Source organism: Triturus cristatus, chromosome 11 (genome assembly GCF_964204655.1).
Source record: "Triturus cristatus chromosome 11, aTriCri1.1, whole genome shotgun sequence".
Lineage (NCBI taxonomy): Eukaryota > Metazoa > Chordata > Amphibia > Caudata > Salamandridae > Triturus > Triturus cristatus.
Genome location: NC_140594.1, coordinates 320,991,110 through 321,279,467, shown reverse-complemented (window position 1 = coordinate 321,279,467; position 288,358 = coordinate 320,991,110). Strand labels below are relative to the sequence as shown.

The 288,358-nt window shown below is 45.0% G+C and overlaps 1 protein-coding gene across 3 annotated transcripts; it reads left to right on the top strand.

Annotated features, from left to right (window-relative positions):
• The first annotated feature begins 46,614 nt into the window (after window positions 1–46,614).
• On the top strand, window positions 46,615–286,451 carry VSIG10 (V-set and immunoglobulin domain containing 10). 3 transcript variants are annotated; one of them, XM_085634496.1, is made up of 8 exons: window positions 46,615–47,083; window positions 155,025–155,312; window positions 205,942–206,247; window positions 246,788–247,069; window positions 249,531–249,824; window positions 255,980–256,090; window positions 263,931–264,091; window positions 281,776–286,451. In XM_085634496.1, the coding sequence occupies exons 1-7, from the start codon at window positions 47,014–47,016 to the stop codon at window positions 263,960–263,962; spliced, it is 1,383 nt and encodes a 460-aa protein (XP_085490622.1). In that variant the 5' UTR covers window positions 46,615–47,013; the 3' UTR covers window positions 263,963–264,091; window positions 281,776–286,451. The 3 variants fall into 3 exon arrangements, with proteins under 3 accessions (XP_085490622.1, XP_085490623.1, XP_085490624.1); XM_085634497.1 differs by having other exon boundaries at window positions 261,040–264,091; XM_085634498.1 differs by lacking the exon at window positions 205,942–206,247 and having other exon boundaries at window positions 46,646–47,083.
• Window positions 286,452–288,358: the final 1,907 nt, after the last annotated feature.

Genomic DNA, 288,358 nt, shown 5'->3' with positions numbered 1-288,358 from the left:
TAGGTCAAAGGACAGCAGATCATTTTTTGCATAACGAGGTTCTCTTGGAGATGACGGACATCATCCTATCAAAAAATGTCTTCTTGCACGATTCAGAGTGGTTTCATCAGATTCAGGGGACGGCAATGGACTCCAGGTTTGCTCCCGCTTATGCTGGGCTCTTTATGGGCTGGTTTGAGCGGGGGCATGCCTGGGGGCGCCATGCTGCGAAGTGGATGGAGCATGTCATTTTCTGGGGCAGGTACATCGATGATGTTATCATGTTATGGGATGGGCCTGCCCCGGAACTTCTGAAATACTTTGCCTACCTAAATGACAACCCATTTAATGTTAGGTTCACGATCGATTACAGCAAGGAAGAAATTGACTTCCTTGATGTCACCTTTTTTGTCCAGGACAATCAAATCCAGAGCCGTACTCACAGGGAAAATACTGCATGTAACAGCACATAACAATTCCTAAGCGCTCATCCAAATCATGTTGTAAATAACATCCCCTACGGGGAGATGATTTGGATGAGGCGCAACTGCAGTATGGAAAGTACCTTCCTCCAAAATATTAGGGAAACGGAACAGCGTTTCCTGAACAGAGGTTATCCAAAGGAAATACTTAACAAAGCACATAAAAGAGTTATGAAAGTCCCTAGGGCCAATACGCTTACATCAAATCCAACAAAAAGGGTTAAACAAACACCAATCTCCTTCAATACATAATTTAACAACAATAGTAGCAGAATTTACAATGTTCTGCGAAAACAGTGGCATCTGTTGACGGACATTCCAAGTCTACAAGGGACACTCTCTGGTAAACCAAAAGTGACATACAGAAGAGGACAAAACTTACGTAACAAACTGTGCCCTAGTTATGTCACTACTCCTAAACCTCAGACTTGGCTAACCTCAATGACAAAGGGTTTCTTTACATGCAATGAATGTAATGTATGTAGGTTGGGCAAAAACAAGACCAAAACGTTTTGTTATAACACCAATCGAACATATAATATCAATTATATGATTAATTGTAAATCGACATTCGTGATTTATATTCTGGGCTGCCCATGTAATAAGATCTACGTGGGCAGCACCAAGAGACCCCTAAAAATAAGAATACAGGAGCATCTACGTGCCCTCCGTAAAGGAAATCTTAAATACCCTCTTACATATCACATGCAGGAAAACCATGGTAGTATGGAGGACTTTTGGTTTATGGGAATAGACCATATCCCGATTCACCCAAGAGGAGGTGATAGGGAACTGGCCCTGAGAAAAAATGAGGCTGCATGGATATGTAGACTCAAGTGTGTAGAACTGGGACATAACAGCGATGACGAGATCCACTACTTTCTGTAGCCAATGTGCGGTGTTTAGCTACCATTATGTGAATACTCGACTTGTTATATATATTTTTATTTTTATTTTTTTTTACTGAGGAATTCCTTGCCACTGGACAATGTGGGCTGAATGTAGTTTTCTACCATTGATGTTTCTGTAATGACTCCCATCACTAATGTGGTTCGTTTTGTTGTTTACTCATGTCAACTCTTTTCTTTGTACCTAATGGACCCAGGATCCCCCTTTATATCCTTATCCTTTGGCTATCTTTCTTTTGATTTATTAAGCTTGTTTTGGAAAGCCTGGTTTTTTGTTTGTGTCTGGATCTAAATGCACTATCTTACTATGGATCCTGCTTTGTTATTGGTTTATAAACTTGCGCGGCATATTTATACTCTGAAATAGCTTTTTGGTGCTCGGGGTACCCCCTGTTACCATTGTTCTTCACATTGTCACAAGCATGATATATGCGCTAATAGCCTTATTAGGTTATGATTTCTATATAAATTAATATAAATCATTTTATGGTGTTTTGCACATTTTAAAGTTGAATCTAAGACTGTCAGCATTTTATAATAAATTGCCTGACACGATCTGAATCACACTGTAAGTCAAAATCGACATGACCTAGTAAGGCGGCCGTTTTTTGTGTTGTCAATTTAGTTTGACTGCATTCATTAACATTTGCCTAACACAAGATGGCCGCCATTTACGTTATCTTGTCCCGTTGGAGGCGGCCGGTCTTTGTGCCTTTTCTAACTTAAAAAAGAAAGATTGTTATGGATATTAAGAACAAAATATAATGGTTTTGTCCGTTAACAAATTAAACACCATAGTCCTTTCAGGCCACTTAATAAATAATAATATTCCGGCCATCTAAATGTACCATTTCAAGATGGCCGCGTCGTTGGGGAATTTTTTCTCGTGATCTACGGAGAAGTCCGCGCATCACGTTGTGAAGGTCTACAGGTGTGCCTTGTGAATGGTAATTACCACGTATATTTAAACGTTCAATCTCCTTTGGATTTTGCTTGTTCATTATTTTTCCTCTGCCCGCCAGCCGTTATCTACGGAAGACTCGGGCGCTCGATACAGCCTCATATCGGTAAGTTTATCACGGAACACATGTTAAAACAAGAATACAACTTGACTCTGTTAGCTTGGTAAAGGATGATATCAGTTCTGCTCCCTGCTTATTGTTTTCTGTTACACATTACGGGACACTTGTTAAAACGAGAATATAACTTGACTCTGTTAGCTTGGTAAGGGATGACATCAGTTTGGCTCCCTGCTCATTGTTTTCTGTTACACATTAGGGGTGTATTTCCAAAGGCTGCCCGGATAGTACAACGTTCTCAGTCCCATGCTAACTAAAGTGCTTCGCATGCGACTCGTCCCCTTTTTCCCAAACTTTGGGTCATATATACTTGTGGGACAATAGCCTGGTAGTCGGCGGCATCCTTATTACATTTGCAATAATACGAGTAGGAGGCTGGCTTACCAGGCAGTAGTAGTAACGAGGTGTTTTGTGCAACGCGCTTGTAGATGGTGATGTTTGGAATAATTAGCTGTTTATGCTAAATTTTAAAAGGATTACATTAAGGGATGTCTCAGGATCGTTTTCAGATTTTTCCCTTAAGGACATATTATTATATAAATCTGTTCCCTTTTGGCTTAGGCTGTGAAGACTGATACTTTTCGCATTATACAACAAGGAAATATTTGGAATGACGTGACCTGGTCAGACTTTTGAAAGTATGGTAACCCTAGAGAATACGACGGTCTGATGTAAGTATCCAACCTGAGGGCTGGTACTCACTGGTAAAATATTACAGTGCATTGATTTCACACACGGGCGATAGAGTGATTCTAAATGTTGACTACCCTTATTGTTTTCGACTCATAGATAATTTCATTCTACATAAGAAAAAGGGGATTCCTCTACAGACTTTATGGATCTGACCTTGTATCGATTCATGCCGAATAGGATAGATTAGTTCTTACATCTTATACATGGTGGGTATCATTGAATGTTTATGTACTTATGCACCCATACAGTATGGGATGTGGAGAGATTGATATTCTATGCACCCATACAGTATGGAATATTGAGAGATTGATATTCCAAACGCCATTTTGCAATTTTGAATTTACTGGTGCTGCATTGCCTTGATGAGGTAATGGTTACAGGCAGTATTGAGAAGAAGTCTTTGGGCCAGATATATTTGGTTGTTTGATTGAGACCACAAAGCCTGATTGAGCTCCTTCTCTTCACTTTTCAAGCTTGACTTATATCCTTGTTATTCTCCTTTTCGTTTTCCCTGTCTTCTTGCATTTACTGGTTCTGCGGGATCCAATTAGGTAGCTTTTGGGGTTATGTTGACCATTTTTTTTCCCTCCCGTCCTCTTCATATGTAGGATTTTTATCCTTGGGATACAAAATGTCAATAATTGTCAAGAACAACAATATGGCGCTGTATATGGTGGGTGTAAATAAGAAGAGCTATACTGAATCAATATGCTCATTTCTTATAAAGAGGCTATGTAGCCTTTTAAAAAGATGATGTTGATGTCATATAATTATAAATAATTGTGTCTACGGAATTTGTAAAGTGTAATGTCTTGGGTTTGTATATGTATTTATATGTATATTTATGTGTTTGTGTTTAAACAGCCCTGAAGAAGTCCGCCTCAAGGACGAAACGCGTCGGCTGTGCTGTCAAGATCAAATTGTATTCATGATTTGTATTTTAAAAAAAAGAAAAAATGAATCATTATAATCTTGGAATAAAAAGGAACTATTTTTAAATAACCTTGATGTGGGGAATGAATTATATTATTGTTCTTCCCGATTCTTTGATGTGTGGTGCACCTGCGCTTGTTCTTTAAAATTGTTAGCTCCTGTTGGGGACTTGCATTGTAACAGTGGGTGCGACTCAGTGTGCACACAAACCCTTAGTGACTGTATAGGGATACAAATATGGAAGGGATAGCAGTTTAGGTGCTGGCCTACAGAGGGCTCCACTGTTGGGTGTGTTTCATGCCACTTGTTTGCATATGGTTTAACCCCTCATTTAGCACTAATTAGCCCTTCGTACTATATATTTAATTTCGAAAGAAATTTCTTTACAAAGTCTTTATTTGTTCCTGGGATCTTGATTTCTAATGATGCCAGGTTTCAAGGATAGAAGACAAGAACTAGCCCAAGACCTATTTGCCCCAAGTTCCAAATCGGGAGGTGGGGGTAGCGCTGCCCCCAAACCAGAGGGCCTGAAGGTCAAATTTCAAAGGTTGGAAAAACTGAAAAAACATGAGATGTCCAGGTGGTGGGACGGGACCACTCTGGAAAAATATATTGAAAATGAAAAGATACCAAGGGGCCTCAGAGTTTTGATTTTTCCGACCTTTGAAGACCTTGATAAAGACTCACTTGAGGATTGGGAGGGAAACCTACGTAATGCATCATTTAACATGATGCGTATTCTAATAAAAAATGCTGAAAAAAAGGGAATTAAGCTACAGCAAGAAATAGAGGAAATAGAGAAAGAGATTTCAACATCTGAATTAAAGGATGTGGTCAAAAAAATTACGCCATCCTGGATGAAATCTTAGAGGGCCATCAACTGTACTTGAGGGACAAAAAGATCAAAAAGATTAAAAGAGACGATAAAGACTACAGAGATGGAAGAGTATACACGTTTTCTCACAAATATGATAATGTTAGATCCCAGGAGAAGGAAAAAGACTACGTGAGGACACTTTGGAATTGACTCCAGCTAGTAGTATTACTTCTGTGTCCTCTGTGACCAGTTCAGTAATCTCGGAGGAATCCACAGGAACAAATGGGACTGAAAATAGATCTAATTTTTTATTAGAAATGGAGAGATTAAGGTTGGGGGCAAAAGCAGCACCCAAAGATCAAAAACCAGAAGGGGGGGAGGAGATGGCAGGAGCGTAAACAGAAACAACAAAAAGACAAAGCAGGAACCAGTGGGCAGGTTGACCAGATCCAGGAAAACAGGGAACACAAGGGACTAAATGAGAACAGTGGTTCTGGGACCCAGGAATTGATGATAATTAACCTTTCTGAAAGAACACTATCAGTTGATGATATTTCTGTGTTAAGCAAGGGACTTGGGTTCTGTCATAATCTGATAGGCAATGATGTTGATGTATTTGTGGACCTGTCGAAATTTGTCAGATTGTTAAAATTGAGGGACCATTTCTCACTCAATCCATCCACATGTATTAAACCATCTGAGGAGTATGTTCCACCTTCACATACTGTAAATGAAATAAATGTTTTGCAAACAATGATGTCTGTTGAGTATGAAACACCAATTGAACTATTATTGATCAGGAATGAATTGGATATTTCGGAAGATGTGTCATTAGACAGCGGTTTAAGAGTAAAATCCAAGTATATCCCAAATGGTACACACCCCAATATAGACTTGTTCAGAGATAAAGTCACACAGGGCTTTCACAAACTTTGGGAACATCCCACCCCCCCCCCCCGAATCAAAGAAAGTATAATTTAACGGCAGGTGAAAATGAAGCACTGAGGGGATTAAAATATGATACCTCCATAGTCATTCGTGAAGCAGATAAGGGGGGGAATGTCGTGATTATGGAAAGAACAAGCTATATGGGGGAGATTGTACGGCAGCTGTCAGACACCTCATGTTATATCAAATTACCAGGTAATCCCATTAAAACTTTGAGTATACATATCAACATGAGACTAATGGAATGGAGAGAAAATGGTTTACTAAGCGAGGAAGAGTGCAGATACCTAATGGTACAAAAACCCACTTCCCCCTGCATATATATATATAGCCTAAAGTACATAAGGGAGGCCTCTTCCCACCTGGCCGCCCTATCATTTTGGGGGTTAATTCACCCACAGAAAGACTCTCTGAGTATGTGGATCATTTTATCCAACCATTGATCCAAAATCTTCCTGCATATATCAAGGACACAAAGGATATACTGGGCAAATTTGAGGGTCTAACTTGGTCAGAGAACCTCATGTTTGTTACACTTGACGTGACTAGTCTGTATACGTGTATTAAAAAAGAGTTTGGGATCCAGGCACTACAATGTTTTTTAGGTCAAAGGACAGCAGATCATTTTTTGCATAACGAGGTTCTCTTGGAGATGACGGACATCATCCTATCAAAAAATGTCTTCTTGCACGATTCAGAGTGGTTTCATCAGATTCAGGGGACGGCAATGGACTCCAGGTTTGCTCCCGCTTATGCTGGGCTCTTTATGGGCTGGTTTGAGCGGGGGCATGCCTGGGGGCGCCATGCTGCGAAGTGGATGGAGCATGTCATTTTCTGGGGCAGGTACATCGATGATGTTATCATGTTATGGGATGGGCCTGCCCCGGAACTTCTGAAATACTTTGCCTACCTAAATGACAACCCATTTAATGTTAGGTTTACGATCGATTACAGCAAGGAAGAAATTGACTTCCTTGATGTCACCTATTTTGTCCAGGACAATCAAATCCAGAGCCGTACTCACAGGGAAAATACTGCATGTAACAGCACATAACAATTCCTAAGCGCTCATCCAAATCATGTTGTAAATAACATCCCCTACGGGGAGATGATTCGGATGAGGCGCAACTGCAGTATGGAAAGTACCTTCGTCCAAAATATTAGGGAAACGGAACAGCGTTTCCTGAACAGAGGTTATCCAAAGGAAATACTTAACAAAGCACATAAAAGAGTTATGAAACTCCCTAGGGCCAATACGCTTACATCAAATCCAACAAAAAGGGTTAAACAAACACCAATCTCCTTCAATACATAATTTAACAACAATAGTAGCAGAATTTACAATGTTCTGCGAAAACAGTGGCATCTGTTGACGGACATTCCAAGTCTACAAGGGACACTCTCTGGTAAACCAAAAGTGACATACAGAAGAGGACAAAACTTACGTAACAAACTGTGCCCTAGTTATGTCACTACTCCTAAACCTCAGACTTGGCAAACCTCAATGACAAAGGGTTTCTTTACATGCAATGAATGTAATGTATGTAGGTTGGGCAAAAACAAGACCAAAACGTTTTGTTATAACACCAATCGAACATATAATATCAATTATATGATTAATTGTAAATCGACATTCGTGATTTATATTCTGGGCTGCCCATGTAATAAGATCTACGTGGGCAGCACCAAGAGACCCCTAAAAATAAGAATACAGGAGCATCTACGTGCCCTCCGTAAAGGAAATCTTAGATACCCTCTTACATATCACATGCAGGAAAACCATGGTAGTATGGAGGACTTTTGGTTTATGGGAATAGACCATATCCCGATTCACCCAAGAGGAGGTGATAGGGAACTGGCCCTGAGAAAAAATGAGGCTGCATGGATATGTAGACTCAAGTGTGTAGAACTGGGACATAACAGCGATGACGAGATGCACTACTTTCTGTAGCCAATGTGCGGTGTTTAGCTACCATTATGTGAATACTGGACTTGTTATATATATTTTTATTTTTATTTTTTTTTACTGAGGAATTCCTTGCCACTGGACAATGTGGGCTGAATGTAGTTTTCTACCATTGATGTTTCTGTAATGACTCCCATCACTAATGTGGTTCGTTTTGTTGTTTACTCATGTCAACTCTTTTCTTTGTACCTAATGGACCCAGGATCCCCCTTTATATCCTTATCCTTTGGCTATCTTTCTTTTGATTTATTAAGCTTGTTTTGGAAAGCCTGGTTTTTTGTTTGTGTCTGGATCTAAATGCACTATCTTACTATGGATCCTGCTTTGTTATTGGTTTATAAACTTGCGCGGCATATTTATACTCTGAAATAGCTTTTTGGTGCTCGGGGTACCCCCTGTTACCATTGTTCTTCACATTGTCACAAGCATGATATATGCGCTAATAGCCTTATTAGGTTATGATTTCTATATAAATTAATATAAATCATTTTATGGTGTTTTGCACATTTTAAAGTTGAATCTAAGACTGTCAGCATTTTATAATAAATTGCCTGACACGATCTGAATCACACTGTAAGTCAAAATCGACATGACCTAGTAAGGCGACCGTTTTTTTGTGTTGTCAATTTAGTTTGACTGCATTCATTAACATTTGCCTAACACAAGATGGCCGCCATTTACGTTATCTTGTCCTGTTGGAGGCGGCCGGTCTTTGTGCCTTTTCTAACTTAAAACAGAAAGATTGTTATGGATATTAAGAACAAAATATAATGGTTTTGTCCGTTAACAAATTAAACACCATAGTCCTTTCAGGCCACTTAATAAATAATAATATTCCGGCCATCTAAATGTACCATTTCAAGATGGCCGCGTCGTTGGGGAATTTTTTCTCGTGATCTACGGAGAAGTCCGCGCATCACGTTGTGAAGGTCTACAGGTGTGCCTTGTGAATGGTAATTACCACGTATATTTAAACGTTCAATCTCCTTTGGATTTTGCTTGTTCATTATTTTTCCTCTGCCCGCCAGCCGTTATCTACGGAAGACTCGGGCGCTCGATACAGCCTCATATCGGTAAGTTTATCACGGAACACATGTTAAAACAAGAATACAACTTGACTCTGTTAGCTTGGTAAAGGATGATATCAGTTCTGCTCCCTGCTTATTGTTTTCTGTTACACATTACGGGACACTTGTTAAAACGAGAATATAACTTGACTCTGTTAGCTTGGTAAGGGATGACATCAGTTTGGCTCCCTGCTCATTGTTTTCTGTTACACATTAGGGGTGTATTTCCAAAGGCTGCCCGGATAGTACAACGTTCTCAGTCCCATGCTAACTAAAGTGCTTCGCATGCGACTCGTCCACTTTTTCCCAAACTTTGGGTCATATATACTTGTGGGACAATAGCCTGGTAGTCGGCGGCATCCTTATTACATTTGCAATAATACGAGTAGGAGGCTGGCTTACCAGGCAGTAGTAGTAACGAGGTGTTTTGTGCAACGCGCTTGTAGATGGTGATGTTTGGAATAATTAGCTGTTTATGCTAAATTTCAAAAGGATTACATTAAGGGATGTCTCAGGATCGTTTTCAGATTTGTCCCTTAAGGACATATTATTATATAAATCTGTTCCCTTTTGGCTTAGGCTGTGAAGACTGATACTTTTCGCATTATACAACAAGGAAATATTTGGAATGACGTGACCTGGTCAGACTTTTGAAAGTATGGTAACCCTAGAGAATACGACGGTCTGATGTAAGTATCCAACCTGAGGGCTGGTACTCACTGGTAAAATATTACAGTGCATTGATTTCACACACGGGCGATAGAGTGATTCTAAATGTTGACTACCCTTATTGTTTTCGACTCATAGATAATTTCATTCTACATAAGAAAAAGGGGATTCCTCTACAGACTTTATGGATCTGACCTTGTATCGATTCATGCCGAATAGGATAGATTAGTTCTTACATCTTATACATGGTGGGTATCATTGAATGTTTATGTACTTATGCACCCATACAGTATGGGATGTGGAGAGATTGATATTCTATGCACCCATACAGTATGGAATGTTGAGAGATTGATATTCCAAACGCCATTTTGCAATTTTGAATTTACTGGTGCTGCATTGCCTTGATGAGGTAATGGTTACAGGCAGTATTGAGAAGAAGTCTTTGGGCCAGATATATTTGGTTGTTTGATTGAGACCACAAAGCCTGATTGAGCTCCTTCTCTTCACTTTTCAAGCTTGACTTATATCCTTGTTATTCTCCTTTTCGTTTTCCCTGTCTTCTTGCCTTTACTGGTTCTGCGGGATCCAATTAGGTAGCTTTTGGGGTTATGTTGAACATTTTTTTTTCCCTCCCGTCCTCTTCATATGTAGGATTTTTATCCTTGGGATACAAAATGTCAAAAATTGTCAAGAACAACAATATGGCGCTGTATATGGTGGGTGTAAATAAGAAGAGCTATACTGAATCAATATGCTCATTTCTTATAAAGAGGCTATGTAGCCTTTTAAAAAGATGATGTTGATATAATATAATTATAAATAATTGTGTCTACGGAATTTGTAAAGTGTAATGTCTTGGGTTTGTATATGTATTTATATGTATATTTATGTGTTTGTGTTTAAACAGCCCTGAAGAAGTCCGCCTCAAGGACGAAACGCGTCGGCTGTGCTGTCAAGATCAAATTGTATTCATGATTTGTATTTTAAAAAAAAGAAAAAATGAATCATTATAATCTTGGAATAAAAAGGAACTATTTTTAAATAACCTTGATGTGGGGAATGAATTATATTATTGTTCTTCCCGATTCTTTGATGTGTGGTGCACCTGCGCTTGTTCTTTAAAATTGTTAGGTCCTGTTGGGGACTTGCATTGTAACAGTGGGTGCGACTCAGTGTGCACACAAACCCTTAGTGACTGTATAGGGATACAAATATGGAAGGGATAGCAGTTTAGGTGCTGGCCTATAGAGGGCTCCACTGTTGGGTGTGTTTCATGCCACTTGTTTGCATATGGTTTAACCCCTCATTTAGCACTAATTAGCCCTTCGTACTATATATTTAATTTCGAAAGAAATTTCTTTACAAAGTCTTTATTTGTTCCTGGGATCTTGATTTCTAATGATGCCAGGTTTCAAGGATAGAAGACAAGAACTAGCCCAAGACCTATTTGCCCCAAGTTCCAAATCGGGAGGTGGGGGTAGCGCTGCCCCCAAACCAGAGGGCCTGAAGGTCAAATTTCAAAGGTTGGAAAAACTGAAAAAACATGAGATGTCCAGGTGGTGGGACGGGACCACTCTGGAAAAATATATTGAAAATGAAAAGATACCAAGGGGCCTCAGAGTTTTGATTTTTCCGACCTTTGAAGACCTTGATAAAGACTCACTTGAGGATTGGGAGGGAAACCTACGTAATGCATCATTTAACATGATGCGTATTATAATAAAAAAATGCTGAAAAAAAGGGAATTAAGCTACAGCAAGAAATAGAGGAAATAGAGAAAGAGATTTCAACATCTGAATTAAAGGATGTGGTCAAAAAAATTACGCCATCCTGGATGAAATCTTAGAGGGCCATCAACTGTACTTGAGGGACAAAAAGATCAAAAAGATTAAAAGAGACGATAAAGACTACAGAGATGGAAGAGTATACACGTTTTCTCACAAATATGATAATGTTAGATCCCAGGAGAAGGAAAAAGACTACGTGAGGACACTTTGGAATTGACTCCAGCTAGTAGTATTACTTCTGTGTCCTCTGTGACCAGTTCAGTAATCTCGGAGGAATCCACAGGAACAAATGGGACTGAAAATAGATCTAATTTTTTATTAGAAATGGAGAGATTAAGGTTGGGGGCAAAAGCAGCACCCAAAGATCAAAAACCAGAAGGGGGGGAGGAGATGGCAGGAGCGTAAACAGAAACAACAAAAAGACAAAGCAGGAACCAGTGGGCAGGTTGACCAGATCCAGGAAAACAGGGAACACAAGGGACTAAATGAGAACAGTGGTTCTGGGACCCAGGAATTGATGATAATTAACCTTTCTGAAAGAACACTATCAGTTGATGATATTTCTGTGTTAAGCAAGGGACTTGGGTTCTGTCATAATCAGATAGGCAATGATGTTGATGTATTTGTGGACCTGTCGAAATTTGTCAGATTGTTAAAATTGAGGGACCATTTCTCACTCAATCCATCTACATGTATTAAACCATCTGAGGAGTATGTTCCACCTTCACATACTGTAAATGAAATAAATGTTTTGCAAACAATGATGTCTGTTGAGTATGAAACACCAATTGAACTAGAATTGATCAGGAATGAATTGGATATTTCGGAAGATGTGTCATTAGACAGCGGTTTAAGAGTAAAATCCAAGTATATCCCAAATGGTACACACCCCAATATAGACTTGTTCAGAGATAAAGTCACACAGGGCTTTTACAAACTTTGGGAACATCCCACCCCCCCCCCCCCGAATCAAAGAAAGTATAATTTAACGGCAGGTGAAAATGAAGCACTGAGGGGATTAAAATCTGATACCTCCATAGTCATTCTTGAAGCAGATAAGGGGGGGAATGTCGTGATTATGGAAAGAACAAGCTATATGGGGGAGATTGTACGGCAGCTGTCAGACACCTCATGTTATATCAAATTACCAGGTAATCCCATTAAAACTTTGAGTATACATATCAACATGAGACTAATGGAATGGAGAGATAATGGTTTACTAAGCGAGGAAGAGTGCAGATACCTAATGGTACAAAAACCCACTTCCCCCTGCATATATATATAGCCTAAAGTACATAAGGGAGGCCTCTTCCCACCTGGCCGCTGTGGAAATGTGGATTTCTCTGATCAGTTATGTCCCCTATCTTAGACCCCAACGGTTCCATGTATATGTTACAAGTACATGTATGTTCTCTCCAGTTCCATTTATGAAGACGCAAACACATGTGCGTCCACCGTCAACATGTCCTCTTTCAGATCCGCCATGAATGGGCTGGATATTCGATTCCTAAGTACGAAAGGCCACCGACTTTATATGGCTCAGTTACTCCATTTTGCAGTTCAGGCGAGTAGGTCCTGAATGCTACCATCAAGCCTTTCCCTGCTTTCTACCTCTGACAGCTCCAGTCTGAGCTCGCATCTGTATCCATGAACTTTGTCCCACTCCCTGCGCAGCTAACGGTGCCTGACTCAGCCTGTCTGCTTGCCTGCCAAAAACTGTATTTCACCTTCAAGATTATCTGCTTCGTTCCTCATCCGATGCATTCCTGTCTAGTAGTTTGAGTAAACATTTCTTCCAGCTACCGAGCTAAGGGCCCGGCTTCTCTGTCTTCATGCAAGTAATTCATAGCCCTGTTACTATGGAAGATTTCTGCCCCTCGCATCTCATGTAGACACTTAGACGCTTGTACACGCACTCACAGTCAGTATAGAATAGATTTTGTTTGAGAGACCTTTCCTTGTGGATAACATGGTTCTTTAAACATAGGATGTTAGATATGATTTGGGATTAGGTTGACTTGACCCCCCAGACTTTTTGTCTCCACATGTAGAGCTAAATGTCAAGTCCCCTTCACCCCCTAGTTACACGTCATGCTCGAGTTGAGCACAAGTAAGGCAAAGTTCCAGTACAATTCCAGCAGATCACGCAACCCCCTCCAGGTATCCACCCACCTATGACAAATTACCTATTATCATCAAGTGGACGCCCACATGGACGCCCACCTTCACGCCTACTTACACGCCCACATGCTCTTATCTCATTCTCTCTTGCTCTTTTGCTTACGTACAATTGAGAAATGTATATATACTGTACTCTGTGAATAATGTTTTGAGAATATTTGAGAATACTTTTCAGTCCCTTCCAGATCCTTTTTTGGTGATGGTAATATTCTCCCTTTGACTCGAGTTATTGGAATAAAGCCCTTTATGCACCTGATACCACAGACTCAGCCTCTTGCTTTATGCATGATCTTATTTATGTACTAAAAATTCTGAGAGCGTAATATTTTATTTACCACATAATGGCGCCCGAACAGTTTAATCTCTTTCCCCACACGCCGGAGATGAAGGTCCAGTTTTGCCCCCTTCCACAGCCGTGACGGACTTCGAGCGCGCACGTCGCGGGTCTTCCCGCCAACTCCCTCAGGCCAACGAAGGGGACAGACTGGTACCAGGCATCCATACGAGGCGGTGAGGAACGCAGATTGTCCTACCCAGAGCCCACCTGCGAGAGAGCTGTGTCCGAGGTATACAGAGGCCCACCAGGTTCCGAAGTCCCGAAGTTCCGCGTCGAGTCCAGTCCGGTCCAGTCCAGTCCAGTTCAGTTCCGAGGCCTTCCGTTCCGAGCTACCCGGTGAGTACCATTGCCGGGGAGGCGTTCTGACGTGCACATAGGTTGTGCCGGTCAAGACGGGTTTGGGTACACAAATCCGGTCTGCACTGTTTCAGCAGTGTATCTGTACTGTTTAGCAGTATATCTAGTATGTCTAGTATATAATTCAGAATCACCTAGTTAGTGTCGAGTATTATGCTAAGTGATTAGTTCCCAATGGCCATCATTGTTGTTCGTTAAATGTTAAATGTTTTAATATGTTTTAAAAATTGTGGTATGAATGAGTGTTCATTATTATGTTTATCGTATTTAATTGTGTTCAAGTCCAGGTATTAAGAGTAAGAATAAAGTAGCAAGGTTTAAAGATGCCGCTCTTTTCAAAATTAAGACAGATCAAAACTAGAAAGGGGGTACTCGAAGAAGCTGTTCCCATTCCACCTAGGGACACTCCAGGGTACTTTATGTACCACAAACATGGCCTAGATGCCGTATTATATCTCGATTTGTGGGTGGACTACACCAAGGATTTAGCAGAGAATGAGAGATGGCCCGCTGTTGGGACATGGGATGCAGTTGCATCATGAGAGTAGAAGAAGCATTATGGAAAAAGAAAGCCAGACAGTAACAGAAAGATGCCATTGAATTATGGCGTAAAGAATAGCATAGACGCACAGTGAAAGCGCTCAGAAAAGAAGAGAAAAGTAGGGAGGATTCAGACAAAGCCCGAGAAAACGTATTAGTTGAGGAAGGTATCCGAGTAAAAGCAGAACAAGTAGACAGACAACGAAACACTCTTATGAAAGAGAAAATGTAGACCAGCTTGGAAGGATGCCATTGAGTTTTGGCGCAAGGAGTCACATAGGAGGACAGAGTAAGTGTTTCACGAAGCAGAGAGAAGTAGACTGGAGTCTGGAAAAGCCAAGGAAAAGATGTTACAGGAGGAAGTGGAGCTGGTAAAATGAGCGCAGGCTGACAGAAAAAGAAATACTGACGTTGCTGGTATTTATCCCGTCCTTTCAGAGGACCTAGCAAGAGTGGCCCCAGTAGAAAGGCGAGTTAGAGTGCCGCCGCAAGTACCACGATACATATAATAATGATATAGTAGCCCAAAGGTTCTTGAGCCACCCACCAAATGAACAGCGCATAGCTGGTGTTTACATGGTCCAACATTTGACTACGTTGTCAATAGGAAATTGAGAGGGGTGTAGCTAGAGAAGGAGCAACATCTGTGATTTGATGACACCCCTAATGTACAAAGTGTTAACGAAAAAATAATTAGTGAAAAGTTTAGCTTGAAAAAAGAATTGTGGGTATTTCGAATTTGCAAATCGTTCAAGAATACAGGTTTGTGTTCTTGGTGGTCCAGTGAGCCAATGTGCTGGGTCAAGTCGGTAAGATTATGACCCCCTGAGTGCAAATTGTATGTAAAAATAATTTTTCAATTGGGCGAATTATTGCAGTTTTTATGGAATTGAGTAGTCTTTTTGTCTTTGACAGCTTCAGAGTGAGGAGAAGGTGGGGGCTGTGTAGAGCAGAATGTGATACAGAAATCGGAGACAGATTCTGACCTTGTAGCCAGTGTAGGTGGGGGCCGGTGAGAGGAGCAGAACAGAGGCACTGCTTAGGAAGCTTCTCTGACATCGCATCTGTGTAATGCCTGCAGCCGGAGAGCCTTGGGGGCCAGGAGTAGGAAAGACAAAAAAAAGATGGCTGGCAGCCCAGGCTCAGGCCGCGCTGAGGGGCTATTTTTAGCTTCTCTGATAAGACTGGGCAGCTGAGAAAAGTAAGTCGAGAAAGATTCCCTTGTTCTATTCTGTGCAAAACAAGTGTCTCGAGGAAATGTCTATGGAGAAGATTTGTTTTATTTTTTAGCAATTGTTATATTGCTTCTGGCCAGAAAGTAAAATGTTGCTCTTGCTTGGAATTTTAAGGGCTATGTGCCTATATAAAAACGATTTTCAAATTCAGACATTTTTGAATTGTGGCCACAAGCTGCCACCAGTTGCATTGGATAAATGATCCAGTGGGGACGGGTCTGTGAGGAAAGATGGGAGATGCATCTTCGTCTAGGACATGAGGGTACATTGTGTACAAAGATGCATAGCTCATTTTTATAAAAAAAAAGACAGGTTCGTGTGTTCTTCATTTTTGATTATTGTTGCTGATCCTGTGTGTCAGACTTGACACGGTCATCATTGGGATGACCCACTGCCAGATGGGGTTGTATAGGGCAGGTAAATTAGTTATTGATTATAAGCCTGACAAATTAAGCAGGCCAGAATGTTCGCCTCTGAGCTGTAGGTACTGTAATTGCGCATCGCTGCTCATTTATATATGTTAGTGCAATTGTCTATGCTTTCTGTGCTTGGTATACTGATGGCTTGGCATATGTATTTTATATATGTTTTGTTTTTGTGTTGTATTGAACAGTCTGTTAAGCTTTTAATACAAAGTTCTCCTGTGCAAGTACAGAGATAGTCGTGACGACGGCGATCTTTGCACAGCGCTTGGCTGGAACTTGTTCACAATTACTAAATTTCACAGACATGATATTACCATTATCATGCTGTCAAAATAGGAGACAACACGTTATCGGTGTATGTCTAATTGGTATTGGGGATGAATAAAACAATAGAAAAAGGCTATGCAAGACTAAAATATTTTTCACATAACTGCCTTTTGCTTATAGACAGGCAGCCTCGGTCATATGTTTCCAGATTGGACATTAAGGAACAATTATGATCTGTGCACTCGCATCTTAACTCTTGAAAGGCCTGTTTTAGATAAGGACTGCCACCCCAGAGTGACAAATGAGGCTCGGTATTTAGGGTAATGAGAAAATATCTGACAGGATTTCCTTTTTAAAGTTTGCTTTAGTAAGCTCATTCTTGTAAGTGGTGGCCCCAAAAGTTGACTTGTTTTTAAATTAGGCTGTTTATTGTATAGGTGGAAATTATTGCAAAATGACTGATTTCTTTAGCAGATAAATTATTAATTATCAACATTAACAACTATTCTTAAACTTGGTTTTCCGAATATTTAGGTAATTTAGCATTCCTATTAGGGCCTCCTAGCATTAATATTGACTTCAGGTTGGTGTAGGTTCACATAATAGGGACATTTGCATATGAGATGTCATTTGGCCAGCTTATGAGCTAACACAATGAGGTTTGTACATTAATTTGAAGGATTTCTCGCCGTTTCAATTACGCTGTGTATCTCCTATAATTTTGCTTACGCCCAGTAGCTACACACAGGGATTAATAGTGTTGACAAGACACAGGGTTTGGTAGTGTTTGACAGCAGTGAAATCTGTTTCAGATTTCCTCCTGTCAAAAAGGGGGGGAAGGAGGAGAATATTGGCTTTCTGCTGGCCCCTGAGGAGGTTCGCTTCCCGCTAGCCCCTTAAGAAATTAAGCCCCTTAGAAATTAGCCCCCTTAGAAATTAAGTCGAGGAAATAGGTATGGTGCTTTCCCCTTTTTCTCATGTTTTATTGTGATTTTTCAGGGGAATTAGTTGTGGGCACCGGAACGTATTCAATTGATTTCTGGTTTTTCACAGCCCAAGACACAAAAAGACTAAAGTCCTCAAGAACACACTGTGGCATTTGAAGAATTAAAGAGAGCTTTATGTCAAGCACCAGTTTTAGCAAACCCTGATTACAACAAATCGTTTATGCTTTTTGTGACAGAGCGGGATGGAACAGCACTATCTGTCCTAACACAAGATCATGCAGGAAAACACGAGCCCTGTGCTTATTTTTCTAGTACATTAGACCCAGTAGCACAGGCTTTGCCTGCGTGCCTAAAATCAGTTGCAGCAACGGCCTTAGCCATAAGACAAAGTGACTCGATAGTGCTGGGCCACCCTCTGACAGTACAAGTACCACACGCAGTAGAGGTTCTCTTGAACCGGACACAAACACAACACCTGACTGTAGCTAGACTGACAGATTATGAGCTGACGTTATTTCAACCACACATAGAGATCAGACGATGCAACATACTGAATCCCGCTACCCTTTTGCCCTCCAGTACAGAAAGCGTTTCACCACACGACTGTGTTGAAGTAATACATACCGTGACTAAACCCAGACAAGACTTGACAGACGTTGTACTCCCAGACCCCGACCTAACACTATAAGTTGACGGCTCATGCATGAGGACAGGGGCGGGAGAATTAGTGGCAGCATATGCAGTGACTACTGATACTGTAATAGTAGAGACTAAAAGAATAGACATATTGTCAGCACAAGCAGCAGAGCTCATCGCCCTGACACAAGCGTGCATAAGAGCTAAGCACCTGAGAGTAAACATTTACACCGATTCTGTGGAGAGAAAGAGGTTTCTTGACCTCTCATGGGGCCAAGATACAGCATGGCTCCCATATTCAAGCCCTTCTGGAAGTGATACATTTACTAACAGCCATAGCTATCCTAAAATGTAAAGCACATACTAGAGCCACAGATACCATTTCCCAAGGCAATGATCTGGCAGACCGAACAGCTAAATAGACAGCTCAGACCCCACTAGACATGACAAAATCACAGATACTATCACTGTCCAAAGCCATGACAGTTAGGGATCCTTCCAGGGATGTACAAGACATTCAGACACATGCTACTATGGACGAATTAAAGAAATGGTCGGAACAAGGAGGGGTGCTGACTGATCAGGGTTGGATGACAAGGGCAAATCCACATGGCTTCTTCCTGATTCAATGGTACAAGTGATTATAAATACCGCACATAGTCCTGCACACTTAGGAGAGAAAGCAATGATAGATAGCTTACAGAATATATGGTTCAACAAGCACCTGCGTGCAGCAGCGAAACAAAAGGTCAGAACATGTATGATCTGTTGCCAATTCAATCCAGGTAAAGGCATTCCGATGGAACAAGGTGGATTCCATCCACCTGACCACCCTTTTGAAGTGCTCCAAATGGATTATATCCAAATAAACAGATGTAGAGGTTACAAATATGTCCTGGTACTAATGAAGCAGGTGTCCCTTGTGTTAGGGTATACCTGGAAATTCCATTATGTGCGACATCCTGAAGCAGCAGGCCTTGTAGAAAGACATAATCGGACATTAAAAATTTGCGCAGACAAAGGTGTAGATTGGATGGTAGCCCTGCCGGTTGCCCTCTTTTACATGCGAATGGTAGCTCATTCTAGAACAGGCTTATCTCCCTATGAAGTTGTCTTTGGTAGACCACCAAATATGTGGGGCACTCCAATGCCTAAAAGATTACTGATGTTAATAGTAACATGCTGACAGATTACCTGGCTTCCTTGATGTCTGCACTACTCTCTTGTTGTTCGCAGGTTGCTGCCGCCTTCCCTGACAACACCCAGGTCAAGGGACACTCCATCGCTGATCCGGAACTTTGATAGATCAAGCCCTCTTAAAGCCGAGGTGGAAGACGCAGAAATTGGTGTTGCTAACAACAAGGACCGCCGTTAAAGTCAAGGGACGGAAAGGATGGATACATCATTGCAAACGTTACTTTGGGAATAACTGTACTTTCCAAAAGAACACTGACTGCTTGGACTTTGAGCCCCCTTTTCTAGAGGAGACTCCCCAGCAGGAGTTAAACTCAGATCTAAAAAGTCAGAACCCGTTTGATCAATTAAGTCCACTAGGTGGTGAAGCGGTTGAACATGTATTCTGGCTTGCATAAGATCTTGGACAATAACATTGATAAAAAGAGCAAGATAAAAAGCAAATACTGTAAAATATTACGTGGTAGATGTATAGTGACTTTGATCTTTCTATCTCTTCTGTGCATCACGATAATATGTATCAGCTTAATACTACATGCTATTTTTCCTCCTATTGCCTCACTCTTATACTCCTCCACTAATGATACCATAAAGCACACATTTAGTGATCTGCCATCCCATGAGCTATCATATCGACTTGCCTTACGCAACAATACCTTTATTCAGATGCTGCACCATTCACATCAGGTTAGCAATGCTACAGACTGCTGGGTCTGTGGCCGACTTCCCCCGTATCAGAAGGTAAAGGGAGTCTTGCCTCTTTTTTCCTTTTCCGTTCTCCCATAATGGTTCTTGCGGAGCATGGTTTGCCTTAATGACATCCATCAACGGTGATGCCAAAGAATGTCAAGACAAGGAGTGTAGGGGCGAGTGGGTATGGGGTAACTTGAATAAAGTCATGAACAAAGCATGTTTCCCAGATGAAGAGGGACTTCCCCAAATGAAAGGTACAGATCTAGAAAATGAAGAGTATCTGCAAGGAAATGCGACCCTCGATTTCATAGTGTTGAACGTAAAGCCCCAACACATGTCAGGTCCGCCTTCAATTACAGTCCTGCCAGTAAAAGGGAACTTGTGTGTCAGAAAAGAAGGCTCAGTACATTTGGGGCACAGTGAGTGTGATACTATAATAGTATTCAAAGACAAAGGAAAGTCCTATTTCAGAGCATCACGACACACCTACTTTATTTGTGGCCAGACAGCCTATGTGCAACTGCCCTTAGACTGGGGTGGGACGTGCTACATATCATTTCTTTCATTCCTAATAACGCACCGTCTGTATACAAAGCAATAACAAGGCTCCACAAGATTACCCGAAGCATACATCAAGACCCAGGCACGTGGACATGGTCCGGTTGGCTCTGGGGATTAATATCGGCTTGGGGATGGAAAGTGTTGACCGTCTGTGGGTTGATACTAATAATAATATTCAGTTGCTGCCTGTGTCTACAATGTGGGCCAGCGATTTGTGGTCTGTGTGCCACATCGTGTATTCCACATTCAAGTTTTCATTCAAAATCCCGGAAGAAGAAAGAAGAGCAAATGATGTTACATGAACAGATCAATGGATTAATGAAGATTGATATCTCCTAAGGGCCAAGTAGGGGACAAGGAGGGAATGTGGAAATGTGGATTTCTCTGATCAGTTATGTCCCCTATCTTAGACCCCAACGGTTCCATGTATATGTTACAAGTACATGTATGTTCCCTCCAGTTCCATTTATGAAGACGCAAACACATGTGCGTCCACCGTCAACATGTCCTCTTTCAGATCCGCCATGAATGGGCTGGATATTCGATTCCTAAGTACGAAAGGCCACCGACTTTATATGGCTCAGTTACTCCATTTTGCAGTTCAGGCGAGTAGGCCCTGAATGCTACCATCAAGCCTTTCCCTGCTTTCTACCTCTGACAGCTCCAGTCTGAGCTCGCATCTGTATCCATGAACTTTGTCCCACTCCCTGCGCAGCTAACGGTGCCTGACTCAGCCTGTCTGCTTGCCTGCCAAAAACTGTATTTCACCTTCAAGATTATCTGCTTCGTTCCTCATCCGATGCATTCCTGTCTAGTAGTTTAAGTAAACATTTCTTCCAGCTACCGAGCTAAGGGCCCGGCTTCTCTGTCTTCATGCAAGTAATTCATAGCCCTGTTACTATGGAAGATTTCTGCCCCTCGCATCTCATGTAGACACTTAGACGCTTGTACACGCACTCACAGTCAGTATAGAATAGATTTTGTTTGAGAGACCTTTCCTTGTGGATAACATGGTTCTTTAAACATAGGATGTTAGATATGATTTGGGATTAGGTTGACTTGACCCCCCAGACTTTTTGTCTCCACATGTAGAGCTAAATGTCAAGTCCCCTTCACCCCCTAGTTACACGTCATGCTCGAGTTGAGCACAAGTAAGGCAAAGTTCCAGTACAATTCCAGCAGATCACGCAACCCCCTCCAGGTATCCACCCACCTATGACAAATTACCTATTATCATCAAGTGGACGCCCACATGGACGCCCACCTTCACGCCTACTTACACGCCCACATGCTCTTATCTCATTCTCTCTTGCTCTTTTGCTTACGTACAATTGAGAAATGTATATATACTGTACTCTGTGAATAATGTTTTGAGAATATTTGAGAATACTTTTCAGTCCCTTCCAGATCCTTTTTTGGTGATGGTAATATTCTCCCTTTGACTCGAGTTATTGGAATAAAGCCCTTTATGCACCTGATACCACAGACTCAGCCTCTTGCTTTATGCATGATCTTATTTATGTACTAAAAATTCTGAGAGCGTAATATTTTATTTACCACACCGCCCTATCATTTTGGGGGTTAATTCACCCACAGAAAGACTCTCTGAGTATGTGGATCATTTTATCCAACCATTGGTCCAAAATCTTCCTGCATATATCAAGGACACAAAGGATATACTGGGCAAATTTGAGGGTCTAACTTGGTCAGAGAACCTCATGTTTGTTACACTTGACGTGACTAGTCTGTATACGTGTATTAAAAAAGAGTTTGGGATCCAGGCACTACAATGTTTTTTAGGTCAAAGGACAGCAGATCATTTTTTGCATAACGAGGTTCTCTTGGAGATGACGGACATCATCCTATCAAAAAATGTCTTCTTGCACGATTCAGAGTGGTTTCATCAGATTCAGGGGACGGCAATGGACTCCAGGTTTGCTCCCGCTTATGCTGGGCTCTTTATGGGCTGGTTTGAGCGGGGGCATGCCTGGGGGCGCCATGCTGCGAAGTGGATGGAGCATGTCATTTTCTGGGGCAGGTACATCGATGATGTTATCATGTTATGGGATGGGCCTGCCCCGGAACTTCTGAAATTCTTTGCCTACCTAAATGACAACCCATTTAATGTTAGGTTCACGATCGATTACAGCAAGGAAGAAATTGACTTCCTTGATGTCACCTTTTTTGTCCAGGACAATCAAATCCAGAGCCGTACTCACAGGGAAAATACTGCATGTAACAGCACATAACAATTCCTAAGCGCTCATCCAAATCATGTTGTAAATAACATCCCCTACGGGGAGATGATTTGGATGAGGCGCAACTGCAGTATGGAAAGTACCTTCCTCCAAAATATTAGGGAAACGGAACAGCGTTTCCTGAACAGAGGTTATCCAAAGGAAATACTTAACAAAGCACATAAAAGAGTTATGAAAGTCCCTAGGGCCAATACGCTTACATCAAATCCAACAAAAAGGGTTAAACAAACACCAATCTCCTTCAATACATAATTTAACAACAATAGTAGCAGAATTTACAATGTTCTGCGAAAACAGTGGCATCTGTTGACGGACATTCCAAGTCTACAAGGGACACTCTCTGGTAAACCAAAAGTGACATACAGAAGAGGACAAAACTTACGTAACAAACTGTGCCCTAGTTATGTCACTACTCCTAAACCTCAGACTTGGCTAACCTCAATGACAAAGGGTTTCTTTACATGCAATGAATGTAATGTATGTAGGTTGGGCAAAAACAAGACCAAAACGTTTTGTTATAACACCAATCGAACATATAATATCAATTATATGATTAATTGTAAATCGACATTCGTGATTTATATTCTGGGCTGCCCATGTAATAAGATCTACGTGGGCAGCACCAAGAGACCCCTAAAAATAAGAATACAGGAGCATCTACGTGCCCTCCGTAAAGGAAATCTTAGATACCCTCTTACATATCACATGCAGGAAAACCATGGTAGTATGGAGGACTTTTGGTTTATGGGAATAGACCATATCCCGATTCACCCAAGAGGAGGTGATAGGGAACTGGCCCTGAGAAAAAATGAGGCTGCATGGATATGTAGACTCAAGTGTGTAGAACTGGGACATAACAGCGATGACGAGATGCACTACTTTCTGTAGCCAATGTGCGGTGTTTAGCTACCATTATGTGAATACTGGACTTGTTATATATATTTTTATTTTTATTTTTTTTTACTGAGGAATTCCTTGCCACTGGACAATGTGGGCTGAATGTAGTTTTCTACCATTGATGTTTCTGTAATGACTCCCATCACTAATGTGGTTCGTTTTGTTGTTTACTCATGTCAACTCTTTTCTTTGTACCTAATGGACCCAGGATCCCCCTTTATATCCTTATCCTTTGGCTATCTTTCTTTTGATTTATTAAGCTTGTTTTGGAAAGCCTGGTTTTTTGTTTGTGTCTGGATCTAAATGCACTATCTTACTATGGGTCCTGCTTTGTTATTGGTTTATAAACTTGCGCAGCATATTTATACTCTGAAATAGCTTTTTGGTGCTCGGGGTACCCCCTGTTACCATTGTTCTTCACATTGTCACAAGCATGATATATGCGCTAATAGCCTTATTAGGTTATGATTTCTATATAAATTAATATAAATCATTTTATGGTGTTTTGCACATTTTAAAGTTGAATCTAAGACTGTCAGCATTTTATAATAAATTGCCTGACACGATCTGAATCACACTGTAAGTCAAAATCGACATGACCTAGTAAGGCGGCCGTTTTTTGTGTTGTCAATTTAGTTTGACTGCATTCATTAACATTTGCCTAACACAAGATGGCCGCCATTTACGTTATCTTGTCCCGTTGGAGGCGGCCGGTCTTTGTGCCTTTTCTAACTTAAAAAAGAAAGATTGTTATGGATATTAAGAACAAAATATAATGTTTTTGTCCGTTAACAAATTAAACACCATAGTCCTTTCAGGCCACTTAATAAATAATAATATTCCGGCCACCTAAATGTACCATTTCAAGATGGCCGCGTTGTTGGGGAATTTTTTCTCGTGATCTACGGAGACGTCCGCGCATCACGTTGTGAAGGTCTACAGGTGTGCCTTGTGAATGGTAATTACCACGTATATTTAAACGTTGAATCTCCTTTGGGTTTTGCTTGTTCGTTATTTTTCCTCTGCCCGCCAGCCGTTATCTCCGGAAGACTCGGGCGCTCGATACAGCCTCATATCGGTAAGTTTATTACGGAACACTTGTTAAAACAAGAATACAACTTGACTCTGTTAGCTTGGTAAAGGATGATATCAGTTCTGCTCCCTGCTTATTGTTTTCTGTTACACATTACGGGAGTTTTGTTAAAACGAGAATATAACTTGACTCTGTTAGCTTGGTAAGGGATGACATCAGTTCGGCTCCCTGATCATTGTTTTCTGTTACACATTAGGGGTGTATTTCCAAAGGCTGCCCGGATAGTACAACGTTCTCAGTCCCATGCTAACTAAAGTGCTTCGCATGCGACTCGTCCCCTTTTTCCCAAACTTTGGGTCATATATACTTGTGGGACAATAGCCTGGTAGTCGGCGGCATCCTTATTACATTTGCAATAATACGAGTAGGAGGCTGGTTTACCAGGCAGTTGTAGTAACGAGGTGTTTTGTGCAACGCGCTTGTAGATGGTGATGTTTGGAATAATTAGCTGTTTATGCTAAATTTTAAAAGGATTACGTTAAGGGATGTCTCAGGATCGTTTTCAGATTTGTCCCTTAAGGACATATTATTATATAAATCTGTTCCCTTTTGCCTTAGGCTGTGAAGACTGATACTTTTCGCATTATACAACAAGGAAATATTTGGAATGACGTGACCTGGTCAGACTTTTGAAAGTATGGTAAACCTAGAGAATACGACGGTCTGATGTAAGTATCCAACCTGAGGGCTGGTACTCACTGGTAAAATATTACAGTGTATTGATTTCACACACGGGCGATAGAGTGATTCTAAATGTTGACTACCCTTATTGTTTTCGACTCATAGATAATTTCATTCTACATAAGAAAAAGGGGATTCCTCTACAGATTTTATGGATCTGACCTTGTATCGATTCATGCCGAATAGGATTGATTAGTTCTTACATCTTATACAAGTTGGGTATCATTGAATGTTTATGTACTTATGCACCCATACAGTATGGGATGTGGAGAGATTGATATTCTATGCACCCATACAGTATGGAATGTTGAGAGATTGATATTCCAAACGCCATTTTGCAATTTTGAATTTACTGGTGCTGCATTGCCTTGATGAGGTAATGGTTACAGGCAGTATTGGGAAGAAGTTTTTGGGCCAGATATATTTGGTTGTTTGATTGAGACCACAAAGCCTGATTGAGCTCCTTCTCTTCACTTTTCAAGCTTGACTTATATCCTTGTTATTCTCCTTTTCGTTTTCCCTGTCTTCTTGCCTTTACTGGTTCTGCGGGATCCAATTAGGTAGCTTTTGGGGTTATGTTGAACATGTTTTTCTTTCCCTCCCGTCCTCTTCATATGTAGGATTTTTATCCTTGGGATACAAAATGTCAATAATTGTCAAGAACAACAATATGGCGCTGTAAATGGTGGGTGTAAATAAGAAGAGCTATACTGAATCAATATGCTCATTTCTTATAAAGAGGCTATGTAGCCTTTTAAAAAGATGATGTTGATATAATATAATTATAAATAATTGTGTCTACGGAATTTGTAAAATGTAATGTCTTGGGTTTGTATATGTATTTATATGTATATTTATGTGTTTGTGTTTAAACAGCCCTGAAGAAGTCCGCCTCAAGGACGAAACGCGTCGGCTGTGCTGTGAAGATCAAATTGTATTCATGATTTGTATTTAAAAAAAAAAGAAAAAATGAATCATTATAATCTTGGAATAAAAAGGAACTATTTTTGAATAACCTTGATGTGGGGAATGAATTATATTATTGTTCTTCCCGATTCTTTGATGTGTGGTGCACCTGCGCTTGTTCTTTAATATCTTATAACAATACATTTACTGCAAACTCCCATGTTGATGGCCTTCGTCAGCATACAGGGTGGGATCAGCTGAAGGGTCTGGCTGTGCAACCAACCCATGATGGGGGGCCAACCCCATTCCTCAACGAGCACGCCACTGGTTACAGACCACAGAAACTCACTTCACATTTTTTATTTTGTTTTTAATATGTTTACATCCTGCTGGAGTTGGCAGGACGACACGGGGGCTCCTACCGGATCGTGTTACCCCCCCAAAAACATGTTTTTTATTTGACTGCAGAGAGGATCCCTCCTGGACCACTCCTCAAGGTTCAGAGGGTTGGGGTACCTCTACCATGTCCCCTTATATGTGACCTTTTTACAATTTTCAGGACATGGGAACCAGTTCCGATGTCCCGTAATGGTGGGCACAACATTTTCTTTCATGTTGCAGCCAATCAGATCACTCTCTCCCATGGGACTCAGAGTCCCGCAGGTGCGAACCAGCCGGCGGGAAAAAAAAGCAGCTGCTACCAATCAGAGCATTCTCATTTTTTTTATTTGCATTCTGCAGGAATCCCATGTGTCCAACTGTCAATATATCAAATGGGAAGCCCGTCTCACTGTCACAGTTGCTGCTCACATTAGGGCCAGGACCCCAGGAACCAGCCTGCATTGCAGTCAGCTGCCGCACATGTCACAAACAGCGCAAGGAAGTGCTTGAAAAATCGTTGCAGGCTCCCACAGTGCCGGAAGCCCGTCTCACTGCCACAGTTGCTGCTCGCATTGGGGCCAGGACTGCAAGAACCAGCCTGCTTTGTGGTCAGCTGCCGCACACGTCATCAACAGCGCCAGGAGACGCTTGACAAATCGTTGCAGGCTCCAGCAGCACGGGACTCGCGAGGGACGCGCCCGGGCAAGCACGCATAAGGTACTGTGTTGCTTCATTATGTCCACCTAGTGGCCTTTTTAAAAGAAAAGATTTGTGACATTGTTACAAACAACTATCCCGCTCTGCCAATTTCCACTACTCCTGCTGACTCACTGTAGAGACTTTTGAAAGGAGCTTTTTTGTTGGTTAGTCGGGGGGATGTTTAGGGTCACTGGGCATTGGATACTGCCTTACTGTACTAGGTTGAGCAGGATTCTCACTATAATTATTCCTTCTCATTTGGGGTGACGTGTCTACAGGCCTCCGGATACTGGGATATGGGGAAGAGAAAACCTATGGAGGGTACGGGTGGTGCTCAGTCTGGGAAAGAGAAAAAGTTCAGAAAATCCCTAAAACACCCAGCTAGTAACTGTGTAATAGATCGCATTGACAATCTGATAAGCAAGTCTGTAGACCTACTTGATGCAGGATCTCTCACTCCTATTCCACCCACCTCACCCCAAACTTCAACCAACAAAACCCAGCCCATGCCGACTACTATTAGCCACAACTGCGCCCCGGTAATCCCGGCTATGTTTAAAAAGACATGCTCGGGGGCGTGGCCAAGATGGCGGGGTGAGCGGACGCTTCCTCCCGTAGCTCCTCCGGCCTGGCCAAGCTAGAGCCCTTTTCTTATGCTTTTCTCCCCCCGCTGAGGCTCAGCGCGGGAGAGGAGCGTGGCGGAACATCAGGGGCACACATCGGTGCTGTTTTGGTCCGGATCGCCCCGGGGGAACCCCCCCAAAAGTTCGACCGAGATCAAGGGACGACGGCGGCGAGCCCGAGGGGCGGGGCGTATTGGAGAGCTGTCCGGGCGCCTCGGTTGGGCCTGGTGCTGAAAGTTGTGATCTGGAGGGGATCTGGCCCGCCGTTCGACGGTGACTGAAGGAGCCTTGCGGGAAGGGGCCCGACGGTGTGGAAGGCTTGGGACGGGTGCCCCGGCACTCGGACTGGTGACGGCGACACCTGGCACTGCGGAGGCCCTGACCCCTAGCCGAGGTACGGCGGACTCTCTGATGGGGTTGGACCATCTGGGCCACTGTGCGTGACAAACGGGGGCCGGCGGTGGAACTTATTTTACTGCGGGGTGCCTCGGAGGCCCCGGTGGTGTCGCCGGGCCTAGCCGTTTTGGCCTGCTCCGCCCGGCCGCCATTTTGTCCCCGAAGGAGCAGTGGTGGCAGCCTCCGCTGGAGTCCTGGCTGCTGGACGCAGGCGACCCCCCGCTATTGCTGGGCTGACTACCGGAGGGATGAGCTGTTGGAACCCCTCCGCTGCGGCCCCCTTGGTTGTCTCCCACTAGCTCTTGCGGCTGACGGTGACCGGACCGGGCCGCCATTTTGTCACCTGTGACGCAGCGACCTCACTCGTGGGGATACCCGGGCCGAGTGCTTGCCGGCGGCTGAGCATCCCTGGGGCGCCTGGATCGGAGCCCGACTGCGGAGCTAGCGATGTCTGGAAGAGGAGGCTCGAAGAAAGGGGACCGTACCCTGCCGGACATGCTTGGCAGGGCCCAGCACTTGCGGGACAGGACGCAGCCCTCGCCGGGGCCCTCCCGGGCTCCGGCGGAGGTGACTGGAGGGGAGCCACCCGTCACGAGGGCCTTTATGGAGGAACTGTTTAGCTCCCTCAGGGAGGACTTCCAGACACTGAAGCGGGAGGTGGCCAGCGAGGTCCGAGAAGTGCGCAGAGAGGTGGAGGGCCTTGGTGAGCGTGTGGAAGCGGTGGAGACGGAGGGCCAACAGCGAGCGGAGGAGATAGTCCACCTCCAGCAGGACGTTCTTCGCCTCCGGGAACAGTGTGTGGAGCTCCAGGCCCACTCTGAGGACCTTGAGAACAGATCTCGGAGGAACAACATCCGAGTGCGTGGCGTGCCGACTGCGGATGAGGGGTCCGATCTGGGGGGCTACCTGCGGGCCCTGTTCCGAGAGATCCTGGGGGAGGCTGCGGACTTTCCCATCAGCATCGACAGGGCGCATAGGGTTGGCCGTCAGCGCCAGCCATCGGCACCTCCGCCGGACATTCTGGCCTTCCTGCCCGACTTTCCACTAAAGGAGCGCATCATGGCTGCAGCCCGCAGGAAACAGCCCCTGACCTTTCGGGATCGGCCGGTGGCGCTTTACCAGGACCTCTCCGCCATCACTCTGCAGAAACGCAGGTCCTTTAGGATTGCCACTGACTTTTTGCGCGAGCATGAGACGCCGTACTCTTGGGGTCACCCCTTCCGCCTGATTTTTCGGTGGAACGGAGTATTACACCAGCTACGCTCCTTGCAAGACATTTGTGGTGTCCTGGGGCTCACGGCGGCGGAGGAGGAGGGAGCTACGCCGTCGTGGAGGTCCTCGGAGAGACGGAATCGGCGGAGGTCATTGAGGCGGCGCTCAGCGACCAGTGCAGGGCGCCCGGACTCCCCTACCATTAGGGCGGACATGGCAGACGCCCTGAGGGCGGCGGCCGGGGACTCGACCGGCTCCTCTAGCGTGGCCTTGACGGCCTAACACACACTCCGGGGGGAGATGTCTTTAGCTTCTTAACATGCTTGGCACGGGGCAGGGGGGTTGGGGGGGAGCGGGTGGAGGTGAGTGGCTGGACGTCCACTTCGCTCTTTTCTACGGACTTGCCCGTTTTGGGGCTTGACTGAGACTATGGGGTGTTTGAGTTTGGGGGTGGCTAGTTGCCGGGGTTGTGTTTTGGGTGGGGGAGGGGGTTGTTTTGGGGTTGGGAAGGTCCCGTCCGATGTTGTCTATGCCCGCTTTGTTTTGGCTTGTCCTGCGCTGCGGCCCCGCGCGCCCCACCCGCTGATTCCCTACCCATTGCATGGCGCTCCCGATCCCTGCGAGGAATGCCGGGCCTAAAGGTAGTGACCCTTAATGTTCAGGGTCTGAATAACCCGGTGAAGCGCAGAGCGATCCTGTCGTTGCTGGAGGGGACGCAGGCGGACATTTGCCTTTTGCAGGAGACACACTTATTGCCCCGAGACTGCCATAGGATGCGCTCTGCTAAGTTCCCCACCCAGTTCTTTTCCTCGGCAGCGAACAAGACGGCGGGGGTAGCCATTCTCCTAGCGAGCTCCTTTCGGGGGGAGGTGTTGCATAAGTGTGCTGAACAGAAGGGGAGGCTCCTTGCGTATCGCATGCGCCTGGGAGGCATAGCATTTACGGTCGGCTCCGTGTATAGCCCAAACGATCACCAAGAGCGCTTCCTAGATTCCGCGCTGGTGGATGTCACTGCTTCCCCAGACCGACACATTATCTTGGGGGGAGACCTCAACATCGTCTTTGACTCTGGGATGGACAGATCGGCGCAGCGCTTCCCGCAGACGGGGGAACTGTCCCAGGCTGGGAGGGCCCGGATTGCGGAAATGGACTTGCACGACCTCTGGCGCTCCCTGCACCCCACGGATAGGGACTACTCTTTCTTCTCGCACGCACACCGCACCTACTCACGGCTGGACTACCTCCTGGTGAGTGGACCGATGCGTGCCGCTGCCACGGCGGCGGACATCGAGGTCCTGACCCTGTCTGACCACTCTCCAGTCACCGGCGTTTTCCAGTGGCCGGCGGCCTCCCCCTCTCGGGGGGTGTGGCGCCTCCGAGATACACTTCTACACAAAAAGTCGGTGGTGCAACGCGTCGGGGAGGTCATACAGGACTATCTCACTCACAACAGCAACACTGACACCTCGCAGGCGACACAGTGGGCGGCATTGAAGGCCGTCCTCCGGGGGGAATTCATCTCTATCTCTGCAGCCGAGAATAAGGAGCGGCAACTGAAGAGGGATGAGTTGACAGCTCAAGTCCGGGAGCTCGAACAGGTCCACCGCCGTACGGGGGCGCCGAGGGTGTGGAGGCAGTTGAAGGCAGCGAGGAAGCTCCTCTCGGCTCTGGATCTGGACAGGGCGGAGTATGCCGCCTTACGCTTGAAACATGCCTATTACACTGGGGGGGACAGATGTGGCAAGCTCCTAGCACACCGGCTCCGGGTCGCGCAACAGCGCAGCGTTGTGAAAGAATTGGTGGGTGCGGACGGGGGGGTTGTCTCCGGGGACGCGGAGGTGGCGGAGTCTTTCCGCGGCTTCTACGAGGCGCTGTATGCTGAGCCCTTCTCGCCACGGGATGCCGACAGCTATTTGGAGTCGGTGACCCTCCCGGTACTGGACCCGGCTCAGGCTGACCACCTGGAGCGGGACATCCATGTTGAGGAAGTGATTTCAGCTATCGCGCGGCTGAAACATGGCAAGGCCCCGGGCCCGGACGGGTACACGTCGCTATTTTACAAGACTTTTTGCACGGCCGTGGCCCCTGTCTTACTCGGCTGTTTAACTCTTTCTCCGAACCGGGAGCCATCCCTCCGGATCTCCTGAGGGCGACGGTCGCGGTAATCCCGAAGCCTGTTAAGGACCGGGCCCTCTGCGGCTCGTACCGGCCCATCTCGCTCCTAAATGTCGACCTCAAGTTGTACACGGGGATTCTCGCATCCAGGCTGGGTCCACACCTCCCCGACCTGGTGGAGGCGGACCAGGCTGGTTTTGTGCCCGGTAGACAGACGGTTGACAACACCAAGAGGGTGACGCATGTTCTGGAGAAGGCCTCAAGGATCTCGGGGGAGCGGATGTTGTTGTCCGTTGATGCGGAGAAGGCCTTCGACAGAGTTCACTGGCCGTATCTTGAGCGGGTCCTCAAGAAACTGGGAATCGGCGATAAGTTCCGCACCATGGTATTTAATTGCTATAAGCATCCTTCAGCGTCGGTGCGGGTAAACGGGTGTAGCTCCGGTGGCTTTGCCATCGAGCGCGGCACGCGGCAGGGCTGTCCTCTCTCGCCGCTCTTGTTTGCCCTCTACATGGAGCCGTTTGCTCAGAGGATTCGTAATAATCCGGATGCTGTCGGGGTCCGGATGGGCCAGTACGTCCACACCGTCAGTCTCTACGCGGATGATGTCCTGCTGACTTTGGACGACCCTAGGAGGTCGCTGCCTGCTTGCCTCCGAGAGCTGGACGCCTTTGCGGGGGTAGCCGGCTTCAAAATGAATATGAGCAAGTCGATGGCATTAGACGTGTCCCTGGCTGCGGAAACCAGGAGGGATCTTCAACGGCTCTTCCCCATGCAGTGGTCCTCGTCCACGGTGCCGTATCTGGGGATTCTGCTGGCGCCTACATTACCGGAGATGGTTACGGCCAACTATGCCTCCCTCAGCAGGAAGATCAAGGACGAGCTTGGCCGCTGGAACAAAGGCCTGCTGTCCTGGCTGGGGCGAATCGCGGCGGTCAAAATGACGGTGTTGCCCCAGATACTATATCTTTTCCGGGCCCTTCCGCTTCAACCCCCGGTGGGCTGGATACGACAAATGCAGGCTGACATCTCCCGCTTTGTCTGGCAGGGCCGCAGGCCACGCATGAAGAGGGTCCTCTCCACGCTTGCTCCGGAAGCGGGGGGTCTCGGCATTCCGGACCTCCGTAAGTACTTTCAGGCGGCACAGCTTCGCTATCTGGTGGAGTGGAGCAGGTGGGAGTCCGACAAACATTGGCTCTTCCAAGACCAGGCAGTGGCGGGCCGCACCTTACAAGAGGTTCCATTCTTGCGCCGCACGCATCGCCCCCCTAATCTTTACGCTTCCTTTGTTACGCGGGTCCCCCTGCGTGTGTGGGACGCGGTCTGCGAGACCCGGGGCCTCACCACCTTCCCTTCGCCGCTCACGCCCATTGCGGGCAACCCGGACTTCTCCCCAGGGATGGAGCCGGGGGTTTTCTCCCACTGGGTGCAGGCGGGCTGCAGGGCTCTCTTCCAGATCTATGGCCCGGAAGGCGTGGTTCCTTTTCAGCAACTCCGCCAGGAGTTCGGCCTGACGGAGCTGGACAGATTGCGCTACATGCAAGTTCGGCATTGGGCCCTCCAGCCTCAGGTGCGTGCCACCGCTGCCCGTCCAATTACACCGTATGAGAGGTGGTTGGCTACTCGGACCTCCGACGCTAAACTGATCACTGATCTGTACAAACACCTACAACCCCCGCCGTTTCACTACTACAATCCGGGGAGGGAGCGTTGGCACAGGGAATTGGGTAGGACACTCAGCCACAAGGAATGGGACAAAATTGCGTATCGGGCGCAGCACTCTGCATATCACACGGGCCTTACGGAGACCTTTACTAAGGTGTCCACCTACTGGTACTACACCCCGGAGAGACTGTATGAAATGCATAAACACACTGACAAGGGGTGCTGGCGGAGCTGCGGACAGGAAGGTACCCTTACACACATTCTATGGGATTGCCCAGTGCTGACCGCCTACTGGAAGGAAGTCTTGGACGAGGTGGATAATCACTTTGGGATAGAGCTGCCGCGACTCCCGGCGTATGTCCTGCTGGGCCTCCCCAATGACCTAATGTACCCACTGAAGTCCCGTAGGGGTAGGCAGATCGCAATAGCGCTGGGGTCTGCGGTTCAGAACATTCTAATCCACTGGTGCACATCCACCGTCCCCTCCATCACCGGTTGGTTGCATAGGCTCTGGCATGTGCTGGGGATGGAGAAGCTGTCGCTTACGGTTGCGGGGGAGATAGACCAATTTGAAGAGCTATGGCAACCCTTTCTAGCGCTGCTGTCCACTGAATTCCGGGAGCTCACCTGCCCGAGGTATCTTAGGCTCCTCAGGCTGAGGCCGCCGGTGACCCCGGCGGACTAGCTTACATGTGAGATGGGGACCCCCGGGGAGGGGGGGGGTGCGGGGCTTCCTGGTTAGGATTACTCTGATGCGGGACCATAGGACGGGGGGGAGGGGGGAGTGTTGCTGTTTTGTTACTGGGAGGATGGGGGATGGGAGGGGGGGGATTGTGTTCTGTTGAGGTGTTGATGGGGGGGGGGTTTAATGCTCAGATCTGGGGTGTCGGATACGCGCGTGGGGATTCCACAGCTTGTAATTCTAGCCTTCATTTATTGTGTTCTTCCCTCTGATCCACCGCGCTACCTATTGTCAACCCTCTGGAGGTGCACCCCTTCTTCTTTGACTGTATTCCATGTATCCTGCCTCCTATTCCCTTCCCCCATGGTTTGTTTTGTCTCAATAAAAACGTTTTAAACATAAAAAGACATGCTCCAGGAAAGTTTGTTGCACAAACCAAGGAGGACGAAGTGCACACAGCTGGGATTCAATGCCCCTCTGCTACATGCAATCCTAACACCAACCAGAGTTCTTCCAAAATGTACAACAGCATATCACCACAGCTATAATCTAGTATTCTTTGCACTAATAGGTTTATCCTCCTAATGGCCTTATCTGAATAAAACATGGAAGACCGATCCCAAAACTGGTCCGAATCCCTAGAGGTGACCACAGGTGCTCCTAGTTCAGAATCCATGAACCCAAACACCCACCAGCTTATTACTGATCTGAGGGCTGAAGTAGGGTCCCTGAGAGCGATGATCAATGGACTTACTGCACTAGTTAAATTGATATTACATACTGGTCCTCCACCTGTATTTCTAGCAACACAGGAGTCGGGTGCTTTAGAACAACAAGTACAGCCAGCCACACAAGACTTAAGCAGCCACTTTCAGTCCTATGAGCCAAACAACAGCCAAGGGATAATCCGCACCCACGGGCACCCATAGCTACCGCTAACAGCTGCTGTTCCCCATACTCAAATACTCCCCTAACTTAATCCCAATCCCACTAACCTCCCATTAAATCGAGCAGGTGTGCATGGTACCCGCAACCACCAGAGGATTTGCAATCTGTTGCAAAGCCAGTCATCATCAAATTATAGGAGGAGCCATTTGTTACACACAGTCCCACCTCTTTTGCCACTTGCAAACAAAATCTTTATGGTCAATGTTCCCAAACTTGGCGCGAGGCAGGGATTCGAGGGGGGAGGACACGCTGATCAATAAAGCGATCCATTGGATCCGCTATGCTAGGGGCAGTCGCTTGGTAATTCGAGACAACATTATTAGGGTGCGTAGATGCATATCACCAGGTCAACCATCAGACTGCATAGAGCTGATATTAAAAGGACCTGACTTAGCCGAAAACCTACTCACCCTAGAATTTCGCACTTGCTCCCCTGACTCTTCTTCTATTCAACTCAGGGATTCTACTCTCAACATGCCAGCCCCGTTCCTATTGCTAGACAGAAGACTTAGCAGTTCCAGTCTAGAACACTGACTTCTGGAGGACGTCTACCGGCCCCCAGATTGTATCCCTCCCCTTCATGCTAGGGTGACACTAGCCTGGGAGCAAGAGCTCCAACAGAAGGCACTTAACTCAAGTGTGAATGGTTTCCTATCTGTCGTAGGCGCTCGTAGCGCTGCTAGTAGTCTTAATGAGTCGGACGGTGCATCACTTTGCGTGGGTGCGCCTCCTACTATAGATCATAACACTTTAACACACAAAATACCTGTGAAAGCACAAACATATATAGCTATAGTATCCTGGAACGTTGCTGGTCTAAAACAAAAAACTTGATGACCCGGACTGGCATAGCTATATAGATAAATTTGATATCTGTCTTTTTCAAGAGACATGGTTACTTACCCCCCCCCCCCATTTAAGTTAGGTTACAAAACATACTATAAGAATTCTATTCCAACGCAGAGAGGAAGACCATCAGGGGGCCTTGTAATATGGATCAAAATTACACTAGGGATGCGATACAACAGTTACATCACAGACTCCCCAGATCTATTGGCAGTGTACTTGGATGATAATAACAAAAAAATATATATTTGTTTATCACCTATACCAGACCAATTAGGCAAATTTTAAATTCTGTGAACATCAACACACTAGGGTAGCTCTCTGAACCATGTAGATCCTAGTGACACCGTGTTTGTATGTGAGGATTTCAACTGTGCTTATGAGCCACTAAACCTATTAGAAAATGTAACAGAGGAAGAGGATATGGCCATAGGGTTGCCTCAATTAGTGGCGGGGCCACCAAAACCTTGTACTAATGCTGCATTACAGATAAAGCAGCTCACTATAGAACACCATCTAAAGTCATGCAACGGGAGGGTATTCAACAATGGGGATGAAAAAGCCTCTCTTAACTCTTTTAAACGTGGGAGCTCACAGTCGAGAATAGATTATATAATGCACAGCATTCACAGCTGGAGCAGGATAGTGAGCTTCAGAATAGAGATGAGGGAGGACAGTGACCACCGACCACTATGTTTGGAAGTAATAGGTCAGTCAGCAAGTGATGACCAACCCAATATTTTCAAGCAAACGTTCACCCCCTAATACGAAATAATCGAAGATCCATAAAGTGGCCTAAGGTTACAGGTAATACAGAGCTAATGACAAGCATCTATAAAACCTTTGCTGAGGTAGTGGGTGCCCACCTAGAGACAAGCAATTTGACTGTAACATCAATGCACACTCTCTTAGTTGCAAAGCTAGAGCCCCTTCTCACTAGAAACATTGGGAAGAAATTGAAACCCAACTTTAAGCTGGGACCAAAATTAAATCCATGGTATACAACAGAGTGCAGAAAAACCAAGAAAATCTTACTTGAAATTCTAAAGCAGGGAAATGCAGACTCAGTAAGGAGGGCCAGGGACGCTCATAGGAGAGCATTGGCTACTGTCAAGAGGAATTGGGAGGAAAATAGCTGGCTCGACCTTTTGCAGGCAGCAAAAACTAATAATTCAGCTAAGTTTTCAAAAATAATAGCATGTGGGGCAAGGACCAAGTAACGAGGACAGAGCATTATTTAGATTCGGCAGTTTGAACCGAGCATTTTACTAATTAGTACTCCAGTTTCCGCCCCATTTCCACTCCGATTGGAGACAGTGAGCCTGCTAATAATGAGGGAGACAGCGAAGTGAATGTTTTATCATCGCAAGAATCCGAACACGCTATAGATACCATCAAGCAGGGGAAAGCACCGGGACTAGATAGACTCCCTGGAGATCTATTTAAACATGATCAAAAGGTTTGGGTCCCATATGTTAACTCCCTTAGAAGTGCAATAGCAGCAGGTGCCCCAATACCGGGATTGTGAAAAGGGGCTGAAATTGTCCCTATCCACAAAAAAGACAGTAAACAGAAAGCTGAGAATTACAGGCCAATTAGCCTGATAGATGTACTTCAAAAAATCCACGCCAAACTAAACTAAACTAAATAGGCTCAATGATTGGATAGAGACCAATAATATATTGTCCCCATATCTGGCATGATTCAGATCATGCACTAGCACAGTACACCAAGTCTTAAGACTTTTGTGCATCATCTGGAAATAAGTCAAGATAAGGGAGGGTAACATCTATGTAACATTTGTTGATTTAAGGGCAGCTTTAGACCTTGTACCCAGATGTTTACTATGGGATTCACTAAAAAACCAAAAAGCTCCCTCGAGCCTATTAACACAGATTAACAGACTGCACAATGATAACTATGCTAGACTCCGCTGGGGTTTGAATGGGGAACTCACAAAGCCAATAGAGAGAGGAGTGAGACAGGGTTGAGTACTGGCTCCCACCCTGTTCTCACTCTATATCAATGACGTGGTAAACTACCTACAAAAAATAGCAAACGGCCCTCCCAAATTGAATGGGAACTTGGTATTGGCGCTGCTATTCGCAGACCAGACCATTCTGATTTCACAGACCCCAAAAGGGACTACAAAACCTGATGGATGATTTTAATGGATATTGCAACATACAAGGCCTAGAAATAAACACCAGCAAAACCAAGTATATGGCCATAAACCCACACAAGGGTTTAAAAAATAATTTTACGTTGAGTAATCAAAGAACAGAACATGCCACTAATTTTACCTATTTGGGCATATTACAAGACTCCAAATTAGCATGAAAACACCAAGTTAATCATTCAGCACTACGGTTAGCCCAAGGGTCAGGGGCAGTCCTTAAGAAGTACAGTCTGTCCTTAAGCAAATCTGTGACACCAGCACTCGAGCTATACAAATGCAAAGTCCAGGCAGCAGCACTGTATGGATCCGAGCTCTGGGGCATCAGTGACACTAAGCAACTAACAATTGGGGAAAATAAATTTGCGCGGAAACTGTTGGGGCTACCCCCATCAACACCACTTATCCCAATGCTGCACGATTTAGACATGAAGCGCATAGGGCATCTCACAACCTTGCGACCATTGCTTTCTTGGTTACGGTTGTGGACAACACCAGAACTAGGAGCATATAGAGAAGGTGTACGAGAATTATTGACCATTGACACATGCCTTACCTTCCTCTGGCTAAGATTCGTAAGGAAATGGCTTATAGAGTTAGGTCTTGGATCATATTGGACCGAGCCGTACAGCTTAACATCAAGATGCACAGACATATTAAAGGGAACTTATTGGCAATATATGCTGAACAGGCTCAACTGCGAGCTGAGACTAGGAAGGTTAACATCCCAATTCCTTACCATTAAACCAAGCCCGAGTCAGGAAGAACTTCTTGATAATGTACAGCCGTACTTAGCAAGAACTCTGTACCTAAAGTTAAGGTACAATATTCTACAGACTAAGAGTCACACAGCAAACTGGGGGGGCAAGGGAGATCGCTTTTGCACTTTATGCACTAAACGCACTTTAGGGTCCATAGAAAATACAGCACATATTCTATTCTGCGCAGCATATGAGAGGGCAAGGAGGAAACGGATCCGACCATTATGTAATTCAATTGGATTTAGAAACCATCAAAAGGGACTGAGGGTATTGACAACTAGAACTGTACCACATGTTATATCTGCCTTATCCCGATACTTGTTTATAGTGGAACTGATAAGGAAAAAAGCGGGGTTAAAGCTGTGATGTGCCAAGGACCAACGCATTAACGACTATGAAACCATTTTGAATTGTATAAAATAACCAGTCACTTCTCTCTTTTATTGTATTTTAAGAAGCTTTTTATCTACTTTTTAACAAAAGAAAACTTACTGGGGTGGAAACAACAGAATGTTATGGTGATGGATCTAAATTGTTTTAAATTGTTCTTATTTGTAAATTAGGACTATTTTTATCGAGAATACTTTTATAGATGGCTTGATGTATTTTAGATTGTATTATGAATGATCGTATTACTGTGAAACTTTTATGGCCTTTGGCCGAAATAAAGTATTTAATAGGGAAATTTGAACCTTACGTTCCCAAAAATGAATGAACAGCTTTACACCAAATCCCAAAAGGACAATTTTTGGGCAAAGACGTAATTTCTGCCAAATGTGGTGTAATTCTGTTCAATTGTTTCTCTGTGTCATTGTATAATTTTTCTTATGGAAATGCATGGACAAAAAAGTGTTTTGGGATCATGCATTTTTCGAGGCATTCACGAGCACACTGAAGCTTACCAGAAGGAGCTGAACTGGTGGAACTTTTTATTTAAAGCGTTTTGTGACAATTTGTCACATAACGCCAGAGTTATTACCAAACAAAAAGATTTATTCCTATGGAATCCAATCATATATATTTGCAGATAAACAGGGTGCATGCTATTTATTAACATTCTTGAATATGGGGAGGAGCCATGACTCTTAAGAGGTGAAGTCTCAAGTGAGCCACGATACCCCTGACCTCTCTCACCAATGGCAATAGATAGCATCTTACATTCTGCCCATCTGCATATATGATTTATGTAATAAAATGTTTCAAAGAGGGATTTAACCAAAAAGCAGGAAGCAAGGGGTAAAATGTGTGCAGCAGGGCAAAATCACATTGAAGAGGTCTGTAGCTATTAGGAGAGTTAGTGCCATTTGTAAAGTAATTTCAACATGCAATCTGCAAGGCAGAAAAGAGAGTCTTTCTCGTGTCAATTTTGCACTACGAACTGGGATTTTATTTTGGCACAATAGTAATACATGTATGAACCTGTATTTATGAGCATTTATTTATTTGAAACGTTTTATAAAGAGCGAAAAAGACCCACAGGGGTATCAGAGCGCTGTACAAAGTTTGCGGAAGCAAGGGTACATGCATAATGGGGTAAGTGAAGTTACAGCCTGTGGGAAACCATTCAAGTAAAAGAGTAGTGGGGTATCAACAGTGCCATAAAACACGCGGTGTAAAACATCATACAATAGAAAGAACCAAGAAGTGAACTATGACTCAGGAATTAATTTAACAACAAAAAAGAAAAAGACAAGATCAAGATCATCAGTTAATGCAGCTAAGGAGCCATCTAGGACTAGATCAAAGAGAGGTGAAAATATACAATAAGGCATCAGTGTAATACTACAATATTTAGGTTATTACAAAACACAGGAGCATGATCACAGGAATAGGGAGTTAACATTTGTTCATTAGTAGTCGTTTGACCAGTTTTTTAAAGGAAGTAGTGGAAGGATTGGATCTGATCTCAGATGGCAAGGAGTTTCAAATTCTCGGAGCAAGACCGGTGAAAGCACGGTTGTAAGATCTTTTCTTCTTGAATCTTGGGGGTTTCAAGAGAAGGGTGGACGTACTTCTGAGGTCCTGGCTAGAGCCTGATAGCTCAAGCTTATTTTCTAGGTAGTCCAGGGTATTGTAGTGTATGGCTTTATGAGTCAGACAAGCTATCTTAAGTCGGATTCTAGCTTCAATAGATAGCCAATTTAGTTGCAGCAGGTCGGAGGAAATGTGATCATATTTTCTTGAGCCCGTTATAAGTCTCGCCGATGCGTTCAAGGTAGCTCTGAGTGGGGCCAAACTAGCTTTGAGCAGTCCAGCGAGGGTCACCAGCCCATATTCCAATCTAGGGATAATCAGGGATTGAACAGCCAGCCTTAGATCTTCGGGGGGAGTAAAGGTTTGATTTTCTTCAGTGTATTGAGTTGAAAATTGGCTCCCCTAGTAGTAGCACTGATGTGTGCTTGCATGTTTAAGTGTTTATCCAAGGTGATACCTAATGATTTGACAAAGTCCACAACATGAGGTGTGCAGTTTAGAGAAGTTAGGTGTTTAATCCAGTCAAGGGAAGGGAAGGAGCCGAGTGAAAAAGGGGGGGATTAGGTGGGGCGATCAAAAGAAATTCCGTTTTGAGAGTATTTAGTAGGAGATGGTTCTGAGCTAACCATTGTTGATTTTGGGCAACTGCAGCATTTAATGGTTTTATGTCCTCTTGCGAGGAGATCTTCAGGTATAGTTGTGTGTCATCTGCATACATGTGGTATTGAATGTTCGCTAGGGTTAAGAATGGCCTCAAGAGGTTCCATAAAGAGGTTTAAGAGAGTGGGCGAGAGCGCAGAACCTTTGGGGACTCCAATCATGACAGGGATACTGGGAGCGAGGGCATGATTAACTTTGATCCTTTGCATGCGGTTGTGCCTGAAGGAGGCAAACCAGTTTAGGACCAGGCCCGAGAGTCCCATCCTGTATTGAAGGAGATCAATCAGGTTTTCATTTTTGAAGGTATCGAATGCTGAGGACAGGTCTAGTAGGATAAGGAGACAAGGGACATTTTGGTCAAGGGCTCTCATGGCGTCATCAACAATGTGTGTTAGTGCCGTTTCAGTACTGTGCCCTGATCTGAATCCTGACTGATGAGGGTCAAGGAGTTGATATTTCTCAATGTGTTTGTAGAACTGCGAATGTACGCAATTTTCAAGCAATTTATCTAGGGTCATACTGCTGGTAATAGGTCGAAAGTTGTTTGGGGCTGAAAAGTCCACGCTAGGCTTCTTAGGAATGGGAGTAATTTGTCCAACTTCTAGGCAGTCCGGAATCTTTCCCTGTAAGAGGGATTCGCGAATGATCCTGGACCAGAGAGGGAGAATGGCTGAGATTAAATCTTTATAGTGCTTGGCGGGTAAAGGATCACCAAAATGGTTGGATGGATGCCATGTTGCGCAGTAACTGAGTGCCGTCTGGTAGGGGAAAACAGCTCCAAGAGGTGTTGTTTTTGAGAGAGCCTCCCCAGGGTGAGTATATTGTCGTGGGTTCTACCACCTCCCCTGATCCAGCGGGAGGTTTCCCTGATGACAATGATAGGGTGGCAGGTAATAGCTCCAGTTCAATTTTCCTTGTTTTTCAGAGAAATGAGCTGTAAAATCATCACCACTGGGGAGCAGGGATACCGGAGTAGAGATCTGGTTAGAAGACTGGTTAGATTGTTCCTTAATGATTTCAAGGAGTTTTTTAGGTCTATTTTTGGCTCCATCCAGCTGAATTCTGAAGTGGTCAGTTTTTGCCAAGCAGATGTGTTTGTTGTAGGCGCTTCTCACATTCCTCAGTTGAGAGAGATTTGCGGTGGAAGGGGTATTTCTCCAGAGTCTCTCAGATAGTCTGAGATTGCGCCGTTCATCATTTAGGGAACCATTGAACCATGGTTTAGAACGTTTGACTGGAATCCTTTTGAGCTGTTTCAGAGCAATAGAGTCAAGAATGTTAGACAAAGTGTTGATGTAATACTCGGAAAGATCTTCAAGGTTGGTCAAATTAGGGGGGGGGCTGTAGTTTATTTTTGGTGGTTGATGTCGAGGTCTCTCATATTGCGAGTCAGTTCTTTCGCTTTAAGAGGGAACCCTGTCTACCCAAGCCCTTGTCTAAGATGAGGAAGGGAATTTGAAAATGATCAGACCAGTCACAGGGTAGGATGTCCCCAATTTGTATGATGTTGTCTTTAGCAATGATGAGGTCAAGAGTGGCGCCTTTATTGTAAGTAGGACCTTTACAGAGCTGTGAGAGGTTGAGGTCAGAGAGGAAAGTCTTGAAGGAACAGACAATGGGATCATTTGTGTCATTCCAATAAAGGTTGAAGTCTCCGAGGAATATGTGGCAGGGTTGATCAGAGCTCGTGCTAATGACCTCTATGACTTGCTCTATGAAGACCAGATTGTCACCCAGAGGGTGATAGATCGAGTGCAACACACAAATCTTCTTGCCATTGTTCCAGATTTCAGTGATTAGCTGTTCACAGGAGGATAAAACAGCACATGAGGATTGTTTCATTGCGAGGTTGGAGCGATGAATGCAGGCAATGCCCCCTTCTGCTTTACCAAGTCGATCACTTCTGAGAATGGAGTAGTCAGGGGGGATTAAAATGTCAAGAATTGGGAAGTATCATTGAGCCAGGTTTCAGTAATAATCAGAAGGTCCAGGTTATGCACCATGAGGAGATCTGAAATATCAGCTGCATGTTTCACAGCTGATCTACAGTTGAGTAGCATCAACTTGATGTGCAGGTTGGAAGTGACCACTTCTTGAAGAGAGGTGGTTATGTGAAGTAGGTTCTCTTTTTTCACCTTTCTGAGCTTAAGGCTCAGTTCCCTGTCTGGGTCGCAATGATTGAGGAAATGTTGAGAGTAGAGTTGGGGTGGGAGACCGTACTTGAGTTAGTGAAGTACATAAGAAGGGCGAGAATGTCTTCTTCATATAGCTGAGGGGCCTAGAGTTGTGAATAGGGAGAGGCCTTGAGCTCCAGCTGGAACTAAGATAGGAGCAAAAGGCTTGGTTGTTAGTTACGGAGGACAGTTTCTGAGAATTGTAGATATCATTCCTTTGAGTAGAGTGGGAGACCCAGCGCTTCTCCATCTTCAAAGAGAACTGAAGAATGCTTTGCAACATCTCTTTGACAACCGAGATATCATGCTTAAGGCCAGCAATAGTACCTCAAGGCCGGGATTGTTCATGCAATTATTCGCAGGAATAGCCCTCCCTGGTAGGACTGGTTCATCTATGAGAGGGGTAATAGAGGGTTGCGCAGGACCGTTGGCACAGTTACAGGGGGAGATGGAATCATACTCAATTCCGGAATTAGAGCCTGGAGTGGGAATATGGAGAGGCAGAGTAAGACAGGAATCAGAGCTTGGAGTGGGAATAGGTAGAGTACAATTAGGAGGGGTAAAGGGTGGTGAAGCACGTAGTGAGTGTGTGGGTGATTATCTGTTATTGGTCCACAGATAGGAGACAGCAACTGGGTTCTGGGCCCTGTTATTGGAGGATCCAGGGCCTAAGGGAAAAGTATCCGATCCTACCCGACTATTAGAGTTTCTAGGGTGATCATCACTCCTGATATTGGAGCGAGGGGTGTGTGACACAGGGGACTGAAGATAGGAAGGAAGGCAAGGTAAAGGAGGAACAGTGGTGCAGACAGCAACGAGGTGGGTGGTACACAGGTCAGTTGAATTCTCACCTGCATGAGGCAGACATGGGTTGTTCGGGATTGTGGTGTGGGGAGTAGAAATAACATCTGTTAAGTTAGGTAGCGCTGTGTGGTGCGTGTTAACAGACAGGAGGGTGGGAAATGGGGAGGTGGGACCGTCAATCACCTCTGGATCAGAGCAAGTGAGTGGCACATTCTGACTGTGAGTGGTAGTGTTGGAGTTAGTTAGTGTGTTCTTGATCCTCATGAAGGCATTGTTAAATCACTTGAGGTTCAGGTCCGAGGCTTGAATAAGGACATTGCCATTATTGTAGAGGGAGAAAGTCCGCTCAGTCATAAGGGCCGGGGATGGAAGCGTGGTTAAACGAAAGCCATGTGGAGTTTAGGTCTGTTTGGAACGCAGCATAGAGGTAAGGGCCTTTCTCCACTGCTCTCTTCTGTTGGTGTAGAAGATGAGGTCAGTCACTATAGTGCCCTTACTGGAGATATATGTGTCAGATATAAGTGTTTCTGGCCACCTTTTGAGATATTGTGTTTAAAGGTCTTCTTGGCCTTTATCGATAGGTTGGGGGGGTAGATAATCCTAAAGGAGTTCACGCCAGTTTGGACAAAGGGGTTAGCGGCATGATAAGTGTTTTGAGCTATGTTGACTGTGGTGCGTGGTGGGAAGCGATTAAGGGGAAAAAAATAATAGGGGGAGGAGAGTTAGACCCAATTAATAGGAGGTCCTGGTAAGAGGTAGGGGAGACAATAAGTGGTGGCGCGGAAGACTAGGAATGGGGATCACATTAAGCAAAATGGGAGTAAAATTGAGGAAGTAAAGACTCCAAAGGGGTGGGGCTTAGGGGGTAGTGCAGGAAGAATAGTCATGTACCTAGTTTTCAGTGAGGCATCCTAAGTGAATTGAAGGGCTTCCAGGTGATTGATAATATTATTGTCCCAAAAGGTGAGTATGTTGTCCTGATAGGGGACTTCCAGGTGATTAATACATTTTGTATTATCCCATAAGGTGAGTATATTGTCCTGATGGGGGACTTCATGGTGATTAATAAATAGTATGCTTTCTTTGAATATCATGTGTTATTAGGCTACATTTATTTTCTCTGTCATAGTGAATATATTTATAATAATGTGATGATATACCAACCCTTACATCACAGGGATCCCACATTTCACAACCCCGAACCATTCTGCAGAGCTTCCAGGATTGCATATCGATAGAAGACCAAATAGAGCGTCATGGTTATATAAATTATGTAGCATTAAAAGACAAATTAGGTAGCAGTGCGCAGCGCATTCTATGGTAGTATGGTTTTTATCCATTTGAGCATGAAACAACATTTTTGTTACATCTGCAAATGGTATGGCAAAGATTGTAAACCTATAACGATGCTATATAATCCAATACAAAATTAGTCCTTAATTCCGCTGGCCCTAACCATTGTTTATTCATCGTCATGAAAGGTAAACAAGCCGGCAATATTGCAATTAAGCCACACTACTAATTGTTAGCGCACCTTGTAGAGACCAGCTTCAAGAATTCCTCCCTTGTGCAGACCGAAGATGTTATTAAAAACAGTCTTTTTTACACAACTGTACATTCTTAACTGCACAAAAGTTCTCTTCTTTTTGCTGCTGAAAAACAAATAATGCAGTCCAGAATTTCACTATTTCCAATAGACGTTTTCCCTTTCAGATAAAAATACCCTTTTCTAGGTTAACTATCCTAAAATAAATATGTAATATAAAAAATAAAAAAAACAGGCAGCAGATAACTATAATATGGGCCTATATTTACATTTCGGTGTTCTGGTGGCATTCACAAATCTAATGATGTGTCACCAGAACCCTTTGGTGGCAGTACTGAACCACACTGCACGGTTTCTAGCCCCTGCTCTAGTCGTGTTTACAGGCTGTCTGCTCTGGCTGTACCTGTGCAGGGAGTGGCTTCCCTCCTCCCATCTAATGAGGTAGAAACCCGGAAGAAGCCTTTGGACGCCCAGGAAGGTGGAGAAATGTCACGCTGCAAACCCCTCGAGGATCCGAGCCCCCTTCTGCCCCCAACCTTCCAGTGCAACCCCACGTGGCTTTAACCTGCTGTGCGCCCCTTTAATTTCTTGTAGTTCAAGGGGGGCCTTGCTTACTACATGGAAGAAACGGCAGGCGTGCGCCGCCCCCATCCAGCAACTGTTTGTTTGCACCCTGCTGCACTGCGGAGGAAAAAGAACTCCATCTAAATTGTTAGCTTTCTCCGTAAGTTCCCCGTAACTAACCACCCGTTCCTTTCCCACTTCGTGACTCCCCCTCGACTTTTCCGGAGTTTGGCAAATACCGTGTGGCGGAGATGCTGGCACTCGCGCCCACCCGTGGAGTCCTCGCGGCGCTAGCTCTGCTGCTCTGTGACCTGGCTGCAGGTAAAGTGCTATTCAGGCTACCTGTTGCTTTGTGGCTTAGCTTCGTGGTGAAACCGCCTAATTACAGGCCCTGTGAAAAGGGCGGATCTTTAATGCCTCATTCACAGGTCTCGGTGTAGCCATCGTATGGTGTGAGTTTTTATGAGGTTTGCATGTAATGTGTTTTGTAGGTAAAGCGCTGTGATGCGGCCGTTGCTCGTACTTGGCGCAATACTTAGAGATCTGAACAGTCAAGAGGAACGGCAGACTTGTAGGTCATTCATTCAAGCTGTGGAAAAGTTTTTCCAAGCGTGTTCACTTAGCACCCATTATATTTGTATTCATTAATTAATCGAATTATTTATTAATGCACTGATTTGTACTCGTATAACCGAAATCTCGCTCTGATTGGCTCAGAGGTTATTCTTATAGGGCTAACTTCTCCACATTGCTACAGTCTTGCAAGAGGCAATCTTTCCTTATTTCACGAGGTCTGGCTTTGCACAAGTCCATGCCTTGTGTCTGCTGGGCACGCACTTGCCCTGAATCGGCAAACCAGGTTTATTGCACACCTATTCAATCAATCAGTCATAGCATTTGTAGAGCGCGCTACTCACCCGGAGGGTCTCAAGGCGCTGGGGGAGAGGGGTCCGTTACTGCTCGAACAGCCAGGTCTTGAGTTGATTCCTGAAGGAGAGATGGTCCTTGGTCAGCCGAAGGTGGATGGGGAGGGAGTTCCAGGTCTTGGCTGCCAGGTAGGAGAAGGATCTTCCTCCGGTGGTGGCTCTGCGGATGCGTGGTACGGCGGCGAGGGCGAGGCTGGTCGATCGTAGCTGGCGGGTGGGCGTGTAGGAGGTCAGGCGGTTGTTGAGGTACTTGGGGCCCTATTGCGATGCATACTCCAAAATACGCTTTTGTACCCAAATTTGTATTTGGGGCGCAATATGCAGATACTCGCACTCGGATAGAGAGGAGTGGGTTGTGAGGCCCTTTCGCCAAGAAATAAGCAACGTTCATCGGCACACTGGGAGGTCATAGACGTCTGTGGGGCCGTGAGAAACATATTTGGTGGAGTCCCACATTTGATCCTTTGTCCTTAACTTGTACTTTCCCCAACCATACTCTCTCTCCCTGTCCACACTGAAACATCCCAGTATTCATTGTCAGCACATGGAATTCCAATCGACATGTTTGCTTTACCGTTTTAGTCCCTTTTTCCTAGCAAAAAGACCGCTTTAGACCATTTTTTTGTTGCATATTTATATAGCGCGAACTCGACCCAAAGGTATTGGAGCGCTTTACATGAGCACCGTATTTGCATTACACATTCAGGCACGGGGAGATTAAGTGAATTGCCCAGAATCACAGGATGTGGACGCGCCCCCGAGGCTCGAACCCCGGTTTCCAGCTCCAAAGTCGGACCACATCGTCTCCATTAATTGCAATGTGGTGCCCTCCCGTGTCCACCAGTGAACTTAATGCCGCATCAGCCCTGGGCCAGTAGGCCCCAGTGACACACGGCTACCAAAGGGGCCCAGAAAGTTCATGCGCCCTAATGTAACCTGTATCATCCTAGTAATGCTAGAGCCGTGAACCATGGGTAACATCGACACACCTTATTTCTGACTTGTGCCACTCCTGGCCATTATATTTCCATACGTTGCCCTACATACAGCACCGAAAATGTAGCATGACTGCCAACGTACCACTTTCACCCACACACTGTCAGCACAGCCCCATCTGCGCGTGCAGCAACGTTTAGGATTAAGGCCCACAACTCACTCTCACGATGTGCCTCGGTCCTGATCCATAACACGCTCCCAATTCCAGCCAAGAGGCCTCACACTACTCTTCCAGTGCAGCTCAGCTGTTCTGCTACTTTTCTGACCTTCCCCTCCGCCGCCCCAAGCTCTGGCAATGCATGGCAATTCAGAGCTGATTTACAATGTCTACATTTTTCGGAATCCAAGAAATTAACAACAACAGTTGTCAGTGTCGAGTGATAAAATAGGCTTGGCGTTTTCAAACAAAAAATGTACTTTCGTTTGGCTTTTCATTCAGGTGCTCCACCTTTCTCACCTCTTTCCAAGGCTTATCTTTGCTCTGATTATATTTCGTGAACATTGTTCTCCACATCTCTACCATCCTGTGAAAAGCAGGATTTACACATAATATCTATATGTGGAGCTACGCACATGTTATTATGTTTTTAACCAGAGGAGGTGGAAACACACTTCAGAGTTACTTACAAACTGACGCTTCCTGTAGCGCAGGGGACTCCAGGCTCCCCTGGCTCCCTTAAAAAGCATCTCTTTCTCATGGCTGGAATGACATGGTCATCTCTACGCCTTGGCATCTTAGCTTTAATGTGAGCCATTCGTTTCTGCTCATCCCTTAGCTGAAGTACAGTCAGTAGCTAGCAAGGATGCTAAGGGCCCTGGTGCATGCAATGGAAATCGCCCCTTTGATTGGTGTTGTGGTAAAATATCAATTATCAGGGTTCGATGGGCACTAGGGCACGGCATCTGCTGCACCGATAGTAGCTTCGCCCCTGAGTGCAGTGCCATGTCTAGAAGAGCCCAGGTCAATTAGCCCGAGCATCACCCTACCGCCACCCCTCCCCCCTCCCTTTTGAGATGGCCCTCCAAGCTCGACGGTGACCACTTCACTCCAAGTTATCATGGACATTGTTTCCAGTCCTGGATTTTAAAACCACGATCACTGATGCCTGGTGTGTTAGTCTAATTAACTTAATGGAAGCACACTTAGACCACAACATCCAGGGTGCACTTCGAACCACATTAAAGCCCGGACTGGCCATAGCGTCTGTGGTGACATGGAGTGGGATCGCCACGCTATTAAACACAGCTCCCATAAATGTAAGTTCAAAAGAGGGCATTTCAACTCAGAAAGAGGAAGCTGTTTAGAGCAATTCCTCCTTGTCTTGGGACAGTCACTGATTCCTGGGCAGTATTCGTTTAATACACTTTTGTGCATCACGGGTACCCCAAAGCCTCGGCACCGTTGCCCTACCCTTATAGTGCCTACATTGTGACGGTCTACTATATAATTACAATAGGGGTGATGCCTATGCGATGGAGAAAGGTTCGACGGTCCTCGAATAAGTTTTGGAAGTTTTGTGTTTAAATGCACTGCTGACAAATCGTAGTCCATATTCAATAAAAGTGAAAATACATTGTATCAAGTGTGCATCATACGGATGTCTTTAACCCGCTTTATCAGTGGCCCATGGTTCAAGTTGAGACACCTCGTTGGCGAATCTGCAGAAATTGTCCAAGGTCCCAAACCACCGAAAATAAACCGAGGCCACACCTGACGTCAAGGATGATGCTTCAGGGCGGCAAACGACTAGTTCTAAAAACCAGAGAAAAATGTGGTATCCACTTAATGGAGCTAACATGAATCTGCTAGTCCAGGGGTCTCCAACCTTTTCAGTAATAAGAGCTACTCATGGTCAATGAAAACCTTCTTGAGCTACTAACACTATTAGTGTTGTAAAAATGACCACATCAGGGAAGATTACATTTGTGGCCACCATGTGCCGGCTTACCAGTAGTGGTCACCTCACAGCTTCAGAAAGGGTTGCCAGCAGCAATGTAGAAAAGGTGTTTTTTCAATGTTGAAGGCCTCTATGTGGGTGATACATAGCAGCCTAAACTGCAATGTCGCTAGAACCAAGGAAGTGAGTTAGAAGGCTCCCCAGTGCTGCACGATTTATTACTCAACTATCAACTTTAAATATATTGTGGAAATTCAGTATTTTTCGTTTCTTCACATATCGATTTAGGAGCTTGAAAATATATTAGTCTTGAACATGCTTTTCAATTGTAATGTGGTGCATACATTAATTCAACCAAGCAAAAGTTTTTTAATTTAATAGACTGGCTGCACCCATTTACAGCTGCTTACAGGCAGCTGGAGGGCTACCAGGAGTTCACAAGCTACTTGGAGAAGCCTGTGCTAATCAGTGTTAGAGTACTCAATAACTCATGGTGCAGCCCAGTTACAAGCCCCATCAGTATTCAGCATGGGGACTTCTGTTGCTGGAAATGGGCTAGCACCCAAAGTAAATCTATTGCAGTGATCAGATTGCTCCAAAGCCACATGAATGTAATGCAGGCACCCATTCTGCCAGTCACACTGTGTAAGTCAGGACCCAGATGCAGGAAAGAAGGTGCCTCACTTCTTGAACTGGGGTGGAAGTGTGTGATGTGGGTGCATAGGAAGCCCAGGAGAAGAGGAGAGCTGGGGCTAGAGTGACATATCTTGAGCATCTCTGGCCTAATTCTGTCCAGCCACACCATAGCTGTGATTCTCTTTGGCATAATACTGTTCACAGCTGCCACAACAATGTCCACGATTGACATATTGTGAGCATTCTTGGAATTAGGCTGTCCAGCCCTGGACAAAACACTGGCCCAGGCTTATTGGTGTATATTTTTGTCATGTTTATGGCAGAGAATCCTTGTCCTAATTTTGCCACCCTTGGCACAATTGTGGGTAACCGTGGTATAATGAGGGCTATTCTTGACATATTGTCAGCATCCTTGTCATTATGGTGTCCAATACTGGCACATATGGTGACCCTGGCATTATGAAGACCACCATTAGCATATTGTGGGCATCCTTGAAGCCACAGTGTGCACCAGTGGCATAATGGAAGCCATCTGGGCATGTTGGCCATCCTTGGCCGGCGATGGTATTCCAAGAGCATGTGAGGCAGTCTTACAATAGAGTACTTGATGGAAATAAAGTTTAGGGACCAAACAAGTGTTTACTAAAAATTAAAACTGCTGTTCCAAGGCAAATAGTGTATTTTTACTAACTTTGTCAAGCTTTCATTTGGAGAAATTAAGTATTTTAATAAAAAATGGAAAGCGTGACTAGCAAAATGTGACTACTTTCAGAAACTGATAAACAGATGTTTCAAAACCAGAATTATTACATTTCTAAAACACATTTAAAGCTGATTGCTGAATGATCCTTCATGCTAGTTTTGGAAGACATATGCTGATGCTATGTCTTTGGCGCCAAAATATATTTTCTGCCATGGCTTTTATTTCATTACTCATGCAGAGGCATTTCATATTGGTAAAACGTTATATGTTACTCCCGTATCTCTGCCTGATGTGTATCGGAGGTCTTTGCTGGTAATCCTGATTAGTTGGGCTCTAATGTAATCTTCTTTAATGTGTTTATTGTTGTAGCATGGTTAACATTTCTAGCAGATGATGCATGCCAATATTTTGTAGATTCAATATGGATCACACAATTTTGAGTCTGTCTAGACTTTACAGAGTTCATCTACGTGTAAAATTACGGTTCTGGTGTCTTGACATAGTGTTCAGGTAAAGAACAATGGAACTGCGGCGCACTAAAATGAAGGGTTTGACAAAAAACACATTTTGGTCACGTGAATAAGGTAAGAGGTGCAAAGAGTCTCCTTGATTACAAAAGTACTCTGAATTTTCCTCTTAATATTTAAGTTAAATCAATTGAATGGGTGCCAGTGGTGGCCTGTAGGCCTCTGTGAGACTTGACTTGGCTTCTGAAGCAGCTTTGCCCCCAAAGAGCTATCCAGACCAGGACAGTTTTGGAGATAAGGGATAAGCTAGCCACTGGACGGGGCCTGGCCATGTTCTCCTCCCCAAATGTTCTGATAGCACACAATCCCGACTTCACACCTGTACTTTACTCGGGTTCCTGCCTAGAGTGGATTAGGGGCGAATGCAGAATCCTGCTGGACCTTTTTCAGGAAGCGACTGAATTTTGTCTCCCCGACGTATCACAACATCAATTTTTTAAGTTGCATCGTTGAGCACTGCACCCTCCCAATACTTTGGCGGCCACTCACTCCCTCACACCCTTTGAAATCCTGGTCCGTAATTGTGAGGGCACCTGAGGCCTTGTCTCTAAGAGGTATACTGTACTGCAAAAACCTTGCCTCCTACCCAGCCATCGGTATCAGATGAAATGGGAACTGGATAGCGCCAAGGACATCTCAAGAAAACAGTGGGAACTACTGTGACGTGAAATCCCCAAAACTCACAGAAGCATCCCGCAACAAGAAGTGTCTCATAGGATTATGCTGCAGTGGTATTATACCCTTGCCTGTTTGCACTCTTATCACCCTGCAACCTCAACCTCATGTTGGAGGTGCAGAGTGCAGGTGGGAGACTTCCATCACATCTGGTGGACATGCCAACCTATCGCCATACTCTAGAAAGAGATTCTGAGCTGCCTAAAAGGCGCCCTGGGCTGCCCAATTCCAGAAGACTACCACATAGTTATCCTGGGTGTTTGCCGAATGACTTTGAAAGCAATGACCCATGCAAACTGGTATCTAATCTGGCATATGACAGGTGCGGGGAAACAGCTCAAAGCCTTAACCTGGTAGTTCCTCAATGCCCCTCCTGGAGCAATTGACCCATAAGCTGCGTTTTCTCAGACAAAAAAATGAAGGCGCCTCTGGCAGCCACTCAATGATTATATGTTCCTGCTCGGATATTTATGCTTTCTGCTGCTGGACCTCACGCCCTACACTTGTTTGACTAGATCGGGAAGGTTTGGATGCACTCTCGCTTCCACTGACGGGCTACTCCGGAGAGGAAAATGTAGCTCCAGGGGATGCCTCCCCTCATTCCTCTCCCCTCTTCACCTCATGACAACACTGCTGCCTTTGTGTCATGGCTGGAGACTTCTCTGTTAAGTTTTGTTCTCCTACTCCCACCCCCCCCCCCCCTTTTTGTGTTTTCCTGTTGGGCTGGTTGGGCTTTTAATTCCTGCACCAAGGTATAGCAGCCAGAGGTCCCACAGCCCTTTCCTTGGGGTCTCTCACCAACGACCTAAGGTAGAACTCATGGGCCTCTAACCCCTTACCTACTTGGAAGGAGTCATAACTGACAGGCATCTCTCTACTCCTCATGGCACACTTAATGATATTTATGGCCACGCTTTGATTTTGGCAACACCTGCCCACGCCCCTTCGCTTGCTATGTAGCTCCTTTTGCCATGACTCTACTATTTTTGTCTGTATTGTTCATGACATATGTGCCCCTGCCTCAACCTTTGTATCTTGAAGAAGTTTGATGTGTTGTTGTAATGTCTTGTGAAAACTCAATTAAGCAGATTTTTATTTTTATTATCAGACCACTTGCATTGCCATATGTTAGTTCTCTGGACGACGCAAACTGGGGAAACATGATTTGTTTTACAGTATAAGTAGGTTTCTGTAGCATCTCATCTCTTGAATAGATTTTCAGAAATGTTCACACCCCTGATTATGTTGAAGATGAAAAATCCATCGGAAGTTGGAAGTTACTCTATTGCCAGCAATCTTGCCCATCCTTCAGTCTCTAAATCTTCCATCATGCACTCTCGGCAACTTTGCAACAATCGCTCCAATTTATTTTATATCTTGACAATATTAATACCATTGTCTAATCTTTGTCTTGAACTACCTTCTCCTTTTTGGCTATCGACAATCAGCCTCCGCCCTTTTCTATGGCATCCTATCTTACGAGTTTAGCCCTGCATTTTCCTTTATGATCTTTTTTAAAATAAGCTACATCTTGTCAGGAACCACTATGGAATCTGGTCCTGCTTGTATCCTGGCCTTTCCATCACCATTGCTCTAACATTCAGTTGCAATGAATCTTTAGATTCAGGAGAAGTTTCTTTACTTGTTAATTATTATCAATTACATTTATAAAGGACGAATTTCACCTAAAATGTATCTTGGCTCTATGGTGAAATTCTCAGAGTTCTTTTTAGAGAAAACCACAATTACCAACAGTACAACTTTAATTAGGCTCAGAAGAAGGTCATGGTGTCTTGTACCATGAAGAATCTTACTATTTGGAGAAGAGACACATATTCAAGTGCCCCATAAAGTGTAGGAGACTATCACTGGCTCTTAGAGGGGCCGTCAACTTATTCCAGATCTGGGCTGCCTTTATTGAAAAAGACTGGCCACCCTGTCCCCTTTTTGTAAATTTTGGAATGCATAGTAGATTAGTTGTAGGCAAATGCAAGTTCTTCATTGGAACGTAGTGCTTACATTTTCTTTGCACTAGCCTGGTTCCTGTTACTTTTATAGCCTTGTAGGCAATGCATGTCGATTTAAAAGTGGTTCTGTCCTTCTCCGGGAGCCAATGAAGTTTCCATGAGCGTAGCAGATGAAGAGGCATGCCTAGGTTTATCCAGAGCAATTTTTGCTGCTGCTGCTTGTACTCTGCACAGCCTTTTTAGTAGATATTCTGGTGCTCCAAGCATCAGGGCATTGAATTAGCCAATTCTGAGCTGCACTTTAGACCACCAACTTTCTAGTGGATTGTGACCGCAATAGAACAATTTTCCGCAAGGTCTGAAGTAATCCAAAGCATGTGAAAGTTGTTCTGCTGACATGTGTCTCCACTGAGAGATTATCATCAAATTAAACTCCCAAATTCCGAACTGATTTGGACGTTTCTAGGTCACCTGTACTTGTCCAAGGCCAAAAACTGATTGGGATTAGATCCAGATTTTCTGACGGTTTATAGTATAGAAACTCAGTTTTCTCACCATTACATTTTAGTGAGTTGGTGTTCAGACAGTCTGCTACATCTTTTAGACAGTTATGAAAGGCATCTATATGAGTATGTCTGTCTCTATCTAGTGAGAGGATCAGTTGTGTTTCATCAGCATATTTCACAAAACGAATGCGGTATGAGTGAATGATTTTCAACGGGGATTAGGTAAACATTAAAAAGAATAGGGCTAAGTGCCGAACCCTGAAGCACTGCATGATTAACCTTTTTAAATTCTGATAGATAAGGTCTTTCCGAGAGGTAGGATTCTATCCATTTTAGCAGCATCCCTGCCACTTCTACCTCTTTTAAACTGGCCAGAAGTATTTGATAGTTGACAGTGTCAAACGCGGCTGATAAGTCCAACAATATCAGAACTGCCGTCAGACCCCTGTTAAAAGAAACACTGAGTGGATGAAAACTCTGCTCAATTACCAATCCATATCTCTGCTATGCTTTGCATCCAAAATGACCAAATCCGTATTCCAATCAGCAACTATCTGCACAAGCCAATAACATTTATCACTGAGACCACTCTTGTCTGAGCCGCCAACGATATGAATGGATGATAAATATCAGCAAACATTAAGACTCTGGTGGCAAAGCAACACTCTTTTTTTTTTTAGATTTTTCTGAGGTGTATGACATGGTGTCCCACTCCATCCTCTTAAATCATCCCACTCACTTTGGCATAAAAGATCTCTACCTTCAGTGGTTTAGAGTGCATAGGCAGTTATTTTGCCTCCTTTCCAATTTGCATTCAAATCAAAGGTATTTGGTTTTCCTTGGGGCTCTTCCCTGAACTGTAAACTTTTTAACATTTATGTTCATCCCTTACCTGCTCCCATCCACTCCTTCCATCTGCGGTTCTATGCATATAAAGACAAACCATAATTGATTTTGCATCTCCATGATGCACAGCGCATTCTTCAATCTCAGTTCAAAGAATCTATGCAAGCCATGGACTATGATGCATTGCACCTGAACACAGGCACATCCTTATTTGGGGCAGCTGCTCTGCATGGTCCCACGCTTCGTGGCATGAAGGTCTTGGCCCTGCTTCGACCTCTCCTGATTCACTGTCTCAACAGCTTCCATTCTCAGGTTCAAGAAGCATTACCGATAAGCCTGACCGAGGCTTGCTATGGCCTCCAACCAGGAAACTGGGTTCAGGCTAAGGTATGGCAGTACAAGTCATCTCTTCACCTCGCTTCACCTGAAGTAGAGTGGTCCCTTCCAAATTCTGCTCATCATTAACACAGCAGCAAAGTGCAGAGGACTGCCATTCGTGTCTAAGCTGCAAAAGAACAACAGGCGCTGCAGAGAAGGAGACCACTGAGCGGGGCACTTCTGTCCCTGCCACAGAGTTGCAAAACCTTGGCAGTCCTAGCTTTTCCATTCTGATTCCTAAAGCCTTCCTTCTAAATGCACTCTATTCCTCGCCTGACGACCGTCAGAAAGACTCTAAATATTCCCATTTTGCTGTCTAACTGCATTATTGTTTCATGTCTTCGTCAATGCCAGGACACACCTTTTCCAGGTAAAGCATCGGTTTTGGGGAGATATCTTTGATTTGACCGGCAGAAGAAATAAGCCTTTAAGACTACAAAGCCTATATGCCTGGCACTGCACAATTAACCAGTTGCCAGCAAGCAACTATGATAAGGGCCAAAACTGGTACATTTCAGTTCTTCTTTAAAGAGCCATTTTTAAATTAAATTACTAGTATAATTAAATACCATAAAATGTCCTTTCTTTTATCAGAGATGGTAATTTAGCTAAAAAGGCAGTCATTTCTCATTTCCCTGGTATTTGCACAGTGTACAGAAAACAAATCGTCATGGGTAAGAGATTATGTAATGCACTTTATGTCAGCAAACATTGCGCCTTGAGTGCGCTGGTATTCAAGTACTGCTTCCACAGCATCAGTTAGGAAAGGTTTATTGTTTTGTTGAGCCATTTTCTTATGAAAAGAGGTTTGATTTTGTTCAGTTTTGGACTTATGCATCCGCGCGTTCATCAAACATGGCCACGGTAATGAGCGCTGGTCCTCATTTTGAAAGTTCGATTTTTTGTGTAGTTTTCCAGATTTTCATTCTTACACATGCACGACCATTCGCCTCACTCAGTGACAAGCCCTCTATCGATTGTTTTTGTTCTGTCAAATGTTACTGAAGGTGAAAGAAGGGAAAACAACCCCAACTGCCTAACATGAGGTTTCCTCAATAATAGGAAAGATGATTAGGTCTTATTGGCAGATGCTGAGAATGAGAGACTCGACTAATTTTTAGTAACAAATTGTAAGACTTGTCAAATCTCCAAGTTCTTGGCAAATGTGTATTTTAGAGAGAGGTAGGATATCCTTAAAGCCATCGTCTGAAACTTTTGTTTCTGGCAGAAAATGTAACAAAAGGGGTATTACACAATTTACATAATTTATAACTCACAGGATGCATTTCTCATTATCAATATTTTTATTCGTTGAAGGAGATGTTTCTCTGGTTTTGGGCCGTAAAAGGAGATTCTGACTGTTTTCAAGCGTGTTTACAGTGTCCTCAATTTGTAAAACGTGTTGGTGTAAAAAATAATAATAGATTGATCTCCTAAGTGTGTTCACGGTGCACTTACATTTGCCTGCTGAAAGATGTGTTGTGTTGTCAGACTAGAAACATGTTGACAATCTTTAAAAAGGGAGTGTAGAGATGTATACTATTTAAACAACATTGTTTAGAACATTTTTTTTTATTATGAAGTTGACAGATTTTTGTATAACCCAAACATATGTTTTCTTCTTTCAGTTTCTTGAATTTAAGAATAAATTGTGTAAAATGTCAGTAATACTACCCATAGAAGTCCCCAAGTAAGGCAAAAATCCAGAGCCATGCTAAACAGTGCATCTAATCATCCTATTTAGTAAGTGCTTCGTACCAGCAATTAGCCACTTTGACAGAAAAAGGAATGGAAGCATGCATTAAGGGGGATTTAGGGTTTGGTGTAGTGGGAGAATCGTGGTGTTCCTGCCTCGTCAAACCAGCATTTTATCAGCCCCAAAAAGAAGTGTGGGAAGCATCAAGTTTGCACCTGCAGAGCCTCATCTGACTCCACCAGTGCAAACCTTTGACCTGGCGGCCCATGCGCCACACCACCACCACATCATGTAATCCAGGCGCCCGCTTGGCAAAGTCACAGCCTTCACTGAAGCTGCTCCACAGGTAGTTGCAGTAATGCTTCAGGGATCCCCACCTGGCAGATGGGGATCTCTGGCTATGGCAGGTGGTCCTCCACCAGGGAAACATAGGTCAATGCCTGCTTTGACCTGGTGTGGGGGGGGGAGGCTAAGTGACCGTCAAAATAATTTGCCTAGTATCACACAAAACATTGAAAGCATGGGTTATAACTCAGGTTGCTTGTTTCTACATCTGGCACTTCAACCACTAGATGCCATTATCAACAATGAAGTGTAAATCACAAGAAAGCATTGAGACAATAAGTCTGTCCCTGAACTACCAAGGCACCAAGCTCTGGTACATATATTGCATTAAAGCTTTAGTTTAGGATAACATGTCTCTGGGCCTGTCATTCATATACACATTGGCATTAATCCCTACTAAGCACTTCTATTTTGAGAGCACAATGAGATGACATTTTGGCCAGCATCAAACAATGGTGGTGAAGCGAGCAAGTTGGAATTGTAGCTAAGTGTCCTGCATCTACATTTAAAAACTGGACCACTAATGTAATCTCCTCCATAAATGTGAATGGTGTTTTAAAGCGACCATCACATGAAATACCTGCCAAAACGTGATCTAATCAAAAACACACGCTAACTTCTATTATATTGCAGCTTTTGAATTAAAGTAGCATTGTTTTCAGTCAAGGTGTCTCACTAGCTTTTCATACCAGTAAAATGGCCTAGCTCACAATAAACTTTAATTGGCGTTGTCTTCTTTTTGGACACTGTGACGATGCATTTTTATTATATATTGTCTTTCTTCATACTGATAAGCCAACAATAAACTTTATGATGAATAAACCACGAAATAATATTGCTTGCAATACTGAGCTCTACTCCTTACATTTTATCGTAGAACCTACACTTGGACTTTCCTTGTGTAATATTTTCTAACTTCATCCATTGCAAAGCTAATCTTATGAGCTACAACAGCTGTGTATGTATATATATATATATATATATATATATATATATATATATATATATATATATATATATATATATATATATATATCAGAATTCCTTCCACCACTTCCTCAGTCTCCCGAAAATCCTCGGCAAAGGATCACAGCACCACGATCGGCAATTAAAAAAGAATGCTTTATTCCTCACAAGGTGTCACAAGGTAACATAGACGGTAAGGACGGTCTACGCGTTTCGGCTCCCAGCCTTCTACTATATATATATATATATATCAGATGGGATTAGGGTGGCCGGACCTGTTTCGGACAGAATTGTGTTAGATTGTCTGCTTTCACAAGCAGACACGAATGTAAACACTCTGATCAGCCTCCCTGTAAAAATCGGGTGGTGGTACTTACAGGTTGAGTTCAGGGCCAGTTCTAGGGTTTGAGGGGACCCTGGCAGAATAGGAGCATGTGAGACATCTCTAAGATGTGACATCACAGGAAGTAACATCAAATGAAAATTAATTTTCTGCCACTGTGGAAGCAGCTTGCAGAAAACTACATTCCTATTGAGGCTATCACTAAAACGGTTAAAAATATTAATCCAAATAAAGTACATATATTTTAAAGCCATATTACATGGAAATACATTACAATAGCCAAACTGGCTGGAAAAGCTATGCCTAGGTCTCTTCAAAATTTAAATGTTTATTACGATGTTCATTAATTGTTTCTAGATTAGGGCATGATTAAAATTCCAAGTCAGATTGTCCCAGAACGATAGAGCGTGACTCCCAAGGCCCTCCTTTATGTTAGCGAAGTTGAAGATAAGGCATTTGGTTTTCAGCAGACATGGGAAATCAACACAATGGATACACACTAGATTGAGGGAGTGAGCTGCAGCAATTAACATAAAGCGTAGATTCCAGAAGATAAAAAGAGAAGACCCCTCCAATGTTAAACACAGGTGGGGTGGCTAACATATTGACACCAAATGCTGTCCCACATCTGCACACAGCGCCTAAATACAGCAATTGCTCTCAAACTCCATTGTTAAGAGATGCAAAGAACTGAACTAACTTTAAAAAAAATACAGACGAAATGGGTAAAAAGAGAAAACCATGTGTAACCAGGGAAAAAAGACTGCCAACGCTATACCGGGAGGCAGTCCCACATCACACTGTACTTGCCCAGGCCGGCCCATTGTCATTCTGCACATGACAATGAGTGGGCTGGCTCTGCAAGCACAATCAGACTGACTCTGTCCACACCAACCTTAAGGCTGCAGCGACCTTTGGGGTTCTGCACTAACATCCAAGCCAGCCCAGTTTATCTACAGTAATAAAAAAAACTGATGTCAGCAACTCGCTCGGCCTTTGGCCCGTCGGTCAATTGTGGATTCTCCGCCTTTCCTATCCAAGCCTTTCATGCGCTTCACAGCACGTAGGTCTTGCAGGGTGCGCTACTGTCTGTTATAACTTTGCAGGATACTTTGCGCACGCAGAGACGCTTTTTGGGTATTGGGGGGCTATTTGTTACAGAATACATTTTTGGGTGTTTTATTCCACAACCCCCTGCTCTAAATCGGTCCCTTTTAAAAGCATAGCTACGCTGGCTGGGGAAGCTGCTAATCGAGTATGATTAACGTGACATGCTATATTTGAGTCACAATACCTTTTATCACCTCCTGGAGTAAGCTTTGACTGCTCGCTATTGCCACCCTTGGAGAGACGAGTTTCTAAAAGGAATAGCTCTTAACTAAATGAAATAGTAAGTTCTGAAACAGCAATCGCAACAGCTGTTTACTCCACAGATGCTGCCAATCAATCACCTATTTCCCCCCGACCCAAAGAAAATGTCTCACAACATACTTCAGCATTTTTTCTTTTACAGGAAAATATTGTGAGACATGCGAGAACAGGGTAGCAAAGAGATTTTAGAAGATGTGGAGAAGTTTTGAGCCTGCTGAAAGTTTTGAGGAGAGAAACAACCACAGCTCCTTTTTAGTTTCTACATTGGTGGCAAGCAAGATATTGCAATGGGAGTTCAGGACAGCAGCTATGATTTTAGATCTCCGGTCAGAACATGTGCAGGAAATGGTCCCACTATGAGTGATATTTAATAGAGAGGTCATGGGGAATAATGGAGAGCACAGAGAGCAGACTGAAATTTAGCAGACACATTGAGGACAGTTCAACATCACAACCCTTTGTGAAGAATGTTACATGCATCTCAAAACAAAGACAATTTTTTTACATTTTTTGCATGGAAAATAAAGAGATCAGGAATTGCAAACTTTGGCAGATGGTTAAATGGACTTAGTAGCGCACACTGGTTCAAGAACATTTTTACCTGTTCCCCAGCCTCTTACTTTCTTTCCGTGATTCTGCCCACTTACATACACCTCTACTCGCCATGCTCTATCTTTAACCTCAATTCTTTCCAACCTATTACCTACTTTTGCTGGTTCAGTCCCCTCTTATACACACTTTACACCTGCATTATCTCCTCTTCATCTCTCACCAAGCGTTTTACCTTCTCTCTTGATTCTGCCACTCTTACATCCATTTTTCCGTTCAATACTCTACTCTTTTCCTGTCATCTTTCCAACTAGCATCTCACCTTCTATTGCCTCAACTTTGTTTCACTGGTTCTTTCCCCTTTACATCAACCTCTCCCTTTTTACACCAGCCTATTGGTAGTTATGCCCCTCTTACATCTACATCTTACTTCCATACGCCGTTTTTTATCACTCTTCTCCCCATAGCCTCTTACTTAGTTTCAGCAGTTCTCCTTCTCCACATCCATCTCTCCCCTTCGACCCTCCCACTCTCTGAACATTTTTAAAATTTTTGCATGGATTCTGCCTCTTCTAACATTACTTTCGTTTGCATGCCATTAAATGTGGGCAAGCCACTGAAAACTTGAGCCAGAGGACTGCCTTTCCTCAGCTCAAGGTCCTCTCCGAGACTTGAGCAAAGAGTTCACAGAGGGGAAAAGTGGCCTAGTGGCTACAGCTGCAAACCATGCGTCAAGGGATAGCCAGGCTTGAATCCTGACCTTGCTTCAGCATCATGTGAATCGAAGCAATCTCTATGCGAGAACAAAAGTTTATGTAGTCTGTGTCTGTTGCAAAGTACTCTTATGTTCATGGCCAAGGTTTGTGCTATGTAAAACTGCCAAAAATACAATATGGATCCTGATCGTCACCCAGGCTCTATTCTCATCCTCGAAGATTTAAAGACAAAGCATGAGGCTTTAATGTCCTAAAGAGTTACCCATTTAGTGGGTGAATTGCACAGTGATAAACTGGAAAATCTAGGCTCAGTCCTGGCTTCCCTGCTTGACCAACTTGTTTAATGCTAGGCAAATGCTTTATTTCACCAACTTCCATTTGGTTCATTATCCCACATCAAAGCACTTTCAAATACTTGTAGTCAAGGTGTGTGCTGTACAGCACCTCTTGTGTTTGATGGAACAGACTATACTTTTACTACATGTTTAATAAGAATTTATCCCACATATAGGGTACACATGAACCCTAACATGCCTCCTAATCAGGTCCCCTTGAGTTATGTGATTTTTCGGTCACTGAATTTTCTGCATAATTGTGGATTTGCCGTTTAAGCAATATGCTGTATAATCTGCAGCTTTTAACAAAAAAATATTTTGTTTCTAATTCAAACAGATAAAAAAAAACGATAAACAGTTACTAAAAGCACAGCAACACTTGTTGCTGCACAGTGAAAGCCCATTGCAAAGGTTGGCTGGTCATCTTTCTGAGGCTCATTGCTGTATTTGAGTGTCAGACTCGTAGTAATGAGATTAAACCTTTGTCCCTATAATAGTATGGTAAAAATGACAAAATAGTGAAGTAATAATATCACAAAATGTGCAGCATAATCTCATGTACTAAGGTAAAAATGCCTGCTTGTTAAAAATTGTGATGGCAATGTCTCCCTTTCTCTATCCTAAGTGAGTAACACCCATTGGTGATGGACATGATTCTTTATTTTATTGTGAGCCCTTTAGATCATCCTGTTATTCAGTCATACAGAGGCAGGGCTCACTTCACACCTAAGGGCTCTTTAAGTACCCATCTAATTGCTGTTTTCATGTAGATGCAGCAATTAGATTTTCCGAAGCCCTTTCAGCCCAGGGCTGCCAGACCCAGGCCAGGGGGGCCCCTTACATATCTCCACAGAGCTTTGCAGCACTGCACCCCTGCTGCTCCCTGGGGCCCTGTAACATTAGAGTGTTTTTAAACAGGGGCAGCTCCTCCATTTGAGTGGAGGAGCGTCACCCCAAAAAGAAAAGCCCCAGTCCAGAGCTGAAAAGTCAAATAGTAATAAAGTTTATTTATTACCATTTTATTTTGCAGCAACCAACCCGTCCCTAACTGAGTGTCAGAATGGAGCAGCGCCTTTGATGCTGAGTGGCAGCAGGGAACTGTGCACTTAAGTTTAAAATGTGCATGTCCCTTTGGCCAGCTGTCTTTTGACGACCAGCCAGATATGCACATTTTAAACTACTCTGCCCCGGTTGTCTAAGAACGCTTGGTTAGAGAACGTGCAGGCCTCCAGTGCTCATAAGAGCTCTGAATGAGGCCGCTACCACTAATCCTGGTGCTGCTCTCATGCTGGTGAGAGCAGCACCAGGATTGGGTAGAGGAGTTGGCTGGGTCTGGTGCTGGAGGCCTGCCTGGAAGAGAGAAGACCGGTGGCGGAGGACGTTGCGTCGCATATCATGGTAAGTGTGTTTTGTTTATTTTTGCCACCTGCCTCACAACCCTCGGTACATACCAGCCACCACTGTTTTTAAATGCAGTGATCTGGTGTGAGACCCCTTAGTTGTAAGCGGGAGCGAGGCCCTGAGCAGCTGCCCACACTGCCCATGCACAGCGTGTGCCCTGCCTGAGTTTCACAAGTCCCTTGCTGGGAATTACCCTCTACGTACTGCAGTTGCCATTAAGATGCACCATGGAGAGATGCAGAGAAGATGACATCAGGGACTGTCTGGATGCCATGTCACCATGTTGCTGCTCATGCAAGGTGTGAATAATACAATCGGGCAGCACAATGCGAATCCTTCCACCTGCCCTAGTACAGGGCAGAGCAGTACTTGGAGACACACAGAGCAGAAGATGTTTATATGAATGCATATGTATCCAGGACATACAGTGGGCTGGGTCCTGCTGATGCTCAGCACTGGCAGATCTAAACATCAGGTGCTGAGACAGGTCCCTATTGGGCTCTCTATTTTTGCCCGTACCCTCACGATGAAAAAAAAGAAATCTTAATTCAGCAGCAGTACCACCCTTCGCTACCTTTGATGTAACTTCAAAGAGACTCAGTATAGTTCATTTACAGTCTTATCATTTCAGAACTGAAGCATTTTCAATATTATATACAACACAAGCCATAGTTGTTGCTTATCTTATTCAACTAACAACCATTAACAAAGCCAATAGTCCTAGCTTATTGTAGGTGTATTGTTACTTGTATTATATATTTGGATGCAATGACAGAAGCAGCAGAATACCAGTCGGGCGGAACACTATGCTCACTGGCATAACAAAACTTGAGGGGGTCCCCCTGCAAGGTAATTGGAGGGTGCCTCTCCGGACTCAATCAGGAGTTCGTCGGCCAGAGTACTATGCTGAGGGGCCCCCTGGAGATTGCCCCCCCCACGCACAGTGGGGGTTGCAGGGGCCTGTGTTACTCCACTGACTTTGCTAAGTACAGATTTTTAGCTTGGGTGTCTTTAAGCCACGCCCTTAATAACATCGACCACGCCCCTTTGAGAGACCCCCCTAGTTTTTTCACCCCACTTAAAGTCCTGTATGTATCTATGTTGTTGCGGACGCAGGTAGAAATGAAAGCTCAGGATAAGGCAGGGGGAGAGCTAAGAAGGGAAAGAGATTTACTGTGAAAGAACTGATTGAGGAACAAGCCGGAGGTTGCCTGGGCCTAGTGCTGAAGGCAGAAAAAATGAGTTGTAGATTCAGTGATAAAATATTTGGAAATGGTGGTTATTAGATAAAACGTAAAGGTGGCTTCTTAAGAGGAAGGGGACTAAAGAGCCATAAGGGGAGCGTAATGTTTAGGGGTGGCATGTGAGGCTAAGCCAAAGGATTGTGAATAGTTGTGAGCTCTGCTTGCTTAAAGCAGCCTTTTCCACAAACAAGTGGGTGTCATGAGTGGTTCCTTTCCCAAATCAATCACTAGGTTCCCCTCTTGTTGGGGGTGGTGGACACAGGTGTACTTGCACAAACCACAGTAGTGATGCTGAGGATCGCGTTGTGTTGGGTCCCACAGGCCTCGGGGGTCCCCTCTGCCAGTACTGGATTTCAAAGGCAGTGGAGGACGTTTGCTAGGTACTGGTTGCTCTGCAGCCCAGGCTTCACCCTCTGCCATGGATCCAACGCGCGGCAGTGGCGGCTGGTTAATTAGAAGAGTACTACATTCAGTGTTTTGGTTGGCATATGATAAACATGTATCCCGATAAGAGAATACAGGCCTTTGCCCAATTTAGGATGAGAGATAAAACATAGTTGCTGTGTCTATGCAAAGCAACCTCATTACCGGGGTTCATTTTCTGATTGGTTGCTTTCTAATCTGGAGACATTGAAAAAAAAATTATTGACTGTAAACAATACATTCAGGTAATCAAGTTTATTTCATGAAATAAAGGTCTGGTACATATAAGTAATCTGCCCCGCTTTTTAATGGGAGTATGGGGAATCAGGCAGTGTATTGTTGACTCCTGAGTACGGTATTGCAATATTTATTGTTGCTGTTAACATTATCCGTATAAAATCCTAGCCCCACCCTCTAATCTATTGACCCTCCTAAATGGGGTGTTACTGGAACCCAGAAGTACAAGCCATTGGCTCCAGCTACACTGTGATATTCCATGGCTAGCATTGTCTTTGATTAAACTGTTTTGCAAGATATGGGTATCAATGACTTTTATCATGGTTTTAAGGATTTTATGGATTTTATTGTTTTAAAGTGTTCATGTGAACTGTATTCATGTGTACTTTTTTGGAAGAATTTGTCGAATATAGAATAAAGAAAGCAATCTGCTCTTTTGCGCTCCCTTATTTCTCTGTACTTTATCAACTTGGACTGGATATATGAATCCCTCTGAGATAACCTGAGAACGATTGCACCTCACCTTGAATCCGCAAAGGCATGCTCTTAGATATGAATAGCTCTGATCACAGTATTGCCCAAAGATGACTTAGGAATGTTGTTAGCAGACATGTGGCATCTTCAATCCTTAGAGGATGTAAAAGCTACACAATTCCAAAAATAAAAGCAGATGCTGGTGATAAAACGGCGGAGTGTAATGATTGAAAAGTGATCTATAAATTCAAAATGAAGGTTTCATGCAGTTAGGTACCCACTGATAGTCATTCATTGACATTGACAGGACGAGGTAGGGAGAAGCTGACCGCGCCTGTTGCAGCCCATCACGGGAAGGATCAACACAGACACTTTTGAAAGTTTGTAAAGTGGAGTGATAGCATTAGATGCATATTATGTTCGATCAGTCCACAACCATGTGAAGTGCATGTGATTCCTATATGTTTGTTTGACTGAAAATGATTATAAAAAGGGTCGTACAGCAAATAAACCCTCATGTTAAAACATTCCTCCCTAAACACGAATGAATGTAAAAAAGTCCAACACCTGAAAGTAACAATAGGGCATTACCATACATACATCATTATCCCAAGGTCAAGCAGAGGGACAGTGGTGGATGCTGAAAGATAGGGATTGAAATGGGACATCATCTCTGGAGTTCATGGTTTAACCTGGCTGGTTATTCAGGTATGAACACTGGTTGCGCACATGTCTAGAATGTAGACAATGGGTCCAGATGTTCGATAGCGTGCGTGGCTGGACAGTGCCAATTTGGGATCAGTCCACCATATGTGTCAGTTTGTGATCACTGTTCAACAGTTCAGATTGTGAAATGGAAAAGGAGCGATAACGGAGTCAGATTAGTAGATGACGCAAAACGCAATTGGCATGGTAGACGTGAGCAGTAAATCATCTATCAGCAGATGCTTCTGGAGGCCTCAGGTTGACAGTGTTGGGGGCACTGTTGTCAGATTTCAAGCCTTTGATTCCTGAAGGCCAATGAGGCTTAGGTGGATCCAGTTACTGGGCTGTTTCATAGCGCTGTAAGACTGGTAGGATGGGGCAGGAGGCTCTCAGTATCCTGTTACCCCTGTGTTAGGCCTTCAGATCTGATAGTATGTAAAGGCTGTAGACATAATGCTGGTGCCCTTGGAGGGCTGGTGGGACTATGGTGAAGCCAGTCACTTGAGTCCAGTGTGCCTGAAAGGAGGTGGTACTAGAAACGATTCAAATATATGTTGTAAATGTGTTTCAGAGGGAGTAGTGGGTGGTTTCAGGCAAGAATGTTGCAGCCTGTGACTTTGATGGTAGATGAGAAAGGGTGTAAACTCATGAAGCCAAAAAGACCATTTCAGTGTAATCAGCAGTTGCAAGTGCTTTATACTCATGAGGCATCCTCGCCCTATTTTATCTTTTAATTGCCTTTGAGATACGCAATCTTTAGATCTTGGAAGCTGTGGTTGCATCCTGACAAATATTACACTCAGTTGGACTGCCCTTGGCTTTCTTAAAGCTGTGGCAGTGGTTGTTTATTCGCTCATGTATTTCTTGGCCAGTTTCCTCTGCACAATAACCACTGTGGAGAAATTTCACACACATTATTAAGCAAACAACATTGTCTAGGCAAATGTGAGCCTCCCCTGTATTTTGCAGTGCTTACCACTGTATCTGAAATATGGATGTTCTGGCCGAGTATAGTATACACTTGTCTGTTTGTGTGCCTTCATACTGTTTTCCCTGTTATGGACAGATAATTTGATTCTTATATCACTTAATCAGAGAAAGTGTGTCTGTCAGAAGGCAAGGAAGCCTTTTTGGAAGATCTCTTGCAGGTACTCATTTTAGGATGTAAATTACTAGCAATCAAGTGTAGGATTTCGAACTCTGGGCCGTATGTGACAATGAGTGAGACCTGATCTTGGGTCTCTTGTGCTCTGTATTTTTATAGAGACTTTTCATGCAGATCCTGATTGCCCTGTGGATCTGATTGTCCATAATTCTTTGATTGATTGTATCTGTGGCTTCTAAAGTCCAATCCTGTGGCCTTAAAGTTTTCACTCCACTCTATTAATTCTGAACGTAATCAATTGTATCATATAGCCTGGCTGAACATTGTGGCATTCTGTGTGTTCACTGTTGAAGTCTGGAGGGGGTGGAATGAGTCAGAGATGGCAAGAAAGAAGATTTGGATGGAGAAACAGTAGTGAATGCAAAGGATAGGTGTCAGTTAAAGATGAGCGGTTTTGAGAGTGCAGAAGAAAGGTTTCTTTTTATGACACCTATATATAAATGTTCACACATATAAACACACACACATATATTTTAATTAGACAGTGGGAGTTGCCACTGTGTATTACACAGTTAGGACCTAGTTACCATAAGAAATGGATTTTTGTTTTGCTAATATCTTTAATGCAGTTTGACAGATCTTCACAAAAAGTTCCATAGCAAAAGCTTGTCCAATCTAGCTCCTTCCCTGGAAGATTTGTGGTGACCCATCAAGCAGAGGCTGAGTAAAAGGGGTGGGGGACCAAAAACTCAATTTCAATAGAGGTTTTTGAACAGAGCTACAATCAAAAAGACTGACAGAATTACACTAGACTTGGCAAAAAACTAGATCTTTACCCAGAAAGCATGGTTTTTTGATTTGGTATAATTCCGTCCAGTAGTTTGATGGATCACTCAAAACTTTCCAGGGAGGAGCTGAGATGGATGAACATTTTTTGGGAAATTTCTTCTAGTTTCATCAATGGCCCCTAAATTATTAGCAAACCAAATAAATCTATTTCCTATGGTAACTAATTCCTAACTATAACTCCACAGTGATGACTGACACAGTGTGTTTATATGTGTATATATGTGTCGCCAGTAGATAGTTATAGTTAGGACCGTGTTTCCATAGGAAATCTGAAAATTCTATTTTGAATAACTTTGGCGCCGGTTGACGAATCCTCGCGAAATTTTCAAAAGTAATGGGACGCTCCTACCCTGAAAGCCTCGGGGAGAGTCGTCAAGCGGGGGCTGAGAAAAAAGGGGGGTCCCAAAATGCGTTTTCCCCATGCATTTTCCCATAGGACCTTTAGTCGAAGGTACAGCCCGAACGGCTGAACAGAATTACTTGAAATTTGGCAAAGAGGTAGTCCTCAGGTCAGGCATGTGCCTTTTGCATATATGGTGTCAATCTGTTCAGTAGTTCCTGAGAAAATTGCAGATAAATGTACATAAATATCTATAGGCACACACCGTGCGCGCACCATGCGCGAGCGTAATTCTGATTGGTGGTTACATGTCAGTCAACATTCGAATCGGTAGAAATCGGGAAGTGTCGGCCGCCGTTTTGTGTGTTTACAGTGCAACAGAGAAAAACAAAGGTGGAGAACGTGAAAAGGGGGCAGGGTAGAGAGTTCCTGACCCCCTAGCCTTTGTTAGGGGGTCCCTGAAGGACCCCGAAGGGTGAAAAAAACATTTTTTTTTTCAAAAAACCGCGGGGTGCGCGCACGGTGAAAAACCTAAAAAAAAAAATAATAATTTTTAAACAAGCCATTCCATATTACAGGATACACTCAATCTATAACTATAGACATAGGTAGTTTATTGTAAAATAAATATATAAAATATATACTAATACATACATAACTTAGCATTTAAAAAACCTTGCAAATTCACTTAAAAAACCATAGGTTTCACACATGTTATAGTTAGCTGGACATTTCACTCGTAAAAAACCATTGAAATTCCCCCGTTATAGTTAGTTCAGATAACTATAACTCGCGCGACCGCCACTCTATCACAAGGATAATGTCATCAGTGATGTCATGAGTGATGCCACTGACCATGTCATGAGTGATGTAATATGTGACGTCATGAGCAGTGGATTGCGGGCACGCGAGTTATAGTTATCTGAACTAACTATAACGGGGGAATTGCAATGGTTTTTTACGAGTGAAATGTCCAGCTAACTATAACGTGTGAAACCTATGGTTTTTTAAGTGAATATATATATATCATAAGACACGCATCCAAACGTTGAAAATACAAAACGCCCACAGATGCAACGGACTCCAGTATCTTGCTGGTGCTTAGATATACAGTTTATTTAATGCTTGTGCTGCCCATAATATATATAGTTTTAATGTTCAACCACGGAACGGGAGACAGGCACTCGTGGGGTACAGCAAATATTTTATTTATTGCCGTGCAGACACGCAAAACAGATGCATTTTGGCTCCTGCCTTTTTCAATGTCAGTGAGCCATGCGCCATGTTACATCATTTATACAATGCATAATAGCAGTGGCATAGACAGTGACAACGGCATTTCTGTGTAGGGTAAGACAAAAGACAAAAAAAGAGCCTCCTAGAAAAGATCACAAAGTTGGAGGAACAGATTCCACAGGATAAAGAAGAGCAAACCAATGAAGAACTGCACCAACAAATGAAGATGAGGCTAATAGCCTATGAGGAGACCATCAAACAACGAAAGCAAAATAAATTTGTGAGAGACAAGGGGGATTACGAGACTGGCAGAATACTCACATTTACTAAGAAATTTGACATTCCATGGAGACAATTTAATGAAGCCATGAATGCAAATTTACAGGTTGACAAGGAGACCTCAGAATCTGAGCTGGACACTGACCTATCTGAAGATGAATTGTCAGGTTCGAGTGCTGGAGCAACAAGTGGTGGAAGCACTTTTTTCAAGAGTATCCACTGATGTGACAGACCCAGTAAAGGACCTCCCAACGATACTAGCTCTCAAGAATGACATCTTACTCACAAAGGAGTATTATCAAAGTAAGCTTTGAGACAGCTACAAGACAAAGAATATTTTCAACCTACTACAAAGGAAGAATATGTACAGAGCATACTTTTGTTCCATGAGTTGTTGGACACTTGGAAGAGCAAAGGAATAATTGGACTATGATAAATATCAATTTCTCAAATGCGACAACCCAAAGATTCCAACTTTTTGCCATATTCCCAAACCCACAAACATACTACTTTACCACTGGGTGGCCAAATGTGTTATCCAAAGGAAGTCTTTTTGAAAATGCTTGGATTTATGCTGACTTTTATTTGTTCCCTTTCGTTAAGAACCTCAGTTCATACATAAGAGACACAATTGATTTTCTGAGACCAGTGGGAACAGAATGTCTTGTTAATCACCTTAGACGTAACCCATCTCCACACATGCATAGCCCATGCAGCAGGTCTTCCAGCAGGGAATTTGTTTCTTAAAAACAGTGCACTCAAATATTACGTGCACAATACCTTGATACTACTGCAGCTTATTCTCCGCGATTAACCACTGCTTATCACTAAACAAACCTTGTATTCATGAAACCTGAGCACTCTAATTGCAATCACGGCCTTAACCTCTACCTTGCTGTCTCCTAGGAGCTTCAACGTTCTCTGAGTTCTGTAGTCATAATGTTAATTTTTTTAGAAAGCAAAACGTTTAATATGAATCCCTGTATCCTAACTATATAATGACATACTTTTCTGCTCTTATTTTTGCTACAGGCAATCAAATTGTCCAGTATTTCATGTACTCTCTTCAATAAATCTTTCCCTGATTTCATGCTAACTACACCAAAACAAACATGCAATAATTATTTTTTTTAAAGTGTAACTTTTATTAAACATTGCACTGTGCTCTTTTATTGCATCTCGAGCATCTGGTGACATTTAAAAACTGCTCTGCTTTAAGGCTTGTGGTTTGGATTCCACCAGAACCTTTGAATGTTAATATAGGATCATAATACAGGATTACCTGATATGTATGTACTCTTTTTGTCGACCCTGTATATATAGTAATACATATTACAGGGTGGTTGTGCAACATTTCAAATATCCGCAGAGATTCGAAAGAATGCCATTTCTTTTCTTTTTAATTGTTTTTATATCTGATTGTGTGTATATATTTTCAACAGAGTCAACGACCATCGATTCTGTAGTTATGGACAAGTCATAGTTTCATACGAATCTGGTTGTAATTTAAAAAATAAGAAATAGATGAACGGAATTACACCAAACTTGACATGAAAGTAGAAAATTGCTCAAGGAAGTACCTTTTATTGGTTTATTGTAAATACATTCAGTAGTTTTTCAGAAATTAGCATTTAAGGCTTGTTTCCGGTGGGTTTGAAAGGATTAAAGTGTTAGACATATCTAAAATATTAATCTAAGAATGGTCCACGAGCCAGGGTTTGCAGAGCATCCACAGGCTAATTAAAAAAAAAAAAAAAGAAACAAATTAAATCCTATGGATGGGGAGCTTTTTTCCCATCATCCATTTTGGGTCCACAAACTTGAAACTGGATCTTCATACTCGAACCTTTTGATCAGCTGATCACAACTGAGAAAAATATGTTGTGGGTGCCATTTAGAGGTCATTTCCACCAAAGTGCAGCCGGGAGTTACTGTTTATTTAGAAAAGTTGTATTAAATGAGGTTGAACAAGCTTCTCAGCAATTGTGCTGTTGCACAATAGAAATGTTAACATTTTACTATCCAAACTTTGCTCATAGCCACACCAGCATACTGTGAAATAATATTAAGAGTGATTTTACCTGTTCCGTAACCTGATTTTTTAAAAATATGTTGCTGTATAGTAACTATCAAATAAAGAACTTCTGAAAAGTAAAACTGGTGATAGATATGTCCCTGGCGGCTACAGGTGTGATACACTTGTTCACAGCTCATTTTACTTTTATGACGAAATGTTCCTGGGGAATGATGTTGGGTAATCGTAGCAGGATTGTTAGAAATGGGAGTCTCTATTTGGCAATGGTTTGCACCTTTTTCCACGTAGGGACCCCTCTTCCTAGGCAGGGTAAGGGGGAACATTTCTAAAATAACCCCTGCCCACCCGCTTGGTAGCTTGGTGTAAGCAGACAGGCTTATCTCAGAGGCAGTGTGTAAAGCATTTGTGTACACATACAGTAATCCAGTGAAAACACTACAAATGGACACCACACCAGTTTAGAAAGCTAAGTAATCTGTATCTAAACCAAACAAGACCAAAACAGCACAAATCCACAATACATTAATGAAAATATGATTTTTAAAAGTTAGAAACAGTTCTGTCCATAGCAAAGTATAGATGCGACACTTTCAACACAAAGTACCTTGGATGTGTCACAATCTTAAACAAAAACCACCACAGGGAAGATGATGCATCGGTTCCTTACACCCAGGGAAGGTGATGCATCGGTTCCTTACTCCAGGAGAGGTGATGCGTTGGTACCTTACTGCCATGCAGGGGCGGTGATGCGTCGGTTCCTTACTGAAGGGGAGGTGCTGTGTCAGTTTCTTACTGTGCGGGGAGGTGATGCGTCAGTTTCTTACTTTGGCCCTGGCATTCTTGTAGACCTGGTGCCCAGGTATGATGCGTGAGGATTGTGGATGCGTCGGTTCTCGATGTGGCGGCGGCAACAGCGCTGCGTTGGTCTATCTAGTCGTGGTCCTATGATACATTGGTTCTTGCAGGCGCACAGCAGGGCTTGCATCAGAATTGGTGCAGTGATCTCGGACTTTGAGAGCGGTGTATGGGATTCGGCATGCAAAGATGTCTCCAAGCACGGGCAGGTGCTGTGTCGATTTCTTCGGTGATGCGTGGGAAACAGGTGTGGTTGCATTGCGCTTCTTGAAGTTGCATTGCGTTTCCGGGTCCCAACTACAGTTACAACCTCCAGAGGCCCAACTCAGCAACAAGAACCTCTTGTCAGGTCGGAACCCCCAGCAATGAAGTTCAGGGGAGCTGGTGGTGAAGTCTTTGTATCCCTGAGACTTTAAAACAGGAGGCAAGCTCTACTTCAAGCCCTTGGAGATCTTCTTCAAGCAGGAGACACAGCACACAGCAACGTCTTTATCCTCTCCTTGGCAGAAACAGCCACTAAGGCCAACCCCAGACAGCCAACAGCAAAGGGGTAGTACTTCTCCTTGAGCTTTCTCAGCTCTTGTCCTAGGCAGAGGTTCCTCTTGAGGCCAAAAGTAATCTAAAGTTCAGGGGTCTGGGCCCCAACATTTACAGTTCATTTCTCTTTGTTCTCTGGTGTCAGAGAGGCTCTGTGCTCAGTCAAAACCAGTTCTGTCCTCTCTGGTGCAGCTTCCCGGCAGGAGGTGGAGACAGCATTGTGTAAGGCAGACCAGGCCAATCCATGTAAAAGGAAACCTCCTTCCCCTACACAAAATGCAGCCCAGGTCTATTCAGCCCAGCCCTGACTCACCCTGGAAAGGCAGGACCCCCCCCCCCCCCACAAGTGGCTGTGTGAACAGAATGCACATCCCCAGCCTCTGTCACTCCAAAGCCATGCAGTCAGTACACAAACCTAGCAGAGACACACTGTATGGCTAAATCAAGAAAATACCCACTTTCTAAAAGTGGTATTTTCAAACCTATAATATAAAACTCCTCCTTACCAAAAGATGCATCTTTATATCCTGAGTTCAGGCTTGCCAACATCCACTTTCCTATAGTGTTCCCATGGGCAGTTATACTTATAAGATGTTATAAGTAAACTAACCATTCTATCATATTGGACAGATAGCCTTTCAATAGTGAAAAAACGAAATTGGCAGTATTTCACTATCAGGACATGCCACACACATCAGGACACGTCCTACCTTCCACATACACTGCACCCTGCCCACAGGGGTACCTTGGGCCTACCTTAGGGGTGACTCACATGTAAGAAAAGGAAGTTTAGGGCCTGGCAAGTAGGTGCACTTGCCAGGTCGACATGGCAGTACTAAACTGCACACACACTGCAATGGCAGGTCTGAGAACCCTTTGCAAGGCTGCTTGTGTGGGTGGCACATTCAGTGCTGCAGGCCCCCCAGTAGCATTTGATTTACAGGTCCTGGGCACACACAGTGCACTGGACTAGGGATTTAGTAGTAAATCAAATAAGCCAATTACGGAACCACTAATCCATGACCATTTACAGAGGGAGCACTTGCACTTTGGCCCTGAACAGCAGTGGCAAAGTGCCCAAAGCATCTACACCAGCAAAAACGAAGTCCAACACACAGTAAAAATACATGCGGCAGAGGCCAAAATACAGGGGAAACCCACGCCAAGGATGCCAGGTCTAACAAGGATCTATTCCCATACTCACTGATGTTGAAAAAGAACTCAGTAATGAGCATTTAGAATATTGATCAGATCTTGATCTCTTTATCTCTAAATATTAAAGCCAAAAGCACCAGATTTTAAAATTGTAGGTATATCAAATGGACATTCGAGTCAAGCAATGAATCTGTTTGACATGTTCAGAGATTTTAAAGGTCAGTGAGGGATTATCACCATCAGATTGTTCTCGAACAAAATCACATGTCTCCACAGTGTTCCTTAAAGGCCCCTTATTACTTACAGGTGAGACACCTCCAAAGGTAGGGCATCAATTTGCCCCTTGTAGAATTAAATAGAGTACTGCGATTGTGCCATACCTGCATTTTCCTCTGGCCCTAGATGTTCCACTGGATTTATTTTTGGGCAAACGTTTGTAGGGTTCCTAATGTTTACTGCAGATCTGGCACGACAACCAGGGCGCCGTTGTTTGGTTCCAGCCACATGTAGTCTCAAAAAAGGTAATATCCCAAACCCTGCTGTCCTCAAGAACTGGCTTATGTATTCCTGGAGTGGATGCATTAGTCTGCTAAGCTACCAAATCCATCATGCAGTCCTCGCTCTGCCTCTGTCACTTTATCGATAGGTTCCTTATCTTTGCTTATAGAATTTTTTTTTTTTTTTAAAGTACTTGACTAAATGGATTGCAAAAAAGTGCATTCATTGTATACAGAATTTCACATTCACTCATTATAACTAATTTTCTGTAACCATATTGTACCCCCAATTTCAGAGTCTAAGTATAAAAAAAGGTCTCCCTTCCAGTGATGCTACAGACAATGATGCTGAACTGCATAACATGGAAAGAGTAAGCAGTAGGTTTTTAATCTGTGCAGTGAGATGAAATCCCAGCACACCAGGGTGCTACTAGGTATTTGAAAACAGGAATTGTGTTATCAATTGGACCGTTTTACCATTGAAATGGATCTCATGTGCTGCACTTTTCTTCCCAGACAGAAATGCTGATTTCAGAGCACATACCTTCCCCTCCCTAGCTGTATGCTAACCTTCCGTTTATGGTAACCAAAAACAATACATACAAAATAATAATATATATACAGCCTTTGCAACAGCATCCTTCAGCGATTGCTCTACTGGAGTGCCATTTGAATGCTGATCTAGATCACAGCACAGGATGCATACCTTGGAGGCGGTGCTTAATTTGAACTGGTGGTTTCGGGTTCTCGGCACCAGCACGTAATTGTCACTTACGAAATTCTGCCACATGGAGGTGCTGTTTGTGTAATTCAAGTTGAGCGCACAATAGTTGTTTATTGATAAATATATATGAAAAACGGCTATCACCTGCTACCCTGGCGGTTCTTATAGCTGTAGGGACCCGGAATAGCCTGATTTGTCACACCTGTGGGTTATGTGATGGTTAGTAGTTGTATTTGCACTGCCACTGACAGCGTTGACAGGAGCAATGGGTGGTGCAAGTTTCAGTGGCCTCCTGACGAGGGTCTTGGCACTTATATTTTTACAAATTAGGCGCTGAGTGGAAGGTGCGGGATTGGGGAGGTCAGCCCCCTTTAGCCATTGGCTATGTTGGCAGTGTCAGTCCCATTATTGATCAATTCAGTAATTGTGCCCCCTGAACATCGAAGAGAGAATACTGTGGAATGGAAATATCGAGAGCAAAATATCAAAACTGAAATATCGAAAGGCAAGTATAGATCTTCTATAACTAACTCCTCATCTATGTACCTACACAGTACGTATATCTTCAAGATGCGTAGATGTGGAGTTAAGGATAGCAAATCTACACTTCTGCTACATGTACTGACCTCTCGATATGCTGGTCTTTGATATTTTGTCCACTATATTCTTATATGACAGTATTTCTGTCTTCGATATTCATGAATACAATCTAATGCAAGTCATGTTGAGTGACAGCATCTGCCTTTAGGTGTACCGATCTGCTTTATGTGCATGCGCATATTGTGTCTGCGTAGGTATGCACTAAACAAAGACCAGACCAATTGGCTTAGCCTAGGACTGTCTGAATTTATGAATACTGCGTAGAGGTATATGAATGCCAGCGCCTAATGGGGGTAATATGAGCTGTGAAGCAAGACACTCCATTACTGTCCTCCCTATTGCTTGTACTGCCAGCGACCTTCTTCAGGAATGGACTTCTGTCTGCTCGCTGTTGTACGTCTGAGGCATTTGCTGTATTAATTAGTTTGGCACTGGTAGAGAGGAATCGCCAAGTGTATTGCCTAATTTCAACCAGCTTCATCAAGCCTCCTATCCTACGCACACACTATTACAAAAATGCATTGCCTGGGACTCAGGTCCGGTTCTAGAGGGTGGGCCAGGTGGGCCAGGCCCGCCCACCCAACCATGAGCCTTGGCCCTCGTAGTGACTGCATGAAGGCCAATAGAAAATGGCCACTTTAATTTAAAATAATCTTCCGAACGTTGTTTTTGTTCCTGTTTTAGGAGTTGCGTGATTGGGCCTGAGCGCTTTCTCACAGGCACCCCCAATCACGCATCTCCTTTTAGGAAGGTGGGGGTTGTCCCTGTCCACTCGTGCAGGTACAATAGGGGCATGGCGAAGGGGACAAATCCTTTCTTTGGCACCAGGTAACCTTTGCCTTCTGTCCTGCTGCATGGATATTTACTTTTCTATTCGGTGCAGGAGAAAAAAAGTTTGTTTATCCTGATCCACCTTCCCTGACCCCTGCAGCTGCCTATCAGATTGGGCTGTGAGGAGAAACAGAGCAGGTAAGAGAATGTGAGGCTATTTGTTTCATGGTGGACTCTGCCATGGTTGCAAGACAACGATACAAAATGTCCAGATAACTCAGGTGATTTGTGATCTTATTTGAGAGCAATCATTTGTCTTTTGCTAGTTTTGAAATGCAGATAAACTGTATTTTATGTGGATAGCTCAGTGGATTACTGCCTTTGTCACAGAGACCCTTGTGTTATTAGTAGTTCAGGAGTTACAATACTAACAGAGGACAGTGGCCTTTGAACTGTCATCAAAGAGCTTAATACAAACCTAAATGGTATAGGTAGATATTTAGTTGTGATATAGTTAGAACTTAAACCAGTCTCATTATTCTAATGTTGATAAAAAGAGTTTGTTTGGGCAGATATACATTTTTATCAGTAACGACAACACCCAACCAATGGAGTACTCTTTAAATCCTGGGTTTGTGTTTCCCCAGACCAAACCCTCTTAAAATATACTGCCCACCAGGCTGAATGACATGTGATTCCTACACCTTGTAATCCTTGTAATCCTCATTGGCTTGTGGGACATTCCCTGTAGACTGATTTACTGATTCATAGTCACCGTATAAAGTGTGCGTGATGTGAAATACTGTGACACCCTACACTGATGTGAGTAGTGCTATACAACAATGAAATGCATATGAGAGGGCGCTACGGAGAGCTGAGTACCCCTGGTGGAGGGTGGCAGTGAGGGAATCCAAGGGGGAGGTCATGTGAGCAGGGACTTTGGAGAGATGAGTGGCCCTGGTGGAGGGTGGCAGTGAGGGAATTAGAGGAGGAGGTCATGGGTAGAGGGGCTTTGGAGAGATGAGGGGTACTGGTGGAGAGTGGCAGAGGGTGTCAGTGAGGCAATCCGAGGAGGAGGTCATGGGGAGAGGAGCTTTGGAGAGATATGGGGCACTGTTGGACGGTGGCAGTGAGGGATCCGAAGAGGAGGTCATGGGGGGAGGAGCTTTGGAGAAATGAGGGGCACTGTTGGAAGGTGGCAGTGAGGGAATCTGAGGAGGAGGTCATGGGGAGAGCTACAGAGGGATGAGGGGCGCTTGTGGAGGGTGGTAGTGAGGGATCCGAGGAGGAGGTCATGGTGGAGGGGCTTTGGAGAGATGAGGGGTACTGGTGGAGAGTGGCAGAGGGTGGCAGTGAGGCAATCCGAGGAGGAGGTCATGGGGAGAGGGGCTTTGGAGAGATATGGGGCACTGTTGAAGGGTGGCAGTGAGGGATCCGAAGAGGAGGTCATGAGGGGAGGAGCTTTGGAGAGATGAGGGGCACTGTTGGAAGGTGGCAGTGAGGGAATCTGAGGAGGAAGTCATGGGGAGAGCTACAGAGGGATGAGGGGTGCTTGTGGAGGGTGGTAGTGAGGGATCCGAGGAGGAGGTCATGGTGGAGGGGCTTTGGAGAGATGAGGGGCACTTGGGGAGGGTGGTAGTGAGGGATCGTTGGAGGAGATCATGGGGAAACTATGGAGAGATGAGGGGCATTGTTGGTGGGTGGTAGTAAAGGTCTCTACGGAAATAGAGGTAATTTGTGAGGCACTTAAAAAGACTTTCACACCAGTGCTAAAGCCGGCCTTGTCATGGCTTTTCTATTTTATTTAATTAACATTAGGGTCTTTAGGGCAACTGTGGAATATATTTTAAAGTGCGTGCTAATTAGATTTACTGCTATATTCAATGTTTTAAGTTTGAAGGGGATGTTCAAGCCTACAAGGGAGTGTGCTGCAGAGTCCGGGTTAAGGCTTTAGGTAGTAATAAGGGATTCTCCTGAAGGCTCGCACAGAGGGAGCCCGACTAGTGTAACTTGCCTGATACTCCGATCTCAAAAACCTCCTCTTCCCACAATTACATGAAAAAAAACACTTTATTGAGAGTGATAAAATATAGAAAGACATTTGGAAAAGAGTGCGTTTTACTGGGCCTTGTAAGACTAAGGAGAGATACAAGAGGGCCCTGAAGCAGACCTGGCTAGATATATAAGCAACAAATCGAGCCCGCAGTGGCCCACCCAAATAAAAATTCCTGGGCCTGGGGCTGGGGACCATAATCCAGGGAGAATATCTAACAAACATTTCAGTGGAACACAGCAAATAAAAATATGTTAAACTCTGTTTTAATCACACGTTTTTGTACAGAAGGCAAGACAAAAAAAAACCAGTATAAGAGCAGAAAAAAACCTGTCAAATTATCATAAATGTATATTTTGTATATAATATTTTCCATTTCTTTATCAATGGCGTTTTAACCAATAGTACTTTGCATTCTGGGACTGTAATCTTGGTTTTAACATTACTAGCACAGGCTTATTATTCCCAGCAGGGTATTTGCTGGTGATCAAAACCCAGGGTTGGCTGAATATTTTACAAACGTTCCCGGTATTGTACAACATCATTTACCTTCATAGAACATCACCCTGTGCTCTGTACCCCCATGATGTACGCATCCTTGTGCCCCTCGCTTTACAGTCAATCACCCAATAGGCTTCTGATGTGCAACACCCGTCGTGCACTGTTCCCCTGATGCATAGTACGATATGTTCTCCTGACTCATAGCACCCAGTTCTCCTGTGAGACTGTCATCCATTGCTTCAGTGAGGTGCAAAACACGGTCTTCATGTGAGACCACTTGACCAATACTCACATAAGACCACTCCAACTAGTTCGGGCTGAAACGCATCACTCAATGTACCCTAACTTGCTCAATTTCACTAGTGCGTCCCTAGTTCATTATGGTGTACTGCCCTAGTACACCTCTTTTTGCTTCTCTAATGCACATCAGTTTTTTGTGCCCTGCTGCCCTTTACCTTTAGCCCCTTGCTGCGCATATTTCTTTATTCCACCTATTCTCATCAGCCTGTGCTACCTCCTGAGCATTCTTATGTATTACTGTTGGTATGTGTGAATTGATACCTGTATATTTGTTGGTCTGCGTGTACAGGTGCTTCTAGGCATATTGCTATGTGTGCATATTCTTTGTGCACATGTGTACCAACACTGCAAGGCAAGTGTACTAGTTTTCAGTGATGGTTTAGGTTTCAATCATGCCTCTATTCCCTTTTTAAACCTGTTGAGAACATTGGTCGCTGCTAACGTGAAGGGCAGAGTTCCCTCTGATCTTAGGAAGTGGACAGTTGACCTCTTATCAGTGAAGCTTACCTTGTATCCTTTTGTTATGGGAGAGGAAGTGGCCTAATGGCTACAGCAGTCGACGTCGACTTCGGAGCTAGGGGACCGGGTTCGAGTCTCTACAGGGACGCCCAATATCCTGCGATTCTGGGCAAATCACTTAACCTCCCCGGCCTAACAAAAATGAATGTGTCCGTTTGTAATGCAACTCGTGCTCATGTAAAGCGCTCTTATACCTACAAGTCTAGTTTGCCCTATATAAAAATAAAAAAATAAAAAAAGCATTTGCAATGCAATTGGTCTCGCCTTTGGGGTCTATAAGTATTTAGCTATGCAGCACATTAATGCAGGTACAGCAACATTTACTGTTGTACTGTGCACCAAGCAGTGAAAGGGTGCAGTACCACAGGCTGTCACTAGGTGTCCCTTGGGACCTCTTTTGGCAACATAAGGGACTGTACCCTACAACATGGATAGTGAAAGGAAATGGTGCAGTGTCGGGAACTGCCGACTGTGGAGCTGGGGAGGCGTGCTTGAGTCTGGTGTCAGCTCAACGTAAATGAAAGCTACTAATTTAAAATGTGGAGAAGAAATCAATGCAGAGATCTCAGAGGTGGGGGAGGGCAAGCAGTTTTGTACGAGGGGGTGGGGCAGGAGCTTAAATGAGGGCAGTGCACTGCAAATCATGTGAAAATTTACCAAACGGGGTGGTGGTAGGAAATTGGCAAAATCAACAGTGGCCTCGGAGGGATGGTGGGGGCATGTGAGCAGTGTTGTGGCTAGGATGAGGGGAAGGCACGGGGAGATTAAGGGGAGGGCAAGCAAATAAATCTATGGCTTCGAAAGGATGGAAGACAGACTTGGCCTAGCCCAAGCCCAGAATCAAACTTGAGACTTGCAGACCACTGCTTTGCTCAGCAGTGAGCGTTTAACTCACTGAGTCATGTTGGAGTATTTGTGGTATTATGCCAGGTCAAACATAATGCCAGTTAATCCCCTCACAGTTAATGAATGGAAGTGAATGTTCTGACTTCAGAAGTATGAGTTGGTCTTGCTGGGACTCAAACACGAAACATGCAGGTCACAGCAGATGTTGGTTAACATCTTGTAGCTCCAAAAGCCCGTTTTGTCATAATATTCTTTTTATAGTTTATGGAATTGTGTACATCATCCAGGAATAGTGCAACCTATTGTGGCCCTCCAGGCAAAACGTATTTTGCCTTTGGAGCATTCCCCATCACCTAGTAATAAGTCAATTTTTGGTTAATTTCTTGTGATTTAAAGCCTTCTAATGGTGCTGTAAGGCAACAGATTTACATGTGCATGTGGAAAGACTGGCCTTGATATTACGGAGCTCTCAAAACAGTGCTTACTCCAAAAAGAAAAGGCACCCAACGTTTACAAAATTCTCAAACATTTTGCATCTCTTTTAATGCCTGTGCTTTAAATCTGGAAGCATATCCTACTGGGACACTTATAATATAATTACTGTGTTTACAGAACTGTCTGGAGGGCTCTTTTTTGGTGCAAAGTGTGCTTTCTGAAACTACGGAGTGTCAACAGAGAATAGACACTCCTCAGTCCTCCAGAAGAGTTTTTTTTTTAATTTCAACATGAATGTCGATATAGTTGTGTGTCCTGGTGAGTGCAATATTGTCTCTGCATTCAACAACCTATTTTACTCGAGGGTAAAGAACACAATATAAACAAATGGTTCCCTTGAGCTTACATGAAAGGCAAATTTATCAATTGTTGGTTAATAATATTTTGAATCTCCTTTTTTGAACATGTAGTTTCTTTCTCAAGAAACGTGAACATGTTCTAAACTGCTCAGGTTCAAGTTTTTTCTAAATATGTGTTTTAAAATGGCCTAGCAGATACAGAATGTGCTGTATAGTTTGGCTGTTTTGTAGAACATGCCATTCTTCAGTTGATGTGTTGCATAATTTGCTCAGCATTTCTGCATACGTCTTGAAACCATTGTCTGTTGCAGAGAGTTGCTCTTACTGGTACGGAGAACACCCACTATTAGAAATGGGGATAACAGTTTCACAAACAGCTGTGCCCATTTTGGAACATCCACCCCCCATGTGTTAAGGTGATGTCTTTGAGTTCTGTGCGCGCAGTATTCGGGGTTGTGCGCTAAGAAGGCTCAGTGACTTTGAAGCTCTCAGCAGTAAAGAACATTTTAGTTCTAATTATCAGCAATGCTACCTGCCTTCAGGCGGCACCAATATACACTCTATCCCTTGAGAAGTATTCGATTTGAACTACGATGTGATACCTGCACTTTTAGCATTCAATCCATGCCGAAATGTTTACACATATTGCGTAAATAATAAATGTTTGAAGGACTTTGTGCTGTAATCCACGGTTCATAAAGAAAGGGAGAGCAGCACGCCTTTCCCTCAACGGAACCCGTTCTTCCAGGCAGTTCTCTGCCACCAGCAGGGGGGGGGGGGGGCAGTGAGTCACGCTGTCTGAGGAGTCTGATCTTGTGGTTCCGCTTGTAGAATATTCGGTTTCTGTATGTGTTTTCGAGTGACACGTATTCACAGTATTTTGAAGTCCTGCCCAAAATAGCCCCAGATCTCACTCCTGTAGGTTTATAACGTGTTATTAAATACCATTTATTGTTACTTTTAAAAAAATTCTCAACAGATTAATATATATTTTATAATTAAATAATTATTTATTTTTAACAATAATTCATATTTATCCATATTTTTATCTACTTCACATAATTTCATTTAATTTAACATTATTTCCTACAGGGTATTATTTTAAGTCTCTACCTCCATTATTATCTTTGGGAGAGTGTTGTTGTACCAGTGGTTGGCCATGTGTAGTGCTGGACTTACTACAAAAATGTACATTACTACAAAATTGCTGTTTCCCAATACCAGAAAGTACTAAACTTACTCAAAAGTGCAGTGTGTGAATCGGACACCACCTGAGGCTTTAGGCATGGCCACTAAGAGGAACGGGCAAGAGGCCCCCACATAACTCATTATAGTGTTGAGCCTCCCTGTTTAAATTCTCTTCAGACAGCAGGCTGTCATTAGAAAATGAAGTTAATCTACTATATCGAAGGTCCCTTGGTGACTACTGGAATGAGGAAAAATCTACTTTCTGGCCATTTTATCTACATTGCTTCAAGGAGCCCTCATTTTGGTAATGACTGCAACATTCCGATTTCTCATATGGGAAATTCACAATCCTGCAATAATACCTTGTTAATCTTTTGAGTCTTGCGGTTTCCATAGGGGTTTGTAGTGTTGCGCAACGGACCAAACCATTGTCCGAGGGTCCTTGTGTGTGTCAGGGTCACCCCCCCTTTAGCGTGGCTGTAGTTGGGTACGCCCGACGTCCCCACGGACGGCACGCACAAGAAGCAATAAAGAGCCCAGGGCGCTGGGCGTGGGCAGGCATTCCACTGACCACCATTGCAGTTCACGTGTGGAGCAGTATTTATTTCTAGGCCCTAGGCCCGACATCACAGGGTTCTGAGGAGGGTCCATAAATCCTATGGGATAGGACATCTACCCACCTGATGCAAGACATTTCAATCCTTTAAGGGATCTCCAACAGTTTGGTGGGATTCATTTTGCCCAAAGTGCACCCAAGTACTCTTGCCACAACTTTGATGGCAGCCGGTTGGCATAGTAGTTTTTTTTTTCTTGCTAGAAGCAAACCTCCGGAGCAAATGTTTGTCTCTGAAAAACAAATATATAATTTCCCCTGATGTGCAAGTATACTTCAGCCTGCACGTGAGGGGTCAAAGATGATTCTTCCTTCCTGCGATCCCATGCTGGGCATGGTGGTCACTGGCCAGAAAATCAGAAGCGGGGTGTTGTGCTATATTGACAATAGCAGCCCTGTGGAGGGTGGGAGGTTGGGAAGAGGTTTCCTCTGGTGCAGTCAACTAAAGCTGTGCCACGGAAAACCTGGGGATCCTCCTAGTTCTCACTGAGGTGTGATAACCACGAGTTTGCAAGGACATTGATAACACCAATTTACAACTTTAATGTGTGTTCACCCCTTTCACCAAGCTGTAAATAATCCCTAAGGTTTTGCTACAGAGCTGTGAATTGGACGTTGTTTACTGTATAGCCTATCCAACTATATTTTCCCATGTTTATCTAATTCATAATATCTATTATGGGCCTTCTGGAAGTTGGGTTTTACTACTTTATCCATTAATGTGGCTTAGAGAGAGTTACCTCTTACAACTGTTATGGTATAGGATTATTAAGCATGCAAATACCCACACAGGTGTCCTGGCACTAAGAGACTGAGACTGAGACAAACCGTAACCAGAACAGCTATTACACTTGAGATCAATAAGCAAGGCCATACCATAATTACAGTCTATTTTCCACAATTTGGCAGCCATCTCTGAAAAAGCTCCCTCACCAGTCCGAGCCCAGTTAAATCTATGTATAGAATGGAGGACAGCATCCTGAGAGCAAAGTGGGCAACCAGTGACATATATGTTGAATTTTTTTCCCCAGTTATGACAGACCAGAATGATTAATGGGTCTATCCACGAGACAGAGGAGTTTAGAAAATAATACTTTTTGCCAATGCAGCATGTCTAGAGCAGTAGAAGCAGAAGCAAACCTGTGCAAGTCAAGAAGTAATTTAACGCCAGTGTTTTGAATTCGCTGAAGGTAATTCAACACACCCACGGGTGCACCCCAAAAAAGAGTTCTAATAGTAAAGGCAGCTAAAGGCAATCTCCTGGACTGCACTCCAGCAGGTCTTTCTGGGAAAAAGTGGGAAAATGTTCCTCAGCACCATCAGCAGAGGAAAGCCAGTGGAGGTGACATGATCAGCGGGTTTCTCAAGGGACATAATGTCCTCAAAATAAAAACCTACATTCTTTACAATCTTCTCTGGTTTGGGGCTCAGACCAAAAAGGATGCCATAAATTAGATGGAAAGTGTCTGACAGGAGGAGTATGGAAAATCCACAGTACTTCAGTCTTGTCCATGTTAAACCTCGGAGCACTCAGTCAGAGAAAAGAAGCAGCAGCATTCATGTAGTCATTGAATGGATCAAGAGTGGCCAATTCTGTCCTGTTCAAGGCAATGAACAGTTGGGTGTTGTTCTACATGGGGGTCTCTAGTTGGCAGAGGTAGGTACCTTTGTCCAAATAGGGTCCTAGCTTCTAGTCAGGGTAAGGGAATACACTCCTAAAATAACCCCTGCTCACCCCCTTGGTATTTTGGCATGAGCAGACAGACTTATCTCAGAGACAGTGTGTAAAGCATTTGTGAACACATTCAGTAACACAGTGAAAACACTAAAAATGGACACCACACCAGCTTAGAAAAATAAGTAATCTTTATCTAAACCAAAACAAGACCAAACGACAAAAATCCACAACACCGTATTAAAAATAAGGCTTTCAAGTGGTAGAGATAGTTCAGTTCAATGCAAGTTGTAAATGCAACACTTTTCTCACAAAGTACCTGTCATGCCCCGCGGTCCGCGAATCCCGACGCTGTAGCATTTAAGGAACCTCGAGGCAAGGAAACGCGCTTAGCGTTCTTGCCTCGAGATTCACTTCCGTCCCGATGCTCAGCTGCCTGACTTCTGTCAACGCATTTCCTGGTTCCGGCATCACTCTAGTGAACGTGCCGGCTTGCTGTATATCGCTGCGTTCTTCAATCTTCGTGGCGTTTCGTTCCTGCCCGCTTCCTCACCACCGCTAGCGGATCGGACTTTGGCCCTCTTCCCTTCGACCACAAGTGAGAGGTACCCCGGTAATCCTGGCTAGTAAAAGCATTATTAGGATTGTTATCCTCTTCGTTACTTCCTGGCGCTATAGTGATGCTGAGAATACAACCGCTTGTTGTCCCTTCCCGCCGGGCGGATCCCAGAGCATTCCACGCTTTCTGGGGACTGTCTTGCTCCGCACATACTGGCTTCTATTGCCCTAGTTCATCCCCTTCTTATTTTACCCTCATTGTTCCCTCTTTATGATACGCACTCCATTGGCTGTCACTGCTCCTTCTACCAGCCAGGCGTGGTTCAGGATAATAGTACCCTGATGGCGTTCCTTCGAGTGCCCACTCTAGTGGGGTGTTTTCCAGTTCCTCTCCCCCTGCAGTAGTATCCTGTCGCTCTCTGGGGTTATTGCGTGAACCACTGTGCTGACTATCTTCACGACAGAAACACGGTAACGGCGCACTGCGCTACCTTCTTCATCAAATAACTGTATGCTATGCCTAAAAAGGAGAACTCAGTGGGTATTTTGACTGTATTTTGACAGGTTGTGTCATCCGTTTCAGTAGAACACCTACCTTCCACAGTGGTCACCAGGCAAAATAGAATCCAGTGAGCTGGTAGTTCCTCAGCAACATTACAGGGGGTAAGCAGACAGCAGGTGTAGAGTAGACTCTGGGGTTGATTCTTACGCCCTCCTAACTTTGTGCTCTCCTTTACTTAGGACCTTACAGTGAACCCTTGACGCCTTCTCAGTACAAGAATAGACTTCCTAACACAGGGGTAGGTGAGGTCAAGGGTTTAGTTTTACAAAAGGGTTGTTCGTATGTGGCAGTGTTTACACAGTCTTTGTTTTACAGGGTGTGTGCCAGGCGTAGATCGTCTTACCTGCAGAACCAGACACCAGTTACACCATTGAAGTGCGAACCCTCCTTCCCTTCTTTTGTTTCCCTGTTTTCCCCTGGCGAGTCTTCCGAGTCTCTAGAGTCTGATAGAGTCGGAAGACCACTGGGGAAGGCTGAGGTTTTCTCTTCAGGTTCCTGACGCTCCTGCGGAACTTCTGGCAGCCCTTACAGAACGCTAAGCCCTAGTGGTGTGTTCCGCCCGAGCGTCATGGACCTGGGAGCAGTCTCCCTAGCCGATGTAGCCGGCATGATAGGTAACTTGCAGTTGGAAACACAGGCCTTGGCAGCGAGAGTAGATGCCCTTCAACGTCATCACGCTGGCTCGGCACAGGGTGGGAGTTCTGAAGTCACACCACCGATCATCCAAGTCACCACTCCTCCTTCTATTCCTTTAGCACCACCAGAGAGGTTCTCGGGGGATGCTGCTCGATGTGCCGCATTCCTTAGCCAGTGTCAATTGCACTTTTCCTGTAAAAGTAATTGCTTTCCCTCTGATCAGTCCCGGGTCGCCTTTATGATTTCGTATCTGAGTGGCCCCGCAGCAGATTGGGCCATTCCCTTAGTTGACAGAAATGACCCGTTGCTGCATAATCATTCAGCCTTTAAAAGGGAGTTCCGCAAATTGTTTGACCGGCACACATACACTCACTCTGCAGATACCGAGTTGTTAGCACTCAAACAGGGTAATCATGACTTGGTGCAATACATTACTTCCTTTCGTAGACTAGTGGTGGAATCTAACTGGCCAGAAGAAAAGCGTAGCACTCTCTTCTATAGGGGACTACGCGATGATATGAAGGATGCCCTTTCACAAATAGTAGATCTACCCGAGTCATGTGTGGAACTCATTGACTTAGTAGTCAAAATAGAACACCGACTACAAGAGAGAAAGCAGGAAAAGGGACGATTAGAACCCCGTTATGCACCTTCTAGGGAAAAGAAGAGCGAACCTCCCAAAGCTGGAGATGAGAGTGAGCCCATGCAAATAGGGGTTTTGAGGGGTCCCTTGACACCTGAAGAAAGACAGAGAAGGCGAACTAATAGACTCTGCTTGTATTGTGGGAAAGCCGGTCATTTATTGAGGTCTTGTCCGAATAAACCAACTCAGTCGGACAAGGCGGGAAACTAGGGAGCCCGGGGCCCTGTGAGGCAAGGATCCCGGGTGGTTCAGATGGTTTTGTCTCTTCTGTTCACCCTACTACTAATCCCGTTACACATCTCTACGTATCCGCCCAGCTATCCTTCGCACACATTGGGTTACAGGTGGCCAGAATGATAGATTCCGGTGCTTCAGGGAATTACATGGACTCAGAGTGGGCTAGAGAAAACCTGATACCCTGTAGAAGGAAAGGAAAAGTAAACAGGGTCACCACTATTGACGGGCGTCCCCTTGTCTCAGGTCCAGTAACCCATCAAACGATCATGCTACACATGGTTATAGATCCCGGCCATCAAGAGGATATAGTGTTTGATTTAATATGTTCTCCACAGATTCCGGTGTTATTGGGCATACCATGGTTAAAGATCCACAACCATGTGATAGACTGGGAGAAATCCACCCCTGTGTTTCGTCCTCTTAAGGAACAAGACGTAGTGATTGCAAGTACACATGTCACCGTTGAGGCGAACGAAACAGAATCCATTCCTGAGGTGCCCTCTTTGTTACATTTAAGAAAGTGCTCTGGCAAGTGATATAATCCAGGAGTCATAGGTGTAGTTAAGTAGGTTTATTTGTCATAAGTTAGATGGTAAGAATGCCCCACCGGGAGCAGCATCCAGCTGCTCAGCCCATCTCACTCAACTGACCACACTTCAAACCATGCATCCATGAACATTCCAAATGACATCACACACACACAGGCTGAGCAGCAGGGAGAAGGAGAAGACAAGAATACCACATCTCCTTTCTTTAAATAATAAAACAAAAGATACAAAGGAAAATCACAGTAAGTCCTGACGATGACAAGCCAGGATTACAAATAAGCACTGACAAAAATGTATGAATAAATTCACATAAAATTTTAAAATAGCATTACATCACAAAGTAAGAACTCCAATCATGGAGAATAATTTAAAATGGTATGATTGATTGTATCACACCACATGACAAAACACCACTCCACTAAATTCAAAAGGTCGTCACATTTTGCACTAACATGAAAAGAAACACAATTCCACCTGCACAACCCAACTAAAACAATACACAACCTACAAACCAACCATCACTGCTAAACTTCACATGACAACACATGCGACAAAAACCAAATGTAAAAACATCACATGACACTACCATTTACCCATTCACACTGACACACAAGACATTACCTAACCACCATCCCTCTTACAAAACAAAAATACCCAAAATATCACAAGTCATGCCAGTTGGCCAGACCAGCACAAAAAGCGATAAACAGGTAACTGATGGCGCCTCTCAAATTAACCAGGACTGTAATGTATCATTCCAAACTAAACACACACACATGAAGAATAAGATACCTCACAACACTAACTAACTATACATATGCTATAGCATAAAACAACTTTATGGTTAAAACTTTAAAAAGGGTACATGACCACCTGCGCTCAGGGTTCGCGACTCCCTGAAACGCACACTAAGACAACACACACTTTAAGGGGTACATGACTCCCGTACATTCACAGGACACTGATTCCTGGAACGCACACCCAGATAACACATTACACACTTTAACCGATGCCTAGGCCACACCACTTTAAAAGGGTACATGACACCCTAGCGCTCAACGGATACATGACTTCCTGAACGCACACCTAGACAACACTTAATACACATTAAAGGGATTTAGACCCTTGAACAACCATCTAGGCAAACCACTTTAAAAGGGTACATGACTCCCCAGCATACCAGGATATATGACACCCTGAACGCACACCTAGACAAAACTAAATACACTTTTAAAGGGTAATTGTTAGACCTGTCCGCCCTAGGGTGATCTTCCCTGTTTTTTTCGCCCTTGCCTCATTTTTCCACCCTCTTTTTGGTTGGCTCTAGGTCTTCGGGCACCTTACCATTGCTGGTCAATGCTAAGGTGCAGGTGCTCTCTACCACTAAGATGGCGGCCACAGACCCCTGCTACTGCGGAGCGGTCTTTCAAGTAGCGCCCTAGTTGCCAGGAGCTGCCTAGAACCCTTGGAGATTGTGACATCACTAGCCTGACTCCCCTGCCCATACCTAGAATGTAGAAGCCCCTGGAACCTTCTAGAATAGAGTGAGGTCACATGACTTGGGAATATAAATAGAAAGGGCGGGAAACTTTCTAGCCAGTTGTGAGGGCGTCACTGACCTGGGGAGACCCTGTGCTGGAGTTGTAGGCAGAAGGGGGAGGGGGCACCTATACCACTAGGGGTGACTAGGTCTAGGCCTTGCCCTTTAAGTTGTGAGGAAACCTGACCAAACCCACTGACCTGGCCCAGTGTGAGGGAATCCCCAGGGGACCATCCAGAGAGGCCTGACTGACAGCAGCCTCCAACTCAAACCCCCCCCTCCCCCCTATCTGTATAACCAATTCATCACCAAGGGCAAAGGGCAAAGAACCATCAGTGCCACAAGAAACCGCCACCTGAATCTGTGGAGTGCCGTCATCCCCCTGAGGCGCTGTGGCTGTGAAGCGCTAGTCAAACCCCACTCACCGCCGCTGCCCGAGTTACCGAGGCACTGAACCCTGAAGTACTATCTCTTTGGAGCGCCGACCCCCCCCTGAGGCGCTGAGCCCTGACGCACCGAGCCCTGCAGCGCTGAGCTAGAAGCGCTAGGCTAGAAGCGCTAGCCGTTATCCCCAATCGCCACCACACTGAGTTCCTGTCAGCAAAGTAGCGGAAAAGTAATGATGGGCCCCTCACTCACCGCCGCTGTCCAAAGACGCTGTAGCTGACTGGGAAACCGGCTGTCTCTGACGCGACTCCCGCATCAGCTGAGGAAAAGCCCTCTACGCGGAGGCCCCGGCGGTCACAGCCGATTACAGGAAACACCCCCCTCATCACGTGACGGGGCGCCGGCCGTGTCATAGGCCTCGCCCCCGCCTTCGTCCATCCTCCTGAGCCCGTCGTCACATCGCCGCTCCTCGCGAGCTGTGCTGCAGGAGAAAGACGGCTTCGGAACTTCCTAGATCTCGCCGAGACCTGCGCAAGGGCCCCGGAGGGCCGAAGAGAACAGGTAACATCCCCGGGGAGGGGGGCGGAGATTCCATCAGCGCGGGAGGGCTGCCAAGAATTCTCCAGTCACTCCGGAGGCAGCCCCGCATCTGAATCCGCCCCTCACCGGGAAAAGACTGGGACTGGGCCGCATGTGCCTGTAGAGACGCCGGAAGGAGGGGGACAGTCCGAGCCTTAATTCATCGAGCGTATGAGGTGGGGGAAGAACCCTAAGGCTAGTGCCAGAGCCCTGTAAAGATTCCCCTCTGATCGTAGGGGCTGGAAACCATACAAACTTGCTCTTACTACCAGGGGTAAAGATCCTTAGATCCCGTGACACCATTAAAGCGGGTGGGAGTACTGGTAGATGGAGGAATTCATGCTAAATTACTGCCTAAGTTATTCACAGTCTTTAATGAATTCATGCTAAATTACTGCCTAAGTTATTCACAGTCTTTAATGAATTCATGCTAAATTACTGCCTAAGTTATTCACAGTCTTTAATGAATTCATGCTAAATTACTGCCTAAGTTATTCATAGTCTTTAATGAATTCATGCTAATTTACTGCCTATGTTATTCACAGTCTTTAATGAATTCATGCTAATTTACTGCATATGTTATTCACAGTTATTAATGAATCCATGCTAATTTACTGCGTATGTCATTCAGATATTAATGAATCCATGCAAATGTACTACATATGTTATTCACAGTTATTAATGAATTTATGCTGATTTACTTCCTGCTACGAAACACTACATAAAACGTTTTGTTTTTAAACACAAGTGGTGTGGTGTCATGTCATTGCGTGCGTTACTCTGCTTGGGTGGATGCGTGTGCTGCACAGCTACTTCACACAGAATGCCTTTGGGTGCCTTCCTGCCACGAGCCAGGCTACCTTTGTGAATTGGCAACCCCAGTTCCAACATAATTTGGTGCTCAGCGGTGGGATCCGGTCCTGTAGTTGTGCAGCACCCTTCAGTGAAGCAGAGTACGCCGCAATTGGACACTTATTGTTTTAGCAAGCATAGCCAGGTGGCCCCTACTGTCTAACGGTGTGCCCAGAGGATTGCCCTAGTTGTTACCTACGTCCTGATATTCTCTCATATTGTCTGGGTCCCCACCTGTCAGAATGGAGTTCCAGCTAGCCAACATAGAGGAATACTCGGTGGTTCAGCTGAGGAGTTTCTGTCAGGGGATGGGGGTGGCAGTTGGGAAGAGAGCCAAAGGAGAAGAGCTCCGTAAAGCCTTACAAGCATGGGTATTAGCCCACCCAGAGAGGAAAGGGGACGAGGAGCCAGAGGAGCAAGGGGCATTAGGGGAGGCGGGCACGTCAGGAGAACTAGACCTGCTGCACGTTGATGTCGGTGAAACCTTGTCGCCAGGGAGACGTTCTGGGGCAGGTAGTAGTGTGTCTAGAAGGAGTGCCTCGCCGGAGGAGTATGAGGACAGGAGGGAGGAGAGGTTACTGAGATGGGAGCTTGCAAAATTGGAAAAAGAAAAGGAAGATAAGAGGCTAGCAATGGAAGAAAGGAAGCTTGCGCATGAGCTCCAGCTCAAAGAACTGGAGTTGAGAGCATTACAGATCAGTGCGCAAGGGAATGTAAATGGTGGCAGCGTACCAGGCGTACCAGAGGTTCCACGGGAGCCTAAATTCTACCTCCCAAAAGAGGTGATTGCTAGTTACGGGGTGGGGGATGACATCAACCGGTGGTTGGAGGCGTACGAAGTATCCCTGAAGGTCCATGGGGTGCCCACAAGCTACTGGGGAGGTGGCCTGTACCGATATATACCTCCCGTAGTGAGGGACACCCTCTTGTATCTAGAGAAGGTAGACCAAACCAACTATCCGGTGATGAAGGAGGCCCTGCTTAAAAAGTTTGGCCTCACCCCTGAGAGATACCGTCAGAGATTCCGTAGCAGTCACAAGTTGACCACGCAGAACTGGGTGGATTTCTATGATTATGCCCGGAAGGCTTTAGATGGATGGGTGCGTGGCAGCGAGGTGCAGGATTTTGAGGGTCTGTACAACTTATTTCTGAGAGAGCACCTCTTGGATAAGTGTTTTCCGGAGCTGCGCCAACACTTGGTGGACCGCAAGTTGACCGACCCCCGGACGCTTGCGGAAGAGGCGGACACTTGGGTTAGTACCCGAGTGACCTTTAAGGGTTCCGGGGCAGATGGCCCGAAGGGTGGACAGAGCACCCCCCAGAGGAAAGAGGGGGGAGATAAAAAGAAGGAGCTCTCCCGAGGCCCACCAAACAGGCAGTTTGGGAAAGGTGTAGGGACCCCCTCTCAGTCCAGTTTCCCAAAGTCCAATCACCCTGACAAGGGTCAACCACCCAGAATAGTCAAGTGCTATGAATGTGGGGAGGTGGGACATTATAAGGGGGATGTCCAGTGTCGCAAAAGAACTCCCGCCCCCACAGGAGGTAAGCCCCCTGGGGTGGCTAGTATAGCGCTTGGGGTGGAGTTGCCCCTAGATAGGGAGGGGGAGTGGACAGGCCTGACCCTTGTCTCACTGGGGGATAGGGAAGAGGTTCCAGTGATTTCCTTACCATCGAATACTGCCAAATACCGGCAGAAGGTACAGGTGAACGGACAGGAGGTGGAGGCTTTGAGGGACACAGGTGCCAGCATGACCACCGTAGTAAGGCGGCTGGTGTCCCCGGAGCAGTTGATCCCTGACATGTTCCATCCAGCCGTATTGGCCGATGGCAGCCTGAGTCATTACCCGGTGGCTCAGGTTTCATTTGAGTGGGAAGGAGTCAAAGGCCCCTTGAAAGTTGCCGTGAGCCCTGCCCTGCCAGTGGACTGTCTGCTCGGGAACGACTTGGAGACCAATATCTGGAAGGAAGTGGAGCTACGAGCCCACACAGAAATGCTGGGGTTACCAGGATGGGCCTGTGTGGTTACAAGGTCCATGGCTGCCCGGCCAAGAACTCACACCGAGTTGGAGCCCGAAAGTACAACCCAATCCGAAGTTGGACCAGTAGAGGAGGTGGATACCCCCCGTGGGGTGGAAGAGGAGCCGGCGGTTGTGGCTCCAGAATCCGCGGAGGTGGATGTTATTCCTGTGGGGGACCTGCCTATCCCGGCCGGTTGGTGCGTGGAAGGAGGGCCTACCCGGGAGGAATTTCGCCGGGGCCAGAGAGAGTGCCCCACGCTTGAAGGCATGCGGCGACAGGCCACAGCCCAAGCGACCAATAAGGAATCTGGTAATTACCACGTTTACTGGGAGGATGGCCTCCTGTATAGCGAGCCGAAGGTTCCGGTGCATGGATCTTCAAGGGCCTTAGTCGTGCCTCAATGCTACCGGACCTTTTTGCTAGAGTTAGCCCATGAGATACCTCTAGCTGGACACCTGGGCCAGGACAAGACTTTCGCGCGGTTAGTCCCGCATTTCTATTGGCCCAGGATGAGAGTTGCCTCTGACACCTATTGCAAGACCTGCAAGACATGCCAGGCAAGTGGCAAAACAGGAACCAAGGTGAAGGTCCCCTTGGAACCGCTTCCGGTGGTCGGGACCCCTTTTGAGCGGGTCGGGATTGACATTGTGGGACCATTGGACCCTCCGACCTCTTCGGGACACCGGTTCATCCTGGTGTTAGTGGACCACGCCACCCGGTACCCGGAGGCCATTCCTCTGAGGACCATCACTGCACCCGTGGTGGCGCGGGCCCTAATGGGGATTTTTACCCGAGTGGGATTCCCCAAGGTCGTGGTGTCGGATAGGGGCACAAATTTCATGTCAGCCTATATGAAGGCCATGTGGAAGGAGTGCGGGGTGACCTATCGGTTCTCCACTCCTTATCACCCCCAGACTAACGGACTCGTAGAGCGTTTTAACAAGACCTTAAAGGGGATGATCCGGAGCCTGCCAGAGGACTTGAGGCGGAAGTGGGACATCCTCCTCCCTTGCTTGCTATTTTCGTACCGCGAGGTGCCGCAGAAGGGAGTCGGGTTCAGCCCCTTCGAACTGCTCTACGGCCATCCCGTTAGGGGGCCCCTCAGCCTTGTCAAAGAGGGATGGGAGAAGACTTCGATGAAGCTTCCCCGGGATGTTGTCAGCTATATGCTGGCATTCCGCAGCCAGATGGCCAAGCTGTGGAAGGAGGCCTCAACCAATCTAGAGGCCAGTCAAGCCGTCATGAAGGAGTGGTATGACCGCAACGCTCGGACGGTGGAGTTGGATGCTGGACAGAAGGTGTGGGTCATGGAGCCTGGGGAGCTTAGCGCCCTCCAGGACCGATGGACTGGTCCGTTCGAGATTGTGGAGCGGCGAGGCCAGACCACCTATGTAGTAGACTTGAAGACCCCCCGGCAACCCCATCGGGTGTTCCACGCCAACCGCCTGAAGCCGCACCATGAGAGATCGGAGATGACCCTCCTCATGGTGACGGATGGAAGCGAGGAGGAAGAGAGCGAACCTCTTCCTGACCTTCTGGCGGCCCACGAAAAGGATGGTACGGTAGAGGGAGTGGTCCTCTCCCCATCCTTGACCCCGGAGCAACGGAGGGACTGCCGCCAGGTCCTGGAGCAGTACGCCTCGTTGTTCTCCCTCACGCCTGGAATCACACATCTGTGTACCCATGATGTGGACACAGGGGACAGCCCACCGGTTAAAGCCAAGTCTTATCGGCTGTCCGACAAAGTGAAGAATAGTATCCAGGGTGAGGTGACCAAGATGCTGGAGCTAGGAGTTATTGAGCCCTCCAGCAGCCCTTGGGCAAGTCCGGTAGTGTTGGTGCCGAAAGCGGCCCCACCGGGCACCACACCAGAACTTCGGTTCTGTGTGGATTATCGGGGTTTGAATTCCGTCACCAAGACGGACGCTCATCCGATCCCTCGGGCGGATGAGCTGATTGACCGGCTGGGAGCAGCCCGGTACCTTAGTACCATTGACTTGACGTCAGGGTACTGGCAGATTGCCATGGCGGACGGAGCACGGGAGAAAACGGCGTTCTCCACCCCCGAGGGCCACTTTCAATTTAAAGTGATGCCCTTTGGGCTCAAGAATGCTCCGGCCACGTTCCAGCGGTTGGTGAACCAGGTGCTATCTGGCATGGAGTCCTTCTCAGCGGCCTACCTGGACGACATAGCTGTCTTCAGTAGCGGCTGGGAGGACCATCTGCAGCATCTCCAGGAGGTGCTGCGGGCTCTGCAACGAGCTGGTCTAACCATCAAGGCCAGCAAGTGCCAGATCGGACAGGGATCTGTTGTTTACCTGGGACACCTGGTGGGCGGGGGTAAGGTGCAGCCCCTCCAGGCCAAGATTGAGGCCATATTGGCCTGGGAGCCCCCCAAGACCCAGACTGAGGTCCGAGCCTTTCTCGGACTCACTGGATATTACCGCCGGTTTGTCAGGGGGTATGGAACCATCGTTGCCCCCCTGACTGAATTGACGTCTAAAAAGCAACCCCGGAAAGTCAACTGGACAGCTGCTTGCCAGGAGGCATTTGACACCTTGAAGCATGCGATGTGCACCGCCCCGGTGCTTAGGACTCCTGACTATACCAAGGAATTCATCGTGCAGACAGACGCCTCTGAGCATGGAATAGGCGCTGTGCTCTCGCAACTGAACCAGGATGGCCAAGATCAACCGGTGGCTTTTATATCTAGAAGGCTCCTTCCCAGGGAACAACGGTGGAGCACCATTGAACGTGAAGCCTTTGCGGTGGTCTGGGCTCTGAAAAAGTTGAGACCATATCTCTTTGGTTCTCATTTCCTCATACAGACCGACCACCGCCCCCTTCGCTGGCTCATGCAAATGAGAGGCGAGAACCCAAAGTTACTAAGGTGGTCCATTTCCCTACAGGGGATGGACTTTCGGGTGGAACATCGGCCCGGGGTTGACCACGCCAACGCGGACGGTCTCTCCCGGTTTTTCCGCCTTAGTGAGGAGAGCTCCCTAGAGGTTGGGTAGGTCTCCCCACTTTCGGCTGGGGGGGACGCCTGTTAGACCTGTCCGCCCTAGGGTGATCTTCCCTGTTTTTTTCGCCCTTGCCTCATTTTTCCACCCTCTTTTTGGTTGGCTCTAGGTCTTCGGGCACCTTACCATTGCTGGTCAATGCTAAGGTGCAGGTGCTCTCTACCACTAAGATGGCGGCCACAGACCCCTGCTACTGCGGAGCGGTCTTTCAAGTAGCGCCCTAGTTGCCAGGAGCTGCCTAGAACCCTTGGAGATTGTGACATCACTAGCCTGACTCCCCTGCCCATACCTAGAATGTAGAAGCCCCTGGAACCTTCTAGAATAGAGTGAGGTCACATGACTTGGGAATATAAATAGAAAGGGCGGGAAACTTTCTAGCCAGTTGTGAGGGCGTCACTGACCTGGGGAGACCCTGTGCTGGAGTTGTAGGCAGAAGGGGGAGGGGGCACCTATACCACTAGGGGTGACTAGGTCTAGGCCTTGCCCTTTAAGTTGTGAGGAAACCTGACCAAACCCACTGACCTGGCCCAGTGTGAGGGAATCCCCAGGGGACCATCCAGAGAGGCCTGACTGACAGCAGCCTCCAACTCAAACCCCCCCCCTCCCCCCTATCTGTATAACCAATTCATCACCAAGGGCAAAGGGCAAAGAACCATCAGTGCCACAAGAAACCGCCACCTGAATCTGTGGAGTGCCGTCATCCCCCTGAGGCGCTGTGGCTGTGAAGCGCTAGTCAAACCCCACTCACCGCCGCTGCCCGAGTTACCGAGGCACTGAACCCTGAAGTACTATCTCTTTGGAGCGCCGACCCCCCCCTGAGGCGCTGAGCCCTGACGCACCGAGCCCTGCAGCGCTGAGCTAGAAGCGCTAGGCTAGAAGCGCTAGCCGTTATCCCCAATCGCCACCACACTGAGTTCCTGTCAGCAAAGTAGCGGAAAAGTAATGATGGGCCCCTCACTCACCGCCGCTGTCCAAAGACGCTGTAGCTGACTGGGAAACCGGCTGTCTCTGACGCGACTCCCGCATCAGCTGAGGAAAAGCCCTCTACGCGGAGGCCCCGGCGGTCACAGCCGATTACAGGAAACACCCCCCTCATCACGTGACGGGGCGCCGGCCGTGTCATAGGCCTCGCCCCCGCCTTCGTCCATCCTCCTGAGCCCGTCGTCACATCGCCGCTCCTCGCGAGCTGTGCTGCAGGAGAAAGACGGCTTCGGAACTTCCTAGATCTCGCCGAGACCTGCGCAAGGGCCCCGGAGGGCCGAAGAGAACAGGTAACATCCCCGGGGAGGGGGGCGGAGATTCCATCAGCGCGGGAGGGCTGCCAAGAATTCTCCAGTCACTCCGGAGGCAGCCCCGCATCTGAATCCGCCCCTCACCGGGAAAAGACTGGGACTGGGCCGCATGTGCCTGTAGAGACGCCGGAAGGAGGGGGACAGTCCGAGCCTTAATTCATCGAGCGTATGAGGTGGGGGAAGAACCCTAAGGCTAGTGCCAGAGCCCTGTAAAGATTCCCCTCTGATCGTAGGGGCTGGAAACCATACAAACTTGCTCTTACTACCAGGGGTAAAGATCCTTAGATCCCGTGACACCATTAAAGCGGGTGGGAGTACTGGTAGATGGAGGAATTCATGCTAAATTACTGCCTAAGTTATTCACAGTCTTTAATGAATTCATGCTAAATTACTGCCTAAGTTATTCACAGTCTTTAATGAATTCATGCTAAATTACTGCCTAAGTTATTCACAGTCTTTAATGAATTCATGCTAAATTACTGCCTAAGTTATTCACAGTCTTTAATGAATTCATGCTAATTTACTGCATATGTTATTCACAGTTATTAATGAATCCATGCTAATTTACTGCGTATGTCATTCAGATATTAATGAATCCATGCAAATGTACTACATATGTTATTCACAGTTATTAATGAATTTATGCTGATTTACTTCCTGCTACGAAACACTACATAAAACGTTTTGTTTTTAAACACAAGTGGTGTGGTGTCATGTCATTGCGTGCGTTACTCTGCTTGGGTGGATGCGTGTGCTGCACAGCTACTTCACACAGAATGCCTTTGGGTGCCTTCCTGCCACGAGCCAGGCTACCTTTGTGAATTGGCAACCCCAGTTCCAACAGTAATAGACCCCTGAAAACACAACCCTAGGCAAACCACTTTAAAGGGGTACAAGACTCTCCCCAGCGTACCAGGATACATGACATCCTGAACGCACACCTAGACAAACACTTTAAAGGGTTTTAGGCCCCTGAACACAACCCTAGGCAAACCACTTTAAAGGAGTACATGACTCCCCAGCGTACCAGGATACATAACACCCTGGAACGCACGCCTAGACTTAACCACCACTAACTTTAAAGATTAAAAATGCATGCAAACCAATTAAATGAACCCTTGAATTCAAAGGCACAAAATAAATGTAACAAGATCATAACGTTTAAATGCTCATAACAATAAGTAATTTACGATGTAAAATGCATGTAAAAACAAGCATACTGACTTACTTACAGGTCAAAAATTATTACTAATTATTATTAATTATTAATAATTAACGGGTCAATAATCAATTTCGCAAATTAATAACACAGGATTAAAATATATAGAATGGAGACAAATGAGGATAAAGCTGTAGGACTCAGACATGGCAATATAATAAATTAAAATAATAAATGTAGTCACCGTTGTCGTCTCTGAAAGATGCACGAAAGAAAATCCCAACAGTACCCAAGACGAAATCCAACTCATTAAGATCGAACAAAGTCCACCAGATGGCAGTGTTGCTAACAGTTTGATATAAAGAAATGCCCAAAAATGCATCGATTTCCATTGTAAGGTGAGGAATGAAGGAATGAGATCGGTGTAGCGCTTATTACAGTACCTCCATCGCAGCAGACACGATTTAGTTCAAATGTGTCAAATACAATAACATATCTCGGATGAAGTGCAAAAAAAACTTTATGCGATGAAGTTTTCCCTTTCTTTTAAAAATAAAGATGAATTACCTCAGGCAACGCTCCATTAAGTTCAATTAAATCAATTACGGACCTCACTGTAACAAATTCGCAGCGATTAGGCAAACAACTAGGCTTCACTTCACTTACGCTTGACTAATAGCAAACCAAAATGACAGCACGCAGAATTGACGCACGCCGGGTGGCTCCAGGCGCGTCTATGAGCGACGACGTGAACAAGCAGTGTAATCGCCGGTGCAGTCACAGATGGAATGGCTACGTCGTCGAAGAAGATGCCAGTGTCATGATGGTGCCAGCTCGAGCGTACATCGTTAAAGATCAGGTAAGGGCGCGCGGACTGTGCACTGCACGCGCCTCCAACTTCAAAAATAGCTTCGTTTTTTAAAAAAAAAATCACCATTGAGCACTTCAGTTTTTTTTTTTTCAGATCCTCACCGGACAGCCTTAAAACACAGTCACAATGTGTTGAACCGGCACTCATTCCGATAAATATTTGCAAGGTGTCTCATTTTCCACAGTGCACGGAGTTAAAAATCAAATAAAGCTAAAAGTGCCTCCCATGTGTATATAGGTCATTAAAAAAAATAAATTCAGGCTTATAGATGCTCCGCTGTAAAAACAAGAACAATCACGAGAAAAATGCAGGGCCTTTAACAACAAGACATGCAAACGAAGTTCTCTTGTTTAACCTTTGACCGTTATAAAGATAACATCTTCACAGAGAATTTTGGCACCCTGAAACACTGCAGTAGCACACAGCCAAAAGGTTGAAAAAGTCCCATGTTTGCGAGTTTCAGGCTTCAAAGCACACTCTGTCAAACATCCACAAAATCCCTTTTTTTTTTAAATTGAAGATGACCATAGTCAAATCCTTGCTCACGAATATGGTGTTGGTCAAGAACTATCAAAGGTTTCCACAGACAGTTGAAGAAATTTCACAGCTGCGCTCTTCTCACAGTATTTCCAAAAAAAAAAGGTTACCTTTAAATTGAGCCACACACTACCAACGCCAGAAACATACCTTGGTGAGCTGTCTGTTACAAAAGACACCGGTGGAGCATCCAAGGCGTGGATTAGTCTTCAGGCTCAACTTGCTTCAGTTACATCAGTTTCATCAGTTCCTTCAGTTTCTTCAATTCCTTAGGCCTTTTTGCGTGGTTCTTTGCTTCCAAATCGTCGCCACTGTTACATTTAAGAAAGTGCTCTGGCAAGTGATATAATCCAGGAGTCATAGGTGTAGTTAAGTAGGTTTATTTGTCATAAGTTAGATGGTAAGAATGCCCCACCGGGAGCAGCATCCAGCTGCTCAGCCCATCTCACTCAACTGACCACACTTCAAACCATGCATCCATGAACATTCCAAATGACATCACACACACACAGGCTGAGCAGCAGGGAGAAGGAGAAGACAAGAATACCACACTCTTACTACCAGGATTTAACGACCGTGTTTGACCCCAAGGAGGCGGAAGTCCTTCCCCCACATCGGGCATACGACTGTCGTATTGATCTTGAGATAGGAGCCAGAATACCATGCAGCAGGGTGTATTCACTTACTGAAAAAGAGAACACGTATCTGAGGGAATACCTAGACACCATGTTAGAAAAGGGCTTTATTCGCCCCTCACGCTCTCCTGCCTCTTCTTCGTTATTTTTTATACCCAAACGGGAGGGGGGTCTTCGCTGCTGTATAGATTATAGGAAACTGAATCTTGTCACCATCAAGAACCGGTACCCCCTGCCTCTGATCGCCTCCCTCCTTGACAGAGTACGTGGTGCCCAGTTCTTCACGAAACTGGATCTGCGTGGCGCCTATCACCTGGTGCGTGTCAGGGAGGGAGACGAGTGGAAGACAGCTTTTTGTACCAAGTACGGTTTATTTGAATATCTTGTGATGCCCTTTGGGCTTTGTAATGCTCCTGCAGCATTCCAGTTTTTCATAAATGAGGTACTCCGAGATATGCTTGACGAGTACATGATTGCCTACATTGACGATCTTTTGATCTTTTCATCCTCTATGTCGGACCACGTTCTCCACGTGCGAAAGGTGTTGGAACGCCTCCGCGACAATCAGTTGTACTGTAAGTTGGAGAAATGCACCTTCCACACACAAGAGGTGCCGTTTTTGGGTTTTGTTGTCTCCCCCTGGGGCCTAGCTATGGACCCCGGTAAGGTTATGGCAGTTCTCTCTTGGCCTGCACCCTGTTCAGTCAAAGAACTACAAAGCTTTCTGGGCTTTGCCAATTTCTATAGACGTTTTATACAAGACTTTTCTGAATTGGCAAGTCCCCTCACCACACTGTTGAGAAAGGGTGTTTTGTTTGCCTGGTCTAGGGAGGCAGAGGATGCTTTTCAACTGCTGCGACTGGCCTTCACGAGAGCCCCCATCCTACGTCATCCAGATCCTGCCTTGCCCCATGTGGTGGAAGTGGATGCCTCACAGGTGGCAGTGGGAGGTGTCCTCAGTCAAAAGGACCCTGTCTTAGGACACTGTCACCCGGTGGCCTATTTCTCGCACAAGTACACCCCTGCAGAATACAATTACGCGGTGGGGGATAAGGAGCTCCTTGTGATAAAGACGGCCTTTGAGGAATGGAGACAGTATCTCTTAGGCGCACGTTTTCTGGCTACCGTGTACACAGACCACCGTAATCTACAGTACCTGAAATCCGCCAAGGCATTATCAATGAGACAACTACGTTGGTCTCAATTTTTTGGTGAATATGACTTCACCATTCAATATAGGACTGGGAGGAGGAATGGCAAGGCTGACGCCTTATCCCGCTTAGGTTTCACGCAACCAGACGAGCCTGTGGAAATTCCAAACATCATACCCAGAGAAGCTATCATAGGTGCGGTGCTCACGGAAGATGAGTTCCGTAGAAGAATTCGGCTGACCCAAGCCTCAGAAAATATGTGGGAGGTGGTAGGCACCCAAGAGACGGAGGTAAACGATGGGTATGTCTGCATTCAAGGCGGGGTGGTGTTACCTACACAAGAGTTACAAGACCAAGTCATGAAATGGTACCATACACATCCTTTAGCAGGTCATCCAGGCATAAAGAAAACCACTAAGACAATACGTGAACGTTTTTGGTGGCTTAACATGTCAAAGGACATAGAAACGTATGTCAAAGTTTGTTCTATATGTGCCCAAACCAAGGTGTCCCACCAAAATCCTGTAGGTCTACTCCTGCCATTGGCTTCCCCGCCAGGGCCCTGGCATACGGTATCACTTGATTTCATAGTGGAGTTACCTGTTACCAAGAGAAAGAACAATACTGTCTTAGTGGTAGTAGATCTATTCACGAAGACCGCTCTCTTTGTCCCTTTAGATGGATTGCCCACCGCTATGGAATTGGCTTCGGTATTTTTGCATCAGGTGGTACGTCTCCATGTATTCCCTTCTGTCTTGGTTTCCGATAGGGGGCCCAGTTCGTGTCCAGGTTTTGGAGGGGCTTATGCTCCCTGCTTCAAATAGATGTCAGATTATCTTCTAGTCATCATCCTCAGTCAGACGGGCAAACTGAGAGAGTTAACCAGTGTTTCGAGCAGTACATCAGAAACCAGGTCGTACATTCTCCGTCGGATTGGGATGAGTGGGTATGGGTGGCAGAGATCGCTTACAACAATAGCCCACATTCTTCCATCAAGCACTCACCTTTCTTTTGTTCTGCGGGGTTTCATCCTAAGTTATTACCATCTGGGTGTTCCCCAGACAGCCCTATTCCAGCAGCAGACCATCTGGTACACAAACTTTTAAACCTGCACAAAGTAACCTTGGAGACTCTTGACATGGCGAAAGTGCGTTACAAGGAGGGGGCAGACTTACATAGGAGAATAGAACCCATCTATACACCGGGGGATAAGGTGTGGCTTTCCACCAAATTTTTGACGCTCAGTGGTTCACTCAAGTTCAATCCCAAATTCATAGGCCCTTACCGAGTATTAAAGGTGATAAACCCGGTAGCCCTGAAGTTAGAATTGCCTGCCTCCTTCAGGATTCACCCTGTTTTTCACGTCTCATTGATTAAACCTGTTGAGCCGGGCACTTCAGTTCCAAGACGGCCCGCGCCTGTTATAGTCCAGGGCAGCGAGGAATATGAAGTGGAAACCATAGTGGATTCTCGTATAGTGGGAAAAGCTCTCCAATACCTGTTGCACTGGAAGGGATATGGGGTGGAAGAGCGTACGTGGGAACCGGCTCGCACAGTGCACGCTCCTCGCTTGATTCGTCAGTTCCACCAGCGATATCCTGATAAACCCAAACAGTTGGGGGGACATTGTGGGGGGAGTGTGCTGTCATGCCCCGCGGTCCGCGAATCCCGACGCTGTAGTATTTAAGGAACCTCGAGGCAAGGAAACGCGCTTAGCGTTCTTGCCTCGAGATTCACTTCCGTCCCGACGCTCAGCTGCCTGACTTCCGTCAACGCATTTCCTGGTTCCGGCTTCGCTCTAGTGAACGAAGCCGGCCTGCTGTATATCGCCGCGTTCTTCAATCTTCGTGGCGTTTCGTTCCTGCCCGCTTCCTCACCACCGCTAGCGGGGCGGACTTTGCCCCTCTTCCCTTCGACCACAAGTGAGAGGTACCCCGGTAATCCTGGCTAGTAAAAGCATTATTAGGATTGTTATCCTCTTCGTTACTTCCTGGCGCTATAGTGGTGCTGAGAATACAAGCGCTTGTTGTCCCTTCCCGCCGGGCGGATCCCAGAGCATTCCACGCTTTCTGGGGAGTGTCTTGCTCCGCACATACCGGCTTCTATTGCCCTAGTTCGTCCCCTTCTTATTTTACCCTCATTGTTCCCTCTTTATGATACGCACTCCATTGGCTGTCACTGCTCCTTCTACCAGCCAGGCGTGGTTCAGGATAATAGTACCCTGATGGTGTTCCTTCGAGTGCCCACTCTAGTGGGGTGTTTTCCAGTTCCTCTCCCCCTGCAGTAGTATCCTGTCGCTCTCTGGGGTTATTGCCTGAACCACTGTGCTGACTATCTTCACGACAGAAACACGGTAACAGCGCACTGCGCTACCTTCTTCATCAAATAACTGTATGCTATGCCTAAAAAGGAGAACTCAGTGGGTATTTTGACTGTATTTTGACAGGTTGTGTCATCCGTTTCAGTAGAACACCTACCTTCCACAGTGGTCACCAGGCAAAATAGAATCCAGTAAGCTGGTAGTTCCTCAGCAACATTACAGGGGGTAAGCAGACAGCAGGTGTAGAGTAGACTCTGGGGTTGATTCTTACGCTCTCCTAACTTTGTGCTCTCCTTTACTTAGGACCTTACAGTGAACCCTTGACGCCTTCTCAGTACAAGAATAGACTTCCTGACACAGGGGTAGGTGAGGTCAAGGGTTGAGTTTTACAAAAGGGTTGTTCGTATGTGGCAGTGTTTACACAGTCTTTGTTTTACAGGGTGTGTGCCAGGCGTAGATCGTCTTACCTGCAGAACCAGACACCAGTTACACCATTGAAGTGCGAACCCTCCTTCCCTTGTTTTATTTCCCTGTTTTCCCCTGGCGAGTCTTCCGAGTCTCTAGAGTCTGATAGAGTCGGAAGACTGCTGGGGAAGGCTGAGGTATTCTCTTCAGGTTCCTGACGCTCCTGCGGAACTTCTGGCAGCCCTTACAGTACCTTGGATGCGTCATGCAAAACAAACAAAAAATGGCTGCAGGGAAGGTAATGCGTCGGTTCCTTACACACAAGAACGGTGATGTGTCGGTTCCTTGCTTCGGGGAAGTTGATGCGTTGGTTCCATACTGCAGCGCAGGGGAGGTGATGTATTGTTTTATTACCAGAGAGGAGGTGATGCGTCTGATTCCATACTGCGTGGGGAGGTGATGTGTTGGTTTCTTACTGCGTCCCCCAACAATGCGACACTCTTGGCGCCACAATGCGTCGATCCGGTACGATGCGTAGTTTCGTGCAGCCGCACAGTGTTGGGATCAATGCGGTCATCTTGGACTTCGGAGATCGTTGCACCCTATGCGTCGTGCAGAGATTTCTCGGGCCGCGGCAGGCGCTGCGACGGTTTCTTCAGCGAAATGTCAGAAACAGGTGCAGATGCGACACGCTACTTGGGTGTTGCGTCGATTTTCCAGGTCCCAGCAACAAACAGTCTCTAGAGGTCCTAAACAGCAGCAGGCACCTCTTTGCAGATTTGAATTCGCAGCAAGGAAATTCAAGGGAGCTGGTGGTGAAGTCTTTGTGCCCCTGAGACTTCAGAACAAGAGGCAAGCTCAGTTTCAAGCCCTTGGAGATCTTCCTCAAGATGACAAAGCAAACCGCAAAGTCCTTTTCTCCTTTCCTTGGTAGCAACCAGCCACTGCAGGCCAACCCCAGACAGCAAACAGCACAGGGGCAGTATTCCTCCTCAGCTTATCCGGCTCTTCTCCTTGGCAAAGGTTTCCTCTTGATTTCCCGGAAGTGATCTAAAAGTCTGGGGTCTGGGCCCCTCTTTTTATACCCCCAAATCCTTTGTTCCCTGAAGGCAGAGAGTGTCTGTACCCAGCCAAAACCAGTTCTGTGGGGCACTTTGCAAGTGCACAACAACCTCCATTGTCAGTGTGATCCCTGTCTTCCGACACACCACGGGGGGGGCGGACCCGTCATTGTGGGACGCAGGTACAGCCCTATTCAGGTGAAGATGCTACTTCTCCCACCACTCCAATGCAGACCAAGCCTATTCAAACCAGACCAGACTCATCAGACTTCTGGAGCCACAGTCATCCTCCAGCCACTGTCATCCAAAAGCCAGACATGCAATACACAAACCTAGCAGAGGCACACTGGATGGTTAGGCAAGAAAGTACCTAGTTTCTAAAAGTGGTATTTTCAAACACAGAATGTAAAAATCACCCTCACTAAAAGATGCATCTTAACATTCTGAGTTCAGGCATTATAAACTTTATTTTCCTATCTTGTTCCTGGGGTCAGTTGTGTTTATAAGATGATATAAACTAAGTCCCCATTCTGGCCTATCGGAAACAGATAACCTTGCAATAATGAAAAAAACAAAATTGGCAGTATTTCACTATCTGGATATGCCACACACATCAGGGCATGTCCTACCTTTCACATATAATGCACCCTGCCCACAGTGGTACCTCGGCCTACCTTAGGGGTGACTAACATGCTAAAAAGGGAAGGTTTGGGGACTGGCAAGTGTGTGCACTTGCCAAGTCGACATGGCAGTCCCAGACTGCACACAGGCTCTGCAATGGCAGGCCTTAGTCAGATTTTACAAGCTGCTTCTGTGGGTGGCACAATCAGTGCTGCAAACCCACCAGCAGCATTTGATTTACAGGCCCTGTGCACACATAGTGCACTGGACTAGGGTCTGACCAGTAAATCAACCAGCCAATCATGGAATCACTAATCCATAACAACAATTTACAAAGGGAGCACTTGCACCTTGGCACTGAACAGCAGTGGCAAAGTGCCCAAAGAATCTGGACCAGCGAAAAACAGATGAGGCAACATCACAAAAATGGAAGGGAGACCCAGGCCAGCGGTGCCAAGTCTAATAGGTGTCCTCTGCATAATTAATGTAAGCAATGCCAAAGGACCCGACTTATGTAGCCAAAGGAAGGATGTAAATATTAAACTGATAGCACTTAGAGCAGACCCCTGGGTCATGCCTTGACCCGATGCCTTGTAAGTTGAGAAGTAAGGAGTGGGATGTATGACGTTACAACGCATGCTATTACAACGCCTACCATTACAACGCATTTTTTACAACGCAAACACTACTACAACGCACTACTTTACAACGAATACTTTTACAACGCTATACCTATTAAAATACTTAAAAGTGCAGTTACAACGAAAACCATTACAACGCATACCATTACAACGCATACATTTTTTTTTTAAATAAAAAGTACAATAAAATCTGGCACGGGATGCAGGGAAATTAGGGGTTTTAGGGTGGGGAAGTGTATTAAAATGTGGAGAACAACTGTACGTAAATTAACTGAAATGCATGACAAAATCAATGCGCGAGTATTAAAATTAATACTCGAGTATTAAATTAATACTCGGGTATTAAAATTAATACTCCCATTACCCCCAAAAATCCGTTTCCACACATTTCACAGTTTAAAACACATAACGAAAAATTAAACAACAGTTCATACACATTTTTATCATGAATATATCGGAAAATAAGTAAACAGAGTAAAACAGAAAACACATAAACATAGGCGCCATTTTATCCATCTCACTGGTAAATCTTGTCCTACAACACTTTCTATGAAAACAATAGTAAAAGACATGTTCCAAAATGGATGCCAAAACGGAGCAAATGAATGAAAACTATACATTTTTAAATGCTTTTTAAATTATCATTTTCCACAGAATATTAAAGTATACTAAAAACCACAAAGAACGCAGTTTTTAAAAAAATTATTAGTGACACTGACTAAAACTTACAAATACCAGGAAGACACCATTTTGCAATCAGTTGATTATCAACTACCAGAGAGACCAGACGTCAAAACCTGACCCTCTGAGACCTCCACTGCGACCTCCAACGTCAGAGCACTGAAATCGTTTGGAAAAGCATTGATAGTTTGCAACTACTAGTAAGTCACTAATATATTTTAACACCTTGCTTTAGCGTAAATCATGTTTTCTTTCCATACAAACCATGTTTTTATAAATTTTATATTAACTTATAAAATCAACTATTTCTAATTTTTTAATCACTAAAAATATATCACAACTTAAATCATCTACTTTCTTTTCCAAAAACAGAAACTTGTTATTTTTCCAAATTCAAGAACTCTTCTACCTAATTGTCCATCACCTCAACCTAATCGACTCACCTTTTATATTGAGAAGGTAAATGTTTTTAAATTGCAATTGTTTTTTTTTTTAAATATATTTTTTCCATTAGCAAAAATGTTGTATGGTAAAGGAGATTATATTAATTATTCACACATTCACACTGCATCGTAAACGAAATTATGATGTAGGGGTATCCCTTATTACTCTTTTTTAATAATGCCTTGAAAGTGTATTATGTTTAGCATTACCATTTGTTACTCATACCCATTTGTTATGCAGCACCATCAAAAGTATGTTATGTGATATAGAGTAAAATAAACTATCAGAATTACAACCAATTTTTATTTTTTATTTTTTTTAAGCAACGTAGCCAAAGTAACTTTTTTTTTTTAATTTATTTATATTTCCACAGTAATACCGTTGCATCTTTTTGCATTAAATCCATAAAAAAATAACTTAATCCAGCAGCCAGCAGTACCAAGAACCAAGAAAACAATCCGCCACAGAAAAAAGGTATTTTAAATTTTCATTGTTATAAATTCCACAATGGAATAGTCATTCCTTTTGTTATTGTTACTCCAGGAAGGTGCAGCAGTAGGGAAAGTGTTGGATGGTGTAGGGGTCCAATTTAGTAGTCCAACTCCATGCAGGTGCAGCAGTAGGGAAAGTGTTATGTACTACTAATTATATTCAATGTCTTAATTTTCAAAAGTTAATCAAACTTTGCATTTATCAACAACGTTCAGTTATTTCATTTTCTGTCTTTTTATTTTTCCAGACAATTATTTATTACTTTGTTCAACGATTCTGTCCATCACATAAGTGACAACTCCAGCCAGCAGGCAATTCCACTTCAGAAGCCTCCACAAGGAAACCAATTTAAAAAAAACAAGGTATTTTTAAACAGCATTATATTTAAACCATCAATATGTTAGACAAACCATTTTCTTCAATTTGTAAATATAATCCCAAAAAAAATAAAATTAGAGTTGCAGTTAGACGAAGTTTTTTTTCTTACTACAGGAAGCTGCAGCTATATGGAAAGTGTTGGATGGTATAGGGGTGCAATTTACTATTCTAACTCCAGGAAGGTGCTACAGTAGGGAAAGTGTTGGATGGTGTAGGGGTGCAATTTACTATTCCAACTCCAGGAAGGGGCTGTAGTAGGGAAAGTGTTGGATGGTGTAGGGGTGCAATTTACTATTCCAACTCCAGGAAGGTGCTGCAGTAGGTAAAGTGTTGGATGGTGTTGGGATGCAATTTACTATTCCAACTCCAGGAAGGTGCTGCAGTAGGGAAAGTGTTGGATGGTGTAGGGGTGCAATTTACTATTCCAACTCCAGGAAGGTGCAGCAGTAGGGAAAGTGTTGGATGGTGTAGGGGTGCAATTTACTATTCCAACTCCATGCAGATGCAGCAGTAAGGAAAGTGTTATGTACTACTAGTTATATTCAATGTCATAATTTTCAAAAGTTAATCAAAATTTGCATCTGTCAACAACGTTCAGTTATTTCATTTTCTGTCTTTTTATTGTTCCAGACAATTATTTGTTACTCTGTTCAACGATTCTGTCCATCACATAAGTGACAACTCCAGCCACCAGGCCAAATCCACATTAGAAGCCTCCACAAGGAAACCAATTTCCAAAAAACAAGGTATTTTTAAACTGCATTGTATTTAAACCATCAATATGTTAGACAAACCATTTTCTTCTTTTTGTTAATATAACCCCAAAAGATATAAAATAAGAGTTGCAGCTGGAAGAAGTTTTTTTTCTTACTCCAGGAAGCTGCAGCAATATGGAAAGTGTTGGATGGTGTTGGGTTGCAATTCACTATTCTCACTCCAGGAAGGTGCAGCAGTAGGGAAAGTATTGGATGGTGTAGGGGTGCAATTTACTATTCTAACTCCAGGAAGGTGCTGCAGTAGGGAAAGTGTTGGATAGTGTAGGGGTGCAATTTACTATTCTAACTCCAGGAAGGTGCTGCAGTAGGGAAAGTGTTGGATAGTGTAGGGGTGCAATTTACTATTCTAACTCCAGGAAGGTGCTGCAGTAGGGAAAGTGTTGGATAGTGTAGGGGTGCAATTTACTATTCTAACTCCAGGAAGGTGCTGCAGTAGGGAAAGTGTTGGATAGTGTAGGGGTGCAATTTACTATTCTAACTCCAGGAAGGTGCTGCAGTAGGGAAAGTATTGGATGGTGTAGGGGTGCAATTTACTATTCTAACTCCAGGAAGGTGCTGCAGTAGGGAAAGTGTTGGATAGTGTAGGGGTGCAATTTACTATTCTAACTCCAGGAAGGTGCTGCAGTAGGGAAAGTATTGGATGGTGTAGGGGTGCAATTTACTATTCCAACTCCAGGAAGGTGCTGCAGAAGGGAAAGTGTTGGATGGTGTAGGGGTGCAATTTACTATTCCAACTCCAGGAAGGTGCTGCAGTAGGGAAAGTGTTGGATGGTCTAGGGGTGCAATTTACTATTCTAACTCCAGGAAGGTGGTGCAGTAGGGAAAGTGTTGGATGGTGTAGGGGTGCAATTTACTATTCTAACTCCAGGAAGGTGCAGCAGTAGGGAAAGTGTTGGATGGTGTAGGGGTGCAATTTACTATTCCAACTCCAGGAAGGTGCTGCAGTAGGGAAAGTAATGGATGGTGTAGGGGTGCAATTTACTATTCCAACTCCAGGAAGGTGCTGCAGTAGGGAAAGTGTTGGATGGCGTTGGGTTGCAATTTACTATTCTAACTCCAGGAAGGTGCAGCAGTAGGGAAAGTGTTGGATGGTGTAGGGGTGTAATTTACTATTCTAACTCCAGGAAGGTGCTGCAGTAGGGAAAGTGTTGGATGGTGTAGGGGTGCAATTTACAATTCTAACTCCAGGAAGGTGCTGCAGTAGGGAAAGTGTTGGAAGGTGTAGGGGTGCAATTTACTATTCTAACTCCAGGAAGGTGCAGCAGTAGGGAAAGTGTTGCAAGGTGTAAGTGAACATTAGAGGTATAGCATTTACTTTTTCATCCTAATTTGTTTTTCTTCTCTTTTCTTTTCAGATAATGTCTAGTCTTGAAACTGCGAAGTACATTAAGTCCAGAAAGGGAAAAAATGTATTAAACCATGGAGGATACATATATAGTAAGGAAAGAGTAAGTTTTCCAAGAAATCATTGGAGGTGTGTGCAATACTACACTACCCATTGCAGTGGCAGAGCGGTTACTCTTGATAATTTAGTTGTTAAAACAACTGAGCATAACCACTCTGCCTCTGCAATGGAGGTAGAAATTAGAGAAACTGTAAACGAAATGAAAGCTATTGCAAGCACCTCCAATGATTCCACAGGATCTATTTTAAGAGAGGTTGCACAGCATGTCCCCAGTCATGTTGCTAGTAACATGCCTATAATTCCTAATTTGAGAAGAATTATTCAAAGACAAAAGCAGGCAAGTAACATTCAATTATCTACACCACATTCTTTCTCAGACATCAGAATTCCACATGATCTTGCTATTTCTTTTTCTGATGAACCTTTCCTTCTGCATGACAACGAAAACCCTCAGAAACTAATTCTAATTTTTAGTACCCCACGTAACCTTGCAAAGTTAGAAAATAGTGAAATTTGAATGATGGATGGGACGTTTAAAAGTACACCCCATCCTTTCACTCAAATTTACACTATACATTCCAAAATTAACAATAGTGTAATCCCCTTAGTTTATAGTTTGCTACCGGATAAGACTTCTGCAACATACACTGAACTTTTATCAGTTATTAAAAGTAAAACATCTCAAAGTCCTAGGAAAATAATTATTGATTTTGAATTGAGCATGATCAATGTGATCAATAAAACGTACACGGATACCCAAATTCAGGGTTGTTTTTTCCATTTCTCCCAGGCATTTTGGCGTAAATTACAGAAAACATCCCTAGTTGCAGAATATTCTCGTGATAGCAAACTACAATTTGAACTAAAAAAATTAACAGCACTTTGTTTTGTTGCTCCCGATAGTGTGGACGAGTACTACACTGCAATTATAGAATCTGCTTATTATACTAGTAACGAAGAGAAATTGGCACCCATTCTAAATTATTTTGAAGACACATGGATTGGGCACCTAAGCAGATCGGGTCGCAGGAGGAAGCCACGATTCCATGTGGAGTGGTGGAACTGCTACACGAGTTGTTTAGAGGGAGAAGCAAAAACAAACAATGCCATTGAGGGATGGCATAACTCCTTCAACCACACAATTGGCAAACCTCATCCAAACTTCTACTCTTTCTTGGAAACTTTGAAGAAGGAGCAAAGTTTTCAAGAAATGAGAATAGCCCAAACACTTGCAGGTAGTCTAAACCCACGAGTAACTGTCAAAACTAAGGAGATGTCTGAGAGACTATTGGCTATTGTACAACAATTTTCGTTGTGTGTGGCTATAGACTACCTGGAAAATCTTTCTAACATTCTTTCTTTCTAAAATTTGTTTTGTACTTACTTTCTTGCTTTGCTTCAAATTTAAATATTTTTCAATTACAATTGGCATACAACATTTTTCCAAAAATTTTTCCAAAATTACAAGTCGGGTCTGTATTTTTTTTTTTTTTCAAATCTTAATTTATAGCAAAAATACCAATGTGAAAAAATCTACTATTCCATAGTATTGGACTAAACTTTCAAAAACCAAACGCCAGTTGATTAATTTTAGAAAACTTCTTTATTAATTACCGACCTAAAAATTCACCAAAATTCAAAATACTCCACTTTGTAAAAGTTAAGCCACTATCCAAAATGCACATTGCTGCATAAACACCAATTTGTAAACATTCAAACGCAAACGCCATTAATTTTCACATTGAAATGAAGATCTAAATCAGTATTTTTGGTTCCGAAGTTAAGAAATAAACTTTGTGAGCAGTAACTAAAAATATTTTTACAGTTACATACATTTTTTTAATGAACCAATTCCTTTGCGCGACCCGACATAGGCATACATTAATAACATAAATGTGGACATGACTTAAAACAGTTACAACATCAATTAGTTTTTCCGCAACCTCTCCTTACTCCTTTCTTACTATATATGTATCACTATTAAAGGTTTAATCTATAGTTTAAAGTGAAAACTGGTTCCTACCTGGGCGCAGATCAGCTTCCTGCTGCTTCCTCCACCGATGGTCTTCAAAATGGCGAATTACGTCGACGCTCACGTCATGACGTCATCGTGCGCATTGATGTTTATCGCGGACTACTTTATGTATATAATGTATTAATAAATGTTTATAAATATAAATACATTATTTCTAAGTTTTCTAAATAATTTACATTATTTTCAAAAATCAATAAAAATGTATTTATATTTTTTAAGTTTGTTGCAATAAAGAATAAATCTTTAAAAATTATTTGTTCACTGTTATTATTTTTAAAAATGTAATTTTATCATGTAATAAGTTTATTTTTAAATGTAAATTTACTAAATATGTTCCTTACCTCGACTCTATATTCTTTTTCCATCCATACTTGCGCTTTCTTCTCTTTCTGCTCCTTCTTTTCATGCTCCGCGGGTTGTATATTCTGAAGCTGCCAACATAAATGAAGGACAAATAAGCTCATAGACTTCAATGCAAAAGCGTGGGATTTTTTTTTAAAGTAAGTTCTATTTTCTTTGGACTATTTTTTTTTGGTGTCCTTTTTTTTTAAAATACATTTTTAATTACTCTAATAATGTAATAAATATATTTTAGTTTTTATCTTAAGTTATTTGTTTAAATTTCTCTTTTTTTAAATTCTATATTATTATTATATATTTTATAATACTCCAAAAGTTCTCTAACTTTTTTAATAAATTTTTTATCAATCATTACACATTATATAATAAGGTTAAAAATATTCTAGTATTAATCATTTTTATTACTATTTCTTAAATACATTTTTTAATTACATTACACTTTACATATGAAGTTTAAAAATACTCAAGTATTAATCGTTCATAATACTAATTTATAAATACATTTTTGTTTAAAGATTGTACTATTTTTTGCTCTATTATTAAATTATAATAATTAAAATTTTTAGTTTTTTAACATATAGAAATAAAATTATAAATACTCAAGTATTAATCTCTCATAATACAAATCATTTTTTATGAAATTAATATTTATTTAATTTAAAGAAAAAAATACTCTTTCATATCTTAAAAATACTCAAGTATTAATTTCTCGCAATACACTTCATTTTTTATTAATTTAATTTATTTTTAATTTAAATCAAAAAATACTCTTTGATATCTTAAAAATACTCAAGTGTTAATTTCTCATAATACAAATCATTTATTATTAAATTAATATTTATTTAATATAAAATAAAAAAATACTCTTTGATATCTTAAAAATACTCAAGTATTAATATTTTGTTAAACTGCTCACATTTTTTAAATTTTCTTAATTAATAAATAATTTATACTCATTAATTACTCTTTCATATTATCAAATATAGTATATTTTTTAATTAATACAATATTAATTAATTTTTAAAAGAAACACAATTTTCTTTTTTTTTAAAAATGCGTTGTAATAGTATATGCGTTGTAAAAGTACTTACCATATAACAGCATGCGTTGTAAATGCATGCGTTGTAAAAGCTTTTGCATAGTATACGTTGTAATGGTATATGCGTTGTAAAAGTACTTACCATATAACAGCATGCGTTGTAAATGCATGCGTTGTAAAAGCTTTTGCGTTGTAAAAAATGCGTTGTAATAGCATAGCGTTGTAAAAGTTGCGTTGTAAAGGTTGTTTCCCAAGGAGTGAGGTAGTATGCTTGGTACCTTGTCTCTACATAGAATTTACACCACTGATGTTCTGTCTCACCAATCCTGGCCTCAGCCGGTCTGGCTAATACAATGGAATGAGAAATTGTGTCGAAGGCAGCGGACATATTCTGGAGTACTAAGGCAGCTGGATGTGTCTTGTCCTCTGACTTTCTTTGGTCATCAAGGTCCAACAACTGAGCAGTTTCTGTACTATGTGCCAGTTGAAAAGCAGATTGTATGGGCTATAGAATGTAATGTTTATCCAGGAAGCCAGAAAGCAAAAGGTTTATCTGCTACTTCAAAATTCTAATGGCAAAGTGCAGGAGAAATATAGATAGATAGTTTGAAACAGCAGCTTGATCTGCATTAGGTGTTTTAGCAGAGGGACAATACCTTTTCTGCCAGTATCAAAGCATTAGGTATAAAGCCACTGCACACCTCCAGCTGATGGTGTAAGAGTACAGACTTGGCCATATTCCAAAATGTTGGAGTGAAAGGATCCATTGGAGAACCCGGTGTAATTGAACATGCAATGGCTATAAGTTGTTGCAATGTCAAACACTCAGTGACTCTACCAAGGTACAGTGTGTGGCTCAGTTGCGTCTTCTTTCTAACACAAATTGCCAATATCAGGGATTGAAGGAGCAGGGAACAAGCTGAAAAATTCTGGCCAGCATCCCATATAAGGCCCTGTATTCTGTCTTAAAAATGCCAGGGAGTCACAGATGTTGTTAATTTTGTCTTCAAAGTAGGTAGAGAGCTCTTCTGCGAGGTCTTGGGAAAGTACAGTGGCTGGAGCACCACGTTTAGGAGAGGCTAAATTCCCAACTATTTCCTTTTGAAGAATTACCTGAGGCTAAAATATTATTAGAGTAGTATTCTGCTTTTTTGCTGAAAATATCAGCTTTTAATATTTCATCAAAGCCACCTTGAGCTCTGTTCTGGCCTAAAAGGGAGGAATAGTCGTGGTGCCAAGCCCATTCCAGTTTCTTGCATTCTCTTTTCGCTTCTAAAAAAGTGGCTGTATACCAAGGCGCAGATAGTCTGGCCCACTTCATACTAACTTTCCATAAAGGTAGCACAGCATGTAGCGCAGCCTCAACCCACTGACAGTAGCTATTATAGCCATCTACGATTTAATCAAAATTGTGTTGCCTGTCCGCATAAGACCGCTTATTAATCAAACCTGGAATTGATCATTTTCTCCCAGGCCGTTTAACCGGAGACATCTTGGGTCTTTCTTGTCCCTGGTAACTGTTGACTGTTCAAAAAAATAATTTAACTTGATAGTGGTTTGTCCAGGCCTCGGGTACAATTCCATTGCATTCTTCAGAGTTCAAAGGTTCAAAACCAAGGTCCAACATATGACCTTTTCTTTTTTCTGGACTTTATAAAAAAGCTCCATGGAAGCACTGCCATCAGAAAATTGGAGATTCTGTAAATAGAATAGGTTTGACTGTATCTTCTTCTGGTTTGTCAGTCTCCTGCCTTGATACCCGTAATTTTTCTTTATTTGAACATGTTTTGAGAGGCCTTGCATGTTTTGAAAGGGTACACTATCCGAAGATAGTTGATTATGCTACACTAATTTACTCTCTCTCAATATCAATAATGTAATTTCCTTCAGTGCAATTTTATCTGTGGTTGGGAGTAAAGAAGCCTGTTGGAATAATTGCGACTTAGCAAGAGTTAAGACTGCTTACTTCAGCAAAGCAGGCAGAGTGAAAGTGGAGCAAAACATGATAGAGCTTGTCAAAAGAGAAGGTTAAAAGCTCCTTTAAGAAATGTAAAAAAACATTCTAAGCAGGGTCAGTAACTTGTAATACAGTAATAGGGTGAATCGGACTTGGAACAACTAGAAGAAAGTCCTTGAAAATGTGAATGAGCTTTTATTTCCTAAGCTACAGTATGATAGTCTATCCCATCAGCACTTTATGTAAACACCATTGTCATCATCTGACAGTAATTTGGTTACAATCCAGGAAGAAATTGAGGCTGCTGCCATTGACTGAATATTGTAGTTTGTTGAAACTATTTTCTTTCCTTATATACCTGGCTTTACAGCTGTAATAAGTAGGAATCCTATTGGAACCTTGCTCAATAATCATCTTGAAACATTTATTATCTGTATTAAGTATTAGCACTTATAAGGACCTTGTTGGCATCCAGCGGCATACTAGCTGTGAGTGAAGTGCAGCTCTTTTAGAAGCACCTAATTGCTTATCTTAGACCTGTAAACTTACTTCTGATGAGTTTAACATTGTGGTTATGGGAGATTTTAATCTTCGCCTAGATATTCCTGCTAGTTCAATACAAGCAAAATTCAGAGGCTTAACTCACTCTTTAATCTTATTATGAGTGATTACGTGCCTGTCCATGTTAACAGCCATACTTAGGGGGAGCGTGGTCACGATAGCAGCCACGATGCTTGTGGAGTAGAAGAGCACGGCGTTGCAAGTCCACCCGACAATATCCTGTCTATCTTCCGACCCTCTCCTGATTTGAGCAAGGCCAGCTCAGGTCCTCCTGGAACCATTCTGCCCACGACCGAAGACCGATGGGGCATATCCTTGGCCAGGACAGTGAGAGACCATAGCCTACTGCAAACTGGAGTTGCAGTCTCGCATAATTCCCCAGTTTGCTGGTGCTGCAAATTGCGCCGACTTTAGCCGCTGCATCTCTGTGGAGTGAGAGTGGTGAGACTCAAGAGTACATCACACAACACTGCCCCTCCGGATCGATACAACACATATTGGGGGGATCAGAGGCATAAGCAGTACCCGTATGCCAAGGAAGAGGGGCTGAATGGCCCCTCCTGCACTATTCAGCCAAATTGTTTAACTCTGGGATTTGCCTTTCGGTGATACAGAGATGGGAGACCCTTGCTACCTCATTTAAGTAGGCCTTTGGGGTGCGTCATTTGAGTCTGCCTCACAACTCCTCCTCCTACCTTCATCAAAAACAAGAGAGACAAAGACTGATGCAGGGACTGGCCAGTGGAGGTTGGCCACTGGGTGTCCCACCTCTCCCATCATCCGCTCTCAGGCAGCCTACCAGGAACTACACGGCCTGCAGCACCATCCAGGTGGAAGTGAAGCCTCTTTGCTTAGGCAGATGGGGGAGGCCATGGGGGGGAGGCTCCACAGAAGATTGGGGAGACGCTCCTTTCTCCGCTTGCTGTCTGGGACCACAAGGTATGTTTGAGTCCGAACATAAGGACAACGCTGGGCTTGCACGCTCTCCCACCTTCATAAATTGAGATGATGAAACAACATCATCCAAAAGGTGGCCCAGAAGGAAGAAGTGAATCTTGTTTGTCCCTCGTCCTCTCTCCATTGAAGGGAACAAATAGCACCTCAAGCCCTGCCATGCAGTCTCAGGAGGAAAGACTTGATAAGTTGCTACAGGCCATCAAGTATGTGAAAACCCCTCTGGAGCCCAAGTAGGTCACTCTGGTGATAATTAAGGGGCTTCTACGAGCTGAACAGGCCAATCTACAGGACAGAGTGGAGGCAAATGAATCCACATTGTCTGGTATGTGGTATGCAATATCGGAAATGTAATTTCACATCAAGACCCCCCAAAAAGAAGTGTCCCTGCTGTGTGCTAAGGCAGAGGATGCGGAGGGCCGGTCATGCTGGAATAATATTCACATAGTAGGGCTTCCAGGAGGGGTTGAGGGCCCAAAAACTGAACTTTCTCTAGAGGATTGGAGCAAACGTTTTTGGTATTTATTTCAGTTTGCATTTGGTGGTGGGCTTCTTCTTGTCCTGGCCTGGGGATGGGAGTTCGGGGTACCACTTTTGATTCTTTTTTTAGTGAAATGACTGTATCACACTATTGATACCAGTTCGTGGCCAGATCTAAACATGGGCCTCAGGGATCCAATTCAGAGGGGGATTGGAATTGGGTTATATAATGACAGCGCGTCTAGTAGATCTTTCACCTGTGTGCGATATCATGTCTAAGAATGTCTGAGGAATGGCAACCGATTGGCATCGTCATCAAATGTATTCCCATTTGAGACGTAAACAGATGCACATTGCATATTTTCAAGAAACACATATGACCACCACAGAAGTCCATACACTACAGAAAAAGTGGAGGGACAAAATAGTTGGCACCTCCTACTTGGAATATACAAAGGGGGGTACTCTAATGGCTCCAGTGGTACTGCTGGTGATAAACTGCAAGGTAGTGGACCCGAGGGCCGATACGTGGTGATAGAGGGGGTACGTGACTGGGTACTGATTACTCTAGTGGTACTGTTGGCACCTAACAGTAACCAACAACAATTTTCAGCAAACCTGTTTCCCACACTTGTACATGACTTAATGACAGAGCATATGTGATGGGGACTTCAATTGTGTGTATGAATCTAATTGGGCAGGTCACTTCCCCCCACTGCGGGGCACAATAGCAGCTAGAACTGCACGCACCTTCAAAGAATGGCTCTGAAACAGGCACATGCAGGACATCTGGTGCTCCATGCATCCTATCACGAGAGAATATTTGTTTTACTCACCAGTCCACTAACTGCATGTCAGTCAGAATTGATCTCATCCTTAGCAACTCCATCATGGAACCTTATGTCTCGGCTACCGAGTAAATGGGCCACACATTTCCTGACCACAACCCCATAAAAATGGCAATACACTGGGGCAGGTAATGATCACCGGTGCCCACTTGGAAATTACAGATGCTATCACTACTAGATAAGGTCTTTCATGAAACTATTGTCTCTCACATCTCTTGCTATTATGAGGACTATGAGCGGACTGCTTTGGACAGAGGGGTAGAATGGATTGCCTTTTAGACAGTCATGCAGGGTTTGTGCATCAAGACCACATATGGCCTAAAACTTGAACTATGCACAAATTGTGGACCTGGAGCGCGACATACAGGAGACTGGGGTGCAGGTGAGGGAGGGCATGGGGAACAACAGCAGTATTGCTCCCCTTAGGAGAAACCATAAAGCCTTGGTGACCAGACTTCGGAATCTGGACTACACAGAATTTGATTGACTGTATGTGGAAGGGGACAGAGTGGGATGAATACTAGTATGGATTTTGAGGTCAGAGGCCCCCAAATCCCATATGAATGTCATTGGGTCCCAAGATGGGGAGACGTGTAATGCGCAACGTGCATGCTGACATCAACAAAGTCTTCCTAGACTATTATAGCTCACTAAATGGGGGATAGAGGCTCATGCACCCCCCTTGTGGGAATACCTGGATTGATACCAATCCCAAGACTTAACCCTTTACAGTGCCAGTATCTAGATGAACCACTATCAATTGAAGAAATCGACCAGATGGCACACAACAAAATTCCTGAGATGGATGGACTCCCACTGGAGTTCTATTCCACCTAAACAATGATACTGGCCCGGAAACTCCCCCAGTTGTATCAACTGGCTAGAGACAAGGGCACTTTGCCAACATCCAAGCAAGAGGTGCTAATCATGGTGCTTCCCAAACCAGGAACAAATTCACCAGAGTTACGCTTATCCAAACTGTTGTGCCTTATTAATAGTGACTTTCAGATCCTATGGAATGTCAATGTGAATAAATTGATGCCGTGTTTTAACATGCTGATCCACCACAACCAGAACGGCTTGATCCCAGAGAGGAATACATTCCTCAGCCTGAGACGTCTCTTCTGACTCATTAAAGATAATACGCAAGCAAACCTACCACACACAGCCCTATCACCAGATATTGAGCAGGCCTTTGACACCTTGTGTTGGCCCTACCTATTGGTTGGTGAGAATGGGATTGGGGCCCAAGATACTGCATTGTATGGGCATACTTTACACAAATCCAGTGGTCTGATTCCGCACAGGCAGGGAGATCGCTGCTGTCTTCAGGATGTGCAGGGGTATTAGACAGCGGTGACCACTATCACCAATTATATTTGCCCTGGCAGAGGAGCCCCTGGTGGGACTCTTTCACCTACACGCCCCACAATGGTGGAGTCACAAAAGGAAAACTTGAGAAGCTATCTTGCTGTATGCAGACGATGCGCTGGTGTACTGGCGAGATATGTGCAGGGACCTCCCACGGTGGAGTTGTATCTGGATTGAAACTGAACTTGGCTAAATTTTGCCCTTCAGCTCCTTGACCTTCTGAGGCTCCCTGCTGCTATCGCCTATAGGCAGGGTGGCAATAGCGAAAATGCTCGTGCTTCCTAGATTGTTATACCATTTCTCAGTGCTTACCCAGATCTTTTTTTAGGGACCTTAATCCTATCCTTTCCGACTTGATCTGGTCTGAGGGTTGAGAAGGAAGACTGTGGCGCTTCACAAACTGTATGCCCTGCTTGAGCACAGGAGGCTGGGAGTACCTAGCTACGAGCGCTATAACATGGCAGCTCAACTACAGGGGTCAATGCCTTGGCTTTCCAATGCCCTAACCCTGAACAAACAATCCTAAGGGGGGATTTGGAGGCCACATGATAGTGGACTGGTTGCTGACCTCCAGATGGGATGTTCCACTCATGGAAGCCTAGCCAGGGCAGTAAACCCTGCCAGCACACCTCCATCTAGCCTAAATGTGACTCATTGCCATGCTCGCGGAACCTTTCACTTTGGGTGCGCCTGGCCTTTCGTAGGGTGGCCAAATAACACAACATTAGACTATGGACAGAGGCAGGCTCTCTGTATGTTGTGCAATCTCTACACACACAAACCCCTGTAGACTTTTCAGGAGCTTAGGGAGTGGTACGACATGGAAGAGGTGCAGTTCCAGACTGATAATGCATTGTCAACCACTTTGGGGACATTGTGGGGGGCGGAACAAACCAAACCCATCTCACCTTTGCAGATACTGCTTCACCATGGTAAGGAGACAAAGGCAATTGCAGTGACATACATGGCTTTGCTAGATAGCCACACCACAAGACTAATCGCCCTCAAGTATAAATGGCCCATTTATGCGGGTCAGGAATTCATAGATAGACCGTGATCCATTGCTGTAGGATATGTCCTCAAAGTGTCCAGGAATCCCTGCCTGAAGTATATCTAAATTAACTAACTACTTCAGACTTATCTCAACCCATGCAAATTTACCTCAAGTTTCCAGCGTCCCACCCCAAATGCCCACGATATCCTGACCCTGTGGCAGACTTCTATCATACAGTGTGGGACTGATGAGTGTTTGGGCAATTCTGGGCAGAGGAGCTATCACTACTGACAGATATCACTGGCTGGGCTTTACCTGTTGCCCCCCTGCAGTGGATTCTGGGGATCTTACCACACACACCCAAGAACATTTATGTCACATTTAATTGGCTTAGCTTATGTCCTAGCAAAGCGTTGCATAGCAATGTCTTGGAAATCCCCCGATGCCCCCACGATACAGCTCCGGCTGTGGGCCTTGGCTATGTGGGCGACTGCAGAAGTCCTGATCTGGTAGACATTGCCAGTACAAGAAGGGGAGGCACAACAGTGGGACACATACACAGGAGATTTGACAGCAAAGACAGATGACAGGCCACTGCGAGGGACCATGATTCCCCCCACTTTCTCAGAGATCTGACTTTGGGATTATCTCTCCATTTGTACTGCAATTGAATAGAGGGTGCGCTGCACTGTACCGGGAACACACACTTTCCCCTCACCCACGGCTTAAGATCATGGCAATGATACCACTATTCTTACTTAAATTGCTATTGAAAACCCCATACCATGATAGCGCTCAGGAGACTCAAGGGCATTGCTCCTCTCATTATGGGGATGCTAGATCGGTTTCACAGCATTCAACATAACATGTTTCTTGCCCCAGTTGGGCAATACTCTTGGTTTATAATAGTAGACTCTCTGCAAATGTCATGTGCATGACTCTTACTAAAGGTATTTAATGCTGTACTGTTGGTAATAGTTGGTTATAGCTGCAGAAGTTGGAAAGTGCATACTGATTTGTATTGAGGATATGCTCACTTTCAATGTTTTTGGAACAAGTCGTACCCAGCGTTCAATTTTGTTTCTGTACTATGTACACTTGTCCCTTTGCTGTATGTATGCTTTATATTTCAATTAAGAACCACTAGGGAAAAAACACTTTAGAAATTGTCTGTTCCGATACTTATTACTGTCAAATCGCCCCTTCTTTCACTGTTTCTTGGTCAGACCATTTTGCTTTTCCATTATGTGGTTTTATGAACCATTGCGGCTACAAGTTTACACAAGTTCTTTCCTAGGGACTTCCATGTATCGAACAATGTATTGATTGATTCATTAGCTTCTCTGATGCAGCCATGTTCTTTGCCAGTGTCTGATAGTCCTCAGCTATTATTAGAGAATTATCTTGGTCAACTGAAATTGGCTCTTGGTGTAATTGGTCATTACACACTGGCGTAAAAAGATCTTAAAACAAACTAATGGCTGATATAATTTTTTTTTTTTTTAGTGTTCAAACCCTTTGTCAAAAGGAATGTCATAGTGGTGGTGATCTCCTCCTACATATGAAAATTTACAAGTGGTATCTTTATGTTATGTTATGTTATAGAGGATTTTATAGCGCACTCAATTACTCAAGAATGTCCTGGCACGAGCAGTTATCGGAGAACCTGAGAGAGAGGGATGTTTGGATCCGCTAATTAAAAAGAAAGGTTTTAAGTCGTTTCTTGAAGGGTCCGAGCTCTTGAATAGTCCGAATTTCTAAAGGGAGAGAATTCCAGGCCAGCGCAGTTTTGACAGAAATAGACTGACTTCCCAGCTGGGACCTAGGAAAGCGGGGGATGGTCATCAAGTTTTGGGTGGCTGATCGTAATGCTCTATTAGGGACATAAAAGCTGAACCGCTTCCTTATGTATACAGGGCCCAAACCATGCAGCACTCTGTGAGCCACCGTAAGAGCTTTAAATTGCACTCTTTGGGCCACTGGAAGCCAGTGCAGGTCACGCAGATGCTTTCTCACGTTAGATCTTCTAGAGATGTTAAATAGAAGTCTAACAGTGTAACAGTGGCATTTTGAATCGTTTGTAATTTACTCAGCAGATAGCCGGGAATGCCACAGTAGAGGGCGTTGGCGTAGTCCAAGCGGGAGACAATGAGTGCCCGAGCGACCATTTCCTTTGCATGGCTGGGAAGAAGAGGAAAAAATCTTCTAAGAGATTTAAGTATGCCAAAGCAAACACCAGTGAGTTTCTTAACTTGCACCGCAAAGCGGAGATCATCGCCGAACCATATACCTAGGTTCTTAGCAGGCACACCCACTGACTTTGGACGAGGGAAGCCATTCGGCCACATATTTTCAAGGCAGGTGGAAAAGAGCCATATAGCAGCACCTCTGACTTATCCTCATTGCACTTCAGTTGGGCACGTGCCAGCCACTGAAACATAGAGGAAAGGCAATTCTGCGCTCGAGAAGTCGACAGTTCACCATCTTTCCTAGTAAATAGGAGCTGGGTGTCATCGGCGTAGGCAATTATTTTTGCCCTCAGCTCCTCTGCCAAGTAAATAAGAGGTGTCAGATAGATGTTGAAGAGTAATGGGCTCAAGGGGGAACCTTGAGGAACTCCCGTAGCCACTTTCCTAGCAGTTGAGGAGAAAGGAGGTGACCAGACCTGCTGGGAGCGATCTTCCAAAAAAGATTTCAGCCAATCCAAGGCAGAGCCTGCGATGCCGATGTTAGCCAGGCGAGTGAGTAGAAGATGGTGGGGTACCGTATCAAAGGCAGCAGAGAGATCCAGTAAAACCAGAGCCGCCCTGCCGCCTGCGTCCTGGCACTCCCTGATTGATTCAGCCATTTCCACTAGAGCCGTCTCTATGCTATAACATTTCCTGAATCCGGATTGAGCCGGATGGAGGGCACCGGAGTTTTCAACAAAAGTGTCTAGCTGACGGAAGACTACTTTTTCGCAGACCTTGTACAGGGCTGGAAGAAGAGAGATGGGACGATAGCTAGCCGCTAGTAGCGGATCCGGTGAGGGCTTCTTTAGGAGTGGCAATAATTTGGCCTGCTTCCAATGCAAAGGAACCTGTGCCGTGCACAGAGACAGATTAATGATTGATGTCACTTCCGGATAAATAACCTCAGCTACACCCGCCAGTACTCTGGCAGGACATGGGTCAAAAGGGGAGCCTGACTTAAGAGTATTAAGAATAGCCAGTATATCTGAGCCAGTAGCAGGAGAAAAGCCGAAACATGTAGACGACCCTGACAGCGGGGGGAAATGAGGCAGATGGTGGGAAACCTCAAATCCCTGAAGGCTCTTCATCACGCTATCTTGGATGGCTTGTATTTTCCCAATGAAAAAAGAGGAGAGCTCCTCACACCATTGAAATGAAGTGGGGGGAGGCTGATTGTTCGGCGCAAGGTGTCAGAAAGCTTCTTACAATGGAGAAGATCTCTCTACCATTGTTTTTTGCTTTGGCGATACGTTCAGCATAAAATCTACTCTTAGCCAATTTGATGGCTGTGTAATAGATGTTTTGAGCTTTCCGCAGAGCAGATTTCGCTGATGTAGAATACTCCAAGAGCCAGAGGCGGTTCAGTTTCTTGCAGCCTAATTACACTTTACACTTCTAAATGAGGCCGTACCCCCTGTTTTCAGAGCGTGGAGACGTGTAAGGCTACACTTAGTTGTACATTTTCACTGTTAAATGTTTGGCACAATAAAATGTGATTTATATGACTACAAACTAGTCACAATAAGTGTATAAATCATATGTAAAAAAGACAAAAAAAATCCACGACTCAAGCAGGATAGGCAGTGCTAGATGTCCAGCCAAGTAACTATAAAATCAGAATTTTGCAATCCAGACAGCTGCCAAACCTCCACATCACTTTCGCAAGGCAACTGCAATAATAACGCATTATCTAAACAAAGCAGACAATGCGGATTCTTCTTTAACTACCAAGAGAAACAACTGCTTCCCTGTATACAGCCAAAAAACAATGCACAACAGATATTCATTCTCCAGCTATAGCAGCCATTCCCAAAAAATACGACCTTAAAATTTGAAGGCCTTTTAAAAATCTAGCATCCCAAACAGCTGCCTTTTTGAGCCCTGTCTGCAGCAGATTTTCAAAACATTCCTGTAGTCAACATTGGCATTTATTCAAGTCAGGATTATTATCAATAACTCCTTCGAAACAAGAGCTTCCCAGAGATAATAAAGAAGGCATACATGCACCCAGTACTCAAGCGCAACGTGGACCGTCAAGAGTTCAGCAGCTGCAGACCAATCTGCAATGTATTTTTCCTTAGAATACTTATGTAAAGCACAGCCTTTTTCCATATCTCAGAATTCATAGTAGAAAAAAACGAACTACTTTCGGAATGGCAAGCAGGATTCCACCCAGGGAGATGGGCAAATCTGGCAGAATCTCAATTTGGAAAAACCTAGTCGACAAAAATGTTGTAGCTGCATTACTACTCTTGAACTGTTCTGCAGCTTGTGACACAGTGGACCATGACACATTACTTCTTAGACCAAAAGAAGTAGGTGTAGATTGCATTACTTTCAACTGGATATCCACTTACCTAAACAATAGACCATAGCAGATCAACACACTACATTTCTCTTCAAATCCACTACATAACAGCAATAGTTTCCCACAGCTCTATTATCTCACCTCTACTTCATAACATGCACACGATGTTACTACTAAATCTTATCAACAATTTCAAACGTGCCTGCTAAAACTATGCAGACAAAACACAGATACATGTTATACTGGAAAACCCTAAGGACATAGGAACCTCAGAATGTACATACCTGCCTCATAGCTTAGATCAGTAGATGATGTGAAATCACCTCAGGCAAAGTGTTTCAGAAACTGAAATTCTGAGCTATGATGAATAAAAAAATGATGACCCTATATCTTCTTTCGACATGTTAACCAGGACCCCAGCCAAAAGAAGCTACAAATCTGAAAACTGTCTGAATCTTCCTTTACTCTACATTTTCCATAAACATTTAAGTGGACAGGCTGTCCCACTCCACTTTTTACACAATGAATAAATACGCTTAGACGCATCTTTACACACTGGGATGCAAACAATATCACTCATCCTCTCCAAACCTATCTATGCTAATGAACTATGCAACAGTACTCTACTCTGAACCACCAGAAGGCTGCAAGGAATCTAAAATGTAGGAGCATGACTACTTCTACATGTAAATAAACTGACCCTTCGTCCCTCTGGTCCAGAAGGCCCTATATTGGCTCCCAGTAGGAGGACTATTCTTTTTCAAATTACTGGTCATTACACAGAGAGCTATTCATGGTAAAAGCCTAAATGTAATTCAAACAAAAATCATAAAACACTTCCAACGCAGGAACTGATATTCCAGACTGCCACTGCACGTACTCCTTAGCTGCAAAAATCAAAGCCGCTGAAAATCCCTTAGAATTTAAATTTATGTTTAAGACCTGGTTATTCCCAATGTTATCAAACAAAGAATCAACACGTTCTCATTTTTGCCTTCTGACAGATTCACTTCAGGACTGTCTCAGATTAAGGGAGTGCTAAATCAAGAAAATGCATTTACAGCCAACCCTAAATATTCGGAAGAACAAATATCCCTCTAGTAAATTACTACCTATGCATCTGTCTCGATAAAACATATAATAGAATGATCAGAAACCCATAGGGTTGTCTATTCCTCAAAATCACACTAGGCAAGCCTAAATGAAATGGAAATGCCACATAACTCAGCACCCTGCATTTATTTAAAAAAACAAGTGCAAAGTCATACAGTTTAAGTAATCTTCAATAGCTAAAAGAAGATTGTCAGACTGTATCAACACCATCAACCGCCAAATAGAGCAACCTAAGATGTGACAACTTATATCACCTGCTCATAGGTAATCACAGTGGCGTAGCTGGGGGGGGGGGGAGGGGGGGGGGGGCGATCCGCCCCAGGCAGCACTATTTTGGGGGCGGACATAGGCATTCAGATAAGGCTCGGCTTGCTTTCGGGGACGTTCGGGGACGGGCAGAGAAGGAATAGGACTCGGGCAATGTCCTTTTCTTTTTATGTGCTGGCAGCTGTCCCCCCTCTCTTCCTATTATTCCCTCTCTTCCTGTCTTGCTCCTCACTTACTGAAAACCGTAACTTGAAGAAACGGTTCACAACCTTTCTTTCCTTCTTTCATTTAGTTGCTTCCCTGTGAAATGGATCCAAAAAAGAAAAACACTCTTGCGGGAAATGCCCTTTTTAGGTCTCGCCTGAGACAGCACTTTAGCGCTGCTCTGGCGAGACTTATAGTAAGCGACTTTTGGAAGTGGAAACGAGTGCATTTCAGGCCGCCAACTACAGTGCATGTGCGCCGGGCGCGCGCACCATTTGGCAGCCTGAAAGCACTCGTTTTCTTTCACTTTCGCGGCCGCTTTGATGTTTGATCGCGATCGCGATAACTTTCACATTCGCCGCCTCCCTTCCTCCCTCCATGAATGCCAGAAAATCGATAGTCATGTTCCCACGGTGAGCCAATCACACTCAGAGACATCCTAACCAGGCAACTTCAGAAGCAAAATGCTTTATTGCAGGAACGCACTCTCTCGCTTGTACGCTGAACACAAACCTCCTCTTCCAGTTCTAGATTTAGAAGAATCTTTTCTTTTCCTTTCCTCACTCTCACTCTAAGCCACTAATGCAAACTTTATGCTGGAGGCTGCAAGTGAGCTGTTCATTCTTTAAACATTACACGGCAGATACGCACGCACGAGTCTCTCCCTCGGCAGAGGTCTCAGTGAGCGTTAAGGAAACCTAAAACACACACTCAGAGGATCTGAAGAGGTCTCTTCGTGAAACTGTTCAGCGGAATGCCAGCCCACTGCAGGCACGCGAACATCCGATTCCTAACGGAGGCTGGCTCGGGACATTTCAAGCCCGAGCCGCCTCTCATCAGACAGGAGCGCACACGCCGGTGCTCGAGGCACGGTCTGCAGGGAGTCGCAGCTTCACGTGTTTTGATTCACTCCCGGAGCAGTGCCTGGTGTCACTGCGGAACTAACATCACGGGGTTCGTTATCCCTTCTAGACATCTCAAAATGTTTCAGAAAACACAAGAAGTGAAACTACTTACTTCGCTCGGTGAAGCCAGGCAGGAACTAGGGGAGGCGGAAGTGTTGCTGCTTGCCTTAATGGCTTTCAGATGTGGGAGAGATGGCACTGAGAGTTGCTGTGCACAACGCACTACATCATGGGTGGAACTGCTGAGGCGTTCAGACATCTTACATGCCTTCCTGTTAGATGATTTTGGGATCCGCGCCAAACATTACTTCTTTAACAAGCATTTGCAATGCAATAGGTCTCGCAGTTATACGAGTTTGAGCTATTGGCATTATAAATTACAGTGCCTTTTATTTATGTTTTAAAAAAACCAAACTTAAATAAAAGGCATTGTCATTTACAATGCCAATAGCTCAAACTCCTATAAATGCGAGACCTATTGCATTGCAAATGCTTGTTCTGACATTCTTCTATTCCAAAGTGCAGCTGGATGGAGAGAAATAGAAGGTTTTAAATACGAAAAATAAATACATAACTAAATAAAGCAAGACACAGTGGTTGCAAAGTGGCCAGATTGGTTTTATTCACATCCAAATACATCAGCCTCACTTTACAGAGTTTGCCAGTGAAGCGCTACTTTTGTTTTCTCGTCTTTCTTTGAACAGCATTGTTGTCCCCAGGTGGGAAAGTGCACCATTCCTGGAGGGACTGCAATACCTGGTTGATGGCTGGATTGAAAACAACATGTGTACCATGGCTCTGTTTATGGATGTGGTCTTTTTAAACCATACTGCTTACAATTTGTAAGGATATAAGCAATGGACATTGAAACGGTTCCCTTCAGGGCCCTGTAGTCATGTCCTTAACTTTTCAGGTAAAACCACTCGCTGATTTCGTAATAGTGAGTGAGAGATCTTTAAGGTAACCATGTTGTTTCTGCTTACATTTCACAGACTTTACTTAATCTTGCATTCCCTATGAGTGTTTGCTTTTACTTTTTTTTTTTTTAGGCAGCATATTACTCTTATCAAGTGCATAATTTGAATTGAGCCACATCCAAGTGTTTATAGCGGGCACAATTAGGTTGTAGCTGAAGGCAGTGCGAGTTTCTCTCAGTGGGGCAGTATGGTGTTCAGTGGGAGAGAGGATGTGGCACTATGACCAGAGCTGTCGAATTTGGAACTGGGGAACTGGGTTCAGCCTTCATGACCAGTCCACCAGACCACTCTACTGAGGGAGCATATTCCAATGCTAGACCTTAGAAGGCCCCACTAGACCTTAGAAGGCTTGATGTCTTAGCACAAGCAGGTGTACCCTAGTGGTGTCAATTGTGGGTTAACCTTGAAGGCCTGTCCTTCACAATCCATACTGAAGTTCATCTCCAGTCTTGCGGGCAGGCCTACGAAGCAGCACACCCTAGAGCAACAGTGATCCAGTCACTGTGACTCTGTCACTGAGGTCACATGAACCTTGAGCAGGTTAGGGCGGTGCGAACGGTGTGACCGCACTGGGTGCCTATTTCGGGTGGGTGCGCAGTGTTTGCAAATATATTATGGTTTAAAAAAAACTTGCTGCCTCCTTCCCCCAGCAAACCCGCCCCCCCCCAAGGGGCAGCAATCTGTGGGATAGCCCCGGGCGCCACAAGCTCTAGCTACGCCTCTGGGTAATCAGCTGTTAATCTTTCTTTTCTACTCTTCCCCCATCCTATCTCAATATTCCAAAAACCCTGCATTAAAATTGACCTGATTTATAGTGAGGGATTATTCGGTTTCCTACTTTTCCATTTGAATGATTCACTCCTTACACTCCATCATCTGCCTGCCTTAATTTCTCTGAATGGACCATACTTTATCACCCGTCTGCTGCCTTACTCTCTACTACACTTGAGTAAACTAATATGTTTCTCCTCCTTACTAATCATATACTCTCGTTCTGGGTAACCACTCCTGCACTACCATACTAACATTTTTCTAACTTATCTACTCATCCCACTCCCATAAATCACAATTTCACCTTCTGTGTAACCATCATTTGCAATCTCCCATTATGCAACATCCTCCATCCTATTAACTTATCACAGGTTGCCCATGCTCATGAACTCACTCTACTAATAACACCTAACTTATGTTAACTTAATCCACATATTAGATAGACACTGATGGAAATGCTTAAGTTCCCTAAGAGCACAGTACTAACACAATAACTGGAAAATTTACAGCAATAATTATTATCTACTGGATTTCCCACTTCCTTAGGGTAACGTATTAGCATGCTACCCTCATGAAGCACTTCAGTGCTTTGTCAGGGGTAGTAAGTGTTATGTAAATGTAATTACTGTACAATGCAATGCAATACAATACAATCCATTAGCCAAAGTAAGCACACAATATCCTATTTTATTAGTAGCAATAAATAAATATTTACCATCTCAGTTACCCTGTGCTTGTGACAACTGTAAAGCATGTTTACAGCCCAAGAAGGATTGCGATACATCCTGTAGTAGGGGGCTTTGTGTTCCTTAACCTTTGAACACCTCAATTATTTGAGGCTTCAAACAGCAGCTTTGTAGTGTTACATTAGCTGGGGCAGATTCATTGAGGTGGTATAAATAACAAAATTATAGATAAAAAGTGAAATATGCACACATTCTGCAATAAGTATAGCCTCGAGTCCAGGTTCTGTACAGTACTTATTCAGAATTTCTTCCTTAAAACAGCCTTTCTGCATTTATAGTTCTATCCCTGTTTACATCAATAATGAAGAATGTATCCTTTCTAATTGAAAGGCTTCATATAGAATGTTACTTTCAAAGGCAATAATCTAAAATGTGTCTACTTAAAGAAATACGTTTTAAAATAATTCTTTACCACTTTAGCACAACCCAAAACAAAAAATGAAACACTGCCACTAAAAGGAGTTTCAAACAAATTAGTTTCATTGTACAAGGGAGGGGTCACGATAGCCATCTTCTGGACAAGCTCAGATGTTTTGAAGGGGAGTAAGGAATTCTGGGTGGTCTCTTTCGGGCACATCTTTCTGTTATGAACATGGTGACCCCAATATATGGCATATTTGTGCTGCTATAATGTATTTGCAGAATTCTGTCTACTGTGTTTTGCCGGACATTACGTGTGTTATTTCTTAGTGTTCAGTGCTGTTTGTAGCATGGCAGCCCATTGGGTTTTGCTATGCAGAATTGGTGATTGTCAAATTGTCTCAGTTAGGCATCTTGGGTCTCCTGAAGGACAACAGTACCTTTGATGGTACTGTTGGGGATACAGTGAGGCTTTTAGAACTTCCCTGAGCTCAATGATGCAAATCTGTGTCTGGATGCATGGTTGTCTGACAAAAGATCCTGGCTGCTTGCTTCAAGAGGGCTCTTCCTCCAACTCCTTCCATCCAGTAAGTATGGACAACCAGGCACATAGAAGATATGTAATGTAGGAAGAGGCTTAAATGGTAGACTCTGAGTTTAGCTGTCAGGAACGATGGCCAATGCTGCTAAATGGGGGGCTTGATTTTACAAACAGTGCTTTATGCGTCAGTACCTCTTGCACTCAATGTCAGTGTAACTGCCACAAAGAAGACCGAATGTAATAGCTTTCAAGTACTCCAGCTACTGAATATTGCATCAGCTTAAATCTCTGAATTTACTTTTGAGGTAGACTGTATATCTGGCATCTCTACTCTGCTTTTTAACATTGTCCCAGGGAAATTTTCAATTAGAGCATCCTTTTTTTTTTCCTGTAGTCAATTTTATTTCACTTAGGTTTAAACTGCACTATAGCGTCTCACCTAACCTAGGCTACCTTCATCGATCTTTAGGAGATCCTTCTTTCACTAGCGTAGATTAAAACATCCGCGAGCTCCTCCCTTAGATTCAGCTTGGGAGTAGTAGCTCCTTAGCCAAACTAGGTTTGGTTAAGAGGAGGTCCCATACGATGAAGCATGCCACTACGGTGGGTGATGGGATTATGTCCTCTTAGTGAGGACTTTTTAGGCTAGGCTTTAGTCTAATTATCATTCAGGCTCTGTATGCCTCATTAAAATATTTTTTTGTTTTTGTTTTCTCTTACCCCTGGACTTCTGCGTATATATATCTGGCATCGCAACCATATACACTTGTGAAGGCAAATGCATTCTTACAGTAACTTAGTAAAAGAAAGAGAAAACAATTGAGAAACTTCCTTAACATACACAGAAGAAACAAACATGAGTAGTGATTGCTTTTATCAATGAATCGAAGGCTAAACACTCATCAACAGCCGTCATTAGAGTTGGCCTTTAATCCTGAGTATTAATACCAGACCTGGGATTGCCAGGACTGGTTTTTTTGGTAATACTGGTGTTCTTATTAAAAAAGGATTCTGAGCTCATTAAATGCACATGTCTAATGGGGATAGCAAAAATCAATATCCCCAATCCAATGTCGGTGTTTTTTCTCATTTCCTGGCCCTTTTCTGGCCACATAACCGCCTGCTTATTGCGAGATGATATGTGTCATTAAATACCGCAAAACGTTTACTTTCCATTTTGTCCTGAATGGGGATTTCTGCCAACTCCTAACAAGGAGATATGTGGCATATGCAGTGTTCTCTTTAAAATTTTCTGTTCATGCTTGGTAGGTAAGTGGTCGCTTTGTGGCCACTCTACCCCGCAGTTCTACTCCATGGAGACCGATGAGCATTGTTTCAGTACAACGTGTTCATGATCAGTTTGTGACATTCTCTACTTCTTTGGAAGTCACTTACACCATTAATGACCCCACACTCATTGGGTACTAAAGTGGCTTTTCAACGTGAGTGTTCTATTCTTCAAGTCCTCCATGCAGGCCAGATTGACCTTTTGCATCAACATCTCTCTTGCAGGAATACTTTCCTTCCTTCTGGTTGCTTTTGCCATTTAGAACTTGAAAAAGATCATCTTAACTACATCTCCTCTGTAGTCATTGCCCTTTTCTACACGCAGGCTTCATCTTTATCCCTAGAGCATTTTAAAGGGATTTTTGGAGACCACTTGTGTGGTAGCTGTTCTATGGCATCACAAATTCTGGAGTGCCGGTTTAGGGTCCGTACTGCAGCACCATTCATACGATTCCTTTGTTGGTAGGTAGTTGTTATTAAGAGGCAATAGCAGCCGGAATTACTCGAAATAAGTTTGATTTTATTTGGAAGTATAATAATGGATCAAGCCCACTAGCAATGGTACTGGCAAAACATCCAGTGTCTCCCACGAAGTCATTCTCCAACACTCATCCTCTACATTCTATGACCTCAATATAATACCTCCTCGACCTTCTATATCCTTTATGCTTACGTAACAGCTAATATGTTTCCTATTAATGCATACGTATATGTGTATAAATGAATAAGTGAATGTATGAGTGACATGTAAATAGGAATGTATGAGTGCTATGTGTATGTGTGTGAAGTATGCAAGTGTGTTTGTGTTCATTGTACATATATACATCTCCCTTTTTATAAACACAACTAAGCAACAAAGCTGTATTAATACATAATGAAACCAGTAATTGTCTTTGGTACTATTACTCTTCTTCCAGTACTTGAATTATTTTCATTGTTAAGACTTTGAAAATTGGCATCTTGTGACAAACATCCAATGTTAACACTTTGGAAATTAGTATCTTGTAAAAGATTATCATTGCTTTTATTTCTTTTCTCACATATACTTTCACTAAAATGTTCATAATTTAATTGTTCTTTCTCCCCTTCCTTCCCAAAAATGTACATTTGGAAAATCGAAATAGCCATGCTTCTCAGCATTGGTTGTTAGCTCTTTATCGTCCCACAACTTTTCCTGTCCCGGTTTAAGTACAATCACTACACTTTTACTCCACCATCCTCTATCTCTTAACAGTAAAACACTATTAGAAACTTTCAATACTTGTACAGGTGAGCAATACTGACTCTCCTTTTAGCACTTTCACAGATTTTCTTACAATTACCCAATCTACTACCTGGAACACTTTTAGTTTTACTCTATTAATGGAATCAAGATACATTTAAGTTCTCCTTCGTTTCACGGCAATATTTTAATTGACTTGCAATTCCTGATCAATCATTTAATTACCCACACTTCCAGTATTTTTACATTTTCCAAATTTGTGTGTGATTATTGTGTGTTCTCTTCTGCCTCTGAATAAATTAAAAGGAGAAAATCCCGTAATAGTGCTACAGCGCGAAGGGGCAAATTTACATATCCTCCCTGCGTCACAGACCCGTCGTCATACTAATTCATTCACACATGCACTCATTGGTGGGGCCCATAACACCAACACTCATACGTCTCACTTCGAATCTGTACACAGGAGGGAAAGGAGCGCTGGACATGTGGGGTATCTTGTTACCTATTGGAGGAAAACTTTACATTATATACATTATATACATTAGTACCTATAGAATCCTAACTTTGACATCAAGGCACTCCACCCCTTGGTCGATGGACCAATTAGTTGGACTGGTTGATGGTGATTTAGAACCAGCTAAAACACATTTAAAGCTTCGGAACCTTTTGATCAATCGATATCTTGTTAAAAGAATCACAAACTCATTCTTGTTAATCAACGCTTAGTTTATCTAATTAATTTACTCTTATTAGCATATTCAGAATTTTAATTTTCAATTAATATTTTTGGCACAAATTTACATACAATTATATTTACCTAAATCTCTGGCACTGGTGACCATTTCCAGAAAACCCGTCAGCCCTGCATAAATCAAAATCCCTTCTGGTAAAATCGTCCAATCAAATGCAGGTTAAGACCCAAATAAGTCCAGGAAAGTTCTTTAGCTCAGCACGACATAGTCCCACATGTAGTCAAGGGACCAGGCAAACGCTCTATCAAATCGAACTCCACACCAACAGTCACCAATGAAAATACGGTACTGACCTTCTTCTCTGCTAAATACCCCCTCTTTTATACTTTATTCCCCTACTTCTAGACCAAATTTGCTACAAATTTTGAAAGCAGAACTGTCCTGATTGACTAAATCCCCCTGAATTTGCAAGAAGTGGTGACTTTCCCAAGAGTTGTTGTTTTCTCATGGAACAGAATACGACACCTCCCAAATTTGTAAGTTTTCCTCGGGTTCTCAAGCGAAAGTTCCGAAGTAACAACATGGAGACCTCCGGGTACAGGTCACTATTGTATTTTCAGTCATTAACACTGGATGGGTCTTGGCAATCCTCCACATTCCTATCCTTGACAAGGAACACCTAGTTTACGGTGAGAGGTCGCCTGGAGATTTTCAGAGCCATCCGAGTCTGCGCAGTCGACATCGTGCTCAAATGACGGTGGCCACTTCTGAACTCCATTTTGAATACTGCGGCCTAGTAGGCCCGAATGCCAACTTAAGCAAATCAAACATAAAAGTAATTAATATACGGAAATGAAGATGCTAATGTTTAAACCCACATTAATCCCAATATATATTAGTATTTGCCTAGCTTATAGCAACATTTACTGCAATAATACTCACTGTTCCGCAATACCAGGAACACAAACCATCACAAAAGCAACATAGATCATGCAATTCTCTATTTTAACACATCCTATAGTTAGTTTGCGTACCACAGTTAATCATTTAATTATTAGCCATGCAATTTGCATTTTAGACCCACGTGTATCTTGTGTTTATCAAGGTGCAGTTTGTTGATTAATATCACAACACTCCAAACAATTAATACAGGTTAATCCTTAGACTGATTACGTAATTAGTATTTTCATGCAAATTAGAGAAGGTATACAACATTTTGTTTTACCTGCTCCACCATTAGCATTGTATGTGTTGTAACTACATACCTTTTCACATATGTGATCATATACTGACAAATGTAAAGCTAAGGGAATTTGTACACCTTATTTTAAAAAATCTGTCAACAAGCTCCACCTGACCATTAGATGATGAACAGCAAAGTGGTGTTTTTTCCTGTTTAATAACATTTTTATTTAAAAACACAGAATTTATTTTGTGATAGAAGTTGTGTACTATTTCCAGGCACTAAGGTATTCTTTAATCCTACTTTGTATGGAGGGTATTATAGATCCCACGGACTCATCAGAATGGATTTATAATAAAAAATGAAATCTGGTGAGTTCAGATTGTGTGCTGACCTGAGATCACTGAAAAAATATAATAGTTGACTGACCCCCCACTTCTGAAAATCCAGCAGATGCTGGCGGCAACCAGTGGTTCTAAATGCTTTTCATTGATTGATCTTAAGTCAGCATACCATCAGGTGAAACTGTCCAAAGATTCTAAATATTACACCACCTTTGTGTCACCATTGGGTGCTTATAGATGTGTGGCTACCATTTAGGTTGGCTTCAGCATCAAGTGTTTTCCGTAAAATAAATTAATATCTTATTTAGTGAATTGAAGAGTGTCCAGACATTTCAGGATGGCATTTTAATCCATGTGGAAAATGTTCATGATCATAATAAAATTCTGAACAAAGTATTGGCAACCTTACTCGACGAGAGCATGACAGAAAATGTCAAAATCCTAATTTTTACAAACAAAAGTTGAGCATTTATGACACTCTTTAGATGCTGATGGCGTAAGACCCAAAAATGATCTAGTCAAACCTATTGGGGAGGCACCAATTCACAAGACAAAGACACATTTAAGTCATTCCTAGGACTTAGTGAATATTATTAAAAGTTTATGTTAGGTTATGCTGTAATGGTTGAGCCACTTCGGAAATGGTTGAGGAACAAAATTGAATTTGAATGGGGAATGAAACGAGAAATTAAGGATGCTATACTAAAGGCACCTGCACTTCAACCCTTTGATGGCAAAGGTAAAAATATAGCAACAGTTGATGCAAGTGCAATAGGGATAGGAGCTATTTTTTGTTGGATTGTTTCTGAAAAGGAACACACTGTGACATTTATTTTAAGAACACTAAAAAATGCAGAATGTTTTTACAGCACAGTTGAAAGGGAAACCCTAGCCTATGTAAGGGCTGTTGAGAAACTAAAACCGTATTTGTGGGTCAGAGAATTTGAACTGGTGATGGATCACAAACCACTACTGTAAATGATGGATGGAAGTGGTAGAGGTAATGCCAAAGCATTATCATGACTAGTGCAACTAACCTCGAAATTGCAAGAATACAATTTCAAAATTAAACATATTGCAGGATGCTTGAACAAACACACCAACAGCTTATCTAGATAATACTTGAAGGAGGAAGAAGAAATTAAATCAGGTGAATTTGAATGTCTTGTGGCAGCTGTGGATGCATATAGACATTGTAATGGGGTAATTTTAGATCCTCTACATTCTGTGACCTCATTATAAATACCTCTGCAACGTTCTGCATTCTTTATGCTTACATCAAAGCTTATATGTTTCATATTAGTGCATTAGTATATGTTTATGAATTAATATGTGAATGTATGAGTGTCATGTATATATGATTGTATAAGTGCAGTATATATATATGTGTGAAGTATGAAAGTGTGTTTGTGTTAATTGTAAATGTATACAACAGTAGGCTGTCCTTCCTTCTCTCACATTTGCCCCTATTTTGTCCTCTTAACTGTTAGGTCTGAAAACACCAGACATAAATGCATTACTGAAAGGAAAAATATAGTTTTTGGTCTCACAAACCACACATTGCCACAGCAATGCCTGGCACTGAAGGTAATTACTTTGTGTGTAGGTGTGCTCTTTGTAAAAGGCCAGAATGCTGTTATTCACAGTGAAGTTAACCAATGACTGAAGTGTGCTGACCCAGTGCCACATGCTCTATGCTGTAGTGAGAAGAATTACAATGTGAATGACACACAACAAAAGACCAATGAATGAGGAGGGATGGCTGTAAGCCCCTTTAGTGAAGTATATCAAGCATATACTTTCTGGAAAATCAAAAGGTTTTTGCTAATGTCAAACCAAAAAAAGGAAAGTTCAGGTTTGGAACATGATGTCACTGACGACCTGACTTATCTAGTTACTGTATGTTTGAACAATTGTGAGAATAGTTGTTTCAACCGTAATATCCTGGACAATGAGATGTTTAATTTGGTCTTTGACTTTTTGTTATAGCTATCTTGATAGTCACACAAGGATATTGTATTTGCCTTTGTGTTTACTTCCGCCAAAAATAAAATATTTTAAAAAGCTATTCTGGTGTATTTGATTCTTTGATCCATTTTCTCTCAAGTTATTTGTTTCAAAAGGCATACATATTGTTTAGCACAGTTTTCCCAGTCCACTAGTTTTTTTAATGGACTTTCACTTTTCTCACCTCCCCTTTTTAGGTCTCGGCTCGAAAGCTGCGCTTGCGCAGTCTCGATCCGAGATTTAATGACTTGGAGAAGAGGGGCTTGAACCCGCCCCTCTTCTCCCCTGTTCTCCATTGGCTGGCCTCTTGAATGCTGGCCAGCCATTGGAGAAGAGGTCCTTCACTCCGAACAGGCCCCGTCCTTTTCGGATTCGGGGGCGTGTTTTTTCCAACTTTTCTCATTATCTCCTCCAGCCAATGGCAAGAGGAGAACACGCCCCCGAATCCGAAAACGCCGCTGCCCACACATTTCTTCTAGGGCTATGTAAGCAGCCTTTGTGTCGCTGCTGGCCAGCATTTCCCCGTTCTGCTCATTGTCTAGAAAAGGTGTTGACAATTGTACCTAGAAGTTGATAACCTGACATGAAATCTTATGGCTTTTGCGGGGCCTGCTTTCTCCGAGTGCCGCTATAATCCAGCTTTCCACTGCATCCTGAGCGAGAGAAAGAAGCCACCTCTTCAGGGGGCGAGTCCGCATCTCTGTCGCGGGAGGGGGGTGCCGTGGTGCATTGTACTCCCCCATTTTCACAGCTCCGAGCGGCGGCATCTTTAAGAATACAATTTTGCCTCGCCTGGCAGCTGCGGTGTGCGGTGTGAGGAGCCCCTCGTCTGCTGCTTTCGACCGTAGGGGGTGCGCCAGGCCTCTGAAGGCCTTTGATAGAAACGGCAGGGGGAATCCTAAGCATGCAATTCGAGCACAAGAAAGCCAGGGGGAGAGTGTTATTAGAAACAGCACCCGCCCTGCATAGCAAAGGGCACAAATATCCGAACTGAGGAGAGTTTAGGACAGAGACGGATGGAAAGCCAGGGATATCTCTCCGAGCTGCGGCAAGATATGAGAGGCAGAAAGGGATTCTAATGGGAGGCTCGAAGGTGACTGCTGCCGCGTGCCGCTCACGCTAACTTCACACAGAGGGCCTCGCGCTGCCCGAGTGAGTTCCGTCCGGTCTTCTACAGTAAATAACAAGTCCCTCTTGAGCTGTTTTTCCAGGAGTATACTGTATGAGCTCACGGCCGTGCGCTCTTGATGTCAGTGCTTAATTTGAGCCAGTGGTTGCAAGTGGGGCCCACTTGTACGCAGGGCTTTAAGTGGGATGAAAAAACTGGGGATCTCTAAAAGGTGTTTGGTCGATGTAATTAAGGGTGTGGCTTAAAAACAACTCAGCTAAAAATCTGTGCTTAGCATAGTGTACCGCCCGTCTGGTATTTTGCTGTTTCTATCATTGCATCAAGATATATAATACAAGTAACACATACAACAAGCCAGGACTATTGGCTTTGCCAATGGTTGTTAGTTGCATAAAATAAATAGGCAACAACTATGGCTTCATTGTATATAACATTGAGAATGTCTCCATTCTGAAATGATGAGATTGTGAAAGAACTACAACAAGTCTCTTTGAAGTTACTTCAAAGGCAGTGAAGGGTGTTACTGCTGCAGAGTTAAGATTCTTTTTTCAACCCTGAGGTTGAGGGCAAAAATGGCGAGCCCAATAGAGACCCTTCTCATCACCTGCTTTTTGGAATTGCAGGTGCTGAGCACCGCAGGACCTGGCACACTTAAAGCCCTGCTTGTACGCATTTTTGGGGACCGGTACATACTTTTCCTTGGCAGACTTTGACCCATAGCAAGGAGCGAGAGAGAAACACACAAGGGGGGGGGGGGTAGGGATAAGGGGGTAGAAGGAGGAAGAGTAAAACGTAAATGTATGACCAAGGGAAAAAGTAGGGATTAAAAAGCAAGAGTGAGGTAAAGGAACTGGGGTGGTGCATTATAGAGCCTTGTGGGGGGAATCGAGTATATCCAGCCTTGGTATGAGGCATGATGACATTCAATAGTGCCAGGTATGGCTTCTGAGCAAAACTTTGGGTCTCAACACCTATTTATTTACATATTTAGCACTGGTGTGATTTACTAGTATAGTCTGGCACAGTCAGTAGCGGCTGGTGTGCTCGAAGAGCGGAGGGGTGGGCGGGGTGGTTGGGGGTGGGGGGTATAAGAGTCGCAGGTGAAAAAAATAACAATAAAGAAAAAAAGTACCTGCAGCCGTCCATGTCATGCTCTTCTGCTCTTCAGCTGTCGCGCACTTCTGCTCCTCTTCGCTACAGAAAGGCACAGGCTCCCAGAATGCCCTGCGGCCAACCCTGAAGCTGCTCTCATGCATGAGAGCAGCTTCAGGATGGCCTGAGAACCCTCAATTTGAGCTACAGGACAGACTGTGAGTATGTGCCTGCTCTCTGCAACCCATCTGCGTTGCTGGGTTGGAGACAGCTTTCACTGCCCATGAAGGTTTAGCCGGCCAAGCCGTCATCCACAGAGGTAGGAATGCACTACCACTCTCCTCAATGCCTGTCACTCCTAAGGCTCGGCAGCAAAGGAAAAATAAAACGAGTGTTAATTATTGTTTTATTTTTCCTTTCCTGCCGTTTTTGGGGGGGCGACGTCCTCCGGTGCAGGAGCCGCCGCTGCTGGCACTTCAGCATCCTCCACTCAAATTGTCCACTATGAAGAAGGAAATTAAAGGAGCTAATGTGTTTGAGTGTGAATAAAACCAATCTGGCAACTTTGCCTTGTTTTATTCATTTTGACGGAATTTGGAAAAATAAAAGTGTTCCTTTTTAGGTCTCGGCTCGAAAGCTGCGCTTGCGCAGTCTCGGTCCGAGATTTAATGACTTGGAGAAGAGGGGCTTGAACCCGCCCCTCTTCTCCCCTCTTCTCCATTGGCTGGCCTCTTGAATGCTGGCCAGCCATTGGAGAAGAGGTTTGTCTCTCCGAACAGGCCCCGTCCTTTTCGGATTCGGGGGTGTGTTTTTTGCTACTTTTCTCATTATCTCCTCCAGCCAATGGGAAGAGGAGAACACGCCCCCGAATCCGAAAACGCCGCTGCCTTTCCCCGAGGCATTTCTGCTTCGCCTCGGAGAAAGGCAGTGGTGTGCTTGTTTTATCTTCCCGGGTGTTTATGAATCTCGGTAATAGCTTGCCGGAAACCAGCAGCTCTCCTGTCAGCAGATAAACAAAGCCACTGCCAAAAAAAAAAAATTTAGAGCGAAATCCGAACAGAAATCGGTGCTCTCTCCCATTTCCTGTCCACGTCAGAGGTGTGAGTAACCTTTCACAAAGGGGCATGTGTGTCACGCCTGAGTCATGCTCGCCTCGAGTCGCTGCTTTTGAGTCACCTGCATCGATGGCGCTTTCTGGCTGCAGCAGTTTTCCGCCTCGAGTCCCCTTCTCCTGGTCTTTCAACTTTTATTAGTATGCCGCCCTCCCAGTTTCCTCCCGTGGGTCTTAATAGATGTGCATTATGGGAGCTCGGACGTCGGCAGCATGCATGGTACATGCCAAACGCGAGGCTACTGGAATTATGCCCCATGGGCGGACCAAACTATGAGGCGGGGTTGACTAAATTCTACAGTAAGAGAAGGGAAGTTATACAGCTTAACCGCTGCACTTTTTTCTGATAGGATGACTTCATTATTTTGGCATTTTTCCACACGTTAAAAATGTCTGTGCACAGGTTTTATCCCATTAGCACCAGTTAAAGGTTAAGATGCGTCAATCAGCGACTGAACGGTGACCAGTCCATCCTAGTGAAGGCCAATCCACAGTGCAGCAAAATGTGTTGCCATGTCTTAGTAACTTTTGATCCGTTTGTGTAAACATTTTTTTGTTAAAATCTGCAGATTATGCATATGATGCATTGTGTCACAAATGTGTTGAATCCAGAGGTATGCTTTAAACGCCACGGTTGCAAAATCACAGAATTCCAATGACTCTGGCCAAAGAGTATAGGGAGCCGGTTGAGATAATTTCAATTATAAAATGATAAATGTTTGAATAGTAGGCAAATTATAATGCCTTTATTCTCAGTTTTACAATTCAAAATCTACATCAAAATGTTTGTGCCAGTAACAGATGAATACAGCAGATGCATAAGAGACACCTGAGCATAGTCCAGCGTTTACTTAATTTTGTAGCTTGCGGTTCAAAACTTCGCTTCTAACAAGAATAGTGTTCATTTGGTGGCCCACCACTTACACTCCAAAATCTCCCTTTCTCATCGGTTCCTCTGCTCTTGTTAATCGGGTGCACCTGTTGCCTGTTGGGAAATCTGATTTCTTCCTCCTTCATGCCCACAATATTACTGACTAAGATGATGTGACCTAGTTACTCTTTCCAAACTCCTGTGGCTAAGGCACCATTTTCTCTTGGAGAAAGAGCAATTTCATGTTCGGTCTTCTCCAAGCGGAGCATGATTACGTTTTTAAACAGATGATTGCGACAGTCTGTTAAGATTTTCTGAATCTTCAAATCCTTGGCAGGTGGGGAGAGGGGGGGCATGAGTTGGTAGTACTTCACGGAATAGAATCTGAAGTAGCAGGCCAGTAGTTTACTCTTTGACTACTTCTAGGAAGGCACGGCAGCAACAGATATGTTTGTGTATTAGTATCGTTTGACAGCTCCACTCTGCAACATCCATGCATTGACTGTCCAGTCCCTACAGGTATTGGTTTGCTTCAGCCTCAGTGTTGCGGCTTTCATCATATGTTTCTATTCTTAAACATAGTGCTGGGTCTGGTGGCCTAGTGGACAACCGTAGGGGCCTATGTTCGACCTCATGGCCACAGATTCAAATCCAGGCAGATCCACTCAGCCTTTCATCCTTCTGAGGTCGCTCAAATTAGTACCATCGAGTTGGGTAACAATAAACATCTGTTATTTAGTGCCAAGAGGCCTACGGATGAGCGTGCGCTTTATAAATACATGTTATGTTATGCTTCAATCTTGAGGGTTGGCAATGCTTATTGTTGCCTTGCTTTGTTGATTTGGCGTCTACATTTGGTTTTCACTTGTTTTTTGCACTAGTTTAATTCTATATGTGGCTGTTTGTTTTTTGGGTCTTCACGATGTTGGCCTTTCTGACATGGATTGGCTGTCGGAAACAGACTTTGTGAGGCCCCTAGTAGGGCCCCCTTGCAACCTGGCCCTCCGCATTTGGGCCTGCGGGGGGCACCTATGGTGCCTCCTCAACATCCCTTCATCATGTGACCGGCACCTTGAGGTGCCTGCCACATGGTACAGGGTTATGTACCAACTTCCATTTTTCAGTGGGAGCTTGTGCTGTTGGCGGTTTCAGCCTACTGCACAAGTATGGCAAGTACTGGACTTATACTGGAAGGGGCGTGAATTGTTCCAAACCTATAATGGTTTGCATGTTCTTTGCAAGATCTTGTGTGCTTTTTGGACCGAGCTCACCGTATTCGTCTCTCGCCGATATGCTTCTCTGCCACCTACTCAGTGTGGTTTTTTTCTCTTGCCTGTGTGTTTCTCTTCCCACTCCTGTGCTAGTGTTGCTCTCTTGTCTGTGTGCTTCTCTTGACCATGTGCTTTTCAAACACCACCTGCACTCGTGATTCTCTGCCACTGCTCTCCATGTTTCTCTTTCTTGCCCATGTACATTTCTGCCCCACTCTCGATATTCCTTTCTTGTCTGTGTGCATCTCTCACCAATGTGCTTCTCCCTTTGCCTTGTGTTCTATTCTGTTGCATCCCCCATCCTCTAAATGACCGGCTCCTCTTTTGAAAGATTTTGAAGTAAAAAAGGTGTGATCTTACGCTCCTGTTATTTTTTCATCAATCCATCTCAGATTGGTAAATACAAAAGGCACCTGTATCATTTGGTACGCATGCACAAGCATGATGATAAATGTATATGACTGTCACTGCATTTTTTCCCTTTTGCCATGCTGCACAGCATCGGCTATGCTGCATACTATTGGTAAAAAAACATAGGCGCGGCATAATCCAATCCCATGTGGAATATCTGTGCTGTCTTGGGTGGCAGTTCAGAGTGCTGGTTAAGTGTTGTGTTGAAGATTTGTGGTGGGGGTTATGAGCAATGCCAATAGCTCTAACTTTAACAATGCCGAGACCATTGCATTGTAAATGCTTGTTTCCTCATGCCTTGGTTTAAGCTCTTTCCATTTCCTTTCAGGGTGATAGAGCAAACGCTCTCAATCTTACATGTTGCAGATGTTGATTCTGCCATTTGTGCCTTAGTGGTCACTAATTTTTCACATTTCTTTGCAATTTCAGGTGATAAACCATTGTCCATTTTCCACAAATACCCAGATAAAAAGTAGATACAAAATGAAAACTTGAGATGATATCACTGCGTATCCTATTCATTTTGTATCGATGTAGTTTCTTTTTTAATTTATTACTGCTCCAAATGTCACAGTACTTCTAGATACACTAAAAACGCACTGAAAGATCTCTTTTGTCCCTCACTTCGAAAGATTCAAGTTTTTAATATGTCGGTTCAATGACATGACAACTGTGGCTATACCAGATCAGATCAAAGAAGCTGGTCATTGTGCTCCATCTTGTCTTGTGCAGGGACCACCCTCACCCTTTGCGGTGTCAGAGGTTCTCTAATCCTTGTAGCGCAAAGGGATTTGCAGCAATAAGTCACAAACCACCTAATATTAATCTGGTGGCAATCTACTTGCAACTCATTGCAGAAAGTAGCTAATTTTAAAAGTGACTAGGGTCACAATGATTCCAACAGAGGCACATTGTGAATTTGACATCAGAGGGTGCATGCAATGGTCAAGGTGACCACAATTTGTTCCTCTTGTTGTCCCCTACTTCCAAATATTGACAGCTTATGGTTTGTGACTGGTTACCACCTCTTCCTGGCAGTTGGTAAGCATTCCATGATTGCATCCACAAAAGGGGTCACAAAGCATTTGTGCAAGTCGTTGAAGACTGCGGGCCCAAATTACAAAGGTAAACTGAGAGGAAAGTCTTTTTGATCTCAGTTAATCTTAAGACCAAAACTTAAGTTTAACTGAGACAGAAGTCTACCTTTACTACTCGTAAATGCCCTTTGTAAATACCGAAAGTTATAAAGTTAGACTTTCGTCTCAGCTTACCTTTGTGAATAGGGCCCTGCGTGCAGAACGCCCCTTTGTTGTCTCTTCTCCTTTGCCACTTGCCAGGATTTGCTGTGTGTTGATTGCTGTCTGTAATTGCATTTACGAATCTCAACCCATCATTATGCGCTGCAAATTGAGACTTCACATGCACTGGCTTGGCGAATGCAAAGTCTTTTGACCATCCACCTCCATTGGTATGGCGTTTGCAAGCGCAAGAACATGGGATCGCCCCATAGTTTGGAAGAAGTCTTATGAGGGAAAGGTTGGGAGATATCGATTCTAACTGCTCTAGGTTCCCGTAAAAGTTTTGAAGCTAAGCAGAGCTCTCACCGAATTAATAGATTACAGGGCTGAGTGTTCACAGGGAAATGTATTGTAAAATAATGTGTGGTCAAATGACTCGCATTAAACTTGCCCCAACTGCATTTCGGTTGGTGAATGCGCCTGCTGCAGCGGCAGTCTTTTAACGATTCGTACAAGGTTTGAATGCCCTGGAGTTTTCATTCATTTCACTGGTCCGAAGTAGGTAAAATTAGTACCATGGAACTGGCAATGTTAATATTGATTTACCAAGTTTGACTCAATGTATTAAGGCAGTTTACCAGCATCCGAAGGAGAGTTCGTTTTCCCCCAGGTTCCCACTTTTCTTTACAACTTATTTTTACTGTATTCGTAACTTTCAAATTACGTCTTCTCATGTTTTCCAACAGGCAGTCCAGCCCTCCTCACCAACAGTCACAACATTCTGGTACTTTCAAGTTTGCTTTTAATATTGTGATTATGGAGTTAAAAAAAAAAACACAGAATGCAAAAAAGCTCAAATCCAAGACTGCATGCAAGAGTCCCACATAACACTGGGATACTTAGCAAAAGTTTATTTCCAATATAAGAACGTCTCTGCAGTTGTGAATGAGCTAGAAGAGGCTTTAAGATAGCTACATGTACATGAATGAATATGCAGAAGACATAGAAGAAACAATGTAGTACTTGGTGCTAAGTCAGAGGCAAGGGTATTAATGCAACAAGTGCAGTGGCACCAGGGATCTGGGGTGTGAGAGCCCCACTGTACCCCACTTATGCTGTCTTTTACTATGGAGGCAGCCAAAGAGGAGGACCATATTTTATTTCTTGCTGTAGAGCCCAGTAGGGTATACCTGATAACCAGAAGGCAACTCTTGAATCGCGATTAACCACTCCCTTATCACGGATAACCCTACTTTGCCTCTTGTGAGTTTTGGTTTATCCGACCTAAGTAACGCCCCCCCCAGCTGCTGACTCAAGCACGGCCCCTCCTTCTCCACTCCCTCCCTCTTATCTTGCGCCCCCTTCACCACCCATTGCACACTCCTACAACCGGGTTGGTGGGCACCACTCCAACATTAAGAGCCTAAATAGCCATGGTCCTCTACCCTTAGACTCAGAATCTTCCATTTCTAGGGCTCGTGATCCAGTTGTTGTCTACAGTCCGCTGACCTGTAACCTGAACTCATCCTCTCATGCCTTACCTGCTAGACCTACTGCCCCACCTATATCCATTCTGCCTACCTCCATTCCCACTCCGGGCTCCATTTCCAGTCTCAAGCATGACTTTATCTCCCCCCTGTAATTGTGGTGAGGGTCCTACTCAACCCTCTTTTACCCCTCTTGCTGCTAGATCAGTCCAAACATCTCATTCTGGGTGTTCGGAAAAAGGCATTTTAACAGGCCCTGCCTGGAGGAGAAGATTGCTGATATCAAGCAGGATCTCTTGGCTGTTAAAGAGATGGTGCAGAGCTTACTACAGTTCTCCCTGAAGATGGAGAAGCTCTGGAGTACTCCCACCGCCCAGAGGAGAGATAATTACAACACTCAGTGTATGATTTATGCTCCTAACGACCTTTCCTCTGTCCACTCCGCTCTTAGGTGGAGCTCTAGGCCTTTTCCTAACCATCACTCTAGGCCCCATAGACTCCAGCCCCAGCTATCTGAGGAGGACATTTTCGCCCTCCTTTTCTCTTACACTGACGCAAGGTCTGTCTCCTCCTCCTACCCTACTCTCAACATCCCCTCCATCATCTCGGACAGGGAACCTAGTCTTAAGCACAGATCGGTGAAAAAAGAAAATCTACTCCACATAACCACTTCTCATCAGGAAGTGATCACCTCCAACCTGCACGTCAATTCAATGCTACTCAACGGTAGATCAGCTGTGAAACATGCAGCTGATATTTCAGAACTCATCATTGCACAAAACCTGGACCTACTGGTTCTCACTGACACTTGGCTCAATGACACCTCCTCCTCAGTTCTCGACATCTTAATCCCGCCTGACTACGCCATTATCAGAAGCGATCGACCTGGTAAAACCGGGGGGGGATTGCATGCATTCATCGCTCCAACCTCACCGTAAAACAATCTCTATGTTCTGTGTTATCCTTCTGTGAACAACTGGGCACCTAAATCTGGAATAAAGGCAAGAAGATTTGTTTACTGCACTCCATATATCATCCACATGGTAACAATCAGGTCTTCATAGAGCAAATCATGGAGGTCATTAGCTCGAGCTCGGATCAGCTATGCCACATCTTCCTCAGAGACTTTAACCTTCACTGGAATGACACAAATGATCCTATAGTCTGCTCCCTCAAGTCTTTCCTCTCTGACCTTAACCTCTCACAGATCTGTAAAGGCCCTACACACAATAAGGGCACTACTCTCGACCTGATCATTGCTAAAGACAATTGCTTACAATTAGGGAACATCTTAACCTGTGACTGGTTGGATCACCATCAAATTCACTTCCTCATCTTGGGAAAGGGCTTGGTTAGACAGGGACAACCCCTCAAAGTTAAACAACTGACGCGCAATATGGGAGACCTCAACATCCTATATGCTAACCTCAATCAACAAAAATAGATTACAGCCCCCCCCCCAACATGACAAACCTTGACAATCTCTCCGATGACTACATTAACACCGTATCTAACATTCTTGATGCTATTGCACCAAAGCAACTCAAAAGGATTCCCGTCAAAAAATCCAAACCCTGGTTTAATGGTGCCCTAAATGATGAGCGGCGCAATCTTAGACTCTCAGAGAGGCTCTGGAGAAACAAGCCCTCCACCACTAGTCTCACTCAACTTCGGAAAGTGAGAAATACTTACAACAAACACATCCGCGTAGCTAAAACAAACCACTTCAGGACTCAGCTGGATGGAGCTAAAAATAGTCCCAAGAAACTCTTTGATATCATCAAGGAACAAGCTAACCATTCTTCCAACCCTAGCACTTCTCCGGTTTCCTTGCTTCCTAGCGGTGATGATTTCACTGTTCACTTCTATGGAAAAAACAAGAAAAATCAAGCTGGAGCTAGGTCCTGTCATTCCAACTCTGAGGCCTCCAAAACTATCTGCATTTCCAGTTGAGCTGGTAGTATCCTCGGCAATACACTCGCCTTTAGGATGTTCTCTCAAGAATAACACCTCTTGGAATTCCTTTCTCCTCTCTGATGTCAAGGAGCTTCTACAAATCATGGCGTCCCTCAAACCCTCCAATCATTTTAGCGATCCTTTACCTGCCAAGCTTTTTAAAGAGCTTAATTCAGCCATTCTCCCTCTTTGGTCCAGGATCATTTATGAATCCCTCTTACAAGGAAAGATACCGGACTGCCTCAAAGATGGACAAGTTACTCCCATCCCTAAGAAACCCAATGTGGACATGTGGGATCCTAACAACTTCAGACCAATCACCAGCATTATGATACTAGCTAAGTTGCTCGAAAAATGCGTCCACTCCGAGCTTAGCAACCACATTAAGAAATATCAACTCCTTGACCCCCATCAGTCAGGTTTCAGAGGAGGCCACAGTACTGAAATGGCTCTAACCCACATTGTAGATGACTCATTGAGATCCCTTGACCAAAATGTCCCTTGTCTCCTGATCCTTCCGGACCTGTCCTCAGCCTTTGATACTGTCAAACATGAGAACCTGATTGATCTTCATCATAGAATGGGTCTCTCAGGCCCTGTCCTAAATTTGTTCGCCTCTTTCCTGCATAACTGCACACAAAGGATCAAAATCAACCAGTCCCTTGCTTCCAGTACCCCTGTCACGATAGGAGGGCCTCAAGGATCCGCGCTTTCGCCCACTCTCTTCAACCTTTTTATGGAACCACTTTCCGTCATTCTGAACCTTGCTAACATTCAGTATCACATGAATGCAGATGACACGCAACTGTACCTGAAGCTCTCCTCTCAAGAGGACAAAAAAACGCTAATTGATGCACTTGCACAAACCCAACAATGGTTAGCTCAGAACCACCTGCTGTTAAATACCCTCAAAACTGAATTTCCTTTGATTTCTCTCCCCAATCACTCGGCTTCTACCCTAGATTGGCTTAAACAACTCACTGCTCTGAACTGCACCCCTCATGTCGTAGACTCTGCCAAATCTCTAGGCATCACATTGGATAAACAATTAAACATGCAAGCGCACATCCGTGCAGCTATTAGGGGAGCCAGCTTTCAACTTAACACCCTTAAGAAGATCAAACCTTTCCTCTCACCCCCCCCCCCCCCCCCCCCCGAAGACATAAGGCAGGCGGTTCAATCCTTGGTTATCTCTAGGTTGGAATATTGTCTGGTGACCCTTGCTGGACTTCCCAAAGCTAGCCTGGCCTCACTCAGAGCTACCCTGAACGCATTGGCTAGACTCATCACGGGCTCCAGAAGGCATGACCACATCTCCCCTCACCTTTTGCAACTGAATTGACTATCTATTGAAGCCAGAATACGATTCAAGATAGCTTGCCTGACTCATAAAGCCATAGATTACAACACTTCGATCTACCTGGCAAGTAAGCTTGAACTTTCGGGCTCTTGCGGGAACTTTAGAAGTACGTCTACCTTAGTTTTGAAACCACCAAGATTCAAAAAGAAATTATCTTAAATTTGTACTTTCTCCGGTCTTGCTCCAAGAATCTGGAACTCCCTACCTCCAGAGATCAGGTCCAATCCTTGCACAATATCTTTACCAAGAAACTTGTCAAACAGCTACTCTTGAACGAACTTTAACAGCATCAACTTGCTCTTATGCTCTTGTTTTGTTAATTTTCTGATTCTAATTGTAATACATGGATGCGCTTTATTGTCTGCTGGTATGTTAAACTGTTACCGTGCTCTAGGGCACCTCTGATACACCCAACTCTTAACTGGCTATGTTTCCCACTCTGTTGTAACCTCACTTACTGTCCCATTGAGTTTGTTACCCCTGTTTTTGCCATTTCTGTACAGTGCTCTAATACCTGTATGGGTCTTGTTCGAGCTTTATAAAACTTTTCAAATAAATAAATAATAACTGTGTGGCATTTAGCAAAAACTGCAATTTGCTGGCCTCACTAAATCACCAGCAAGTGGCTAATACCCCAGTATTGCCGGCTGTGTACCTTATTCCCATGTAGCTATGTTTGGATGTTTATACTATCACTGACCAGCATTGAAACTATGTTATTTTCTTTGTTTCTATGCAACTCTGACACCTACCCTGTAAAGCGCTCTGATACCCGCAATTGAGAAGCGTGGCTCAATGATTAGAGCGGCAGACCCTGATGCAGAGGTCTAGCCCGGGACCAGGGTTCAATTCCCCGCCTCGGCGGGTCTTGGGCTCAAATTCCACGGACCTGATAATTCTCGCCTCGATGCCATTCCAATCATGGAGTCCCACTCTGCAACTCTGGGCAATAGCTTGCTTAATCTCCACAACGGCCCCCACAACGCTAAGGATGCCTGGCCTCCACCTTGGGGGTGCCCAGGAGTGGACGCCTCACAGGGAAAGCCAGGATGGGTTCCACAGCGGTATTCGTACAAGCGCCTTGAGACCCTTGCGGGTGAGTAGTGCGCTATACAAGTATCAATTTCCAAGGGTCTGGTTCGCGCTATATAAAACTTTCGAATAAATAAATAAAGGTGATGTGTAATGCGGGTCCACTCCGTGCTTGTGCACTGTTCCCACGCTGAAGGTCGCCTCTCAAGGAGAATGTGGCTCTTCAGGTTTGGCTTCTTTTCAGGTATGGCTCCAAGCAGATGGGAGAATTGATGAAAGAATCCATGTTTTTAAAGATTTACTGGTTAGGAAGATTTACTCCTGCGAGCATTCGTACCTGGGCAAGGAATAACGCCACAACTGTAAGAGTATTTTTTAAATATGTGATCAAAACTCTCATCACTCAGTCTTCTGACCTTAAAAGAAAGGACGTGAGTTAGGAAAGAGATGTTAAATTAAAATGCTACTTTATGATTATTTAGTTATTGTTCAAAGGACCTGTGAATAGGTAAGGTGGAATGTTTTTCATTATGCCTTGTTGTTATCCAACTGTGTGTGGGTGATATTTTATATGTGATAGCGGATATCTGTTTAGTTAGAAGGAAAAATATCCGCAATTTGGTCATTTCTTGGTTTTATCTACTTTTGAAGGATTTGGAGTGAGTCTGTGTGGTTAGCCTTAGTGCAACTAAACAGCGGACAAATCTATCAACAAAGTGATCTGTTCAGCCATTAATTGACATTTGTCTCTTCCTCTAGGATCAAAAGTAGAGATAATCGTGGGAGAAGTTGGTGGAAATGTGACTCTGCCCTGTGGAAACGTGTCCCTTGGAACCGACAAGGTGGACTGGTTTAAAATCGGCAATGCTCATCCTGTCTTGTCTGTGTCCTGGCCTAAGTGGAATGTGCGCTTTGAGTGGGGAAATCAGAGCTCTCTGCAAATTAAGGAGCTTCGCCTAGAGGATGAAGGGAACTACACATGCGTGCTGGCTGATAGGACGGAGGACTCTGGAACCCCCCAGCCACAGATCCAGCTTCTTCTTACCTGTGAGTACGGTCAGCTTGGAGGTGATGAAGTCTGTGTGCTAATGTAGCTTTTCATAGAAATTCGAGGTGGGTATTGGGAGTGTTGGTATGGGCATGTTATTTCTGTGTGTGTGCGTTTGCAGTTTTTTTTCTCTTAATGCTGCCTCAATAGAACACTTGTAGTTGTAATCCTTTTGTTGCGACGCTTCCAGGAAGTGCTAGTCGCCTTAATACATTATTGACATGTTCATCATTTGTCTTTCGAGAGGAGTTTTTTAGGGCTCCCCAACTTGGAGTGGGAGAGAGCTGGAGAGTTAACGCACTATGTACAGGGGATCTTTGAGGCTTCATATTCCATGCAGGGTCTTGGAAAGGGACCCTTCTGAGCTGTCCACCATCCGCAAGAACTCTTCAAAGTGGGATGGCGGCACTTAGTCCAGCTGTAATACTGATTCCATTGCTTTGTCCCGGGGAGTTTGTGTGGGAATCCCTCGCACATACTGAAGCAATTTTGTTGAGTGATAACCAAAGTCAGAGCTTTGCGATGACTTGAAGGCAACGAACAAGGTACCTGCGGGGAGACAAAGCCTCACTTGTCCTCTGGTACCCCACCACATGTACCTAGCTAATAGGTATTACCTACTGAAGATGTATTACGCAACAAACTGTGCATTTATAGCTATGTAAATGGAAAAAGAGGATTTGTTAATAAATTAAAAAAATAAAAACACAATGATGCTCTTCCCTGCCCCTTGGCAGTGCCACCTTCCCCATGCAGTCCCACGACTTATCCCTAGCTCAAGCCAACTCGGGAGATCAGGTGCGCCTGCACAGGGGACTGAAGACGGTTCCTTTAGGGGATGTTGTCTCAAACTCTTAAACAGTGGTGGACAGATGAGGCCGGTGATTAGAGTCACAGAAAAACAACACCTGAGAAGGCACCTTCTTTCTATAGAGAATAAAAACGTTTTGCCATGGTGAACTGTAAAGAGTGGTTGTATGATAGAGGCACGCATGGTTAAACCACGCCTGCCTCTACCACGCAGCCGGAACCACAAATGAGTCTTAACCACGCATTCCTTTACCACGCATTTTCATGGGTAAGGTATGAATGTTCATGCTAAAAGGGCATGCGTGGCTAAGGTCGCCCCTACTCCGACCCTCCCTCAACGCACCCTAGGCTACAAACCCACTACCAGGCCCGAGGCCCAAAATCTTCCCACCCGACTCCCTCCCACCACCATGATGTCTCTAAAACTAACCCAACCCCTTCCATTGCCCTTAGGCCTAAAACCCTAACCCCTAATTTATAAACTACCCCGACCACCAAAAACTACCCCACCTTCTCCTAAGGCCTAAAAACTACCCCAACTACCTCTTACCCTCTGCGTGCCCTGAGGCCTAAAACCCTGACCCTGTACATACACTATTCCGACCCCATCCACCCCTGTGCTGTACCTAAAACTACCCCAACCCCTTCCACTGCCCTTGGGCCTAACACCCTAACCACTAATTTAAAAAAACTACCCTGCCCCCCGACCAGCCCTAAAAACTACCCCGACCCCTCCACCAGCCCTGAAAACTACCCTGACCCCCTAGCCCTGAAATCTACCCGACCCTTCTGGCATGAAAACTGCATGACCCCCCCCACCCTGAAAACTACCCCCAGCCCATACAAACCCAGCCCTAGCCCAACTTACCTCACCGTGTCCTCTGGCTCTCCTCCTGGCATCTTCCTGCTTCCGTCGAACAGCAGCTAGACCGCGCACTGCCTTAACCACGTATATTCATGGTTAAGGCAAGCGTGGTATCGCTTGCGTAGGTTTGAACACGCGGTTAGTGTCCGGTACAGCGCAGCACAAAGCAGCGGTGATTAACTTCCCACCAACAGATCTTGGCTTCCGGTCATGTTACACCTTTGTGACAATGAGCAGCCCTATTCACCAATTACTCGGGGGTACCTGCAATGTGCAAATTCTCCCAGGCTCACCGCGGAAACACCGACACTGCTCATACACCGGACAGCGAGGGACCGGTGTATAGCCAAGCCGCATATACTGGAGCACTCTACATGGGCAACGGTTGCTGGTAGGCAGCAATGCACTACTACTCTGAAATACGCTGGGAGCAGAAAAAGTGTCTAAAGACCCCCCTGCACAGTGCTGGGGTACGATAACTAAACGTCAAAAGCCCCTCGGATGGCAGTAACCGCAAAGCCTACACTCCTCTGTACGAGGGATGGGGGGGGTGGCTAACCTGTGCCAGCAAAGTTCTTTGCATAGCATGGTGAGTCGCCCGACTGGTATGTTGCTGTTTCTGCACCCGCCTTCCAGGTATATGATACAGTCAGAGCATCATACCAGCCACATGTCAGGGTTCTTGGCTTTGTACAGGTTGTTGGCCTAAGGTAAATAGACAGCACTATGCTTTGTATATAATGTTGGAATGCTTTCACTTACAGCCGCTGACACCATGACAATGTTGCTGCTCCTGAGTTTCAAACAGAGAGGGGAATCCACAGACCGGCCTTACATTGGCTATTGAAGATTCCTCTGCGGGGGGGAATAGATCCCTCCCTGCTCTGGGACACCAGAATAATGCTCTCTCTCGATGTCGATGGATATATTATGTGCAGCCCCGGGTTAAGTGGGATGAAAACACGGGGGGTGTTCATAAGGGGGCGTGGCCAATGTACTTGAAGGCGTGGCATGGCCATTACCGTGCCTTGTTCATATTCTCTGATAACACTGTATCGCACAGTGTTCTTTCAGGCCTGGTAATGGTAAAATGGTGCTGCAGCACCACCCGGAGGCCTACCTAGCTCGAGGCGCCAATGTTGTGCTCGACCCTTATGGAGGAGAACGAACTTGTGAGTTGTTCCTCCTGCTAAGCTGATAGTACTGGAGCACGAATATGGTGGAAAGCGGTGAATTCTTGCAACAATAAATGCCCTCGGACAGAGTCCAACCTATCGATGTGTCGAGGGACGGTAACTCGCTGGGATAGATTTGCCCGCCCCATACTCAGCTGCCCCTCCTTTCATTAAAAAGTGATTCTACCTGCCCCCGCCCTGATGGCCCAGGCTTTATTCATTATCCTTATGAGGACGCTGGACCTGCACAGTGCCAATGACCGTACCCCCGGACTGTAATTGAGACAAACTAAATTTAATCGGTATGGCAGGGGCGCCTATTCTCCAAGGAGCATGGATGATGAAATATGGCGAGGTAAAGACATGCAAGCCTGTGCTGCCCGCACAGTCGCTCGCTTTCCTCTCAAAAGTAATCCAGGTGCCTCTTGTGAAACCAACTGGAAAGTGTGCTGTTCTGCCTGGAATATGTGAATTCTCTATAGCGTGATCCAGCCCGAAGGAGCTCCGGGTGCCTCAATGAGCCATCCTGCTGTCCGCACATATCTGTGCCCAGGGACTGGCTGCAGGCTGGTCGCCTTAGTAGTATCGTCCCTAAACAAATCACTGGGCCTATTTAACTTGGGCATGCCCCGCAGTACCCCATGCCAGGTTCATGCGCCGTGCCTACGCCCATCCCGGGAGGGGGGTAGCTCCTCCACTCTACTAACTCACTGGGCCTAGCTGCCGCGGGCCTACGCAGCAGTGCCGCCCGTATCATGCGCCATGCCAGCGGCCTGACGGGAGGGGTGGGGGACCCGCATCGCAGACCCCTCCCCTCTGCCCAATGCCAGCAGGCCACGATAGTGATGGGATGCCCGGGCCTGAAGCCCACACCCCTCCTCCAATGTTGGATGCCTGGCTCCACCTGTAGGAAGGCCCATCATCCTCGCGTCCGGCCTGCCCACCCTGGATCCCACCGCACAACGTAACCAGGACCCTGCCCAGGTAATAACCATGATTGCCCGCGGTGCCCCACATATGGCCAACAAACCCTCTGACCGACTTTGTCTCCCCACTCTGCCCGTAGCCCAAGGGGGGCGGTCATGGAAAGGGGGACCAGGCCGTGCCGGTGAAGGCAGACCCCGGTGACACGGCCGCAAACTCGACCTCGTCGGGCAAAACCGCCAGACCCCCCTCTCGCTCACATTCCAGGATATTGGCTAAGTCTCAGCAAATCTGGTCCGCGGATACGGGGGGCAGCAGGACACCATAGATGTAAAGCAGCACTGGGGAGATCCCAGCCAGTGCCGAGCAACCTCAATCCTGCTAGGCTCGGCCCGGACTCCCCGCCTCAGTGTGGGCCGGCTCGGTCGCCATACCACGGCAGCACTTACAAGCAGCAGCTGCGCGGCCGTGAGGGGTGGGGGGCGGCACACGGACTGCATGGCCGAGCCCTTCGAGGTCTCCCGCATGCCCACTACCAACACGCCCAAACACGACCCCCGGGGCAGACCGGGGCGCCGCGCACCAAGGCGGGGCAAGTCTGCGGATGGCAATGCATCCCCGCATGCAGGCTGGCCCGAAGCAAAACCGGCTGCGTGCCCTGGCCGGAGCTGCATCCTGCTGCCCCCCTGTACCCGGCAGCCTCCAGCCGAGGCTAGACCGCCCGCCAAAATCACCCGAAAGGGGTGATACGGCTTGGGGTGGGGGGGGGCGCAAGGCCTGCACTTACCTCCGAACGGGTCTGCTCCAGATCGAGGGGGTAGAGGCGGCGTGTCTAGGGCTCGACGCTGACGGCTTCTCATTGAGGGTGAAACGCTTGTTCGCCACTGGGACCAACAGTGCCACCGATTTACCGCAATACGACCTTAGCACTTCCGGGTGAGTACCACGCGCACCACAGAGACTTGTCCGTAGTGAAACGAAGACCTGCGGCGTGTCCAGGGCGTAAAAAGAGGAAGGTCAGAGGGTGGGGGGAGGCCTATATACCCCCCCCCTCGTTCCTCGTGCCCCGGAAGTGACGCGCCCTGCGTGCCGAAGCCACTGGCTGCTAGGAGTGGGGGGGACCCCTCCCCGAGGTGCCCCCTAGCAGAAGGGGGGTGGGCTGGTGCCTAGCTGGCACTAGAGGCCAGCCCTTCTAGGGCGCCCTGCGGGCACCAGGACAACCGCATTTCCAGTGCATAATGAAAGCCAAAAATCAGTTCTTGGTGAAAGAAGCCCAAAAAAGTAAATTTCTCTTGATGGACTACAAACAAAACTTCTGATCTTCATGTGTAGGAGACCCTGGCAGGGTGGACTCTGAGGAATACACTGCATGTTTTCAGGTGCTGCCGTCACGGATAAGCACCTGGTAAGGGTGGTGGGGCGCGGTCCGGGGGAGTCGACTGACGACAGGATAGGTAAGATAAAATAAATAAAAGCCACTTACATTTCGCTTGCCGCATCGGTGTGTCGGCAATGCGGCGAGCGCAAGGTAATTGGTTTTATTTATTTTTTATTACATTTTACCTATCCTGTCGTCTTTCGACTCCCCGCCCCCCCCCCCTCCCCCCCCCCCCGCCCCACTGCTCTTACCTGTGCCGGCCGTGCATGCTTTCTTTCTGTTGACATTGGACGATTTTGATAAGTCATCGTTTTACGCAGTTTAAAGAAACTTCCCGCTCTGTGAGCAGAAATCATGATTGATGGAATCTCAGCACAGGGACAGCCTCCAGGTCGGCATAGAGTTCTGTCTGAGTGTCTATTTAGGGCTCTGTCCCCTGAATAGTGCCTGGCCTGTCCCACCACAGCTAATTATAGGAGGCCAGAACTGTAATCTTTTATTATTTATGTCTGCTATGTTGAGCACAGTGGAATCGTGTGTCAATCTGGGCTTGCAGTAAGTCACCTATCGCTTTTCATGGCATCTAGCATACAGAGAGCACAGAGAGAGATACATCCCAATGTCAAATTAAAAGGCACAATTTAGGCCTGAATTTGCAGGGGCAACATGCATCAGTATCAACAGAGACCACTAGCAGTCAAGCACTCATGTCATTTGACTCCCCCGTAACGCTATTAAACATGCAGAAGCCACTCGGGGTTATCACTCTCTTCTTTTTAATATTTATGTTATTGATGATGGCCTTATCTAGCATCTGGATAGTCTAGATGAACCCTCCTGGTGCGTGCAGTTAGGCTATAAGTTCTACATGAGCATGTATACATGAGCTGGTGAATTCAGGTTGCATGCAAGGCCCAGCTCACAGCAATGACAGGGAAACAGTCTCTCTCTTTTTATTCTGCTACAACAGAGAAAAGAAGTAGGTGGGCTACGAATGAATTATATTGTGGGCCTGGGAGCTCATCCAGCACAGAGTAGATGCAGACACAGAATCTCATCAATAATAATAGCCTCTGACATCACAGCTGTTCTGCGAAGGAAAGGGCTTGGGCACTCCTTTCCTCCATTTGCGGAACATCCAACTTGCACATTAAATTAAATGGATCCAGATGAACAATGTTTTCTGTCTACATAGCACCTTAATCACTCTCCTCAAGAAGAGGAGCATCATTCCCTGTTTGCTCTATGTCAGCGATAACGACATTGGGGACTTTCCTCAGCACCTGGAAAGGGTACACACTCAATGTTCATAGGTCCGTTCAATATAACAGACGTGAAGGCTGATGATCCGCATGAGAATACTATATGCGAGCCTGATGTATAGTACTATGATGTTCTTCATGCACTATTGGAGTTACTTGAAATTTGGTGAAATTTGGTAAAAAGAATTGCCAACGTTTGAAACAATTTCCATAAGGAAGATCGCCAGTGTCTTATGGTTACCATGGCCAACTTGAAAAAAGTGAAGCCAAACCATGTAATGAAATTTTACACAAAGTAAGCAATTCATGTACAAACCGAGAGATATGAAAAGTGATAATAGCAAAGGGTAAATATAAGCTAAAAAAATGCATGACTTTTTTTATGCTCTATAAAGAACAAAATCATGTTATGTCCCTAGGAAAACACACAGGCAGGCTGGCGGGGAACAATAATTTTGTGTAGCCCTTCAGACCTTTGTTTCCACAGTAGGGACACCAGTTTCACTGCAAGTGGGCTCCTGGTGAAACACTCCATTTACAATGCACATAGTCTCCATGTTGCACACAAATCTACTGTGCCATGGTCTCACTGCGCCCCAACACATCATGGAGGTAGAACCCAGTTATAGTAGGCAATATCTGTGCCTAAACTATGATCAGCTGCTACCAACCATCAGTCACCTCCTAGCCGGGTATCAAAGGGTAGTATCTTCCCCTAAAACTACAGCATCCTTAAAGTCAGAGCCTGAACAGAAAGCCCTTCAAACATGGACCTCCACAGTTTATCTAAAGCTTCGCCCCAACACAGACCAAGTGTGTTCTCTTTATTGGAGAAATCCTCAAGCGCATCATTAAGGATTTGTTCAACAATATAAACTTATAAAGCTTCATCCAAGCCTTTCATCCTCTGCTAAATCTAAGGGCTTCCTCATTGACCCTTCTCTATCCCCCAAGGATCATATCAAGAACAAATCTCAAACAAGATGATTCCATCTTACATTATTATGCAAAACTAAGCCAATTCTTCCTCATGGGAACTTCCTGGCAAAGACCTCCAAATATTACACATTGACAGAGTCACACTTTGCTTACTGGTCTCCAAAGTCCTCAGTGAAATCTCTGCAGTTCGCCCATGAGTGAATGATGTGCCATCCACAGAAGTCACAGCTCCCCCAAACCACCTTGTTATTACCAGTCTGTAGGATTTGGCCATGAGTGTAGGGGGTGCAAACCAAGAAAAGCTCACCTTCCAAGAGCTATCTATTAGATATATCAATGTTGGAATACACATCAATCAATCAATCGGGGGATTATGAAGCGCGCTACTCAACTGTGAGGGTCTCAAGGCGCTAGGGGGGCGAGGTGGAGGGTGCAGCTCCGGATCAGTCGAAGAGCCAGGTCTTGAGGTACTCTGCCACAGCGAGGTCGGCGGAGCGGAGGTTCCTTTTGGGTACGTGGAAGGAGACTCTTTTGTTGAGGTATTTGGGTCTGATATTGTGGAGGGATTTGTAGGCATGGGTGAGTAGCTTGAAGGTTACTCTCTTCTCAATGGGGAGCCAGTGGAGGTCTCATAGGTGGTGGGCCATGTGCTCGTTGGGTTCTGGGGATGAGTCTGGCTGCGGTGTTCTGAATGGTTTGGAGCTTGTGTAGCAGGGTTTTGTTGATTCCGGTGTAGATTGGTAAATGGGTGCACTAGAGTAGTATCTTGGCGTCCCTCAGTGGGTCAGATCAGGAAATGGAAAAATTACTAAAGGAAACTGGAGGAGGTCAGGGTGAAATTTCAGGAAGGCTATACCTAAGCTCTTCCTAGCCCTAGCAGGCCCCTTAACCAGATGCCCCAGTTTGGACAGTCTAAAAAGAGTGACACAATAAGCTAGAAACTGGGAGGGATAATGGTGGGCAAGGTTGCAGGCACATGACCCAGAAGGATGTCATTCAGAGGCAAATGCTGAAGAGTAAGAACTCTGCGTAGTTCGGTGCAGGCAGAGGTGAAGGACAGTAGAGAAGGCATAAAAGGTATTGTTGAGTGCCAAGGGGGAGCAAGAGAGGAAATTACGCAGGTAGTAGCTAAGGCAGAAAGGTAAATGCCCCATCCAACAAGAATACAAAAAACTAAATGCAAATAAACAAAGGCAACATTTACACACGTGTTGATAGTCAGCGCTGAAATATTTTGAACCAGACAATATGGGCTACATTTTTTATGTTCACGTCTTGTTTTGCCAATCTGCAGTTTCATAGAACCAAACAGTGGCGCCTTCTTTAATTATATACATTCTTTCCACTAGGAACACTTCATGTTTTTCCAGTTCTGTGTTTTTCCGGTTCGCTTTTTCGTTGAGAAATCCTTTCTGTGTGAACTCAACAAAAAACAAACTTGTTAAAACCGGTTCTGGCAACCTGTTTTCATCAAACTGGTTTCAATGAATGTTTCAACTTGAATGGCATTCTCCAGGTTGTCAGAACTGTTCTGCGCCTTTAGAGCCTCCTGTTTGTTCTTGTGTTCTTGAATGAATGTTCTTCCTCTTCCTATTTACCCACCCACCCTCTACTCCTGATGTGACTTTTCATTCTGTCTCTATATAGGAGGATCTTCCCCTTTATCTCCCATTTTTGGGCGAAGGGACCCGAGCTTTCACTCCACAGACCATGACCCCACATTGTACACACATGAAGGAAGCTCTTGCAACTACTTTTCCCAGGTTCTTAAAACCCGTCTGTCTCCTATCAAATTTTATTTTCACCTCTCTTTTCCTTCATTTTCAAGTCTTCTGATTACTTTGCTTGTTTTTCTTTTACATCTTGTATGAGTTCTCATCTGTTTCTGCTTTCTCTTTTTAGGTCCTCTTCTGCTTTTTCCATCCGGGTCACGGAAGACAGTTGAAAAAACTTCTATAACTCTTTCAATTTAAGTAATTATTATTACAGTTCCTAATATTTTAGGAATTTTAAGATATTTGTAATATATTTTATAATATACCGGATCCAGGATTATAACCCAAGCCTGATATATTTTTTCACATCATTTTTAAGAATTTCCTGGAAATGGCTTTTTCTCGTAAAGGTGGTTTCCGAAAATCATGTTTCATCACCCTGGTTACGTTAGGCTGGTGTTCTCCATTTTTGCAATTTTCCCTATGTTTGTCTGGTGTTTGACATGGCACAAGAGGTGTCACCACGAGTACATTTTCTACCAACTATAATAGGAATTCTAGTGCCCGTGTGTGCAAGAATAAATGGTTTGAGGTATGCATAGTGACATTAAAGGGGGCATTCCGATGATAAGATGCAAACATGCTATTGCATTCTATGGGTACAGAAGTGGTCGCATTTTCAGAAGTCTTCATGATGCAATAAGTGGGCCTGGAAATGCCGAATAGACCTAGGCCTTAAACCCACTTTATTTTTTTGTGTGAAAAAATATAGAAAAATCTATTTCTGCGGAAAACGGAGATCACACGCAGCCAATAGTTTGTTTTGTAGTGGGTTTGTGAGAGATATTATTAAAATACGAATTTTCAGTTGTTCATGAAACCCACACTGCCTAAAACGCTGGACATGGTAGAAGGGTAGGAAATGTAGACTAAGTGTCTTAATATGACATTGGCGGTCTCCGAGCGGTGCTGCCACCCCGCTGTTCCGCTCCGCGACTGACAAAGCTATGAAAAACACCCTTCAGTGTACCATTTTAAAGTCTCTGGCAGTTCTTTGGCGGTCTCACGGAAGGCACCTCAATGGGAGCACCAAAGGCAGTTCTTGGAGGGCATGGACTGTTTAGTCCATGCCCAGCAGGAACTTGGGGTGCCTGCAGACAAGTGGACACAACATGTGCCTCCCCCTGCATGCACCCCATGGCGCAGAGGCACAAGGGGCCCTGTAGGGCACCCTTTGTTTCCTCACCGCCACACTTTCATGGCAGTCGCACTGCCATTAAAAGTATGGTGGGGAGGAAACTTGTAATATGCTAGGCAGGGCCACAGCAGCTCCACCAAGCATATTGTGGCCTCCAGACCGCCACAACACTGCCAGGGATCTCTGAACCTAGTGGTTGCGGCAGTGCTAATGCGGCCCGACCACCCAAGTTGTAATGGGGTGGTCAGACTGACGTTGTGGCTGTGCCCACACCGCCACCATGGCTAAGTCGGTCCAATCATAAAAAGGCCCTAAATGTGAACACCTTGAAGACCAGGCACCGTGTGAGCATGCATTCTGTGTCTCAAATGGTGTAACACTGCAGTTAAAGCAGATTACATGTTTAACCCTGTGAAGAAAGCTTTAGTCAATGAGTTCTAAGGCATTACAGAGAACAGACTGGTTTCTGGATGCCAAGGGGTGACTTCTATGATCAAGAGATAATATTTGTGCTTACTGTTAGCCAGAATCGACCAGAGGGCAGGGGGTTCACTGACATTACATCTAAGCCATAAATATTGTGCTACCGCATTATCATGTCAAAAATACTGATCACAAAAATATTGTTTTTCTATACATATAAAGGTAATTACAAAATATTGAAAAAATATCGTTTTACACTTGTATCATAAAAATATATACATAAATATTGATTATTTATATATAATATATATATATATATATATTCACTGAAAAAACCATAGGTTTCACACATGTTATAGTTAGCGGAAATTTTACTGATAAAAAACCAATGAAATTCCCCCGTTATAGTTACTGTAGGCAACTATAACTCAAGTGACCGCAATCCTCTGCTGATGCTAATACTGTATTTAGACACTTATTTGCCCATGTCTTCTTCCATACATTTTTAGCTATACATATATTACAAATATTTTTTTTTCATAAAGACACATATGTCATCAGCAGAAGATTGCGGTCGCGTGAGTTATAGTTGCCTACAGTAACTATAACGGGGGAATTTCATTGGTTTTTTTATCAGTAAAATTTCCGCTAACTATAACATGTGTGAAACCTATGGTTTTTTCAGTGAATTTGCAAGGTTTTTTAAATGCTAATTCCTAACTATAACGTATGTGAAACCTATGGTTTTTTCAGTGAATTTGTACGTTTTTTTAAATGCTAAGTTACTTTACGCCATTCGTGGCGTGCGCGCCCACTTAACGCAGTTCGTTCCGTGCGCGCACGGTGCGCGCACAGAAAGCACGCGGTGCGCTTCGCGCACCGCGCGTCCACTTTACGCAGTTAGTGCCGTGCACGCACGGTGGGCACGCGGTGCGCTACGCGCACCGCGTGCCCACGTTACGCTAGATGGGCCATGTACGCACGATGCGCTTCGCGCACCGTGCGCACATGGAGGACATATGATGCACTTCGTTTTGAAAGGTAATATTTTAATTTTTCGTAATTTTTATAAGCCTTCGGGCACCATTTGCACACGGGGTGGAGAGAGTGTGGATAATTTTTTTTTTTATTATTTTTTTTTTAAATAATATATTTTTTTTAAATATTATAGTTTATCTCATGAAAAATAAGCCATGCACAATTGGGGGCCTTCGGCCACCAATTGCACACGGGGTGGGGAGAGTGTCGATAATTTTTTTTTTTTTAGAATTTTTTACCGTACGCGTACGGTAAGCTTAATCGGCGAAATTAGCGAAAAAATAACAATTCCGTTTTTGCCCTTGAGGGATCTTTGGGGAGTCCCTCAACATGGCTATGTGTGTGGGAGCTGTCTAAACAGCCCCTTTACATGTTTTTGTCCTTTATATTTTAAACATCACTCTCAGTGCGAGAGAGAAAATGGCGGCCGCCGCTTCCTGGTTTCGGCCGATTCGAATGTTTACTAAGATCTAAGAGCCAATCAGAATCGCGCTCGCGCACGCCACCGTACGCGTACGGTAAGCGTACCATAAGCGCACCGTAAGCTGGCTCAGATATATATATTGATTTAAAGGCTATTTTCTCAGAATCTACTGAACAGATTTACACCAAACCTACAAAAGGCACTTCCTTGACCTGAGGACTACCTCTCTGCCAAATTTCTAGTAATTCTGTTCAGCCGTTCGGGCTGTAGCCCTGTCTAAAGGTCCTATGGAAAAATGCATGGGAAAAACGCGTTTTGGGACCCCCCTTTTATCTCAGCCCCCGCTTGACGAATCCCCCCGAGACTTTCAGGGTAGGAGCGGAGCGTAGCGCCCCACCTATTTTGAAAAATTCGCGAGGATTCGTCGACCGGCGCCAAAGTTATTCAAAATAGAATGTTGCGGATTTCCTATGGAAACGTGGTCCTAACTATAACTACCTACTGGCGACCGCCAGTAGGTAATATAGTAAATATTTTAACTTGTAACATTAATATAATGGTATTAAATATGTTTTAGTAATTAAGGCTAAAAATGGACATATTCCTATTAAAATACACACATATATGCATGTGTGTATGTTTATGTACACATATAATGTAAAACTATAATTATAAATATTAATTTTAATTTATATTATGATTTCTATGTACTTTTTAAATGTAATATAACAAGTGTATATGTATCTTTATTTATATATTAAAAAAATATATATACTATAACAAACTGGAAACAACTTTTAAAACATTGCCACTTTAATTATCCATAAAAATTAACAATAGAAGAAATGATTTACTAAAAATATCTTTAAAATAACATACATTTTTTAATATAAACATTTTAAATTAAATACACAAACAAATAATTATAAAATTTTAGAAATTATAAATATACCATTCCCACTCCAGTCGGTGCAACAGGAGGGAAAGTATGGGACTCAGGAGGGGTAATATTTACTATTCCCACTCCAGTCAGTGCAACAGTAGGGTAGTGTTGGACTAGAGCGGGTTAAAGGTTACCATTTCCACTCCAATCTGTGCAACAGTAGGGAAAGTACTTCACTTCCTCACACATACCATATTTTAACACATGTATTAATTGAACAAAAATATAAACTATTCATATAAAAATCACATATAACAAAAATAATTACACAATTTACATAATTATCAATTAAAAATGAGTAATAATTATTTCATAATTATGGATCCATTATTACTTAATTGGCTTCCCACCCTATGCTCCTACAAACCCAACAACCTGCACATAAAATATAACTTCAAAAAATATGCATACAAATTACATAAATATCAATTAAGTAATTAACATTAATTACAAATTATTTATTGATTAATTATGCCTAATATACTTCCCACTCTTTACCCCTATAAACCTCACGACTCACTACGATAATATAAATTGCAATTACATTAAAATGATAATTAACTTAAAATTACAAACTATATTTAAAAACATTAACAATTATACAAGCAATATATAACATATACAATTACAATATTATTTAAAACACATAAAATAATTAAACAATATTTTTTACAACTATAATATTGTTAATATTAACAAAGATATTCTTGAAAAAGATATTACCTACCTTAAAAAACTGTATTTTTTCAACGATATTCCTGCATCACAATATTTCTGCGACGTGATATTAAAAACTCAATATTAGGGGGAGGAGCCTAGCGCGCAACCAAGATGGCCGCGTAGGCTTGTGGCTACCGAGGGCCTCCGCAACCTCCCACGTCTATCCTGTCATAATCCTGATTTTTTCGATGGGCTTCTGTTTATGATCTTGCGCTAAGGTGCCACTCGTTTTCCGAATCGAAATTGGACTCCGGGAACATGTTTTTTGGCGATCTGAAGTTTGCGACCTTCTCCGGCCTTGGTGCCCAACTCGGGTTGGTGAGGTGCCCGGCTGCGAATTGAACAACAGCGGCATGCCAGGCTGGGCCTGCCCCGGACCCCGTGCTTTCACTTTCGGTTTCGAGTTGAGCTACTGAAACTGATGCGTGGGACATTGGGAGAGCTGCGCAGGGTACGGAGTGCAAGGCCTAGTCTTGAGCTGTAAACGGGCCTCGTTCAGTTGGCGGCCCGGATCTCCTGGCCTGCCTCCGGGTGCTGGAGGGTGCTGACGTTGCTGATCGCTGACGATGATGGCGAGAGTGGACGGCGACAAACTGAAACCCAAATCTACCCGGAGGGGAGCCTATTCCCAGGCCAACAATATGGACCGCTATGCACAGCCAAAGGTATCCCCTAGTGGATCGCGTAAATCGCCTGAGCCGCCCAAGGAGGCCTCGGGCGCATCATCCGAATTGACCCTGTTGGATGTCATGGGGGCCATTGAGGAGATGAAGGTGACTGTGAACCAGCAATTGGATACTCTGGCTAACAAATTGGACTCGGTGCTTATCGATGTCACCTTGGTCAGAGCGGACCTGTCGAAAACCAATGACCGGGTCGACTCATTGACCCAAGCAGCATCGAACCTAACGGTAGATGTGGCCGCCTTGCAGACGACGGTGCGGCGGTTGCAGCTCGCCAGTGACCTGACCGATCGTCGCCTTGAGGACTCCGAAGGCAGGGCCAGACGGAACAACGTCCGCATTATCGGCGTGCCCGAACGGTCGGAGGAGTCTGCTGTGGATCTTTTTGTGGAGGATCTGGTGGTGACTCATCTAGCACCCAAAGGGCTGTGCAAGTTCTTTGCTGTGGAACGGGCCCTCAGGATTCCGGGGGGTGCGCCCAAGGTGGGTGCCCCCCCACGGCCTATCATTGCCCGACTTTTTAATTTTCGGGATAGAGACGCTATCCTGCAGGCGTCGAGGGTGGCTGGGCCACTACGATTTGAGAACTCTAATGTTAGCTTTTACCCAGACTTTACACAAGCGGTTCAAAAGCAACGGATGGGGTTCTCGGCCATCAAACGGCGCTTGAGAGACATGGAGTTCAAGTATGCGATGCTGTTCCCGGCTAGGCTGCGGGTCGAGTTGGATGGTTGCTCCCACTTCTTCGACCGGCCGGAGGCGGTGGTAGAGTGGCTGGATGCCCTGCCCAAGAGTCGGGATCGGGAGGGTCGGATGACGGAGAGCGGAGAGGGTTTGACGGAGTAGGACTGGAACTGTGATCCTGGTGATGGACGGTATTGGGAACGCTGTGCACCTGTGGCTGCACTGGCCTCCAGTTTGTAACGTTTTGCCCTGTGGTATTTGGAGGTTGTGGGGGGCTTGCTGGGGCCCTTTCCTCCTTCTGGGGTTTTTTCTTGTCTTTTCTCATATTGGGGCGACAGGCACACTGCATGTTGGGTGGGCTGTTCGGGCTCACGCAGGGGTGCAGGGAGGGGGGAGTTTTGTTGGGGTTGATGGGGGGGGTTGGCATTTGTTTGTTTGTTTCACAAGGCGGGGTAATACTTTTTGCTGTGCTATTATGATTGTGCTCCCCGGGAGGGGGATATTTTGTACTGGGAGGGATGGGGGGTAGGGGACTGAGACTTCTTTCCTGGAATGTGAACGGGCTGGGGGACAGGATTAAGCGGGGGGTAGTCCTGCAGTTCCTGAAACGTATCTCGCCCGACATTGTGTTCCTGCAGGAAACGCACCTCATAGGGAACTCTTTTCATGCCATGAACAGACGCGGATATCGCCTCCTGGCCCATTCTGGTTTCACCTCTGGCTCGAGGGGAGTGGGCATCTTAGTTCGGACCTCTCTCCCGCTGGTGGTGGATGAGGTGCTCCACGACGACAGAGGGCGCTACACTGCGCTGGTGGGGAGGTGGGAGAGTAGATTGATTTCACTGGTCGCGGTCTACGTGCCGCCGGGCCTGCAGACGGCCACCTACGCTGATTTGGGGCGCCTGCTGCTTGGGCTCCCAGGGGGGGTGTTGGTACTGGGGGGGGATTTTAATGCGGTGGTTTCCGGTGTTGAGGATCGCTACCCCCCTAGGGACCTCCCTCGGGCCCAGAACTGGCTGGGGGGCTTTCTGGATACCCTAGGACTGATAGATTGCTGGCGGTTGAAACACCCTGGACAAGCGCAATACACCTTCCACTCCGGGGCCCACGGTAGTCTTTCGAGGCTTGACTATATGCTAGTGCCTGCGGCCCAGGCGGGGATGATCGGAGAGGTGCGACACTTGGCGCGCGGTATATCTGATCACTCCCCCCTTTTGCTACACCTAGATATCGCCCTGGGGGCGGAGGGGAGGGTGGCCCCGATCAACCCCTGGTACCTCCGGAACCCCACGATTCGTGCAGACCTGGTTAAGTCTTTGGAACACTATTTTGATGATAACGTGGGGTCGGTGTCTTCCGCCATCTCCCTTTGGGAGGCCTTTAAGACGGTGCTCCGGGGCCAGGCCCTATCTCTCATTTCCCACAACAAAAAATGCGAGGCGCAGGAGGTTGTTCGGCTAGAAAATGAGATCACTGAGTTGGAGAGTGATTTGGAGGGAGGTGTTACGGATGACAGATTGCATGTGCTGGAGCTTAAGCAGGCCGACTATAAGGCGCTGGTTACTGAATCTGCTAGGAGTATGAGCAGGGAGCAACAGGGGCGGTTGTACGACATGGGTGATAAGGCCGGGAAGTTGATTGCTTGGTTGGATAAGAAGGAGAGAGCGAGTCGAGTGGTGCCGGAGATTGAGAGGGTGGATGGTGTGCGTGTGACGGACCCCGGTGACATTGTTGATTGCTTTGTGGAGTATTTTCACGGGGTCTACTCTCCGGTCTCAGAGCGATCGGAGGAAGACTCTCGACTGCTGCTTCGAGATATTACTCTGCCTTCCCTATCTGATGAGGATAAAGTATTGATGGATGCGGCCCTATCGCCAGATGAGATTGCTTTGGCCATTCGCTCCATTGCCTCGGGTAAGGCCATGGGTCCTAATGGACTTCCCATCGAATTGTATAAGCTGCGTCCAGATGCGATCGCCCCGTATCTCCGGGACATGTTCCTTGAGGCTCAGGCTGCGGGCTCCCTCCCTTCTGACCAACGTCTTGCTACTATTGTTGTTATCTATAAGGAGGGGAAGCCGCGGGATCGGTGTACTTCTTACAGGCCTATCTCTTTGTTAAACGCGGAGCCCAAAATCCTCGCCAAGGTACTGGCCAATCGTCTGATCCGGGTTGTGGGCGACCTGATTCATCAGGATCAATCCGGTTTTATACCCCATCGCAATACCGCTTTGAACCTGCGGCGACTGCATGGCGTCCTTGCTCGCGCCCCATTCATTCGAGAACCGGCCATCTTGGCGTCCTTGGACGCTACCATGGCGTTCGACACCTTGGAATGGCCATACATCTGGGCGGCGTTGGCGAAGTTTGGGTTTGGCCCGGGGTTTATCGGCTGGGTGAAATTGCTTTATGATAACCCACTGGCACAGGTAGTGGTCAACGGGCGGGTGTCGGCTCCCTTTGTTTTGGGTAGGGGCACCCGACCGGGATGTCCACTGTTGCCCCTTCTCTTTGCGCTTTGTTTGGAGCCCCTTGCGGAATGGTTGCGGTGGCACCCCTCGATACGTGGCCTTAGATGGACGCCGGAATACGAGGATCGTGTTTCCCTATATGCGGACGATATCCTCTTGTATCTTGCATCTCCGCGCAAATCGCTCATTGTATTGGTGGATGTGTTGAGCTCCTTTGGTCGCAATTCCGGATTGGTAATTAACTGGGCTAAGTCTTGTGTCTACGTTCTCTCCGGGGAGGCCCCCCCCCTTCCGCGGGGGTGCCCTATCCGGATTGCGGAGTCGGGGTTCACGTATTTGGTTATCTTTATAACCCTGGATCCGGTGGCCCGGTATGAACGGAATCTTCTCCCTCCCCTTCAGCGCCTACGGGCGGATGTGGCGGGTTGGCGGCGGCTGCCGCTCTCGCCACTCGGCCGGGCAGCATTGTTCAAAATGATGTCGCTACCACGCTTTTTGTACGCCCTGCAGAACACTATGGACGTAGTGCCGGCCCGTTATTTTCGGGAGGTGGAGTGTCTCCAGCGTCGATTGTTTTGGGATGGGCGGCCGCGGATTGCTCTTGCCAAACTGACCCTACCGTGGTATGACGGGGGGGTCGCCCTCCCTGACATTAAGCGATATTACTGGGCCTGCCAGTTGGCTGCCGTCAATCACGGGATGTATGGCCCTGCTTTGAACCCGGCTTTCGAGATGGACAAATTGCTGCTGCCAGGCGGAGACTATAATCGAGCGCTATACTCTGGGTCCCTTGATGCGCGGTTGACGGGCCCGACGCGGTTCGCGGTGCAGGTGTGGCATGCAGCAAATGCGGCAATGGGGTGGAGGGATCGCTTGACTCGGGCTACGCCATTGTATGCATCCCAGCGTTTGGGTTGTCTGTATACTACGAAAGGCTTCGAGAAGTGGGATACGATTGGTATCAGCACGGTAGGGGATCTCTGGACGAAAGGGAAATTTAAGACGTTCGACATGCTGAAAACGGAATACCAGTTGAATGATAGGGAATACTATCGGTATGTTCAAGTTCATCATGCCTTGTGTTCCGTGTTTTCAGACGTGGCGTCTATTCCGGAGCATTCCCCGTTGGAAGACAGAGTATTGGACGGCTACGTGCCGGATAGCACCATTTCGTTGATTTATAAAAAGCTTATCAATGATCGAATGGGTTTGCTGGCCTCATTGCGGGAGACATGGATTGCCGACGGTATAGAGCTGGACGACGAGGATTGGGTGTCAGCGGTGGCCTCACCGAAAGAGGTGGCTATCCCGGCCCGATTGCGGTTCGTCCAACTTAAGATACTGCATAGAGTGTACGTCACGGGGCCTGGTTTGATGCGTATGGGGTATTCGGTGGATGGTTTGTGTAAGCGAGGCTGTGGGCTATTGGGGACTTTTCTCCATATCTTGTGGGAGTGTCCGGAGGTGACTCGGTTTTGGTGCAGAGTGCATGCGGTGTTGGAGGAAGTCACACATGTTGCCTTGTTGCCGGAGGCACGTAGATGCTTGTTGAATGTCTGGGAACCGACTGATTATAATGTGACGCAGATGCAATGGGTGACTCTAGGCTATATGATAGCGAAGCGTGACATCGCACAATTGTGGGGCTCACAGAGGCCGCCAACGGTCTCCGAGTGGAAGGAACACATGGACTGGTGTATGTTTAGAGAGAAAACGGTGTATGTGGCGAGAGGCCAGCCTGGGAAGTGGATTAAGGTGTGGGGTCCCTGGAACTCCTATCGTGGAGGTATTTGCGCCCCGCCCCAGACGCGCGAGATGGATGCCGCTCTGTCTCCCTAGCCCCCGCATTCCTGTATGCTCCTGCGACATGCGAATTTGTCGCTTCTGCCTTGCCCCCCTCCCCCCCCCCTCGGTCTACCCGGGTTGGTTTACTCCCTCGATACGAGGAGCACATGTTCCTGCCATTAACCTCCTCTGCCTTGTGTGTTTGATGTTTTATGTTTTTCAAAAATATGAAACCTTTCCTGTTTGTTTATGGACTGCGGCTTTGGTGGACTGCGATGATTAGCACTTTAGTAACTCTTTTGTTGCCTCATTGATGTGCATATTAAGTCATGCCTAGGTTTACACTGCGTTTAGCGGCCGGCCTGTTGGTTGTAGGCCCATACTTGTATCTTTTCGAAATTGTAATAAGGGTTTTTAAAAAAAAAAAAAAAAAAAAAAACTCAATATTGGTGTCACTCAATTTTTATGACTCAATATTTTGCCCAAATACTAGGACAGGGATCCCCTATCAGAAGGATCACACCAGTGCATACAGGTGACTATCCAGGAAGATGGACGCACGGAAGAGCCTTCTTCTTTGAACCACTGCACTGTCTTTCATTAAACTAGAAGACACACATTTTGGCAAGAGGTTGTACGTGCCATTCACTAAAAATAAGTGGACTTCAAAAAGTGTCAAGTGTGCATTGGTGGAATCTTTAATGTGATTGTCATAGGGTTCATTGTGTATATTTGTCTGCAATAACCTTCTGACCGAAGAGTGGACAATCTGCAATTGAAAATGAGATGGTCGATGGGCAATTTGAACATTATTTTTTTCTTCATCATATGAAAATCTTGTTCTTTGTGAAGAAATCTATACCCCACACCCCCTTAAAAACTGAAGTCATGAGCACCACTAATGCCCGCTGGAAGGAGACAAAAAGTGTGTGGAGTGGTAGTGGCAACCTTAAGGAATACAATTTCGACCAGGTTTCATGTGTTAATCTGAGGGCCCATTAATTATTTTGGGAGTAATCTTGTGACATTAATCTGGAGGTAATTAATTACGTGTCCTTATATTTAATACTGTTTTGTATATGATTCATTCTTGTCTCATTTACAAATAATGACTAATAATAATATGCATGGCAGTACTGAAAATCATTTTATTTAAAAACAGCACTAGTAAAAAGGCCACAACAGTGAGTGTTTTTTCTTCATTTTAACATGTATACTGCAAGCATATCGTAGCCACATTTACGTGTGTTCTATTTTTTTTCCATTTATTTTTGTGGCAAAGCATATTAGCAGTATGTTAGTTCGTTGCTTGTGTTCTTTTTTAAATTATTTTGTAACTATTGCACTAGTTTGCCTAGGCAAGACCTAGTAGCTTTGCCAATGCTTGAGTTATGTTTTTTTATGGAGTGGAGAGCCCACACTTAACCTCTCCCTATTTTCTAGGAGTTCCTACTCCCATTGTCCGGTACCCCCATCTCTTTTTAATATTTTGAATCTGATCCTGAGTGCAGCAGTCTTGAGATTGCCGTACTGTCGGTGGCGGTCTGATCACTGTCTCCTTGGTGGTCGGACCTTCACAAGATTGCTGCAGCCGCCGGGTTCTTCGATCCAGCGGCAGTCGGGAAAGTGTTGGGCTATGGAGGCGGTCCCGATGCTGGCACTGCTAAGGCGAGCCCCCACCATGAAAAGGTCGGCAGAAAGGCAGGGAAGGGGCCCCAAACAGGTTTTGCACAGATTTTGCACAGTGGGGACTGTGCATGGGGGCACATGTTGTGCCCCCCTCTGCTCACACTAATGTGCGTGCGCTGAGTTGCGTGCACTATATTATGCATGATACACAGTGCACCTGACGTACAAGTGGACTGCATTGAGGCGGCATGTGCTTCAGGCTCTCCTTATGAGCCAAAGCAGGCATCGCCATTCCACCACCAATGACACTCCGCCATCCCGGCGGTAATGTGAGACTACGGTGGTCAGGATGCCGCCAACACGGCGGCGTTCTCCCAACTGCCGCAGCGGCGGTCAGACTGCCAGTCTTGGAATCAGCCCCCTAGTCTTTTCCCTCACCCAGCAGTTCTTAACCTTTTGACTTCTGTGGACCCCTAAAGATTCCCTACTGGAAGCCAGCTCCCCCGTCAAATACTTTTTATGATTTGAATGTCAAAACACTAAACAAAAACACAGAAACATCAAGCAGAAACACAAATAATGGAAATTACTTAATTCACAAGCACTAAAATCGAAATGTTAATGTGAAAGTTGGAGACTTTCAAAGTCTAGTTTTCTTTCAAACTACAACGCAATATGATAGACTCTAGCCTATCATTTTGTTGTTTTTGTGCCTCAGGTGCATACCATTGGTAAGTTAGTTGTGGCCGCTAGTCCAGACTAGATTCTATTTGCTGCACATCAAAATAATTATACCAGCTTTACAGGTTCCAATTTCAGATTTCCTCATACATACAGAATTTTTTTTTCACTTTTTCTTTCTTATACATTTATATTTTATTAATCCGCTAATTATGAACAGCTGTGGGCCCCCCGATTAGATGTTACCGATCGCAGTTTAAGAATCAAATCAAGTCAAAGTATGCTTTATTCGAAATTTCAATCATAAAAGCAAGATACATATCACACAAAAAAAGATTAGAATACATACAACATTTTAAAATAGAATTAAATTTTCAACCAGATGATGTCAGAATACAAGATACACTTTTTAGAATTTCTAACTTGATTGTCAGTTCTAATTTAAAAAAGAACGTACTATACCTATTAAACAGTTAAAAGTAATAAAAAGTTTAAAAATTATCTTGGTTAAAAATACTAATTTAAAAGAAAAACATACAGGTTAAGAATATAAACAAGGTATCATAACAGAGAATAGTCAAGTGACTAGCAGTCTCTGTCTAATCGACCACGCCCATCCAAGATACTTCGCAGTAGCTATTGAAATCCATGTCAAAGTGCTAGTGCATATAATACGCTGGGCGACAATACTACTAGTAGTCCCCAAATTTTTACACATCGGAGACAACCAAATACAAAATACAAAATAAAAAGTGACCAATTGTTTCTTTGGTGGTGCCACATGCAGGGCAGCTATCACAGGCTCCACCTTCCCATTTAGCTGCCAAGTGTCTGAGAGGAAGTGCACCTGCTCTTAGTTGAAAAAGGAGCTTTCTATCGCCTGGTCTAGTTATAGTATCCCAGTAGGGTTCTAAGCAGGGATACATCTTGGCCTCTAAGAATTCTCCGGCCATAGATCCAGCACTAGAACTACTCCAATGCCGAAAGGCTACCATCTCCCAATAAGTTTCTTTGAGATTACTTTTGGATGGAAAAGTTGCTCTCACAGGATCTTCCCAAAGCGAGCACATACCAAGCTCAGTCAGAGTTGTCTTAAGTGATTTAAGCCACCCAATTTTGTGGAATACATCTGTTCTGATAATATCTAGGAACCCCTCAGCATAATGGGAGAGCACAGGTGTCGTCCATAGCCTACGCCAATACAAGATCGGACGAAGCCTAACCAAATCTGTGACAGCTCTTCTACCCAGGTCATATTTGAGGGGCAGCAAAGGGGTAATTTTTGGAACACCAGTTATTGCCCGGAGAAATTTATTCTCCGAGATTTGAAGTGCAGCCACCTTCTCGAAGCCCCATAGCTCTGCGCCGTAAAGTGCAGAGCCAAGAGCCTTCGCTTCGTAAACCTGAAGTGCAGGTTTTACTGGTTTGGTCAAAGATTTTCTATGCTCTGTGCTGATGGCACCGGACAATTGCCTATGTTTAAGTGTAGCAATATCTATGTGCTGACGCCATCTCTTCTTACTAGATATGTGTAGACCTAGGTACGTAAAAGAATTCACTACCTCTAGCGGGCGGCCATTCATAGTAATTTTGGATTGAAAGCTACGATGGGGATTAAAAGCCATAAGTTTTGTTTTGGCCGTATTGACCTCTAAGCCATACTCCCCGCAAAATTGATCAAAAATAGACAAGGCACACTGTAGGCCACTTGGGGTTTTAGATAAGATGAGCGTGTCGTCTGCAAACATTAAGATAGGGATTTTGATGCCAGCTAGAGAGGGAGCATCCACCTTAGCAGATAGCATACGGGCAACAACATCATTAATGTACAATGTAAAAAGGACAGGAGCCATTGAACATCCTTGTCGAACACCCCGTTCTACTGGAAAGTCCGCAGTCACCGAACCCAGTCCCCCCCACTGAATCTTGGCAAAATTTGTTTCATGGAGCCTCATTATCAGTGATAATAACTCTCCAGGTAAACCCTGGTTCTTAAGAACCAGCCACAGCTTGGTCCGGGGAACCAGGTCGAAGGCAGCCCGCAAATCGACAAAAGCCGCGTACAAGCTGCCCTCGCCGAGCACCACGGTCCTCCATTGCAACAGGGTAAAACGAAAAACCTGGTCCACGTGTACTTGTGGACCGACGAAATCCTGCTTGGAAGGGTGACAGTGCATTGGTCTCCTCTGCCCAATCCAGGAGCCTATTGATAATCACACGCCCTACAACCTTTTGTATGGTGTCAATAAGGCTTATCGGTCTGTAATTGCCCGGTTGGGACCGGTCACCTTTCTTAAACACAGGTATAATTACTGCACCCTGCCAAGATGTCGGTACCGCTGCACCCAGCGCAATAGCATTCATAAGAAGATGCATGTATTTACACCAGCGATCTTTGTCATTAATGAATACATCAGCTGGGACACCGTCATGTCCTGGGGCATGTCCACCAGACACTGAGCTAAGGGCCATCATAATCTCATTAATACTAAAGAGATTATCTTTGAATTGATTTGAACTTATATCTGGCCCTATCACAACATTATTTGACTCAGCATACTGATTTTTAAAAAATTTTACCCATTCATCTTCAGGTACGTTGTTATTTGGGGGTTCGGGTGAACCCTAGCTTCCCCACTTAATGCTCCAGAATAACCGGGGATCGTTCCTGTCACTAGCTGCCTTTAGCTCAGACCAGTGATGCTCGTCCTAGGCTTTCTTTGCTTTTGATATACTAGCTTTGTAATCCTTTCTAGCAGATCGAATTGCAATAGACTGCCTCCCCTTTATAGCGTTACCTAAGGCTAGTCGTGCATCTCTGCATTGGTCATTGTACCACTTTGCAGGCTTTAGGGCTCTAGCTCCTTTATTTTTCACAGGCTTGAGGAAGTGGTTTTTTATTGCACAGAAAAGGGTGTCGTGAATTTCAACTACTTTGTCCAACCCAATATTAGATGAGTTGATATGCTCAATGGCTAGTATTGCTTTATCAACTTCATCACTGATGTTATCAATAGCCCGTTGGTTGGTCACTATATTCTCCCACCTTAATCTGCGCATGTCATTAGTAGGGACAATCAAAGGAGGGACAAGCTCAGTGATGCCTATGGCCCGGTTGGAGTAGGACCACCATTTGAGATCTGCACACAGGGGGTTGTGATCACTCTCGATCCTCCAAACAACCTCCATATCGCAGATCAGGGGCCAACATTTGAGACTACATAAAACGTAGTCAATCCTACTTTTGTAACGCCCGTTATCAAATGTACTAGTCCCGTTTTTGTCACTACGAGTCCTTCCGTTTAGAGCTCTTAAGCCCTTTTCATAACAGAGGGTATTCAAACTAATCACATCATCAGTCCAGCACACAACCGGATTGAGCTCCAACTTGGGAATTCCCCATTGCCGATCTTCTTTGTCCCCCAGGAGATCATCATCATTAACTAGGGGTTCAAATTTTCTATTAAAATCACCCGCAATAACAATATTATTGTTTAAAGAGTGAGTATCAAGGAGACATCCCAAGGCCGCTAAAACCTCAGACCTCTCGCCCTCCTAACATACACATTATAAATATCCAGCGTTCCCAATTTATCTAGATTCATTCTAATTAATTGGATATCTCTATGGCTGGTGTCAACAACTTTGACAACTAGCTTTAAACTCTGGCGAACCCAAATAGTTAATCCTCCCATTGGTCTACCCTTTAGGCCTTTTAATGCAGGCACAGAGTAATTCAGATACCCCTGGGCAAAGGATGGTTCACATAACCAGGTCTCTTGGAATATACATAGATCAAAGTTGTTGACAAAGCATAGCCAGTCCACAGATACCAATTTAGAGGACAACCCAGCAATGTTCCATGAAAGTAGCTTCCCCGTGATATCCCCAGTGCCAACCAAGAGGTTGGTAAATAACGGAGAATCAGGGGAGGTAAGAGGATTAATACAAATGTCAACACTTGCTTCTAGTGCTAGATTTCTTGGCTCATTAAGAGGGGGAAATGAATCAGAAAGTGGGTCATGGGTGATTATTATTGGGCCCTTATAATGATTATGTCAATCCACTTCTTCAAGATTTGCTAGGGTCTCATAACGGTTTCTAAGGGGAATGACAGAATTGAGTTGATTACAAAATGGAACCCCTGGGTTAACAGTGGGAACTATTTAAGGTCTTGGGTAAAAATAAGTCAATTCCCAAGTGGAAATAAAAGACCTCGCGTTGTTCGTATGCCAGTTAAGGATATGGCTGACGGCTCTTGGGTCTCGAAAGTTAATTATTACAATGTCCCCGTTTATATTCTTAGGTGTATTTCCCAACCAAGAAAGACGCCGTACATGTAGAATTTCTCCGTTTATATACAAAGGAAGGGGACGATTCTGACCAAGCCAGTGAATAACTTTATTTTTTAACTGCGAATGGCCTTCAGTAGTCCCCTCCTTTAATGTTGGAACTTCCGCGAGAACAACTACAGAACAACTACAAGTGGGACAGCTTCTGGTGGCAGTTCTATTTGATAGCCCCTATGTTTCTTTGCAATAGGAGATGAAATGTTACCTTTTTTGTTGCGTAATGTACCTGTTTGAGTTAGGTTATCTTCTCGCTGAGAGTCTCTATCTTTATTTGAAGTAAAATGTTGCATTGGTTTGGGGGAAATAGTTCTACCTATACTATTATTGTTTATGTTGTTATTACTTGAATGGTTTTGAGAAGTGGACTTTAATGATGGTACAGTCGAGGATAATACAACAGGTACTGAGAGAGTAGGGGACGCCACCACTGGCTTTGTAAGATTCTTGATTAGTTCCCTGTTATTACCTATCAGCAGTTCTACTTTCTCAAGTCTTTGATCAATTGATTTTAGTCTCTCAACAATAGGTAAAGTGAGAGACCTAAATAACTGTTCAACATTACCCAATATCTCCGTGATAGATGTATCATTTGCAGAGCAAGAGGCCGAAGTAACTGGGAGAGATGGTTTAGCAGTACAGATTACAGGGCCCTTAGTAGTTGAAACCAAATCAGAGTGGCGGCTTGGTTTTTTTTCCCTCCTTAACGGCTCAGTATCTAGCTTTCTCCTTTTTCTAGGTAGTGGACCTAAGAATTTGGATTGCCTAGGTGTATTGGCCTTTTGGGGTAAAAGCTTAACAGCATGTGGTAATGACGCAGTTAGGAGTGCTGGCTCGGGGGTTGGATTGAAGGGTGAAAGTGGAGCAGTTAAGGACTGGTCATTCTTTAACTCGGGTACAGAGATTAAGTTTCGTGATGGAGTTGGAGAATCAACATTACAGGAATTATCTAGCTCCTCATTATGAGAAAGGCAAGTCCTAGTTGGGGAAGTGGCTAAATGCGATGAAACCACGGAAAGTGGCGTGTTTTTAATAAGCTCAATAGAGCTACGACGCCTCGCCCTTAGTTCTGCAAGAGTGACGTCCCGTTGTAATCCCGAATTAACCCTAAATAGATAACTGTCTAGGGTCCCCTTGTTAACGCTACCAGCCATGTTGGTAATAATACCTCTGTGGTTTAGCTATGGATTAAGATACACAGCTTAAATACAATGGCTCACTACGGATAATACATGCAGTATGAACAAAGGCACGGGACAAGAAAATAAATACCAGCGCACAGAATGGTATGTCCAGACAAGAAAACAAGCGTTTTTTAAAGGGAGTGAGCCCGGCCCGGTCTCCCTCTGCTCCTGAGGGCTACAGAGGGCCCGCCCTTTGCCCGGGCTTAGCCCGGCGCCGCCCGCGCGCAGTTTCGCGACGCGGGGGTTGCGGCGATTTTTTTTGAACGCCTCCTGGCACAAAAACGGCATCGGCGGCTCCCCTGCCGCAAGGGATGCTGGGATGTGTGGTCCGTCCCCACTCCGCGGCCGCAGTTGGAGGTAGCGGCGGCGGGAGACAGGAGCACAATGGGTGGAAGAGCGCTACTGGTGCAGGTGGGCAGACTCGCAGGCAAGGTCCGTAGGATCAAAGCATAAGCCTGCTCAGCCGAGGTTGCGGCGATCTTTTGAACGCCTCCAGGCGCGAAAACGGCGTCGGCGGCTCCCCTGCCACAAAGGGATGCTGGAATGTGTGGTCCGTCCCCACTCCGCGGCCGCAGTTGGAGGTAGCGGCGGCGGGAGACAGGAGCACAATGGGTGGAAGAGCGCTACTGGTGCAGGTGGGCAGACTCGCAGGCAAGGTCCGTAGGATCAAAGCATAAGCCTGCTCAGCCGAGGTTGCGGCGATCTTTTGAACGCCTCCAGGCGCGAAAACGGCGTCGGCGGCTCCCCTGCCGCAAAGGGATGCTGGGATGTGTGGTCCGTCCCCACTCCGCGGCCGCAGTTGGAGGTAGCGGCGGCGGGAGACAGGAGCACAATGGGTGGAAGAGCGCTACTGGTGCAGGTGGGCAGACTCGCAGGCAAGGTCTGTAGGATCAAAGCATAAGAATCACTACCATAACCGATTTCACTTACAGGGTCCATTTCTTTTCAACAGTCGGTCACCATTGGCAGTGCCACATCCAATTTGGCCTGCCCATCATACTTGTAACTGCAGTAAATATGGAAAATGTGCACATTTGTCAAAGGCGTAAATGCCATCTGCATTTGCAGAACCATTCAGATCCTGATTATGTAAACCATGATCTGTCATTTGTAGGAGCACATACACGTTTTAAGAATCAACTTTTACGTTTTTCTCTTGACCATTGGAAGATATCTCATAGATTTTGATGGCTCCTTTCAACCTATTCTCTTTATGCTGAGTAAGTGGGTTGGGCAAAATTACCAGGAGAGAGACACATTGCTGCAGCATAACATTGTTTGGCTTCCTGCTAGTGGGACTGGTCCTAAGAATTTGAACTGTGGTACAGTTACTGATTCACACTCTGCGACACTCTGTCCCACGGTGAAATCCCGGCCTACCTTTTTTTCCTTAAATGTTTCAGCGGTTACCCTGGTTCCACAGCCCCCTTTTGTGTTTTTAAAAGCAACACTCTTTCTAGATACTCCTTAATATATTCTTACATGAGTAGAGCGAGTCTTAGCATCCTGGCCCCATGGAAAGGGAGCAGGGTGCATCCAAGAAGTGGAGATGTTTTCAGGATCTGCGGCCCACCTCTTTTTGTGGCGTTCAGAGTATTTCTGTTTAACAGCCACCTCTTCTCACCTCCTTTCTTTATTATTCCACACCTGTGCGTTCTGCTGTATCAAATCTGCAGTGAGAAAAAGATGCATAACCCCTGGGTATTATACAACTGGTCGATCTCCGGATATAACTTTTTAAAGACACATCAAACAATTAAGGATATGAGTCTTGCTTATACCTTCTTTTCTGGTCTGGTATGCAGTCATCGCCTCTCACAGTCAAACTGATGTAGCGCTTAAAAGTTTGAAAATTGTAGGGGTGCGTTATATTCACTGTTAGTCGGCACCCGCATATAACCAAATGTGTACTCAGGTATTTTGTGTGCAGTGTATTACGAATTGTATAACCTATATCGATTTTAATAGAAGTGCCAGCTATGTACAAGCACATTGTAAATGTATTAGAGAAATGTATAGAGTTTAGCTTACATGAGAAGTAATGTGGTGTTAGAAATGTGTAGCCTAGACTTCGTGTCTGTAGACTGTTTAGTTTGACCACGCATGAAAGAAAGACGTAAATGTCAATACTGTGATTTAAACATGCTTGTGTAACCGAAGTAGTGGCCAGAATTCGCATATATCGTTGAGGCGAAAGGCCTGGTATTTTCTTATGTTGGCCAAGGGCAATAGGCCAAAAGGGATTTATCTCAGTAGAGGTTTTTAGGCTGTAGTAAATTGCAACTTAAAAGATGTGAAGAATGTCTGCCTTGCATGATCTCACCCCAGGTGCAAGGACAGTTGCTCGTTAGTAGAGAAGCTCTTTGTTCACAATTTGACTTATGTAGTAAAAGCCAGACATGGGAGTGTATTGGAATGTGCCAATCGTAACTCCTAGTGCGGATGGTGTCTGGGACTCAAGGCCAAGCGATGGACGATGGAACTGGACAGCGCTCTGTGGAAAATTTCTGAAAGTCGACCCCGCAGAAGAGGAGGCGCAAAGGGCGTGTTCTGGGACTTGGGGTTCTGTATTAGGGACAGCGCCCCGAGGGTGGAGGCAGATCAGAGCAGCCCAGAGCAGAGGACGGCTAGGCGAAGGGATAGAGGGGGCAACTTAGACCAAGCTCTCTAAGTGAAGACTTCTTAGGAAGTTTCACTCTGACACCTTTACCTGATGAGGGTCTCAAGGGATTGCTAAGTAGGGATGTCACCTAGTGCAGAGTAGGGACAGAGATGGTATGGTTCAGTGTCCCTAGTATCGACATTTGCTTGGTGGTGTTCTACCTCATGCTTTTAGAGATTGTACTTTTAGTTATTTTTAGCCGTATGCGGATTCTTCGTAGAGTAGCATTTGTGTTAGTGCCTATGTACTTGTTGTGCCTCGTATTGAGGACTTTGTATCTTCAAATCTTTATGCTGATAATAAAAATCAGAGAGCCAAGAGATTAAGTCTCGAGTCCTTGATTATGGCAAATTGCGGACAGTAATTTTGATAATTGTGTTTTTCCCTCCACGCTATTGGGCAAGTAAAAAGTTCCATCTGACCAGAGTGGGTTCCAGTAGATAATTGCGAGATACTAAAATGGGCCGGAGCAGTTGGTAGCAAACGAGGATGGTTTCTTTCTGATAGCGAGGGAAGATTAGATAAGGATAAGTGACCCTTGAGGCCCAGAGACGATAAGTGATGCTGAATCATCAGATCGCGAGCAGCAGACGGCAGCAGATGAGCATCGACGGCGAGTAGCAGCGCGGCAGAAAGCAGCAGTTCCAGGAGTGAGTATGAACATAATGAGATGTTGTAGATTGCGGTGTTGATTTGTTGTGTGATGTCTTGCGGAGTTGTTGTGTATGTCGTGTGATTGTGAGATCAGGCTGTGAGCGCGCGCAGCCCGGGAATTGTGGTGTAGAAGACACCTGAGATAGATTTTGTTGACCACCCAAAGGAGATCGTGAGGTACCATCTATCACCTGGACCGAGATAGGGTGAGCGAATGCGTGTGTGTATGGCAACTTAACGCTGGTCGTGGGTTGTGGTGTGCAGATCGGAGTGTTTGTAACCTATCAGAGGCGATTTGTCTGGCCGGATGGGGGCAGACGGGCGCCAATCGAGGTCAACTAGGTCGAGAGACTGTGGACGAACAGTCGGAGGCTGTGGACGGACAGCCAGAGAAATAACTTAATTGGTTATTTCAGTGTATGAATGGGACGTGAGTAAGCGTGAACGAGTTTGGAGAAGGGAACTGCTGCGAACGAAGGACGGTGACGTCAGAGGGTGTCGCGCTGTGATAGGCCGGTTGGTGTGAGTCGCGCTGTTATTGGAGGATTTGAGAACAAGAAGTAAATAGAGCGCGAGATCGAATTTGCTCATCATGAAGTGTCTTAGGGCTTTGCGAGAGTTGTGTAGAGGTGATAAGCATGTGGTTGTTCGTGGGGAAGAAGAAGCCCCTCCCGAGGATACCCCGGCACATTACATGGCACAGAATGTTGGGTTACATACTATAGTTTGGATCGAGAATTGGCACAAGGTTACACAAGGTGAAGGGGAATTAGCTTTCCCGAGGTATGGCTCATTTAGATTAGCGGTGCTGTACCAACTGAAGACGGTGATGGGGTCCTTAAGACCCTTGCCAAGACCAGCACAGTTCGAAGCATTACATGCGTGGATTAGAGCAGCGCATGATAAGGAAAAGGGAAGAAGTCAGGAGAGGATGAGGAAGTCGATTAGGGCATTTCAGGATGCCAAGTGGGACGCAGCGGAGAAAAGATGGAGAGTGCAGACAATTGAGGAAGCGAAACTGTATCCCGTAATAATAGATTCGACGGGGATACGCCATGTGAAAGCACAGGAGAAGGCACAAGAGGAAGATAGTGATTCCGATGATGGGGTATTGCAAAGATTGCTAGACGAGAGACCACCCCCTTATAATCCAGATGAAGTGGATGATAGGTGGGGTGGGAGGGGGGAAACTAGAAGGGTAACAATCCAGCCTGAGACCCGAGTGGAAGGGTTGGTTTCGTTTGACGCAGCGAGTTCGCAGGGTCAGTCGGAGACCAGCGGGAGGATCGAAAGAGAGATGAGGTTACCGGATGCTTTGAGGGTACCGGTCACCATTGGACCGATTGTGTCAATATACAGTCCGGAATCAGAGGCGAGAGAGAGGTCCGAAAGAGAGACAGAAAGAACTAGGAGAGAAAGTGGGGAAAGTGAGTTGGAAGGGGCAACGGCCCGACCTCCAAGCCCTGTACAATGGAGTACACCCTTAGCAGCAGTGTCAGACACATCTAGGGGCAAAGAGGATGAGAGATCGGCGAGGCCGAGGACTCTGATGGAGTCGAGATCAGATTTAAGGTCATGGGTACCGCCAAAGAAGCAAATGAGCTGGAATATGGGTCAAGCGGGGACAACTCCAGTTGGCTTTCAGAGCTATTCTGCTCCCATAGAAACGCCAGAAGAGAGGAGAGAGAAGGAACCAGAATGCAAATATGATGAGGGACGTGGAGCAAGTTGTCAGGTGTTGAAAGGAGCCTTGAAGGCAGGGATGACAGACGTAGTAAGGCTTAAGGCAGAGGCAGATGAAATTATATATGGAAGTCTACCTCTTGAGAGGATAGTATCCTATAATCCAGACGACCTGTTTTTCGTGGCGAAGGATGTGACGCGGAAAGCACGAATGGCACACGAGAAGTTGCGGGGATTGGCGAAAGATTATGGTGTGGATTTGTCCAAGACTAGAGCGTTGCAAGGAAGTCATAGGATGCATTATACTGAGCGGGAGTTAGAGGAGAAGAGGGTTGTTGGACTGAGGTCACATACTAGAGAACTGGTCCTAGCCATGCGGCCATGGTTGACGCTTGATAAATGGGAAGAGAAATGGTCAAAGAAAAAGACCTCAAAGGGAGCGGAAGGAGGAACTCCGGCAGAGGGGTTGCTATTAGCGAAGACCTTTCCCCTTAGGGAAGTGGCGAATGGAGGATATGTGCATGTACCATGGAGCAGGGGGGATTTGGCATCATTTACGAATGATTTTCCCAGGCTCAGGGAGAAGCCTGCAGAGTGGTACAAGCAAGTCGAGCGATTTGTTAAGATTTCGAAGGTGTTGTGGATAGACCTGAACACCTTATTCGATATTGTAGTTCCAGGAGATCTGTGGAACGCATGCAAAATTGCTGTTGATTGGCCGGACTATGAGCCTGATAGGAACCTGATCACAAATGGTCCGTCACCCGTGGTAATGAGGCTGTACGATAAAGTAATTACCTGGTTGAAATCGAAGGTTTCACCCCAAGACATTGATTGGGTGAAGATAGACAGGACAGTGCAGTAGCCAAAGGAGACAGTACATGAATTTTATGAGAGACTTTTGAAGGCTTTTAAGCAGTACAGTGGCCTAGATGAGCTGGAAACGAAGGACATGGGACAGTTTGTGTCTAAGTTCGTGCTGGGTTTGAAGCCCGAGGTCAGTCTTATGATACAGCAGCATTTGATCTGTTGGCAGAATAAGCCTGTAGATGAGATCTTGCGGTACGCCAGGTACTGCACCGATGAGATTGAGTCAAAGCACAAGAAGATGAAGGATAACCTATTGCTCATTCAGATGCAAGCGGCTCAGGGACCGCCGAATGGGGGTCCAGTGGTGCGGAGACAGGGAAATTATCAGACAGGGAATCAGAATGTGCAGGGTCAGGGAAGGCCGAGGCCCGTGGACCCTAGAACAGGCATAGATGTAGCAATCTTGAAAAAGACGACGGCTTGTCACCAGTGTCACCAGGTGGGACACTGGAGGCGCGAGTGTCCCTTGAACCCCTATAATCAGCCACAGATGGAGGGAGGAATGGGTCAGGTCCCTGGGGCGGAACAGGTACAGACGGTGACTGTACCGAGAATGATGCAAGGGGGGACCGGCGTCTCGCAGGTGCAGGTTCCCCAGCCACCCAGGATGCAGAACATACAGCAGGGAGCTCGGACTTATTTGCAGATGCCCATGTTCGAAGTGGGAGAGGAGAGGGATGCAGATTTGCTGGCGCAGTTAAGTCTAGGTCAGGATGATGATTGCATACTTAGGGCCATACTAGAGGTAGATCAGAGAGGACCCTTTGTAGAAGCAGAACTCGATGGACGCCCTACCACCTTTTTGGTAGATACGGGGGCTACCAGGTCAACCATAAGATCAGCAGTAGTTCCGGGGGTAGCCCTTTCTGGAGAAAGTATACAAGTGGTTGGAGTGGCGAATAAGAGACTAGTTAGCCCCTTGACAGAACCGATTCCAGTCAGGATAGGGAACTTTAGGGATCGACATCAGTTCGTGGTGTGCGATTCTAGTCCTGTTTGTCTGTTGGGAAGAGATTTATTGTGTAAGCTCAATTGCACAATCTACTGTACCCCGAGGGGAGTAGAGGTACAGACAAGAGATGATGACGCGACCTTTAAGGTTGCAAATCAGCGGGTGTGCGTGGAAATGTACCCGGCTTTGACGGTGGAGGAGCTTCCACCGGATTTGAGGGAGTCTGTATCGACCGATGTGTGGGATCTAAGCGGAGAGGAGATCGGCTTAGTCAGGGGAGTGGAACCAGTGAAGATACAGGTTAAGCCAAACGCGGAATTCCCGAGAACACCTCAGTATAAACTGTCGCCTGAAACGATTGCTGGGATCAAACCTGTGATCGAGTATATGATTAGGCAGGGAATACTGGTGGAGATCATGGGTAGTCCATGTAACTCGCCCATTATGGGATTGCAGAAACCAAGTGGGAAGTTCAGGATAGTGCAAGACCTGCGGAAAATAAACGACATAGTTGTTCCATGTTGTCCAGTGGTACCGAATCCATCTGTGATACTGTTCCAGATCCCATGCGAAGCTGGATGGTTCACAGTGATTGACTTGTGTCAGGCATTCTTTTCGATTCCCCTGCATGAAGAGAGTAGATTTCTTTTTGCATTTAGGCTAGAGAATCGTATATTAACGTGGTGCCGTATCCCACAGGGGTATACGGAGAGCCCATCGATTTTCAATCAGCTCTTAAAGAAGAATCTTGAAGGTCTTGTGTTGCCGAAAAACTCTGTTTTGATGCAATACATTGACGACCTGCTTGTCGCGTCAGAGACAGAAGACGCTTGCAGGGTCGATACCATTGCGTTGTTGAATTTCCTGGGAGAGAATGGTCACAAGGTGTCTCCAAACAAGCTGCAATACTGTTTACCTGAGGTACAGTGTTTGGGGCACAGAATCGAGAAGGGTAAAAGGAAGGTGTCTCCAGATCGCATTGATGCGATTCTGAGAATGCCAGTTCCCTCGACGCAGAGGGAAGTCAGAATGTTTTTGGGAATGGTGGGCTATTGCCGCCAGTGGATCCCAAACTTTTCCTTTGAAGCTAAGCCTTTACAGCGGCTGACGCGAAAGGATGTAAGTGATCCGGTACCATGGGACGACGACTGTTTGAAATCATTTCTGAGGCTGAGAGAAGCCTTATGTAGCGCTCCTGCGTTGGGAATGCCGGATTATAACAAGGCATTTGCATTGTTCTGCTGCGAAAGAGAAGGTTGCGCATTAGCAGTGTTAACCCAGAATCATGGAGGTGTCCGTAGACCAGTTGCTTATTTCTCGGCTACTTTAGATCCAGTAGCCTCTGCGTTGCCCGGATGTATCAGATCCGTTGCGGCAACAGGTGTCAGCATCGAGAGATGTGAGAGCATTGTGATGGGGCATCCTCTTACTGTACATGTGCCACATTCTGTTGAACTGTTGATGACTAGGACTAAAACACAGCACCTCACGAATAATAGGCTGACTCGTTATGAGCAAGTTATCCTTGCAGCCGATAATGTGACATTGAAGAGGTGTGCTGTTTTAAATCCTGCTACATTGTTACCTGTTCCAATTATAGATGATAATGAAGATTGTGAGGACCATGATTGTCTCGACGTTACGGAACTATGCACCAAACCGAGACCTGACATTGTCGATGAACCGCTCCCAGTGTCAGATGAGATTTTCTTTGTGGACGGTTCATGTTTAAGAGACAGTGTCGGTCGATTGAGAGCAGCGTTTGCTGTATGCACCATCACGGGTGTGGTTGAAGCCGCTTGTTTAGAAGGAGTACACCCCGCGCAGGTGGCTGAGCTCATTGCTCTGACTCGTGCCTGTTTGGCAGCGGAAAAGATCCGTGTAACTATTTACACGGACAGCCAGTATGGGTTTGGTGTGGTTCATGACTTCGGACAGCTATGGTCCCAGAGAGGGTTTATGACGTCTTCAGGTTCTCCCATAAGAAATGGTGATCATGTACGGAAACTGTTAAAAGCATTGCAAGGTCCTGATGAAATTGCTGTTGTTAAATGTGCTGCACACACGAAGGGAAGTGATTTTGTCTCGTTGGGAAACAACTACGCTGATGAAGTAGCCCGATTTTGTGCAGAACAGGGATGCAACTTCACTGAGACCCACATTGAGGAAACTGGGGAGGAGGTGGTGTACGGTCAGATGTTAGCAATGGCAGACTCATGGGAGGAACTGAAACAGCTTCAGGAAGGGGTCTCGGATCAGGAACGCGACAGCTGGATACGAGCTGGATGTGAGAAGGGAGATGTGGATATATGGGTTTCGAATGATGGACGAGCAGTGTTGCCGGAAAGTTTGTTGAATCCCATGGCGAGGTTGATACATGGTGCTGTACATCTGGGTAGGGATGCCATGATGAGAGTGTTTCGTCAGACTTGGTACAACCCAAAGTTTCGTGCAGTGGCTGAAACTGTGTGCCAGAGGTGTGTCACTTGTCAACAGATGAATGTAGGGAGAAGAACTGCTGTGACGTTAAGCCACATAGGGAGGTCAGGGGGACCTTTCAATAGGATGCAGTTGGATTTTGTCGAAATGCCGAAGTGTAATGGGTTGAGGTACATATTAGTGATAGTATGTGTCTTTTCCAGGTGGGTGGAGGCATACCCTACACGCAGATGTGACACACTCACAGTAGCGAAACTATTATTGCGAGAACTCATTCCAAGGTACGGGTTCCCGACGTCCTTTGAATCGGACAGAGGAACTCATTTCCACAGCGAAGTTATGAAGTTGCTTTGTGCCGCTTTGAATATAGATCAGAAGTTACACTGTAGCTATAGACCAGAAGCTTCAGGGATAGTGGAGCAGGTGAATGGAACTCTGAAGGCTCGGATGGCGAAAGTGTGTTCGTCTACGTCTCTGAAATGGCCTGATGCATTACCTTTGGTCCTTATGAGCCTTCGAAGTGTGCCTGATAGAAGAACTGGGTTGTCACCCCATGAAATCCTCATGGGAAGAGCGATGCGTTTGCCTGCAATACCTGCTACTGCTCTGATAAATATCACTGATGATATGATCCTGGACTATTGTAAAGGCCTTGCTGACGTGGTCCGTTCTGTGTCTCAGCAGGTGCAGACAGCAACGGTTCCAGCTGCGAGTGACAGGTGCCACGACTTGGACCCAGGCGATTGGGTCCTAGTCCGAAAGCACGTGAGGAAGAGTTGTTTGGATGCTAGGTGGCGTGGCCCTTTCCAAGTGATTCTTGTCACGAACACAGCCGTCAAGTGTGGAGGTTTACCGAACTGGGTGCATGCTTCTCATACCCGTAGAGTTCCAGCACCCTTGGAAGATACAGCCCCTCTCGAGAACCAAGATCCCAGTGAGCCGACAGAGCCTCCTGAGAGGGCCAGTCAAGCTGTAAGGGTTGCTGAAGCGGCTGATGGTGCACTGAATCGAGTTGGGGAAGAACGTGAAAGAAGTACTGACCCAGAAACCGGCGAAGGAGCGAGAGGTGCAGTGGGTAGTACAGAATCAAGTTCTGCCGAAGAAGAGGAAGTCAGTGCACAGGGTATCGGAGAGAAGACCGGAGGTGCCACCGAAGCAGAAAAGGTTTGGCCCGCAAGGCAGAACCGGGTAAACCTGAGGTTGGCTCCAGACACAGACCTTGCACCAGTTTCGGAAGAACCAGAAGAAGAATCAGGAGACGAGGAGAATCCTCAAGGTAGTGTGAGGAGGTCCAAGAGAACTCGAGTGCCAAGTCGGAAGTACGCTTCACCAGAGTGGGCATACCAAGTGACTGATGCCAGGGTTACCGAGCACGGGAAGATTGAGGTCGATGACATTGGTCAACAGTTGTCAGGTCTGCCAGTTTGTCAGTAGCGCCCAAGCCAATAACCCGCCACTAACCTGCAATGTAGAATCCAGCAGAGACGATAGATGAGAAGGTCCCTGACTCCCAAAAACCTACTCCCCAGCAGCGGAAGGTAACCTAACTGCGTGAGATCAGGTCTGTGGGAAAAAAGGGAAGTGGATAACATAAATAGATGAGGCCAGGGAAAGGGACTCTCCAGGATGAAGGTCGGGGTTGTAATCTCCTCTGGGAAGATAAGTACCTGCAGACATGGGACGAGAGAGAGAGAACCGGTTAACAGGAGACTTCTCTCTATATAATGTGGTGAAGGCACAGGACTACGCCTACCCGCCTGAAAGGAGATGTCTGAAATTACCTTTCTTCTTGCGGAACTCTCCCTTAACTGCCTTTAGCCGCACACACCCTTTCCTGGGTTACTCCACAGTCCCCTACTTCAATGTCACTAGAAAAGCACTAGGTCTTCGGGAGTGATACTCTCTCACCCCCACAAGCCAATGACGGAATGGGTCCAACCGGGAGCCCTCCGTAAGTGCACTGTCACAACGAAAAGTAAAGTTCGAAATAACCAATGTTAATCCCTTCCTCGGGACTTCGTGGATACTTTCCAATTGCGAGGCAGGACGGCAATGAGGCACTAGTGTCCGTGTCTACATTACACCGACCCCACCATGTCCAGGCAAAGAGGGAACAAGTAATCCGGGATATACAATGTCTCTCACGGTGTCAACAAAGTTATGTTGACGAAGCAACACTCGTGGCTTACCAGAATAGCTGAAGAATATACCGTCCCAATTACCTCGGCGTCTCGCTCGCCGCTGAATCGGGCTGGCTTCCTCGGAAACGCGGGACACGGCCCGTCACAGGGAAGGCTGCTGAAATGCTTCTCGGCTTCCTCGGGAACGCGGGACACGGCCCGTCACAGGGATGGCTGCTGAAATGCTTCTCGGCTTCCTCGGGAACGCGGGACACGGCCCGTCACAGGGATGGCTGCTGAAATGCTTCTCGCTGGAATCCGGCGGGGAACACCTTCCGCCACAAACATCCACAAGCTCTCTGATTGACAAGCACCGTCCGCTTCCCGCGGAAGTGCTTATATAGACAGGGTCGTCGGATGCGCCCCAGTGCATGCAGGGATTTGTAGTTCGTGAATTCCTGACATCGGGAAAACGCGGAAACACTCCCGGTTTCCTGACAAGGGGCATAATCGGTGAGACTGCTGGCGATTGTTACAGTACCCCTTCTCAAGGACCGACGACTCGGCGGTCGACCCGGTTTACCTGGGTTTTCTTCATGAAACCGTTCTACCAGCTCTGGGCAATGCAAATGCTCCTCCGGTTCCCAGGTTCTCTCTTCCACCCCAAAACCTTCCCAGTCCACGAGATATTGCACCCTCCCCCGGACCAACTTGGAATCCAGGATTTCTCGCACCTCATACTCCTCCTGACCCTCTATCTCTAGGGGCAGCGGTTTTGCTGGTAATCTAGTGCTGGGGAGACAGGGTTGAAGAAGAGAGACATGGAAGACAGGGTGGAGTTTCCAGGCCCTAGGTAAGGACAGTCGCAGGGCTACTGGGTTGATGATTTCTTCTACACTATAGGGTCCCACGAATCTGGGCTTAAATGTATTCACTCCCCTTAAGTGTCGATTTTTTGTCGACAGCCACACCTTGTCCCCCACCTGATACTCGGGTTCTCTTGTTCTCTTTCTGTCTGCATAGGTCTTTTGAGTGGCCTGGGCATCTGCTAGATTTTGTTTAGCTTCTGTTAATACGGCCCTGAGGTGTGCATGATGTTCTTGGATACTGGGTACGGGGGTTTTGACTGGCCATTCAAACGGGAGCATGTTGGGGTGATGACCATAATTACAATAAAACGGGGAACAACCCAAGGTGGCATGTGTGGCGTTGTTGTATGCGAACTCCGCCATCCATAACAAGGTAGGCCAGTGTATGGCATTTTGCAAAGAAAAGCAACGGAGATATTGTTCCATGGTTTGATTTAGGCGTTCTGTTTTGCCATCTGTTTGGGGGTGGTAACTGGATGAAAGACGCGCATCGATGTCCAATGTTTTGCAGAGAGCCTTCCAAAAACGGGAGGTGAATTGTGTCCCCCTATCAGTAATTAAGACATTCGGTATTCCATGAGCTCGGATCACATGCTGTAGAAAAACCCCAGCTAGTTCCTGGGATGTGGGTAACCGTCCCAAGGCAATGAAGTGACCCATCTTGGTCAAATGATCAATCAGCACCAATATCACTGTCTTCCCATCGCTGGGGGGCATTTCAACTACAAAATCCATTGATATTGTGTGCCATGGTCGTGGGGGAATAGGCAAGGACCGTAGTAGCCCTACTGGTTTCACATGTCTGGCCTTGCCTTGCACACAAATAGCACAATTCTTCACGTAGTCATGAATGTCTTTTCGCAGGTCTGGCCACCAAAAAGATCGTTCCACACAAGCGATAGTCTTATAGGTTCCGAGATGTCCGCCCAAAACAGAGTCGTGAGCCCATTGCAAAACCTGCTGCTGTTGACTGGGATGAGGAATGTACAGCGCCTGGTAGCGATAGGCCAACTCCTCAACTTCCGACCTGATTTCGGGTTCTTCTTGAATCCAGGCTTGCACGTCGACCTCTGCTAACGACACCTTCACATCTTCGAGGAAGTCGGAAGAGGTGAGAAGAGCTATTGTAGGTCGGGGTTGCTTGTTCTCGGTGATTATACACGGTGGTGGATCTACGTTCGGGGAGATGTTGTTGTCTGCTTCTCCCAAGCGAGAAAGGGCATCCGCTTTCCCGTTTTGGGGTCCAGGCCGGTATTTGATAACGAAATCGTAGTCCGAGAAGAACAAGGTCCAGCGTAATTGACGAGGGGTCAGAGCTCTGGCTGTCTTCAGAAACAACAAGTTCCTATGATCCGTGTAAATCTCTACCGTGTGCTGCGCCCCCAGGAGGTAGTGTCTCCATTCCTCACACGCTCTCTTTATAGCCAGGAGTTCCTTGTCTGAGATGGTGTAATTGACTTCACACGGAGTAAGTTTTCGGGAATAGAACGCAACAGGATGTATTTGTCCTGTTTCAGGATGACGCTGAGATAGTACCCTTCCCACGGCGTGTTGTGAAGCGTCCGTTTCCAGTATAAACGGGAGCCGTGTATCAGGATGTCGTAGGATGGGGGCTTGAGTGAATTTGTCCTTTAGCTCCTGGAAGGATCGCGCAGCTTCCTCTCCCCACCTGAAAGGAACGTTTTTTCGTAGCAAACCAGAGATGGGGCGGATCACCTTTGAAAAATCCTGGATAAAGCGCCGATAAAAGTTGGCAAACCCAAGGAAGCTTTGCACAGCCTTGATATTCTGGGGAGTAGGCCATTGAGTGATGGCTTCTACCTTAGAGGTTTCCATTTGAAATCCTTGGGCGTTGATGATGTATCCCAAAAATGCGACCTCCTGAACATGAAAGAGGCACTTCTCTAGTTTAGCATACAGAGAATGTTGTTGTAATCTTGCTAACACCGCTTTAACATGGGTTAGGTGTTCCTGGTATGTTGCTGAATGTATTAGGATATCATCTATGTATACTACACAGAAGGTATCCAAATAACCCCGCAGTACTTCATCCATGAAAAACTGAAAAGCCGCCGGGGCGTTGCAGAGCCCGAAGGGCATCACCCGGTACTCAAAAAGACCGAACTTAGTTCTGAAAGCGGTCTTCCACTCATCTCCTTTACGAACTCGGACAAGGTGGTAGGCTCCTCGGAGATCAAGCTTGGTAAAGTATCTTGCCCCTTTTAACTGGTCCAACAGTACCGGTATGAGAGGGAGTGGGTACCGGTTCTTGATGGTTATCCTATTCAATGCACTGTAGTCAATACACGTCCTCAATTCTTCGCAGTCCTTCTTCGGAATGAAGAAAAGAGGCGAAGAAGCGGGAGAGGAGGAATGTCTGATGAATCCGGAGGCCAGATTATCCTCGCGGTATTTCTTGAGATAAAGGGTTTCCGGCTCAGTCAAGGAGTACACTCTACTGCAGGGAATGGGTGCCCCTGGTATCAACTCAATGCGGCAATCGTACTCTCGATGAGGCGGAAGGGTAGTTGCCTTTTGTTTATCGAAGAGATCGCGATACATGCCGTAGTCTTCCGGCAGGGTGCTGGAGCGACTGGACTGTTCTGACTCGCAGGCAAGCGCTAAATAAGCAGCCGGTGTTTCCCCTGCTTCAGGATCCTCACTGTCTAGACTTTTGCAATGTTCTTGGCAATACACGGAGGCCAACTTCACCGTGCGCTCTGCCCAACTGATGTCAGGGTCGTGTAAGGTCAACCACGGTACTCCTAGGATTAGACGAAATTGAGGGGCGTCTATGAGGTCGAACTGGATATACTCGTGATGGTCTGGCTTGATAGTCATTCTCAGAGGCAGTGTCCGATATGTCACCGGTCCGGAAGAAAGGGCTGTTCCGTCTACTGTCTTGACATGCTCCGGAATCTCTTTCATTTCGTGGGAGATCCCCAATTGCCGGGCAAACTCCTGGTCTATGTAGTTTCCTGTGGCTCCAGAATCCAACAGCGCATCTACTTCCAACATGTTCTGGGGCGTGAGCCACAAAGACACCCCGATATTCAGATGGGCAACAGCTGCTTGCAGGGTATTGGCTATTACCGATGAGATCATGACACTAGGAACGTCCAAACCAGAGACCTCAACCTGATTTGGACATTTTAGTTTTCCGTCGGTTCGTCCAGTTTCATAGCAGCATGTACTCGAGACACTGGGGTTTTGCTACCGATTGGCGTCCGAGCACGGCACTCTCGTATGAAGTGGCCGCTCTTGCCGCAGTAGAGGCACAGTTTCATTTTTCGTCTTTTTTCTCTCTCTTCTGGGGTGAGAGGGCCTCGAAGACCTCCTAGTTGCATGGGTTCCACCCCCTCTGGGGATTTAGGTGGTTCTTCCGGGACGTTCCGTGGCCGAGTATAGGAAAATCGGTTTTCCCCTCGGTTCTTATCCCCTTTTCTCTCTAGGAGACGATGATCCAATTGGACGGTTAAGTCGATCAGTTCTTCACACGTTTGTGGCAGTTGCACAACTTGGGCTAGTACATCTTTGAGCTCCCCTCTGAGTCCTTGATAAAACAGGGTTAGTCTTTTGTCAGGGGGCCACTCGGTCTCCACCACCAACCGATTGAACGTTGTTATGTAGGACAGCAGGTCTTGTGATCCCTGTCGTAAGGTGAGTAATTCACGATCCAGTGACAGCATGTGGGATTTCCTGTCAAACAGTTTCCGTAAGGCCAAGCAGAATTCCGTGAAATTATGGAGGACTGGATCGTTTCTTTCCATCAGAGGGATGGTCCAACTGGCTGCGTTGCCCCCCATATAAGACATCATAAATGCCGTTTTAGCTGCGTCTCCCTGAAATACTGTAGGTTTGCAGAGAAAATGAAGCCTACACTGATTTAAATAGGTCTCGAACTTTTTTGGATCCCCATAAAAGCGTTCAGGTGGGGCTAACGGAATGCTGGTATTCTGTACCACGTGAACCGTAGGAACCGTGTCTGCAGATGCGTGGGAATGAGGGGTGGTGAAAAAGCCCCCTACAGGAGACGGGTTAGTGGAGGTAGAGACAGGAGGGGGCAAGGTTGCTGGTCTAATGTACGAACTCTCCCCCTGACCCCTGCGAGAAAGACCTGCCACTTCTCTCCTCAAGGAGCTTACTTCTCTCTGGATGTTCTGATTTTCTTGTCGGGATGTCTGAACCTCTTGCTGTAGAGCCGTCAGGCTGTCCAGCAGAGAGGTGAGCACTACACTGGTATCCATCGTCTGGGCTGGGCGGAAACGTGGGCTTGTCAATCTGTCAGGTCTGCCAGTTTGTCAGTAGCGCCCAAGCCAATAACCCGCCACTAACCTGCAATGTAGAATCCAGCAGAGACGATAGATGAGAAGGTCCCTGACTCCCAAAAACCTACTCCCCAGCAGCGGAAGGTAACCTAACTGCGTGAGATCAGGTCTGTGGGAAAAAAGGGAAGTGGATAACATAAATAGATGAGGCCAGGGAAAGGGACTCTCCAGGATGAAGGTCGGGGTTGTAATCTCCTCTGGGAAGATAAGTACCTGCAGACATGGGACGAGAGAGAGAGAACCGGTTAACAGGAGACTTCTCTCTATATAATGTGGTGAAGGCACAGGACTATGCCTACCCGCCTGAAAGGAGATGTCTGAAATTACCTTTCTTCTTGCGGAACTCTCCCTTAACTGCCTTTAGCCGCACACACCCTTTCCTGGGTTACTCCACAGTCCCCTACTTCAATGTCACTAGAAAAGCACTAGGTCTTCGGGAGTGATACTCTCTCACCCCCACAAGCCAATGACGGAATGGGTCCAACCGGGAGCCCTCCGTAAGTGCACTGTCACAACGAAAGTAAAGTTCGAAATAACCAATGTTAATCCCTTCCTCGGGACTTCGTGGATACTTTCCAATTGCGAGGCAGGACGGCAATGAGGCACTAGTGTCCGTGTCTACATTACACCGACCCCACCATGTCCAGGCAAAGAGGGAACAAGTAATCCGGGATATACAATGTCTCTCACGGTGTCAACAAAGTTATGTTGACAAAGCAACACTCGTGGCTTACCAGAATAGCTGAAGAATATACCGTCCCAATTACCTCGGCGTCTCGCTCGCCGCTGAATCGGGCTGGCTTCCTCGGAAACGCGGGACACGGCCCGTCACAGGGAAGGCTGCTGAAATGCTTCTCGGCTTCCTCGGGAACGCGGGACACGGCCCGTCACAGGGATGGCTGCTGAAATGCTTCTCGGCTTCCTCGGGAACGCGGGACACGGCCCGTCACAGGGATGGCTGCTGAAATGCTTCTCGCTGGAATCCGGCGGGGAACACCTTCCGCCACAAACATCCACAAGCTCTCTGATTGGCAAGCACCGTCCGCTTCCCGCGGAAGTGCTTATATAGACAGGGTCGTCGGATGCGCCCCAGTGCATGCAGGGATTTGTAGTTCGTGAATTCCTGACATCGGGAAAACGCGGAAACACTCCCGGTTTCCTGACAAGGGGCATAATCGGTGAGACTGCTGGCGATTGTTACAACAGTGTCCCGCTCCAGAGGGTGGAAGTGTTGCTGAAAGTTCCGGGATTGGAGATCGAAGGAATTTTGACGATTCATATTCCAAGTCCGCCATTCCTGAGTGTCATTCGGGGTATGATCTTGGACAATTTAGAGTTCCCGACGTTCACAGCAGTGCCAGATCCACAAGAACTGATCATCCTTAAGCTCGAAATATTGCAGGGAGTCCTGGAACTGTTGGGGCCAGCGCTTATGTTAGATTGATTTGAGAAGGTTGCAAGCAGAGAAGAAGATAACCTAGATCCGAGCAGTAGAAGAACAAAATTAGGGATTTTTCCGTTATAGAACGAAGAAAAGTTAGGGAGGTTTGCCTAAGTTCACGAAAGAGACATTAATGAGAAGGAGACATACCCTTTCAGAGACTGTATTGGACACTGAGTACATTCCGAAGATGGCAGATCCTGCAAACCCACATCGTAGGGCTAAACTGATAATAGGCACATTGATAGGAGTTGTGGTAGTCACCATATTTGCGGTAGTGATAAGTTCATACATGGTGGCTCACAGGCAAGAGGGGAAGGTTCAGGGAGCACCCACACCTATTACCCCAGGGCAGAGTGGTGTCAGTATTAGAGAGCAGGAAATATCGAAGTTGAGGGATGATCGCAGACTCCACATGGATTTGTCGAAGGGTGATTTCAAGCTTAACGCGTGGTTGCTGTATGAGTATGTTGATGCGATGGATGTGAAGGATTGCTATGTGTGTATGCAGTTGCCTGCTTCAGTGGATGAAGGTATCAAGTATCATCATCTCCCATTGACATATGGGATTTCTTGTAGTTTATTGCTCAGTTTATTTTATGACAGGAGACAGTTCGAGTATTTCTTTTCAAATTTTGATACGGTACTTCCTGAGGTACCAGCAATCAAGCATTTGAACAAATATGATTCTAATAAGAAAGAGGACAGACTCCTGAAGTATTTTAGACCGACTATGAAGTTGGATACGGCGCATGCTCACAGGAATAACCTGACATGTGCGGTATCTGAAATAGAGAAGAAATTCATAGATCAAGTAGAGGACAGATACAGACAGTTGACCCAGACACGACACACCGGAGATAGTCCAGTAGATTGGACAGACGAAGAGAGGGCTCACAGATCCAAAGGGAGTTCTGGACCAATAGCGTTAGATGAGGTACAGAGAGGGAATTTGTGTATTGGACGGCCTCAATCCGATACGGATAAGGTCTACGTAGGACATAGCACTTGTTCTCAGACCTTCACCGTGGAGGCTTCTGCTAAGAATTTTATGGTAGGTCCAGTAGAGGTAATTCCGACAGTATATTATGTATGTGGGAAGAATGCTTATGTCAGGCTACCCGCAAATTGGTATGGCATATGCTATTTGGCTATCATATTCCCGAAGATTTATCACACAGAGGATTTGGAGTTGTTAGAGACGAAGCGACAGTCTAGGAAACGTAGGGCTACAAACGCCGGTGCAGTGATTGGGGACATATACGGAGCAATGATACCTAGTATGGGTGTGGTGTTGAATGACGTGAAGATCAGGAGGTTGGCGACTGTAGTTGATGAGTTGTCTATGAACACGGCGAGGTCTTTGTTGTTGGTGGCTGGAGAGATGTTGTCGATACGGAATATGGTTATGCAGAATCGCCTTGCTTTAGACGTGTTATTAGCCAAAGAAGGCGGAGTCTGCAAATTATTGAAGGTTCAGGAATGCTGTACATATATTCCAGACAACACGAAGGAGATAGGGAAGTACATAGACAACATCACGACTATTCACAAGGAGATTATGGATTTGACGGAGGAGAATGTGTGGGAGAAGATTGGATTAGGATTTGGAAGAGTGGGAACTTGGTTTGCGAATCTGGGAAGAGGATTTCTGGGATCAGTGTTGAAGCCGATCATCATTGCTGTGGTTTGTGTGATTTGTTTGTGGGGATGCGTGAAGGCATGGAAGTGGTATCAAGGAGGCAAAGTTGAAAGAGCTCTTAAGGCAAACGAGAAAAGGATGGCGAAGCTCCAGGAGCAGCAATATGAGAGTCTTAAGCGACTAGAGGGAGTTCGACATGGCAATGTCATGACTAGCGCGGTTTAAATCAGTCCTAAAGAAGGGAAATGTAATGGTGTGATGACGGATGTCATCAAAGGGGGGAACTGATGTAGCGCTTAAAAGTTTGAAAATTGTAGGGGTGCGTTATATTCACTGTTAGTCGGCACCCGCATATAACCAAATGTGTACTCAGGTATTTTGTGTGCAGTGTATTACGAATTGTATAACCTATATCGATTTTAATAGAAGTGCCAGCTATGTACAAGCACATTGTAAATGTATTAGAGAAATGTATAGAGTTTAGCTTACATGAGAAGTAATGTGGTGTTAGAAATGTGTAGCCTAGACTTCGTGTCTGTAGACTGTTTAGTTTGACCACACATGAAAGAAAGACGTAAATGTCAAGACTGTGATTTAAACATGCTTGTGTAACCGAAGTAGTGGCCAGAATTCGCATATATCGTTGAGGCGAAAGGCCTGGTATTTTCTTATGTTGGCCAAGGGCAATAGGCCAAAAGGGATTTATCTCAGTAGAGGTTTTTAGGCTGTAGTAAATTGCAACTTAAAAGATGTGAAGAATGTCTGCCTTGCATGATCTCACCCCAGGTGCAAGGACAGTTGCTCGTTAGTAGAGAAGCTCTTTTCACAATTTGACTTATGTAGTAAAAGCCAGACATGGGAGTGTATTGGAATGTGCCAATCGTAACTCCTAGTGCGGATGGCGTCTGGGACTCAAGGCCAACCGATGGACGATGGAACTGGACAGCGCTCTGTGGAAAATTTCTGAAAGTCGACCCCGCAGAAGAGGAGGCGCAAAGGGCGTGTTCTGGGACTTGGGGTTCTGTATTAGGGACAGCGCCCCGAGGGTGGAGGCAGATCAGAGCAGCCCAGAGCAGAGGACGGCTAGGCGAAGGGATAGAGGGGGCAACTTAGACCAAGCTCTCTAAGTGAAGACTTCTTAGGAAGTTTCACTCTGACACCTTTACCTGATGAGGGTCTCAAGGGATTGCTAAGTAGGGATGTCACCTAGTGCAGAGTAGGGACAGAGATGGTATGGTTCAGTGTCCCTAGTATCGACATTTGCTTGGTGGTGTTCTACCTCATGCTTTTAGAGATTGTACTTTTAGTTATTTTTAGCCGTATGGGGATTCTTCGTAGAGTAGCATTTGTGTTAGTGCCTATGTACTTGTTGTGCCTCGTATTGAGGACTTTGTATCTTCAAATCTTTATGCTGATAATAAAAATCAGAGAGCCAAGAGATTAAGTCTCGAGTCCTTGATTATGGCAAATTGCGGACAGTAATTTTGATAATTGTGTTTTTCCCTCCACGCTATTGGGCAAGTAAAAAGTTCCATCTGACCAGAGTGGGTTCCAGTAGATAATTGCGAGATACTAAAATGGGCCGGAGCAAACTTTAGTGTGGAACGTTGGCATACCAACCTCCCAAAGATCCCAATTAGTCTTTTCAGCACAGGTGGGGCCTCGACTGTACAAAGCTTTAGTGGAAATATAATTTCATGCTACAAAACCTTGCCTGCTGGATACACAGGGGGCAACTAGGTCTACACATGGGTGGGTCCTCCATTTAAGCACTACAGTGCCATACTGAGCAGAAGATAAACACATTGAGGAACAGTTTTCTGCATATCCTCGACCTTTGAGTACCATCTCTACCTGCAAGAGAGATCTCTGAACTCAAATATTTCCTAAGCGTGATGGTAATTTGACAAGTAGGTCCTGATTTAAAGTTAAAGGACCAAACTCCAAATCGGATCTTTAATATGTAGATGTAATTTTTATTGGCTTTTATTTTTGTCCAAGCCTAGACACACTCATCGGTCTAGTTGTTTTTTTAAAGAAATTTTTGTCATCCCATCTATTTGAGAAAAAATAGGTTTTTGAAGTATCTTTTTTAGCATGTTTGCAGTCCAGAGTTTTTTGCTAGGTCTGAACTATGTTTGAAGATTTACTGTTTTGATGTGTCCTAACAAAATTGTGAATTTTCTTGAACCACGTTTAAACACCCCAATTTTTAGCATATTCTCCTTTAAATTCTATTGAATCCTCACTCTGTATGCATATCAGTTGCTGATTGTAATCAGTCATAGTCATATTTGTGTGAATAAGGTTTACCCGAAAGGGGGTTTCTTTGTTTTGAAGATGTTAATGTTGTATTTTCATGTATCTGGTACACCCCACCACCTCTTACAGAGATTGCCTTCGGCTGGACCAACCTACAGGGGTAAGGGGCAATTAAGGATGCCTTGTTGAAGCCTTGTTGTTAACCTCGCAGTAGCTTGGCATACATAGCATGTCACATACTCATCTCCTCTTTTGTTTTCAGCGAGACTGCATGCCTTTAGCACTGTCTCTTTAGATAGACATTTTCCTGTGAAAAAGTGCAGTTAGCTGTAAGCTGCACATTCTTTCGTTCTACTATTATCTTTCTGCTGTAAGTGATTCTAAAATATGAAAAAGGTATCCTGTCACATGATTTGTTCTAACTTGTATTTTCCATTACAGATTGGTCACATCTGCAAAACGGACCAGTGATATCATGAAAGTTAGGGTACCATACGTTTTATGAACTGATTGTGCCAGTTCACTAAAAGTTATCAGAACCAACAGTGTAATAGTTTGGATTCCTACAGTGTGTTTTCTTAGCTTTCTCCACGAGAACTATCTAGTCTTTCTTCCGTGCTCTGGGCCGGACTGGGAACACATAGCAGCCCTAGCAACTCAGCTGGACCGGCCCGGGAAGGGGAGCTAGCTATAAGCACTGCTGCCGAATTAGCACTGCAGCAGGGTGCTTTAACACTCCTGCCGCTTTTGTTACAGGGGCTGATATTGCAGCACTGCTGCAAAACCGGCCGCCAGTAACTAAACTGGCCGCCACCGCTCGGAAACTGTCCGCCAACGTTCCGTCCCACTGGGAAAATGCCCGGTGTCTGCTACTGCCAGTCCGGCCCTGTCTGTGCTTCCAAACTGTTCTCCATCTTTGTTACTGCTGTAAAATCGTCTTAGCCAAAGATTGATGCCAGCAGTATTGGAGCACAGGCTCTATTGCCTTTTTCCTCAATAATCTCCGTCTTGGTTTCAGAGTGATAAACTAGAAACCTCCCATCTTTGAATTATTCTCCTGCCCAGTTCCTTGGAGGGTCTCTCATGCCTTGTCACCCTGGACTATTGACCATTCACAAGCTGGTTTAGCAATTTTATGCTCGAATGCAGGGTCAAATTTTCCATGCATGCTAACGAAACTGGTGTTCTTACCCGATTAAGAGGAAGACCAGAAAACTAAATCTTTATATTTCAAAGAATGTTTGTCAGAAGTAAAATGTTGGCCAACCAGCTCTTGCTCGGACTCGCCCAATATTTAGATTTCCTACAAATGAACTAACTTTTGGAAGGATACATTCTGGCTAGACACATCAGCGATTGTGATGAAAGTGTATAACAGTGCCCACAGTTTTTTCTTATGGCTTTGTTTTTTCTACTTCAATCGTAGTTGGTCCCAGAAATACCACTGTGAGCCTCTCGCCTTCCAGGATCCTACCCAATGGCACATTTTATGCTCCCATGAACTCTATTATTCAGTTTGCCTGTGCAACCAACTCATATCCAGATCCCAGCATGGCTTGGGTGTTCTCCCAACTCGGGTCCCCACCAGAGACCTTCGCCAGTGCAAACAACACCTTTCTGAACTTCACCCTGCTGCAAATACCTCCCTCCTACCAGGGAAACTACTCGTGTTTTGTGAGAAACTGGCTCAGCCTGAAGACGCAGAAACAGACTGTTGAATTGCTGGTGTATGGTGAGTAAGATAGCAGGTTGCAATGCTAAGGTAATGACACCAATTAATCAATCAGTCAATTAATCAATTAATCAAATACGTTTGATGTATGTAGCTTTACAAAGCTAGAGACTTTATAATGTGTAAAAATAAAGATTCTGAAATATACAAAACGTGTTGTTAGTGACTCTTAGGGAGGTCACTTAACTCCTTCATTTATTTACCACACAGAGCACATTCCTACAAACTATGTACCAAATCATCATTGACAGCCACCTCACAACTATCTTTATTTGGAAACTAAGATGTCAAAAGGATTAAAACAGATCATGATCAAAATTTCTTTTGTGGAACGGCCTATTTATCTACCGACATTATATTAAATAGTCTGGTAAAGAAGGGTTTGACACTAATTTGTTATAAATGATGTAGCTGCTCCAGAATCCAAAATCAATTTAGAGACCCAATAACTTTCTTCATTTTCTTAGCGCTGCTGTTGTCATCTGACAAAAGATGTTATTATTTGTGGGATTCTATATTAACTCCTCAGCTTTACAAATCTCCACTGGACATTTTGTTAATTTGAAAGCAACTTTTCAGGCCTTTTTGCAAATTTTACTTCATGTATAACATTAATGGATGGTCCCAATTTTCCTAATTGTTCTGCCGAAGGCGGCACAATCGGTATTTGTTTAAGCCTTTTTGCCTTGTGTTTTGTTTCCTGTTTTTTTCAAGCCCTACATTCTCATTAATGCTCTCCAAAGTAGAGCTTTTTGCAGATTTTTTTATTTTGACTGGTGTTTATTTTTTCAGGAATATTTTCACAGATTGCCTCTGATACTTACATTTAAAACGTTTCAGTGCATTTGCTGTTACCAGTGACTTCTCAGTTTGCAAATTGTATAGGTTTTTTCCCGATCCAAGTTTAAAAAACAAGTACTAGCTGCATAATAAGGAGATACCCTTTGCAGCTGTTTGCCATTTAATAACTGCATTCCAATTAATAACAATAATAGTTTTTTTTCTTTCAGTTGTTTGACTTTAAAGCGTTAAATTCAATTGGCCCCGATTTTCCACTGGGATAGATTTGTTTTCCCTCTAAACATTCCATCTATTTAATAAGTGCTGTAATCTGAAAGTAAAATAAAGACTCTCCCGCACATGGTGACACAATTGTTGGCTGTCTTCACACTTGCATGTAAGTGCACTTGTACAATCCTCTGGCAAGTCGGACACAAAAAAGGCTGAAGAAAACGGAGCCAAAATACAGCCCTTCTTCAGTCCAAGTTTCATTTTATTTTTTATAGACTGAAATCAGTTTTCTTCTTGGTCAAGTGGTGTATGTAACTGTACAATATTCGTCAGTTATGCTTTATCCATCCCCTGTCTAGGTTTAGTAACAGAAATGATCACCTCTCTTCATGAACAGTCCATTCAACACTTAATACACACGTGTATCTAACTTTATAAAATTCTTACCAAATATAAAAATAGAAAATGTTAAGTTTGGTCTCTACCCTTTTATATTAAGCCATCCAATGCCTCTGCTATACCAAAATGCTCCTCGCGAAATGTCAACATCACTTGTGGTATGAAACACTATGCCCCAACCTGCATACCTCCAGCCTTCTATCCACCAGCTCCAGTGGCGTAGTTGACAATTGCCCCCCGTGGCTGTCCATGCGGCTATATGTAAGAGGGGATTGGGCTGGCGATACCTGCGGTGGCAGCCCCACAGCTGTGTGTAAGAGCAGGTGGTGTTGGGGGGGGGGGGGGTGCTGGTGATTCCTCATGTAAGAGTGGTGGGGGAGGGAGGCCGCCGCCCCCAACACTCGTGCTGCCCGGGGCAGACCGCCCCCCCCCTTGCTACGCCACTGACCAGCTCACAGAACTGTCTAATATACTGTTTTACTTTTACTTTTCCGTTGCAACCTAAGCATCACTTAGTGTTCTCAGTTGTTTCCTGTAAGAATGCATAGTAGCACGCATAGACCAACTTTCTTTACTCCCTCTTATGTACCTGTCTCTTCGGTGAGCGCATACCCCTGACCATGTTGTTTGGCACCTTTATTCTCAAAAAACAATCTCTTCCAAGCCAACATGACTAATTGGTTTAGGTATTTACTAAAGGATTAATACTTTCCAGATCCCTCACTGAGGGAATACCATTCACTGTATTGCAATTTTTTTTCTAGAAACGGTTTCAGAAACCCAAATGTAATGAGAATTATGAAGCACTGCATGCTATTAGCAGAGCTTTGACTCTAGTCTGCAAGTGCTTTTATGGAGCCTGCAGATTCCACACCGGCCTTTAATCTGTGGGGCGTTGTGATCACTGTCATGCATTTTTGGTGTCATTAAATATTCCACCCAGGGAAACTAATTGCCAGGGGCTCTTCCAGCGAGAGATGTCTAGCGCTAAATTCATCTACTCCTGCAGGGCACGTTGTACAGGCGGGTGCGGCTGCATTTCAAACACTTGAAAGGTCATGTATGCATATTTAGGTGTGGTAAATATCCGGTCTCGTGTCAGAATTCTTACATGAATTTTAGGAATGAATGTTAATGTACATTATTTGAAACTAAGGGTTATGACAACTTTTCCAAAAACATACATCTTAGCCAGGCAGATTTGAGAAATGTTTCTGAAAAGCAGCATATATTTTACGAAGTGTGCGTTCCTCCAGTCGTGCTTTTCATCCAGACATACGTGCACTAGGGATTCTGCAGGGTGGGGGGAAGAGGAGAACAGGTCGGGGGCCAGGTAGGAAAGGACACAGAGAAGCAAAGACTACCACTAGACCTTATTGGAAAACAAGGAGCAGCAGGGGCTACGTTTTCTATTTAGGGTATGAGTTCTGGTACTTGTAATTTGTTAATTTAGAGCCAAGACGCCCCTTTGTGCGTGATATGCTCAGGGTGGGGGCCAATCAGTACGCATGCAAGCCACATACAATAGGAGACAGTCATGGCATACACAAAAGGGGAGCCAGTACACAGGCTCCCAACTTGGATACAATTAGAACAAATTGTACCCCAGGACGATTATCCAGCTGCCACCAACCAGTATCGCGTCATGGCCTGTTTATGGGCGTGGGAGACACTGGCCTTAACTTAGTACTGCTTTGAGAGGACCATATCACCCAAGGGAGTCTAGTAGTATGTAAGTGAGCAACAAACAGTCATGCGGAGCACCGTCGGGGGAGGGCTCTGCATGCATTAATGTGGAGTACCTGTGAGGGGTTGCTCTGCATGCATTCATGTGGAGCACCTGTGAGGGGCTGCTCTGCATGCAGTCATGTGGAGCACCTGTGAGGGGCTGCTCTGCATGCATTCATGTGGGGCACTTGTGAGGGGATGCTCTGCATGCATTAATGTAGAGCACCTGAGAGGGGATGCTCTGCAGGCATTCATGTGGGGCACCTGTGAGGGGATGCTCTGCATGCATTCATGTGGGGCACTTGTGAGGGGATGCTCTGCATGCAGTCATGTGGAGCATCTGTGAGGCAGTGCTCTGCATGTATTCTTGTGGAGCACCGTCTGGGGGGCTCTGCATGCATTAATGTGGAGCACCTGTGAGGGGGTGCTCTGCACGCATTCTTGTGGAGCATCTATCAGGAGGTGCTCTGCATACATTCATGTGGAGCACCTGTGAGGGGGTGCTCTGCATGCAGTCATGTGGAGCACCTGTCTGGGGGTGCTCTGCTTGCATTCATGTGGAGCATCTGCCAGGGGGTTCTCTGCATGCATTAATGTGGAGCATCTGCCAGGGGATCTCTGCATGCATTAATGTGGAGCACCTGTCTGGGGGTGCTCTGCTTGCATTCAAGTGGAGCACCTGTGAGGGGGTGCTCTGCATGCATTCATGTGGAGCACCTGTGAGGGGGTGCTCTGCATGCATTCGTGTGGAGCATCTATCAGAGGGTGCTATACATGCATTCCTGTGGAGCATCTATGAGGGGGTGCTCTGCATGCAGTCATGTGGAGCATCTGCCAGGGGGTGCTCTGCATGCAGTCATGTGGAGCACCTGTGAGGGGGTGCTCTGCATGCAGTCATGTGGAGCATCTGCGAGTGGGTGCTCTGCATGCAGTCATGTGGTGCACCTGTGAGGGGGTGCTCTGCATGCAGTCATGTGGAGCACCTGTGAGGGGGTGGTCTGCATGCAGTCATGTGGAGAACCTGTGAGGGGGTGCTCTGCATGCAGTCATGTGGAGCACCTGTGAGGAGGTACTCTGCATGCATTCATGTGGAGCACCAGTGAGGGGGTGCTCTGCATGCAGTCATGTGGTGCATCTGCCAGGGTGTTCTCTGCATGCATTCATGTGGAGCACCTGTGAGGGGGGCTCTGCATGCAGTCATGTGGAGCACGTGTGAGGGGGTGGTCTGCAGGCATTCATGTGGGGCACCTGTGAGGGGATGCTCTGCATGCATTATTCGTGTGGAGCACCTGTGAGGGGATGCTCTGCATGCAGTCATGTGGAGCATCTGTGAGGCGGTGCTCTGCATGTATTTGTAAGGAGCCGGAGGACACGGAAAGGCGGAAGTGTGGCAGCCCGACAAACGATGGATTAGACAGACCGGAAACGGCCCGCGGTCTAGTGGTGCGCGGGAGGCGTGGGGACGGCAGTCCGGAACTTGAAAGAGGGGAGAGCGGAATCAGGAAGACGGGCAGCAGCAGCGTGGAGGAGGAGCCCGGCGGAGGAGAGAAGACGGCGAAAGTACAAGTGACCTGGAGGGAGGAGGACAGCGAGCGCGGAAGGAGAGACGGAGGCGGCGAGGACGGAACCAGGAGGAGAACGAGATCGGAGACGGCAGGCAGCACCGGAGAGAGAGCCACGGAGGACGCGGCCCCAACAGAGAGAGAGTACACTACTTCCAAGCCCGGCGGCCTAGAAAGAGGAGAGGACGCCCCGGGTCCGACTGCCGCGGCCCGCTTCACGGGTCGTGGCCTCAGGCAAGTGCCATTGCGGGTGTCTTTTTGGTGGGGCTGCTGGGGACCCGGAGTGTAAACAAAACACGGAGGCGGTGGCACGAAGTCCCAACCCCTCACCATCACTTCCTTCCTACCCTAGCCTTTTTCCCCCGTTTCCCTCACAAACAACCGGTGAAGGTGGCACAAAATCCCTGTAATAGACCTCAGAGCCTAACCCAGACGTATCTTTCTTTTTCTTTCTTTTGGCTTCCCCGGTTCTTGGTCTCCTGGAGAGAGAGAGAGCACACCCCGCAGAAAGAGAGAGGAAGACCAAAACCCCTGCAAGGAAAGGACGAAGTTCTAGGAACGCCTATTCCCCTTCAAGTCCCAGGCGGTGAACTATTGGTTTCCGTGGAGACAAAATCCGTTTTTCTTTAACTACAACCCTTGTCAGATCCTGCCTCCCCGCCTGTGTGACACGCAATAAAACGGTCTATAAAGAGCAACCTCCGGATACTGCCTGGTTTCTGTTCCAAGCCATAGGCCACTAGAAAGAAGTCCCTACAAAGTGGTGTCAGAAGTGGGATACTAGTGTGCAGAATCATGTCACAGCCCGTGCCTATAGAGGATGTGCTTACCCAGTTGGCCGAAGGCCAAAGACACTTGCAGTTGGTGTTCGAACAACAGTTACAGTATTCTTGTGGAGCACGGTCTGGGGGGGCTCTGCATGCATTAATGTGGAGCACCTGTGACGGGGTGCTCTGCATGCATTCTTGTGGAGCATCTATCAGGAGGTGCTCTGCATACATTCATGTGGAGCACATGTGAGGGGGTGCTCTGCATGCAGTCATGTGGAGCACCTGTGAGGGGGTGGTCTGCTTGCAGTCTTGTGGAGCACCTGTGAGGGGGTGCTCTGCATGCAGTCATGTGGAGCACCTGTGGGGGGTGCTCTGCATGCATTCATGTGGAGCACCTGTCTGGGGGTGCTCTGCATGCATTCTTGTAGAGCATCTATCAGGAGGTGCTCTGCATGCATTCATGTGGAGCACCTGTGAGGGGGTGCTGTGCATGAATTTGTGTGGAGCACCTGTGAGGGGGTGATTTGCATGCAGTCATGTGGAGCACCTGTGAGGGGATGCTCTGCATGCAGTCATGTGGAGCACCTGTGAAGGGGTGTGAGGGGGTGCGCTGCATGCAGTAATGCGGAGCACCTGTGAGGGGTGCTCTGCAAGCAGTCATGTGGAGCATCTGCCAGGGTGTTCTCTGCATGAATTCATGTGGAGCACCTGTGAGGGGGTGCTCGGCATGCATTAATGTGGGGCACCTCTGAGGGTGTGCTCAGCATGCATTCATGTGGGGCACCCCTGAGGGGGTGCTTGGCATGCATTCATGTGGGGGACCTCTGAGGATGTGCTTGGCATGCATTCTTGTGGGGCACCTCTGAGGGTGTGCTTGGCATGCATTCATGTGGGAGACTTCTGAGGGTGAGCTCGGCATGCATTAATGTGGGGGCACCTCTGAGGGTGTGCTCAGCATGCATTCATGTGGGGCACCTCTGGGGGTGAGCTCGGCATGCATTACTGTGGGGCACCTCTGAGGGTGTGCTTGGCATGCATTCATGTGGGGCACCTCTGTGGGTGAGCTCTGCATGCATTAATGTGGGACACCTCTGAGGGTGTGCTCGACATGCATTCATGTGGGGCACCTCTGAGGGTAAGCTCGGCATGCATTAATGTGGGGCACCTCTGAGGGTGTTCTCGGTTCATGTGGGGCACCTCTGAGGGTAAGCTCGGCATGCATTAATGTGGGGCACCTCTGAGGGTAAGCTCGGCATGCATTAATGTGGGGCACCTCTGAGGGTAAGCTCGGCATGCATTAATGTGGGGCACCTCTGAGAGTGTCCTCGGTTCATGTGGAGCACCTGTGAGGGGGTGCTCGGCATGCATTCATGTGGGGCACCTCTGAGGGTGTGCTCGGCATGCATTCATGTGGGGCACCTGTCAGGCGGTGCTCAACAGTGCAAAAAAAATATCATAAGAAAGACGTCTAATGTCCCTCTCAAATGTGTGATCAGTTATCCAGAAACCCTGATTTCCTTAGAGGTCTTTGAAGCTATTTTTGTGCTGCCCACGGTCTCATTCAGAATGTAAAGCTGACGCTGGTTCGGGTTTCCTTTGGTTGTGGTTATTGTGGAGTGTGCATCCTTCCAAAGGGGTCACCTAAATGGTGAGTATCATACTGATGCTGCGTGTATTGTACCTCGTACGTGAGTGTGAGAGCGCATACGCTGCTGCAACCTATCCTGTAGTAGTTCTTTGTTTGACTAAAGGAGGCACTGTTGCTGCCCAAACAGTATCTGTGTTGTAAGATAGTGAAGCTTAGTGAAACACAAACGCTGTACAGAATATAAAGTAGTTAGTTCATTCATGCCATTGACAGTAGTAAATATCCAATTGTATTGTTGAAGTTGGCCCATGAAAGCATTTGTGAAGACCCAGAAAGCACATACCTTGGTGGGAGTGCACAACCATTCCATGGCATTCCGACCTGAAATACCCTTTCCCTGCAGGATAATTTACAGACGAGAAAAAGTCATACATTTATGAGTAAACTTTCTTGTTGTGAAAATAACAGACATGGATTTAAACAAATAAATGCAAGCATTTGCACACAAGTTGAAATTGGGTATTGAAATTGTTTTTGTGAATACAGCATTAAGAGCTTTCTGACTATCTGTGCTATTTTCTGAAACAATTGGTAGAAAGTTCCACTTGCTTCCCATTAACACGTTGGATATTTTTCTTCATTAGGACCCCATAGAAAGCAAATCAAGTGTTTTCCTTGGGTGCTGTAGGTGGGTCCAGTAGCCACTAGGCTAGTGGGTAGAGCTGTAGGTGATTGGGTTTGGCAGCAAAATTGATGTACAGCTCTGGGAAGGGGGAAGCAGCAGTGGTAGAAAGAGTGCAGGCAGGGCAGGTGCAACTTTAGAGTCAAGGAGCTAGCTGTTTCCGTAGCAAAAGCGCTGCATGTCCAGTTTTGTGTGAGGTCTCTCTACCCCTGGTGCAAGCTAAGTTGGTGCAGCTGTCTGCTCCATCCGCCAAGGTAAACAGGACACATTTGCACTACTCGGTAACCACAGCAGTGGGTTCAAATAGTTACTTCCGGTGTTTGGAATTTGAGCTTTACTGATGGCAGTAGTCAAAGAGGTGCACTTCTTGGCAGGAGCCACGAGATGTGATACATCAGACTGCTTCTTGCCTAGGAATGCACGTCCTTACTACCGCAATCTGTTGATTTTGTTACACTGTGCAAAACATAACAATGGTAGTCGGGCACCAGAGTTGGGATATGCAATGTACGTGCATGGTCTGCCCTTAGAAACAATTGCCAATCACATTCAGCCTTGTGCCAGGAAGACATAAGTAATCAAGGGAACGTGCAACGCATGATTACAAGGTTCCCTGATTGCACTTTTACCCCAACCTCTCCATACTCCATTCCAACCACCAGTAAATACAGCAGCTAAAACACTGCTACCGTCCTCAAAAGCCCAGACACCCTCACCCACCTCTCAAATCTCAAAATTATCTTACCCTGCAACTTTCCATCCACCTTCACCCCAAGCTACAACCGGACTAACCCCAACCAACCCAAACTAATATACTCTATGCTCCTGGTACTTTTTGCATACTAGACAATACCTTCCCATCAAAACCCCCTTTGACATCAGAGACACAACAATTAAAATGCTAACTCTTCAATGTGAAATCCATGAACAAAACCTGCTTCAACATATTTGATTTACTCTCAGAATGCACACAAGACCTCTATTTCATTACGGAAACTTGTCCAAGCAAAGCCTCTGTACCCACACGCCACAATGGCATCCCACCTAAATTTGGCATCATCAATAAAAATTGTATTGATACAATTGTAGGAGGGCTCAGCTTCATCCATAAAAAAATAACTAACAATAACACCCATCAAAGACCTCACCAATGACAACTGTGAATAATTGCTGATAAACAGCACCCCACTCATTTATTCCTCCCTCATGCTGTATAGACAACCACCCAGCAATGCAAACTTTACAGAAGTCTTACTAGATGGGGTAGCCAAGACTCACCTGACCACTCAAGCCTATACATTCGAGGAGCCCTCAAAATATAGTTGATAAGAATAATCGAACTACAACTACTCTATCACAACCAACTCTTTAGCCTTCAGCCTTCAACAAACTGTTCCTGGTCAACTCACTCCACTGGACACACTGGATATCATGGTAGGTCCTCTGGGACAAGCCACAGTGACAGACAAGTTGTCAGTAGGCTGGGTCAATTACATTCAGGATCAACACACCTATCAACAACACTTCTAAAACACAAACACCCAACATCAACAAAGTATCATAGAGTCAATAAAGAAAAGGTACTGCTCTAAAACTCAACTACCATCTTGAAAGAACACCAATAAATATGCAGCATCAAGACATACACACTTTGTACAGCTGGATTTCCACTCCATTGCACAAATGGATACTGATAAAGACCACTTCCGTGGTTAACCACAAAAAGAGCACAACATGGATCAACAGCAGCATCAAAGGAATAAAAACACAACTCAACATACTGCAAAGCAAGTGTAGAAAATCAAGATCTAGAACAATACACAATCACACTACGACACTGTAACCAAGACTACAGAATAGCTATCAAAATGACAGAAGGACAACACTGCTCCACACACATAACTGAAGCAAACTGCTTTCTATGGAACTCCCCAACATTCTAGTATACATTCGCTCTCCAGAGTGTCAAAACATAGAAACAGCGCAATCAAAACCCTTCTATGACAAAATTAATCTTAAAGTAGAAATATAGAAAATTACCTTAAGGAGGACACAGACAACAGATAACCCAACCACAATGGAAAGAAACAAAAATATCATCACAAAATACTTTCAATAGCATCTCCGAAGAAGGTTTCCTCAACATGATCATGACAGCAAATCATCAGGATTAACTTCAGACCCAGCAGCTCCAAAACTCTTTAAAGATATCTTTCGCACAGTCTGGACAGGCAAGGTTTCTAAAGGCTTACTCAACAAGTCCCTAGCACTAGGTATATTCATACCCAAGCTAAAAACCACCTACATTAGACCACTCCACAAGCAGAAACAATTTGACCCATCAGACCCTGCAACGTACAGACGTGTGGTATACCTGCCACCTTTTACATCCGCTCCTCACACCCAACACAGAGGTATCCCTCAGAGGTCCATAACATCTCCTCTATGATTCAACATCTACCTAACCCTCTTACCAGACCTGATTAAACCATTCAACCTCACCTGTTAGAACTGTGCAGATGACAGGCAAATCATTCTGAAAATTGATGACCTGGAAGATCTCTGCAGTTTAAAAGTTGACATCTGTCTTTGTGCCATAAATACAAGGATGATGAGTAACCACCTAAAGCTCATCACAGCAAAGACGGAGATCAGAGCCTGCAGACAATAAGAAGAATACCAGCCTACTGCCATACAGTTTTAGGAACTCCTGGCCCCTCCAACAATATCAATAGAAGTCAGAAAACCATGGATTCGATCCTTTCCTTGATGGCACAGATCAACAGGGTTACAAAGAGCACAAAATGAAAAGACTGTGTTGCATCTTCACGTAGGTTGGATACCAACAAAAGCTACTTGCTATCCTCACATTCATAATCTCAAAGCTTGATTATGCCAAAATCCTATACCTTGTTACATGCAGTTTCAATACGAACAATACAACACATGTAAAATGCTGCTGCAAGACTCCTCCTTTGACTAAGAGAACATGTGACTCCAGTCCAGCATTCACTCCACTGGCTTCCTACATCTAAAAAAGCAATGTTCAATGCATTGTCGACAGAGCCTCTCAAGAAAAAGGAACACTAGACCAACAAGTTAAATTTAAGCAATACTAGCAAAACATGACACTGCACACCAGGCTTGCATCACAGATCCTCATACCACCTTACCATAAGAAATCCATAGCAAGCATTGCTTTCTCAGTACAAGTTCCCAAGCTCTGGAACTCGCTTCTTGCCAAGATTTGAAGTATTCAGCATCTTATACTCTTCAGAAGACATATGAAAACATTGCTGTATCCAAGATAACTACATCTTCCCACAATCCAGCAATAAAACTCGGAAAGATAATCGCACCTTCAACTATAGTCTGCATCCCACAGATATGTAACAGACTGGTGCAAAGTCATCCTGTGCCCTGGACACCCCCCACTGTTTTGCTAACTGATGCTGGTGGTAACTGACTCTGACTGACTAGGGCTCTGCCTAATCAGGCCCAGGGCCTGTGATATGCTGAAAGAAACACATTAGAATACAGTTAAAACACCTACATACACTAGGGTACACAATGGTATGGTGGGGTACCCCTGTGATTGGCATGACCTACCCTATACGCCCCTAGTATATAATAGGACAGGGGGATTGAAACTACCTAGAAGTCCCTAGTACCCTAGGGCATGGCAGTTTAAAGGCCAGCAGCTCTTTTTGCACTTGCATGTGTGCACTGCTGAAACCTGAGGTCAGTTTAAAAGCAGCACTGTGCCAGGACTGCTTTTAAAAAATAAATTGTGCCACTTGGTGTTTGAGGCACTTAAAAATGGATAACCTACAATATTTTGGCATATTAGGGAGCCCCAGGGTCTCACCTAAGTATCCCAGGGGTGGGGGGTCGGGTATTTATAAAGTACACCCTTATAGAATTAGCTTGTATATGCCTGGGTAAAGTGAAATTTTACATTTCACTCCCCACATTGTGGTACAGTGCTACTCAAATTTGACTTTGATGCTAGGATCACTGTAAAGGGAAAATCTGCAATCTTTCTACAGATTCGGAACCCCTAAAGTCTCCCCTAGTTGCACATGGGGTGGGGTTCCTGTAGATATAAGGCAAGTGCTTATAAAATATGTTTTTGTAAGTCCTGGTGCTGGAAAAATGGCCCAAGTAATTTTTCCCATTGCAAATCCCTTGTTACATAGGTTAACATGGTAGAAAGTTATTGATTAATAACTACTGATAGGAGAGGACTAGACATGCCATTCAAAGTCTTCCCAGAATGGTATTAATAAATCCAACAATATCATATTGTTGAATTTCCCCTAAAGTGTACATACAAGAAGTTATAAGACTTTCTTGTTTGTAAGTTCAAATTCAGCCTTCCAGTGGTCTGCCCTGATTGGTTAGAGTTAAGTGGATTAGCCAGGCTGCCTTGAAGAGGTGATAAAGAGACCCTGGGGTTAACCAGCTCTGCTGGGAGGGCATTGTGCTGTTCCATAGGAATGCCAGGTCAGGGAGAGGAGTGGTAAACCATGGGCTTCAAAGCCAAAGGGATGGCCACAGTGTCAGTTTCCACTTTACACTTATGACCCCCACCAGACCAAGGATTAGGGAAGGTATGTGCAGATGGTAGGGGGAGAGTCTACGCAAATAAGCCATCCTAGGGGGTGTGTTTAGCCAGCTCTTACCTCCTTGCTGGAAAATCAGCCATTATGGATTTGGAAGATTTCATGCACTCTGGGACAAAATAATGCCACACTCTACAGGATGTGGTCATAACTTTGAGGAGTGACCCTGCTCCCATTGGTCAGAAGTGACCTCCTGCATGACAGAGAAGTTGGAATAAGTATCTGAGAGGGTCAGAGCCCTCCAGATCTGCTGCTCAAAACTTACTGAACTAAGAAGTGCCCTGCTGAGAAGTTTTGCTGTGCTGAGATTTCTAAGGCCAGACCATTGAAAACTGCATCATCTGAAACTACAGCCCTGTGGATTATTTAGCTGAAAAATAACTAAAGAGTGGACTCCCTGAAAGCTACAGGTTAAAAGAGCTCAACTGGAACATCACCAACTAAATCTACACCGTGGAGACCCATCAGTGGATTTGTAAGGATTTTGTACCACTGGATTGTGGGAACTGACATCCTCAGCTTTCATGGACCATCTTGGAGCTTCCAGACCCTTGGAGTAAGTTTGAGGCCCCCTTGAGGAACTTCAGGAAGAAGTTCAAGAAGTTTGGAGAACTTTAGAGCAACTGTGAAAAAAAGCTCCATAGAGGGACCGACTCAACCTGGTCAGCCAGGCCGCCTGCCTTCAACCGCGAGCCGGCCAAGCCATCCAGGTTCGTCCCGCTAAAAGCTCCATCGCATCAACTTCCAGAGATTGACCAGGACTAGAGAAAACCTGAAGCCGGCGACCCCTGACCGGATCCGGCTACATGAGGAGCATCGAGAGACCCGGCGAGAAAAAGCTCCAGAAAAGTTTCTAAGTCCGATCGTAGAAAAGGTGACCGGGAGCAACAGCGAGAGCCAAGCCACGTGCCTTCCATCACGTGTCGGCCTGGATTCCTGGGTTGTCCCGCTGAAGCAAACTTGAATTATTTTCTAAGTCCGCTCCAGGGAAGTTGACCGGGACCTCATCACAAGTCAAGCCGGCAAACCCTCACCGGATCTGGACTGGCTGGGAGCTTTGAGGACCCTCGGGAAGAAAAGCTCCAGAAAAGTTTCTAAGTGTGAAGGTGGAAACTGAGACCAGGACCCTCCGGGAGCTGTAGTCGCTCAGGGCTCTATCGCGCCCGGTCTGAAACTTTGACTTGCTATAATCTTCTAAGTGCTATATTTTATTAAAACTCTGAAAATTCATATCTCCGGTTCCCTACATTGTATTTTTGTCGTTTTGGTGTCATTTTAAAGATAAAAAATACTTATCCTTAAAGTATTTTTCCCCTGAAGAAGGGTTCTTTTGAAACCCAAAATGCATTGGGATTGTTTTAAACACTGTGAAAACAAGCCACAAGTTTGTAGTTCTGCATATAGTTTTTGATGCAGAGTATTTTCATAATTAATGTGATTTACAGCAATGTGATTAAAGACATTGTTATGTACCCAAAGAAACTTGTTCAGAGCAAATGATTCATGTTTTGGTAAACAAGTCAAAAATTGGTTCACATTATCGTATACGCTTTATCTTTTAGTTGAAACCTTAGGGTCTTTTTTCTGTGTGCTGCGAGACAGGAACGGAGGTCCCGTTCCTTCACTTTTGCACTTCTAGCTACAGGACAGTTAGGCATGCCCATAAGCTCTCAGCTGCATGCACTTCAGGAATAATATTGTTTGACCACATCTAAAATATTGGTAGACACACGCACCAGGAGTGCAGGTGGGAAACAGGGCTGGGGGAACCAGTCCCAACTGGTTCTGGGGGGAATTGGAGCACTATTTACTGTGCTTCTCTTTCCCTTTGTCAGGTGGGGGCTCAGTCATCAGACACACCACAGGGGGCTGAGCCCAGCATTCACCCAGGCAGGCACAGACCTATTCAGGGTCAGGGGTCTACTCCTCCCACTACTCCAAATGCAGATCTCCTATTCAGCCGAGCGCTGACTCACCCTGCCCTCCCTGGAGCCACACATCGAACCAGCCCCTGTCACTCCAGAGCCAGACATGCAATACACATCGGACAGGCAGACACATAGCACACAGAAATGCCAACTTCTAAAAATGGCATTTTAAAAATAGTGATAATAAATCTGCACACACCATTGCATAACATTTATTATTACTATTCCAAACATACCAAACTTGACCACGCTGCTCCCCTCATATCAGGAATTACCACTGAAAAACTTATCACGGAATCCCCAATGCATTCCTATGGGATGGAAGCCTCACAGCAGTCACTACCAGGGCATGTCACACACTTAAGGTACATGTCCTACCTTTTACCTTTAATGCGCCCTGCCCATAGGGCTGGCTAGGGCCTACCTGACATGCAGTAAAAGGGGGGTCACAGACGTGGCACACACTTTAGGTGTTACATCACAGCAGCAGTAACACTGCACGCACAGGCCCTGCAATGGCAGAGGCCTGAGACAGGTTTGAAAGGCTACTTTGGTGGGTGGCGCAATCAGCGCTGGAAGCCCACCAGTAGCATTTAATTTACTGGCCTCAGGTATATGAGATACGACATTACTGGGGACTGACAGGTAAGTTAAATATTTCAAACAGGTGTAGACCAATCTTCCCATGTCTACCAACGAGAGCACACGCACTTTACATTGGACAGCAGTGCTAAAGTGCCCAGAGTCCTAAAACCACCAACACCATGTCAGAAAAAAGGCGAGGAAGAAGGCAAAAAGTTCAGGGATGACCCTGCAAAAAGGGCCAAGTCCAACACACTCCATAAGTGAATGTATTTTCCAGCTGTCTCCCTTATGTGCTTCTCTCCCCCCTCCTGCTCTATGTTGCTACATCTCGTCCGAGTGCTTCTTCCCCCATGCTGCTCTTGCTCACTGTGTGTTTCCCTCCCTCCACCACGCACTCGGTGTTGCTCTCTTGTGTCCTCCCAGCTTGAGCTTCACCTCCCACCCTCGCTGTTCTGCTTTTCTCCTTCTTCCACAACGTGCTAGCCTGTTAAAAAAAAAACAAAAAAAAACATTGTTCTTTTTTATTATTAAATTGATGCTTTCACACTTAAAAAACATTCTTTTTTTATTTATCGATCTAAGTTGCATCTACCATCATGCATCGATAAATTAAAAAAATGAGAGCAAATGTGTGCGTCAGTGGAATGACACAACCACCACTGCGCCCTTTTTTTTTGGGGGGGGGACAGTGCTGCACAGTGTTCTGAAGCTGTACAGCACCGCCAAAGGCAATAGACCGAGCCAATAGGCCCCAAAGTCAAGAACTATTTTGCCAGTGCTTGTTTACTGTGACCTGTTTTACCAGTGCTTGTTTACTGTGGCCCTTATTATGTGTGGGTGGGAAACATCCAGCCCACTATGAAATAAGGAATTAATGTGGAAATCAGCTATTCTGATCTGATCTCCCCCCTGGTAATTGCTCATTTAGGACAGGCAGACCTTCACCTAAAACCTGTGACAGGTGCTTTTAGCTGGTAATACTAGCCCATTCGGAATTAAGAGGCTACAGTAACGAGGGCCAGATCTTTGTTAATAAAAGAGCAGCTCACTTCTACTTCTGTCTCGTACATTTCACTGTTAGCACAACCTTTACATTGTTGAGCATAGGCATCTCTTCCACCTTTGTACTTTCTCGTTGAGTCCCACCCATGGCTACATCTTTCTCGCATCTAATGGCAGGGCGGCGGGTCATTATCAGTGTTTTGATCTTGAGCCTGTGAGAGGATATCAATTATTTACTTTTACCCATGTGGCCTCTAGAAAAAGGATGTTTAGAGGGAACCTGGGCCAGTGCTGCCCTCGTGTGGAGTCCCAAAGGGCCATGCAATGTCCAGTCATTTACTATACCGAGACCGCATGAGCATGTGAAAGTCAAATGGGTATTATCAACAATCTGTCTGGCTCACTCACTTATTACTTCTCCTATTTAACTTTGTCATCTGTGCATTCAGTAATCCTCCTACTCGCTCATGGTTATAGTCACTCATGTGGCCATTGAAACATGATATCTTCTTAGCTATTTATCAGCTAATGCATTCATTCACTTAGTTTACCAAACACGTGCACTTATCCACTTCTCATCACTCACTCACCCACACGTTCTTTTCACTCTATAATTAATTTATTCATTTACTTGCTTAAGTATGCGTTCACTCTATACCTCAAATAAATTTTCATCTACAGCATATTCCACTCACTCGCGCTCACATTTAGCCATGCGCCTTTTTAGGTCGAGAATCAGCAAGCATGCGCTGCCTGCAAGACCTCCTGTTAACACACTAAAGAGTGTAATTTCAGCTGCTGCCTGCTATTGGCTCATAGCTCCATCGCTTTTGTTTCCTAACTCCTTGTTGGTCGGTGCTCCAGATACATCACTTCCGTTTGGAAGCAAGGAGCACCGGCCAATTAGTTTCATTACACTGGAGGCCATTATGTAGTTATTCATAAACTATGTTTTTTTTTTTTTTAAACAAGCGTCCCATTCCGCTCTTTATCTTTAATGGCAGCACGCTACTTTCTTTAGACTGGGCTTGTCTAAACAAAGGTACACGCCCGCTATCAAAGTGAAAGCGCAGAATGGTGCGCTTTGCTTAAAAAAAAAAAAAAGAAATTGCTTGTCGACTTGAGAAACAAATGCTTTTATTTGTAAAAGCGCCCCATTCTGCACTTTCACTTTAATAGCGGCCGCACACCTTTGTTCAGACGAGACCAGTATCACCACCAATACCAACAGTACCACCACCAATACCGTCAGTACTAGTACCACCACCCATACTACCACCACCAATACCACCACCACCAGTACTACCAGTACCATCACCACCAGTACCACCACCACCAGTACCATACCACCACCACCACCAGTAGCACCAGTACCTGTACCACCACCAGTACCATCACCAGTATCACCACCAGTAGCACCACCACCAGTACCACAATCAGTACCACCACCAGTACCAGAACAACCAGTACCAGTACCACCACCAGTACTACCACCACCAGTACTACCACCAATACTACCACCACCAGTACCACCACTACCACCAATACTACCATCACCAGTACCACCACCACCACAGTACTACCAGTACCACCACCACCACCAGTACCACCACCACCACCACCACCACCAGTACCACCACCACCACCACCACCAGTACCACCACCACCAGTACTACCACCACCACCAATACTACCACTACCACCAGTACCACCACCACTACAAGTACCAATACCACAAGTACCACCACCACCAGAACAACCATCACCACCAGTACCTCCACCACGAGTAGCACCACCAGCAGTCCCACCACCACCACTACCACCACCATCCCCAGTACTACCACCACCACCAGTACCACCACCGCCAGTACCACTACCACCAATACAACCACCACCAGTACCACCACTACCACCAGTACCACCACCACCAGTAGCACCACTACCAGTTCCACCACCAGTCCCACCACCACCAGTACCCCCACCACCAGTACTACCACCACCACCACCAATACTACCACTACCACAGTACCACCACCACTACCAGTACGAATACCACAAGTACCACCACCACCAGAACAACCATCACCACCAGTACCTCCACCACGAGTAGCACCACAGCAGTCCCACCACCACCACTACCACCACCACCAGTACCACCACCATTACTACCACCAGTACCACCACCACCAGTACCACCACCACCTCCAATAGTACCAGTACCACCACCACCAATACCACTACCACCAGTACCACCATCAGTAACACAACCACCACCAGTACCACAAGTACTACCACCAGTACCACGAACAGTACCACCACCACCCCCACCCCCACCAGTAGCACCAGTACCACCACCAGTCCCACCACCACCAGTCCCACCACCAACCGTCCCACCACCACTATCACCACCACCAGTACCACCACCAGTACCACCACCACCACCAGTACCACCACCAGCAGTACCACCACCAGCAGTACCACCTCCAATACTACCACCAACAGTACTACTACCACCAGAATCCCCACCAGTACCAATACCACCAGTACCTCCACCACCACCAGTACCACCACCTCCAATACTACCACCACCAGTACCACCACCACCAATACCACTACCACCAGTACCACCATCAGTAACACAACCACCACCAGTACCACAAGTACTACCACCAGTACCACCAACAGTACCACCACCACCAGTACCTCCACCCCACCAGTAGCACCAGTACCACCACCAGTCCCACCACCAACAGTCCCACCACCACTATCACCACTACCAGTCCCACCAGTACCCCCACCACCACCAGTACCACCACTGGCAGTACATACACCACCACCAGTAGCAACACCAGTACCACCATCAGTACCACCAGTATCACCATTAGCAGTACCACCACTACCACCACCACCTCCAGTACCAGTACCACCACCACCAATACCACTAGTACCAGTACCACCACCAGTACCACCGCCAATATCACCAGTACCACCAATACTACCACCACCAGTACCTATACCAACAGTATGACCAGTGCCACCAGTACCACCACCACCAATACCACCAGTACCACCACCACCAGTACCTGTACCAACAGTATGACCAGTGCCACCAGTACCACTACCACCAGTACCACCACCACCAGTACCACCACCACTACCAGTACTAGTACCACCACCAATGCCACCATCACCACTAATTCCACCACCAATACCACTGCCACCACCTCAGTGCCTCTCACTCACTAGTAATAGCAGGGGCACGGTACGAGACTGGCGCTGCAGCCGAGACCTTTTCTCCCTCCCTCCATGCATGCCATAAAGCAGAGCCCGCACTGCACCAGGAGGTGAAGTCAGGACCCTATTACAGCTGGGGTGTTTATTAGGCCAAAGATAGTAATGACGTTACGCAATGCCACACTGCACACTCAAGTCACAGAGAGGGAGGGAAATAGCCCCCCCCCTGCTCTTCCTCCTGAGCCGCAACAGTGTAATCACAGTTCGAAAGGTGTTGGAGCACTTTGTTTGCGCTTTGTTTATATGTATGTATGTTACATAGGTATGTTTATATGCAACTCTCACTTCACACTTTGTGTCTGTGTAATTTACAACACTTACACATCTTTTTCACTGCACTATTTATCACTACTTTGAAGATGTCGCAGGCCGGTCTCTTCCTCTGATGTTAACAATCTGACGAGCGGTCAAGATGGCCCTTTATTGCAAGGCAATAGAGCTTGCTTTTGCGAGAGTTTAAGCTATTAGTATTGTAAATGACAATTCCTTTTATTTATGTTCTAAAACCCAAACCATAAAAAAAAGGCATTGTCATTTACAATGGCAGTAGCTCAAGCTCATGTGAATGCATTGCAAATGCTTGTTTTCATCAGCACTCTCCTATCCCATCATGCATCCTGTGACATGAAGAGCAAGCATCCCCACAGCCAATAGGTTTTGCCTCTAAAAGGCTAAGCTATTGGCTTTGCTGATTATTTTTGCCAATCTCTTGCAAATATGTGCATCAAATACACAGGAACATGCATGGCTGGCAATCTTGCATGAGGTTTTCTATTGAAGCCTGTTCAAAGAAGGCCACTGGTGTGCATGCATCCTTCACAATGCACTAACGTGTAAGTCGTGATGCCTGTTTGTACTTGCATCATGACAGAGTAGCATTTTTAATTCACAGTTTAAACATGGTGGATGAGTGTGTTAAAAAGGTAAATTAAAATATTTTTAAAAGCTGAAAAAGAAATACATGCGATGTGGAGAAAAGAAGCAAGTGGTCTGGCAGCACGTAGCAGTTTCTGGGCACTCATAAAATAATGACTAAATAAAATAAAATGTTAAAAAAATGAACACCGAGTGTAAAGAGAGCACAGTGGGGACATCGGGGGGCAAGTGTGGGGATGGAGTGGAAAGAGAGAACAAGGGGTTACCAGAGGAAATAAATCAGTGGGGAGAGTAAGGATAGACATGCAATCTCATGGAGTAAAATAAACAAGAATTTGCAATGCAATAGGTCTCGCATTACTGTAAGTTTGAGCTATTGGCATTGCAAATAATAATGCCCATATGCAAGGGAGGTAAGCGAATAGAGCTGCGATTAAACAACACCACGGCGTCTGAAGGGGAACGGTGGAGAGAGAGCAGGAGTAGCCCGCAGGGAATATGCATTTGTGCACAAACACACAGTGGCACACAGTATACGTTCCTCAAATTTCACTGTTGAGGTACTAGGGCCTGAAATTGATGATTCAGCTCCTCACACAAAAATATAGAGGTTACCAGTGGTTTTCCAACAGTGGAAAATAATTTAGGGACAAGGGAACGTGCGTTGAATTCCGTGTGTTTTCCGAATTTCAGGGCACCTAACATGTCCAAATCTCCATTTACTGCTTGAAGGAGGAGTAGCTGGGACACCTTGGGAAGTGTACGCTGCCCTCCCTCATGCTCCAGGAGGATTGGGGGGCTTGTGTAACAGATGATCATAGCAGCAGCAGCTCTTAAGTCAGGTCCGGTTCTGGTGTCCCTTGACTCTGGGCTACCACATCTGGTATTTGCTGACTGGGGAATTCCAGGCCCAGAGGCGCTGGAAAACCTGTAATTGCCAGAGATTGTATTTCCGCTGGGATATTGATTTGGGTAATTAGTAATGCGGGCTAGTGTAAGTTGCTGCCACTATCAAATACAGCAGGCAAATACAATATACTGAAAACAGGTTCACATTTCTTCTTCCCTAATCCTTCACCATCAACGTACCCATAGACGCCATTACCCCACCACTAGAATCAATTCCTTGTATTTTTGACATTTCCTTTTCCGGTAATCATGTCGTGCACCACTCGTCGTTAGCTGAACAGGTATTTCTGTGGGAAAATGAACACAATTCTGAGCTCCGGTGCTCTGAAAAGGAAACCATTAACATAAAAGTGAGTGAGAGTACACGAGGGAAGGCAGCAAGCAGCCTGTTTTGTGACAAACAGCACCACTGTGTGTATTTATGAAGTGCGGCTGATATGGGTGATGTTTGCGTGTCTCTGGTATGGGGCTAGCGCTGTGCATAAGGACGTGAGACGCTGTAAAGTGGTGCTGCACGGCACTCTGCCAACAGCACTCCAAAGCAGAAGAAGGAGCCGCGGGCTGTATTAGTGTGCCTCGGTCACGGGCCCGCGTTTGGTAAAGTAAGTCACCCTGCAAGCTGCGCCGTGTAGAGTAAAAGAAAGGCATGGCTGCCAGAATTAAAGATAAAGCGAGGCCTCGGGCATGGTGTGCTGGAAGTGCTCTGTGTGTCACTGACTGTGTCCTTCCTGCACCAGAAGGCAGGAGAAAGGCATTTATTAACAACACTTTTTAACAACACTTTTAACGGGGGTGTCCTCATGAGGGGTTACAAGATGAGAAAAGGCTGTACTAAGGAGAAACTACTAAGCCTATTGACCAATGAAAAGCCACCATTTACAAAGGACAGTGAAAGGGGGCAATTAAAAAGGTGGGCTGGAGTGAACAGAGTTTCACGTTCATATCTGAATACGCTGCCTATGCGATACCTAGAAATGGGGCCTCCCTCAAGTATGCAGCGGAACGATACAACTCGTCCAACGAGAAGACTGAAAGACCAAAATGCTCCTAGGGAGGGTATGCATTCAATCAAGGGCTAACAATTAAAATAAATAACAAAACTATACAATCACGAGTAAAGGGATGACCCAAATCCACATTAAGTACAATGGGTCTGCACAAAACAAAAATGAGGCCATACTTGGGCAAAGTTTGTTAAGCAAATCCTGAGTTTCTCACCGCGTGTGATAAAACTACCCAACTGTAGTCTCGGCAGTTCAGCCTTCCCTTCCCCCATTTATTAAATGGTAATGCAGTTCTGACCTGATATTGTCTTGTGCCCTGGGAAGCATTGCTAAATTAAGCCCTCAGTGGTAGGTTTTAAGACTCTACATTCACACATTTGTTTAGCAATCTAAAGGAATGTAAAGCTTCTATATCTAGTCGATCCCAAAGGGAGTGTCCTCCCTCTTGGCTACCCCATTAGTTTTATTGTTGGCCCCTAACTACACTTGCCAGCGGGAAACACACTCAGTCCTTTTCCAAATTCTGGGACACATCCATTTCTTGAGCAATGGGTGTTGCAGATTGCCTAGTCAGGCTACAGGGTCAAGTTTACGTGGCAGACTTCAGAGTATGTTTAATTTTCTCTCTCCCAAGATTTAGCTGAAGACGGACGCTCTTTTGATTGGCGCCTAAAGTCTTTTGAGAAAGGGGTCTTTCTGGTGCTATAGAAGCTGTATAGGTTTAGAGTCATTTTAGAGTTTAGAGTCATTTCTTGGTTGGGAAGGTGTCGGATTTTAATTGATTTTGGATCTCCTGAAGTTGAACACATATGCTTCCAATACTGCATTCAAGATGGAAACTTTGAAAAAGGTTCTCCCATAATAGTGGCCAGGTTAGGTCCTGGCCACTATTATGTAGTGGATGCTTATTTTTACACCCTCATTAATCCTCTTCTTCAGACACGAAGGCTCACCGATGGCAAAGTCCAGGTGCAAATGCAAGGTTGTTGGAAGCCTGTAAAGTCTTCAGATCAGGAGTCCAGCTAACCAGCCCTTAGAGTCACTCTGGGTTCTGGGTTCAGGAGATGCAAGTCCAGTCCTTCTTACCCAGGCAAGAGGGCAGCAGGTCAGCACGGCAAAGCAGAGTGCAGTCCATCAGAGTGGCAGTCCTTCAGCAGCACTGCAGTCCTTCTTCCTGGCAGAGTATCCACAGGTCCAGAAGTACTGAAGTGGTGGTGTCTGAGGTCCAGTATGTAGACCCAGGTGTGTCTTTCAAGTGGGGAGAAGCTTCTAGAGGCATGCCTTTGAAGTGCACAGATGCCCTTCCTTCCTGGCCCTGGCTCCAGACTAACCACAGGGGGGTATGCAGCCCTTTTTGTGGAGATAGGACACCGCCTATTTAGGTTAAGTGAGGCTTGGCCCAGCTCCTCCCTCCTATCCTGCCAGTGATGGCCCGTCCAGACACACCTAAGTTCCCATTGTCTGTGGCAGTCTTGGAGGAATACACAAAGCCCAACGTCAGCTACTCCCAATTATGTGACCAGAGGCAAGCTGCAGGCACCAAATGGCTATGGGAAGAAAATGCCAACTCTCTAAAAGTGGCATTTTCATAATTGCAATTTAAACTCTGACTTCACCATAAGTTAGGATTTTAAATTGTGATTCCAGAGACACCAAACATGAACTGGTTAACACTTCCCATTTGGACAATAACTTTAGAAAATAAAATAAGGCAACTTCAATGTTACCCTATGGGAGATTTAAGCCTTGCCATAGTGAAACTTTTATTTAAGAGTTTTTCACTACCTGGACATGTAAAAATTAAACGTACATGCCCTAGTTTTTAAATACATTGCACCCTGCCCTCTGAGCTGTCCAGGACCTATCTTAAGGGTGACGTATACATATTAAAAAGGAAGACCCTCGCAAAAGATTTGCTTTGCCAGGTTGAAATGACAGTTTAAAACTGCATACACAGGCTCTGCAATGGCAGATCTGAAACATGTTTTTGAGGTCTATTTAAGTGTGTGGCACAACCAGTGCTGCAGGCCTACCAGAAGTGATTAATTTACAGGCCCTGGATATATGCAGTACCACTTTACAAGGGACTTATAAGTACATTAAATATGCCAAATTGGGGATAATCCAATATGACAAGGTTTTGAGGAAAGCGAGCACTCGAACATTTGCACTGGTTGGCAGTGGTAAAGTGTGCAGAGTACTAATGCCAGCAAAAACAAGATAAAAAAAAATGGAGGAGGTAGGCAAAATGTTGTGGGAAAGACCACCCTAAGGCTGACGGGTCCAATAGGCATATTCCTTCCAGGAGCAAGGGTTGTCCGCTCAGGAGTCAGTTGGTGATTCTTCTACCTAAGCCTGACCTCAACTTCTAAAGGCTCTGAAGCAGTGCTTTTTAACCTTTTAACATCTGAGGACCAGTGCTTAATTTGTAAAATAGGAAGTCCCGGTGCTCACATTTTTGGAGGAGGCCACACCCACTTTGCCTGGCTTCACCCACTTCCTTCACTGGCTCCCAGAGAACACGCATGTCCACCTAATGAGTCACCAGGCTAACAAATAACTGTTCTGCCTAAGTAAATAGCATAGCTCGTTAACAAGGAACCAGCGCCCTGCATCATTCGCCCTGCAGTTAGCTAGGGAGGAAAGAACTGAATGATGTAAATGTATTTTATTTTATGGCGCAAGGTCGACCCGAATGTATTGGAGCGCTTTACATGAATGAGCTCCAGCTACACTACACAAGGTTAGGCACGGGAGGATTTAGAGATATGCCCGGAATCACGGTGGTGTTTAGCCGTCGCCGAGACTCAAACCTCTTGCTCTAGCCGTGACGCCACATCTTCTCCCTGTTCGCACTTAGGAGAGCAAAAGCTTAATAATTCAATTTTGTAAACATTTGCCAGTAGTTGACTTTGTGTACCTGAAAAACAACGTATAAAGTAACAAAAGGAACATAAATAAATGGTTTGTGTGTTTGTCCGTTTCTTTTAACTTTTCCTGCTGCACCAACCCTTCATGTAGCAAACAACCATTTCAGCTGCAAAACACATATCTTTGGTTTGGCCAGGCTCTGTCCGACTCATGATAGCACGAGTTTAAGATGGTTATTTAACTGCAGCTGGACTATAGACACAGATTTGGTGGAAAACAATAAAAGGTGCTTCCTAGGCTTCTATTATGCTTGCAGTACTCTTTCCTCCCTCTTTATCATAACAGTCTCGTTCAGGGTCACAATGTAGTACCGGGCCTTCCACGTATATACATCTACGCCAGCAGTAATTTGAAAGGAATAAACAACTCAACCTGCCCCAAAAATGACAAATTACTTGAATGTAAGGACTGTGGCAAAGGCAGACCATGAGTTGTGTAAAGGCAGCACTGCAGGTCTTCTCTGCTTTCTCAACTTTAAGACTTACCGGTTCCGGTTCGATCGTGGTGGGGCCGGCGGCCGGGACACACACTGACTGCAGTGCCTTGCTTAGTTTATTAACTGACTAGGCCTGGGCTGCCAGCCTGCCTGCCTCACGTGGTGCTGCTGCCAGTCCTCATATAGTCATCGGAGGGTCGGGTGAGATCGCGTTGGCTGGCACAGGCACTCAGACCTTGAACGGCCGTTGGGGACTCGGTGGTAGGGCGTGGCAATGCGCAATCTGAAAAAACTGCGCACGATGCCTGCCGCCACACAGCCCCAGCCCCCACAAAACAAAAATACAGCCCAAAATCGGTGTCCCGCCCACTGGGCCGCCCACACTGTAACTGAAGTTTAACTAAGAACCGCGGCCTCCAGGCCATCAACAAGATTGAGATTGAGATTCAGTCATGAATCTCCATTCTCTTTTTGGCTCAGCCAGGGCTCACCACAGCTTCGCTGGGAGTTGGACTGAGCCACTCGGGAGACGGATGAGCAGACAGTACTGTGGACGAGAAGTGGTTGAAGTTGCACAATACTCTTTACCACTGCCAAGTCCAGTAGTGAGGTAAATAATGAATATCAAAAATAAAAATCAATGACGTGCAGCAATCCATGTAGACCCGGCCCTGATAATTAAGTGCCGATGTTAATCACCGGAAAGCACCGGCACAAATTAAGCCACTTAATCATTACTTGAACCCAGGGAACAACTCTGTCATTACTGGAAGCGAGGGACCATGGCCTAAGCACTTTTGATGAATTGAACCGAAAAACAATTCACAAAATATACAAAAGCAAGCATTCATCAAACAAATACACAAATTACGAAATATTTCATTTAATTCACCTACAAATATAAAATAAAACTCAAAATTGTAATTTCAATAGGCAGGTTGGAACATTAACAAATTCAATCGAGGCCACTCATCATCCTTACTATATTCTGTTTGATGTACTTGCACTGCTCCCACAAATCAATCTGAAAATACTTAATTTTTAGCCTCCAATTTCAAATTCCTTCTCATTTACAGAATACTTTAAAATTTTCAGTTGTACATCTTTTTTTTTTATTTGTATACAATTTTTTAATCTGTTCATATTATTTAATTATTTAACCAATAAGAGACCCCTGAGTAGGCTTTGTGGACCCCCTGGGTTCCCTGGACCAAAGGGCAAGAACCACTGCTCTGAGGGATACATTCTTTGTCCCTTGGTGATATCTCAGCTTGAATATTCTGGTGAAAAATGTTCTGGATCACTTGTCTCCAGTTTAACTGACGTATCACCCTCTAGTTGCAGTATTTAGGTGCCTGCACTGCCTGGCAGACCTTACAGTGATGGGTGGGGGAGGTAAGCTTGGACGGGGGCATAAAAATGAATCTGCCTTTATTGTGGTGCCCATGGTAGATCCAGCATCACAGGGTGGGATATCCACATTGGGATTTTGGATAACTGAGAAGAGCACAATATATTTCAGATGTAAGAAACTCACTTCCACATTCTACAACTTCTCTTTTTAGTCATCTGCAGTTGATTAGGGTAGAAATATTGCTAAAACACATATACAATTTAAAGGGGAATTCTGCAGCTCTGTACAAATGACACTCTTTCTAGAAAGGTTTCTCATTTCGCTTGGAGTGGTATACGTTCGGAACAATCACTTGAGCTGGGTATATCTGTTGTGTGCCACAAACTTAAGTTCAAATCTAGGTACAGCCATTTTCTTCCTATTTGTTGAAATAGGTTCAGGAACCCATGTCTAGGTTAGCCTGTTGCACAGAAACAGACATTGACATGGCCTAGGAGCCATGATTAGCCTTTTATCTCCCATCGGAGGGCACTCAGAAAGGGAGAGGCCCCACAGGAGAGGAAAGCCCACTAGTATCAGGGAATGAAACTTGGAGGGCAAGGCCCCCAGTTTAGGGCTCAGTATCTCCAACCCTTAGCATACAACAGGTTTTCATTCCCAGGTGCTGTTTGCGAGTGGTCACGAGGTCGGCCTATATCAGCCCCCAGGAAATTGTGAAAGTCTGCTAAATGCTATAGATGCAGAGTGGAAGGAGAAGGGCCCCTAGCAAAAGACCTAACTTCCCTCAACCAACCTTAGCAAAAGCACCGTTTTCCCCTTCACTGGGAGTTGAGAAATACATGGTTTGTTAACCCCCCCCCAAAACTACCCTAAATGCAACTCATAATATTTTTTCTGTCATTTTCTCCATCAAGACGACTTTTTCGTGTTTCATTTAGGTGATACTTTTCAACACATCCTGTGCGTTTTTGAGAAACTAGTTAAAAAGAGAAAAATAGATTTTCAAGGAAGTTAAAGAATTCATGAGAAATATCACTGAAAAAAAGTTCTATGAAAAGAAAAGGGAGACAAGACAAGGAATTTTGGCATCTCCCAGTGACATACAGAAACAAACTTTGCTTGGATATGTTCTATAAAGAAGTATGAATGAAGGTGTTACAATATATAACTGGCGGTTGTTTGGAGAGCTGTTTATTTAGATTATAGATACCTTCAATGAAAAATGTTATGTTTGTGTTTTTTCGAGAAAATCGGTTCATATTGTCATAATGAAGAGCCATTTAATAGTCTCAAAACGCATAGAGAAAGTTGTTGTGTATTGATTATGGAGTTATAGATTTGTACGGAAAATCACGTAACAAGAACACATTTAAGATCACAATCATTAAATAAAACAGATTTAATATCCATAATTAAATTGGTGAAAGAGACCTGTGTTATGGTTTGAATTTTGACAGTACTAGCAGCAAATGGCCAAAGGAGATAGCACTTTAAGTTGAATGAGAATGTTCTTGGAGTAAAACCTTGACCAATCTACACAATAACCTTTTTCTGAATTGTCAATTTTTTTTTTGTTTTTCAGAAATGTTTAGCTTTACGGGTTCATCCATAGATTTCTAGCCTATTTTCGCATTGAGAGTGTAGAAATGTTATTGCCATCACCTTTAGTTAATTGTTTATTTTGACTTCAAATAAAGTATACCAATATATAAAAAGTGGAAATTGATCTCACGTTGTATTTATATGAAACACCTGACAATTCTTTATTGATAAGACGTTTTTTAATTCTATTAAAAGAAAAGTGTCAAATTAATAAACATTTTGCTTCTGTCAGAACTTAGTAAGATGTTCATTGCCTTAATCACTAAACTAATACTTATATAATTAAAATCTTGTATGATATGATTTTTTCTCATGAGAAGATTATATATCAAGCAGTTTATCTGCCAGGTCCAGACATGCAGTAAAGTCTTTCCTGCATCTTTCATGCATCTCATGACTGCCCCAAGTCTTGGAATCTTCTAGAAGTGAGATCTGTGCGAACTGCAATAACATACTTTTCCAGCGAGTTTCTGCTGGTAGATGCTCCACCTCATCCTGACACTGTCTGAGTGAAATACACAAAGACCAACTGCCAGCTACACATATTTATGTGCCCCAAGATAAAGGCTGCAGACACCAAATAATTGGGGCAAGAAAATGTCAGCTTTCTAAAAGTGGCATTTCTGAATTGTGACTTAAAATCCGACATTAGCATTAAAGAGGGTTTTAAAGTACAATTCTGTAGAAAGCAAATTCAACCTACCTATCTGCTTTCAATTAAATGTATTACTTATTACATGTAATGAGGTAACCCAATAATGTTTTCGCTACCAGGACGTGTAAAAGTTAAAAGTACATATCCGACTTTTTAAATTCAATGCACCCTGCCCTATGGGCTGATAAGGGCCTGCCCTAGGGGTGACTTATATGTGTTTAAAAGGAAGGGTTAAGCCTGACAATCTGTTTACTTTGACAGGTGTAAATATCAGTTTAAAACTTCCCCACAGGCTTCAATGGCAGGCCTCAGACAGTTTAAAACGGCTACTTAAGTGGGTGGCCCAGTCAGTGCTGCAGGCCCACTAGGATTATTTAGTTTACAGGCTCTGGGTACATGCTGTAACACTTTAATAGGGACTTATAAATACATTTGCCAATTGGGTGAAAGCCAATTTCGCCATATTTAAGGGAAAGAGCACAAGCATCTGAGCACTGGTTAGCAATTGTAAAGTGTGCAGCATCCTAAAAGCCAACGAAAACGGGTTCCGGAAGCAGGAGGGTGATGGCACAACGTTTGGGGATGACCATGCAGAGAGGGCCAAGCCCAACCTCCACCCTAACCTTGTTATAAATACAAGCCAACAGAGAACCGTTCTAAATTTGAAGAAGTTTATGTACCACATAAATGAAGTCAGATGCACCTGTTTATTGGAGAAGAAAGTTACTGTTGATATAATCGTGTAAAACCTCATAAATGATCCCAAAAAACAGAAGGTGGAATGGCTATGGGCACTGTTAGACCTGTCAGCCCTTTGGGTGGTCCCTCCTCATCATTATTTATTTTGTCCCACTTTTGCCTCAAACCCTGTTTGAATTTTTCCTTTTTTTGGGAACCACCAGATTTTTTTTCGTGTTGCTGCAGATTCAGGGAGCCATTTTAGCTACCCCTGAAACTTCTGTCTGAGGGCCTGGAGCACAAAATGGTGGCCACCTGTGACATCACCAGCATCCACTGGAACCTACCAGCACCTTCCAGAACATTCCAGGAGATTCCAGAACTCTGTGACAGTTGGAGACCGTTTAGAATGTTGGGAGGATAAGAGAGGCAGTTGGCAGTTGGAGCTGGCAGTTGGCACCTGACTGGTGAAGAGAGAGGAGCACAACAGTGAAGGAGGAAGGAGTGAAGCAGCAGGGGTGGAAACTTGTGCCTGGAGTGGGGTCCATAAACCCACCCTTGATACTTGTCCCTACTGATGGATCCCAGCCTATAGCCTGTGTGGGAAGAAGACAGAAGAAACTCATCCTAAGGACCTGGACAGCAGGAACAGGCCTTAGAACCAAGAAAGCAGCAAGATCCTGACCTGGAGACTGGTTTCCCTGGAGTCCGGCGTCGAGTAGCCTGACGACCTGGAGCCCGAGGTGGAGAAGCGGCGCTGACTGAAGTAGCAGACGTCGTACCCGGAGCTGCCAGAGGTCGTGAGAGGGCGCCGACGGAGGTCGTGAGGAATACCAGAGGTCGAGGAGGAAGTGAACCGAGGTCGAGCGAGCGGCGTCATCGGAGGAGTGAAGTCCGCCCTCCGGAGTCGTCGGAGACCGAGGTAGAGGAGCACCGGAGGTCGGGAGTGAGGATCGCACTCCGGAGTCGCCCGGAACCTGTGTGGAGGAGCACCGGAGGTCGGGGGTGAGGATCGCACCCCGGAGTCGCCGGAAGTCGACATCGAGGCCAGGCCGGCCGACGTCATCGGAGCCGAGAGCGCCATCGGACCGGAGCCGCCCGAAGTCAACATCGTGAAGAGACTGCCCGACGCCGTCGAATCGGAGGTCGAGATCGAACCGAGGCCACCGACATCGGACCGGAACCGCCTGCCGGCGTCGTCAAAGAACTGACATTGTGCCGAGGCCGCCGAGACCGAACCGGAGCCGCCTCACGGCGTCGACACGACTCCAGCGGCGTCGGAACATCAGAAAAAGGGCAGTAAGTGGAGTAGAGGGCGCCTAAGGCCCTGTGGAGACCTGAGAGACTGCTCTAAGGGGCTAGGGAGGTGCTGAAACCAACCTGACTGTGCAAGGGGTGAACTGGGACTAACCTAGAGAGGTTGTGTGGAGAGAGAAAGCCAGGGCACTGGTATTCCCCCCTTTGATCTACCTCAGATTAGGCCTCAGCCTTGTCCCAGCCAGGGAGTAGCCCCCCTCAAGCCTTCCACAACCCTACAAGCTGTGCCTGGGCCCTATCAGCCCTTAAGAATTGAAGTGTCATCTGATTACATGAGTGTTGCTGTATACTTTTAATTATTTATTGGGGGTACTGTATTTATTGAATTTTTACCTATTTATTGCTGCACTATATTTATAGGTCCACAGGACTTGATGGTGTACAATATTTATTGGTACAGTATTTATTGCCTCAAAGTATTTAATTGTCTGTATATATTGCACTTGTATTTATGCCCTGTTATTTATGGTCACCCCTATTTATTTCATCAAACAGCCAATATTTATTTGACCTGCACTAATTGAAACTTGTATATTGTGATTGACCTATTTATTTTTCCAATCAGCAACTAAGAGAAAAAGATAAAGAAAGAATATTTTCATAATTTTTACGGTGTAGAGTCGTTTTTGGAACGGATGCACGCATGGTTATTGTATGGGTATATTGTATGCTTAGCACTGCGCCTGTTTCCTGACCACTCGAGCCAAGCTACCACAGTGTGTTCGGGGAGTCCACCACCACCCTGCGGAGTGGGAGTGGGCTGTTTCCAACATAAATTGGTGGCAGCGGTGGGATAGAGCTGTGCCTACATATACTCAACAATAACTGTGGGTAGTCCATAGGCCTACACCGGGAGTTTTCTCAAGAGCGGCCTTCCTAATTGTGGGTTTTTGTTTTTTCCAAATTTACTCTGGTGGTGGGAGGAGGTATTACTAAAGGTACCACCCTACATTGTTACTGCACAAAACCTGTCCTCTAACCTGAGTGGGCAAGATGGAGTTTGTACTAGAAAATCTAGAAACGTACACTGTGGCCCAACTCAGGGAGTTTTGCCAGCGGGAGGGGGTGTACTGTCCCCCAGGAGCAAAGAAGGGTGCACTCCAAACCAGCTTAAGGGCTTGGGGGGAGGCACGCCGAGAAAGCAAGGCTGAGGAGGAAGACAGGGATGGAGAGCCTGACCCCGAGGGGGCTGAGATGTACCAACCTGAGGTGGGGAACCTGTCAGCAGGGCCCAGGACACTTTCTAGGAAGGGCAGCACTGTCTCTAGTGGGGGCTTATCCGAAGTGGAGTTAGCAGATCGGAGGGAGAAAAGACAGCTCACATGGGATTTAGCAAAGCTGGAGAAGGAGAAGGAGGAACAGAGGTTGGCTCATGAGACGGAGAAAGAGAGGATGGCTCATGAGATAAGACTGAAAGAGATAGAGCTTCAGATCCTAAGAATTGGAGCACCAACTGTTCCTAATGGTGGCAGCCAAATCCAAGAGTCCACCAGGGAACCCAAACCTTACCTGCCAAAGGACATAGTAGCTAGCTATGGGGCGGGTGACGACATCGCCAAGTGGCTAGCAGCCTATGAGGTCTCGTTGAGGGCCCATGGGGTTCCAGTGAAGTATTGGGGAGGAGGATTGTATAAGTACATGCCTCCAGCTGGTAGGGATGCTTTATTGGCCCTCGAAGAGGATGAGCAGACCCACTACCCCGCCATGAAACTGGCGCTCCTCAGAAAGTTTGGACTAACACCTGAAAAGTACAGACAGAAGTTCAGGGGTAGTCACAAACTGGGCACACAGAATTGGGTGGACTTCCTGGACTATGCAAAGAAGGCACTGGAAGGTTGGATTCAGGGCAGTGAAGTAAGGAACTACGAGGAGCTGTTTGACCTAGTACTGAAGGAACACCTACTCGAGAAATGTTTCCCTGAACTGCGGCAACACCTGGTGGATAGCAAGCTGACCAGCCCCCGGAAGCTTGCTGAGGAGGCGGACATTTGGGCCAATACCCGGGTGTCCACAAGGGGGACTGGAGGGGATACTCAAAAGGCCGGACAGGGCGCCCCCCAGAAGAAAGAGGGAGGGGAAAAGAAAAAGGAGTTCTCCAAAGGCCCCCAAAATAACTTCCAAGGGAAGGGAACAGGATTCACCTCTAAGGCTAACCCACCCAGAAACCCTAATCCTGGCCAGAGTCAGCAGCCAAGGGTTGTCCATTGCTACGAGTGCGGTGGCGTTGGACACTATAAAGGAGACCCGAAGTGTCAGAAACGATCACCCCCTCCCACTGGAGGAAAGACCCCCGGAGTAGCTAGTGTAGTGCTCGGGGAGGAGATGCCCTTAACTAAGGGAAGGGAGTGGGCGGGTGTCACTTTAGTGTCCCTGGGAGAACGGGAGATGGTTCCCAAGATCCAGGTGCCCGCAAATACCGCAAAGTATGGGCAGTGGATCACCATCAACGGCCAAAGAGGGGAGGCTCTGAGAGACACAGGAGCCAGTATGACTATGGTGCGTAGCCAGCTGGTGTCTCCAGAGCAGGTAATTCCCGATGTACTCCACCCAGCCGCGATGGCTGACGGCCGAACAGGCCACTATCCCGTGGCCGAGGTTCCCTTTGAATGGGGGGGGGTTGCAGGTTCACTTCGAGTTGCCGTAAGCCCTGCCGTGCCAGTCGATTGTCTGCTGGGCAATGACATGGAGCACAACGCTTGGAAGGAGGTGGAATACCGGACTCACACCGAGATGCTGGGTACACCTGACTGGGCCTGTGTTAGCACAAGGTCCGAGACTACCCGAAGAGGGAGTTCATTCCGGCTGGAGCCTGGAACAAAGGCCCAGCCAGCTGCCAGTCAAGGGAAGAACCGAGGACAGGAGGAGCCTGCCTCGGCGTCTCCACCCCGTAGGACGGATAGGCCACCGGAGGTGGTGGACCAGGAGTCTGCGGAGGGGGACGTTACCAACCTGGAGGACCTACCCATCCCGGCCGAGTGGCACGTGGAGGGAGGCCCGTCCAGGGAGGAATTCTGCCAGGGCCAGAGGGAGTGCCCTACCCTTGAGGGGCTGAGGCGACAGGCCGAAGCCCAGGCAGCAGGGAACGTTGAAGGGAACTACAGTGTTTACTGGGAGGATGGCCTCCTCTACAGTGAACCCAAGGCCCCCCTACATGGATCGTCACGAGCCTTGGTAGTTCCTCAACGTTATCGAGCCTTCCTTCTGGAGTTGGCTCACGAGATACCATTGGCAGGACACCTGGGGCAAGACAAGACCTTCGCCCGTCTTGTCCCACACTTTTATTGGCCTCAGATGAAAGTGTCGTCCGATACCTACTGCCGGACATGTGTGTCTTGCCAAGCCAGTGGGAAAACAGGGGTGAAGCTGAAAGCTCCCCTGGAACCACTTCCTGTCGTTAGCACCCCCTTTGAAAGGGTGGGCATCGACATTGTGGGTCCATTAGATCCACCAACTACAGCTGGTCACAGGTTTATCCTGGTTCTGGTGGATCATGCCACACGGTACCCAGAGGCAATACCTCTGAGGACCATAACAGCACCTGTTGTGGCTAGGGCCCTGATGGGAATCTTTACCCGAGTGGGTTTTCCCAAGGAAGTTGTGTCCGACAGGGGGACCAACTTCATGTCAGCATATATGCGGGCAATGTGGAAGGAGTGTGGAGTGACCTACCGGTTCACAACTCCTTACCACCCCCAGACCAATGGTCTGGTGGAAAGGTTTAACAAAACCTTAAAAGGCATGATCAGAAGTCTGCCTGAAGGCCTGCGGAGGAAATGGGACGTCCTCCTACCCTGTTTACTCTTTTCATACAGGGAAGTGCCACAGAAGGGAGTGGGCTTCAGCCCCTTCGAGCTTCTGTATGGGCACCCTGTACGTGGACCTCTTAACCTGGTGAGAGACGGATGGGAAAGAACTCCCAGAAAGCTCCCCCAGGATGTGGTGAGCTACATGCTGGCCTTCCGGAGCCAAATGGCTAAGTTGTGGAAGCAAGCTTCTGACAACTTGGAAGCCAGCCAAGCAGTGATGAAGGCGTGGTATGACCACAACGCTCACCCGGTGGAGTTGGAGCCTGGCCAGAAGGTGTGGGTGATCGAACCAGGAGAGCTTAGTGCCCTTCAGGATCGCTGGTCAGGACCCTTTGAGGTGTTGGAGAAGAAGGGTAAGGCTACCTACTTGGTGGACCTGAAGACCCCTCGTCAGCCCCTGCGGGTGCTGCATGCCAACCGCCTCAAACCCCACCACGAGAGGCCCGAAGTCATCTTGATGATGGTGACTGACGGAGGAGAGGACGTGGAAAGCGAGCCTCTCCCTGATCTGTTTGCGTCTCAAGAGAAGGATGGGTCGGTGGAGGGAGTGATTCTCTCCCCATCTCTAACTCCTGAACAGCAGGAGGACTGTCGCCAGGTCCTGGGGCAGTACTCTTCGTTGTTCTCCCTTGTCCCGGGTAGGACTCACCTGTGCGTCCATGACGTGGACACAGGAGACAGCCCACCTGTGAAGTCCAAGATCTACCGGATGTCAGACAAGGTGAAGGCCAGCATTCATAGTGAGGTCACTAAGATGCTGGAGCTAGGAGTGATTGAACCTTCTAGCAGCCCCTGGTCCAGTCCGGTGGTGTTAGTACCAAAAGTTGCACCACCGGGTGCCCAACCAGAACTGAGGTTCTGTGTGGACTACCGGGGACTGAATTCAGTGACAAAAACTGATGCTCATCCGATCCCTAGGGCGGATGAATTGATTGACCGGCTGGGAGCTGCCCAATATCTAAGTACCTTTGACCTTACTTCGGGGTACTGGCAGATCTCTTTGACTGATGGAGCAAGGGAAAGGTCAGCCTTCTCCACGCCCAATGGCCACTACCAGTTCTGTGTGATGCCCTTTGGGCTCAAGAACGCACCTGCCACGTTTCAGCGCCTGGTAAACCAGATCCTCACCGGGATGGAGAGTTTCTCTGCTGCTTATCTGGATGACATAGCCGTCTTCAGTAACAGCTGGGAGGATCACTTGCGTCACCTGCAAGCTGTTCTCCAGGCCCTGAGACAAGCTGGATTGACGATCAAGGCCAGCAAGTGCCAGATCGGGCAGGGGTCGGTAGTGTACCTTGGACACTTGGTGGGTAGGGGAACGGTGCAACCCCTCCAGGCGAAGATCGAGGCCATCATGGCCTGGGAACCCCCCAAGACACAGACTGAGGTCCGAGCATTTTTGGGCCTCACGGGATATTACCGCCGCTTCGTGAAGGGGTACGGTACCATCGTAGCCCCCCTCACGGAGCTCACGTCCAAGAAACAACCTCGACGGGTAGTCTGGACGGAGGCTTGTCAGCAAGCCTTTGAGAGATTGAAGAAAGCCATGTGCGAGGCCCCGGTCTTAAGGGCCCCAGACTTTTCCAAGAAATTCATTGTCCAGACAGATGCATCAGAACATGGCATTGGGGCAGTGTTATCGCAACTCAACGAAGAGGGTCTGGATCAACCCGTGGTCTTCCTATCCAGGAGACTACTTCCCAGGGAACAGAAGTGGAGTGCAATAGAGCGTGAAGCCTTTGCAGTGGTATGGGCTCTGAAGAAGTTGCGGCCATACCTGTTTGGCTCGCACTTCCTGGTTCAGACCGACCACAGACCCCTTCGCTGGCTGATGCAGATGAAGGGGGAGAATCCCAAGTTGTTGAGGTGGTCTATTTCCCTACAGGGGATGGACTTTCAGGTGGAACATCGGCCTGGAGTGGACCACGCCAATGCAGACGGTCTCTCAAGGTATTTCCGCCTTAGTGATGAGAACTCCCAAGGGGTTGGGTAGCTCTCCCCACTTTCAGCTGGGGGGGACGCGTGTTAGACCTGTCAGCCCTTTGGGTGGTCCCTCCTCATCATTATTTATTTTGTCCCACTTTTGCCTCAAACCCTGTTTGAATTTTTCCTTTTTTTGGGAACCACCAGATTTTTTTTCGTGTTGCTGCAGATTCAGGGAGCCATTTTAGCTACCCCTGAAACTTCTGTCTGAGGGCCTGGAGCACAAAATGGTGGCCACCTGTGACATCACCAGCATCCACTGGAACCTACCAGCACCTTCCAGAACATTCCAGGAGATTCCAGAACTCTGTGACAGTTGGAGACCGTTTAGAATGTTGGGAGGATAAGAGAGGCAGTTGGCAGTTGGAGCTGGCAGTTGGCACCTGACTGGTGAAGAGAGAGGAGCACAACAGTGAAGGAGGAAGGAGTGAAGCAGCAGGGGTGGAAACTTGTGCCTGGAGTGGGATCCATAAACCCACCCTTGATACTTGTCCCTACTGATGGATCCCAGCCTATAGCCTGTGTGGGAAGAAGACAGAAGAAACTCATCCTAAGGACCTGGACAGCAGGAACAGGCCTTAGAACCAAGAAAGCAGCAAGATCCTGACCTGGAGACTGGTTTCCCTGGAGTCCGGCGTCGAGTAGCCTGACGACCTGGAGCCCGAGGTGGAGAAGCGGCGCTGACTGAAGTAGCAGACGTCGTACCCGGAGCTGCCAGAGGTCGTGAGAGGGCGCCGACGGAGGTCGTGAGGAATACCAGAGGTCGAGGAGGAAGTGAACCGAGGTCGAGCGAGCGGCGTCATCGGAGGAGTGAAGTCCGCCCTCCGGAGTCGTCGGAGACCGAGGTAGAGGAGCACCGGAGGTCGGGAGTGAGGATCGCACTCCGGAGTCGCCCGGAACCTGTGTGGAGGAGCACCGGAGGTCGGGGGTGAGGATCGCACCCCGGAGTCGCCGGAAGTCGACATCGAGGCCAGGCCGGCCGACGTCATCGGAGCCGAGAGCGCCATCGGACCGGAGCCGCCCGAAGTCGACATCGTGAAGAGACTGCCCGACGCCGTCGAATCGGAGGTCGAGATCGAACCGAGGCCACCGACATCGGACCGGAACCGCCTGCCGGCGTCGTCAAAGAACTGACATTGTGCCGAGGCCGCCGAGACCGAACCGGAGCCGCCTCACGGCGTCGACACGACTCCAGCGGCGTCGGAACATCAGAAAAAGGGCAGTAAGTGGAGTAGAGGGCGCCTAAGGCCCTGTGGAGACCTGAGAGACTGCTCTAAGGGGCTAGGGAGGTGCTGAAACCAACCTGACTGTGCAAGGGGTGAACTGGGACTAACCTAGAGAGGTTGTGTGGAGAGAGAAAGCCAGGGCACTGGTATTCCCCCCTTTGATCTACCTCAGATTAGGCCTCAGCCTTGTCCCAGCCAGGGAGTAGCCCCCCTCAAGCCTTCCACAACCCTACAAGCTGTGCCTGGGCCCTATCAGCCCTTAAGAATTGAAGTGTCATCTGATTACATGAGTGTTGCTGTATACTTTTAATTATTTATTGGGGGTACTGTATTTATTGAATTTTTACCTATTTATTGCTGCACTATATTTATAGGTCCACAGGACTTGATGGTGTACAATATTTATTGGTACAGTATTTATTGCCTCAAAGTATTTAATTGTCTGTATATATTGCACTTGTATTTATGCCCTGTTATTTATGGTCACCCCTATTTATTTCATCAAACAGCCAATATTTATTTGACCTGCACTAATTGAAACTTGTATATTGTGATTGACCTATTTATTTTTCCAATCAGCAACTAAGAGAAAAAGATAAAGAAAGAATATTTTCATAATTTTTACGGTGTAGAGTCGTTTTTGGAACGGATGCACGCATGGTTATTGTATGGGTATATTGTATGCTTAGCACTGCGCCTGTTTCCTGACCACTCGAGCCAAGCTACCACAGTGTGTTCGGGGAGTCCACCACCACCCTGCGGAGTGGGAGTGGGCTGTTTCCAACAGGCACCATAGAACGAAAAAAGAGAAATAGTACCTAATTTCTGCAAGTGGTTACATCTTATCAGTACTCATTTTTGGGGCCCTAGACTTATTTTTCATCATCCAATATTGACCAAGAGAGAGAAAGGCATAAAAAGGAAAAAAGGCAGAAGAGGTAGATAGGAAAAGGGAAAAGCAAGACATAAAAAGAACCTGTGAAAATTAGGTAAATAGCCAGGAAGTGTTGGGTAGTGGAAGAAAGAGATGTGGAGTGGAATCAGGAATAGGGAGTCTCAGTATTTGGACATAGCCAGTGCTTAATTTGTAAATGAATGAGTCCTAGTACCCAAAGCTTGGCTCAGAACTGCTCTGTAAGTACAATTTCATGTCAGCGTGCAGAACAGCAAAGCCGCGCAGTCTTCAGTTCACCTGAGCTCTCTTTAATCCACAACCAGATACCATCTGCACCTTTATTTTGCTATTGCAGATTTCTCCTTTTGTGATGTTTTTTCCATCTTCTCTTCCTACGTCTTTCCGTTTTGTGTGTTTTTCCCTCTCATGCTAAATGTAAATATTTGATGCCGAAAAATAGGTGCCGGTGTCCAAATATAAGTGGTGGTGGGCCCCATCAGCAACCACCGGCTCAAATTAAGCACTGGTGATAGCCCCTAAGAAAATATTTTGGGCCCATGCATTCGTGTTTATATTGTTATTATTATCTTTATACAAAGTAAGCACTGGAGGGAGGGGTAGATTGTTATCTTTCGCAAAACACGTTGTGTATTCTTTTAGCTTCTTCCACTGTTTCAGTCTCCTAGTCTTTGTGTTGATCAGGTTTACCCCCTACACATAATGTTCTTGCTGTCAATGTGTACCATCATTCTTGTGCTAGCACGAGTGATATGTCCAGCGCTACAGTGTAATGTGCGGCAATGATATGTCTTTGCCATTCTGAGTAATAAGCAGCCTTAAAATAGCCTTTAAAAAACTAGGCTGTAGATGCTACAGCCAGGATTTTGCTCTCAATGAGGAAACAAAAGTCCTTTAACTTCAGAAAACTCTCCCCATAATGCAACTCTGCCCTCCTGCAAACCCCTAGTACATTGCATCTTAGCATGTGCTCGCTCCCTGCAGTGACATTTTTCTGCCATGTTGAAATTGTACAATTTTATACCAGAAGGTTCATGCGAATGGATTAGATTAAAAACTTGCCAGCTAAAGGATTACTTTTCCAGTGTAGGCAGATTTATTTGTCTCCTAAACGCTTCCACCATGCTGCATGATACTGAAATATTGTGAATTTGTGTCTTGGTCATAACTTGTGTCTGTACCAGACAGAACATACCCGAATGGGACTTCCAGTTGACCAGTTATAACATGGTTTATCGTGTGAAAAAGATGTTAGGAGATGTAATCATTACTTCAACTAAATAAAACTAGTCCGCAGAACGAGGGAAATATATTCCAAATCTATATACAAATGAACGCCTTTAACCACTAATATAAACAATACAATTGGTGCCATTAAAACCAGGATAAGGGTGCGACTGGAATCATTTGAAATTTCTTACAGGCTCCTCCAGTTTTTCGTAAACCAATATACAGAAACATACATTTTCTGCAGCATGTGAGACAAATATTTACATTGTTTGGAGAAATTGCAGAATGCAATCTATATATTTTTCTATGCACAGTTATCAAAATCCTGGCTAAAAATCATATGCAAAGTTCTAATAAAATGCGGGCAGAATTCGTGAAGTTCAGGATCTCAAACGTGAAGGGCCTTTCTTGGTAACCATTGCCACTTTATATCCTATAATTTGCAGCTCCTCCAAAATCGCCCCCAAAGTGCTGGGCAGAGACCTCCCAAGCCGGGTTCCTGGTAGATCTCTACTGCGCCTGGCATGGTGGCTACCCTCATCCTGTGTTCCAATGGAGGGATGGAGAGAAGGTGATGGGGCAATCAGAGTCTTCTACTGCTGGCCTGGGATCAATGGATCAGTTCGCTGTGACCGTGAATAGGAGTCATCTTCAGAGTGGGAAGCAATTTGAGTGCCGGGGGTTCCACATCCTGCAGCCGGAGCCACAGACGTGTACCGTACGCACAAGTAAGTCTGCCCTTTCACTTCCTGTTCCGTGGTGTGAGCTTCTGAAGCGTAAATTTGAGGTCTCCGATGTAGATTTGCATTGTGCCACCAGCCCCCCCACACACTGCAGATAACTTGAGATGGTCTTGTGGACAGCCCAGTGAATCAACATCATAATGAATCTATTTAGAGATGGCCTCCTTCTGTGGTTTAAGCTATGAGCTCTAACGAGCAGATCTTGTCTGAGCAGGATTGCAGCATTCACAGAAATGGTTTCTTATGTAAAAGTGTGGTGGCGTGTGACAGAATGTGGTGACCTTTCTGAACACACACTTTAAAAACAGTATGTGCCATTGTTTAGTCCTGGCTATACTACTAAATTGTGGAGGGGTTACATGATTTTTAACCCGGATTATCTCCTATTTGATTTGGCCTCTCGCTCTCTCTAGCCATTTTCCAGATTGGTGTGTTAACCTTCATCAGACTCTTATCATATGCAAGAGTCTCAAAGACCCACATTTTTAAAGGCTGACTTTCAAGTTACCTTCTTTTTAGTATACGTTCCAAAATGATCATAAAGCTCAATGCATATAAATGCAATCGTCGAGTTAATCTGCATTTTTGTGCCATAAAACCTCATTAAACAATGAGCTATGCATATTTATGCAACGCCCAATACTGCTTGGTTGTTATACTGTGCTAAACTTTGTACTTGTAGAGTTTACTGTTGGATATGAGGGTCGAGTCACAAAAACAGCTGTAAGTCAGCACCCACAGGGGAATATCTCTGCACAGGTGTGGAGTTATGACTTTGCCCAGCAGTGCAAACAACCTTCTACAAGTACAGCTTGAAAGCTGTGCCACGCACAGGTGTGTAGGAGTACTTGAGAAAAACTATTGTGAATGCTAATGTTTACCGGGATGTTGTCATTTCCGCCAGCATAGTCATTTCATACACAGTGTCCTAAATTGCTGCGCAGTGCTAATTAACCTGCATTAAACCTAAATGTGTACTTTACAAAAGCAGTTATACTTAGTACGAGTTCATAATTTGCTTTATAAACACTGATACCACATGCTTCTGTGCTTTGGTTCTGACTTCATCATTTCAAATCCTGCAACTCTAGGCCTCTTGCATACATTTGTTTCAAATTACAGTTCTATTTATATCACGTACCTACTGATATATTGACCGTGAACAGAAATCAAAGCAGAAACATGACAGATCCTTTAGATAAACAAGACACATATTACAGTGGCATGGTCCCAGACCCACTAACTGCTCAGAGCCGTCACAAAGTTGTTCAGTAACAGCAACCCCCACAACGCCGTCACAGCTTGGAGCCCATGGGTCATGCCCTTGATCAGTTGGGATGCTTGTTAGTGCGCTAAATTGACAGAAATACAAAATAAACTAGCACAACTACACATTGAATAATAAAATTTTGTGGAGAGGGGCTCCATTTCTTCTTTCGAAAGAGTGCCATGAGAACTTTCAATATTGGACCACCTACATAGCTTCAGCTACAACACCCTACACTGATCATCATTTGTGTACAAATATATTCACAGAGCTAGACATACATACATACATGAGTGCATCTGAAAATTTCTGATGTCAACCCACAGTTTGGCTTGCAGCTGGAAATGCTGTTTCTAGCAAACAAGCCAGTGTTGCATTTGAAGGGCACATGTGGGCTGAGTTGTCTCTAGATGTCTCTTGGATGATGCAGACAGGGCGCTAGAATCAACTGCTGCTTTACCACTAGAAGGACATCTATGGCCTGTGTTTTTCTGTGAATGGACATTTAGCAACCTCCTTGTGTTTCAAATTACTTCAACTAGTTAGGGCCATGATCTTTGTGTTCATAAAGTTCAAACTAAGTTTTGTTCTCTCTGATTTTCCTATCCTAATTCCGCTGCCTTCCCTCTCTCCTGCTCACTTCTTCTCCCCCATTCCTTTCCTTCACCCTCTTCTCATCGCACCTCCGCGATTAGCATCACACAGTCATTGCGTCTCTTCCTCTACCTCATTCCTGCTTTGCCATCCCTGTCTTCATCTATGTCATTCTGATACTTTCCTCTCTTTCCCTCTTTCCATTTCTCATTCCTTCTCTTCCCTCTCATTTCCTCTCTTCTCATCACATCTTCTTTCCCTCTCTTTTCCCATTTTACTTATTTGTTCCGTCCATTTCCTTGAATATTTCGTGTACCTCCATCTACCTGTTTTCCCATTACTCCCCCTCTTGCCTCCTTCTGCATCACTCTGTTTTTCTTATGCACTCCACCTCATATTTACATTTGTTTTTCATTCCTTCCCTGACCCATCTGGCCTCTTTTTCAGTGCTTTTCTCCTACAATGTATATTGTTATCACTATTCCTGTTTCTTTCTTCCTTCCCTTTTGTTCCGCCCATCCCATTTTTACACATTTCCCTTTTATGGTCACTGGTTTTCCTCACCATCCTGTCTTTTCTTGGTAGCCGTGCCGACGCTGGAGCCTCACCCCATGGAAGTTTGCATCTCTGGCGGGAACGTTACCCTAGTGTGCCTCACGACATCCACTAACCCCCCTGCTAATTTCACATGGCTCAAGAACCTCAACCAGCCTCGTTTGGAGATTCAACCTAATGAGAAGTATGAGATCACACAGAATGCCACGTCATCACTTCTGACCATCCACAACTGCTCCCAGGACATTGACGAAGGCTACTATGTCTGCAGAGCTGAGAACCCCCTGGGGGTCAGAGAGCTGGACGTCTGGCTGGCCGTGCATGGTGAGGGCCAGAGCCATTCAATCTTTATTTTATTTATGAGTTGTTTTTAAGTTTAAAGAGCTGCATCTGTGTTCCAGCTACTTCAGAGCATGCAATAAGGGGCGGGTTACAAAGTGAGGATATTCAAGCAAGTTGGCCAAACTCATGGTACCTCTTTAATGTTGTGACTAAGGTAGAAAAAGATGAGGCACAGAGATCACAGAATTCGTATCATAAAGGTAGTGATTCTTCTCGTTTCTGATGGGCTAACAAACCTACTGACCAATAGTATTCTATTGGGCACAATGAACAGTGTTAGCCCATAAGACCCATCTGTTCAAATACATACATTTCTAAAAAATGTGACTACTCATTGATCTCCCACTAGTTGTGCTGCTGTATAGTTATTCACTTGCAGAACCTGAACACAAGTATTTTCACATGTGCAGTGAGGTTAAACCTGTGCACATAAACCTACCTGTAAGTACAAAGATGTAGAAAATGGACTCATCTTTGTTAAATTGAAAAATCTGGGTTCAAATGAGCCTATTTTGAACATAAATAAATGGGCATCTTTTTGATCACATAGCTTGGATTTTTATTTTAGACAATTGAGAGTGTGCTGCATGGAGTTCTAAGTCTAAACTCAATCAATAATCGCCAGGAAAATCTCAGGGGTATAAATCCTGAAGAGAGTGCAAAGGATTCTAAGAGGGAAATAAGGTGTCCCGAGGACTACACCTAATATTTCATCAGTTACGACTTCTAGAATAAAAGATTACTAGGGTACAGTGGGGCTTAGAGGGTTTGGCTAGGGGCATGGCATCTGATATTTCCAGAGCCGTTTTACACATTTGAGTGGGAGTGAATAACTTGAAGATCCGCTGGGAGAGAGCGATGGGAATCTGAGCGGGTCAAGAAGCAGCCCATGTATACAGTGAGGCAAACATTTAATCTACTCCATCTGTAAAAATAAATCCACCTCCTCGGTTAATGAATTTCCCAGTGGCCAGATGGTATTCCCGGCAGAACTCTCCATCCCGGTCCTCTAGGAAGAGGAAGCATACAGGTCACAAACCACTATAGATGGGCCCAGATCTGTATCTTCGACAAGATGTTTCTGCGAGTCCAAGATATGCAGCACAACAATGGCTCCTGATGGTAGATCAAGGTATTTGTATAGGAATAACACTAGTTCAATGGAAAAGGGAACAAAGTAGTTGTCGAAATTGCAACAATTGCACCAAATACTCAACTTGTTTTTTAATGTTTTGTCACATACCCTTGGTCCTGTGGGTTTACCTGAGCACTAATTTTGAACAGTTATTTCTGTATTTATAATAGGTTAGTTGTGGCCAATTTGGCTTGTTAATGGTGATTTATTCTTTTGTTACAAAGAGAAAATGGCTATGGTGCTTCTGGTCCCCATTGCTTTTCAGATGTCAAGAATGGGCAATAGAAACACACAAAAGGTGATGCGAGGAATGCCTGCAAATAGTTTAACCACTGGCAGTCACTTGGAGTAGCATTCCAATCCATCATTTTTCACCTATTGTGCCACATTAGACAGAGGTCCACCATATGCAAATGAATACTGACCCTGCTCCTAATGGGAGCAGTGCATCACAAACTGTCAGGAGAGGCCCCCTCCATAAGGGGTAACACAAGCAACCCCAGATTTTTTTAGCCTTATTAGTTCTTGTCATTGAAGTAAAGTTTGTATCCTATGGCATAGCGACAAAAGAGGGCCAAAATAGGTCTTAGATTGTTCATGTTCTCAGAGGACCTTGCTTTGCAGTTTGGGCTTGACTGTTCCGATGGAAGCAGGACAAAAACTGATTTGCAAATGACTAGGCTTAATGCAAAGAGGCATGGTGGTCAAAAACATGAAGGGTTGAATGTTCCCTTAGATGATTATCAATGTTAGACTGTTTGCAAGCCTTTTTAGTTTGAAGAATGGGTAATTGCCAGGTAGATCCCTTCACGTTCAACAAGAGGGCCTCCAACAAATAAGGAATTGAGCATTTTGGTTGGAAGCGATCTTTTATCTATACAGGTGCACACAAGCAGCCAGTTTTCCTCCTGTGTAATTCCAGAATGTATAGCATTCCAGCCTCTATGGATGGAGTCTCTAGCCTCCTCCATCTATACAAAATGCACTTCATTAACTTCTTACTTTTTACAGTGCAAGTCAATTGTTGCAAAAATATCCACAGTATATCAATGTTTGGCCACTATCATGTCGGAGATGGCTAATATTGTCAACAATGGCTACAATATGTCAGTATCGAGCCCCCTTTTTGCCAGGAATAACTAGAATGCGATCAAGATTTCCCACGATTTGTCATCCTTAGGCCACCAATATACCTGGAGAAATCATAATGGCGTTATGAATGCCCACAATATGTCAGTGTTGGACCACTGTTATTTGGACTACTAATGTGTACAGACTATGTCTAGGAAGGGAAACTATTATGCAAACGTAGCCAGAATGTCAGCAACAATTGGCCAAATATGTCCAGGCTAGGTCACGATTCTAACCAGGACAGCCAGAATGTTGTTTAGAATGCCTGCAATGTGTCAAGGTGTGAACACTATTATGCAAGGGATAGGCAGAAAGCCCAAATATCAACTGAAATTGAAAGTATGTTAAGGATGGGCCACGTAATGCCAGGCATAGCCAAATATTCCCAAGAATGCCTACAATATGTATACCTGCATTGTAGCAATCACAGTTATGCGTGTGGTTTCTATAGTGTTGCAGTCAATGTCCAAAGTATGTTTAGGGTGAACTAATATAATGGCATGTAAAGTCAGGATTTGAGCAATAATGCCTATAGGCCCCAATAATACCAGGGATAGCCAAAATGTTGCCACCAAGATAGTGGATGGTCCACTATCTTGGTGGCTATAGGGTCAAGAAACCCTGGTACAGTGGCCATTTACTATTGTGATTCGAGCCAAGACTCTGGTCACACTTGGTAGATCTCTCTTAGCCCCCAAGGCTCATTGTTATTCCCAAGGGTCTGTGAGGAGATAAGGAAACCGGCCTGCTTGTGTTCCATTACCCTTCTCTTTGATTATGGCGATTGGAAGACTTAGAATCCCATCTTTCAGATACCCTACCAGTAATTTGTGGGTGGACTCTGGCTTTGCTCCCCCTCAGCTCAGCATATTAATTTTCTACATAGCTTCATTATAGTAAACTAGACCAATTTACTCTGTAGTTTTGCCACATTTACAGTACAAAACAATGCGGGTGGATATGAGTTGGTTAATATTTCTGTAGATATTGGCTGTTGTATTCTCCAACTGTACTCAAACCCGGGCTCGAGGACAGTTCAAGGACACACATTTAAAAAATAAAGAAAAGGAATTGGACCAGGGAGGTTTTTTTTTTTATATGGACCAAATCCTGGGTCCAGTAACCTGAAGGCTCTAATTGGCTGGCTGCAAGAGAGTGGTTTATACTGCGTCCGCTATTACAGGATGAGAGGCCCGATCTCTGCATTCTGAAAGACAAGTTAAGCACTGGAAAAAGCCCACAGGTCACGCCTATATGAGAGCTATTGGCTTTGCCTGTGTCTTTTTGCATGTTGTACAGCAGCATGGCTAAAAATTAGTGGCATAATGTAGAGTAGAGTAGCCCAGAGTAGAGTGGTTTGGTGAGGAGTGGAATAAAGTGGAGTGGCGTACAGTAGAGTGGCATAGAGTAGAGCAGCTTAGCCTGGAGTGGCATAGAGAAGAGTGGCATTGTGTGGTGTGGAGGGGAGTGAAATGGAGTGGAGTGGACTGGCTTGGTGTACAGTGGAGTGGCTTGGTGTACAGTGGAGTGGCTTGGTGTACAGTGGAGTGGCGTAGAATAGAGTGGCTTAGAATAGAGTGGTGTAGAGTGATGTGGCGTAGAGTCGAGTGATTTAGCCAGAGTCTTGTAGAGTGACGTGGCCACGCACTAGGTCCTCTTCTCGTTAAGCCCATGTTTCCGAATTGTCATCATTTCCTCGCTGAGAGCAAGTGAGTTGCAAGCTTTAACTGTGGGTGCTAGATTAAAAGTTTTCCCTTAGGATGAGGTCACTCTGATCGTCAGACTTACTTCCTGCATAAGATCCTGTCTGAATTGCAACAGCTTCAAGCAATCGCATGATAGTGTCCTTTCTACTGCCCCATCCCTTGAAGCTAGAGGAAATATTTCACAATCTGGACCCAGTGAGGCCTTTGTGTTCCTGTCTGGTATAGAACAAAACTCTCTCTAAGGGCAAATAGCACCAGGAAGAGTTTACTTGATGCACGCGAGGAAAGGCGGTCCCCAAACAAACAATTGGATTATATGTGCATCAGGGCATGCTATTGCAGAGCTGGGACAGATGTCGTACAAAGAATTGGCGCATACTCCACCCGAGATTTAACATCTACATCAGCTCTAAAATGGGGTTTTCTGCTCCTGGACCTGTAGGCATCCGAATACTCATATGCCAACTGGTACTATTTCAACACTTTGCCAGGCTGGAAGCTCAGTTTGGTCATACCATGCTACAGCAGTTTTCCTACCGTAGTTTGAAGTTTTGTTGCACCTTCAGACTACCTTCCTTGTTATCACTGTTTTGTGAGTTTTTCAAGAAAAGAGAAATGTTTACATAGGGTATCCAACAGAAGAACTGGTTGCTTGCCTTTGGCGGCCAGTTTTTACTCATGGGTACTTCCTCCCGCCTATTGATTGATGATTGCCATCCTTCCTCCCACTTGATTGGGGCTTTCCGCGAACTGTTTTTCCATGATTACTCTGCTGGAGAGAAATCAAGGTGGAACGTAAATATGCATTAGTGGCACCCAAATGCAATAGTGAAGTCACTTCTGGAGTCAGCGATGTCGTTGACGTGGTGAAGGAGTCCTAGGAGGCAATCATCACCTCTTTGAAGCTGTGCTAAGATTTTCCAAATCCAATCTGCACCTGACGCCGCTTTCAATATATGATCAAAATTCAGAAGTAACATCTATCAAAAAGGCTGTCCCTAGGGGCTATATTTTATGTTTTTATGCGTTATATCTTAAAATTATAATGTTCCCATAAATAAATTTAATAATACACCTTTACGAGTAGGCATTATAATGATCTTGTATTAAAAATATGATCTGTATGTGTTTAAAGAAACAATGCTCAGAAGATATGTAATAGATTTTGCACATTTCTTCTACAAGTATCACTGCCTGGACTTTGACACAAAGGTTGATTGATTTTTTTTTACTTTTTTCGAAACAAGATTTTAACATACAGTACCACTGGGATGTGACTATAAAACAATTTTTTTTTTAAGCAGTAACCTAGGTGGGCATCGCAGTCGTGTGCGCTATCGCTGTAGTGAGTTTAGGTCATCCGTGGTAAACTGAACAGCGTAAGAAACTAATGCAATGGGGCTAGAGCTCAGGACACAACTTTTAATTGGTATAGGCATACTACATTACCTTTTAGTCTAATGTCTTAATAAAATGTATTTTCCTCTCACTGGATACTGCTTTTGAGTTGGATCTACAAGTATGACATTAGGATAGACCATAATGAAGATGGGTGGGTCCCAATAGCACAGGAAGCTGTAAAGATGCTTCTATGAACCTTCTTCAGAAAGTAGAAGAGGACCACCTCCTTTACATAAACCCCTGCAAGAAAAAAACAAGTGTGTTGGCTTTCACTGTTGGATGTGGAACAGTTGATCCGAATCAGCAACATTTTGAAGCCTCATGTGAAAAGAAAGATATGTAACAGAAATACCAGGCTCCATAAAGATAAAGAATTTTACCCTCCTGGCATCGGATGGAAGATTTTATAGATATTACTTACTTGACTTCTCTTTTTAGACCGAACACCTAGAGGCAAATCAGCATATGGTTTTTGTTTGGGATATGCTACCGCCAATTGCTAATGGGAATCTCTGCAGTTCTAACCATTGATGTGGAGCAGTAGGAATATCAGTGTGTGCTCTCTCTATCGATTCTCGTCTGTGTCTAGGGATGCTTCTACTGGGCAAGAACTCTGCCACAGGACTGTTCAATTTGTCTGTGTGTGGGGGACGGCAGTTATGTTGTGGTGGTCAAGTGACCCAGACAGATGCATCTGTTATTGGAAGGTCAATCAATTATGTAGATAAACAAAGCTCAGCCATCCCTTGTCCTTTTCTTCGCAGGTCACCGCAACATTGTGGGGATAGTCACTGCCATGGTGATCCTCTTCATCTTCGCCATTGGGAGCATCACCATTTTAATTTTGTACTGTAACCCTGAATTCTGCCAGAAAGGTATGTCGTTATGTAATGTGCATTTCATTTTGCAAAATATCACTGTAGTTCATTCTGAATTAAATCAAGGAATTCACATTTGCATGCTCAAGGTTTTTACAAAGAAATGACTTGGAATACCCTTACACCTTTGTTAATTAACATAACCGTAGTGAGGCTAAGGTGAAGAAAAGGCAGCTATTGCTATGACATGGTTTCAAAGTAACTGATGTCAGTGGTAGAGCTCTTTCAGCGTTTGCCCCCATCTCTCGCAGAGGTAAAAGGCTGCTTTTCATTGAAAGTTCAATGCAATGTGCGGATTTCGACTTGAAAAGAAGTTGCACTGGCTAAGACACAATAATGCAACAGAAAAAGGAACACAACACCAGATAAATTAATGCAGTTAACCACAAACAAAACACAAAAGCACAGCCTATCAATACAACTCCAAAATACAAGACAAAACGCCACAGGAGCACAGGCCAGCACAACACAATAACACAACAAACACAACAGAACAAAATAGTAAAATAGAACAACAGAACATAACACAATAACACAAACACCACAGCAGTGCAATATAACACACTATTCTAAATATACACTTCTATTGTACTACTAAAGAAACCAACAATGCACCACAAAACAGCATAACACAGCAATACAAAACAGCAAGGCATCACAATCTAAACAACACAATGACAACTCGATAACAATACAAACTAACTCGCTCAAAAACAAAACATTAACAAAAATAAAACACAACCTAAAAAAACGCAATTTAGTTTCTTTGTGGTGTTCGGTTTATTGTTTATTATTTCCAGGTGGGAGCCTAGCTTTAAGGTTCAACAAACAACAATAGTACTACAGTGCCTAATAAAATGAGACAATTGTACATCATATAATACATAAGGAAAATGAGTATATATAGTTAATACTGTCTGAGTTTCCTTTTGAAGGATGTCAGACTTGTTGACATATGATGTTTGAATGAAGGTCATTCCAAAGTTTAGTTCCCCAACTTTCAAAGTTCTGACTCCAAAGTTGGTAGATTTGGTATTTTAGGCTTGGTCACTCTATGTGCTCCAGACAAGACATAGTATGAAAAGCTGAATTAGCATTTTCACTGTCAAATAGGCCATGTTATACTTCTTGGGTGGCATATGGTTGTGTGTTTTTTAAGCTGTAGTTAAGGACAGATTTGTTTTGTACCTTTTACAATCTCGCAAATGTAAGAGAGGGGTCCTCCTCACCAAAGGGACAGGACACCTAATAGACACTTCGGTCAACAATAAATTCTCTTTGGGTTTATTATAAGCATCCAAGTCCACACTATCATGCATACACCGCAATACATCATCAACCTCAAATTCAGCGAGTATCATACTAACTGTCTATCTACTCAACTAATTGAAATACCACCCTCGTCAAAAAACCTTATATCCGAGTCGGTTGTGCATTTTTATATGGTGGCCTCAACCTGGCATTAAAAAAGAAGAGCACATATTAATAATTAACTAGTCAATTGGCACTCCAATAACTTGAAAAGAAACCCCACACTAATCGTGGTTGTACCGAAAAAGTGAATCAAGAGAGCTAATAAGTTCTTGTTTCTTTGTTGTTTGTACCACCAAGGGGTTCTCAAAAACATCTAATCCGATAAGTCTTATTTATCAAAACCTCGTTTTGTCATTATAAATTTACAATTTATTGGACGAGCTTTTCCCACTCCTCTCGAGAATTTAGTACTTGCCTAACAGTATTGAGAATCGAAATATACCACTGTTCCCTTGCCTTCCTTTTTTCTTCCATATTCCCCCCTCTTGTATTCATGGTCACTTTTTCCAGAATATACCATTTGAAGTCAACCTCTGTATTTCCCTGTTCTAAAAATTGCGCTACCAATTTGATTCTCCACGTTTTGTGATTTTGATATTCTTATATGTTGTTGGTTTTAAATTATGTTTTAACCAATGTTGATATTCAAAGTGTAGAAATTCTACATGCATTATTCTAAAAACTCGCTTTTTCTACAACAAAGGTTTTTAACTTATTGATTTTTGATAAGAGCAACAAAATATATTGTATTTCTCATAACATATTATTTTTTGTTTCCATTTTAGGTTGATGATGTATTGAGGTGTATGCATGATAATGTGGACTTGGATGCTTATATTAAACCCAAAGGGAATTTATTGTTGACAGAAGTACCTTTTACAATCTCTGCATATCATTTTGAGAGACATATTTGGCCATGCAGTAATAAAATATAGCTGCAACCACCTGTAGCTTGTAATGCAATTGTCAGGATGAGCCCGAAAAGGCATAGAACTGAAAATTGATAGATTTTACTACAACGTGTATCTGTGCTTGGTTGTAGCATCTTAGTTATTTGAGGAAACATAGGCCTCAGTACAGCAGTACACAGCTTATACCCAGTCTACAAATATTCTCCATAAATAGCATCACCATCTTGCACACTACTTTAATCACACTCCGAGCATGGATGGCTAACAACTGCCTAATGTCAATTCAGTGAAAAACGAGTTTCCCCTCTTGATCATGAAACATACAAACATATTTGACCCAGCTCTTTTAAATGAACTAAGGGCAGGTGTACTAATCCATTTTGAGGGTGCAAACCCTGCGATTTGCACAATTAGAGGCCTTGCAACAGCAAAATGGCTTTTTGGTATTAACAAAGCCCATTTCGCAGTTCAGTAAAGCCTTACTGAAATGGAAAAAAGGCTTGGAAATGGAAACCATATCATAATTTAGAAGAGGCGTGATTCAGCCATCACTTCCAAATTGCAATTCAGTAGCAGGTGTATCTATGGTTTGCAAGCAAAATTCAAGTTGCAAACCATTGAATAGTTTCCAACACCTCAAAATATGTGGTAACTCATTTGCAAAAGTGTAGGACCCCTAATGGAACTATTCCCCTTTGTGAATGTAAAAAAAAGTCTTTTGAGGAGAAGGTAGTGGTCCACTGAACCACTGCAAACTGTGAAAGTATTTATTTTTCAAAAATGAAGTAAACTTTATTTTTAAATGTAGCCCTGTTTCCTTTAGGGAAAACAGGCAGCATTTAAAAACAAAGTGTATTTTATGTAGAGGCAATTACAGACATGGTGGTCTGCTGACCCTAGCGGGCCACCATCTCTTTGATGGCCTCCAACCGGAGAGTCACATTTTGCAATCTACCTCATTAATAATCATGAGGTAGGTCAGATTGTGACCCACTCAGAATGGTAAGTATGTGAATCAGCATATTGGTACATTGGTGGGTTCACAAAACCACAATCAATTCGCAAAAAGTTGGTGCACAATTTTAACCACTTTTTGTGAAGCACTCCTTCGTTCATCTGGCTCTAAATGTAACAAGTTTCTATATTTCCTTGTCATCTACAGAAAAATCTTTAAACTTCACTCTGGACACCTCTCTTTACCCAGTTCCCCACATAAATAAAATTGAAAAAGCAGCAGATTTTCAACTTGATTCCCTTAAAAAATTAAACTTCGTCGGTCGCCCTCAAATTTAGGGATGACTGACCACGCAGTAGTCATCTCAGACTCAGGCAATGCCATTCTTTCCAGGTTACCTCAAGCCTACTCAACTGTCTTTATGCCATCTTTTATGATTCACAGTGGCTGCCGATTGATGCTAGAGCCAAATGAATATTTGGATGCCTTATCTAGAAAGCTCCTCAACTGCATTAATTTTCATACTTAGCCAGGCTACTCTACATTTAGGGTGGAAAAAGCGAACTTCTGGATGCTCTCTACTTACTAGTACCGAAGTACAGAACCAATCAAGCCCAACACCAATCATTTTCGGAAATGGCAGCTACATTATGGAACTCACTTCCAACTGATCTGTGGACCCAGCCTTTCCTCATGTCATTTAGACATAAGGGAAGGTTGAGTCACCTAAAAGCTCACCAATTCGGCTTCACCTAACTTAAAAATGTCTGTCTTTCATCCTGCCTAACCATTTATCACCTCCTTCTTCTTTGCATAGCTATATATCTGTATATGTGTATATATATATATATATATATATATATATATGCTTTCTGTTATTCGTTTCAAAGCACCCTTATACTTTCTGAGCCAGGTTTAATTAACATATGTATTGTTTTATTTTCGGTTTGTGCTTGTGTTGTGCTTTTGTTACTCTATTGCTTTGTCCTTTGTTGTGTTCTTTTGCTGTTGTAGAGTTGTTACTGTATTGTTGTGTTACATAGTTACCATTGTTGCGATTGCACTCTATCTGCTTGAATATGCACAAACATTATTTTCACACATTACCACCTCCACAAATCTTCTTTCATGATACAATGGTAAAAGGTGTTCACAGCAAGAACATTTACATTTACATTTACATTTACATTTACAAGAAGGGAGCTACCATTGACATGCCAAAGTGCAACGGTATTATATTGATGTGGTGCATTCTTTGTGCTTCAGTATGTTCAAGCATTCTTGTCACCTTTTAGTTCCTCCACAAATCTGATTTCATGATGAGGAATGTTTGAACCAAACACTGCGCAAATACCACTAATGACATGTACTAGCACCAACCAAGAAATACTGCCTTAGGTCAGTGAATGAGAATCCAGGGCTGGTTCAGGAGTTGATTTAGTGCATATTTTCTAATCTAAAGGCTAGTGAGTTCATAGAGAGTCCTCCTATTTAAGGTGTGGAGACAAAGACTGAGTTATTTCATAAAGATCTGTGTAAAATGTGCCCAGTATGCAAGGGGTGAGCTTAAGAGCAGCTATGGTGTATGGTGCCCAAAGAGGTAAGAGAATGTGGAGTCTGGTGTTGCTCATAATCCTGTTTATCACCAAATCCAATGCTTCTGTTTGTCTATCACAATGCTGTACACCTTAGAGAATGTTTAGAACATCTCAAACAAAATGTTGGCTAGTATTGCTCATGTTCTCTTCTCTCTTTGTACCTTTCAGTGCACTCACGGTGAGTATTCCTTGGCAAAAACATAGCAATCCTGGAGCAAAACGAAAGACTCAACAGCAAGTGACCCGCTTGAAGGCGGTCCAGTTAAGGCTGGCTTGTACAGAGATAAGTATTTACTGATATCCACAAAAGTGCTAAGAGCAGACATTCACCAACCTGCTTTCCACTGCTTTGATATTGGGAAAACCTCAGGTCAGTCAGCCCCGTACTGGAAGTCTCTTGTACGAGAACAGGTATGGAAGAGCGTGGGCCCTAGGCAGTAAGCAGAGATCACTCTATGACTGAGCAAAACATCAAAATATGCATTTAATGTTGTATCCGACTGTATGCTGACGCTTCTGACATTCGCGTACGGTCATCAAGAAAAATGTGTTTTGCACATAATGCCCCTCAATGCATCCTTGGATCAGCTGACTGGGGAGCTCCGTGATACGCGTTCACATTTTAGATTTTGCCTTAGGGAAGGACACCAGTTTGCATACACCAAGCTGTGTGTGACAAGTCATTTCTAAATGTAATGACAGAGGACTTTGTCTCAGCTACTTTTGTTGGTGGGTAGAGCTCCAAGTGATAACACTAAAAGGCAGACTCAACAATAAGGTCTAGAATTTATTTGGAAAGTGCACAACTGCCCTAGCCTTGCTGGAGTCAGCTATGTAGATGGGGGATAATGGCTTGAGCACAAAGGCTGAACTTCCATTTTCCTACTTTTAGAGGTGGTCTGTAAACAAGAAAGGTAAGGATTGTATGGACAGGGTGCTGAACTCTTCCACTAGCCCAGGTGGTGTGACGGGATTGGATGTGCATGCAGACTGTGACATCTGATTGGATTGGATGTGCATGCAGACTGTGGCATCTGATTGGATTGGATGTGCATAAGCATGCCTTTTTCATACATTGCTAAGTAGTAAATTGCCCCACAGTACCTGTGTGCATTATAAGGTAGACATATGTTTTCATTGGTGCCAGGTAGAGAATGCAGCAATACCTGGTACCTAGAGTTTCTTCACTTTATGCTTTCCTGTAACTAAAGACCTTGCTGAATAGAGAAGAGGGATCTTTAATGTGCATTTTCAGTCGTTCTTTGGCTTCCTCCCTGATGCTTCCTGGAAAGACAGGTACATATTGTAAAGATTTTCAGGGGCACAGTTATCATTATTGCCGGAATAGTAGTAGCACTGGGTGCAGGAGATGAGGGGCCCACAGAAACATAATTATGGTTGTCTCTTCTTTATGATGTTCCCTGCTTTCTTTTCTACACCCTTGGTGGTGTTAGTGTTCATTGGACTGCATCTTCTCTCTAACTTTCCTGACGTTGTTTAGCAAAGAGCACCCACAAACTGGGCAAAGTGGTGACATTGGTGGCAAATTGTGATGACCAGTGATCTAGTGAGATTCAACCCTCTCTGGTCAACAGTTGAAGGTCTTGTACTTTGTGTCCTTTGGGTCAAATGAAGGGAGCCATCCTCCCTCGCTTCTTACAAGGAGCCAAGTCTGCAATGTAAGAATTCCCTCTTACAGTCATGAAAAAAACGTTTGTGGTGATTGGTCACGGTGCTGCTTGTAAATGAGCCCACAGCTTGTAGGTGGAAAATATCAACCATACATTATGCATGCTAGAGAAAGCCCGTACTGGTATAGGAACTATAGCAGAGACAGTGTTTTGCTGCTCAATATGCAGAAGAACATGGGCACCTTGATGCATAAATTCGGTTCATTCCAACCTGCTTACTTGAAGCAGCTTGCATTTGTATTGAACACAAACTCACTTGTTGCCACATAAGCATGTGCTCTTCAAAGAAATAGAGTAGAGAAAGGTTTTGGCATCTTCCCATCCCAGAGGTTGTATTTTGAGAAAGCCAGAGAAAGTGCGGAGGCAAAAAAGCTAACCTACCATGGTTTGGACCAACCCTATTTTCAGGCCGAGCATTTGAGACCTCTTGTATATACTTTAGTATATACTTATATGTACTTTTTAGGCTCTGGAGATCAGCCCCAGGACTTGTCTGCTTCCGCGTAGGGACTTTTTTTTCTGTTCAGCTGCCTCTATGTAACTGTTTTGATAGAAAAAGATCAGTAGAGGCCAGTAAAATACCTGAATTACTTTCTGCTTGTTCAACTGCCTCTGTTTAACTGTCTTGATAGAAAACGACCAGTAGAGGTCAGTAAAATACCAGAATTGCTGTCTGCTGAAGGACTTTCTTTTTTAATATTTTCTGGCAACTGCTTCTATTTAACTTTCTTGATAGAAAACGACCAATAGATGTCAGTAACATACGAGAATCACTTTAGCATTCCCTAGATTCCAGTCCATAGAAATTGTCTTCCACGAGCACCTGACAATAATATTATTTTCAAATCTTGTATTTTCAGTGATATGACCACCGAAGGCCCTGATTTTATATTACAAACAGAGGTTTGGACTGTACCATTTCCCGCTGAAAGGCAATATTTCTCTCCATGTGTTCCCATATCTGGCGTGCCATGCAGTTTGGTGCTTACTTTCCCTCCATGTTAAGGAGCAGTAGATGTTTCAGCACCATGCTAATGTGCTGCATAGCTAAATATATATTTATAAGGTCCAAAAGGCGAGACTGATTGCATTGCAAATGCTTGTTACTCCCTGTAAACAATTCCTGTGTACCAGGAACAGGTAGGAAGTTATGTTTGGATATGAAGACCTTTAGTTAGGGAGGTTCAAAAATCATGTAATGTCTCCACCAGCAATTCATTATTCTGTGGAGATTTGCAGTCTAGAGATTCATTGCAGTTCCCTAATTCCAGCTGGAGAGTGCGAAGGAAGGAAATTAATTAGCTTCATAAATTGTCCATGTTCCACACACTTTAAAAATGACAAATATCTCCCTCTTCTTGTGTGTAGGGCTCGTGGAGCAGGGGACGTCATGGTGTTGATGGATTCAGATGATGAGGAAGAGATGCCAGAGGAGGAGATGGTATCTATCAGTGATGACACAACAGTCACCGCCCCAGCTGCAAATGGTAACATCAGGCATGCAGTTATCTGCCATAATGTCCCAGAGAGTAAGTACAGTGTAGCACAGATGCAAAGCCCTACAGATGAGTATTTACACTGTCCAGCCTACAATTATGGAAAGAACGAGCTGTAAGATTGTGTCCAGAAACATGGCCTTGGGAATTATTATACATTTTTAGGACTTGCTTCTGAGAGATCAGTTTGCTTTGCTGAGCTTGTACCCTCATGCATTTCAATTGTGTTCTTTCCACCAATATGTTTGTTAATATCTAGATGTACACTTTTTCTTTTTATGTCTTTCAATCTATTTTCAGGTATTTTGTATATTCATCGAGACTGTTCAATAGTTACCTACACCTCTAATCATAGCTAGGTTACCAATATTGTCTAACCTTGTGTTTGCTCATATGCACTTGTTTTTTGTAGATCTTTTGTAGTCTGAATACTTGTATTTTTTGGGATTGTCGAAATGGTCAGAGGAATCTGTAAGATAAATACATCCTCCTTCCTCACTAGTTTGCTTTGTATGTTTGGATCCATTCGACTGAGTTTGGCTGGGTCCCTGCAAGTGCATACATTGTGTTCTTTGCGTCCATGATATTTTAATAATATTTGTGTCTCTGAACAGTTCAGAGAGGCAGTCCTGTTACCGGACATTGAGTAAGGCAGGAGTTGATGTTGAGTAAAGCATGTCCTTTATTGTGAATTGAAGTCTGGTGGCCACTCATCTTAACTGGTCCCAAATGTGCCACTAAGTCTCAGGAAGAAAAGACAGGGTGCTCTACCTGGCCCAATAACAGCAGATGGGTGCATCAATGTGAATGCAGCAACACAAAATATTTTTCTTATCTATAGGCAAAGCCTATGGATTTAACGATCAGGTTGATCTCTTAGCTGGTCAGTCTGTTTTCACATTATTTTATTGTGTAAATTGGATGTAGCCCAGCACTATTTGGTGCATTCCAGACACTCGATACCCAGTGCCAATCTTTGCAATATTAATTATATTAAGGGATGTTCACATCACAGCAAATTAAATCCGTAGAAATATTCCAAATTATTTCGAAGTACAAAACTATGATGCGTGACTGTGTGTTTTGCAGACCCTCGCTTCCGCAACGGACTTCCTCTAAATTTGCCAGAATATAATAGGAAACGCTGTGAGGAAGGAGTCTTTGTGGGAGCCAACTCAAGGGCTTGAATCTCTTTGATAGGCGGCAGTAAGGAAATATAACTTGTTTAAATCATCCTTCATAAAGAGGGGATTCACAAAACATGTCGGATGGATGTTAACTGAATATCAATATACTTTTTAGTATCCTTGGCATTTGGTTGAATTCAGGCCACTCTTTCTTCTTGAAGATTGCAACTGTCATAAATGGCCCAGACATCCATCTGGTGACGGCAGTAAGGGTCACTTGGTGGAAACATCATACATTTGGTATTTTCCTGTGTGGATTACTCTAAAATAGTAAATCCCGGCTAGGTTTTTCTTGACCCTTACATAAATTGATCACATTTCAATAGTCCTGAGAACAATCATCTAGGTTACACTGGAACAAAGAATCAAATTCAAAGTTTTGCTTACTGTATTAATAATAATATGCAAATAATGTAATATTATTATAAGGGAAAATTGATCTTTGGGTCAAGAAACATTCAGGTTGATCTGCTAAACACATTTCAGGCAGAAACACTGGAGTCAAACTATCAGGTGCAGCACCCTCTCCTCTGGAAAGCCCATGGTACTTACTTAATGGCTGTGAGCACATCGGGCCCTAAAAAAGGCATTATAAACTGCCCTGTCCACGGAGGCTTTTGCCATCGCGGCTTGCATGACTCGTGGGTGTGGGGGGGTCTCCCCCGGGGAAGGATTTAAAAATAAAAAAGAACTTACCTTACCGTATCCCACGCCGCCTCCACTCCTGGCCAGATCCTCCTGTCCTGCTTTCCTGCCTCCGGCATCCTCCCTCCCCTTCCTTAAGCCAATCACAATGCTGCAATGGCAGAGTTGTGATTGGTGCGGACGGCGCCCAGCCGGGCACCTGTAGGGAGGCCATTTTCTCTATGTAGGCAGCATGCATCCTACATAGAGAACAGGGAGAGTGCACATGACTGCTTTGGTCAGCCCCAGAGGGCTGACCAAACAGTCAGGGCCCACAACAGTGGGCAAGCCACTCCTCCCCGAGCCGCCTGCCCCCAACCAGGCATACCATTCTGCTTTCTTTGAAGCGTGAGAAGCAGAAACATAAAATGGTTTAAAATAAAATGTTATGTTTCTGCTTCTCGCACTGCTAGAAAGAAGTAGGGCAACGCTCCTCCGCCCTGAAGGAGGAACTGTCCCTGGGCTTTTGATCTCCAGGCAGTGTTTTAGGATACTACCCACTTCTACTGAAAGACTCCACACCTCCTCATATCCCTTGCGTTCCCCCACAATTCAACAATTTTCACTACAATATGGACCCAATATGCAAAGGAATTTTGCATTAGCAAGGCCTGTAATTCACAAAAATGTACTTGCTTCATTCCGCAACATACCTTTGTGTAATGTTAAAAAGTCATTTTGGAAGTCGGTTGGAAAAGTCTTTTCAACTTGCTAAATGTATTTGTAACTCTTTCAGAATTGGAAATATGAGTCAGCATGATAAAACGCTAACTACATTTTTGTGAAAGCCAAAGGTTTGTAGCTACAGTTTGAGAACGCAGTTGGTGTTGCAAACTACTGGTTAGTATCTTACCCCTGCGCTGGTGTGATAACTGAATCACATGGGGGAAGCTGTTCTCCTTTGGGACTCGTTGTGTGTGGCGTAATGTGGAGCAGACCTCTATGTTCCTCCCTGTCTAGCAGCTTTATTATCTGTAAATGCAGCACCACACTTTTATGGGACATGTGCCTCTTTAAAACACAAGCATTGGTAATGTCAATGGGCCTGGACTTGGCATGTTGGTGCAATGGATTCATTTTTGTTACTTTTTAATTGAAAGCATATGCAAATAATATCAGAAAAAAAGAAAAAACACATATCACTACCTAAATGTGGCAATCACATTCTTGCAATGAAAATATAATTTAAGAACCTTTTACTGATATGAATGTTTTAAGTGATTTTAACAGTAAAATCCCTTTCCTTTTTTCTTTTTTTGTATTAATTAGAAGAGTACATTTAGCAATAATAAATATACCATGTGCTTAATATAGTGGATATTTATGTCAGGTTTAACCTTTGCACAAAGCAACATAAGGGACACAGATAAACAAGAGGATGTACATCGTATGTGTATATTAATAAAAGAATAATACTTAAGAAACATATTAAAAGCAAATATTGCACATTCTCCCAGACAGCCCACAGATTTCAGAGGTAACCATTTTGTAATTAACCTCCCTTATTTCAAGGCATATTTCATATAAATTAACAAAAAGCTTTAATCTTAGCATATGAGCCTGACCTCAGGGCATATCGTTTCTACACTTCTCGAACGCTACATGGGTTAGTCTGCAAGTGGTGAAATGTGGATATATTTTCACTGCGCTAGTTCTGAAGTATTGGTGATCTGGCCACTAAGGCTGCTATAAATAAGCCTTCCGCCTGTAAGGTGCTAATTGTTATATTCGGGGACTATCCAAAGGTTGCAATATAGTTGTCGATAGCTACCCCTAGATTGTGCCTACAGTGTTTCTCGATCTCTTCTCAGAATTGTTTAATCCTTGGACATTCCCAGACAATATTGGCCCAGCTACCCTCATCTTCCACTGAACAACGGAAGCATTTATCTAGTATCTGGTGGAATATACTGTGTAAGAAGACTGGGATCCTATATAATAACCAATTAGTTTAGAATTGCATTTTCTTAAAATTGGCACTTCTTAATAGATTTGTGTTCAATTTATTAATTCTATTCTAAACCAACCTTGAAATCTGAAGGCCCTCTTTAATGTGTCATTTATCTCGAGCCTTTTCGTATACCCTATTGTCCTTTTGCTCTCTAAGAATTTGTAACCAGCCGCTGATTGATCTACATGTGGTTAATTCCAAGAGGGCCTCAGTGAGGTCCAGCTTTGCAGAAAGTGAAATGGGATCTATATTTTTTTTTTAAGTTTTTAATTTGAAGAAAAGACCATTCAAGTATGTATTTTAAGCTGCGTTCAATTTCTGGCCGGTTTTTCCAGACGTCAGTATTAAAAAAATCTCCCACCGTTATATATCCATTCTCTTCCCATTTCAATAGAATGTTAGGTTCGACCAGCAGCTGTTCCCCGACATATTGGGAGCCGTTTATCCAAAGGTAGATCATAAAACTTAAACGTCTGTGCTTTTCATTTTGAAAGCCACTGTAGAACCTTATAGCGCACGTTTTTTTCGATTTGTTTTTTTTGTTGTTTTTTTTGTTTTTTCTAGCCTCAGTGGATCCGGAATTTTGTACTCCTTCATGATTTTTATCATAATTTTTTGTCTGTACATAGTAGTTCAAAATCGCTGAGAAGTCTATGTATATTATGTGCAACATTTGCATGATAATATTCCCTTAAATTGGGGAGGGCCATACCGCCTTCCTTGGTTAAATAACATGAAGCACCTAGTGACAATTTCGGAGGCTTGTTGGCCGATATAAAAGATTAAAATAGCTCTTCAATTTATTTAAAAAATGACATTTGTAATGCATAAGGGATTGCTGAGAATAAAAAGTTAAAGAGGGGTAAAATTGACATGCGAACTAGTCTTACACGTACAATTATTGAGATAGGTAATTGGTTACATTTTGCGAATAATCGCTTGATCTGTTGGTTTAATGGAGCGTAATGTAAGCTGAAACTCCGGTATTAGCATATCCTGTGAACAGCTACAGAGTAAAATATCAGTCTTGGCGTTATTTATTTAATACCTGCCCAGTGCTTGAAACTCCCTAAATATTGCAAAGATTTCCTTCTGAATATTTTCCCTGTGTTACAGAAATAGAACAATGTCATCAGTATATAATTTTATATTAGACATACCATGCAATGGTGCTGATATTAAAGCTTATTGCCTAATAGCTATTGCCAAGGGTTCTATAAACAGGGCGAAGAGTATTGGAGAAAGAGGACACCCCTGGTGGGTGCCTCTATTTACTTTGCAACAACCTACGTTTCTGGAATCAATAATAATTTGCTCCAAAGTATCCTTGTGCAAACAAGATATTATTTGTATAACATTTTTCAGAAACACAAACCTCTCGAATTAAAAAGAGGCTTTCCCAGGACACCAAATCAAAAGCTTTCCCAGCATCTAAAAATAGCACATGTGCTGGGATTTTATTCTGAGTCATATAGTCCAGAGCTTCTATTAAAAAAATTGTATTTGTAAAAAGTTGTCTGCCTGCCACAAACCCACATTGGTCTCGGTGGATAATTGATCCTACGATCTTGTTTAACCTATTTGCTAAAAGTTATGTAAAGATTTTATAATCTACATTTAATAGTCTTATAGGCCTATAAGAATTGAAGTTTTCCCTATTCTTATCTTTTTTTTTACAAAACTGACAACTGTGGCAGTAAGAAATGATGGCAGAGGTTCTCCTCCTTCTCAGATGCAATTGGCAAGCTTTAATAGTTGTGGGTTTAATATTTGGGCAAATTTCTTATATAATTCTGCTGATAGGCCATCTTCGCTAGCCGTTTTACCATTGGCGACTCAATTTACTACTCTCTCTATTTCCCCAAGGGAAAATTCGGATAACATCATTTCACTTTGTTCATTAGATAGAAATGGGATATGGAGTTTGTCTAAGAACACCCTAAGATGATCAGCCATACTTTGCTGATCTGATTGCTATGTTTTCTCATAATGTTTTAAAAAGGCATTTTCAATCTCTCAGAAGTCAGTTCTCAGCACCTTTGATTCAGTGTCTATCAGAGATAAGATCCTATTTTTAACCTGTCGATCTTCGGCCTGCCACACCATTATTCTTCCTGTATATTCACTTTCTTCATTCACCCTCTGAAGATAAGCAGTGTGGGCAATATTGCCCTGTGTATAAAAGTATTCCTGCATATCTGATTTAGCTTGTATGAACGCTTGCTTTGTGGCTGAATTTCTAATCTGTAGATGTGTTCTACTAGCTTGCTCCAGTCTAGCTTCCAAATCTCGTCTTTTTAGATTTTCCTCTCTCTGTTGCTGGATCTCTTTGGTTGTGATATGGCACCGAAGCATGGCATTAAAGGCTACCCAGACAATCTCAAACACAAGGAGAGGTAGGACGGAGTGCTGGAACCTTTCACACACTCACCCCCAGTCACAGATCTGGGTTGAATCCATCATCAATCTTTAGCGCACTTCGCCACCTCAGTTCATACCCAGCTATATGCAAATCGGCTTGAACCTGTGCCTCATGGGAACAGTCCAGCCCAAACTGCCAAAACCGGTCTTCCCTGAACTGGAAACAAGCTTCCTGGGACCAGTTTCTGGGTAACACCCTTTATCAGCCAGTCTAGCTTGAATCCAGTGGCAAAGTGAGCAAGGGACCCACCTCTGGGCATCCCCTGCCAATTTAGAGCAAACAAAGCAAACATAAGGAGATGATGGACGGAGCGCTGAAAATGTTCCAGGAAGACCTGGCTTGGCAGTTCGGGCTGGACTGTTCCCATGAGGCACAGGGTGAAGACTGATGTGCATATAGCTGGGTCTGAAGTGAGCTAAAGAATGATGATGGATTCAACCCAGATCTGCGACTGAAAAGCGAGTGTCTGAAAAGTTTTAGCGCTCAGTCCATCTTCTCCTTGTGTTTCCCAGACAATCTGTACACAAGCGGTGTCAGTATTAATCATAAAGAAGTTTTTAATCTCATCAGAGACCCCTGCACACCATTCTTCATTCTCCAAATGCATCGTCTGGGCACTCTTTTGACCTCAATTCATGCCACTTCCATTTTTACCAGTGTGTGATCCAAAACGGCATTCGCGATATATTCATGAATGATCAGTTTCAGCCCATGTGATGCTAAAAAATAATCTATTCGGGAAGCAGTAATATATTTTGCATAGAGGCATGAAAATGCCTGTTTCTAAGGGTCGTAAAAGCGCCATAGATCAATCAGATCTAGTTTCCTTTTACAATTAGCTAGAGCTATAGCCATTTGTGGCTTATTTCTTCTCCGGGCAGTGGCAGATAAATCTAACAATGGATCTTGACGGAAATTAAAATCGACACCTAAAATGACTTGACCTGGAATGTTAGTAAAAGCCTGCTTTAGTTCTAGCAAAGAAAAAGGGTTATCTAAAATTGGTGCATAGATTGTTGCTATGGTTAAGTTTGATTCATTCTGTTTCCCATTATTAAATGCCCAGTTTCCCCCTGAATTTGTCTTTATAGCCTTTATCTGAAATTGTATATGCTTGCCAATGTACATCCCTCCGCCCCCCCCCCCATCTTTGTTCACAGCTAGAATTGGATAAGCATTGGGACCCAGCCCACTGTTGGAAAATTATCCTTGAGCTGTTCATATTCTTGAAGTGGGTTTCCTGCAAGAGTATAATATCTGGGGTGTTCCCCCTTAGCCAGCTTTCTACTGCCTGAGTGTTGGGCCTATTTTTAAGTCCATTGATATTTAAAGTTCTTACTTTCAGAACTTCTTTTCATCTCATTCTTTCCTATGTGATTGGTAAAATAAAGTGACTAGTGCTATGGCCATCAAGATAATTTTGTCCGAATGTGTCATGTGCATTGTGCATCGTTGTAGCTCCATGGTATCTAGATGAAGATTATATATAGTATGATGTATCCTAAAGTGTGTCAAGTGATCTAAAGTGCAGTTTTGAGTTTTTCCATTGTTCATTCCCCCCCCCCCCCCCCAGTGCTAGTGCAGTCAGGATAGTTTTATGCAAACGTGTCATGTGCATTGTGCAACTTTGTAGCTCCATAATACCTATACATAGATAGCATAATGTAGTCTAAAGTGCATTAGATAACCTATAGTGCGGTTTTGAGATATTTCAGAGCTTTTCATTAAAAACATTATTGTTGTTGGTAAAGTGCCTATTCCCATATTCTTCTTTGCCTTACCTTCTCTCTTCAATTCTATGCAATCTAACATTGCTTTCCGTTATTTGTTCTAACTTTGTTTTGGCCCAATAATTATCTGAAAACGTATTTTTAAACTCTCCTTTTTCATTTTGAAACACCCCCATGACCCCAACCGCCCTGTTTACCCCGTGTCCTCCCTAGAAGATGGATTGCCCACGTTTACCTATTCTGCCATTGTGGTGCATCCCTCCTACACTCCACATTTCCCAGTCGGGAACCTAATTCCTGACACCCCTCCTCCCGCCCTTGACAAATCTTCTGTACATCTCACCAATGTGGCTACATCAACTTTAAGTGTACATTTTCTGTCTTCAGTCAGTTTTGTTTTAAGCAGTTTTATTGGAGAGTTTTGTTAATGCTGATTGAGCCTCAGGGGTATCTGAAAGTAAGAAAAATTGACCCTTGACAAGTACTTTGAGCTTAGATTGTTGGGCTATCGAAGCCTGTGCCCCCTTCCCTTTAAATAAATCAATCAATTTCACAAACTCTTTTCTTCGACGTGCTGTTGCTGCTGACATATCCGAGAATATATTAAATTGTGGAATTTCTACAGTAGAAAAAGTTCTCCTGGCAATTGCAGTATATAATAGTCACTCCCTAATTCGGTAGTCGGCAAAATTCACTAATATTGTACAAGGGACTTTTGCATTCAACTGTCCCTGTGCCGGGACTCTATGAGCCCCTGTGATTGTTAAATCCCTTTCCAATTCTGGCATAACTTTCTTTAGAAGTGTTTTAGTCCAGTTGGGGACTTGGGTGCCTTCTCTTCTTGCTGGTATGCCCACCAGTGAAAGATTGGAGTGTCTATTATAATTCTCCAAGTCCTATACTGTTAGCTCTTGCTGAATAATACTTTATTTTTCAATTCTGAGATACGATTTTTGGCTTCATTTATTCATTTTGGTGTATTAAACATATTCTCCTCCAGTTTAGAGAGCCTCTTGTGCAGTGTAGCAATCTCATGCGCTTGTGATGTTTTCAAATCTGTATGTCGTGGTGGGCAGATGCAAAATGTGAATGACAATTTAATAGACAAATGGATGAAGCCTGATGACCAAAAGCTCCTCTGCATAAGAATATGATGTACGATTTCATGGAAAAACATATTTTAACAAGACAACTACAGCTGTTTCAAAGGCCATTCCTGATAAAACAAAATTCAGACTGAGAATGTGACTGCAGAGTTGGAGGTCTACTGTCCCTTGCAGAACCCCATCCATGCAGTCGCCCCCCCCCCCTTGCAGGAGGTCACAAAATTACTACTACTTCATAGTCATGTGGCAGAAGGTCTTGTGACAGACCTCTTGTGAATATACTTTTTGCGGTGCAATGGATTACATTGGCAACCTAATGACCAGATTGCAACCCAGTCAATGTGCAATAGGCACATCCTGGTTTGCAAACTGTCCTTTGCACGGTCCACGATTCCAACTAGCCCAAATGTATACTTAACCTGTTATTTTATTTTTAGACTTTGGAAAGACATTTTAACTTGCATTTCTAAACAGGCTCCACTAGCCTTAAAATGACTCCTAGTACTTTGCATCAAAGGTGTACAACGAAACTTACCAAAACTACTCTAGAATGAAGAAACATCATTCAGTGTCACTCTATCTTACCAGTCTGCTCTCTTTTAGCAGACATGCAGATATCTAATGGGTCTCTATGTTGTACTGGATCTCAAATCACACCCTGTATGGAGCATTAGCCTCTGAAATGATCTAGTGTGGTTTTCATCTCATCTTGGAGTCCTACACATTGCCCTTTGCTACATCCCAGCATTCCCCATCTGTTGAAAAAGAAAATTAACGTTTTCACAAACTTTTTTTTTTTTTTTTTTTAGGATTAAGCAGTGGCCCCAGGGATCACTGCCCACTCCTAAAAAGCGTTTTTTCAATGTTCACAAAGGAGGAAGCACCCCTTGTGGACCCTTTCCCATATGCAAATGAGTGGCCACCTTCTTTAATGTGTTGTTAAAATATCAATGTATTGTGACTGGATTCCGGTACAAAACAACAATGCATACTATAAAGAATCTGTATTTTCAAAAATACTGAATGAGTATGTTTTCCTATACCAATTTAGGAATTCCGAAAATTCCTAATTGTTAAATGAGCTTAGTACACTTGGAAAAGGGTTTCAGCATTTGCTTTGCTTTTAATTCGAGACATATCAAATATCACATTTTCGTTGTGCTTTGTGTGAGAGTATAATTAAGCAAAATTTCCTGAGCACCAACAAGTATGAAAATACGATATGTCCAGTCTTTCTTAGTTCAGATTTGATTTATTTCTTCAGGATTCTTCACAAATCCTCATCTTCAGATATAGCCTTCAGATATAGCCAACACGTGTTTCGTCAGATCACTATGTTCTTACATCACTGATACTCGTCAGTTCCTTAAGAGAGAAGGTCCTCCTTCAAGAATCTTTAACAAATTTGCATCATTCGCACACTAGCCTCTGCTTTCAGAGGGTACTGCTTCAGAGTGTATGCTAAGCATGTTTATCTACAGCACACATGATACAAACTAAAAATACAACTTACTTGGTATGCATCTCCGAAGCCTGGATGTTTTACAGACCTCTTGTTTTCTTAGTTTCACTGCACATTGAGGTTCATGCACCTTACCTACTTTCACACTCCATTCATACACCCACCCGCTAGGCTAAAAACAATTTTTATTTGATAATCAAATTTATTGTCTTCAAGCACATGAAACAAATCAGCAAATGCACGGAGGACAGTAAATCAATTACACTATTGTAAGCAATGCATCCCACGGTTTCATACCCCACAAGACCTACACAGGTAAAGTATGGAGTCAAGTCAATCAGAACCCTCCACAGTACCCAACCACTTCCCCCCACACTCTTCGATATTTTTTGCCGCACCCCCTTGCCATGTAAAGGGCTTTCTCCTGGGTCGCGCACCAGTCCACCTCTCTACGCCACCTGCCAAGGTCAGACGGGTCTGGACTTTTCCAAGCCGCCGCTATATCACGCTGGGCCACAATCATAGCTGTATTAAAAAAATTACTTTTCATTTCTGGACCCATCCAGCCCCTCCGTGATCCCCAATAGTGAGTGACGTGGATCATGGGGGACCTCCCATCCCAGTACTTCCATAAGCTTCTCCTCAATAGACCCCCAAAATTGCTCCAGGTGGGGGCAAGACCAAACCGCATGGAAAAAATCGTCCGGGACGTGATTGCATCTCACACATGACGCGTCCGGGCCCAAGCCCGCTCGATGGAGGCACAGGGGAGTGAGGTATGCAGTGTGCAGATAGTAGAGCTGAATCAGCTTAAGTTTGGCGGTGGCGGTGACTGTCCTGGGGGCCATGAGAGCATTGTGCCAGTCCACCTCATCGAGAGGGTCCACCCATTGGTCCCTCAACTTATCTAAGGAGGTGAGGGTGTTGTTGACTAAGGTGCGATATATGCAGGAGATGCCCCCCTTGCCTAAGTCTCCCATCATTGTCTGCACCTCGGTAGGGCTGTATTCGACGAGCCTCGTATTGTCCATGACGTGCATTTGTAGGGCATGCCGCAACTGCAGATACTTATAAAATTGGGACGAATGTAAGGAGTAGCGGTTTGGCGCTCCTGGAAAGAAAGCATATGGCCTTTAGCCCATGCGTCCCCTAGCTGTGAGATGCCAATGAGGTCCCATGATTTAAACCCCTGCAGTCCACTAACCTCCCAGAGCCAGGCCCCATGCCAGCGGGGTGTACATTGGGTCAGCTTACGCGTCCAGCCGGTTTGACGCAACGAGGCCCGCCAGGCCAGTAACACGGAGCATAGTTGGGAGGGAAATGGGCCCCCCATACATCATAGCCTGGATTTTAGGTAGTCCCAGCTCACTCCGCTCAAGCCTATAGGCCGGATCGGACCAGCCTCCATTGAACCAGTCGTGGACCACCAGAAGATGTACAACCAGGAAATAAAGATATAAATGTGTCATCCCCATACCCCCGTCGAAGGATGGAATCCCGCATGCAGACAGAGCCAGGCGTGCCCTCCCCCCGCTCCAGAGAAACTTGGTAGCTAGACTGTCCAATTCCCGGAACCAGGTCCTGGGAAAGCAGAAGGCGGCGTTTTGTAGGAAGGAAAGAAATCTGGGGAGGATCATCATTTTAAACAGAGCAACCCTCCCCAGGGGGTTCAGAGGTAGTGTCTTCCATTTATGGAGATCCTCCTTGGCCTTCTTAACCAATGGGGCGACATTGAGGGACCAACCCAATTTGGGAAGAAGGGTAATCCATATCCCCAAATATTTAAAGGATTGTCGCCGGAGCGGTATGGTGGATTGCCAGTCGTAGCAATCCCTAGAGTGGTGCAGGGGGACCAATACTGATTTCCCAGGGTTCAGCCGCAGACCCGAGGCCTGCTCGAAAGATTGCAAGATCTGGAGGCAGTATGGCCCCGAGGAGGCTGGTTCAGCCAGAAAGACCAGGACATCGTCCGCATATAATGCAATCTTATCCGTTTCATTATTAGGCCACTCCCAGCCACGGATACGCTCCGTAGCCCGCATTAGGGAAGCCAAGGGCTCCATCGCAAGGGTGAGAGGGGACAGCCCTGCCTAGTACCCCTGGCAATATGAAAGGCCTCTGATAGTACCCCGTTGACCAACACTCGCGCTCTCGGGTGGGCGTAGAGAACCTGAACCAGAGCCCTAAATTGGGGCCCAAACCCCATCTCGGCTAGTACGTCTTGCAAATATGTCCAGTCCACTGAGTCGAATGCTTTTTCGAAATCGATGGACAGGAGAGCTAAGTATGGGGTAAGCAAGTGCCGGTGGGCTAGAGCCAGCTGCAGCCTCCGGAGGCAATGGCGGGTCCCAGATCGAGGCATGAACCCACATTGGTCTGGGTGGACCAGCAGGATTAAGTAGGGCTTTAATCGTTGAGCCAGAATGGTGGCGTACAGATTGACTTCCGTATTGAGGAAGGAGATGGGACGGTAGTCCGCACAGCGACGGGAAGGAGGCTGGGATTTTGGGAGAACCACGATGGTGGCGATATCTGCTTCTGGCGGAAAGGAACCTTTCTTCACAGCCTCTTGAAATAAGTCAGCCAGATGGGGCATTAGAGTTTCGCAATACGTCGCGTAGTACTCCTGAGGAAGGCCATCTGGGCCCGTGGTCTTACCCAAGGAGGTGAGGGTGATCGCTTCTTCGATTTCATTCCGAGAGATGGGGCAGTCCAGGTCCTTCTGAGCGGCCATTTCCAGCTTATGGAGACGCACCCTACCTTGTTCAAGGAGAACTGGGAGCGATAGCTCGGGGCGTGCGCGGTGTATAACCGCCAGTAATAGGCAGCGAAGGTGTTGGCCATCCCCACAGGGGCGCGGTGCACCGTTCCAGCCTCATCCCCCGCCTCTGAGATAATGCGGTTTGCCCTAGGGTATGTGACCAGCCTGTGCAGGATCGTACTGTTTTTATCCCCCCAACCATAGATTCTTGCCACTGATGACCTCCAGAGGAGCTTAGCAGCGTCCAGGGACAATTGTCTAATTTCGTCCTGGAGGTGGGCAAGTTGAGCGTCGTCATCTGTTAGGGACAATAATTGTTCCAAGCGGAGGACCTGCTCTTCTTTCGTGGAGATCTCACGCAACCGTGCCTGCCTTTGGGTCTTGAGCTGCCCTTTAGCGACACCCCGTATGGTCGCCTTCTCTGCTTCCCATAGGGTACCCGGGGAGGCTACGGAACCGCCGTTAGTATTGAAGTATTGTTTAAGTTCCTTCCCCACCACTTTTTTTTAACTCTTTGTCTTGGAGGAACCGTGCGTTCATCCTCCATGTTTGTCGGGCCGAGGGAGGGGGAGCCCCTGTGCTAAGGACTACGGGAAAGTGATCGGAAATGCCTCTAGGCAGGATGCGGACTTCTAGAATCTCAGAGCAGTCGGGTGCAGAGACAAAGATCGCATCTATGCGCGCCTGCGTGTGGTGGGCCGCGGAGGTGTGTGTGACTTGAATGGTGCGGGGTTGCCATGTGCGCCATGAATCGCAGAGTCCCAGGGACTCGGACCAGTTCTTTTGCTGTTTCGCATGCGCCATTCTGGAAGCGGAGGGAGGACCAGTTGTGTCAAGGGCCAGGGAGGAAACTGTGTTAATATCGCCCGCAACCACCGTGTTGCCCAGAGGCATATTGTTCAGCAGGGACACGGTGTGTGCAAGTGTGGATGTAAGCATCAAGGGGGGTCATAGACACGTAAGATTGAGGGGGAGCTAGCCAGTGACCCACAAACTGTCACAGACGACCCTTGAGGATCCTGAAACACTTGGGAAACGACGAAGGACAGGGTGCGTCTCAAGAGGATGTCCACTCCACAGGAGCCCCTGGAGAAGCCGGAGTGCCATACTCTATCATACCCGTAGCGAGACAAGAAGGGACAGCAGTTACCTAGGAGGTGCATTTCCTGAAGCATGAGGATATCTATGTAGAGGCGTTGCGCATAGCGCAGAACCGCCGTGCATTTGTGTCAGTCCAAGAGGCCGTTGACGTTCCACGACAACACGTGGAGCGACGCCCTAGGCGTAGTATTAGTGGTCATGACGGGTGCTACCTGGTCTAGGACGTGCAATTTGACAGGGGTATGCGAATGCACGTGGGAGCCCGCAACGATGTGGGCAGTCGCGTGCTTTAAGGACATACCCATACCTGGTAAAAGTAGCATGTGTCATTCCGTGATAGCTGAGACAAAAAAACAACAAAAATAACATAGGGAAAGAAATCTTCCTAAACCTCCCACCTGCCCCCAGCCCCCGCCCGACACTTCGGGATCGGGAGCATCTGTCGACCCCCATGTGAACAAGGCCAAACTACAATGTTCGTATTAGGTGCGTAGAGGACCCCTCCAGAAGAACGGATATGCAATGGATCCGTATTAGAACAGGGTGATTGAATTTAGCAGTCTACCAATGTCAACGAGTCCCACCGAGCGAGTGACCCGCCCTGGTGTTTAAAGGAGAGCATACCGAGCCCGATACGCCCTCAGAGAGTAGGAGTGCAAGAAAGGTCTGAATCTGGTCCGGGGTATCCCACCCGGGTTGGCAATATGGATGGCCCAGGTAAGCCCTCAGTAGAATGGTGCCTGGTGCGAAGCGGAGAGCCCGACTGGCTGGAGGAGTCCAGATGCCCATGGGCCGCCACACTCGAGGATTGGGGTGCTGCTGTCTGCGACTATCGTCCCCTACGGGATTGCGTGCGGTGCCAGCGTCCGCGGCCCCCTGGGCTGGGAGCCTGCGAATCCCGGAGAGGGGTCACCTCTCTGACGGAGTGGCCGTTCCTCCTTCAGCCATGTCCATGCTGCCTTAGGTGAATCAAAGAACTGCGTTTTGTTCTGGAAAATAACTCTCAGGCGTGCAGGGAAATGGAGCTGGTATTGTAGGCCAAGGGTTCGCAGTTTCTTCTTAACGTTCGTATACGAACGCCGGAGTTCTTGCACCTCCCTAGTGTAGTCCACGAATACCATAATGGTAAGGTTTTGAAATTTGAGGGGACCTGCACCACGTGCTGCTCGCTGGATGGCGTCCCGGTCCTTGAAGTTAAGAACCTTCAGGATGATGGGGCGAGGCGGAGCACCCGGGGGTGGCCGGGCTGCAAGGGACCTGTGAGCTCGTTCCACCACAAACCATGTTGACAAGGTGTTTTCAGGCATCCATGATATAAACCAGGCCTAAACAAATGTGGCCACCTGGCCCGTTTCAACCCCCTCATGAAACCCCACCAGGCAGAGGTTGTTGCGGCGTGCGCGGCTTTCAGCATCTTCGGCCCACCGATGGAGCTCCCCAGTGTGAGTGTGGAGGTGGGCCACTTGTTCTTTTAATTGTGCGATGTCATCTTCCGCAGTGGATATACGAGACTCAGAGTCTGTCAGCCTCGCAGTGGCGTTACGAAGGTCTTGTCGGAGGGGGGACACATCCACCTTGATTTCTCCAATTTTCCCCTTAACGGAAGCTTGTGAGGCGCTAATGGCCTGAAGATGGTGTCGAGATCCCCGCCCTGTGGGGGGGGGGGGGAGGACTCCCAGACCGCCAGTCGCCTTCCCAGGGGGGTTCTTGTTCGGAGGTAGTGAACTGGTCCATTTTCGTCTGTGTGGGGGCCGGTGTGGATTTAGTAGCCCTGTCTCTCCATATAATTGGCGACAGTTCTTGTCGTTGGTAGGGTATCAATGGCCAGGCTTGTGGGGAACTCAACAATCGGGAGACTCTGCCGGAAGCCCAAGACTCCCGCCAGTGCACGAAGGGCCCAGATCGTTACCCAAGAACCGTGTGCTGAGCCCCAGACCTTGAAGTCAGCCACCCAGCAGTGAGGGAGCTCAGTTTGATAGGGTAGGCCACAGGTGCGGCAAATCAGCAGGCCCAACACCACCTACCCAGCAGGCCGCGCCGCCGGCCTCGCCTGCCTCCACCCAGCAGGGGCTGCAGAAGAAGGCCCCTTCAACACCACGGAGGACACCAGTCCCAAAACCAGCTACTTTGACGGTGAGGGGGTGAGAGACGTCCCGTAGCACCAGTCCTGTGGGGGGTTATCGTCCTTAAGACACGCCGCTGTCCGAACTGACAGACGGTCCCCGCACACTCACCGGGGGTGACGCCATCTTCAGGCCAGGCTGGAGGTCAGCCTCGTGTGGTAGGCCGCTAGCATCAGAAAGGAGGAGGCCCATACCCGCAAATACAGGACACCGCGCCTCAAGTCACCGAGCTGGGCCAGCCTATAACAGCGCTCCAGAAATCAGCCTCGCAGCAGGGAGGGGGTGAAGAGTGTCTCGCAGTGCCAGACCCGGGGAAGGGGGGGGCACGTGTGTCCGCATGTGCCGCTGCCCGAACCGGCAGCCGGTCCCCGCCCTCCTCACCAGAGGAATCCAGAGTCTGATCTCACAGCCCAAGGCCGGCCCGGTGAAAGGGCCCGCAGGTAGCCACATACAGGCTGGCGGATGGCCAGGGTAGCACTCGGAGGCCAGGCAGTGTCGTGGGAGTTTCAGTGGATCAGGAGGTGCACTGTGCCGTGGTCACCCGTAGATCGTGACTGCGTCCTCCATGGTGCGGCCCCAGGGCCTCGAGGAAGCCAGATCTCAACAGGGCGCCTGAAACCCCGAGCAGTAGTCCGGGCGCGCCAGTGCAAAGTGTGCTGTCCGGGGGATCTCTGGGAGCAGGTAGGGGACTCGGATGACAGCCGTTTACATCGGGATTTGAGGCGGATGACGGAGGGGTCCGGAGCACTCTTAGAGTGCGACCGCCATCTTGACGCCTCAGGCCACGCCCCCAGGCTAAAAACAATTTAACATGCAGTCTGTGCCCATGTACAATGTACACTAAGAGAAATCACACCACCTCTTGTGACTCAAGCCACTTCTTTGAACACAAAGTCTGAGCCCAACACTAGATGGCAGGAGTATGGTAAGCTCTATAGCACTGCACACTGCAAACAGATGCGGACAAGGTAAGTAGTATTTTGCTTTTCAAGGTTGAATTACTTATTTGGAGTCCTGACACGTGCATGTGTTTTCAACAAATTGCTAATCAGAGAGAGCTATGGATTAGTGGTGATTGTTACTGGACGGAAGAAATGTGTTCTTAGGACCTTCCTGTAAAAAGAATAATGTTACCTTTTCTATTATTTTGTCTTCTTAATATTCTGGACCTCTTCTTGTGTCATTTTCAGGTCTCAATAACGAGCTGCAGAGTGAGAATTCATTTGAAGAGGATTTACCAAGTCCTGACGTGTAGGCCAAGAGAAAATGTTTCTGTGTTGACCTTGCATTGCCTCCCGCCCGTCCCACTTCTTAGCATGTTCCTTATTGGTATTTACCCCTCCTCGAGAACAATGCCTTTACTACTTACTACTCCTCAGCCTGTTCCTCAATTCTCACTTTCTCCTGCTAAGTCTGAACTTTTTAGTTTGTTCGCTCTTTTTCTTCTTCAATCCCTTAGCTATTCATTCATTTCATTTGTATTTCTATACTGCTTTACCTTTCTCAGTCTAGCTTATTATTTATTATTTATTCTGAAATTATTCTTTTGTCTTACTTTTTCGATGTCACTTTTGTTTTTCTCTAACTAGCCTTCTCTTTCTTCTCCACATCACCACATTTTAAAATCTGGTCAAAATTCTCAGCTTAGCTGAAAATAGGTTGGCTGCTCCACTCATAGCAGGGGTGCCAGACGTGATATTGTGGAAGAGCAGTTTTTCCCTTGCTAAGTACGTGTGTGCTCCCCTGTTGGTACTTTGCTATTTCTTCTCTACCAAAACCCTTTAAAACTGGTTCTTCCCCTTTACCCTGCTCCTCCCTCCAGCAGAGACAGTTGTCCAGTAGTTAATCTTTCTCTGAAGCTCTTCTTGTTTCTGACTCTTTATTAATCCTGCAGTTGTTTCCACCTTTTCACGCATTCTCTCTTTTCTTGTAGCATTTGTTACATGCAGAATGTTCTACTGTTTGTGTTTCCCCATTCAGTTATGGCCCTCTGTTTTTCAGTCTAATCTTGTGCATACACCTATGTCTCTGTTAGTTTCCAAGAGGATCTATAAAATGAATACCTCTGCTGTGGATCTGTATTAATTGAAAGTTCTCTGGCTCAGTTTTAGTCAATATTAATCCCTATTTAGAATGTGGATATCCTCATAAAATGTGAGAAGGCAATCAAAGCAGTCTATTTTCAATGTAGAACATATTAATTGTAATGTTTTAACATCTGGCATAATTAGAGTTCTTTCTTACACTGTTAGTTCCATATCACCAGTTATGTCTTCCTCTCTCTTCTCCTCCTTCCTATCGGCACCATTCAATATTTAAGGTTCCCCCAATCCTCTGTGACACATTGCTTTACTTTCTCCATATTGCTGTCCAACCTCCTATCTGGCTCTGTGTCTCACACACTGTAGTTCTACCTCAAGAAACTATATATTCAATTTTCTAATAACCATACAATTCACTATTTCATTATATTATCTATTACCCCATCTCCCCGCTTCTGTCTGTCGTTATCTTGCTCAAGCTGTTATTATTGTCTGTAGTATTATACACTTTGAATAACTCAGGTTGATATATTTTAATGAATACTTTGTCATGTGAATTTTGGGAAGGATTCCTTCAACTCAGCACCCAGATTCCTCCCTCTCCCTCAATGTACTTTGCAGAAGAAAATATTCTGCCTGGGATCCCACCCCATGGTATCCAAGGACAACCCGCTTCAAGATGGGCCTAACAACACATCTTGAGGAGTTGGTCGAGACACAAAGCAGTTGTGCCCTGTAACTGGTATCAAGCCTGTCTTCATATTTTGGTTCTGCACATGATGGAGCTTCAATGAAGTCTGCTGTCATTCAAGGTTTTATGGCATCAAAGGAGTCATATGCGAGTAATGGAAGGATTTTGGACCTTATTGAAATCCAAGCAAGCGATATTAAATTCAGAGGGACTGTAAAAGCCTGAATTTGAGTTTTTAGATTTTTGGAAATCATTTTAGCATAATACCAGAGATACGTTTTCTGTGCACCACTGACTTTTGAATACAAAGATTTGCTTCATTTGGGGAATATTTACAGACATATAATAGAACGGTGTGGGGTTTGTGCACCTCTGAAATCTCAAAGCAGATGTTTGTAAATTTGGCATACTATACAAATATGTACATTTTGTGTAGTTTCTCAACACGGTTTTAATCTGATAATATAAATCTAGAATGTGTAGCCAACTGGTTGTCTGGCACTTGTCATGTGAGATTTTTTGGCAAACTGTAATTGTTATACTGGCTTTTGGGGTCTATTGCATGGGGCTGAGCACGAGTAAGAAAGTATACATATTCAGTAAATAGTACAGAAAGTATTCAGAGTTTTGTCATACTGGAAAAGAAAAACCAATGCAAGCTTCTCATTCTAAAAGCAGGGGACCAATAACCAATGCAACATTTTCAGAATGAGCTGCGGTGGCGACTGCAAGTGTCTTCCCTCGAAAGGCAAGATGGTAAGAACCAATGTAGGAGCCTCTCTCTACTTGCGAAGGTTTAGTGATCGATTAGTGCAGGAGTCTCTACTTTGAGATAGCAGAGCAACGGCCAATGCAGGAGTTTCCATCTCCAGGCATAGAGTGACCGAAGCAGGGTTCGGCCTCAAAAGACAAGAAAGCAGAGACAATGAAGGTATTGCTTTCTGCAGACAGAAAAGCAGTGATCAACGCAGAAGCCTCTATTTAAAGACAGAGAGAGAGTCTACTAATAAATATAGAGTGGAAGTGGACTGTTAAGGAGTCTTCATAGTTACGCAGAAGAATTGGAAAACTGCGGTGGTCTACTACACGCAATCGAACAGGGACCAAGGCAGGAATCTCTTGCTAAAGTAATGTAAACAGTTACCAATGTTGGAGCCTCGCTATAGATGCAGAACAGTGATCGATTCTGTAATGGCAGAAAAGCAATTATCAACCTATTAACTTCTCCCTAATTAGGAAGTGATCAATGGCTAATACAGGAGTGTCCCTCAAAAGCCAATTGTGAAATCTCCCTTTAAAGAAAGGAGAATAGCGACCAATACTGGAGGTTCCTAGCTGCAGGTGGTGGAAGAGTCTTCCTCTAAGGGTAGGAGGGTGGCGATCAAAGCTTTAGATAACATCTTAAGGTGCGAGATTTCAGAGCACTTCCTCTACAGGCAGTTGAGCTTAGCCTAGTGCATAAGTGTCCCAGCTCACACATTACAAAAGTGATTGTCTTTCTTCTAGAGAGAGGTGGTCAATGCTGGAATCTATCATTTCAGCCAGACAATATGCTGAAATATCGAACTTTAGCATGAAAATCTTGTGTGTGAGCATAGGTGTTCCATTTTGCACTTTAACTGAAAAGCATTTTCAGCGTCATTGTATTTAACTGTCTTCACAAGAAGATGTCGGAAATTAAACAAATTAATCTGAAATAAAGGATAATGATCAGTCCCTGGCAATACTGTGAACGGTCTGTTCATTTATTGACATAGTTGTTGCTGATAAGGACAACATAGTATATTGAATCTTGCTTTGCTCTAGATCCCACCAGGCTACAGAGCGAAACACGTGTCAGCAGTTAAAGTGTCTGTATACTTATCATACCATCAGAAACCTTTGCTGGAATCGTCTCTATTTAGTATTACCAGTGACTCACTACACAGTGTTTAATAGCAGTAATAAAGACTGGTTTCTGCAAATGACATTGAAATCATACCTATTCCTTATATTTTATCTTTGTTCCCATAGATTAGTGCAGTGAGAGCAAGGACCTTCTTTGGGAGGAAACTGTGGTTATTGCAGTGGCGTAACAAAGGCCTCTGCAGCCCCCGCGGTGAGGGGGTTCTCTCGAGCTCCAGGAGGCCCCCCCAGCTCATTACCCTGGCGTGACAGTGACAGCTCCTGACTGAGTCCGGAGGGAGGGGGCCCTTCATGTAGTTTGCAGGGTGGCCCCTCAAGTTGCGTCTCGGTAGTGGGTCAGAGTAGCCACATTTGGCAGTTGTTAGATTTGAGTCAGAGTGAGAGAGCAAGTACATATTATGCTACACTGTAAATTCATCTCTGTGAGCTGATCTTATAACTGTATCCTCAAAACTAGAAAAGTAGTAATTTCATACAGTGACTATGTAGCCAGACCTCTTTCATCTATGGAGATGAGTTTCTTTCAAAATGGTGCTCTGAATTCCAGAAAGCCATATAATGCACCGCTGGAAGTAAACACATACTTAGGAATGGTGCCACAGGTTGCCTTCCGCTTTCTTAGCAGGTGGGCAGGACGGAGTATGGTGGTTATGGTTTTAGAATAGGCTGATGCTAGTATATGATATAATTTAAAAGCTAAACAACCGATTTGAAACTCACTTCCTAATGACTGCTAGGAGCCAATGTCGAGATTTTCTAATTTCGGAAATGTGGTCACTCTGCTTTGAAGTTGAATTTAGACTATTTTGTTTTTGTTTTTTTAACTTGAGGCACGAATGCCACAGCTACCTTGCCCCAGAAGAAACACGTGGCCTCTGTGCCCCAGAAGACACACGTGGCCTCTGTTTTAATTGTCTATGTTCTGAAGTTCCACTCCTTCTAGTGCTGAAAGATCTGTAGTGTAGCATTCATGGCGTGACAGGGACTTCAGAAAAAAGACAATACAGTTAGAAGATACCTGGTTGAAGAGGTTATCTGTCCTTTACATTAAAATGTGTTCTAGATCTGAGTATGTGGTGCTTGTGAATTGCATCTGTGACGTTGCTTTTCAGGTTTTGTAATAAATAATATTTGTTTTTACTTCCAGTATATGTATACTGTTCAATTTTCAGTTTTGCCTCTCTCGTTATTGTCATTAAAGCAATAAAGATATTTATGTATTGTTGTATTTCACAAGTCTGGTCCATAATGTCAAATGGAATACGAAGGGCTTCAATCTCAGAAATGATGTACAAATGAAATAATTTACAAATGTTGTAGATGGCATTATTAAAGAATCTCAGCCAATCGCCGTTGCACTGATTCTCCAAATGGCCTGATTCTCCAAATGGATCACTGCTACATGGAATACATCTTAGTATCCTGTAGTTAGGTATAGGGGTGGCGTAGACATCTAAAGAGTATTGGAAATGGTCAAAAATATGCATAAGATCTGAGGAGAAAACAGGTCAGTGGAACCGTGCCCTCGTGTTTTTCAGACCATGATGGTGAGTAACATTGTCAAGCACATCAAGGCTTTTATTCCAGTATTCTTGAAGAGGACGTCAGCTCTTACCGCGATATTCTTTTTATTAATTTAAAACGGTATTCACCAATTACTTGGCATCTTGATGTTGTAGGTTCTCGGTGCAGATTGGAGTCTGAAATTTGTATTTTTTAAATCAATACATTCTTTCCAAAATAGAAGAATTATTAGAACATTGGAAAGTTGAGCGCTCCATTGAAGACCATGGAGTGCTCCGGGCTTGTAGTGGCTGATAGAAGTCCGGAGCACCAACATTCCAATGTTTGTTAACAGCTGTTGCTGTGAACAAAGGCCTCACGGAGACCAAGAGTATTACAACCCTATCGAGCTAGTGAGGCCTTTGTTTTACAAATTTGAAGATTCTGCCCTCTAGGCGCCAAATGTTCCTATAGCTTCAGAGCGCTCCGTAGCGGGTGCTACTGGCAGTTAAAGGCCCGCTCCCTTGCTCAAGGCCCTCGCAGACGCTGAAGCAGGCCTTTAATGGCCGGTAGAGCCCGCTACATCTTTGACACGGGCCTTTAACGCTGGAGCGTGCCTTTAATGGCTAGTAGAGCCTGCTACATCGGTCTCTAAGGCTATAATAATAATCCCTTGGGCTGAAGAATTGTGGGAGTTGTTTTCTAAGGGTCACCAGAAGGGTGTTCACAGAAGTGTTGGTCAGTTGGATGAGCAGGGGCCTGATTTTTCAATGTTCCACCGAACCCGTGTAATTTTGAGCTAGATTGCTGATAGTCACTTTGGGATGCAAGTTAGGCGTGGTTTAGGTCTTAATGCCTTTCACTTAAGCCATCAATTATATCAGTATTTTTTTATTGTATAGATCCTGGGAGTGGGGGGGATTCTGTATTGGAGACAGGTAAAGTGTCCTTACATATGACATGTGTAGGTGTGTCAGATTCTTCGGTCTGTGGTCATTTAGATTTACTGCTTTTTTTTTTCTTTTCCCTGCACTTATTTTGGGCCAAGATCTCATTAATACCTTCATGTTCCACCTCTTCTTCATTTATTCTTCTCGTGCCTCATTTTTCATTGCCCATTTGTCAAAAATTCTGCCATCTATTATCTTTTCCAGCCTCTCGTCGTCTAGTTTCTGTGCCTCCCTCACCTGTTTTTCCTTGCCACCAAGACTCATTCTCTCAAGGCTGCAATGCACCAAACTCTGTTACCCAGCTCGGTTTTCTTTGTGATTCCCAGTCCCCATGATTGCTTGCTGCAGCATCACCTTTGTATCACCTCGGTACCTGCCTAACGCAACATTGATCTGACCCTGGTGTCTCCTCTGCGTCTCCCAGACCCCAGTGTTGTATGGTGTGGAAAATTGTGTTGTGTTGGGTGGTGTTTAATAGGATAGTGTTTTTCATGTGGCACAGTGACATTTGGTGTTTTATAGAGGGGTGACGTGTAATTTGGTGAAAGTGTGGTATACGTTTACCTCTAGCCTGTTTGAATGATTTCTCAGACTTTGTATAGTATTGTGAACTTTTTATATTCTTGGATTTACATAAGATGTTCTGATCCAGCTTCTATGTCATTACAGCATTCTTGTGATT

What these genes read in the sequence shown, in the direction of transcription:
- VSIG10 (XM_085634496.1), top strand. Translation starts at nt 47,014, where the DNA reads ATGCTGGCACTCGCGCCCACCCGTGGAGTCCTCGCGGCGCTAGCTCTG. An exon ending in GATCCAGCTTCTTCTTACCT is followed by an intron (nt 155,313 to 205,941) that starts GTGAGTACGGTC and finishes CTTCAATCGTAG; the next exon opens with TTGGTCCCAGAAATACCACT. An exon ending in CCCTGAATTCTGCCAGAAAG is followed by an intron (nt 256,091 to 263,930) that starts GTATGTCGTTAT and finishes TCTTGTGTGTAG; the next exon opens with GGCTCGTGGAGCAGGGGACG.